General features: G+C 52.6%; 1 protein-coding gene and 1 non-coding gene across 2 annotated transcripts; both read right to left on the reverse strand.

Moving 5' to 3' along the window:
- Positions 1-25,281: 25,281 nt before the first annotated feature.
- Positions 25,282-25,397, reverse strand: LOC142429975 (U5 spliceosomal RNA). Its single transcript, XR_012780471.1, has one exon. It is a non-coding gene; the product is annotated as a U5 spliceosomal RNA (small nuclear RNA).
- A 22,768-nt stretch (positions 25,398-48,165) lies between these two features.
- Positions 48,166-212,423, reverse strand: CRTAC1 (cartilage acidic protein 1). The gene is made up of 14 exons (XM_075534506.1): positions 212,317-212,423; positions 193,726-193,925; positions 114,227-114,423; positions 95,711-95,847; positions 89,196-89,352; positions 78,776-78,910; positions 75,167-75,312; positions 71,222-71,358; positions 64,622-64,704; positions 63,720-63,820; positions 63,311-63,479; positions 51,036-51,181; positions 50,621-50,663; positions 48,166-48,704 (listed from the first exon to the last, which is right to left on the reverse strand). Exons 1-14 carry the CDS (start codon positions 212,338-212,340, stop codon positions 48,304-48,306), a joined length of 2,076 nt encoding a protein of 691 aa, XP_075390621.1. The 5' UTR covers positions 212,341-212,423; the 3' UTR covers positions 48,166-48,303.
- Positions 212,424-285,822: the final 73,399 nt, after the last annotated feature.

Raw genomic sequence — 285,822 nt, forward strand, 5'->3', positions numbered from 1 at the left:
AGCCAAGCACACCTCTATCCTCTCTGGGTTTTAGGGCCTGCATCGGTAACACGAGAGCAGGTGAGAGCGGAGGTCCCATCCAACAGTTATGTAGGCTTTTGTTCTCAGGGGCTGATGGGTCAGTACGTACAACAGAAGGAAACGCCATCTGGCCCTGAGTGATCCTAACAACTGTGTCTGAGCCCATTGTTGCAGCCACGGTGTCAGTCTGTCTCACCGAGGGCCTTCCTCTTTCTCAGGGACCCTCGACTTTCCCAAGCATGATGCCCTTTCCCAGGGACTTGGTCTCTCCTGGTAACATGTCCAAAGTATGTGGATTTTTTTTATGTGAAAAGTAATGTGTTGTAACCTATGTACAAGCGGTCCCCGGGCTATGAACAAGATCCATTTCTAAGTGTGTCTTTAAGTCAAACTTCTAGGTAAGTTGGAATAGGTGCACAGGGTTCTTATCTAGCCTGAGTTTAGCTCCCAGGGTCTCAAACTTGGCTGATCAGCAGAACCACCTGCGGATTTGCTGAAGCTCCGCCCCATAGAGCAGCAGTTCTCCACCTGTGGGTCGCGACCCCTTGGGGGGTTGAGTGGCCCTTTCACAGGGGTAGCCCAATTCATAACAGTAGCAAAATGACACTTCTGAAGTAGCAATGAAAATAATTTTATGGTTGGGGGGGTTACCACCACATGAGGAACTGTATTAAAGGGGCGTGGCATTAGGAAGATTGATTCTGATTTATTAGGTTGCAAACAGAGCCCAGGGATCTGCAGTTTAACCGGATTCCCAGGTGGTTCCAAAGAGCATCTAGGTTTAGTCCAAAGAGAGGTTTGAAGCTTTTCCAGTGACTTAAAAGTTGTTGTGCAGCAAGCAGAAGGCTTGTGGTCAGGAGTTTGTTTGGAGTACAGAGTTGGTTCACTTGGTCCAGCGTCAGGGCAGATTTAGATGATATTAAAAGGCGAGTATGAATTGTACCTTTGTAACCCAGAGACTTACTGTAGAACGTGCCATTTCCGCCTTTTTGAAGTGGAATTCTGTGGCGTTAATGATGTTCAGAATGTGGCGTGACCATCACCACTCATGATTTCCAAATTTTTTGACCACCCCAAACACATTACCTACCAGCTCATGACCCTTCATTATTCCGCGCTTCCCCACCCCTTTCTCTACGGAGCGGTCTCTTCTGGAAATCTCACGTACAGCACCCAACCACTGGTATCCAGTTGATTGGGACCCCTAGCAGCCCTATTTCAGGTTTCTGAGACTATAAATCTTTATAGGAGCAGACAGCTTCTTTTTCACCTGTGGAGCAGCTGGTGAGTTAGACCCACCTAGCTTGCAGTTAGCAGTTCAATGCCTGGCCCATGGTGCCCCATGGCTCCTTATACATAGGCTCATATGAGTATGTGGCTTTTTGTGTGTGGCCTATTTCCTTTAGCAATGTTCAAGCTATAGTATGTATCAGAACTTAATTTCTCTTTATGACTGAATAATAATAGCCTGTTGTCTGTATATATCATATTTTGAGTCCCTGTTTTCAATTTTGGGGGATAGACTTGCTGGGTCGTATGATAATTTCTCCAACATGCATCAGTTTGTCTTACTCTGGTGTCTTCGGCGCTACTGGGATGCTAGAAATGATCCTACCAGTATTTGAAATACCAGCAGGGCCACCCATTATGTAGCACTTTCAGTGGGGCTTCTGGACTAAGCACAGGCTGGGAAGAAGGCAGAGGCTGTCCACTTCCAAGGAACTAAATCTAATCATGGAAAGCCCGAGGACAGCAGAGGACATTGTCTGCAGCCCTTCAGGTTGGAAGACACTCAAAATACTATTGGAGAAGGGCTGCCTCCTCCACATAGACTCAATCTCAATGACATTAATCGAGCAAAGCTTTCTCGACCTTCATTTGTTGACGGGGCATCATTCAAAAGGAGAAGCAACTGCAAGCATCCATTAATAACCGGAATGAAGAAACTATGAAGTATGAATCTAGAAAAATTGGAAGCCATCAAAAATGAAACAGAGGGGACACCAAGGTTGATTGGCATGACGTAGTGCACAGGACAATGTTCTCCATCCTAATCTGGAGCATGTTCACTGGGGTCTTGACATTCATGTGCAGCCATCCCAGAGGAAGGAAGAGTGACAAAAATCAAAAGAGATGTGGAAACAATTAGTCCAATGGCCTACTGGTCCATGTCCACATCAGTCCCCACAATCCTGAGACCAGAAGAACTAGACGGTGCCCGGCCACCACGACCAACAGTTCAGAAAGGGTCATTTTAGTAGGTGCTGGAGTGGGAGAGGAATATGTAACAATTCAAAATCCTAAGGGCCTAGACTCACCTATTACATGGCGACTAGTAGGACCCCACCAGACTATGGCCCTTACCCTTCAGATCTGCAGCCGAACTCGTCTCTCAACCAGCCATTAAAGATCCAAAGGACTGCATCTACCCAAGGACAAAGATCAGAGGGTCAGGAAAGGAAGAGGGACTGAAACAGGAAATCCTGGAAAGAAGAGGTATCAGCCATGTTACCTTCAAGGGATTATGGTGGATGAGTTGAATCGGAATGAGTATGAATTACTGAATGTGAAACCATGATCTACTCTGTAAACTGTTGCTCAATTCACACACACACACAAAAGTAGAATAGCCTCCAGCTATTTGTTGAAAGAATGAAATGTAACCCGTGAAGATGTCCGAGGCATTCTGAGTGGAAATCAACTGGCCATTTTGAATTGGACGAACAGCAAATTCAGTCCTCTTCCAGAAGAACAGTTCAAAGTCTGTCTTGAGCAATATGACTGTCTGGGATCGGATAATATCTATCTGCCCACATGGGAGATCAAGAGGCAGCCATCTGAACAGAACAAGGGGACACTGCATGGTTTGAATCAGGAAAGGTGTGTGTCAGAGGCGTAGCCTTTCACCATATACTGATCCCATCTGTATGGAATTCCATACTGATCCCATCTGTATGGTGCATGTGTTCGGCCAGGTGGACTAGAGAAACACATCCAGAGACACTCCTCTATGTGTAAGAGAGAATTTTATATCAAGAAGTAATTATGCATCAATAAAACATCCCAGCCTACTCTAGATCAAGTCTATACGTTCGACATTAGCCCATTGTCCAACATTAGCCCATGAATTCCTCTTCAGACTCTTCAGACCCACTACATCGATGCCAGATGCAAGAAGATCACAGGCCGGTGGGTGGGGGAAGCATCTCCAAGGTTCTGGCTGCCGTCAGCTTGACTCCACGTGTTTTGTCAACAGGAAGGTGAAGCAGAGAGAGAGTGTGTCCTCCCCCAGGGAGGAAGACAGGAATTCCCAGAATCCTCAGGAGAAGGCCATGCCCACACAGAGGCCTCATTGGCTACGACCTGATTGATAGGCTAGACTCCACCCCTCCACTCAAGTTTGACAGGAGATTATGTAACTGCCACCCTGTGCAAATAATCCGAGAAGCTGGATTATTTGAAGAAGAGCACTGTCAGGATTGGATGAAGGCTCATCTGAGCTAAACAGATGGCCCAGTCTTGCTTGCTGAGAGTCAAGAGGACTTGAAGCACTTCCTAATAGAAATCTGATGACATGCAACCTTGCAATGTAAAGAAAACCCAAATCCTCACAACTGGATCAATAGATAATAGGATAAATTTGAAGTTGTCAACGGTCTCATTTCACTTGGATCCACAATGGATGCTCAGTCAAGAGATCAGACGATGTATTACATTAGGAAAATCTGCTGCCCAAGGTCCCTTTGCAGACTAAGTGCACCTGACCCAAGCCATGGTATTTTCCACTCACCTCACATGCACATGGAAGTTGGCCAATGAAGCAGGCAGGTCGGAGAAGAATTGAAAGTACCGTGGGCTGCCAGAAGAGCAAAACAAACCTGTCTTGAACAAAGTCCAGCCAGGTGAGATTCCACTCAAGTATTTTGGACATGTCATCAGGAAAAGGGGCATTGTGCTTGGTAGAGAGTCAGCGAGAAAGAGGAAGGCCCTTGGTGAGCAGGACTGACCCCAGTGGCTGTGGCAATGGGCTCAGACATAACAACTGGAGGGACGGTGCGGGATCACGTGCACGTGATGTTTGGACCTGTTGCGCACGGTGTTGTCACTATGGGTTGAAACCGACTTGACACCTAACCTCAACATGCTAATTCTATATTTAGCTTTCTTTGAGGAAGCGCAGAACTATTTTCCACAGTGGCCACGCTAGTTTACGTTTTCTCTCTAGCCATGCGCCAGGGTCCCGATTTCCCCGTATCTGCACTGGTACTTCTTATATTCTGTGTTACAGTGCTGGCCATCGCAGTGAATGTGAAGTTGACCCGCGTTGTGGCGCTCTTGCGTGTTTGATTACACTTGCTGGGCATAGGTTGGCATTCCTAAATTAGAGACCACTAGTATTTATTGAGAAAGAACCCTGGTCTCTCGGTGGGTTACGTTTTGGGCTGCAAACTGCAAGGTGGAAGGGTCAAACCCCTTGGCTGCTGCATGGGAGAAGGATGAGGCAGTCTGCTCCTGTAGATTCAGAGACTTGGAACTGTATGGAGCAATTCTATTCTGTCCCATAGGGTTGCTGTGAGTTAGTATGGATTCAGTGGCACATTTAAAAAATATATTTTGGTGGAGTGGGGATGTGTGTGCGCGTATATTTATTGAGCATCTGTACCCTGACACTGTGCTAGGCATCCTCATGCAACCATATTTAGTAAAGCAAGCATGTTGCTGGTGAGCTCACTGGTTAGAGACGGTGCTGGTCAGGCTGTGTGCCCACCTCTAGAAGGACCAGAGAGGGAGTATGGGAAGGGATCAGGATCAAGGCGGACAACGTTCCAGCACAGATGGGAAGGCACTGTCAGCTGTGACGTTTGCTCGATTCCTGATCCTGCCCCCTGTCTGAACAACTCCAACGCACCCTACAGGCCAGTCGCTTGCCCAAGGGAACACAGCTGGCCTGTGTGTGGAGCCCCAGTGGGAACTCAGGTATTCTGATTTCATGCTCAGCTACCGTGGGAGGAGTGATTTTTATTTCTGGCTTCTCTATTTGGAAAGCAGTGAGTTGGCAGGATGGGCCTCGGAGCCAGGTGGCAGTGGGCAATGAAGGCAGAGCCCTGCTTGCTCCCAGATTGGGGCCAGCTCCGATCTCAAGCGGCGGGGCACAGTGTTCCCCTGGCACTCAGCTCGCGCCTGGCACCTGGAGTGTGGACACACACTGAGATGTTCCACAGCCACAAGCTGAGCATTGAGGGGGACAGGAGGAGGAGCAGTGACCGCCCGCCGGGGAGCCTAATGGAGTTTCTTTAGGACCTGGTGGATTCTGGGAGTCTCCAGGACAAGGACGGCCGCTGGAGGGCTGGGGATGTAAATGGTGTACCGGGGTAGAGCTGGATTCTTGTCTCGGAGGAAGAGGTATTTATGTAGTCTGCAGAGCAATTTCAATTTCTAGCCCCTAGCCTGGGGCTAAAGGAGCCTTGCCTTGATGATGCAGGGGGTTAAGCATTGGTTGGGTTCAAATTCCCCGGTGGCTCCCGGGGAGACCAATGAGCAGTCAGCTTATGTAAAGAGTGACAGCTTTGGAAACTCGGGGCAGTCGTTCCACTCTGCCCCCTACGGTCATTGTGAGTCAGGAACAACTTAGTGACGACGGGTATTGGGGAACCTGGAACTAGGGATTGGAGCTCTGGTGACAGACGTGGTGGCTACGCACTGGGCTGCTAGCCATGAGGTCAGTAGTTCAAAGCCGCCAGCTGCTCCCTGGGAGAGAGACGGGGTTTTCTGCTCCCATCAAGGGTTACCGTCTCTGAGACTCAGAGTGGCGGCTCTCCCCTTTAGTGTTGCTGTGAGTCAGCATCGCCTCGGTGGCAGCGAGTTCGGACTTTTGAGTTTGGACCTAAGGCGCCCTGGTTAAAGGCTGCCACCCTCTATTCGGCCCTCCAGGGTCACTGTGAGTCGGAGTTGACTCACTGGTCACAGGCTTTGTGTTCTTGCTAAGTCACAGACAGAGCCCTGGTTGCACAGGGGTTAAACACTTGGCTGCTAACTGAGAGGTTGGCGATTTGGACCTGCCCAGGGGCTCTGCAGAAGAGAGTCACTGACTGTCTTCTTCCAGAAAGATGACCAGCCCAGAAAACGCAGAGCAGCAGTCCTGTCCCGTGGGTCACTGTGAGTCACCCTCATTGGTGCCCAAGAACAACAAGAAGCCCCAGAAGTTGGGTGAGGGCCTGGGAGGAAGTGAGCTCCCCATCCCTGAGGGAATGACCTGGTAAGGCGGTGGAGAGGGACACCCCCTGTTCACAGAGCGACCCTTTCCACACAGGCTGGTAGGTTTGCTGAGAGTACAGATGGCTGAGCCACGGGCCTCCTGGGGCTGGGGTTGGGCCTTTCTGAGCTCTGCAGCCTCCAGGGGCCCAATGCCCAGGTACTGACCGCAGAGGGCCAGGGTTGATGCCGTCACTGCTTCCCTGTTTAAGTTTCAAGCACATTGCCACTCCTGACGTAGCAACCATCAATAGCCTGGAAGCACCAGCTGCCTTGGGAGACTGGCTGTGAAAGGGGATCGATTGCCTTGGCAGCCGCCATTGAACCTGGGCAAATGGCTTCGTCGGAGGCCAGTGGGGAAACGGAGGGCAGCTGCCGTGCTGGTGGGGACCCCAATGCTGGACACATTGAGCATCTCTCCATGAAAATGGAACTAGGGTTTCCCCAGTCAGCTGCCCTGCTTCTGCTAGCTAGTCCAGTTCCAGGTTGGCCGGGTGGGGTGGGAGCCTGGAACAGTGATTACTGGTAAGTCTACAGCCCGCACCTGCCTGCCTCTCTTGCTGTGTGACCTTGAGCTAGTCCCTTCCCCTCTCTGGGCCTCTCATTAGTAATGGGGGGGAGGGATCGGGCCTTCGGGGCTCCCTGACCTGCACCCCAATGCTGGTGTTTGATCAGTGTTTTAGTTTCCCAGCACTCACAACGCACTGCCATTGAGCCATTCTGACTCGCAGCCACCCTACAGGACAGGGCAGAGCTGCCCCTGTGGGTTTCTGAGGCTGTACATATTCACAGGACCAGACGGCCTCATCTCTCTCCTATGGAGTGGCTGGTGGGTTTGAGCTGCTGACCTTATGGTTACTCAGCTGTTAAAAGAGAGACTAGTGGTGGGAACACTCTGGTACCTCTGCCAGAGAGAGACTGGGAATTCCCGCCTCTAAAGGCGGCAGCCTAGGAGACCCACAGGGGCAGCTCTGCTCCGTCTTCTGGGCTTGCTGTCAACCGATGGCACCCAACGGCTCTCTTTAGGGGAGCAGATCACCAGGTTGAGTGGCTGGTGGGTTTGAACTGGAGGCTTCCTGGTTTGCGGTCGAGTTCTTAGCCATTGCGCCTCCAGGGCCCTGTGAGAGGACGCAGCCCAGCACACTGCCTGGGCCCACGCACTCAGCTCTGTCCTGTTGGGTGCTCTGAGCCAGAATGGCCTGGAGGGAGCGCCACAGAGCCTCTCCCATGTGTCTCTGGGACACAGATAGCCCCAGCCCCTGTCCAGGCCACTGCCTCCCTGACCACCATCCCCAAGTCCATTTCCAACAACACAGACAGGGAGCCAGGTGCCAGCTGGGTCTGGACCACGAGCCTGGGGCCCTGCCTGGTTTTGCTAGACTCTCATTTTTGCCCCAACTCACTGGAGGTGATCTCACCCATCTCTGACATCTTGAACACAACAGACCCAGGGCTGTTTAACACATACCTCCACACCTGTACGAACTAGCATCTGTCAGTGCCGACTCACGGAGACTCCTGTAGGACAGGGTAGAATTGCCTAGTGGGTTTGCAAGAAGGTAACTCTTTATGGGAGTAGAAAGCCTCATCTTTCTCCCTCGCAATGGCTGGTGGTTTTGAACTGCTGACCTTGCGATTAGCAGTCCAACATGTAAACCACTACACCACCACCCAAAACCAGGAGCCAAAATCCAGTTCTCTGGTCTGTAGTGGAGGCTGGAAAAGAGAAAGGCAAGCAGTCTGGAGGCTTGCCGGCCTGGAGCTCAATATGCCAGCAAAGGGCCCTGTTGGTTGGTTCTCCCTGTTGAACCTGTCTGACCTGACTTTCCAGCTCTCGGGAATGTTGCATCCCAAGGATGGGAGCGCTGCCCTGCAGCCTGCCACCATCTTCTAGCCACACTGCCCCCATGGCTCCTGTGTGAAGCTGTACCCTGGAGCCCATCAGAGCCCTCCCCCAGCATGGACCAGAGATGCCCACTCTCCCCAGCAAGCTCCTAGGAACCTTATCACACAGGGATTCAAGCTGACAATTTTTCATTTATTCTGTAGGGCTACATCACCTTTATGCATGCCAGCAGCCTTATAATGCAGGGACGTTGAGACTGGAGTGTCGAGACACGTGGCCAAGCTTATAGTGGCAGGAAGGTGGCCTTGAAGCCAGCTCTATCTGAGCAGGGAGCCGGTGACCCTTACGGCACCCTGCTGCCTTGTTGCCTCTGCCCTCTAGCACCCTCCCCAGGTGCCACCGGAGAGGCTGCGGTGGAGTCTCCTGGTCTAGGCTGAAGCTGGGCTTAACTGCCATTAGGGCTGGTGCCTCACTCCTTCCGCTGGGAAACTGCGGCCCAACCTCAGAGCCTTCTCTGGGAGCCAATGGTTCCTGCCACTAAGCCTAAAAGTCCCAGGGACTCGTCTTCTTCCATTTCACGTAATTATCCCCTCTCATGTCAGCCCCAACACTTCCCTTCCCTCGTGGGCGTCGCACCCCCGAGAGCCTTGCACGCAATTATCCTATTCCGCTTAACTTGGCAAAGCCAGGCCGGCATGTGGGTCTTTTCATCTGTGTTAATTATTCCATTTCTCCTGCTCACGCATTGTCTCAGATATTGTGTCTCTGAACATCCTCCAATTCCAGGGTATCTTTCTGGAACAGTGGCTGCCAAGAAGCCAAGGCGACAGTCAGGAAAGAGCTCATTAGGAGCAGCTGGGGAGGAGGAGCATCCCTCTTCCCAACACACACACACACACACACACACACACACACACACACACACACACGGGGCCAGCTGAAAGAGCTTAGCCTCAGCCTTTCCTGGAGGACCAGGGCTGCCCAGATCACCGTTTGGGAGGCAGAGGGTGTGACAAAATGCCCTCCTGGGCACAGAGCAGGGGAGGGGTTTGACTCTGCGGATACCCTGCACAGATGCCACTGGCTCAGCACACTGTCAACTCAGGGAGCATCCATGGAGCACTGCTGCACGCAGGGTGAGGGCTGAGCCTCCATGGAGCACTGCTGCGTTCAGGGTTAGGGATGAGCATCAACAGAGCACTGATGTGTGCAGGATTTGGGCTGAGCCTCCATGGAGCACTGCTGCATGCATGGTGAGAGCTGAGCATTCACCGAGCGGTGCTGCATGCAGGGTTAGGGCTGAGCATGCTCAAAACACTGCTGTGTGCAGAGTAAGGTCTCAGCATGCACAGAGTACTGTTTCGTGCAGGGTTAGGGCTGAGCATCCACGAAGCACTGCTGTGTGCAGCATGATGGATGTGCATTCCCAGAGCACTGCTGAGCGCAGGGTTAGAGATAGGCCCCTAGATTCTGTGGCGAGCGACAAAGGCCCCTGCCCTCAGGGAGCATGTCCTCTAGTGTGTGAGAAAGGCAGCGACCCCACCGAAGTGCCAGGGCCATGGGCAGCTGACATGTGTAACGAGGACAAGGAAGAGAAGAGGAGGGCTTCCCTCTGGGGGGAGAAAGGAAGGCTTCTCTGAGCAGCTGGCACTGAAGCAGAGACCTGGAGGGAGAGGGGCCCGCGGGGGCAGATGAGAGGACATGGGCTCCCCGGAGAGGCTGCAGAGTCGATGGCATGCTGGCGGGAAAGACTGCTGTGTTAGTCTGGGTAGAGTAGGGAAAAGATCCACAGAACTCATTCGTGTATAAGAGAGAGTTTTATATAAAGGGTAAATGTACATTCAGAAAGCATCGCAACCCCGTCTAGTCCAAGCCCCTAAGTTAGACCTAGCCCACATGTCCTCCTCAAACTCACAAAACACACAAGGATGCCGAATGCAGGAGGGTAGAAGTCTTTGAATCCAGTGGCGGTATGAGCATCTCAGCACTGGCAGGGGTCTCCACATCACTTCTCCAGCACCCAGGGCTGCATCGGGGCAGGTCTATGTGGCTTCTCCTCAGGGATGTCTTTCAGGAAGTGAGCCTTGCAAGCTGAAGCAGGGAACTGACTAAGGCAGCCACTCCCTGGTCCAAACATCAGAAAGCAAGAGACCAGAGAACCAGAAAGGTGAGACTTGTGGAGCCATTTATCTCCCCACCATTCAATTAAATGCACATGTGTTTAGTGGCCAGGTCGGCACAATGAATCTTATCTAGCACAGCCACCGTTGGCCAGATGTGAGCTAGACCGCAAGGGGAGATGGGACCTTGAGGGCGTTATGAGTTCATGGCGCATTGTCAGCGCCTGGCTTTTCCATGGCCTCCCCTCTCTGTGCCACTTAATTTGCTGAAGGCTCTGCCACATTGCCTGTGAAATAAAACAACAAACAAAACTAAAACTCTTCAATTGAGGTGATCCCGGCCCATAGTGATCCACCGTTCCACCCACAGAACAGAGTAAAACTGCCCCTGTGAGTTTCTGAGACTGTCATTCTTGACAGGAGTAGAAAGCCCTGTCTTTCTCCCTTGGAGCAGCCGGTGGTTTCGAACTGCTGCCCTTATGGACCACGGCCCAACTCCTAACCACTAGGCTATCAGGGCTTCTCACCTATGAAATAGGGATAGTAATTTCTCCTTTACAAGCCTGCCAGGAGGCATACATGAGACCTCTATAAAACATCCTTGCCTGGCATGTGGCCCCCAATCCCCACCAGTGGACATGCCGACTCGCCAAGACTGCACAGGTGTCCTGATAGGACTGTGCTCCCTGGGTGGTCCATGGCTGTTTATTTGCGAGGTAGTTAGTCTATTGTGCCAACCTGGCCAATAAACACACGTGGGGCTAATTGAAGGGCGGAGAGATAAATGACTCGGTGAGCCTCACCTTTCTAGTTCTCAGGTCTTGCTTTCTGATGGCTGGACCAGGGTGCAGCTGCCTTAGCCAGTTCCCTGCTTCAGCTGGCAAGACTCACTTCCTGCAAGACATCCATGAGGAGAAGCCTGTTGGTTGCTTGCTGGGTTCTGGTGTCCCAGCGTGGCTTCTATCACAGGGCTGGAAAGTCCTGTTAGATGGGAGCCAGGCCTCTCTCCCTGCACAGGGAGCTGGACGGGGATGCTCTCATTCCCATAAGTCGGACTACTCACATGTACAAAGACTGACTGATTACCTACCACGTTGACACAGAGATTGAAATGCTTGGCTGCTAACCGAAAGGCAGGGGCTCCAACCTCCCAGCTGTCCTGCAGGAGAAAGGTGTGGCAGGCTGCTCCTGTGAGGATGATGGCCTTGAAACCTGACGGGGCAGCTCCGTTCTGCCCTGCTGGGACCTTCGGAGTCAGAATCGACTCGACGGCACTGCGTACGCGAAGACAAGGCGCCTGCCCTTAAGGGGCTCCTACTTTAATGGGAAGAGAACCAGTGCATGTGCTTAAGACATGTGGTGCTGATTATAGAGCACATGGAAGAAGGCCATGCCCAGGCTAAGGGCAAAAGACGCGCTTTCTACTCCCAGAAAGAGTTAGTCTCGCTAACTCATGGGCTATCCTACCCTGTCCCGCAGGGTCGCTGTGAGTTGGCATGGACTCAGTGACAGTGAGTTAACCAAGGCCGAAGCGTCAGGGAAGGCGTCCCTGCGGAAGTACCCTGTAAGGTGAGCCCTGAAGAGAGATAGCCGGTGAGGAGTCGGGAGAATGTTCCAGGCACAGCGTATGCGGAGACTCCAAAGCAGAAAGAGCACAGAACCTTCGAGGAGCTGGAAAACCAGTTCTGCCATCAGAATGGCCACAGCTGGCATGGCGCGTGTGCGAGAGGGAAGTGGGAGAGGCCAGTGTCGGGAGGGAAGCCCCGGAGCCAGGAAAACTCAGGGAAATAGGGGCTTTGGGTGCTGTCACCAGAGTGCGGAGGAGGAGGAGGCGAGACGTCTCTGGGAAGGTAGCTATAGGAGTGGGGACACGCTGGGGTGGGCCGGGGAAGGACTCATTGCCGCTGGGGGCTGCCTTCGAGTCGGCCCGCCTCACCGTGGTGCTCTGTACAGCACCATAGGACACTGCCCGATCCTGGGCCATCCTTACCAGTGTCCTGATGTTGGAGCCCACTGTCGCAGCCACTGTGTCCATCTTTCTTTTTCGCTGCCCCGCTGCTTTACCAAGCACGATGCCCATTTCCAGGGACTGGTCTCTCCTGACAACATGTCCAAAGTATGTGAGCCAAAGTCTCAGCATTCTTGCTTCTCAGAAGCATTCTGGCTGCTCTTCTTTGAAGACACATCTGTCTATTTCTTTGGCAGTCTATGGTACTTTTGAGATTCTTCACCAGTGCCGTCATTCAACTGTATTGGTTCTTCTTTGGCCTTCCTTATTCAGGGTCCGAGTCTCATGCACATAAGGCGATTGAAAATACCCTGGCTTGGTGGGTTGGGTCAGGTGTACCTTCGTCCTCAAAGTAATGCCTACGTTTTTCAACACTTTAAAGAGGTCTCATGCGGCAAATTTACCTGAATTCAATGTGTTTGCTCTCTTGACTGCTGCTTCAATGAGTATTGATTTTGGATCCAAGCAAGATGAAATCCTTGTCATGATGTTACCTCTTGGTCCAGTTGTGAGGAGTTTGTGTTTCTTACGTTGAGTTGTCATCCATACAGACAGTTGCGATTCTTGATCTTGAGAAGGAATAAATCAAAAGCCAAACTCACTGCCACCGAGTCGATGGTGGCTCATAATGACCCTGCAGGACAAAGTAGAGCCGTCTCTTCGAGTTTCTGAGACGGTAGCTCTTTGTGGGAGCAGAAATCCCTATCTCCAGCGGTGCGGCTGGTGGTTTCAAACTGCCGATCTCACAGATTGCAGCTCAATGTAAAACCACTAGCAGGAATAGGTGATTTAAAGGCAGGGAAATGTGGAGTGGCTAGTAGATTCCCAAATCCTGTAGAAACACGCTGATAACTTGCCCTGTGGCAGGCACTTGATAGTAGTTTATCCAAAAAACACTGTAAGAGAAAGGCCACAGAGAAGCTCTTACAAAGCCCTCTGGGGTGGGATGGTTCAAGAGAATCTTCCTTTGGGATGCATCTAGGAGGTGAACCTCAGTGCTGGGTGGGTGGGCTCCTTCCCACCATGTTCAGTCCTCGCTCTTGGCTGAGGGCCTCTGGCCCAGCTGCCCCAGAAAGAAGCGCCTTGTCCTCGTTTTCCATCGCCAAGAGTTGTTCTTGAGCAAGTAGGGCTGGCCAAGTTCTCTCCGTTGACACCCATTTCCCACCCAGCCTCTACAACCTGAGCACACAGCTTTCTTTCCAAGACAATCGAACCTCCCTGTCCAAACAAGCCAAGCCAACAAGTGCCGTATGGACTAAGCTCTTTGCCTATGATAGCATCTCCCTACTCATTCTCTACTAACCGTGAAGTTCACGGACACACCTTCCCATCTTGCAAGTCAGATGGAAGATGATTGGTTCTAATATGACCTCTGAGGTACTCCGTTTCTTTCTCTTCCTTTTCCTGAAACTTGGCCTTGGCTTAATGAACGGATGTTTATGAAGCCAGGCATTAGCCTAGGCATTCAGGACAAAAAGTAAAACTAACGAAAGCCTAAAGGAAAGCACAATGTTTTCTGCTGAAAGGAGGGTGCGAGAAGTGGCAAGATCACGCCCCCACCAGAGGCAGGAAACAGAACCAGACCCAGCAAAACAAGGTAGTCCCATCACGCTCTGCCTCTCACACTTCCACTGTATCCACGAGCAAAGGACAGCCCCAGCTTCCAGCGTGGCAGGCAAGACGGACTTCAAAGCAAGCCAGTTGCTGTGCGTCGACTCCAGGCGTGTGTGTCAGGGCAGCACTGTGCACCAGGATTTTCACTAGATGTGGGTCAGCAATCCTTTCTTCCAAAGTCACTCTGGGTGGATTCAAACCTGCCACCTCTCTGAGAGAGGAGCCCTCTCTTTTAAGGGCCCACCTGCCTGAGGCGAGAGGAATGGAGAAAAAGGAGCCTGGAAAAGGGATAGGCAGGGCTTCTTTTTCCCCTAATAAACAGTTTTCCCCTGGTTTGAACTGCCAGCTAATGGCATGCAACACCTCGATAAAAATAAAGATGAAGCCAAAATAGGGATGCAGCTATATTGGGAGGTGAGGGTAGCAGTGTGCACCCAGCTCTGTCCTGTCATTGCAGGGAACAGAGCAAGGTTTCTGGAGTTTAATGAATCGAGAAACAGTGCAGGCAGATCATTTCCTGATGCCAAGATAACAATGAGAAGAATTTAGAACGGAAACGGCTGAGTACAAAGAGATTTCTTCTTGGGGAGAAGACCTGACGGCTGGTGGGAAGGCAAAGGATAGAGTAGGCGCCGGGGATGCTTGCCTTTTGTATACGTCCCTTCTGTCTTTGGATCTTCGAGCTCATCAACCCGTGTTGCTTTGGGGATCAGAACAGGGGTGGGGGCTTCTGCAAGAAGTGAAGGGGGTGGTGAAGCAGGCGAGCTTTGCACACCTCACGCAAACCCTGTCCCTTTGTAGGTTTTGTTTACCTGACTTTTATGCAGGATGTTGTTTGAACAAAGGGTTTTGCCGCTGAAATTGGTTTGAACTTCACAATCCCTCTTGGCGCTCCTAATTAATTATGCTGTTGAAGCACCTGTTACCCTTTATGCTCTTGCCTATTTACCGCCTCAAAGAATTTCCATAATGAATTCACAAGCCAGGCTGACTGACTGCCCCCCGTCCCGGGTCCGCTGTGGGTTGAAGTGCCTGGTTTGTTAATTGCCAGCCAGGCTGCTGTGGCAAGGACCCCGCAGTCAGTCATCTTACGGGTCCCCTTGGGAGACCCTGTTGGAAGGCCCAGTGGCCATTGCCATGACAGAGGAACACTCTGGGCAAGAGCCCCTCAGCATCATCCTGGCCTCGTTTCTCTTGGGCAGCTGTGACTTCCACCTAACCTGGGTTCCTACTCTCCTTCCACTGGTGGAGGGGAGTGGAGAGAGAGAGAGAGAGAGAGAGAGAGAGAGAGAGAGAGAGAGAGAGAGAGAGAGAGAGAGAGAGAGAGAGAGAGACTATGAAGTTAAAGTGAGGCATCAAGTCACTTAGTCACCTCCCGGGGACGCCACTTCTAGACATGTGTCACGGTCAGCTGCTGCCGCAGTTCTGCTTTCAGGGCAGGGCCCCTCCATGTGTGTTTCGGGGCCTCGTGGGCTCTTGTTTCTGCCTGTCAGCTGCTTTCTTGACAATGAGGCTCCCGCAAAGCGTCTTAGGCTCACATGACTCCTCCATCCCAGGGCAGAATGACAGCCAACATTTTATAGATTGGACAACTGAGGCTCAGAGAGACGGATGGGAAGGTTTAACGCATGTCCAGGATGCTGAGGCCACTGCTTCCGCCCCCCACACCGCCTCGGAGTCTTCACCCAGTTCTGTGAGACATGGCGGTTCAGGCTCTGGGCCACCGTTTCCTCTCAAGCAGGCTTGCGATTCCTTCCTGCGTGTCTGCTGAGACGCTGAGACTCTCCTGGTCCCGTGGCTGCTGCTTCCTTTCCCTGCTGTGGGCTAACTCCACAACCCCCCGCCCCCCTTTTCCAGGATGTGAGCTTCCTCTCATCTCTTTCCAGACACCATGATTTCCAAATCTTCTAGCCGGCTTCATTTCCCGGCGGTGGTCTGTCTGGTTTTTTGGAGATGTTCTCATGCAGCTGCAGATTGGTGGAGGGTAGGTGACGTCATCAGGGATCTTCTTTGATGTGCTTCTGTGGGTGAACTCATGAACTGATGACAAAAACATCAAAGGGCTGGGTTCTTCCAGCAGGTGGGCAGCAGCGATTACTTGGATAAAATCTCCAGGTCCTCCCTGTCATAAGAGTTAAACGTCCAAAGGCGTGGAGGGTGAGAGCATCCTAGCCGGTAATATCCCCTGTGAGTCAGCATCCGTGGGAGACCCCTCCCACGGCCAGTGCGTATCTCTCTCAGTGGTCTAACTTCTCCTGGTGCCAAGACTGAGGCTGTCAAGGCGGCACCACCATGACAAGAGGCTCAGGCTATGTCAGCCTCTCTCCCTGCAGAGGAGCTGGTGATGAACGGAGACCATTCCTCCTCTCAAGGGTGACCTTAAAGTCCTCTAAATTGTCCTAGTCTTGGATGTCAATGGGGTGGAAGACTCTCTAGGCCACACAGGAAAGTGCCAGGACTTGGTAACACAGGAAGGCTTTGGACACATTGATAGCATATGAGACGTGCCACGATACGTGAACGGTACCTGGCCAATGGAAGTGCAAGGAGCAAGGCTTGGCTTCCACTACAAATTCTCCTGACGTGTGTGGCCCTTTACTCTGCTTCTTCTGTCACCATAGTGGGAAGCCTAGTCTGCCCCTCTCCAAGCCCCCCCCCCCTTCCTGGTTCCACTGGCTCTCCTCCCCTGCTCAGCCAACGAAAGACTCACCTCTGCAATGAGCCCCTCTCTTTCCTAGAGCCACAACCCCCTCTTCTTGGACCATTCCTATGTGTATACAAGCAAGCTCAACATCTCTCCCACCTTCAAAAGACCCTCTTTATCCCACATCCAAGTCCCCACCCTACTCTCTGCTTCCCTTTCTAGCCAACCAGCTCAGAAGAGTTATCTATGCTCCCAGCAACTTCTACTTCCTCTCTTCCCATTCAAACTCCCAGACTCACTTGAATTAGCATTGAAGTCCTACACTCTACCCAAGTAGCTCTTACTGAGGCCACCGCAGGCCTTTCTCAGCCCTCCCCTTACTTGTGAACAGCACCGAACTATCTGATGGTCTCTCTTCCTTGCTTTGCTTGTCTCCAGGACAAGCTTGTTTCCTCGGGCCCCTTCTCCCCTGCTGGCCACTCTCCTCAGCCTCTTTGTAGCACTAACCTCTGAGCAATGAAGTGCCCAGGCTCAGTCCCTGGGCCACTTTTCAAACTACCCCCCACCCTCGATGAGCTCACTCACTGCCATGGTTTAAAATACCATTCATACGTGATGACTCCTGATGGACAAGCTCCAACCCCTACGGACATCTCCCCTCGGAATCCCAACTGTCCGTTCCACGTAATACGCTCATCAAACTTCAACCGCAACGAACTGGACACACCAAAATGCCGAGCTTCCCATACCTTCAGGCCAGCTCCGCTCCCAGTCTCCCTCCCATGGGGTAAACGACACTGCCATTCTCAAAGTGGCTCAGAACTTGGACTATCTTGGACGCTTCTCTCATATCGCATGTTCAGTCCATCCGTTGGCTCTGTAGCATTCCCTCCAAATTATATCCAGAATCTGGACCCTTCTCCCCACCTCCGCTGCTAACTACCTTGGCCTTAGCCATCTCCTACCTGCTCCCCGGCCAGGCTCCTAATTGGTCTCCCTACCCCTACTTTGCCTCCTCCCCACCCTGAGCAGCCAGAACTGTCATTGGAAAAAAACCAACAATTTCTACTCATTTGCTGAAGTGAATCCAAAGTCCTGCTCCCTGCCTGAACTCAGCTGCCATCTCTCTCTGCCGGCTGACTCGAATCTAACCAGAATGGTCTCCCTGCGACTCTGTGAGCATACCGAGCCTGCTCCTGCCTTAGAGCCCACCTGGCCTCTTCCCTCCCTGCCCGGCCACTCTTGCCCTAGGTGACTACGTTTCTCCTTCCCTCACTACTCTTAGGCTTCTGCCTAAATAACCTCTCCTGAAAGCTCCTTCTAAACCAGCCCTCCTCGACATCAAACCCCAGCGCTGGACTGCCCTTTGCTTTTCTTCCTGCACTGACCATGGGTCTGCTTATTTTCCATGTCCTCGTTGGTTTGCTACTGTTAGCCGTTCCATCAGTTGGGGAGTCCCCCAGGGACAGGATCTTTGTATATTGGCTCCTTGCCATCGTCCATGCTCTAAGACTAATGCCCGGCACATAGTAGGTATTCAACCAACAGATGCCGACCGAATGACTTTATCAAATGAACCCCTCCAGGACTCTGTCTAGTTCAAGTCTGAGAGCCCGAGTGAGGTGTGCATGGAGAGCCTCAGATCATGCAATCACGTCTTACCAGTGGCCTCCACAGTTTCGGGTTGTTGAGATATTTTCAAGTTCTTCCTCAATGCCCAATCATTTGCCACCTCCTAAGGTGGTATGAAACATCTGCCTTCGGCTTCTTTGGCATGCCACGTCTCCTTGCTGGACCTTGCGATCATCTGTGAGAGAGGCAGTTGGAAAGACGGCCGCTGCTCTGCCAGCGTATGGCCTGGAGGATGTTGGAGGGACTTCCTATAGTTAGCAGGATCATGCACACAGACTCTGGGAACCTGACTGCCTGGGTTTGAATCCTGCCGCCGCTTCTCACAAGCCACGTGACCTGGGACGACTTTGTTTCCGCATTTATGAAATGGAATGAATAAAAGGCTGATAACAGCATTTAACTCAGCATTATCTGTAAGGATACTTGAGTTAACACATATAGAGTGAATAGTACAGCTCTGGCACATGGCAAGCACAGAATAAAATGTTTTCTGTTTAAAAACGAAAAGCTATGGGGGACGTTCTAAAGGGTCATTGCTAGTCAACTATAGAACATCAGATGATCAGATGACACTTTAGTTTGGAATGTTATGTTCTTATCTATTGATAAAGTAAGTACAGTGAACTGTTCATTGTAAATCACATAAGAGTGTTTATTGCACTTCAAACTTTTCCGTATGTTTGAAATTTAAAAAATAAAAAGATTTAAGGAACAAAAGACTGGAAAGTCGGGTGAAGGCCTGAGCTCACCTTTCATAGAAGAGGATGGTGAGGTCAGAGGTGAGATGCTGGCCAGAGACACAGGGGTAGAGAAACCTGCTGGAGAACGGGGCTCCTTGCTGTCTAGGTCTCCCCTGTGTAGGTTACTACTGGTGACCCTTGGGCAGCAGTGGGTGACAGAGGAACAAAGCTGGCTTCCCCACAGAGAGACGGAGGGGTTTTTGGGATGTGGAAGACCTGGGGAAAATTACCCAATAAGCCAGGTAGGCAAGAGTTTGCTCATGCTTAGTTACCAATTTTACATGGGCTTCACTACTGACTCAGGAGGAAGATAGGGCGTTATACTTCTGAAGAGAGTCAGCATCTTGGAAACTCACAGGGACAGTTCAACTCTGTCTTATAGGGTCCTTTTGAGTCAGCATTTCCACGATGGCAGTGGTTTCTCCCCCTCCCCTTCCACTGCAGATTAGTAAGCATAAGCCTGTGCTTGCTTATTGGGTACTCCATTCCCATTAGGGCCTGTAAATTTGAGAAGAGGCTTTGATTCTGTAGGAAGGTGTGGTAGGGTTAGGAGAAAGACAGATGCTAGCCAGGCCTCAAAGCAGAATCTTTGCGTGGGGGTGGGTGTGAATGACATTGTTTACTACAGATCAGTGAGTAAGCAAAGGGAGTTTGTGCTTACCTTGTTGACTGAGTACTCTGACACTGGCAAAAAGGAACCCTTATTGGAGGTTTCCTTTTGTTTACTAAGCAAATAAATTATCTGGATGGAAGGTGTCATGTCAAAAATATGAAGGAGACGGTGTCCTGGGGCCCGGGGAGTAACCATACCGGTCTGGCACCACCTGTTTGTGGTACTGAGCTGCGGGTGTGTGTGTGAGAACTCTTGGATTTCAGAGGGGAGGGGAAAGAACAGAAGGTGGGGCGGCACCAGAGGGAGAGAATGGCTTCAACTCAGGGGCTCCTTGAAAAGGGGGGGCTCAGAGGGTTGCTGGAGCTGAGAGGCCGGCGCCTGTTTGGAGAAAGCAGGCTTACCTGAGTTCTGCAGGCCCCCACCCTCTCTAGCTTATGGGGTTCAGGGCGGAGAAAAAAGGTGAGGGGAGAGAAAGGAGCTTCCCTGCAAGCTTTTGTGTGTGTTTGTTGTTGTGTGTGGCTGGGAGGGAGTGGAATTGCACAGAGCGGAATGAGGAAGAAGGAAGAATTACAGAAGAGGAAGCCCAGGGCAGAAAGAGGGGGAGGTGTAAGAAGTAAAGAGACAGCGTCTGGGGGCCTGCGATGGGAGGTCGTGGGGAGGGGGGGGCGGCCGCCGCTCAGATTTGAACGTTTGATCCCAGAACCGCCCAGCCTCTCTATCTCCCAGTCAAGGTAGAGCAGCGCTGGCTGCCAGTGCTCTTATTAGGGGGAAGGGCAGGTGGGAGAGGCAGGGCTTCCCAGTGGGGCGGGGCCTCTGGGTGGGGCGGGACCTCAGCCTGGGGCCGCGGGCGGGCGGGGCTCCTGTGGAGCGGGCTCGGAGTCTGGGGGCCCCCGGCTTCCCCCTCTCCGCCCGCGGAGGCGCCTGGCCCCTCCTCCGCCCCTCCGCCCCCGCTGCACCCCGATCGCGCTGCCGCAGCTGTCAAAGGGACTCTGGCCGTTGCCTGCAGGAGCAGCAGCCGTGGGCGAGAGGCCGTGCCGTGAGGAGCCTCGGGCGCGGCCTCGCCTCGCCGCCGGCTCCTGTGTCAGCACCGCGGACAGCACCGCGCCCCTCGGCAGGACCCCGCGGCTCTGCCCACACCCGGGCCCCCCACCCCCCGCGGCGGCGCCCGCATCAGCACCACGGACAGCGCCCGGCCCCGCCAGCGCGGCCGCCAGCCCACCCGCTCCCCCGAGTCAGCACCGCGGACAGTCCGCCTCGGCCGGCAGGCTGCAGGCTGAAGGCGCGGAACATGGCCACCGAGGTACGGGCAGCACCGGCCCCGTGGGCTCCGCCGACTGCTGCGGGAACACATCCCCGCTAGGGGCAGGCTGGGCGGGAAAGGAAAGCGGGGGTGGGGCGAGTGGGGTTCCCTGGGCTGGAAGCTGAAGGGTGGGGCGCCTGGTGGCAGGGGCGCCTGGTGAGGGCGGCCCAGATTTGAGGCATGCCGGTTTTCCCCATGCCCCATCTGAGCCCCAAGAGCTGCCTGCACCACTTGTTGGCACAAAAGCCAGGTGGCTTCAGGGCTCCGGGCTGGGCTTCCCCTTTCCCAGGGCCTGCAGGTCCCAACCGCTTCCTCAAAGGTTTGGGGAAGTGCGTGTCTGTGTGTGTAAGGAGTGGGGAGGCGGGCCAGCCGCTGTTGCTATGCGCAGTTTTTGGAACCAAAGGCATGGCTCGCTGATAAGAGAGAGACCCGCCTCTACGCCTGTCTTTCTGACTGGGCAAGAAGAGACAAAGACATCTTCAGGCCAGGAGCTGTGACAGGCTTGCCTTTTCTGCACACCCCTTTCTTGTTTTCCCACCTGGTTTGGATCTCCTGCCCTAGGATGCCCACATTTCCCCTCCCCCACCCTCCGTGAGGCTCTTCCTTTTATGAATCCAGGAACCCGCTTGCTGAGGGCAGAGTTACCTGTTTGCCCGCTAGGAGGGTCCTCCCTCACACCACCTCCTTGCGAGGTAAGGCTGCGGGGATTCTTTATACCTCACTGCGTGAGTAGTAAAACCAGCCTACGGTGAAGGGAAGGGCCTCTGGGTAGCAGAGCTGGAAAGAGCTTTACATTTCTGGACTGAAGCCCATGGTACTGGGGAGGTCTCCCCCGTGTGGATGTGGGTCTCCTTTGTGGCTGCCCCCCACGTCCTGCCCAATGGGAAGGGACACAGGAGGCAAGCAGGGACTGTTGAATGATTCTGTGTAGTGCCTCTGGGTGGCCTGGTGAGTAGTGTGACATCAGTGGCAGTGTTGTTGACATGCTGCTCTGGTAGCCACTGCAGAACAGGTGTAGTTGTTCGGCACTGCTTGACTCCTTGAAAAGGCCCAGGTTAGCAAGGAGGAAGGATCACCCTGCAGGCCCTGTGAGGGCAAGGACTCTCCGCACACCGGGGAAGCCTGGCATTCAGGGTAGAGGAATGCAAAGTGCCTAGAGAGTGCCAAATCGATCGAGATAGGTTGAAAGATCAAGGGGGAGAAATGGCCAAGGAGCTGGTCCCCTTCCAGAAAGGCTGCCAGACTGCAGCAGAAGCTGCTGGCATTGGGCAGCAAGGAGAAACTCCAGCAGTGTGGGCAGAGCAGGCAGCTCCCGCTGTGATGTGATCTGACCTGGCGGGCGGCCAGAGGCCCACCTGTCCCAGCATCTCTCCCTCCACTGGGCGACGCTGGCCTACAGATTCCAACCATCAGGCTCACTTGGCGGCCAGTGCGTTGTTTCCAGGAGGCTGTTGCATGGCAGCCTGGCTCTCCCCTGGGAGAGGCTGCTCACAGAGCCTCTGCGGATGCAGCTCTTTCCTGCCTGCCGCATGTTATCAGGCATGCGATCGCATCCCGGCAGCCCTGTGAAGTGGGCGAGGATGATGTTGTTATTATCCCCAATTAAAAGATGACGTGACGGAGCCTCGAAGCTTTGTGGATTCCTCATAAGGAGCCAAGGCAGGCATCATGATCCCATTTTACAGATGATGCAGCTAGAGCCCTGAGGTTTAGTGAAGACAAGCTGGCTAGTGGGAGTCAGGACTAAGACTGGAAGTTGAGTCTACTGCTTTCCTCACCAGTGATTTTTTTTGGGGGGGTAATGGTACCCAGGGGTAGTGAATTCAATTAGCCACATGTGTTGCCTAATAGAGAAGAAGGTGCTAGGCCCCTGGACATGGATATTCATGGTGGGGAAGGGGTGCAAAGGGCAGGCACACAGGGGAATCCGCTTCCCTGATGGTCCTGTTGGGTCAACTTTCGGGCAGAGGTTCAGAGGCGGCATACTCAGGGTACCGAGGCCAAGCATGATCTGTTTTGGAATTGGCCTTGGGTGGACCTTGATGGCCATACCAAGGGCGTCCTTGGCCCCCGCTGCCACGGCCCAGGACAGTGCTTTATCTGTGCTGTGAGTCATTCTCCCCAGGCTGTTTTTACAATTAGGACTTGGTTCAATTACCAGGAAAAACCTGTTGGGGGAAGTACAGGCTCCCTGTAAACTCATGTGGCTGTTCTTTGAGAATTCTGAATGGGAAGTCATGAGCTCCAGGAGAGGAAGATGTGCTGAGGGGAGGGAAGCGGAGGTGGGGTGGGGAGGGGAGAGAACAAAGGAGAACATCCTTGGATGGAAGGTCCAGACGGCAGGTCCTTTCTGCTCCCTAGTGTCTGCTTCAGAGTCGGCATGAGAAGTGAGTGTGCATGTGTGTGACAAGCTCAGAGGAGGGACACAGCTCTCTGAGTGATACACTGACCTCATTTGGCAGACTGTGATGAGCGGGCCCATTTCCTGAGCAGCAAATCTCTGCAAATGTGTGTCACGGGGAGCAGAGGCCTCCCCAGGAAACAACCCAGATGGCCAAGGACGCCTGGGAAGAGCCCAGCTGGGAGAGGTTCTCCTTCTGAATGGTGATTTCCAACTGCACCCAGGCAACATGGTCCCAACAGACATGTGGTGGCTTGACCTTGGGCAGTGGATTGGGCTTGACTCCTGGCTGAGGCTGGAAGGGAGCCCCGAGTCCAGCTTTCTTCCCTTTGTTGACTCTGGTTGGCTTTGATTCACTTCCCTCCCTGTTCTCTCAACCCTCAGCTGGTTGGGAGTGGGGGTAGGGATTGGGGGACACACGGGCTATTCAAGAAAATCTAGTTCTTGAGACTCAAAGGCCTCCTTTGGAAGTAACCCACTCCCAACCCCACCCCCAGCCCAATCCTTTGGAGGTGATGCTGATTCATAACCGCCCTGTAGGACAAAGTAGAGCCCCTCATGGAAGTAGATGGGTTTAATGAGGGTGAAGACGTGGGCCCAGATGGGACTTCCCGTTGGTCTTGAGCCTCCTGGACTTGGAATGCTTCTCTGCATGCTATTCAATGCTTGCTCCTCCCCATCTCCACCACGTTGATTCTTTAGGTGTTCGGGTCCACATGTCTGACAGGTAATTCGCAACGCAGACAGCCTAACACCCGCCTCCCCTGTCACACTACGCTTTGAAAATGAGTGCCATCAGTTCTCCCCACTGATTTCCTGTCTTCCTCATGGACTACCTCTTGGTCCTATGCTTAGCAGGCAAGAAGCCAGTGGAGGGTAATGGAAGAGGGAGAGGGTCACCTGGGTCCTGGGGTCAATTCAGAAACTCCCGGGGCCTCAGGGAGCTGGTGCCTCCAAGAAAGGTGTGTGCCTGTTATGGGAACTTATAGGTCATCTTGTGGCAGCATCACAAGTCTCTGGGGAACACGGCACCAGCTTCCTGGATGTTGACTCATGGGAAGGTGCCCGGCATCCTGGCTGGAACTCTGGCCCAAGGGCACCTGCTGTGGGATTTTTCACTTGGAGAGGACCGTGCTAGGGTAGAATCTTCCACAAATGTGCTTCTTCTTGGGGGTGAGGGAGGGTTTTTTCAGTGCTTATACATTTTTAAACATCGGTCTGAAACATTCAAGAATCAGGACATTTTGCATTGAGAAAATCCTGGATTTCTAGCTTGGCTTGAAAACCCATAATAAGTGCGGGTGACCTGGAGTCCCGTTAACACATGGCATGGTCAGAGGGCTTTTTCAAGGCAGGCCAGTTGTGTGTTCGTTCGCTGCAGCCTCTGCCCGGCCCACTTTCTGCTGAGCACCTGTAAACATTTGCTTTCCTCATCCCTGCTGAGGTTTCTGCAATGTCACCGCTAGGAGGGGCTTGCAAGATTACCTAGTTCCACCTTATTTTCCAGTGGAAATGGAGGCCGGAGAAGGGAAGAGTTAGATCAGGTGGCTCGGACTAACACCCACGTTTCTTACTCCCAAGTCTCGTACCAGGCCTTGTTGGCACTTCTTGTCTGTGTCAGGAACAGTCAGCCTTGCCTTAAATCCTGTTCTTCACCAACTACAGATGGATCTGGGTGACCAGGGTTCTGGCACACGAAAGATCTGATACCGTCCTCTAGCAGCTCCTCAAGACCCCCCTCCATGCCTGGGGAGAGGAGACGGTCCCCTGTCACGGAGCGTCAGGGCAGTGCTATAAGGCTCAGGACTTGGCCGAGGCTGCAAGGGTGTTGACCCCTCCCACGCTGGCTCCTCTCAAACCCACGGATCAAATGAAACCAAGAGGAACAGGTCCTGTATGATTTAAGGATAACCTGTCGCTATTAAGTTAATTCCAGCTGGAAGCAACCCTGTAAGACAGAAGAGACTAGCCCTACAGGGTTTCCAAGGCTCCTTTGAATGCAGTTCCTCATGTTGTGGTGACCGCCCCCCCAACCATAAAATTATTTTGGTTGCTACTTTATTTTTATTTATTTATTTATTTTTTTGATAAGCCTTGCAAGTGCAAGGCCTCAAAAAATTAGTTTATGACTCAGAATTGTTCCTCTCCACGGAAATCTTTAGTAAAAGGCGAAAGATTTATACGATCTGAAGAGAAACCAGAGTATTGGTTGCTACTTTATAACATTCACTTTGCTAATGAATCGGGCAACTCCTGTGAAAGGGTGGTTCAACCCCCAAAGGGGTCGTGACCCACAGGTTGAGAACCGCGTCCATACATCTTTATGGACACTGACTGCCATCTTTTTCTCTCACGGAGCAGGTTTGAACCCTCGACCCTTGGTTTCACATCCAAGCACTTGACCACTGCCCCACCAAGGCTCATACCTTAATGACAGTCATACTCTGCTCAGGAAAGTCACTGACAGTGGTTGAGGGTGCCCAGGCAAGGGGCGTCGTAGAGCAACACCATCCTCAACAAGTGGTCTCCCGATTCTGGAGAGGGAACAGACTTTTATGGGTTGAGGCTTCAAGACATTGATCCTCTCCCCTCACTCCCATGGTCACACCGAACAGCAAGGGCTGCTGGGACTTAATCTAGCTGTGTGCCCGGGGCAAGAAGAAATGAGTGTAAACAGCAAGGGAATCTTGAGGCACATGCCTATTGAGGCACACACACATGGTCACGTGTGAACATGTGTGTTCAGGCAGAGACAAAGGCTGTTGGAGGGAAAGGGGCTGAGTTTGTGTCAGAATGACAAGGGCACTGTTTCTCTCTCTCTCTCTCTCTCTCTCTCTCTGCCACCACTTTGCTTCTTTTAGACCCAGTCTGGGTTGGAAACAACTTGACGGCAATTAGGGACGAAGGTGATCACTCTTTCAGGGAGACCTCCAGCCTGGTCTAGCCCATTCCCCATCGACCTCACACAAAGCTGCCAGCGGGGTCACTCCCGGGCCAGGGCAGTTCTTCCCCAAGATCACGTGCTCCTTGAACATTGGTTTCCGAAAGGTGGAGGAAGGCTGCAGCCCTTTTGTTTTCTTTCGGTAACAAATGCACAATTTTATTGAATTATTTCTTCAGCTGAGTTCACGTCCTTGAGAAGTACTTAGGACACCCTAGCCAAACAGCATGTACAATTTTAAAAACATATATGTATATATACGCACCCAAAGGTGCCTCATTTTTCGCTCTATCATTGCCTTTTTGGCAATGTCAAGAGGACCAAAACCCTGCTTAGAGGAATCAAGGAACATCAAGACTAGAAGAGCCGTGTATAGATTGTTTAATCCAATCACGATACTCTGGGATCACGCGGCTTTCACAAAACACGGCTCACCTGGAGTGGGAGGTGCTCACCCTGCACTGCACTGCTCCCCATTTTCTGACCCTCCAGCACCCATTCTCAGATTCTTCTACCATGTAGGCAGCCTTTGCTCTCTTCCCTCCCCTCCCCAGCTTGTAAGCAAGTTCAGAGACTGCTTAAATCCTGCTCCCAGCACCACCTACCAGTCCCCCGGGACCTGATCTGCTCTCCCCCAGATACAGACCTTCCATGCCTCTCAGCTGATCTGCAAACCCGCTTCCATCTGGCTGAAACCTGCCTGTAGCCATTGGGCTGAGTCCTCGGCCTTCATTACTTGGGGCAAGATACTCCCTTTGTCTGGGCTGCCTCGCCTCCCCTCCCTGGACCCTGCCTGTCCCCGGTACTCGTGACTCCTGGCCTGCCTCAATGCCTTAGCACAGGAAGGAAGCATTTCTGGGCAAGGTGCTCCTGCCTAGTTCATTATACATGGACTGGCCATTCTCCCTGGAGCTCACCTGACTGTCATCTTTCTCAGTGTCCCCAGAGCCTGGCAATAGCAGGGGACTCAATAAATGACAGTGAGTGATGGGATAGATGCATCTTCATTGAGCAGGATGGACCGATGGCTGACTGCTCATGCTGCCTCTGAGGCTCCTGGTTTGCTGGACATCCTTCACCCCGTATGATGCTGGTCTCCAGCGTGGTCAACTGAGGCTGGAGAAGTGCAGGAGAGAGGCCCGTTCTCTTGTGAAAGTGTGCCCACTTCCAGCCCTGGCATTTGGCCATGTCGGCTCCACAAGGGGGACAGGAATGAGTACTCATTCTTCTGTTTTGGGCTATGTGCCACTCAATCCAGAATTTTTTCCCCTGGATTTTGGTCACTTGTGGTCCCTCCTTTCCTGTGGTCCATGGTTCTCTCTGGCCCGAGTCATCATCGGCCCGAATCTGGATCTCCCTCCTCCCTCGAGTGCTCCTGTTCCATCTGCTTCCCTCCTCTCCCCTCGGGCCTTCCCTAAACACTGTGGAGATTCCATCTTACTCTTCTGACAGGGGTGAGGAAGGAGGAGGGATGCAGGCCAGCCAACAAGAGAGCCCACTCCTTTTGTTCGAACTGGCTTTAAAGGTGACTGGTAGTTCCAGAACTTCTCTTTTGGGTTCATCTTTGGCCTTTCAGGATCGCTCAAGACTGCTTCTCAGAGAATCTCCACAGCCCTGATTCCTCTGGTCTTCCGGAGCACATGATGTGACCGACCCCAGCCCCAGTGTGGCTGGCACGATCCCAGTTTAAGCAATGAAAGTCCCTTGGCAGGAAACCTCTCAGCCCCAGGCACACAGAGGGGGAAGGTCATGTTCAGCACGCACCTCCTGTCTCCCCAGGTCCACAATCTGCAGGAGCTCCGGCGAAGCGCCTCCCTGGCCACCAAGGTCTTTATCCAGAGAGACTACAGTGAAGGCACCATCTGCCAGTTCCAGACCAAGTTCCCCCCGGAGCTGGACAGCCGGGTAAGAAGACTCCTTCTACCCTGGGACACAGGCCGGGCGAGAACGGAGGGGCTTCTCTGAAGGTACCCACCCCTGCCAGATAAACATAATGCAGGCTACCTAACTCACCCCTGCCTCTTCACGTGGAAGAATGAAAAAATATCCCCAGCGCTGTCTTGGTCTCTTTGTAGACAGCGCTGAAGAAACCTCAGCGGTCTTCTAGCCGCCCCAGGCCTGTGACTGTCGGGTTGATGTGGACTTTTAGTGACCCCGCAGGACAAGGTGGGACTGCCACAGGGGCTTCCAGGGCTGGATGCGCTGGATGGCAATCGGCAAGGTCAGCCGTCTGAAACATCAGCTGCTCTGCAGGAGAGAGGTTACGGTCTCGGGCACCCACACAGGCAGTTCTATCCTATCCCAGAGGGTCTCCGTGAGTCAGAATCAACTTGATGACTGTGAGTTTGTTTATCTGGGGGAGCTTGGCCTTTCCAGAAGTACACTGCCACATCTTTTCTCCGGGGAGCAGCTGTGAGTTCAAACCGCTGGCCTTTCTGTGTGCAGCCAGCGCTTTACCACTGCACCACCAGTTACTACGGAGTCTACTCTGACTCATTTTGACCCCTGGGGCACCATAGAACTGCCCCTTGGGGTCAGAGAATGTCCTTCGTCAGAGAAGCCGACGGCCTTTCTCCCGATGAGCCACTGGTGGGTTCAAACCACTGACCTGGCGGTGAGGAGCACAACTTGAAACCCACGGTGCCTGGCTGGGACTCCTTCCTTCTAGGTGGGCAGCTCCCTACACTTAGTTCATGAGCATCACCCGCAGAGCTGCTTCTTCACATCCAGGTCCAAGTCCTGGTCCAGGCTGCCTCCACTTGGTTGGGTAGGGATAGGTGGGGATCTGGAAACGGTCTTTTTCCAAAGCAGCAGTTCTCAGCCTTGGCTTCACGTTAGAGTTCTTGGGAAACTGGGTGGTGGGGGGGGGAGGGGAGAGGGAGAGAGGTAGATGTCCCGGCTGCACCCAGATCAGTGAAATCCATCTCTGAGACGGGGACCCAGGCATCAGGAGGGGCTTTAACCCCCCTTGAGTGATTCCAGTGCACAGCCAGCAATGAACGGAGACCTTAGTTTTCACTGTGGGGGTCTCCAGGTGATCTGGAGCCAAGGCACTCACAGATCACACTTGGAGGGTCACAAGCTCTCTCTCTCTGGGGGCGGAGGTGCTGCTTCCCAGGCTTGCCCTGCACTCTAGGACCACCCAGGGAGCTTTTGAAGGAGGGACTTTGCAGGGAGTCAGTCTGGACAGGTCAGGCAGCAATGGGCTTTGGCGCTCAGACCCACCCCACCCCGACTTGGATCAGAATCGCTTGGGGGCGAGCCTGGGGCATCTGTGGGTGTTAAAAGCTGTTCTGGGAGCTTAGCATGCAGCCAGAATTGGGGATCACTCGGCTTGTATTGCTAAAACGGTGGCTTGTGGGCCGGATGCTCAGCTTCCACATGGGTGCTTGTTAAAGGTGCACAATCCGGGGCCTCATCCCAGACCACCAGCTTGGAACCGCATTTTGACAAGCTCTTTAGGTAGTCAGGAGCCCTGGTGGTGTAGTGGTGATGCATTGGGTTGCTGACCACAAGGTCAGCAGTCTGAAACCACCAGCCTGTTCCTGGGGGTAAAGATGAGGCTTTCTCAGAAGCCCTTTCTCAGGGGAGTTCTACCCTGCCCTAGAGGGTCGCCATGAGTCGGCCTGGACTCGATGGCAGTGAGTTTGTTTGAGTGAGGTTATTCATGGGCTCGTTGGGCTGAGACGTACTGCACTAGACTATCCCTCTCATCTCACAGAGGAAATGGGGGCCGAGAGGGGATGTGACTTAGAGTCAGCTAGCCACAGTGCCAGGAAAGTCTCTGAGCCCTGACCCTCGGCTTTTGCATCTTAGAGCCTTGGGTCCCACTGAGTGGCTAACCCGCCAGGCTACCTGGGCTCACTACCTGAGCAGAGACTGTGGGCTCTGAGAAACACTACCTTGGGCAAGTCCCCTCAGCATCCAGCTAGCATGAACTGGGCACCTACTGTGTATTAACTCCTATGGCTAGAGGATGAACAACCCGCCTGGGGCATATTTTCTACTAGTGTGTGTGGAAAAGCGGCCAGCAAGTCTGGTTGGGGCTCTGGCGGTGACAGAACCACGGGGAAGACAAGGGGCAGCCAGGCGAGATGGAGAGTTGGGGATGTGGGTGATGGGCAACTCCTGTCAGACAAGTGGGGAACAGAGGGGATAGAGGGGTGGGGTGTCGGGGCGGAGCATTCCAACTGAGGACATAGGCATAAAGGACCAGGGCCCAGGCACACCTGGAGAGGACAGAGTGGCAGGAGTGATGCTGAGCAGGGAGGCCGCAGGTGATAGGCACAGAGGGAGGCCGCAGGTGATAGGCGCAGAGGGGCCGCAGGGCAGGCCATGCATGGCTGTGCAGGCTGTGTAGGGAAAGGCCTCTTGGAGAGAGATGGGAAGACTCGGGAAGCTCTTGGTCAGAAGTGTGACATTTTCTAGGTGCACTCGGGCAGGGACAGGCAGGGAAAAGGAAGGTCGTGGAGAGGCCGGAGGGCAGGGTGGCTTGGACAATAGCCTAGCCACAGGCTCACTTTCCTCCGCTGAGAAACGAAGCTGATAGCAGGGCTGGTCAGACTGCTATGAGGGTTAAACCCAATCCTCTTGTGTCTCCGATGAAGTTCTAAAGGCCAGGTTGTTACACAGAAACTGGCCTCATGGGAGAATGACTGCATCATCCCTGAGCTGCCAACTGGCTGAGAATCACAGCCTGACCAAGCTGACATATAGCCTTCACCTTCATAGCGAGGCTGACTCTCTCGCCTTACACCCCCATCACTACTTACTGCCAGATGAATGCTGTTAGTGGGCAAAAATAGGCAGCCGGGTTTTCACTATTGTCATACATGTGACATGTTCAGATAACGAGATAGATGTGAAGCAGGGAGCAGGTATAATGTATAAACAGTACTGGGTCCATGTGAAGTGCATACTATGTAGTCACTGTTGATGACCATGGGTGCTAGAGGACAGCTTCTGGCTGTCCAGACACATGGGGTAGTAGGTGACCTCTTAGTTGGGAGGCAAGTCCCCTTCTAGAGACACACCTGAGGTCTCAATCCCCAGCTTCAGGCCACTGAGTCCCCGTTGACTGGTACTGAGCTCCTGGCCACCGTCACGGGGCGCAGGTAAGAAGAGAATCCCCAGGATTCTTGTCTGGTCTTCTGCAGAAAGCGTCCACCTCTAGGGTATCATGTGGGCTTCCTGGCTTTGAGGGGAGGCCAAACAATTATTCTAATTCCCACCTTCTAGGCAGTGACTCAGAGGCCTGGCATGGCTAAGCCATAGTCCAAGCTAGTTGCCGGCCATGTCTGGACTGGAATCAGGGCTCTTCTCGGTCCAGGGCTCCTTAAGTTCCACCTGCATCTTTGGCCTTGAAAGCCCCACGCCCACGGCGTCCCTGTGGTCCCACCACTGCCTCCTGACTATCCCCACTGCAGAGAGGCTAAGCTCAGCTCCACCCCCCGCCCCGTCCCCGCCACCTCTTTCCAGATTGAGCGGCAGCTCTTTGAAGAGACGGTGAAGACACTTAACAGCTTCTACACGGAGGCCGAGAAGATTGGGGGCAGCTCCTACCTCGAGGGCTGCCTGGCCTGTGCTACAGCCTACTTCATCTTCCTCTGCATGGAGACCCACTACGAGAAGGTGCCTGCCCTCCCTCCCCCCCCCCCCCCGCCTGCCCCCAGCTTGCGGCCTGCACGCTCGCCTCCCAACGGACCCCTCTCCTTGTAGGTCCTCAAGAAGATCTCCAGCTACATCCAGGAGCAGAACGAGAAGGTTTTCGCCCCCCGAGGCCTCCTGCTCACGGACCCCGTTGAGCGGGGGATGAGGGTTGTATCCTTTCTGACTGTTGTGGGGGAGAAGGAGGTGACTCAGAGCAGCCAGCCAGGGTATCTCAGGGGCAGCCTGTCTGGCCGCCTGCCCATGAGGCCACCAGGAGACGGGCACCACTCAGAGGCTACCTCTGAGGGTTTCCCAGGGCCCCGCACAGCAGTGGTCACCCCCACCCTGTCTTCACTGACCCAGGCCACTGCCGAGCACCAGGATTTGCACCTGGGACAACAATCAGGCCAAGGGCTTTGACAGCGTGCGTCTATGGGCGTCTCCTAACTCAGGGACACAGGTGACTCTCAGGCCCCACAGACAGGATACTGAGGTTAAGCCACAGACCCAGAGTCACTTCAGGATGACCGTCTGAGGCAGGACGTGGGCCCAGGCTCAGTCTTAGCCCCGAGGCTGCACTGGCCCGAGCATGCAAACAAGCCCCGGTCCCAGGTCCACTACCTCCTGTGGCCCTCATTACCCCCCATGAGACAACCTCCCCCCTCTGCAGATGAGGACAATGGGGTAACCCCAGAGACTGAGGTGGGTCCTGTAGATATGTCCACTGTACCCAGAAGAGTGCAGGAAGGTGCCCCCCAACCCCACCCCTCACTGAGTTACAACTGAGGAGAATGGTTAAGAAAGAAGTGTCCTGGAAAACCTGGGAGGGAGGAGAAAAAGTGGAATCCCACACTCCCAGAATCCCCCACGACGACACCGCCCAGCGGGAGGGACTGCTTTTTACTGGGCCTTTACTATGTGCTGAAAGTCAGAATTGACTAGGGGAGGGGGTCGTGTTAAAGTGTTTTTTTCTTTTCGAGGCAGTGGGATTAGCAATTTACATCCTCACTGACGCCCCAAGGCCCGCCTCTTACCCCGTTCCCCAGTCGTGATCATCGGTGGGTGACAAGCCACTTGACTGAGGTTACATTGTGTGTGAGTGGGCCAGGCAGGATTTGAACCTGTGGTTGGGGCCTCGGTCCTGGGTTGCTGGAGGAGGGAGGGGCCGGGTGGATGGAATGTCCCGCCCCCCAGCCCCAGCCCCAGCCCCGCGTGGCTCCTTAACGCTGCCCCAGATAGAGATCTCCATCTACGAGGACCGGTGCAGCAGCGGCAGCTCCAGCAGCGGCAGCAGCAGTGGCAGCGGCGGCGGCAGCAGCAGCGGTGGGGGCGGCGGGGCGGGGGCCCGGTGACTGGCCGAGAACCCTTGCAGGGAGATGTACGGCCGGACCGAGGGCCTGGCGGACCTACGGCGACTGCGCTACCAGAGCACCCGCTTTTGAGCCCTTCCCCGAGCCTGCCTTGCGCCCCACTTGTCCTCACAGGGCAGGTCCAGTTCTTTTGGGCTTGCTCCTGCTAAGGCCGGCCCTGGCCACTAGGAGGGAGCCAGGCCTGCCCGGGACAGGCAGGGTGGGGCAGGCCCGGAGAGGCCCTCTCCACTGACAGCATCCCCTCTGTCACGCACAGTGGCCTGGGCCTGGCGCCTTGAGATTCCCGTCCTGCATGACTCTGAGTCCCAGATCCTCAAGCCAGGTGGCTGAGGGGACGGCCCCTCAAGACTCTGTCTCCAGGCCTGACTCCCCATGGCTGCTCTTTCCCATGCCATCCCAGGCCTCTGCCTGTCCGTGACCCAACCTCCCACACAGCGGAGACCTGGGAGATGGGAGGGACCAACCTATGGACCCCACGGGGCACCTGGGGCTGCCCTGTCCTCCACCCAGAGTCTGAAGTGCTTGGACTTTGCAGGCTCTGGTCGTGGGGCACAGACGGGGCTCTAGGAGATTAGATGGGGTTCCGGAGAGAGACTTCATGGAGAGATGAGGCCTCTGAGGCGCAGGTGGCCTGAACCCCAAGCTGGAGTCATCTTCTTGAGACTAGAACCCGTGTGTGTATGTTCACATAGATGTCAGTTTGAGTCTGTATCAGTGGAGCCCATCCGTGTGTGTCGCTGTGTCAGTGTGTGTGAATGTGGTTACCTGTGCGAGTGCATGGTCCACGTAGAGGTATGTGTGCCTAAATACATGTGTCCATGAATACATGTGTGTCTCTACTGGATACTGGCTGGTATTGCCCTGGGCATTCGGTCTAGGTTCAGCTGCACAATGATGTTGTGGTCTTTTCCTGTGAGGGTCCAGCCTTACCCCTGTAAATAAACATCCCCAGACCCCTCCTTTCCTGAGTCAGCCAGTCTGGTACGCCCCGACCCTGGCCTCCCTACCCCTTCGGTGCTCCCCATGCCTCACCTCGGGACTCCACTGTGTATATCCGAAGAGGAGTTGGGGTTTTCTGAGGGCAGAACTAACCTTCTTGGGCCTCTTGGCTCACCGCCTCCCAAAGTGTATATTCAGCCACCACCCCCAACCCCGCCCTGGTCCAGGGCCCTAAGGCTGTGTGAGGGAGCCAGCAGCCTGCAAGGGAAGCAGGGCCTGGATGAAGGTGGGTCGAAAGAGCTGCCCGCCTCAGCTGGTAAGAGGGGCTATGATTGGACCTGGAGACCTGTCACTGCTGACCCGGCACCAAAGAGGAGCCTGGCTTTCTTCTATCCTCATCAGTTGCATGTGGGAACCAGATGCTGACCCACAGAGAGCCCGGGGAGTCCTGAGCCGGAGTCCAGGTGCTCTGACTGAAGGACCTGGCCCTGCCTGCCCTGTCCCTACCCCCCTCCTATGTATCAGGGCACATGACTGACCAGTGTACCCCGGGGACGTGGCTGGGCATGGTATGGGATGGCTTTTTATTTTTTTCCAATAAAAGGACTGCCCAGCTGGAGGCTCTGTCCTTTCCCATCCTGTGGTGAGCAGGGGTGGGTTCTGTGGCCCAGATCACAACAAGATGCTCAGCTGCCCACTCTCCACCATGGTGCCCTTTGACAGGCAGAGGACCTGGCACAGGGGGACAAGATGACTGCCATCCTGGCACTGACAGTCTGGGGAGAGGCAGATGACCTCAGTCCTCTCATCTGGAGGACACAGGGGGCTTGGGGGTGAGTGGGCTCAGGAGTGGGTTAAGCATTGGGTTGCAAACCACAAGGTCAGCAGTTCAAATGCACCACCTGCTCTGTGTAAGAAAGAGGAGGCTCTGTCACCAAGAGAGTTCACACCCATCTCTCCTCAGACACACGATGGGCAGTTTGACTCTGCCTCAGGGTGGGAATCAACTCCGTGGCAGTGGGCAGTGGGGGTGCTCACAGCCTCGTGCTCGGGTCGCCCCTCTCCCACTGATGACTAGGTAGGTAGTCGAATCCAGCAGGGTGTAGCTTAGGAGTTTATAGAAATGATTGAGCACCTACTGTGTGCCAGAGACCATGGCAAGCCATACGCAAGAGCTGGAAAGGAACTTAATGGTCGGCAGAGACCTTTCACCTTATAGAGCTGGAACAGGCCCAGAGAGGGCAAGTGACTTGCCCCAGGTCACACAGTGGGCTCACCGTGGGGCAGGGGCACCTGGATGGGAGGGTGCCTGAAGCTGCAGGGTGGCCCGGGGCACACATTCCTGTCTCTGTTGTTGGAGATGCGCTCACCAAGTCAGCTCAGTCCGTGGGTGCTCACTGCCCTCTGGGATAGTTACAGGGCAGCCTGGACCCCACTGCCTCTGGTCAAAACTGAGATTTGTGTGGCAGCTACAGGGAGGCTGTTTGAGATAGGAACACCCCCAGCCCTAGCCCACCTGCCCTGAGAGGAGGTCCTCCTGAGGGTTCCCCTCTGTGCACCCGACTCAGAATGCAGATCCAGCCGAGAGGCATCTGAGCCCCTTCTCTCAACAGTACCAGTGGGCCCTCACGCAGCATTTGCTCCGTAGCAGGCACGGGGCCCTGACGCTCCACGGGACCTCTGGTCATCTTCACAACAACCCTCTACGGGATCGGCTGTCGAGATTCCCATTTTACAGATGAGCAGACTGAGGCTCATGGACACAACTCACCCCAGGCCACACGACTAACTAACGAAGTGGCTCAGCTTGGCTTTGAACATGGGCAGTTTTACTCCAACTTGCTGGGAAGAGATTCCGTCCCCCCCACTCCTCTGGCATCCCCCCCCCCCCCCGTCCCTCCGGCCCCTTCGGTAGCTTGAGGTCCTCAACCATCCTGGGGGTTCAGAAGGACGCAGAGCTGCGTCTGGGCTCCAAGGTGGAGCTCGAACCTCCGGGCACAGAGCATCACGGGAATGTGAGTGGGCTGTGCTGGGGGTGGGGGTGGGGGAGCCCACAGGGCAGCCTGGTGAAGAGCAGAGGGGAGAGACCCCATTTACTGCAGGTCGGGGTACTTGTGACTGCTGATAGCCATGTCCCCGCTACCGGCTGTCCAGCCCTGACAGGCCCCTTCAGGACCTGCCTTGGTCAGTTCCCTCACTCTCCCACCCCACCATTGGGAGCCTACCTCCCGTCACAGCCCCCAGGCGGTCCCCCTCCCTCCCAGCCGCCAGCACTCCGGCCAGAGCCAGGGTTTGTGAAACCACGGGGTTTAACCGAAGCTCGAGGCGCCGCTGAGTGGCGAGATCGTGAACTGCACCCGGAATCAGAAGCAATGCTATTCCTTTGGGCTGTTGATGAAGCTTCCTTCATCGCCTAAAGCCAGCAACTGCCCCCAACTGGAAGGGGCTTTCTGCGCTTCTCTGAAGCCCAGACGACGGTGGCCAACCCCCCATCCACCCACCGAGGGCTGCCACCTCCACAACATCCCCTTCCCTGGCCGGAGGCATCCCCAGTTCCTACTGCTTCCCCAAGGAGCTCTGGTGGGGTGGTGGTGAAAGGGCATGCTAACTGCTGACTGAAAGGAGAGGTTGTGTCTTCCTCTAGGGCAGTGGTTCTCAACCTTCCTAATGCCACGCCCCTTTGATGCCATTCCTCATGTGTGGTGACCCCCAATCATAAAATTATATTCATTGCTACTTCATAACTGTAATTTTGCTACAGTTATGAATCAGGCCACCCCTGTGAAAGGGTCTTTCGACGCCCCAAGGGGTCGCGACCCACAGGTTGAGAACCGTTGCTCTAACCAAAGGCATTTCTCTTCATATTGACTTCACCATATTGTTAGAAGCACACGTCCTGTAGTTATTGTTGTCAGGGGCCGTCGAGTGGGCTTTGGCTCATAGCAACTCTGCGCACAGTAAAATGAAACGCTGCTCCATCCCGTGCCGTCCTCACAGTGGTTCTTTGCTTGCGCTCGTTGCAGCCACGGCGCTATTCCATCTTGTAGGGGCTGCCTCTTGATGCCCTTCGAATGTACCAATATCCGTGTCTTCCTCTAGGACAGTGGTTCTCAACCTTCCTAATGCCACGACCCTTTCATACAATTCCTAATGTAGGGGTGCACCCCAACCATAAAATCATTTTCGTTGCTACTTCATAACTCTAATTTTGCTACTATTATGAACAGGCCACCGCTGTGAAAGGGTCATTCGGGCCCCCAGAGGGGTCACGACCCACAGGTTGAGAACCGCTGAAGTAGCGGGTCAGTGAGCATGAGGGTGCCCCCCGGCAAGACGGAGCTGCACTGTAGCTGCCACGGTACAACACATGGATGGCATGAAGATGGCACGGGGCTGGGCGATGTCTCCGCCTTCCTCTGGCAGGTCACTGGCAGTCAGAGGCAACAGGCAGCCACCGATGGCTACACGTGCCAGGGAGACTTTCACAGGCCTCTGTAAATGGCCGAGTCCCAAGGAAAGAGTTAATTGGTTTCATGCCCGCAAACAAGAGGGAAGAGCACAATTCCACTCAGAAACAAGTTCAAAGACAGGTGAAACGAGTTCATGTTGTTAGAGGTCGGAGCGCACACCCACCTGGAGTGGGGGTTGCGGGGAGGGGTCTGGGATTGCTCGTCCCCTTCTCCATCCCAAGGTGTTAATAGGTGGGGCTCACTGCCTGGGAATTCACTTCGGATTTATGTAATTTGTGGACTTTCTGATACTACGGTGCGGCTCCAGGGGTTCTGCTGGTGTGGTGGTCTCTGTGTTGGGCTGCTAACTACTCGGAGTCAGCAGTTTGAAACCACCAGCCTCCCCGAGGGAGAAAGAGGAGGTTTTCCACTCCTGTAAAGATTTACAGTCTCAGAAACCCACAGGGGCAGTTCTACCCTGTCCTATAGAGTCGCTGCAGGAATCTACTTGATGGCAGCGAGGGTTTTTAAGTTCATGATGTGGCTTCTAGGAAGAGATGTTTGTCGGTTCCAGAATTGGAGAAGAAAGCCCCAAGTTGGCATGGGCTTTTATTCCAGGTCTCCAAACGTAAGTTACGCCATTGCAATTCAGCCCTATTTGTGTGCAGAAATGTGCACATGTGTGTGAGCCATACTATAGGCTGTGGTGTCTGTGAGGGTGCTTGGCAGGATGAGGGGTGGAACCCCCCAAAGAAAGCATCTGTCCCAGCAACCCCAGGTGGCCCAGGTATGGTGGGTGTGGAGGGCTTACCCTTGACCCTCTGCACCTGTGTGCAGAATGCCTAGCCTCTGTCTGGGGATCTGGCCCACGCTGTCGGCAGATTCTCACAGGGGTATGTGCCTCCCCCACCCAAAAAGGAGAAGAACTGCTCTGAGGAGTCTGTGAGAAGTGGCCTGGGTAGTGTGTCTGTGTGTGCGCTTGGCACAAATAGGGACTGAGACATGTCCTTTTTGTCCCCTCCTTTCCAGAGACCAGACTTTGGGGGTTTCGGTGGGACTCTTCTTAGGTAACTTCTAGTGGGTCTGGGCTCCTCCAGGGAGGTATGGAGGGCAGACTCTCAGAGCTGTTCAAAGACTGGTCACTTCTGCATCTGCGGACGGACAGACAGAGGGGAGAGCAGAGTTCCAAGTGGCTCTGCCCTAAGCCCCGGGGCTTTGTGTCTGAGTTGGGGGAGATGGAGGAGGGGCTGCAGTGGCTGAGAGACACCCCGCTGTGCCCCCCTGGACTTCTCTAAACACTTCTCTGCACCACCCATTGTCCCACAGGAGCATTGTGGGGACCACACATCGGTGTCAAGGAACATGGCTTTGCCAGACACCCAGTGTGAGATGGTGCCACTTTGTGGCTGAGGTTGCATGAGACCAGCTGCCACTGAGTGCATTCTAACTCAGGGAGACCCCAACTATGCCCAAGTGGGACGGGGTGCCCCATCGAGTTCTTGGTGTCTGGTTTTCCGGAAGTCGAGTGCCAGGCCTGTCTTCCAGGGTGCTTGGGTAGACAAGGACAAGTTGAGTAGGTGAACCAGGTGCACCGCCCAGGGACTGTGAGGTCACATGAAGACCTCATGGCACCCCAGACTTGCAGCCAGGTTTTCAATTCTTCCCCAGGAGAGGCAGGTATTCGCCAAGCCCACCCCCACCCCCCTACCCGGCCGTGATTCCCCATGTGTGCTGGAAACTGCGGCACATTATTCCGATTCCACTCAGTCCTCGAGCCCCTGCTGGGGGGTTCTGTTTGAGCTCTGATTTTATAGAAGATACGGAGGTGCCAGGTGCCTGGGCAGCTTGATGTGGGCCCTCGACTAGTGGCTGAGCCTCTGGTGCCAAACCCTGCTCTCTTCCCACACCCCGATGACAGTCAGACGCAGACTCTGCCCTCCCTGTACCTGCTCTGGAGACAGAGGCCGGGCCCAGAGAGAGGCCCTTGGGCGAATGCAGACACGGACGAAGATGCGTTGCAGGGGCCATGCAGGGGCTCGGTAGTGTGGAACCCTTCAATGGCCCGGTCTCTGTAATGGAAGTGATTGGGGTCTAGCCACCACCTGCACCAGGGCCGAGGGAGTCGGCGGGAGGGGGTGCCACACGCCGTCATACAGGACCTGGAATGACGTGTCCGGCCCGCTCCCTTGCACTGAAGAATAGAGGCTCTTTGAGGCCGGGGATCTCGCCTCCTCATTCCCATCCCTCCCTTGCTCGGCCCTGAAGGTGAATGGGAAATGTAGTCAACCACAGCCTGGCGGGGTGGGGAGAGGGAGCACACAGCCTCGAAGCCCGTGGTCTCCGGGCGCCACGTGCCACCAGGAAGCAGCTAAGGCAGACACAGGTGGACAAGCAGTCACCGAGCAACTCAACAAAAGGGGAGAGGCAGTGACCCCGGGCTACTCCCTGTGCCGGGCAGTGGCTGTCATCAGTCCTCTGCCATCTGTCCTGGGAGGGGAGGTGGGTGGGGTGTTGCCACCCAGCTCTGCTCCCGCACTGTGACCCTGGTGGGGGGTGGGCAGTATGAGGTGCTTTGGCTTTGCCTGGGGAGTGTGGGGCCCAGGCCGTGGAGGGTGGAGGGAACCCTGGATGGGTAAGTGGAGCGGTACAGAAAAGAGGGTGTTGGGGTGACAGGTGGGTGGGAGACGAGCCAGCGAGCTGCCTGGCTCACGGCGGATGCTTGCAGATGCCCGGCCCAGAGAGGCAGGAGAATGGGTGGGTTCCCATGGGCCCTGTTCCCCCCAGGGCAGATTTAAATATAGGGCGTAAGCTCTTCCAAGGGCAGAGGCCCTGTTGACTCTGCCCCCAAAGGAACTCTGCCCCTGGAACTCCAAATGACAGACGTGTCTTGTCAGGAAGGATTCTTAGGGGTCTTCTATGCCCGAGTTAAGGACCCATGGGTGGCTGCGTGCACGGGCACTGTTGGAAGCAGAAGCAGGAGTCACAGGCCTGGGAAGGCATTTTAATCACAACACCCGCATTTTATTGGTTCGGGCATGGCACCGAGCGCACGACAGGCCTTCACCTCCATAAACTCTCCCAGCTCCCCCGCCCAGAGACCACCTGGTCTGTTTCCAGGGGCTGTGCTCCAGTGGGGTTTCCAGGGGCTGGCTCTGGGGGCAGACAGCTGGGCCTTTCTTCTTCCCACCAGCCCTAGGAGTTGGTGAGCCCTGCCTGCACTTTGTAGGCACAGACCTTGAGGCCCAGAGAGGTGGAATGACCCTTCAAGGCCACTTGTAGCGTGGGTGGAGGGGGCGTTCTGGGATCCACGCCTGCTGCTCCCTGGCCCCAGAGTCTCAGGTTGAAGACGGACTTTTCCGATGGATAGAAGGGTGGGAGAAGCCCGTAGGAATCTCTCAGAAGTTCGCTCAGAGAGACATGGCGCACCCTCTGTCTCGGGTGAGAGACAGAGACCCTCCCAGTGCACTGAGCACAGCCCCAGGTTCCCTTGTGTCATTTTTTTTTCCGCTGAGTCTGCCCTCAGGCAATAAACATTGTGCCCCCACCCCCAGGTCAGAGTGGGCCCTGGGTGTCCCTTCCTCCTGTTGGCCTTTACTTGCTGCTCTGCCACTGCCCCCACAAGAAGTTGGGGGACTTGGTTGCATTCTTCTCCTTGCCAAGGTGGTCTGCACCAGATCTGGGGCAGAGAGAGGACAGTTTGCCCTTAGTGCTTTTCTCCTGGGCAGGGGTGGCGGGGGTGGGGTGGGTGGGGGTTGGCCAGGCAGGAAATAATTTCAGGGGGTGAAATTCTTCATGGACCCCTTGGGGATGGCCATGAAGGAGAAGGAGCTGCCTTATAGGGCCTCTTCTGGGCCCTGGGCAGTTTCAGGAGACCCAATGGCACAGGGATTAAGTGCTCAGCTGCGAACCAAAAGGTCGGTGGTTCTCAAACCCACCCGCTGGTTCCTTGGGAAGCAACCAGCCTGGAGACCGCTCCAGCAAGCTCACTGCCACAGAGTGGATGCTGACTCACAGTGACCCTATAGGACTGGGTAGAACCCCGGGGGTTTCTGAGACAGTTAAGTCTTTGTGAGAGAAGACGGCCTGCCTAGCAGCCCCCTTGGGGCCGACCCGCTCTGTCACATGGCCACTGAGTCGGAATGGCTTTGATGAGAGTGAGATTCAACTGGGCTGTATTGTTTCCAGCAGGTTTGGTGGACACTTTCTGGGAAGGGGTGGCACAGACTCCTCTCTTTGCCCCACCCTCACCACTCCACGTGCTGGCCCTGCCCACGACGCCCCTCTCCCCTGACCACAGGGACACACACACAGTAGGTAGACTGAGGAGAGAGGCGTGACCCCCCCCTCCTATTTCTGAAAAGAAATATAGAATCGTGTTTTGGGGATACTGAGCCTCGTGGGGAAGGAGGCCATGGCTGGATCGGGTTCAGGACTTAGCATTCAGATCACCCAGGGAACCAGGTAAGCGCAAGCTTACTTGTGCTTACGTTGTCATCTGTTGTGGACAGTTTCACGTGGGCTTGTCCACGGTTGAAACTTACGTGAGATGACTCACTACAGAGGAGGAAGCACACCTAAGTCAGCCCGTGTTGCCTTGCTTACTAGAAAAATCAGACACCCCAAGACAAAGGCCAGAAAGTGTCTGTTCTTTTCTGAGCCTCAATTTCCACATCTAAAAAGTCGGGCCAGGCCTGATGGCCCCTCCCTGTGTGACTCCCCTGCCCTGTGTAGCCCAGGCAATCCCTCGCCCTGCCAGCTCCTTCATTGCTGTGAGACTGTTCACCCTGGCATTGGCACCCCGTGAGAACCAGGGGACAGGGACATCAGCTCAGCAGGTTGGGGAGCGCTGCTCTGCCCCCTTATGGCCGCTTTCGGTATCGCAGCATCTCAGCTAACCGGTGAGCTCTTTGTGGGGCTGGGCCCCCTGCATCTCTCCTACCGAGGATGCCCCAGTGACCTGGGTGCTCCAGGAGGATGGCAGAATGTGCAGGGGGACCCAGAAGCTTCCACACTGGATAGATCTGGGCTCCATCCTGAACTGCACTACATAGAAATGCTTCTGATTTATTGGGGGGAATTAAAGGAGCCGTGGTGGGTACGTCGCCCTGGACGGCTAACAGCAAGGTCAATGGAGCGAGACCACGGCTGCTCTCTGGGCGAGCCATGAGGCTGTGTGCTCCTGTCAGGGTTTACAGGCCTGGAAACGCAATGATCCAGGGTTGCTACGAGTCGGAACTGGGCCAATGGCAGGGGGTCTTCTTTACCAGGGTCCCTAGGTGGCACCAACGGTTTCTACCTAGCCACTCACCTGAAGGCTTGGATCGGAACCTCCCTAGCTGCACCGCAAAAGAGAGGCCTGGCCGTCTGCTGCCATAAGATCACAAGCCCCACACCTCCCGTGTAACAGTTCTGCTCTGTCTGCTCCCACGGTGAGCCCAGCACAGCAGGGAGTATAGGACAGTGTCTTGTTTCTGGCTCACAGTGACTCTGAGAGGTAGGAATCGGCCCTATTTCACAGCTGAGTTAACCGAGGCCCCGGGATGCCTCACCCACTTTAAGCTCAATCGTCTCTTGATTTAAAAAGGCATCCAGCTCCCATCCCCCCACGGATCACTGTTGAGCATAGTGTCTGCCTTACTTATGGCGCCTGCTGGTGCCTGCCTGTTGTCCGCTCATTCGTGAAGGTGAGTCAAGAAGCACAGCCCTGGGGGGTCTGGCTGACACGTGCTGGAGATGAGTCCTAACAACACGTGACTATGTCACCATTGGAGTTCCCTCAGTAACACACTTGTCTTAGTCTCATTAAGCTGCCTTTAAAAAAAAAAAAAGTTCCAATCCAAACAGTGGCTTTCAAGGGGGTCTGCTGGGCCAGGGAAGCTCAAGGCGGAGGTCAGCTCAGAATGCTGTTCAGGGCTCCCCAAGGGTAATCCTGATAGATTTTCTCATAGGACACAGGGGGGTTCATGGGGGTGTGCCATGGAGAAGTTTAAGAGGGCAGAAAACCACATTGGTGAGGAAGAGGCCAGAAAAATAACAAGACAGTGGTTTGCCTCTCAGTGAGATGCCTGCGTGCTCCATGAGGGGCGTAAGGGCTGTTCTGTGACCATCCTTACCCCCCACCCCAGCCCCAATCTTGCCCCTTCAGATGGCTTTTTCTTCCCCAAACTCAAAGAACACTGAAAAGGGACATGATTGGAGGCCCAAGCTGCTGCTGGGACGCGGTGTCAATTGAAGGTGGCAGGACGGGTAGAGAGACGGACACACGCCTTCAGAAGTGCCCGGGTCTAGATGCAGGACGTGGAAGAGCGAGCGTCACCTCCACAGCTTTCGGGTAAGCAGGGCGGCTCCGATGCCCTAGCTGCACGCTTCGGCTTTCCCTCGAGGAGGGGCTTCAAAAGGCTCGCAGAGAAGTGGAACGGGGAAGAATGGAAATTCAGCCCACCGACTCTGGAAGCCCCTCCTGTTTCTCAAGCCATTAAGCATGGAAGTGTCCAGTCGGTTGGTGAGACTATTTGTCCAGGTGTCTACAGCCTGGAGGTGGCAGAGCACCGTGTGCAAGGGCCCAGGCTTCGGCGGCAGAGTCCCGGGTTTGGGTGACAGCGTTGCCACCGAACTGGCCTTGGGAAACTTAGGACCTCCGTTTCTTTGGGAATGCAACCGTCAAACACAGTTCCCTCAGAATGCCTGCTAGGATGGAGGCCTGCGGAACGTTCTCAGCATCTGGGAATGTTAGCTCCTGCCCCCAGGGATGGTTTTGTCTCTCTTTGCTCTGGCTTCTCATCTTCCCCGCCGATGGCCTCCCCTTTGACCCCCTCTCTGTTCAGCAGCAGCTCCCGCGAGGGCGAGCATCTGTGGAGTGAGCCAGCTGTGCTCTGCTCTCTGCCCACCAGTTGCTAAGGAGACCAGCAACACCAGTCCCTGACAGGCTGTGGCTGTAGTCTGGCCCACACAGAAGAGAGACCCCGGGGAAAGAAGGAGAGAACAGGAGGGCCCTGGCTTCTCTCCCGGGCTCTGGGGAAGGGTATCGGTCCAGGGCTGCCTGAACAAACTCAGCTTGCGCCCTGCGGAAATGGACTGACTGTTCAGCCTCCAGCCTTGCTGCGTCTGGAGAGTCGAGTAACTCTTGTGCCATGGAATTAGGGCTGCAGTTTGCACTGTTGTCCCGTGGTACTGGTCTGGGGGTGATGCCCAGACCCTGGGAGGGGGCCATACAGCCAGAGTGACACATAGTCTAACTGCTGGCCTTGGGAATGGCACCTTCCCCGATCAGGGCTGGCAGTGGCCTGCGGTGTGAGTCGTGGCTCTCTCTCTCCTCGCTCCCGCCTCTTCTGGCTGCTTGGACAGGACCCCTGGCCCTCTAGTGACCCCTGCACCACTCTTCCCACCCTCAACACTGGGAGTTTCACCCCGCAGAAGGAAGGAGTGGGGTTCAGAGGAGGAGCTGGGGAGCCCAAGTGTGAGGGACTGAATTCTGCCTTGGGTTTTCCAGCTGTGCCACCTTGGACCAGGCACTTAGCTTATCTGCGGAACTGGAGTGATTACAGCACTTTTCCCTGGGGCCTGATGTGAGGATTAAGTGAGTTAATTCTTGTAAAGGGCTTAGCACCCACTCAGGCACACCGTGTTTATCTAATGGAAGCTATTATTGTCATTTAAGGAGCTACATTCCTGGGAAGAGTGTGTATCTCTCCTTGTTGTAGAATAAAAATGATAATATTATTATTGTTATTAAGATTTGGCTTCTCTTGAAGACAGGTAAAAGTAGGATGGGCTGATCACATAGGCCACCTTGTTACCAGGCTGGAGCAAGTGCTGGCTGCCCTCTGGGCTGGGGCTCGGGTCCCTCAAGGACGTAATCCCTTCCTGGCCCATTTCACTGATGTGTGTGCTTTGCCCCTGCAGGCACTTGCTTTTTCTGTTTAAGATCCGAGATGAGTCTAAGTGAACGCAGACGCTCTAGTGAAAAGGCCAGCTGGCTTGTGCTCAGAGGCAGAGGGGCGGGACGGGAGATACAGAGGAAAGCTGAGGAGCCTTGAATCTTGAGACTGGCTAGCTCCAGTGGCTCTGTCCCTCCCATCCCTAGGTTGGCACAGATCCTCTGGGTTTCAGAGGCTGTAAATCCTTACAGGAGCAGAAAGCCGCATTTTTCTTCTGCGGAGCTGTCGGGGGACTTGAACTGCTGACCTTGTGGTTAGTAGCCTGACACGTATCCACCATGTCATCAGGGCTCACTTCCTGGGAACATAGTGGACTCTTCATGCTTGCTTGCTGAACAAGTGTATGAAGGAAGGAATGCAGACACCTCGTGGCAAGCCAAAGGTTTAGCTAGACTTTTCCCAACCTTCCCCCACCCCTCCACCTCATTTACCACTGTTTGCCCAGAGCCTGACTCGGTTCCTGGCACATGCTCACCCAGTATTTGAGCATGCTCAATACATGCTCACCCAGGATTTGCTGAGTGAGTGAATGTATGAAATGAACGGAGTTGTTTCATTGCCCTGGGGTCGGAAGCTGTAGCTGGGCTTTTACAGGGGGCTACCTGCATTCCTCTTTGTAGCTCACGTGGCTCACTCACCAGGGGGACCGCCACCCCTACCGCCTGTTACAAGACACTCCGTGCGCAGGGGCTATGGCTACGATTCCCCAGGCAGCCTCTGCAGTTTGCTGTCACGCTGAGTTTCCCAACGTCCTTGGCAAGGAGTCTCCCTAGCTGTCCCGACCACTTTTTCCTTGGGCAGTTGTGCGTGTCCCATCAATGGGCACTGCGTCTTATCATTTCCTGCTGTGCTTAGAACCCCGACCTCTGGGGTGTTGGGCTTTTTTTGATGTCTCAGAAAGCGGCAGCTTCCAGAACGACTAGGGAATAGAGCCTGAACAGTGACAGAGCTGCCTGTCATCTGGCTGAAAGGAGCCGAGACCGTTTGGTGGCAAAGGGCTCCAGCTCGGGCTTGGGGGACCAGCTGGCTCCGTGACCCTGGGCTGACCACTTCATCTTTCTGAGCCACGTCCCCAGGGCCCTGAGGCCTCTGATGCTAAGTCAACACTTGGCGGCGGGCTTCCGGAGTGGAGTGACCGTTCAGTTGGTCTACGCTTCTTGTTGAAATTGTAGCTGTTTTTATTTTAGAACTTTTCATTTCAGCGCCTGTTCCAAGTGTGAAAAAAAAAAAAACCCAACCAAAACCCAAAACCAACAACTGCACTAGCTATGAGGAATTCATATTTTGTGATTTATTTGAAGTATTATTATTACATCAGAAAGTGGTAGGGTGTTTTTTGTTGTTGTTAAATAGGTTTTTAACAGGCTGGCTCCTTCTTAAGTGTGATTTTATTATATCTTGGAGTGACTTTTTTCCCCCCGTGAAGAATAGATCTGTAATTTATAAGGGAGGTCTGGGGGAATGTTCAATAACAAGGCTGGCTGCGTCATTTCCAGAGCAGTAGCCTCCTTGCTTCCAAGCCTGCTACAGGGGAGCCTGGGGGTCAGGGTTCTTTTGAGAGAGCTGGGGGATGGAGATGAGCCGTGCCTATATCCAGCCTCAAGACTCTCTTATTCTTCACATTAGGGAAACTAGGGACCGGAGTGGAAAGGGCCTCCCTGTCTGCCCCTTGCTCTGCGTGGTAACTCACTGACCCCAACCCTGTCTCCCCAAATGTGAGCAACCGCCCGCCCACATGCCCCCCAGCCACTGTGCGCGTCCTTGTGGTGGTGGGTGTTTTCCCCGGTATCGTGATTGGCTTTCCAAGTGTCACTCATTGGAAGGGCTGTGCCATGCAGCATCTCCTTGACCCAGACGCTCCCCGCCCCCACCCCCACCAGCTAGGCACTAACATCCAGCAGAGAGTTTATTGGCATAATTTCTCCAGGAGAGAGACCGGAAGACTTAGCAAATTCAGACTTTAACATTTTTATCTTGAGTAGTCCCAAAGGGCCCCCTCCCTTCCCCCCCAGCATCACCCACCAACCCCCATATGGCTTTCTCTCACACAAGGAGGCAGGGTGCACAAAGCAGGGACAGCACAGGTGAAGCCAGCAGGCACAGGCTACATTGTGAAATCAACCCAGCAAGCGGCGCCTGGGAGCCATCTTTGTTAAGGGCAGACTAAGCCACTCACGACACTGGAGGACACAGAGAAAGCTCGGGCTGCCTTGACTCTTCTGGATGGCTGCTGGAGGCTGAATGGGGCTTGGGGGAAGGCTTTCCCTTTCTGTTTTCTCAAAACAACAAAAACATAAAACCATGCAAAGAAAGCCTTCGCAAACCGCTACGTGTCAGGATCTCTCTCACTTCCCTTTTCAAAGATGGCCCCCCCTGCTGGCCAGTCAAGAGGGAGCACGCAGCAGCAGAAGAGACCGGGTGTGGAGAGAGATGGGCAGCGGGAGAGAGATTTAGTGTTCCACAAAAGTTGTTCGTTTAGTTTAGGCTTTTTGTTTTTTCTCCTTTTTTATTGATGGGATTTAAAGTGCATATAACTGAAGGCAAAGTCCAAGGCCTAAAGAAAGATGGGAGGCCCGAGATAGAGGTTCAGAAAGTCTAAATGCGGCGGAGGGATACCCACCTAAAAAGGCCACTTGAGCTGCAGAAAGGATGGAGAAGGAGATAAAAACAACAAACAAAACAAAACAAGGGGCGGGGGAGAAAGAGGGAGGGCGGGGCGGGGAGGGGGCAGAGGAAAAAAGACAAACACGGTTCAGAAATCAGACCACCAGGGGTACATTGGTATTCCAGAGAGGAAAAGGCAGGCTGCCCTGAAGCAGTATTTATTTCAGGAGCTGTGCATCGGACAGGAAGGAGGCAGAGGGGAGCCTGGGCCGGGACACAGTAGCTCAGGGGACCACGCGGGGGGAGGGGGGGTTGTCTCGGCCAGGGTCTTCCCTGGAGACCCAGAGGGTAGATCTAAGGAGACTCCAGCCAGCCAGGAGATGGCCAGGCCTGGACACCTTGGCCGGGGGCCTCCCTGGGGCTGCCCGGGGAAAGGGACCGTCCCTTGGCTGCAGGAAGGCGGCGGGGGGCCCCACTCACCCACACAGGCCGTGCCGTCCTCGTTGGGCTCGTAGCCCTGGCTGCAGCGCCTGTTGGTCCGGCACCTGTAGCTCCCATAGGTGTTGACGCACACGGGCTTGTCTCTAGGGCACACGAACGGGAACTGGATGCACTCGTTGGTGTCTGCAAGGGGAGCCAGGGGAGTCGCTCAGTCTCGGTCAGGAGCGGGGTGGTCAAGGGCGGTGGGTTCTAGTTCAGATGACTTTGGGCCTCAGGGTTCCTCGGCTCCGTTTCCGAGGCTGCCTCCTCCTGCAGGTGCCCTCTCCTTCCCCTGCACCGCGCTTTCTCTAGGCCAGACCCTGGGCCTACAGGATTCGAAACCTCCTGTCTCGTTGGCCCCAGTGACCTACCCGAAAGCTCTGCTTGGATGGCTTCCGTGCATCTCAGACGGAGCTCCCCACAGCCCTCCTCCCCCACTCCCTAACTCAACAAAGATCAGTTGCACCGGAAATACAAGAATCCCCTTTTCCTTGCTCCCAGCCCACACCCAAACCCACTGCCATCTGGTTAACCCTGACCCAGAGCAACCTCACCGAAGGGCACTCCAGACGGTCCATATCTTCACCTGCCCCTCCCCCCTTTAAAACAGCTGGTGGGTTTGAACTGTAGACCTTGTGGTTGGTAGCCCAATGCTTCATCCATAGCACCACCAGGGCTCCTTACTAGACAGCAGGCCGTGTCCATTCTCCCACAGAGCCCCTCTGTCTGTCCACCTCCCACTCCTTGGCCACCCTTCCGTCCCTCGTCTCGATGTCTACAGCGGCCTCCTGCCTGGTCTCCTGGTCTCCACTCTTCTCGCCAACCCACCCGGAAAGGCTGCAGCCAGAGATCTTTTAAGATCACGGATCACGCCCTGTGATTCCCCTGATCCTAATGGTCCTATGAACAGAATCCAGATTCCCTACTAGAGCCCTGGTGTCCCACCTGGGCTTGGCTCTGTCTCCTGCTACCTCCTCTCCCAGCCCTGGTCCCCTTCCTTCTACCAGCCTTTGCTTCTACTCCCCCTTTGCCAGCAAAGCTCTCTCACCCTTCACACCGTTTGGGGTCTTTCTCCTCTGTCAGCTCTCAGCCCCGTGCTGCACCTCAGAGGCCCTCCTCTGTCTAGAACCTGTGGGTCGAAGCCGGAGTGGGGAACGTCAGGCCCTCGGCCGCATAAGGCCTGCCAAGTCATGGAGACCGGCTCACCTCCCATACCTCACAAAAGAGAAGCCGTCACTTTAGGGGTCCAGTGTGGGACCAGTAGTCTCTGCTTAATGTTAATAATCTCATTAACATCCAAATGCTCCCAAGCAGGTAAGAGGCTCCCCGCTCATTCCCAAATTTACTGGGCCTTTTGCCCCCTTTTCAGAAAAAAAAATTACTCAGCACCTCCCCCGTCCATTAAAAATTAGATATCTGCTTTTGCAGAACCCCCCGCCCCCTGCTGCCCCCAGGCGGTATCACTCACTTTGGGAACCGCTCATCTAAAGGAAGGTGAGTTGTCCTTGCCCTGCCTGCTCCCTGGAATGTGAGCTATTGGGTCGAAGGGCCCCTGGTGGCTAAACTGTCTCCAGACTGCTCTTTGCCTTCCCTGGACCCTGTGGCTTTCAGAGCTGCTATCCTGGTAGCAGAGCACGCCCCTCCACACTGGAGACCCCCTCCGTCCACTGCACACTCGGCACCTTCCCCACCTCCCTGGTGACCGCCAGCCTGGGAGGCCAGCCCTGCACCAGTGGCTTCCCTGCAGGCCCAGCTCAAAGGGTCAGCTCTGCTGGCTGGGTGTGCATCCTGCAGACCAAGACCCCTTGCACCACTCATTCTCTGCCTTCCCGACAAGGAAGTGCTGCCAAGCCCATGAAGGTAGTGACTCAGCCGCCACCAGCTGCTGCCATCCCACCCACCTTGGTGAGTCACGGTGGGAGTCTTGGCATCTGGAACTCCAGGGACAGCATGCTCCCCACCCGCCTCTCCAGCCCCTGGTCTGCAACTCAGCCTTGCCAGGGCTCCGGGGAGTGCCTGGCCTCGCCTCCCCGCCTCCTTGGTGTCCGAGGGCAACTCACCCATGCAATGGCCAGTTTCCTGCTGGGAGAATCCTTGGCCACACTGCAAGATGGGTGAAAACAGACACTGATGAGTGGAGAAAGTTCCATCTCAGGTCCCCTCCTCATCAGCTGCAGATTGGCTGTCACCTGTCCTCAGAAGGTGGAGAACTCTTAGCTCTGGGCCTGCGTTAGCCCCCTTCCTCCCAGGACCCCCTCCCCCTCCTGTACTAAGAACAGGAGGCAGTGGGGACGAGGCCTAGCTCCGATAGAGTTCTATTTGTTTGCACCTGGGTTCCCCTTGCCACAGTTGGGAGCCCCCCCCCGCCCCCCAAGCAGAACCTCTCTTTCCTGCAGTGCAGCCCCGTAGGGCTTGGACAGGAGGGTGACATGGCTTCCTCCGCAGTGCTGGCTAGAGGCCTGCGCCTTTGCCCACCTCCAGAGGGACTGGCTCCTGAGGGTTGGTCTCGTCCAGGGGGTAGGCGATCTCCAGCACCGAGTTCATTTCCCCGCCGACCACGTTTCTGCTCACCCTCCTGCCGTCGGGCCACGTTACCTCCACGCTGCTGGCTTCATCCTTCCCTGGGGGCAGGGAGCGGGAGGGGATGAAACAGAGCAGAGCAGGGCCTCTCAGCCAAGGGCTCCCCATCCACTTTGTGCGAGGCAGTCACCGCCAGTCCTGAGTGCCAGGGCAGTGGTGAGTCGGGTAGTCGGGCTCCCTGCCCTCCAGAGAGCGGACATGGCAGCAGAGAGACGTTCTGTATCCGAACTGCCCAACGCCGTCACCCCCAGATCCCTGGGCCTGCTGGGTACTTGGGGAGGGGAGATGTGAGTGAGGAACCGGATTGGAATTTTCAGGTCACTGTGATCCCTTGACATTGGCATAGGATCCCGGTGGCATAGGGGTTACATGTTGGGCCACTAACCACAGGCAGCAGTTGGCGACTGCCTGCTCCTCTGAGGGAGGCAGACAGGCTTTCCGCTCCTACAGAGCAGACAGTCTGTAAAGAGGGACGTCTTGGAAACCCACTGGGGGCAAGGCTATCCCACCCTGGAGGGTCCCTAGGCGTCTGGAATGGTTGGCTTTGGGGATGGTAGCCCCTGGGCCACCACGCTTCCCCGGCAGGGTGGCACAGGGGCTGGATTCCAGCCTGGTGGCTGCCCTGCTGTGCTACCCCGGGACATGTCACTTATATCAAGGGAGACCCTGCGAGAAAGGGGCAGGGCTCCCTACTGTGTCTGGAGGTGACCCTGTTCCCTTGGGGGGAGGAGGCCAGTGGTGGACAAATTAGTCATGCCAGCTGTGGACAAGCTCTTGGAAGAAACCCCAAAACAGAGCAATGGGGAGGGGGAGCAAGTGGGGTGCAAGGTGGGGCTTTTCTTATCTCCGAAGAGGCCCTGTTGGAGCCGAGTTCTCAATAAAACCATGAGTGACAAGGAGGGGTTTTGGGGGGGGGCAGGTGGGGACACGGGAAAGATCATGGCACAACGCGCAGGTGTTTGTCACAGAGAACATTCTTGGCGAAGCCATTCGCACACCCCCGAAAGCAGCGCGCTGTCATCGGCAGCGGTGGCGGCAGCTCTGGGCTGGGGCAGAGCTGCTAGGTGTTGAGGCATGTCAACGTCAACGCCTGCCCCAGCTCCTGCATCAGGAAGCAGGGCCGCCACCGCCAAGGTCAGCCTGATGGGGATGGGTTGCGAGGGGGGTGGGGCTCGCCAGTCTCCCAGGCAGTCACCTGGAAAGGGTGCAGCAGCCTCGTCTTCATCATCCCCCTCCCCGCCAGGAGGCAGAGGCGCTGCCGAGGGCCCCACAGCTCCACATGCTCCCAAGCATCCTTTATGGGCGGAATATGATTTATCATCACTCACTCACCTGTCACCACTACCTTCCCCTAATGTATGTAGATACCGTTAGAAAACAAACGTAAGCTTGTCAGTGCAGTTGACTTGATAGCAACTTTCGGTCCTTGGGGGCCCAGTGGGCCTCAAGGTCAGCAGTTTGAATCCACGAGCTGCTCCACAGGAGGAGGATGCCAAGCATTACACTCTCAGAAACCCACAGGGGCAGGTCTACTCTGTCCCATAGCGTTGCTGGCAGTCAGCATTGACTCGATGGCAGTGAGTGTCCTTTGGTTTGGGGGTTGGTCAACTGGTGGCTGACAAAGGCAGCTAGCTACTATGAGCCAGAACAGTCTATGATGTGTTCGGAAGCATAAATCCCATCTTTCATTAGAATTGGCGGTACGGTCTCATCTTCCTCCCACAGCAGCTGGTGGCTTTGCATTGCCCACCTGGTGCTTAGCGGCACAGCTCATACCCCACTAGGCCACCGGGGCTCTCAGGGTTGAACTAAGTCTTGGCCGCCTAACTCCTGTGGATGTCATCCTAGGAGGAAATACGGTCTCTGTTACATCAGCGAGCCCACGTCCTAGCCACCTCACCGCATAGACGAAGAGTCAAGCCAGTGCAGATGGGGAGAGACAGGGGATGCTCGAAGACCCCCAAGGAGTGGGGGGACCCAGGGCCACCCACAAGGAAAACATCCATGTGCCCGAGGCCCAGATTTGGACTTCTTCGCACTAGGACCGTGAGAGAATCGACGTCTGCTCGTTGTAGAACCTGGTTGTGGTGCGTGTGTTGCGGGGTCCATTGTACGCCCCGTCCAGGTGGAAGGGGTATCTGTGTGGCCTGTCGCTGCTCTACGTGTGGACAGCTCCGCCAAGGGTAGGACCAGCTGTTCTCTTTTCTCTCCCGAGTCCAGAGTCAGTTGGGTGGGTGGACAGACGGACATCCTGAGGAAGTCGGATCTCAAGAGCTCCACCTGCTCCCCGCGTCCTTCTGTATTTGGCGCTTCTCTCCCTTGGCAGTCAGAGAGGTCTGGTCTGAATGACCCGGCCTCAGTCTGGAAGCTGACCTGGGCAGGGACCAGCAGGCCTGGGGAAGGGCCCTGAGGGGGGAGATGAGCACGCTTTCCCCATCTCCCCCTAAGCCCAGCCTCACTGCTTCTGGGTCCTTCTGCTTTAACGAGTCATAAGATATTCTCCTAAATGCCTAGTCCCACTCCCTCAATCTATCACACACCTCCTCCGCACTTGTCAACTGTCTTGTTAGCCAACACGCCACGTTTGCGGCAATAGTGTGTGGGGGTGGGAAAAGACTCTGACTCTTCGGTTCATTAAAAGATGCATGTCTGGCAGGAAGAAACGCTGGGGTGGGAGGCCAGAGGAAGGTGGCTGGGGCTGTGAGGGCTCCCTGTCAACTTGGCTGGCTCAGGAAGCTCGGTGGTTTGGCAGTTAGATGGCGATCTGATTCGGCAGTGATGTCACGAGCAGTTGTGATGTAGTTCTCCATCCCTGCATAATGCTGCATTATTTTTGCATCACAACCTGGGCTTTGAAACCTAACCAAGCGTGTATGTGAAGCTTGGATGCAATTCCTTCTTGGCCAGAGGGTATGGAGATGCAAAAAAAGAGAAGTGTTTTCCTTTCGAATTAGTATCATGAGGGCAAGTGGTGTGGCATTGTAAGGTATTCGATGGCACACCATTAATGAGCACGTGGATGCCCTCAAAGCAAAGACGACGAGGGAAAGGAGGCAAAGAAAAGCAGACGTTTCTCACCTGAGCTATCAGGACAGGCACAGGCAGACACTTTCCCCTATGACTAAAGTGCCACAAATAACTCCAAAGAACCTCCGCAGGTTCACGCACACGCTCCATTTACATCCTGCACGTGAGGCCCTGCCCTCCGAGCCCAGAGCGCGGCCAGGGGGATTAGCTGCGAAAGCCCGTGAAGCACATCTCCGAGGAAGGGGCCTCTCCCCTGCTGCCGAGTAGCTGACTGACCTCTCTGGGCCTCAGTCTCCTCACCTGTAGAATGGAGGCGTTGGCTTGCTTACAGGAAGGACAGTCTTCCTCGTCACTAGAACGTGAGCCCTGCACCAGGTGGCCCACGTTCAACGCTGTCTGATCCCAGGGCTCACACCTGCTAGCCCCAGACCCCCCATGTGATTCAACCTACCCTGGCCCCTGGGAGCGGTGACCTGAGTGAGCATATGAGCCTACGTTGGGGACAGGTGGCAGTGAGCCAGGTGGGGGAGGGGGTGGGGGAAGAATATTCCAGGCAGAGAGGACACCGCGTTACCAAACCAAGACCGTTTCCACTGAGTCCACTCCAACCCATGGCGTCCCCTACGCGCTCAGAGTAGAACTGCGCCCTGCAGGCTTCTCCAGGCCTTTCTTCTCATGTGGCTCCGGATGCGCCCCACTCCCACCTTTCAGTTACTAGTGGAAGGCTTAAGGGTCTGCTACCCCCAGGGTCAGAGGCCTGTGGTGCACAGGCGGCCTTTGAAGATGGAGAAGCTGCGTTCAGACAAGCTGTGTTGAGTGGGGGACTGGGAGGGGAAACTGGGCGGGGTTTCACAGCCTCGGTGGTTCACAGATACTAATCCGCGCGCTGTGGGTGCTGTGTCCCCATTCCCCGATGTCAACACGGAGGCTTGGCGAGGTGACCTGAACAGGTTCTGCTGTCCTCCCTCTAGGGTCCCTGCGAGATCTGCTCCCAGCCACCGCACAGTGGTGGCCTTTAAACTGGCTCACCTGCCTGGTGGTTGTGGGTAGGGTAGGGCCCCCCATATTACCCAGCAGAGACATGAGGTTGAGAACGGTAATGGGTCTGCTCTGGCAGCCGTTAAAGGACAAAGGACAGGGAGGTGCAGAGAATTGCAGCTTTTCAGAAGAATTACAAAGAAAGCAGATGGTGGGAATACAGTTGGCGGAATATTTTTGCACTTTAATAAAGCCGTTTTTATGTGGGCCACTGAATTTTCCTTCCCTAAATGAGCACCAGCCGGCTTGGAGGCGGCCCTGAGTCACTGGCAAACAATGAGCTGAAGGAGGGGCGCAGGAGACGCTGTCAAGGTTGGGGTCCGCTGGGGCACAAATAGATTAGGGTTGATTATTGGTGCTCGATTGTATTGGCTGTGGTTGGTAATGAGCCGCCTCAGCCTGTGGTCCGTTAGGACAGTGTGTGTGTGCGTGACTGCGAGGAGGGTCAGGGTATTGGGCTGGGGGGCACCCAGCAACGCCATAAGCAGAAATGCTTACTTACAAGCCCGGTGGCTGGGCAGCACCCAGAGGGGCAGAGAAAGGCCAGGTCACTTGGCAGGAGCTGCACAGCCTGGGCCAGGGGCTTCCACGGAGCGTGGAGGGAGTGATGGGGCCGCTCTGCATAAGAGGGCGGGGCCTTCTGGGCAACCTCCAGGGGACAAAACACCCTTTGTCTGAGGGCCCTGAGGTGTATGAGCAGATTCCCTCCTCCACTAGCGGCTCAGCAAGGCCTGGCATACTGAGAGGCATCGCCAGGAGGCGCGCTTGAGCGAGCGCAAGTCTGAGCATGGGTGTAGGGTGCTGGGTGCAGGTTCCGGGTGCGGAAAGGCTGGACTGTGGGCATGTCCTCAGAGAGGTTTGCGTGCTCAGTCTCACCGGTAGGGCCTGACAGGGCTACCAGTAGCTAAGGGCACACTGGAGCACTTGGGGGTGGGGGGTGGGGCTGGGCGGGGCACTTTCTGCAGCCCCCTCCCTCTCAGGGGCTTCTGAGTACCCAGGGCATCTGTGACCCCCACCGACTGCTGGGCCAGGCCGTCTAGGATGCCAGTTCCTACACGCTAACTCCCTGCCCCGCCAGCACCCCCCTTGCAAAAACAAACTTCTCAGATTTGGGAGCAATCTAAGTGCCCATCCATGGAGGGCTTGCTAAATAAATAAAGGACATGCCGCCACCCACTGCCCCCTGTGCAGCGCCGGGAAAGGAGGAGCGGTGAGCGGGTATGTTTTGAAGAGAACGGAGCAGCCTCAGAACAAAAGGAAGTGTATGTTCATTTGTGTTAATATACATATCTCCCACAGAGTATATGTCTATTAATATATACTGTGAATACACTTGCCTGCAATCAAAGCGTATTGAAAAGCAAGGGGCTGTACGCAGACCAACCGAGGCCACTGTGCAGGTAGTCCTGGCTTAGGAAGTGTCCCGCTTACTGTGAAATGCACTAGACCCTCAGGACCACCCCACCCCCCTCCCCTCCGCCGCCCCCGTGATTATCTCCACATCATGTTCTTAAAGCATCGCAGCACACACTGTGCTGATGTTATCCTTCCCTCATGCTCCCTCCCAGACCCCCGGCATGCCGATTTAGAGACGCCCATACTACCAGCCGTCCTCGTGAAAAGTTAAAAAAAAAAAAAGGTATTCGACTTAGGTCAGAGCCGATTGATAACACGGTCGTCAGAACAGAATCCAACTGCCAGCGGGGACTACCTGCTCCTTCCCCTCCACACCCTGTGTTTCCAAAGCACTGAACACTTTCTAGGTGTGCTGGTGGCGCAGTGGTTATGTGTTGGGCTGCTAATGGCAAGGTCAGCAGTTTGAAACCACCAGCAGCCCCATGGGACAAAGATGAGGTCTTCTACTCCCATGAAGACTTACCGTCCTGAAACCCAAAGGGACAGTTCTAGGCTGGGTTGCTATGAGCTAGAATTGACTCAATGGCAGTGAGTCTGTTTGAGTAACACTTTCTAGTATTTGATCCAAGGAGGCCCCAAAATCAGCCACTGAAAACTTTATGGGGCCGTGGGACACCGAGTTCCACTCTGGCTGACCATGTGACCCAAAGGGCTCGATGGCAATTGGCTAGGTTTACAGTGTGTGTCTGTGCGCACGTGTGTGTACGTGCATGTGCACTGATGTCCAACCAGATGCCTGGACCCCATCCTGCCCACACACTATGGCGATCACCTTGGTGCCTCTAAGTCTCCTTGGGTTGCCTGGTAACTAACCGTGGGGATAAGGGTGTCCAGAGAGCAGACAGACCCTGGTTGGCTAGGGGAGCTGAGGCATCACCAGGGGCTGCTCCTCCGGCCGTGGTGTCCAATCCACCGGGTGCCAGCCCAGCTCTCGCTACTGACAAGAGTTGAGGTTTGGACAAGCCGCTTACCCTCAGTCTCCATGTCCTGGCCTGTAAGATGGGTATTGTGATACTGATGGCATATGACGTGGGGGTGAGACTCAAGTGAGATCTCTGAGCCCAGTCCCTGACACACACTAACCCACTGCCACCCGGTCTATGCCGACTCACAGCGACCCTGCCAGGGTTTCCCTGGCGTGCATCTTTATGGAAGCAGACAGCCTCATCTTTCTCACCAGCAGAGTGGCTGGTGGTCTTGAACTGCTGTCCTTACAGGCACCTGTAGGGTCCGCACAAGGAACAGCTGCCTCGGGAGTGACAGGCGCTCCAACTGCAAACCAACCCACTGAGGTTGAGAGTGCCCGAAGACATGCTATGCTGCACACACGACTTATATGTATGTATGTAACCTGGCCCAGTCCTCTGAGTACTTATTGCGTCTTTTCCAGATGTTAGAAATATTAAGTGTTCCCTATAACAATTGGAAGGCACACTGCACATACACAAAACCTATGGAAGCTCATCTGACTTCGCTCCATGTACAACTTCTTTTTGTTTCCTCAAATGAAGAGAGACATGAAAGAGATTTGATGACATAGACGAGATGAAGAAAAAAGTGAGGGAGGTGCTGTCAGCCATCCAAATAGATGAGTTTGAAAAATGTTTTCAAGAATGGAATCGCAGATTTGACACGTGTATTAAGCATAATGGAGATTATTTTGAAGGTGATAAGGTTATTTTGTAAAAAAAATTAAATACATAGCTTTGAAAAAAAAACATGGAAGCAGACAAAAAGCATATATTCTAGCCGGGGGTTTAAATCCTACCTCTGCCATTTATCTAGCAGATGGCCCAGGGCGGGTTTGAAGAACTTTCTGACCCTCAGTTTCCCACATGTAAAAGGGGGATAATAATACTGCCCATCTTGCCAATAATCCTATTTGTGGTCCAGCTTTCCCACGTAAAATGTCATGTTCAGATTCAGGCTCACCCTAGTCCTCAAAGTGATGTCTTTGTCCTTTGCTACGTTAAAGAGGTCACGTGCGCCGGATATGCCCAATGCAATACTCATATGTTTTTGATTTCCTGACTGCTGAATTACAGTCTCGTTGAAGAATATTGAAAATACCATAGACTGCCAAAGAATAAACCCATCTTGGAAGAAGTTAGCACCAGAGTACTCCTTGGCGGTAAGGATGGCGAGACTTCGGCTCATCTCCTTTGGCCATGTTCTTGGGAGAGACTGGACAAGGACGTCATGGTTGCTAAAGGCGAGGGGCAGCGGAGAAGGGATGGAAGGACACAGTGGGTGCGACAATGGGCTCAGCCGCAGCAACAGTTGTGAGATGGTGCAGCACTGCGCATCTTCATTCTGGTCCAGAGGAACCCACCTAGCAGCACCTGGCAGCAACCACAGTGTCCGCCTCACAGGGCTCAGGCAGGTTGTCCCAGGGCTCCTCTGTCAGGTACCGGGAGGAGAGGCTTGGCACAACACCTGCGAGGTGGTGAATGACGAGATCCATCACGGCTCACACTTGGCTGCGTCGCCTTAGTCTTTTTCTCTATGCACATATGATATGTGCAGAACATTAACATATATATTTTTATTAGTTTGAGACCATATTGCCTATTCTTTTAATATTACCATCACCTCACTTGGTGCTAACATACGGGGGAAGGTGTCGGGTTTTGAATCTTTAAGAAAGGCCGATTTCCTAACCAGCCCCTCCTCCCTCACCTTTTCTCCATGATCCATCCGGCTCAAAGCATTTCTAGAACACCCCCCACCCTGCCCCAGTCTTCCCACCCCATGAATTAAAAACAACCCCCTGCTACCTGAAATCATTAGCAATCCGAGGACAGCTGCAGAGAGAGAGTCTGTACAGCCTTTGCTGTCTTTCCCTTGGCGGTCTGTCTTGCTCAACTCCAGCACACTGGAAACCCGGAGACGTGGCCTTGGTCCAAGGAGTGTGCCTTGCTCGCTGCCATGTTGTCACTCAGGCAGACTCAGGCATGCACCCTACCATTAGCCGAGATACAGAACGGTGCCACCACCACCAACAAAGATGGTCTCCTGGCCCCATCCATCCCTCCTCCCACCAGCTCTAACCCCCGGCGACCATGCACTGGGTGCCCATCTCTAGACGCGAGTCACTTTGAGCACGTCCGATAAACGGAACCAGACATTTGTGACTTTCTGGATGGCCTTCCCTCCCCACCCCAGAATTCCCTTCCGATCCATCCAATGGGTTGAATATCTCGATGGCTCCTGCCTTTTGCTTGCTGAGGGCTCTTCCGTGGTACAGGGAACCCTAGTAGTGCTGTTGGGGAAGCACTGCACCTTGAACCTCTTGAGGTCAGTGGTTCAAACCCACCAGCTGCTCCTGGAGGGAAAGATGAGGCTCGCTGCTCCTGTCAAGAGTTACAAAGCCTCAGAAATCCTAGAGAAGGCCATTCTGAGCTGGAATCTACTTGATGGCAGTGGGCTTGCTTCTGTGGTTCATTGTTGTCGTGTCAGCGTCCAGTGGGATGGACGCTCCCCCGCTCGTGGAATGGTGCATCTGTTGAGGGGTGCGTGGGTTGATGCCAGTCCGGCTGTTAGGAAGGCGGCTACCAGGAATGTATGTGTCATTGGTCCGAGTGATGCCTATGATGTGCTTGGACTTCCTCAGTGCGGCCGGGTAAAGCCCTGGTGAGCTGCTCCCGTGGAGATGGAAGCCTGGGAAAATGCATGGAGCGGGTCTTCCCAGTCACCCTGGTCACCAGGAGCTGGAGGCCCTTGATGGCACCGATCAACCGTAAGAACAAATGTCTGGGGGTGGGGTGAGGAGGAACGAGCTGATACCAAGGGCTCAAGTAGAAAGAAAAATTTTGTGAAAACGATGATGGCAACATATGTACTTGACACAATGGATGGATGTATCTAATGTGGTAAGAGGTGTACAAGCCCCCAATAAAATGAATTTTCAAAAAGGACATGGCAAGGAGGGTGTAGGATACCAGGTAGGGCTTGATCAAGGGCAATATAACTGAGCGGAATTACTGAAACCCGAATGAAGGCCGAACATGATAGTGGGACAAGAGGAAAGTAAAAGTAAATAGAGGAAAGAATTAGGCAAAAGGCACTTATAGGGGTCTAAATATATGTATGTACATATGTAAATATATTTATATGTAAGGATAGGGAAATAGATCTATTTATATGTAAAGTATTAAAGTAGCAGATGGCCTCCACTCAAGTACTCCCTCAATGCAAAAACACTTTGTCTAATAACCTGGCATTCCATGATGCTCATCAGTTCGACATGATCGCTGAAGACAAAACGGGTGCATAAGCAAATGTGGGGAAGAAAGCTGATGGTGCCTGGCTTTCAAAAGATATAGCACCTGGGGTCTTAAAGGCTTGAAGATAAACAAGCGGCCATCTAGCTGAGAAGCAACAAAACCCACATGGAAGAAGCACACCAGCCTGTGTGATCACAAGGTGTCGATGAGATCAGGTATCCGGCATCAAAGACCCAGAGCAAAAAATCATAATGTGAATGAGGGGGGCAGTGTGGAGTGGAGACCCAGAGCCCATCTGTCGACAATTGGACATCAGTCAGGGTCAGTGTAGCATGATGAAACATGCAACTTTCCTCTAGTTCCTTAATGCTTCCTCCCCACCCCACTATCATGACCCTAATTCTACCTTATAAATCCGGCTAGATCAGAACATGTACACTGCTACAAATAAGAGCTGGAAACACAGGGAATACAGGACAAATAAACCCCTCAGAACCAATAATGAGAATAGAGATGCCAGGAGGGGAAGGGAAAGGTGGGACAAATCACAAGGATCTACAAATAACCCCCTCCCAGGAGGATGGACAACAGAAAAGTGGGTGAAGGGAGACATCGGTCAGTGTAAGACATGAAAATAATAATTTATAAATTATCAAGTGTTCATGAAGGAGGGTGGGAGAGAAGAAAAATGAGGAGCTGATACCGAGGGCTCAATAGAAAGAAGATGTTTTTAAAATGATGGCAACAAATGTACAAATGTGCTTGACACAATGAATGCATGTATGGATTGTGATAAGAGCTGTATGAGCCCCCAATAAAATAATTTTAAATAAATAAATAAAAGGGATAACTTTAAAAATAAACAAAAACCCCAAAATCCAAATACCTGCTCATGCTAGGCCATAGGGCAGTGGGATTTTAGTTTTGTGAAGAAACTGTTCAACTGCTTTTCCAGAGTGACTGAGGGATTTTACATCTCCCCCTTCACCCCCCAGGGAGGTGTTAGGGAATCCAAGTTCTCCTCGTCCCTGCTGGTAGTGGGTATGGTCATTGTGGTTTATTTTAGCTGTTCTGGGCCTGGTGGTGTAGAGGTTACGTGTTGGGCTGCTACCTGCAAGGCCAGCAGTTCGAAACCACCAGCCAGCGCCATGGGAGAAAGACAGGGCTTTCTACTACTGTTGGGAGTTACAGTCTAGGAAACTCAGAGGCAGGTCTATCCTGTCTTATAGGGTCACTATGAGTTGGCATCAACTCAATGGCAGTGACTTTGTTTGGTTTTTAGTCTGAGTGTGTAGTGATATCTGATTAATACCACAGATATACTATATTTGCTTATGTATGTATGTATACGATTATGCATGTAGTCATTGCATTAGGTAAATCTGTTGTACAACCTTTGAGGAGTAAGGTGCGCCTGACCCAAGTCAGGTCTTTTCAATGGCCTCATAGGCATGTGAAAGTTGAGCGTTGGATAGGAAGACTGAAGAAGAATCGATGCATTTGAATTGCTGAGTTGGTGGAGAGTCTTGAAAGTACCATGGACTGCCAAAAGGGCAAACAAGTCTGCCTCGGATGAAGGACAGGCAGAGTGCTCTTGAGAGGTAAGGATGTCCGGAGTCCATCTCGTGTACTTTAGACATGCTGTCAGGAGAGACCAGTCCCTGGAGAAGGGCATCGTCTTGGTAAAGCAGAGGGGGCAGCGAAACAGAGGAAGGCCCTTGGCAAGATGGACAACGGGCTCAGGCAGAAGCACAATTGTGAGGAAGATGCCGGACCAGGTGGTGTTTCATACACGAGTAGCTGTGAGCCGGAACAGACGCGATAGCACCCAACAACCACATACATGTAAGCCCATGTCTATGTCGCATGTCTGTCTGTCTTTTACACATACACACATGAATTTTTAAAAGGCGGGGGGTAAGATTTTTTTTGGTCCTCAATCTAAAAGCCACTTTTTGCCTCCTTGGGAGGGACACCATTCTGTTGGGAATGTTATGGCTTCTCTACGCCTCTGTCCATGGGAAAACAGCAGGGTCTGATGAGACATTTTAAGCACTAGGCCAGCTCCCAAGAGGCCGGGAAACAGCTCATTTGGATAAGCGGGCAGCAGGCAGGGTCTGCAGAGCAAGGCCTTGGCCCAGAGGGACAGTCCACACTCTGACCTGCTGGTGGACCAGTGACTGAGGCAAGGATTGGGATGCGACCAAGATGGCCAGCATTTCCTGTCCCATCCACCCTGCGCTCGGGTTCCTGGGGATCTATTTTGGAAACATCAGCCACTGAGGACCCAACGGGGCCCAGCTCCACGCTGACAAGCTCGGCGTGACCTGAGCCAAGCGTCGTTGCCTCCAGGAGCCGGTGTCCGAGTAGCGTGCACACACCGGTCCCTGCAAGGTGCTCGGCTGTGGCTCCCTGAGCTGCTCAGCACCTTTGGGACTCACCACCCCCCAGGCCCCAACTCACCCAAGCCGAAGTGGGCCACAGGCTCCATCTCGCACAGGTAGCCCGAGCCCCCGTCGATGATCCTCAGGTGGGCCCCACTCTTCTTGGTGTACAGCACCACCTTTGCCCCCCTGGCGAAGGCACCGAACCGCGTCCTGGGCACGACTCGCAGCCAGTTGTTACTGAAGCCCTGGAGGGAGGGGCAAGGCCGATGCCCATGTAGTAGGTGGGGCAGGCAGGCAGAGGAGCTGGCTGGCGGGGAAAGGCGGGAGGAGATGCTGGTGGCCCCTCGTGGATGCCAGTGTTTGGGAAGAGGCTGAGAGACTCTACCCGGAGCCAGGCCTTCTCTGCCCTGGATGCCCGGAGCCAACTTGGCCACGGGAGGCCCTGGCTTTCTATGCTTTGCCCCACTCCCCGCAGCCCTGCCCACCTGATTCCCCCGGAAGACAGACAGCGGCTGTGCCATGGACTCTCCATGGGACAAGATGAGGTCCAGCATCCCGTCTCCATCGAAGTCCGTCACCACGCCCCCTGCGAGGACATGGATTTCATCACAGCCCAGGGCCAGGTGGGCTGCCCACAGCCCGGAGCGCAGGGGGCAGGAGGAGAGGAAGGGCCTGGGGTTGGGGGGAGGTGAGGATGGGGTGGGAGACTGGGACCCAGGCTTCGCACCACACCATGCGTGCCTCTGCTGCTGTGCCCGCAGCATCCCCTACCTCTCTGAAGGCTCGCGGGTGTGAACGGAGATGGTTTTTGAGGGCGATTCGGGCCAGGAGAGGGTCTCCCCCCCCTCCCCAGGGGCGCAGAGGGTGGGCGACTAGACTGGGCATCGGCTGGCCTATCGTGGACTGAATAACCCTCCCTATTGACATCTGCACAGCCTTGGTCCCCCTATCAAATGCTGGAGACTCCTGGTCTCCTTTTGGACAAGGGGAGACAATGGATGTAGAGAACAAGGTGCAGACAACGAAGTCGCTTTTCCAGGACTGTGTATCGGGCGGCCATGGCAAAAGCGGGTCTGGTGACTCTTGGCCCAGGGCTCTTTCTCTGAGTGCCTGGACAGCAGAGCCAGGCTGCAGGGCCTCCTGCCTGGGCATGGAAAAGATGCCTTCCTCTCCCCATCTTCTCACTGCAATGCCAACGTGCCCCAGAGAGCTCTCTCCATGCCCCCAGCAGCCCTGGGCCAGGAAGTGACCTTTCCCTCGGGGGAGGCCCACCTTTTCTCTTAACCTCAGCCCTCAGGGTGGAGGGCGAGCCCCAAGGAGCCCAGGTAAGGGGCCACTGCCCCACTGACCCCCCACCCCAGGACACTGGTAGGCCGAGGCTCCTCACCTGTGCCCCGGCCCTCAGGCTCCAAGGCATCTCCGGGGTTGAGCTCCTCTATGAGGGGGTCTCCATGCTCCCTGCGGATGACGCTGCAGAGAGGAGACAGGCCGTCCATGGACTGTCCTCGCGAGCCAGGCCCTGGACCTGCAGGCTGGCTTGCTCCAGCCTCTGTCCCCTGAGCATTCCCAGAGCCACCCTCCCCGCAACTCCGCACTAAGCCCCTCTGCACACAGACCCTGCCGACACCCTGGACGTCCCCTTCCCAGGCTTTAATTTATGTTGGTGAATATTGATTTTTCCCTTCTCTAATGGATGAATTATAGACAGGCGGGGGCAGGGCAGTTGATGGATGGGGAAGGGGTGGGGACACAACTCCCTTCAGCTGACCTTCACCCTCCTCCAAGGGGTCCCTGCCTCTCGGAGTTCTTCGTCCCACCCAGGTTCAAACCCCTCTCGAATGCCAGCCCCCCCGGACCTGCTCTGCGAGAAGCAGTCCTGCCCTCTGGCCTTTATCACGTCCTTGGCCTTTATCACGTTCCAGCTTGTGTTCAAGCTTGTATGAATGCATCTTATCTGCCCGGGTGGACTGCGAGCTGGCTGCAGGCCGGGCCCATGCATTATTCATCTCTCCATCCCCACAGCAGCCGGCTCTCTGGAGCTGCAAGCACGTGTCCGTGGGATGCCTGGGCAGGCTCAGAGGCAAAAGGGAAGAGAGGGTCTCTCTGGGCTGCAGGGGTCCCGTCTGGTTTGCACTCTGAGTCTGGGGCATTTAAGCTTCAGAGAAGTCTTCTGCTCTCTCTGTTCCTCCTACACGCAGCTTAGCTCAGCTCAGCTCAGCTCAGCTCGCTGCTGAGGGTACAGGTGGGCTACCGCTACCGGCTCCCCCCTCCTCATCCTCCTCATTAGCTATTCACACCCAGCTCGACACCTCTGGATGTGTGCTGCAGCGGTGGGGAACGGGGGGAAAGACATGGGTGTTCCACAGGATTCTGCCACTCCGTGTACCGTCAAATCATAGCGTGCACACTGCCCAGGGACCTGCGGTGCACCTGGTGCTCTGCAGGAGGAGGTGGGGGTCCCCTGCATCGGGTCACAGTGGCTGCAGGCCAGAGAGGGCTGCGGAATTCAGGGTCTCTGCTGGATGGAGTTGACACCGAGGAGTGTTGTTTGTGTGCCGGGGTGCACACCTGCTGCAGGGGCGCAAGCCCAGGCTTGCTGACTCCCGCCCCCATGCGTGTCCTGCAGGCTCTGCTGCAGCAGGGCAGGGGTGCTTCTTGGCTGAGGTGACGGAATCATGGGTTCTCAAGGATAAGCTCAGGAGCTCTGGGTGGTGCAAGCGGCTACTATGCTCAGCTGCCAACCATAAGGTTGGTGGTTCGAGTCTCAGAAGAAAGACCCGGAGATCTCCTTTAGAAAAAAGCAGCTACTATCAGAATTCCAAAAATAAACCACCTCACCGAGGTGATGGAGAGGGTCAAGCTAAAGACCCAGGGCCCATCCGTGAATAATGGGACGTCCCCGTGCAGAGGGGCTGCACGGAGGAGAAAATGCATCCAGGGGGCAGTTTAGCGCCAACGAAATACACAACCCTCTCGTTCTTTAATCCTTCCTCCCTCCGCTATTAGGGTCTCAGTCCAACCTCGCAATTCCCGCTAGCCTGGTGTACAGACAGTGGCACAGATGAGAGTTTCTAGTATATGGAATTCCGGGAAGACAAATCCCCTCAGGAACAATAATAGAAGCAACGATTCCAGGAGGATGGGGGAAGGGAAGGCGGAGGAAGGGGGGGGGGAGTGGATAGCAATGATGGGAGAACACCAGGATAGTAGGCGAAGGGAAAGAATGGACGGCGTTGGAGATGTATAAATAAGAACAACAATACAGAATGTATTAAGGGTTCGCAGGGGTGCCAGGGTGGGGGGGGGGAGGGGGCAAAGAGGAGCTGATCTCAAAGGGCTCAAGAAGAAAGATGATGTTTAGAAATTGTTGATGCCAATGATTGCACATGTCCGCTTGAGATAGCGGATGGATGGTTCATTATAATCTATGGAAGAGCCTCCCATAAAATGATTTATTAAAAAAAAAAAAAGCAAAGAAAAAGCAGCCACCGAGACCCCCTGGAGCCCAGTTCTACTCAGATCACACATGGGATCTTGAGAGTCAGAGTGGATCCCCAGGAACCAGAACTGCGTGTCACCATTGTGTGCAAGAGACTGGGCCAGGCCTGGGGGGCTGGCATGCCCCGGGAAGGATGGGCTCAGAGCCCCGGAGGGCAGCTGCCAAGTCATAGGGGACCCCAATGCAGAGTGCGGGACAGGGAAGGTGGACCCGAGGGGAGCACAGGGCTGGGGGGCTTGCTCAGGTTTAGGCAATCAGGAAAGACTTTTCAGAAGAGCCCGTGAAGCTGAGTCCGGAACTCGTGGAAACCCTGAGGGGCATGAGCGGACGCTTAACACACTGGCAGCTCACTGAAAAGGCTCTGAGAAGTGCCGTGGAAGAAAGGCCTGCAAAAGCAGCCCTGGTCACCTGGGGAGCACAGCTCCACCTGACACACCTGCCAGCCGGTTAGGACAGCTCGATGGCATGAGGAGTCACGCACAGGAGTTGGGGCTGCAGGGGAAGGCCCTGGGAGCTTGAGTGGGTGGGGATGTGGCCCGCCCTGCACACCCAGCAGCTGGCTCTGCAGGACAGGAACTAGGAGGATTCGAGGGTGGAGGGATGAGGACAGCTCAGAGGAGGTTTCCATGTGTAAGTAGGGTAACGGTGGGCCTGGGGCAGTTTCCCTTCCTGCCTGCTGTCCTGTTGCTATCATTCATTGCCTCCCTGTCCCGGTCCCGAGTGTCCTGGCTTGGGTGATGAATTCTCTGCCCACCCTAACTCATTGCCATCGAGGCAATCCCAACTCAGAGCTACCCCCCATGTGCTATTGAGTTTCTCAGGGCTGATGTTTTAGAAGACCACCAGGTCTTCTGAGTTGCCTCTGGGTGGACTGGAACTGCCAACCTTTGGGTAGCATCTCAATGTTTCATGTTTTGCCCTGCACTGGGGGGGGGGTGTCTCTCATTACCCTTAACAAAAACCTACTGCCATCTAGTTGATTCCAACTCATAGTGACTGTGGTAGTTACATAATCTGGTGTCAACTTGAGACTATTAAAAGTGAAGGGGTGGAGTGTAGCCTGTCAATCAGGTCACAGCTTGGTGACCTCATTTGAGGCGTGAAGGAGATGAATAGCGCACTGGAGACTAGATACACTCCCCCTCTGCTTGTCTCTCTGCGAGACATTCTTGTTGACAAGCCACATGGAGCTACACTGATGGAACCAGAGCCCTGGAGCTGGAGGAGCCACGTGGAGACTCACACTGCTTCCATTGCTACTGGATTTCCACCCACTGGCCTGTGATCTTCCTGCATTCAGCATCACTGCATGTGCTGCGTGAGTCTGAAGAGGAATTTATGGACTAGTATCAACAGAGTGGTTAATATCAGACTTATGGACTTGATCTGGACTGGGCTGGGGTGTCTTCTTAATAGACGATTGTTTGATAAAAAGTTCTCTCTTACACACACGAGTGTCTCTGGTCCACTCAGACGAACACAGTGAGCCTCTAGGGCAGAATAGAACAGTCCCCTGGGGTGTCCACGACTAACTCTGTCTTCCCTGGAGCAGATGGTTCCATCTTTCTCTCTGCAGCTCGTGGCCTGACGCCTGACCCCTAGCACCACCAGAGTTCCTTGCTGGTGGCTCTAACCTACTGACACGGAGGCTGTTCCGACTCACAGTGGCCCTGTGCGGGGTTTCTGAGATGATCAATATTTATGGGACAAACAGCCCCAACCTTCTGCCCTGGAGTGGCTGATGGGTTTGAAACCATTGATCTTAAGATCAGCAGCCCAAAGCCTACTCCCCCGTGCCACCAGAGACCTGCAAACCCACTGCCACTGAGTCGGTTCTGACTTATAGCAATCCTACAGAACAGAGTAGAACGGTTCATTTCAGTTCGTGAGGCTATATATCTTTTTGGGGGCAGAAGACCTCATATTTCTTCTTGGAAGTGGGTTTGAACCTCCGACCTTGTGAGTTAGTGGCCCAACAGAGCCACCAGGGCTCTTTAGGTACCATTAAAAGACTTGCAAACATAGGCGCACGTAGGCGCTGCATCTCTGGACCCAGGGGTCCATGAGGCTCTCTGTTCAGCGACAGGTGTGAAGCCCTTGCCCTGTGGGACAAGTGAGGTCATGGTTTCCAAAGCAGCAGCTGTGTGGCAGCCCCAGCTGTGGCCCTGCTCTCACTTTCCACTGCGTGCTCAGAACAGCCATCTGCCGCAGGGACCCGGGGCACTGCCACATACCTGGGAAGTGGCGTTTGCACCGCTGTGTGTCAGCCAACACACGCACCATGCGGTGGGCCCGTCTCCCTCCCAGCCTGCTCTGCATGACCAGAGGTTAGGAGCAGGCCTGTTCGGGGAAGGTGGGCAGTACCTGGTGCTCAGCACTGGGGCCCAGAGCACTGTGCTCCTTGGTGCTTGGGGTCCTGGCGAGCGACACTCTATTAGCCAGCGAAGGAAAGCGGTGTCTCTGTTAACGAGCAATTGATCTTCCGCAATTAATCTGGAAGTTGTGAATAAGCTTTTTGCAAGGCACCTAATTAGTAAATCTGGTGCCTTCAGGGGGTGATTACATCCGGTCAGGATTGATGCTTTGTTAATAATTATATTTTAAAACACGCGTAGGCACAGTGCTTGCTGTGTATTAATAGTTGAAGCCCTCCTGGGGCAAGTGGTGGGAGCCTTGGGGACTGAACAGTGGGGCAGGCCCGCTTCCTGGGTGCAAAGCACCCGCCCGGCCTTCCTCTCCCAACCCCATCCTCCACCACCCGCCTGTCTTTAGCCAGGAATGGGGAAGCCTCCAGGCACACAGGTCCTGCTTGGCTCCCCAGCAGTGCGCCCCAAACCAGTGAGATGAAAAATCCAGGAGGCCTAGTGATCCCTGCGCCCGAACCCTGAGAGGGGATGCTCAGCACAGAGAACAGGACAGTACACAGGATAGGACAGTTCTGGAGACGAGAGGGTGGGGCAGCGGTCTCTGAATCCCCCTCGGAAAAGAGCTCCTCAGAAAACCCGGTCCCCACACACAAAAAAGAAAACCCAGCCCCTTGCTCCCTGGGTTCCAGGTAAGATGATGGCAGCCCCTCCCATCTCTGTAACTGCCTTTCGCCCAGCGTCTCCTGAAGGCTGTCTTGCAGAACAGTGCTTCCCAGAGACCCTCTCGGAGAGAGATGCCCTGCGGCCCACCTGCTTGGCAGCACTCTGCCCGCCTTTGGGAAACCAACCCTGCCCCCTTACTCCAGCTATGTGTCTCCCAGAGCCCACGCGCGGTGATGCGTTCTGAGCGCGCCCATCGTGAGATCGGGCGCTCTGTGGTCTGGATGTTGGGCGGACGTGGCTCCGGCGAGAGCAGGGTTTCCTGCCTCCCTGATATCCTTCCCCAACCCTTTGTTTCGCTTCCAAATCCATGCTCCCCTTGGCCGCTGGCAGCTGCCATCACAGGCGCTGGCTCTGCTGCTTGCAGGAGCCACGCTGCCCTGCATGGTGATGTTATCCAAGGACCATTCCACAGACAGAGAATGCTACACCCTCCAGACGCGTGATCCGAGAGCCCGGGCACTGTGTGGGCTGAGAGGCAGCGAACTTTGTATTTGTCAGGAGGGAACGCCCACATGACAGCAACGATGGGACTCGCAGCTCAGGGCAGACTGTCACACACACCTGCAGTCTGACTACCGGGCGCCTGGGTCCTCACTCACTGCCATCGAGTGGGTCCTGACCCATCGTGACCCTATAGGACAGGGTAGAACTGTCCTTGTGGGTTTCCCAGACTGTAACTCTTTAAGAGCCTCATCTTTTTTCTGCAGAGCGGCTAGTGGTTTTGAACCGCTGACCTTGAGGTTAGTTAGCAGCCCAACTTGTAACCACTACGGCCCCCGGGCTCCCCAGCATAGGTGATACAGGTGATATGTAGACGGTATAGTTAGACTCCTGGCTGCACCATCACTTTGTACACTGGAGGCATGGGATTCCCGAGCTGTGTGCGGGAGGCTGCCCGTGGGATTTCTGAGCTCCGTTCCATGCAGCGCCTTCTGGGATCACTGACGTTGCGCGAGCAGATGTTATTTGGTGCAGGGCTGTTCTGAGCAGTTGAAAAGCTCCGAGAAGTTGCTTCAGTGAACAAGCCTGCCGGCCGCTGCTTCGCTTGGGTTTGCCCCAGCAGATCGGGCCCTGCGACCCCGTGTTCGGTGGTGTGGATTCCTATCCCAAAGAGCTCGCCTTTTGGCATGCTTAGGGCCACGTTTCCCTGCCACCGAGGCAGGCCAGCTCCTTGTCCAGGACCCGCCCTCTGTCCTCCTACAGCCTCTGGCTCAGTCTCTGCTCCACCCTGGAGGGACCTCTCCCCCTTTGCTCCCCTACTCCCTCTCCTCCTTTCCCTCCTTCCACCTGGACACGGCTCTCCTGGCCCCAAGACCCTGCCCTTCGGATTCCTAAGCCTTCCTCCCTGACCTCCCCCAGCTGCCAACATTAGCCGGCCGCGCCCGGGCTGCGCGGCTACCGGAAGAGGCGGTTGGCGGACGAACTGCGGTAGGCGATGTTGTTGAAGAAGACCTCTAGCTCCTGGTCGTTGTCGAAGTCGGCGGCGATGACTGTGCGCACCGGAGAGGGCATGGAGAACTTGGGTGAGGCGATGTCCTGGCGGAAGACAGGGTAGCCGGTCAGCGGGTGGACCCAGAGGAGTGGAGTGGGCGAGAGTCCCTTCTACTGGGAACAGGGGAGGAGGGTGCTCATCGAGAAGACATAGCGCCCACCCAACACCTCCTCTCTCCTCTCCCTGGCATGGGGCCTGCGTGGCGGGGTGCAGGAGCACACGTACCCCGGGCTGTTTGTCGGAGGGCAGAGGCACACCTCACGACTGCAGGTCACACCAGCAAGCTCTTGGTCCTTGCCGACCCTGATCACGTAACCCTCCCGTCAGCCCCGTGAGTTAGGGCGGACATGAAATCAACCCGGCCTCGCTACCAGTGAGTCGATTCTAATTCACAGCAACCCTGCAGGACGGGGCAGAACAACCGTTTCTGAGACTGTCACTCTTTACGGGAGCAGACAGCCCCATCGTTCTCTCCCGGGGCAGCTGGTGGGTAGGAACCCCAGACCGTGCTGTTGGCTAGCAATCCAGCATGAACCCACTGATCATGGGGCTTTCGGGCAGACATTAGCTTTCCCATTTTACAGGTGAGGGAACTGAGTCCCGGGAAGGAGGGAGGGCCTGCCCTCATCTTGGCTAATGAGTGAGGTGGTGAGAGCTGGGTGTCAGCTGGGGGCCAGGTGCATGCAAACCTTGGCTCCTTCTGGTTGGCTGACTGGCCAGGCGGCTGGCTGTGTGATCTCAGCCCTTTGAATACCACTTTCCCTGGCAGTCCCAGGAGGATAATAATAGGCCTTGAGGACTGCATGGGGGGGAGGAAGGTAAACTCCTGGCACCGAGGAGACCTAAACTGAGCTCCGCTCCAACCTGAGCAGACTGACTGTCTAGGAAGTGGCCCTGGCAGCCCTTAGCTGTGGCTTTTGCTGCCTCTGTTAGCTGATGGTGTGATTTTCAAGGGCTCCTTCACGTTTTCTTTTTCTTTTAAGAGGGTGCAGTATTAAATAGACCTGCCTATGGGATACTGAATACCCCAGCGGGGACCCCACAGTGCTGGCAGGGCTTTGGGTAGACTTGTCAATGGTCCGGAGGAGCTGTGTTGGGCCTGAGAATACCCCTTACAGCTGGGTTGTCCCTTCAAGACGCTGGGAGCCCATCTGAATGCCCAGCCCTCGTGGAGGAGGGGCTGAGGAGGGGTGGGTCAGTGTCTCTGGGCCTGCCTCCCTGCTCCTCCGCTTGGCCCGGCCACCAGGGCCTCCTGCTGCAGGAACTGGCACTGTCTTATGGGCACAGTAACGAGGTTGATTAAGAAACTGCTCCATTGACCTGGCTGAGCAGGGCCTGAAGAGCTTGGGGAACCAGGAGACCTCCGGATCTCTAAGTCATTATGATCCTATCGATCTTATAAAAATGACAATCTCCAGAGCCCCCTGGGGTCACCCCACTGGACGCCGGGGCTTCCAAGGTAGTGTATGGATGGCATTAGCATAGTCCTTGCACACGGGGGGGGGGCCCTGATAGATGGGGTGTTCATGATTATGATAGGTGCCCTATGGGCTCTGGGAAGGAGTTCCAGAAAGTTAACAGGGTCCCTCAGCCTTGGCCCTCCTGGCGTTGTGGGTGGGCTCGGCCAGTGTGGAAGGACCCCCATTGGCATAGCTGGTTACACTCGGGGTTGTTACCTGCAAGGCCTGCGGTTTGAGACCATCAGCCACTCTTCAGGAGAGAGACAAGACTTTCTACTCCCGTAAAGAGCTACCATTGCCTTGGAAGCCCACAGAGGCAGCTCAACCCTGACCTAGAAGGTGACTAGAAGTTGGAATCGACTCGATGGCCATGAGTTTGGTTTGGTTTTTGATGTCCCCGTGGCAGGGGGACTACCCTGTGCTTTGTAGGATGTTTAGCGGCATCTCTGGTCTTGAATTACTAGATGACAATGGAACCCCGGTCCCAGTGTGACGACCAGTCATGTCTCTGGACATGGTCAAATGTCCCCTGGTGAGGGTGGGGTGTGTGTGTGTGTGGTCAAAAATGCCCCTGGTGGAAAAGCACAGGGATAAGATAAGAGGGAGATGACGTCCAAGGGTCCAGGGTGGAAAACTTTGGAGACTGATTATGGTAGCAATTGTACAATTCTGTTTGATGCGATTGAACTGTAGAATGGTATGACATATGTATTAACTCCTAAGTTACAGCAAATTAAAACGAAACAAAAGGATCGATCCAGGAATGGGTTTGGGGCTCACACTGAATCCTAGCGGCAACATCATGGCCCGACACTCACCCCCAGGAAGGGACCACAGAAGATACAGGTGCTATATAGCAAGGTGTGGTGCAGAATTTAGATGGTGCTCGGCTCTTGCATAGAATAGCGTCTGGGCTCTTAAAGGCTCGTCTCCACACAAGCAGCCATCTAAGAGAGATGTCGATTGCATGGAGGAAGCACACCACCACCAGTCACTGAAGGACTGTAAATCATACAACCCGGTATCAAAGGAGGGGTCACGATCAGAGGCTGACTTGTGAGGCTGATGTGCAGAAGCAATGGATGACAGTGAATGCCCAAGATCCATTAGTGGAACTATGAAGGAAATAAGCCTCTGAACTCCCCCTATCTAAAATTGAGAGAGGGGAGGAAAGTGGTCATTAAACAGAGTGCTTGGGAGAGGGGCGTATTGAAGGTCAAAGGCATAAATCTGACTTGAACAGCTAAAACTTTGTCAGTAGATTCCCCAACTGATCCCCCAGGCTGGACCTGGTCTGGTTTCTAAAACGTGTGTATTTTTGGTTTGTTGTTCATGTTAGAGTGTATCTCAGAGGTGCTCTATCCTTGGAGGTCGCCCTCCTGAAGCTGTGCTGTATGCTTTCCGTGTTTCCCTCTATGACACTCAGGATTGATGAACCTATAGGGGCAGGAAGTAGCATAAGGGTTGTGGGGGTGGGACGGGGGTAAGAGTGGTGGTGGTGGGTAAGTGGGAGACGATGAGGAAGAAATCGAATGTTTGGAAACTGGCTGTGGTAGCAATTGTACATTTCTGCTTGACGCGACTGAAATAGGATACGATATAGGCATTACATCCCAACTAAAAAGGTGGTGGGGGGGGGTGAATGAAGATGAAATCATTCAAACCCAGGATCCACTGTCCCGCCACTCCAGAGCTGAGCATGTGCAGAGGGAGCTCTCAGCAGTGGCCTCTCTGTGGACACAAGAGCACAGACTGGACTTGCTCACACCTTTGGGGCTTTGGGAAAAATCTAGGTTCTTCCGGGAACAACTTGACTCCCAGGAGTCAGCCTCAATGTGAGAGCCAAAACTTCAGCTCATGCTGGTGGCACCTCATTACTGCCACCAAGCAGCCCTGCTGGGGGATTCCCTGGCATCACATGGGGGTGGCAGAGACGGAGTGGTGGGTGGTGGGGGCACAGAGGTCAAAAGCCCTTGTGGACCATGTGACCTCAGGTGGCTCTGTGGCTTCATCCTCCCCTGCACTCCTACCACCGCACCCTGGGCCTGACCCTCACTTTGGTAAGTTCAGGTCAGGGCTACAGAGCCCCCAGGAAGGACGGCTTGACTCCCCTGCCCCCCCTTGACCAGAGGAAGGACAGACCTTGCAGACCCTGCCTTGCTCAGCATGCCCCTGCCCACCTTGGGAGAGGTTCCCCTCTGCTGCTCTCTCAGCTTGCTCTAGGCACTCTAGCGTCTACAGCAGACCCTCTTGGAAGCCTGCTACCTCCTTGTCTCGGATCCCCCACCTGCCCCCGGGGCTCTGGAGAGGCTTAGCGCCTTCTCATTCTGGAGGGAGGTGCGGGGAGAGCAGAGGGCTGGCATGGAGAGCAGGAGGGCCCGTGCCGTCTTACCCGGAAGCGGACCTTCCCGTGGGCGCTCATCTGCAGGTAGAGGCGGTGGGGGCCGTTCCAGTTGCCGTAGACGATGTCCACCTTGCCGTCTCGGTTGAAGTCGGCCAGGGCGACACCTCGCCCATGCTGGTGGGGGTCGTCCACTCCTGCAGAGGGAATGGCAGGCAGGATCCCTCAGGGCACCACCCCCTGCTCGCCTCTTGGCCCTCGCCTTGCTGGAGCTCCAGGAAGAGCAGGGATGGCGGGCACTCCCCTAAGGTCCCTGCTCCTAGTGCCTGGGGTTGTGCTCTCAGAAGTTCTCCCCAGGGTGGAAGTGGGAATGGGCCACCCAGTTGTAAAGGGGACCAGAGACTTGGTCTCCAGATGTGTGTGCCCTGTAGGCCCTCAGATTTTGATCCATTTGGGGTTCGCATGGGCATTGTTAGTGTGGTTGGTTACTGGTTGGGCTGTGGACCACTAGGTCAGCAGTTTGATTCCACCGGTTGCTCTGAGGGAGAAAGATGAGGCTGTTTGCTCCCATAAAGACTCACAGCCGGTAAAACCCAAGGGGCAGTTCAATGTTATCCTGCAGGGCGGCTGTATGTTGGAATCCCCATGCTGGCGATGGAGAGGAGGCCGGTAAGACTGGTGAAAATGTAGGATTGAAGTTCCTTTCAGCCACTGAGCCGTCCCTCTGAGAAACACAAACCAAATGAACCCAAAGCCACTGCCATCGAGTCGATTTCGATTGAGGGTGTCTCTCCATCGGTTTCTGAGGCTGCAAAGCCTGCGCAGGAGCAGACTGCTTTGCCTTTCTCCTACAGCGGGGCAGGTGGTGTTGAACTGCTAACCATGCAATTAGCAGTCCCATACCTTACCCACAAGGCCATCAGGACTCCTTCACCCGTCCTCCAAAACCCCCCCACCTCATTGCCACAGAGTCAATGCTGACTCCCATCAACCCTGTCTGTAGGTCAGGTACAATGGTCCCAGTGGGTTTCAGAGACTGTAACTCTTCAGGGGAGTAGAAAGTCTCATCTTTCTCCCTCAGAGCGACTGGTGGTTTTGAACTGCTGACCTTGCAGTTAGGAGCAAGGTGCTCCAAAGGGGGGCGGGTGGTGTCAGTCTTTTGGTTATTCAGTGGCATCCCAGTGATCTTGGGACAAGTTTGGATTCCTACCCGGGGGTCAGGAGCCCTGTCTGAGGGCACCCTTGCCCACTCATCTTACCTGGCATCCTTTTCACTCCTCCAGTGCACCAAGCTCTTTTCGGTGCTCCAGCGGGTCCCTCCCACCTGGAGTGCTCCACCAGCCCCTGGGTACCTGCCTCCCAGTTATCCTCCTGCTCTGTGAGCAAGCGCCATCTCCCCAGGGAGCCTCTCCCACCTCACACAGCCCCCTCCCACCCTAGAGCCATCTGTTCTTTCCCTCAGAGCCTCTCTCCCTCCTGCAACTCGGCTGGCCCTGTCTGGGACCTGGCTCTCCCCCCAGCCCTGTGCCCCAGGGGCCGGGGCTGGCCTTTCTGTCCACTCGAGCTGCCTGGGTTTCTGGGTCACAGCCTGCTGCCACCTTGCAGGCCGTACTAAATACTAGCTGAATAAGGACTAGGCACAAATCGTGGGACAGAAAGGAGCTAACTGGGGATGCTGGTGACTGTGGTGGAGGAACGGTGTGGTCATGGAGGAGTGACCGGCAGCGAGGGGTCCAGGGAGGCCCTGAAGGAGGCGAGTGTGACTGATGCAGGGCACTGATGCCACGCCCAGCCTCTGCCAGTGTCCCTAGGACTGAGCTGATCCTACTGGCAGGGTGTGGGGTGGCTCTGCCTGGAATGACAGCCTGGCACCATCTGTACCCCTCACTGCCCCTGCAGGCACTGAGCAGAGGGATGCGAACTCAGCCCTGACCTTGCTCCCTCCTCGCTGACTGTAAGAGGTCGTCAGACCCTCGGACCTGGCGAGGGACAGGACAATACATTGGGGTGGGGAACCACAGCTCTCACCAGCTGCAAATGTGGGTCCCTTGAAGGTAGAGGCCAGGTGAAGGCGGGGCTGGGGCGCATAAGACGGACCAGACCGAGCGGGCCTGGTGGAGGAGAGGCAGGGCAGCCTAGCTTGACCGAGAGGGTCTGCCAGGCAGCGGAGCAGTCTCCGAGCCCCGGGATTGCGCCTCCATCCACTGTGGACGAGCCTCCCCAGCCAGAGTGCCGGTGGCCCTGTGCATGGGGGCCCATTCCTCTCCTATCTATGAAGCACCTTGACAAGGAGCCGGTTCCTTTTCGCGGGAACAATCGGTGCCAGGCTGCCTTTCACAGCAGCATCTGTTGGGGTGATGAATGCCCTCTTGACATGTCTTGTTAAACCCCTGCAATCATTCTGACTTGCAATTACGGGCCTCGCACCTCTCCTCTCTCCTCCCGCCTAGTACCTTCTCCCGCTCCAACGTGCTCGCTCACCTCTGTTCCCATCTCTCTAACACCTTATCAAATCCTCTAGGTTTCCACCCCCCACCCCTGCTCTGATTTCTTGGCAACAAGAAAAACCGGCTGCTAGAGTATTGTGCTGGGGAGGGGAACAGGCCAGGGGAGCTGCCTGCAACTTTAATTTTGCCAGATGTGGGGAAGAGAATTGGGGTGGGAACGGGCTGGCACGGAGCTTGGGGTCCTGGGCCCAGGGTTTCCGATTGGGGCAGCGAGCGTTCCCATGTCAGAGAGAACGGGCTGGCATGTGCTTAGGGATTCGAGGCTACCTGCCACCAGGAGCTTTTGGGGAGCTCATCTATGTGTCCAGCTCCCCACGCACCTCTTCTGTCGGAGCCCAGAGCCCCCCTCATTGACCCCAAGGAGAAGGTGAAATCAAACCTCTCGCTCGACTGGAAAGGAAGTGGGTAGGGAGAAGTGGTTGGAGAGTGGCTGGGTGAATAGTTGGATACTGTCACCCAGTTCCCGGAGCCCACTGAGCCAATTACTGCACACCACGCCAGAGGCCGAGGAAGCACAGCCCAGTGGCACAATTAAGCAACATAATGGTGACAGTCAGGCTGAGTGCTGAAGGGTAAACATGTTCTGCAGATAGGGCAGGTAGTGGGAATGGCAGGTGCAAAGGCCCTGGGACAGACAAAGGATGAGCATGCAGAGAGGATGGGAGGGAGGCCGGCCGGGTTGGGAGATGGGTACCTTTCTATATGGGTTTTATCCTACTTTCCACTGTGGCTGTTTGTTTAGCTGGCTGGTTCCCCTTCTAGAATGTCAGTGTTGTGTGTGTGTGTGTGTGTGTGTGTGTGTGTGTGTTGGTGTTTTGGCTTCATTCCAGCTTCACACACACTTAGCAAGGACTCAATAGATGGTGATTGGATTGAGCAGAATGTTTCCAATAAATACGGGAGGGGCTGAGTTGCGGGCAAGCAGTGCGGGGGAAACTGACGGGAAGACACAGTGGACAGGACTCGGCAGGGTGGGGCACCAGCTGGTTCTTGGTGTTGGGAAGCGATAATGGTCAGGACCTGCAGACCTTCCCTCCCCCACAGTAAACACCCTCACCCTCACCTGGCTAGAGGCTTGGGGGGATGTGGAACGGGACAGTGATTGGTCCTACTGGGTTGGGCCGGGGCCAGGGCGGCAGGTGTGGTCACTCACCAGCACTGGCCGCAGCATCCACAAAGGTGCCGTCACCCCGATTGTGGAAGAGGAAGTTGGGCCCGTTCTCGTTGTCACAGAAGATGTCAGAGGCGCTGCTGCTGAGGATGGGGCCCACGCTGACTCCCCGGCCACCTGGGAGAGGACAGGGACCCACCGTGAGGGAGAAGCAGAGCCAGGATGGAACGCGGGATGGGCCCGGCCCCTGAGGCCGGGGGAAATGACTTCAGGCCCCTTTCCAAAGAGCCTGGGGAGATCTGACCGTTCCACCGCTGCCCCTGCCTGGAGCCAGTGTGAACACTGGATGAGGCAGGTGAAGGGCAGCGGCACAGGGGTGTGTGCCCAATGCACTCCCAATTCTGTGCCCAAGGGAAGGCTCCGGGGCACCACACAGACGCCTTCCATCCCTTTCTAAAGAAACAACAAATCCAAACTCACTGCTATCGAGTCGACTGGACTCATAGCCCTGTGGGTCTCCGAGAGAGTAGACAGCCTCATTTTTCCCCAGTGGAGCGGCTCGTGGCTTCAAACTGTAAACCTTGGGGGTAGCAGCTCAGTGCACTGCTCACTACCCCACCAAGGGCTTCTTCTGAGCCACGTGGCTGGATTACAGTGACCCGCCACCACGTTGTTCACATCACAGATTCCCTGACATCCCTCCTGTGCCCTCCCCCAGCCAGACAGCCAACCCAAAACTCACTACTAGCGAGTCAATTCTGACTCACAGTGACCCTTCTAGAAAGAGTAGAATGACCCTGAGATTATAACTCTTTCTAGGAGCAGCAAGCCTCATCTCTCTCCCACAAAGTGGCTGGTGGGTTCGAACAGCTCACTTTGCAGTTAGCAGCCCAACACTGAACCCACTATGCCACCAGGGATCCCTCAGTCGCACCCATGCTGGTCGAGACCAAGGGTGGGGTGTAGTCCTGTTTCAAAGATCAGTGGGCAGGTAAGCCTGATGTGGTACAGGGATGTTCGCTTCCTTGGCTTGGTCTGATGGGTCAGTAATTGGGCACACCCCACATGCCCATAGTCAGCAAGTTAGGGTACACCCGCTTAGGATTCTGCAGCTACTAAAAAGACTGCACCGATCCATATGTATTGACTGGGAGGAGTGCCCAAGATACACCATTGAGTGAAAAACAAAAAACCCAACAATACACCAAGTCATAGTATTACAGAATCCTATGCTTCTTAGGGGAAAAACCAATAGAAAAATGCCTACTCTTTCCGACTATACCTGTTTATGTGAACTTGTGTAAGTATAGAGAAAAACGAGCATCCACCCCTGGGCTGTGAACACCGGCCACCTCCGGCTGGCCTTTGCACGTCTGTCCTGTGTGGTGGGTTGAAACGAGAATTGCTTCTGCAGTGTTCAGAACAGAAACTGCAAAACAGCGGCATAGTTAAAACGGGAAGAACCAAATGCCGCCAGTTCTCCAAGGGGCTGAGTCTCTGGATCAAACCGTGTCCCTAAGTCCAACCAGGAGGCTACTTGAACAGACCGCCTCCAGCCCATGCGTTTCAAATACCCACCCCCGGAGCACTCATCTGCGCCAAAGCCAGCTATCTTCCCTCACCCCAGCCCCCCAATGCCGGAAACTGCCTGGCCAGGCCCAGGACATGGGGACCGGGCCCAGCGTGGCTCCTTACAGACTGTGCATTGTTGGTCAACTTATGGTACCCCAGCAGCAGTTCAAAACCATCAGGCACTCTTTTGGAGAAAGACGAGGCTTTCTGCTCCAGTAAAAAGTGACAGCCCCAGGGCAGGTCTACTCTGCCCTACAGGGTGGCCATAAGTCAGCATTGACTCCCTGGCAGTGACGAGGGAGGCGCTTGAAGGAGCTTGTTGGCGTTGTGGACAACACACTGGGCTCCTAACGATAAGGGCAGTGGTTGGAACCTACCGGGCACTGCTCCGTGGGAGAGAGACGACTCTCTGCTCCTGCAGGGATGCACAGTCCTAGAAATCCCATGCAGAGCTGCCCTGAGTCAGAACTGCCTGGATGGCAGTGAGGTTAAGGAGCCCCGGGGCTTTGGGCATGGGGCTGCTCAGCATAACCTTCGAGGGGCTTCTCTGTGGGAGAAAGGGAAGGCAGTCTGCCGCCGTGAAGGTGTACAGCCCCCAAACTCTCTTTGGACTTGCAATGGTTGGAATTGACTCCATGGCGGCGGCTTGCTTTGGGTTGGTTATCAACCTGTGTTCTCATTTGTAGGGGGGTCATCTGACCTGCCAGTCTCTACCTTAGGGGCTTGGAGGGAAACAAAGAGGGGACAGGGTTTGGGGAAGGCGCCCCTGTGGAATGCTGCCGGGGGTGCTAAGCAGACTATGCACAGGTTTGTCTGTGGTAGTGGGAGCGGCTCATCAGAACAGTCTGGAAGAACCTGATTGGCTTAAACAGTAGCCGGGCAGGCGGTCAGCCTGCAGACCTGCAGTGGTGAAGACTGCACTCACATCCCTCCCCCCCTCCTGGGGACAGCGCTTTCCCCAGCGTGACTCTAAAGTGCGACTCTGCTGATGCACACAGGTCCTTTGGCCCCCAGGGCCCTCCCGGAGGGGATCAGAGTCCTTTCTGGTGGCCAAGGCCAGGGCTGGGCCAGGGGAGGGTGCTGTCACTGCCCCTTAAAGGAGCCTCTATGTGTCGGCTGGCAGCTGTCCTCGCCTGGGTAGTCCCTCCAGACACCAGCTCAGGAGCGGGCCTTGGCCAAGGGCCCTCCATCTTCCCGAACCCCCGGAAATTCCAAGTGGGGCTCAGGGACCCACTGCCACACAACTCCATCCTTCTTTGCCACTCCAGCATCCTCCAATTTCCTCTCTGCCTCTGGCCCCCAAGCTGTGACACATTCCCTTCATTTTTTACAAAGCAGGTTACTTCCCTTTTGGACAAATTTCTAAATCTTTCTAATTAACTAATTGGGTTGGGTTGAAGCCTTGCACCATTTGTAACCTGTAATTACTAGAAAATTGCCATGGTAACCACACTACTAATTAGTGACAATTTATTGCCATGGCAACCGGACCATAACAGAGATGTTACCCACAACTCCTTCTTGGCAAACTCGCTACCTGGTTGGGGAGCAGGTGAGGCGACGGATGGTTGGGGAGCTGGCCTCTGGAGCATGGATGAGGCAGGCTCAGGATGTGGGGCTAAACAGGGGGCTGAGCAGGGGGTGGGGTGGGGGTGGGCAGCAGCCGGGTGTCCGAGGCCTAGGGGATACCCTGCTCCCAGGTGGAATGCCCAAGGCCTCGGGAAACCAATACAACCCATCCATCGTGAATGTAGCCTGGCACTCCCCCTGCCTGCCCGTCCCTGACACACAGGCCGGATTCAGTAAGAGCCTCTACCAGGGCCTCCTTCCTCTCCATCTGTTCCTATCCTCCTCCTTCATACCCACCCTCTCCTCCTCCTCCCAAGGGTGTAGCACACATCTAAGGAACTCTGCGGGTGCAGTGGGGAAACGCTTGGCTGCTAGTCAAAAGGTTGGCAATTTGAACCCACCCAGAGGCTCTGCAAGGAGCTCTGGGGGCGTAGTGCTTATACGTTGGGTTGTTAACCACAAGGTCAGCAGTTCGAAACCACCATTCGCTCTAAGGGGAGAAAAATGATTGTTATGGTCTATGAAACCCACCAGGGCTGTTCTACCCTGTCCTAAAGGGTCGCTGTGTCGACATCAGCTAGATGGATGGCAGGGAGTTTGAGTTTAGGAGGGGCTGCAGGAGGCAGCTGGTGGCCTGCCTTTGCCACAGTTACCACTAAGAAAACACCATGGGGCAGTTCCCCTCTGTTGCATGGGCTCAGGGAAAGGCTGCCCAACTAGGTAGGTAATCATGGGCTTACTTTACATACGGGGCACTCCATCCCTGCCAGGGACCTCACATTTGAAAAGAGGCTTCATTCTGGCAGAAGGTGCTGTGGGGTTGGGAGAGAGGCAGAGGCTAGCTGATTGAGAAGCAGAATCTTTGATGTGCTGGAAAAAAAATGTGAAATGGTTCGCTACAGATTCGCAGGTAAGCACAATAAGTGTGTGCTTACTTGGTGTATTGGGTAATCCAACATCACATGGACCCACTCTGAGTCAGAGTCCACTCGGTAACCTCCAACCACAACAATACGGTGCTAGGTGGGTGTGGTAGTTACATAATCTCTTGTCAACTTGCGGAGGGGTGTGGTCTAGCCTGTCATTGCGCCTTGATATAAAGCTCTCTCTTACACATGTATGAGTGTCTCTGGATTTGTTTCTCTAGTCCACCCGGACGAACAGTGGGCGGCTAGGACTGGCTTCTGCCTTGGAGAGGGATGCCCCGGGGTGTGGGGGGTAACGCCACCTCTGTGCGGGAATGAGGCCCTTCCTATTTGAGGCCAGCACCGCTTCTGGGTGTTGAGGCTGGAGGAGCAGCTCTGGGTGTGGGGAAGGCCAGGGTGGGGGATGGGGAGTCCAAGTTTGAGCTGTGTGACCTTGGGTACGGCATCAGACCTTTCTGGGGTTCTGTTTTCTCACCTGAACCACGAGGCGGATAATACTGTCTCCTTCCCAGGGCTGTCATAAATATTAAGTGAGCTGGTTTTTTGGAAGGTACCTTGGAAAATGTCAGGTGCCACATACTCATTAGCTGGGACTATTTACCACCTGCTGGGTGAATAATATCCCTTTATTTCCCAGCACTTCAAGCTTCAAAGGCCTCCTTGCTCTGCTGTCGGGGTGTGTATGCCCCCTCCCCGCCTGTACCTCCCCAATGGCTCACTCTGCCCACCAGGCTGGTGGGCAGGTGGCCCCATGTCCTCCTCTCACCTCCTGGCACTCCCTCTTCTGGACTGCCTGGGCCTGGGTCACCCTGCTCTCTGGTGTCCCAGCCCTTGGGTCAGTCTTTCCTGCTCTCCAGAACTGCACCCCTGGAAGCCCGGCACCTCAGCAGTGTAGACTCCAACACAGCTCAGGCACAGGGTGCCCATCTGCAGGCTGAGTCCTGGAAAGGGTGAGGTGGGTGGGAGCAGAAGGGACAGAGAGGTAGGGGGTAAAGGTGTCCTGCTGATCTGCCCCCCACTGGAGACCCAGGACAAAGGAGCACAGGGCTTCATAGTGTCCAGACCAAGCCTGTCGCCCCCCAGTGGCAGCTAAGGTCTCCTTCCCTGTCTAACGGGTGTGAGTCTGAGAACATCTCTGAGTGGACTCTGACTCAGAGTGGGTCCATGTGATGTTGGATTACCCAATACGCCAGGTAAGCACCCAGCTCTCCACCTCCCAGCCCCTCCTGCTCGGCGACTACAGTAAGGACGTGCCTGAGGGCAGGATCCTGGGCCCACTAGGACTCTACCCCCAGGGAAGGTTCTACCGTGAAGCCCACTAGCCCATGGACTTGAGGAAAGTAGGGTTCTGGTGGACATGAGGCCTGCAGGTGGCTAAGCACATCCAAGGTCTTGTAAGAGTCGGGCAAAATGCTAGAGAGCACAGGGGTGTGTGTGTGTCATACATGTAAGCTGGGGAAGGGCTTGCTGAGGTTAAAGGTCAGGCTACTCACTGGGTTTCTCCTCCTACAGTTCCAGAAAATTCTAAAACAGAATCAGACTGTATTGGTGCAGGTGTGGTCACTGCCAGGCCCCCCCTACCCCCCCCCCCATACCTTCCTAGAGCAGAGGGTGGAGGTGTGTTGGGGAAGAAGGCATTTACCAAGGACATTCCATGCTGCCTATGAGTTGTGGAGGGGAGGGAGCTGCGCAGGAGGACACCCCCCCCCATCGTAGTTCTCAGATGGCGGCCCTGGAAGGTGTGTAGGAATGAACACTCTTGACTAAGCCCAGCGCCAGCAGTGAAGGGCCGGAAGAAGTGACATTGGGAGAGAGGGTGGGTGAAGGGGTGGGAAAGATGATTCTCTGCCTGACAGCTGCTCAGTCCTGGGTATCAGATAGCACAGGGGTGTCTTCTCAGAAGACGTGCTACACACCAACACTCTCTAGGTGAGGAACCTGAGCTCGGGAGGTGTGAGCAAGCACTGCCGACAGGTGGTGGAGTCGGCTGTGAGCCACAGGGAGGGTTGTCTGCACAGCCGCTGCTCATGCTAGCCGGCCAGGGCCATTTGAACTCCTGGGGGGCTGGGGATGCTGCCAGAGTGGCTAGCCACAGGCTTGCAATGTCTTGAGGGTCTCTCGTTTTAGCTAAAACAAGAGAAAGCCCCAACTCTATGACAGAAGGATTGCAAGGTTGTTCTCTACGCTACTACATTGGTTTGAACAGAAACACGCTATACCCCTCCATCATTGCATCTGACATCCAGGAAATGCCACTGTGGGTTCGGGGGAACCCCTGACAGGCCAAGACCCCGGCTGAAGGGCCTGTCACTAGCCTCCAGCTGCCAGATCTGGAGAGGCCAACACCCTGCCTGGAGCCCGGGGAGGCTGGACAGCCCCCTCTCTGTGCCCCTGGTCACCTCTCTGGAGCCTGCTGGTGGGGATCCGCCAGCAGGCCTCAGCTGGGCTTTTGGCATCTCCGTCTCCTCCGATAATGACTTCCTATAAATCAGCTCTGCCCTCCGTTTGGTTTCACACGGCTCCTGGCCAACAGCAAAACTCCCCACCCGACCTCATAAATCCACCTTCATTTTCTTTCTAAATTTCCTTTAAGGTTTCTTTAATCACCCCCTCGCAGCCTGGACAGATGCTCCCCACAAGGGTGGGACCCAGCTGCCGAGTCCTGGGGAGGGGTGAGGCAGTGTCACGGCTCGAGCTGGGTGCCCGTTGGGGTTGGGGGAGGAAGATGCTTGTGTCTGTCTGTGCCCAGAAGGCTGGGTCAGGCGGGGACCCTCAGAATCCTCAGGGCATCGCCTGGCTCTGTGACGAAGGATATTCCCATCGAGGGTCTCCCGTTCCTCTCCGTCAGAACTCCGGAGGAGGGGCATGCTGATATTTGCTCCCGCCAAAAGCCACTTCGGGTGTGCCAGGCCCTGTGCCAGGCACGCCACAGGTCCATCCCCGTCCAGTCTCACAATGCCCCCACTTTAAAGGTGAGAAGGTGGAGGCTGAGCCTGGTGAAGTGATTTCTCACTGCTGCAGACAGAGTGCAGAACCTGGGGTGGGGCCAGTGGCTTGTGCTTGGCCGCCGCAGTCCAGAGATCAAACCCTGCTGAGCACACTTCTACCCTGGCCCATGTGGGCCCTACCATGAGTGAGTCAGCGTCGACCCGGGCTCCGCTCGGTGCCACTGGGCTGCAGACCCTGAGCCCCGTTTTCCAGGGTGGCATTGCGAATTGAGCAAAAGTTGACAGAGCGGGCAGTCAGTTTTCCACTCAACAATTCACACACACACACACACACACACACACACACACACACACATATCTGCTCCAGCCATCCTCAAGGACGCCATCACGTAGCTACGTCCCCTTGGCTGCCCGTTCCCGGTTCCCATTCCTCCTCCATTCCTAAGCCTTCTGAACTGTGGCCCTGGGTAAATGCTGCCCCTTTGCTCTCCGTGGGGTGCGTGGCTCCTTCATGTCATTGTTTTTTGTTTGGCGATGGAACCATGGGTGAGTGCCTGTTGGTGGACACTCGCCCTGCTCTGTTAGATGGCTAGTTCGGGGCCCAGAGGGGTGGAGGGAGGGATGGGCTGAGGCCACCTGGCTCACAAAGGCAGCGTAGACTCGGCTCCTGGCGATCCATGCCAGACCTCTGCTGGAGGAGAGAGAACCCAGCTCTTGGGAATCCCCGAACCCTGCCTCCAAGATGCTGCTGGACAGCTGGGGAAGTTGGGGGCTTGGGAGGTGTGTGAACTATAGGACCCGGTGTTTTCACCCGTAGTTCAGTGCCAGCTCGGATGCCTCCGGGGTCCCTTGCATCCCCCGAGAGCTGGCGAGGTGGTCGCTAGATGGCACTGTGACCTAGCAGAGTGGCGCTGCCACCCGAATCGATTGTGTCTGGAGAGGCAGCCTCCCCACCCCCTCCCGCAGAGCCGGTCAGCCAGTGCTGCCGGCCAGCGCCATTGCCCAGCCGCTGCCGCTGGGGCTGCCCTGCTGCCCAGATCACCCTGGGCCAGGCAGCTGCTTCAGCCACAAGAGCCCAGGGCTGGGACGAAAGTCCTGAGTATCAAATGGATGGAGCTGTGTTCCAGCAAGTTCCTTTCTCCCTCCCTGGGCCCCTCCAACCCTGCAAGCCTGAGCAGGCTCCGCAGGCCGGAGGTCATCCGAAAGGTCAGCTGGTTGTGGTCATGTATCTGTCAGGAGATGGGGCTGTGTTCCCATACCCACCGACCTCCTGTGTGACCTTGGGCAAGTCCCTTCACCTCTCCAGGTCAGGGTAACGCTGGGTGATGCTGGAGGCTTATCCAAAGCTTCTTCATGGTCTCTCGGGGACCAGTGGGTGGCTGGCTGGGCCCTGGGAACTCCTGGCTCCCCGAATGCGCATCCAGCCAGGGCTTGTCTCCTCCCAGCCTGCTCTGGGTTGGCTCTCCCTGCCGGTTTCCTTTCCTCTCCCCAGGCTCGGAGGCTCTGGCCTGGTGCTGAGTACTGGCCACATGCCTAGAGCCTCAGCAATCAGGCTGGGCTCAGTGTGGCGGCTCTTACGCTTGGGATCCATCCCTGGGCCTCAGCGGGGGCACTCTGGCTCGGTTTCTAGCCAGATGTCCATGTTGTTAGCCGAGAGACAAGTCGGGGTGTGCAGGATAGCACGGGGGGCAGGAGGGGTGGGCTTCAGAAGGTGGGCAGACAGAACAGTAAACTTGGTGGGCCAAATAGGTTCTTGTCCGCCAAACGGCTCTGGAAGCCTCCCAAAGCTGCTCTAACGTGTCCGCTGGGCACGCCAGCTGCCCTGGCCTCCCTCTACGCCACACTGAAGCTGCTGTCCCTTCCCTGAGCTGCCCTGTCCTTCCGGTGGCACAGCCCGGCACAGTAGGCTGGGGCTCCCACCCCTGTCTGCACTTGTCTGCTGTCTTTCCGAGGTCCCCTCCTTGTTCTGTGCCAGCCCAGCCCACGTGCACAATGCCTTCTTCATGTGCAAAGCCTGCCACAACCTCCCGAATGCCTTCATTCCGTGGCTAACCCTCTCTCCAGCCCTGGCCTCCCTTCCGTGGTTTTCTCATGTTCAAGTGCTCCACCCGCCCCTCCCCCCAGTTCACCCTGCTCCTGGTCCATCCCCTTTTCCCCTGCAGATCAAGGCACTTAATTGCCAAGCCAGCTCCATGCACAGGACTGGGAACTATTCAGAAAAATTGACTGTACAAATCTAGGCTGAAGCTTCTGCGCATTTATTCCTTTTCCCAGAGAAACATGGTTTATGGCCGACACTCAGCCCCGCCGCCATATACCCACGCACCGGGCTCTCCAGCACTTGGATGGGGCTTGAGCTGTGCAAACAGTTTTATTGTCTAGTCATTTGTCCCCACAAACTTTGTCGGGCAGGCGGCATTCATCCATCAGTCTGTCCCCATTGTCACTGAGGCGGGCAGTTGGCTTGGGAATTGAGAAAGGCATCACATCCTTGGGGGCGGCCGAGACACCCTTTCTGGGACAGACTTAGACATGATGCCTGTCTGGGGGCAGGAGGATGGCCCCAGTGACCTGAGGCTCAGGAAGCAGACTGGCCACTGATTCTAGAAGACTGGAGTAATGATCGAGAAGGGCCTGTTAGGAAGGGCAGCCTTCCAGGGTTGACCTGCTCCGAGGGAAGACTGGCCCTGAGTGAGGCTGGGGTTCCCTTGAGAAGTGGCTGTGTACAGCCCAGCTCCCCCGGGTTTTGGCACCCCAAACAGGAAGCGGATAGCACTGCCACCAGCGGCCCGTTGGCGGATGATCAGAGGTTCGTTTGCCGTGGTCATGTTGGCATTAGAAAAACCCTGCTTTCCCTAGAAAGCTCTCCCTGCCAGACAGCCTGCCAATAGGTCCTCCTTCCAGAAAGCTATGGTGGGAGGCAGGGAGAGCCCTAGGGGGAGCATGCCTCAAAAAAACAAAACAAACAAACAAACAAACAAAAAATCCATGCTGGAGAGGTTTTGGCACAAGAACGCAATTCTTTGAGCTCAGTTATCCGAGACGGGACCCAGCCGAAGCTTAGGGATTTAGCCCTTGATTCCCAGCCATTTATGTGTAAGTAAATAATTTCATCTGCTGTTTGGCAATAAAGCATGCTTTAAAGCTCAGCTTTTGCGACTTGTCAGTTTGTTCTGACAGAACCATTTGAGTTTCCAGCAGGGGATGGGGCACTGCATTCTGGGCAGAAGATGGAGGACTCTGGGCAGAAGATGGCGGAGGAGCAGACTCCCGTGTCCTATGTCTCCTAGCGAGGCACCCAAAGCCACACCTGGCAATGCTTGGAGAGACGGCAGGGGAACATGGGATGGAATGAATCCTTCCTCCCCCTCCCCTGGGGACTCCAGTCCATCCCTTTCTATGGCCTCCAATGGGAGAGTCCTGGACTTGCAGGGTCCTGGGGCTCACCTGTGTATTTGCTGACCCCAGCTTCTGCGGCTACATCTCGGAGTGCCAGGATGCCCCGGGAAAGATCACTGGCTTCAGGGTCCATCTCAATGAGGGCATCAGGGCCCACGTTCCCATAGGCATAATTGGCGATGTAGATGGAGTAGCGTCCGGAGCCCTAAGAAGGCAGGGAAGGAGGTAGGTGAGCCTGTCCTGATCTCCTCCCATCTCAGGTTCACAGCTCTGTCCAGAGGTCGGGCTCTCTGCTCAGGCTGGTGTAAACAGCCTCATACAACTACAGTGTGAGCTAGCCCCCCCCTCTCGCCCCCTGGAGTTGCGCTTCTCCTTCCATCCTGTTCCAGAAGGAACTCCCCCTCCCACCCCCACCTCTTTATAGACAATTTTCTAATGTGCCTCCCGCCAGCTGAGCTCTCTCCAGCTGCCAGCCAGGGTAGCTGCTCAATAAATATTTGCTGATTGATTGATCTATCAATTCCCATTATTCGCAGTCTCTCTGCCTCCCATTCAAGCTCCCTCCAGCCAAGATGACAAGCAAATTCCTGTGCCCCCCACCTCCTCCCCACCCAGCACTTCATTCCTTTGCATAAGAGGTACAGGTTTCTGAGCTCTCCTCCCCCCCCCCCCACCCAGTCCCTTCCTCCCTTCTGATCACCAGAGAGAAATATTATAGCGCCTTGGACCTTACACTGCTGTTTTAAGGTTTTATTCCCCCAGCCCCATCTTCTCCTTTGTGTCCAGGAGAAGCTCTGCTGTCGCCATGCTCTTCTGGAGTCCAACCCCCTGCTGATGAGACCCTTTCCCTCCTGTTAGTATAATGCTGTCTCTTCAACGGTTGCCTCTTCTGTCCCAGGAGATCCACTCCATTTCCAAATCCGTATCCTAGCTCTCCTCTCATCCTTTAACTCACTTCCTTCCAAGGAAGCTGGCAGGAAATATGTCTGGAGCTCTGACTAGGTGTGCGGCACTCTGTTGCAAATACACCAAAGACAGGGCCCTGCCCGTAGCTCGAGCATCACTGAGGTGCAGGGATGGTACCACGGAAACCAAGGAGCTCAAGACGCATGCACCCGCCACTTCCCCTTCCGCTCCGCCTATGCTTGCTTCTGTTTCCGATCCAATGGCCCTGTGAGCGAAATCCTCAGCCCAACCACCTGGTGCCTGACTTTCAGGTCCCTTCTTGGGGGGTGCTAATTAAGAGCCTGTCACAGGGGCCTGGTGGTGCAGTGGTGAGAGTCTGGCTGCTAATTGAAAGGTCACCAGCAGGCTGAACCCATCAGACATGGCAGGCTGCTTCTGTAAAAGGTTACAGCCTTGGAAACTTGGTGGCTCTGCAGTTGGAATTGACCTGATGGTAATGGGGATTTTTTTCTTTTTTAAATCTGTCTGGTGGGTGAGGTCCAGGAAGAGAGAGTGGAGGGGCAAGGCTAACACCTCAGTCATCCTGTTGTGACATGGCAGTGATGGGGTACACGGTGTCCGGGGCACAGGGCGGCTCTGAACCACGGCAGCGGAAGTAGAGGGGCGGGAGCATTCCAGGCAGAAAGGAGATACCGAGTGGTGTATTCGGGCAGTGGGGTTCGGTGGTGGAATGGTTGCCTTCCCGGCAGGCGAGCTGAGTCCTGTTTCCTGCTCAGGGGCCTCATGCGAGGCCACCACTCGCCTGTCGTTGGAAACTTGCTTGTCGCTGTGACACGGAACGGGTTTCAGCAGAGCTTCCAGACCAAGACAGACTAGGAAGAAAGACCTGGCGAGCGTATTCCAAATAGCAGCTCGTAAAAACCCTCTGGCTCACAAATAGTCCAATCCCGCGGTGTATGTATGGATTTGCCCTGAGTCAGTGGCCCGTGATCGCAGCCAGCACCAACTACCAGCACCGCAGGGGGAGCAGTTGGTTCACTTTGGGCTAGAATGCTAAGTGTAAAGGATGAAGCCTCTCTCAGGTCATTCGAGGCTCCGGGGACTTGTGCTTCCCCTCCCCTGGGCACGGGACCAGCAGCGTTGGTGCCACCTGGGAGCATGTCAGACACACAGACTCACAGACCCCATTCCAGCTGTCCTGAACCAGAGCCTGCCGTTTAACCAGAGGCCCCCCTGCTCGAGATCCCTCTGCAAAACTGAAGTAGGGGTGCACCGCTTGATGAAGCATGTGGTTTCCGGATGAGGGGTTACTTCAGAAGGCTCCGCCCATCACCGGAACACAGCCTGTGCGCAGAATGATGGGCTGGAGGGAGATCAGCCCGGGGCCAAAGGGCAAGGTGAGCCGGCGCTGTCACCGCGCCAGGCCCTGCCAGCTGTTCCAATCTCGTCAACAAATGGGCAATTAAGTCCAAGCGGACTGAAATGCACTCTGCTAGGAATTAGGATATTCATAAAATTCCTCCATCCCCAACTCCCAGCTTCACTCTGTTGGGGTGACACCACAATGTGTGTCACTTGGAGAAGACAACAGGGATTCACGTGGGAACTTTACCACAGCCATTCCGGGAAGGCGAGAGAGTCTGGGAGAAGGGAGCTGTTCTGTAGCTTTGGGTACAGTGGCGTGGCTCTCACACTTTAGTGCCCCTCTGAGTCACCTGGACCCAAACACACCCACTGTCATCAAGCCAGGGCCAACTGGTGCTGCGGCCCACAGGAACCAGCTGCACCGCGGAATGGAACTCGGGGCCATCTTCTCATTGATGCTCTGCTTGAGGCCCTGGTTGCAGCCACTGCGCCAGTCCACCTGCACGAGGGCCTTCCTCTTCTTCTCTGTCCCTCCACTTTCCCACGCACACGGCCTTCTCCTGAATAACACGTGCAATGTGCGTGAATGAAGTTGCTTCTCCAAGGAGCAGTCTGGCTACCCTTGCTCCGAGAGAGATCTGTCTGTTCTCCCGGCAGCCCGGGGTACTGTCGATGTTCGTTGCCAGCACCGTCATTCAAGTGCGCCAAGCCTTCTGGGGTCTTCCTTATTCACTGTCCAACTTCCACGTGCATGTGAGGTGATTGAAAATACTGTGGCTTGGGTCAGCGGCGCCTCTGTCCTCAAAGTGACAACCTCGCTCCCTTAAAGAGGTTCTAGGCAGCAGATAGGCCCAATGCAAGGTGTCTCTTGATCTCTTGATTAATGCTTCCATGAGCGTTGTTTTAAGTCAGGCGTCCTCAGACTACGGCCCGCAGGCCACATGTGGGCCAGGGAGGACATGTATCCGGCCTTCTGGGTGTTTTTGCCCCGTTTGTTTTTTACTTCAAAATAAGATATGTGCAGTGTGCATAGGACTTTGTTCATATTTAAAAAACAAAACTATAGTCCGGTCCTCCAACGGGTCCAAAGGACAGTGAACTGGCTCCTGTTTAAAAGTTTGAGGACCCCTGTTTTAAGTTGTCGAGGGTGGTCAAGGATTTAATTTTGCTCATATCTACAATCTTTTCTCCATGCATCACGATGTTGCCTGCCTCACAGTGATCCTATATAGGAATTCTGAGACTATAAACCTAGCAGAAGCAGCTAGCCTCATCTTTCTACTAAGGAGTGGTTGGTGGGTTTGAACCACTGACCTTGAGGTCAGCAGGCCAAAGCCACCAGGATTTGACCTGGGAAGCTTGTTAAAAATGCACATGCTGGGCCCCACCGCTGAGTTTCTGCATCAGTAGGTCCAGGGTGGGCCCAGGTGGTGCTGGTGCTGGTGCTGCTGGCCTGGGGACCACACTTAGAGAACCTCTGACCCAGGGAGAGGAGCCCCGGTGGCATCATGGGTCTCGTACTGGGCTGCTAACCGCAAGGTCAGTGGTTGACCCCACCAGAAGCTCCAAGGCAGGAAGATGAGGCTCTCGGCTCCTGGAAAGACTTACAGTCTCAGAAAGCCACAAGGGCCGTTCTGCTCTGCCTTACAGTGGCTGTGAGTCGGGCCGACTGGAAGGCGGTGTGTTTGGTCTTGGGGTGTTAGGCTCTGTTCTTGGGCAGCCCCCCAGCCTTTCCAGGCTGCTGCTCCACACACGTTACATGGGGCTCATGCTCTGCCTGTCTCCTGGCAAGGCTGTGCGAAGATGAGATAAAACAATGTATGTGAAAGGTCTCTGAAGAGGTAACAAGGCGATAGGTATCAACATAAGGTATAGTCATGGACTAGGGAGCGGTTCCTAGAAGAAGCTTTGAGCTCGATCCAGAGGGAAAGGCGACTGACTGTTGTGGTAACTAAAATGTAGAGAGGGGGCCGGCGGGGGCTCGGGTTCCAGGTTTGGGGCAGAGGAAGAGCAGGGGTGGAAGAGTAGAGACGGGGTGGGGGGTGGGGTGGCAGCCAATGGCCCAAGGAGGACTGCCATGCTGTTTGGCCCTCAAAGTTGAGAGGCCCCAGAAGCCCCAGCGGGCCTGGTTGAAAGGCAGATGGCTGGGTCCAGTGGGTCTGGAATGGAGCCTGGGAGTTTGCCTTTCTGACCATGCAACCGATTCGACCCAGGGTCTGCCGAGGCTGTGGGGCTGAGGGGTCAGTGGAGCCAACCGCACTGGCATCACATTTGTTCACATTCGTGTCTGAGACGGTTTCATCTAGAGGCAGGGTGGCCTGGAGGTGAAAGGCACCTGCTTCATCTCAGTCAAGGCCTGGCTTGGCCTGCCACTTAGCGGGTGGCCAAGTTCCTAACTGCCCAGAGCCTTGATCTCCACCCCTGTGAAATGGGGTGCCAATGGCACTGACCCCCTAGAGACCGATAGGGAGGGAGGAGTCAGCAAAAGAAGGTGCCTGAAGCACACGGCACAGCGCTTGCTTGCCAGGATGTTAAAGAGTGTCCGGCTTTCAACCCCTGTCAAGTGTTACAATCTCAGAAGCCCCCGGGGGCAGTTCTGCCCTGTCCTATCGGGTGGCCATGAGTCAGCCTGGGCTGGATGACCAGGGGAGGTTTTCGAGTGAGCTGCTCTGAGCTGGCATGGAATTGGATGTTCTGTTTGGTTATCATTACATTTCCCTTTTCCTCCACCGAAGTGCATCCTCTCTCTCCACTTCTGGGCTAGCCTTGACCTTCCCGAAGCAGATCCTCAGGCCCCAGGGGCGACCCAGGGCGGGCAGGGCCCAGAAAGTAATCCCCACCTGGAGGCAGTTGACCGTGGGAGTTCTCGCTGCTTCCCAGAGGCCTGGGAGGTTGAGGGCTGGGACTGGGCGGCTGAGAGCAGGCTGCTAAGTGCCCGCCTACTGTGCTGTGGGGCCAAAGTGCCCTCTTTTTTTTTTTTTTTTTAATTCACATGGTGCCTTTGTCCTGTGGTTAGGGCGTGGGTGTGCAGAGGCCCTGGCTGGAACAAAGAGCGGTCTCCTTTGGATTAACCTTCCTGTCTCTTACACTAGCTCTCAGAGACCTCCACCTGAGTGGAGGGGAGGGAAGGCTGTTCGGGACCAAGTGCAAACCAGAGCCAGAGAGAGCCCCTCCCCCCCGCTGCGCCAACCTAGGCCTGGCTGGCCCCCCAGACACGCCCCACTCTCAAAGGCTGTCCACAGCTGCCTCCCCATCTCCTCCCCTTGGGCAGGAGTCCAGGTGGCACGGATTCAGGTCAGGGCTAAATGTGGCTTCACAGCCCAGCTTGGCTGCTCTTCCCAGCACCAGCTTGCTAAGAAATAAATATTTATACCTGGCACCTGCCTTCTCCCGAGGCCTGGAGGCCCCTGCTGTGAAGATTCACGCTGAATCCCCAATCCCCTCCCTGGGCTGGCGGTGCAGCTCCACTCCAGGAGAGCCAGCAGCCTCGGCCCATTCCCAGAGACCCCACTCCCAGACCGGCCCAGAGACGCCCCGCCCAAGTGGAGTGGCAGCTGTTCTACAGCCCCGGAGGTGGGTGGCAGGGGAGCAGGTGACAGCAGGGCTAAATCATCTCTGGAGTGGGGAGGCTGACAAGGTGCCCGGGGGCCACCCTCAGGGCAGATAGCTGCAGCTGCTCCCCCAACCCCACCCCACCCCACCCACCTTCGATATCCTCCCATCTCTCTCGAGCTCCAATTTGGCCCGGCACCTTTGTGTAGGGTCCTCTAAAAGCCGTGGGAAGATTGATGAAGCTATTGATCAGCTGAAGGCCTTACGCCCCCTGACCATCCGCTGCCCTCCCCCTCCGTGTGTTCCATGAGCATCGGTGGAAGGCTCCTGGGCTGGTTGCTGGAACATAGGCCCTCACTGAATGGAAGCTGTAAAAGGGAATGAGTGAGCCTCCAGGTTTTGGCGCTAGAAGATTCTGGTGCATGTCCCAGGCACATCATGAATCTGTTTGGGGTCTTCTCAGAGCTGAGCCTCACATGCTCATCTCTCTGATGGGCCCCATGGGGATAACGCCCAGTCGTCTTCCTCCCGGGACGCTGAGGAGCACCGTGTAAGGGCACCGAGTATGATGGGATGTCCTACCAAGTCTGAGCCGTGAGAATCTGGGAGCTGCTGGGGCAGCCAGCCTTCAAGCCTGGCCCTGAGCTCCTCCACTCGGCCTGTGAGCTCCTCACCTGGCTCTGCCCCTGCAGCTGTGTGTGCCCCACTTCGCCCTGGGCACCTGGAGCCCCTGCACTCACCGTCCTGTCCACACAGGCCACGGAGCGTCCGGCAAAGAGGCTGGCCACGCCACGGGCCACGTTGACCTCGTCGCTCAGGATGTCCTCCCAGCGGTTGTTTCGGAACTTGAACAGCTTGTCGGTGTATGTGGCCACGCCTGGGGAGGCAGGGGGTGCTCGTGGGCCAGGCGCCTGGGCACCTGGCTGACCTCTGGCTTTGCCCCACAGCACCTGTCATGAGGTGATGGGTCATCCCCCGAGACCAGGCGAGACCCCCCTCTGAGGGCATGGCAGTGCTTTCTGTGGGGAGAAGAGACTGGGGGCGCCGGGGAAGGGGCGTAGGAAAGTGACCTCAGAAACCAGGGAAGCAAATCTGTCATGTCACTCCTGGGGTGGCCCTCAACATCTGGAATCAAACCTGGATCAGCCCCAGAGGCCTGGGCTGACCAATCGTATCCCAGGATGCCTCTTTCCCTGGCAGAAAGCAGCTCCCCACTCAATTTTTCCCTGCTGGATCACAGGGTCCAATTTGGGTCTCAGAAGAAATTGTCCTGGTTGGCTGGTAGGCCTCTAAGTCCAGGCCAAGGAAGGATTTAGAAGTAGTAGCCGTGTCACCCCCACCTGCCTAACCCCTAGGGAACAGGAGGACAGCAGGGTCAGCCCTCAGCACATTGAGAGGTACAGCAGCCATGGGGGGGGGCTGCTCCAGGAGGAAGTAGCGCATCCATCTCTTCTGAGAGGCAGATGGAGGGTAAGGGCCCCTGGGCCCAGGAAGCTGTCGATGTGTACTAGCAGCTGAGTGACGAGGGCTGTGGCCTTCCGATGCTCACCGACAGCTAAGAAGCCTTGTTTTGGGGGCTGGAGCTCAAGCCCTTTCGAACGGCCGCCGGAGGCAGAGCGTCCCCTCTGCCCTGACCCTTGGCTTCCCTCTGGCTGACTCCAGACACAGACCGTTCTGTCTGAGGAGGCACTGTGAGCTAGGGCCAGGGCCCAGCCGAGGAAGCAGGGAGAGGAGGGAGACCTGGGAGGGGAGTGGACCTGGGGACATGGCCCTGACCCTGACTCCCCGCTGCCGCAGGGGAGACCCAGGGGCCTCAGGCTGGAGGGAGGCAACACCACAAAGTGGTCCAGGGCTCTGGGCTTAGCATAACACTAGCCCTGGTACCGATGCCGCTTCTACCGCGATCCCAGGGCTCGGGGTCGAGTGGTTTCATTTTGGGCAACTTGCTTAGCCCCTCGGAGCTTCCGATTCTCTGACCTGTCAAATGGGCACGACGAGAGTAACCACACTCCAATTTACCGCGAGAGCTAAATGAGAGGACGCACTTGACGGGTTAGCACAGCACCTCCTATGAGACAGAAACGAGGCTCCGGGGCTGTAGGGGAGACACCCGGGTAGGTCCTTTCAGGGACCTCGGCTCGGCTCTGCGCCAGAGGGGTTGGGAGAGGGTCAGTGAGGGTGGTGGTGGTGGTAGGGGTGTGTGTGCGCGCGCGCGCTCGAGAGAATGAGTGTATCTGAATGTGTGTCCGAAGACTCTGAGGAATGTGTGTGTGACAGTGCATGTGAATGCCTGAGAGTGTGTGCGTGAGAATGTGAGCATGTTTGAATGGGTACGAAGAGTGTGTGTGTGAATGAGTGTGTGTTAAAGTGTGAGTACAAATGTGCAAGCAAGTGAATGTGCGACAGAGTATATGTGGATGAGAGCATGCGTGTTGGTGAGTGTGAGCAGGAGTGTGTGTGTGTGTGTGTGTGTGTGCGTGTGCGTGAGCGAGGGCAGTGTATAAATAATCCCCCAAGTGACTCCACTCAAGTGACAACACCGGGGTCTCTGAGGGGCGTGCTCTTGTGGAGACCTAACACGAAGGGGCCAGGCCCGGCCAGGCAGGAGCATTATTGGGGTGCTGGAGTCACCCACAGGTAGGTCTGCCAGATGCCCACGGCAGCCTGTCCCTGCCTGAGGCTCTCAGAGGCCAGGGCTGCGTGAGTAGAGGCTGGCGCTCAGGCCCACGAGGCTAGCGCGTTGCCATGGACCTGCTGTGGCTTTGGGAGGGATCCGGCTCCCTGGAGAAACCAAGACCACTGCTTCCTGCATCTGAGCTCCGATCTGACTCAGGAGCCATGCGGCCTCCCACCTAGAACCTACTCTCCTCCAGCCGTGCTCTCCTCACCTGACAGCTGTGCTCCCTCCCAGTGTCGGGGGTGGGGGGATGGAGAAGGGGAACGTGCGAGCAGATGGGTCAGGCCCTCTGGAAGGTTCGCGGGGAGGTGGGGGGGCGGCGTCTCAGTGCCACCCCCACCCGTGTCCCTCCTCTGAACTCCTTGGAGCCAGTTCCCTTTGGGAATACAGATGTTCCCTTCAGAGTTTCGAAAGGTAACACAGCGCGCACACCATTTATTACATAACACCCCCAGCAGGGACTGGGGGCAGCACCCCATAATTAAACACATTAATATTTCTGCAGCGAAACATGAATATTCACACGAAGTGGTATAAATAAGGCCTATAAATAGCTCACGTCAGCTCAGGGCAGACTTTTCTATCAATTGAGTTTCCCACAAACTTAAAAAAAGCACTTCAGGCTTTGAGTGCCTTTTGCATTTCAGGGCTGTGGAGAATTGCTCCTCACCAGGGTGGCTGCTGTGGTCACAGGGCAGTCACAGCCCTGTCATCTCGTGCCGGTGCCTGGAGGGGATCTGAGGGCACCCCGACCCCCACAGGCTTCCAGCCCTCATCAACAGAGACCCTTGATCTTTGTGGTCAAACCAGTGCCCCTTTAGATTCTGTGTGGTTAGTAACCCAGTCCCTTCCTAACCCTGTCCTGACCTGTGGGACATATATCATCCACCTACATTTCAGCCTCTCAGGTTCCTTGGGAACCCGCAATCCCAGTGCTAATACTTGTAGATTCTGATTCAGTTTGTCTTCTGGGCACCTGTACCTGTAACTGCATGAATCTGAAGAAACGAGCCTCCCTACCTTGCCAACCCTACCTCCAGAGTCCACTTGGGGCATATCTGTCTCACAGAATTGTCTCAAGATTCATATTACCGGGAAAAAAATCCCCCTTGGTTTCAGCATGCCTTCTATTACTGAAAACAACAGTGTTCCCAAAATCTCAAACTCGCTGCCATCGAGTTCATTCCGACTCACAGCGACCTTCTAGGACAGAATAGAACTGCCCCTGTGGGTTTCCAAGACCGTCATCCTTCACGGGAGTAGAAAGCCTCTTCTTCCTCCTGAAGAGTGGTGGGTCGTTTCAAACCGCTGACCTTGCGGTCTGCAGCCCAAGGCATAGCCACCATGCCACCAAGACTAGCAAAGTCAAAGCTGCAAACCATCCATCCAGGGAAGGGTCAAGCACCTCAGCTACTCACCACCAATGCTTGGGCCTCTGGTGCCCCCTTCAGATTATGCAGACGTGATCTCTCAAGTTCAGAGCTCAGGGAGACAAGGGGAACAAAGGGGCCTGTTGACTCTAGCCTTCTCTGTGTGCCTTTACTTCCGATCCCCACTGTTTATCCAGGGGAACCCCACTGTCTGATAGCTGCCAGAGGGAACGAGGGTTCGGGACATCCGAGTTTGGGACAGACACAATTCTTTTCTCTTGCGGATTTCCAAGTGATGACAGCAATCTCTCAAAAGCTTTGGGACGTCTCGCGGTAAATCGCCTGCTTCATTTTACGTACCTGGTTGAGGCACGAACAAGGAAGCACTAGACCACTGGCCAAAAGGCTGGCTGTTCAAATCCACCCTGAAGCACCTTAGCAGACGTTGGGACCATCTGCTTCTGCAAGGTCCCAGCTTACAGCAGCCCTGGGGTGCAGTTCTACCCTGCATGCTCGGTGGGGGTGTGGGGGTAGGGTTCAGAATCAAGTTGCTGGCAAACCAGTGACCGTTTCATCCAGCCCAGCCTTCCCAAAACTGACTCGGCCCGGGACCCACCTTCTTGCGGGCGGCCCTCAGCACCCTGGAGATGGCACTGGGTGGACGGTCCTATTGGACTGGGCTGGGCAGCCTGCGGGGTCAGGGTGCGAGGTGCAGTGGGCCGCTCCTGCCTCTAGCCTCTGGCTCACGAGCCCATCAGGGCTGCCCAGAAGAATAAACTCATTAAGGTAAAATGTGCACAGCGGTGCAGAGCCTTGTAGATCATAACCAGGAACGGCAAAATCAATGGCGGCCCTTCTGCAGGCAGAGGCCCCGAGGCCTGGGCGACAGGAGGAATGGGGGCCCGTGATTTAGGAAGAGCAAATGCTCTGGCAGCTGCAACCTGGGTAATTAGGTGTGTCAGGAAGACAGATAAACAACGAGCGGTATGGGTCGATGGCACAGGCAGTAAACACCCGGCCCCCGGCCCCTGGCCTGTGTCAGTGCCGAATCCTGCCTCCCGGCTCCTTGTATTGGCACTCTGGCCTGGGGCCTCTCTCGGAGTGGGGGCAGCTGCTGGGGAGAGGAGAGGCGGTGAGGAGCAGGAGGGAAGAGGCTCTGTGAGGGCAGAGGCCTGGGAGGAACAGAAGGGTGGGGAGGGCAGGGCAGAGGGTCTTTGGAGGTCACTGCGCCACAACAGGTATGTCTGGGGGTCCCTATTCCTGGTTTTGATCTGTCTCCATCACTTGTTAGCTTAGTAACCTTGAGCCATGACCTCTCCTCTCTAAGCCTCAATGTCTCCATCTGTGAAACGGGGTGGCTGGGCGACCATGGGATGAATTCACCCAGAGCTGATGGGTTCATCTTGGCATGTGTGGAGCCTCGAAGGTATCAGAGTCCAGAGGAACTGCTAGGTTGCTCTCAGGTGGCTAGGAGGGGAGGCTCAGGTGTCACCCCCACCCCCAACCCCGCCCCATCTCTGTGTGCCGGGTGCTTCAGGCGGCCTCAGGGAAGCAGGCGCTGAGACCCCCGGTGCAGGGAGCTCACTTGGCAACACAGGGACAAGCAGAGGAGAGATCATGGAAAACGCTTCCATCGAGTTTACTGGGCGACACTCAGCTCACATGTGCTTTATCCGTGAGTCCAGTTACTGCCTCGGAAACCCACAGGGGCAGTGCTGCCCTGTTCTCTGGGCTCGCTGTGAGTTGACATCGACTCGATGGCACTGAGCTTGGCGTGGAGTCCTCAGCACCCCCACGGGTGTGCACTCATCTCATGCCTGCTTGACAGACGAGGCCCCTAAGGCACCAAGGGAACTTGCCTGAGATCCCGCAGCCAGCAGCACCCAGCTCAGGACAGACGTCCTGGAGGGAAGAGCGCTCAGAGGCCGCAGTGGTCAGGGAGGGCTTCCTGATGGAGGCGGCCCCTGAGCCCGGCGCTCTCCCAGTGAATCACTCTGCATAGCCTGGCCCTGCCTGAAGCCCTGTGTGTTGTGCAGTCTTCATCTTAGGGTGCACCCTGTGGCTGCCCTGAGTGGCAATGCAGCCCCATTTTCCAGACAGAGAAACTGAGGGTTAGAGAAGGTGAGTCACTGAGCTAGTAAGTAGTAGAGACAGATTCCAACTCCGGCTGATCTTTCTGACCCTCATACATTGTGGTTCTGCCTGGCTGCTGCCCCAGACAGGAAGGGGAGCAGAGGGGTGCAGAAGTAGTTCTTAGTCTGCAACACGGGAGGGCAGGGAAGCAGGGTCCGAGGGGAGACCTGGGAATTCCAGAGCCGGAGGCAAAGCTTCTGCTGGGGAATGACAAGGGAGAGGAGACTGTGGCCCAGCAGCGGGGAAGATGAAGTTGGCTGCCCTGGGGTAGGGGTTCAGGCTCAGTGGAGGGTGGCTGGAGTAGGAAGGGTCCAGGGAAATATACGCTGGGGGAGGGGCCCGAGAAGGGAGTGGTCCCCGATGTGAGACAGTGACCGGAGCAGGGCACTGTCGGCTGGGCTGGGAGTGGGCAGCAGCTCCGTGTCAGTGGTTTGCTTGGGAGGCAGTGACAAGAAGGCCCAGAGCATGTCCGTGAGGTCACTGGCCTCTTAGGATGGCAGTTTGCAGAGGGGACCAGAGACAGCCTGGAGAGCAGCCCCATTTGGAGTGGAGGAGGAAGGGATTGTCAGAGGATTCGAAAGCATGACACTTCCGAGTCCCAGGAGACTAGGGGCTGTCAGTCCAGCACCCCCAGTTGGGACTGACAGATGTGGGTCAGAGCAGAGCTGTGCTCCAGGAGATTTCAGTGAATGGACTTTTGGGAGAAGATTTCCAGGCCTCTCCTGCAACACCTCCAGGTGGACCCATGCCTCCTGCCTTTCGTTTAGCAAAGCTGACCGTTTGCACCCAGAGGCCCTGCATTCACTGTTCTGTCTACCCAGGCCACGGAGCACCTGGCAAACAGGCTGGCCACGCCACGGGCCATGCTGGTTTTCAACTTACCGATCCATTCTTCCCCCCGTGCCAGCTCTGCTCCCAGAGTGCCTCTTGGAGCCAGTGGGAGGGCCAGTTTGGGCCACTGGCCTGACTGCCTCCTTCCTGAGGGCCTACCCCACCCCAGGGGCTCACCTGACTTGTGGTCTGGGATGGGTGACCCCAGACAAGGATGACCAGATGGGTGGGGTGAGAAGCTCCATCTCCAGCTCAGTCATAAGGTCAGGAGGCTACTGCCCAGGAGTAGGGTGGGGACGTGGCCAGTAACCTCCCTTCCTCTTGGAATGACTTGATCAAGTCACGAACCTCCCTTTTCCTTATCTTACAGTGGGATCGTGAGACGAGGCACCTACCCGCTGGATTGCTGAGAGGATGAAGTGAATGTGTCTACACGTATGCCCCGGCACGTGGTGAGTGTTGCACGCGGCGGCAACAAGGGAATTCCAAACATGGACCACAAGTCCTCCAAGAGCTGTAGCCCAGAAGGCAGCTGTGACATTACATCCAAAATGCTTTACGAGACGTAGTGCATGGGAACCTAGCAAGCCGGGGTGGCCCGGGAAGGGAGATGGGCGTTCAGGAAAAGGACACGGTCAGAAAGAATGCACTGGGAGGCGCGGGGCCCTGCGGTCGCGCAGGATGCCTGGGAAAGCCGAGCGTTGCTGATGCAGCGCAGCTACTGTTTAGCACCCTATCCATTCACCTTCCTTAAGACCCATTGACATTTGTTCTTGGTTTGTTTTGTTTTTTTCAAATTTTATCTTTTCTGCTTTCTTCTCAACTGAGGTTTTTTGTTTAACCTCTTCTACTTTGTATTTCTTCTGCGCATTTGTTTTTAAAGTATTATTTTGTCTATGGAATCCAGGATAGGAAAATTTATGGATGAATGGTTCCTTGGGGGTACGGCCAGGGAGGTGGGGGGGGGAGGGGAGCTAAGGACAATGGTTATGAGAATGAAGAAAACATCCTAAAACTGGTGATGGTTGCACAGCTCTTCTTGATGTGATTGAACTATTGAGTTGTATGATATGTGAATTATATGCCAATAAAACTGTTGGGGGGGAGAGAATGACCCCACATGCCCAACATACCTCCTGACGCCCAGTCTCCCTTCCTCCCTCCCGTCCATGCCGCTGGCTGCCCTCTCAGTCCTCTCCAAGGTCTTGGTGGGACAGAGAAACCAGGGCTTGCAGGGTCAATGGGTACCCATGCTTGCACAGCTGTGGGTAAGTAAAAATGCTGAGCTTCGGACTGAGGTCCACCTGACTGCAGAGCCACCTACAGGGCATCTTCAAGAGCAGAGAGCAGCAGTGGGGGCGGGGGTAGTTCTGGGGTCCCAAGGGCCTTCATCCCATGTTGCTTTTGTCGGCTGTCATGGAGGGGGCTTCTGACTCTCAGTGACCCCACATGCAACAGAACGGAACGCTGCCTGGCCCTGAACCATCCCCGTGAGCTGTCGTGGGACACGCCATCCAGATGGCTTCCGTGGGCTGACTTTTGGAAGTCGGTTGCTAGACTTTTCCTCCTAGTCTGGAAGCTCTGCTGAAACCTGCTCAGCAGCACATCCCTAGGCCCTCCACAGTGGGGTGCTGGCTGTGCCTGAGGTGCACTGGGCAGGAATCAAACCTGGGTCTTCCACACGAATGTGCGGATTCTGCCCCCTGACCACTACTGCTCCCCATTCTGGGTTCTCAAATCCACTGCCATTGAGTCGATTCCCAGTCATAGTGACCCTAACTGTCTCCGTGGGTTTCTGAGACGGTAACTCTTTATGGGAGCAGCAAGCCTCTTCTTTCTCCCATGGAGCAGCTGGTGGTCTCCATCAACTGACCTTGCGGTTCACAGCCCAATGCAGAAAGCACTATTCCACCAATGGCCTCCAGGGCCTGCCTACCCTTCATTCAGCCGTTTGGCCAGCCTCCCACCATCCTTGCTGCTCAGTTGTTCTCAGGCTCATCTCCCCAAATGAAGCTGCATGGGGTGAGCTAAAAACCAGGACCCTGTACCCCAGAGAAATGTGGTTTGGGGCGGGGGGATCAGGAGACCCTAGCACCCATTTCAGGGTCTGGGGACCTGGGGGAGGGGGTGGAGGCTCAGGGAAGTCTTGATGGCCATCCCAGGTGTTCTGTTAAAATGAAGATTCTGGATCCACAGGCCTGGTGGGGTAAGAGACTCTGTGTTTTAACAAGCTCCCTTTTAATGCCAAAGCGGTGGTCTGCAGATCACACTGTGAGTGAGTATCTGGGTGCAGGTGGACTGGGAAGGGGTGCTCTTCTCAAGAGCAGATGGCTTACCTGTGGTGTGGGCAGAGGCTGGTGGGTGCCCTGCCCTGAACCCCTGTCCTCTCCATCACGGGGACTGGGGGGTCTCCTCTCTGAGAGGTTACACAACTCCCTGAAGTGTGACACGAGAGCCCAGAAGCCTTACAGGGAAAGACTGATGGATTACTCTTCGGAAAAATAAAAATTCTCTGCATTGCAATCGCCACTCTGAGCACAGACAAGAGAAAAATGACAAACAAACTCCGTGCAACTTGTGTTACGGACAAAGGGCTCATTTCCCAAATTTATTCGGAGGTGTTGCAAATCAATATAAAAAGACCAATAATCAATTGAAAAAGCGGGTAAAGGCTATGAGCAGACAAGAGACTCAAATATATAAAAATACGCTCAGCCTTGCTCATTACAAAGAAATGAAAATGAAAACTATACTTAGATGCCTTTTTTTTTAAGTGACCTATCAGAAAATCAATTGATGCTACCTCATGTTGGTCAGCGCTTTGGAAAAGGCTCACTCAGACACCTGGCTGATGGCGTGTAGCTGCCGTTTCCCCCATGAAGGGTGGTTTGCACTGCTTATCAAAGCTGCACTGCTTATATTCCTTTCTTTGTCCCCTACTTTCCCCGGGTTTTTTCAAAATGGGTCTATGGTGGTGAAGTATGTAACACAGCATTTCAACCATTTGTGCGTGGACAATTGTGTGACTTTAATTGCATTGATCATGTTCCACAACCACCGCTATTTCCCACTTCCAAATTTTCACATCACCCGGAATGAAATTTCTGCACCCTTTAAGCAATACCCTCCCTACCTCCTCCTCCCCCAGGCCCCTGGTAACTGCTCATGAACTTTGGCTCTTTGTGTGCTTGCCTGTGCTGAATATGTCTTCTAAATATCATATGAGAGCATGGAATATTTGTCATTTTATAACTGACCGATTTCATCCAGCACAATCTTTTCCAAGTTCATCCTTGTGTTAGCATGTCCCAGAATTCCATTCCTCTTTGTGGTTGAATGATGCTCCATTGTGTGTATACCCTGAGTTTTGTTTATCCACTCATTGGCTGATGGACACTTGGGCTGTTTCCACCTCAACCATGTAGCAAGTACTACTGGCTACGTATTTGAGGCCCTGCTTTCAGTCCTTCGGGGTATAATCCCAGGACATCTACTCAGTGTTGGGACCAAAGGTAGTTCTATGGTGAACATTTTGAGGAACTGCCAAATGGCTTTCAACAATGGCCGGACTATTTGACACTCCGACCACTGACATACTCTAGCTCTTCCACCTCCGTGAATGTATCTTAGAGACACACCAGTGACTGTGAAAAATGGCGCCTGGTACAAGGAAAGGTTACGAGCCATCTACGTGTCCACCAATAGGGAACAGATACACCATGGAATAGTATACAGCTATAAAAAAGGATGAGAACGCTCTCTGTACACTGCCATGAAATAGTATCAAGTTTCTTGTTCGATGAGAAAAGCAAGGAGCAAAATTGTGAGCGGAGTTTGTGTCAAAGTGGGTGTGTGTGTGTTTTCAACAACGCCTTGCCTATAACTGGCCCCTATGCACCATTTTGTTGAGTTGACTGAGGTAAAAATGAGGTGACGGTGGCACTCACAGTTACTCAGGCCACCCAGTCTCCATAATCCTGGAACCCCAGGCCAAGCCCCCTGGGCAGGCGCAGGGGCATCGGACAACCCGCAGGGGAATGGGCTCCAACTGGGAGCTGCAGAAGGTCCTGGGTTCCTGGACGTGGAGGGAGAGGCTGGTTCCTGCCTTTCACACCCCTCGGTCCTGCACACTCTCCTCCTACCTGTTTCCCCTGAGTGGCCTGAAATGCACAATCTTCTATTTTTCCAGCCCACTTAAGTTCTAAGCTGGTTTATGGGCCCAAGCCTTCTCAGGACGGTGGTAAACCTCCTTTCCCTTCCCTTGTGCCTACTTTTCAACGCCTGGCCCGCCTGTCAGACTGCTGCACTTGGCGGTGGCTTGCGTGTGGCTATGACGCCGGAAGCCACTGCACGGGTGTTCCAGAGAGCTGCGGCGTCGCGTGCTGCAGCGGGGCTTCCCCACGGACACAGATTTGGGTGTCAGGCTTGGGGATCCACTTGCCGTCAAAAACCACATGGATCACGGGGGAATCAGAGCAAGGAAGAGTATAGGCAATCAAAGACCCCAGGAAACAATTAGTGTACCGCGGACCGTTCTGAAAAGGACCGCCATAGGAGGCCCCGGGTAGCGCGTGAGAAAACTGTAGAACAGAATTCAGAATCATAAAAATACACCAGGCTGACTGATCTGGCGGAGATTGGTGGGACCCCTGAAACAAGGGCTCTTTGACATCCTGCAAGCCGGGAACGGAACTCATTCTCACGCCTCACTTCTAGACACACGGACAGGTCTAGGTGTGCAAGAACGTGAGGCAGGCTCCGTTCCATAGAGCCATCAGCCACTGGAGACCGAAAGGGCAGCCTGAGCTCCAGGCCAACGCTGCGGAGGCAGGCAGGGAGAGGAAGAAGGACCGAGAGCAGCGAGACACAGGGAGGATGTGGGAAGGCTGTGGGGATGGCAGCCAAGGCCGCAAGACAACGTGTGCACCAACTGTTGGCTGGGAAACCAATTGGCCCTGTAAATATTCATCCGGATTAGAATAACGGAACCAAACCTGATAGGTTGAGGTTTTGTCAACTTGCGTTGGTGTGAAGGTGCAGGAGCGGAGTCCAACCTGTCAGTCAGGTCATGGCCTGATGATGCCTCCTGGGGGTGTGGCCTTTTTAAACGTCTCTCTTGTCCCTTTGCCTTCCTCCTGGCTGGGACTCGGTGTCTGTCTCCAGGGCAGTCCCGCGTGGGCTGCTGACCTGGAGAGCTGCTGGCACCCTGCCACGTTTCCACTGACCTTGGATCGATGAGACGCTGAGCTCACTGGCCTGTGATCTCCCTGCTTCCTGCTTCCCTTTTCTGTGTCATTGGCCTGCCTGCCTGCCCCTACGAGAATCTGCAGAGGGCTCCGGCTACCATCAGATCCAAGAACCTGAGTTGGACTGGCCTGGATGCCTTCTGGATATAAAGTTCTTTCTTGTGTATCTCTATGAGTGACACTGCTTTGTTTCTCTCCACAACCAAACCGGGCACAATCCCAATACGACAGTGTCCAACGTGGTGCTGGCGATGAGCCCCCTAGTTTGGGGGGCACTACCCAACGGCCGCAGCAACGGGTGATGGTGAAGATGGATCAGGGCAGGGCAGCTGTTTAGTTCTGTTGTACACAGGGGTCCCCACAGCTTGGAAGCAATCAGTGGTAGCAACAGCCATAACCCCTAACCCTGGACCATGTCTGATTGGTAGCCTCGTGTGGTCCTGCCTTCTTCACAGCGCTGTCCTTTCTCCTTCAGCCTCAATCCCACGGGTTGGGAGGAAGGCCAGTGTCCCTCGCCCAGGATGCGCAGGGCTCTGGCTTTCTTCCGACCCACAGAATGATGGCAACTATCATTTGAAGAAGGCTTATTGCATCCCAGAGAGCCCTGGTGGAGCAGTGGTTAAAGCAATTGGCTGCTAACCAAATGGTCAGGGGTTTGAATCCACCAGACACCCCATGTCAGGAAGGTGTGGCAGTCTGCTTCCAGCAAGACGACAAGCCTGGAAAACCCCACCGCGTTTCTACTGGCTCTTCCGGGGTTGTTAGGAGTCGGAGTTGACTTGGTGGCAGTGGGCATGGTCTGGCGTGATTGTGTCCCAGACAGTACAGTAAGTGACTTTCAACCGTGGCTTAATGCATTTTAAGACGTATTTATGAAATGCTCTGGATTCTGGAGACACTGCTGCAGGCAGGATGAAATTTTACCTCCATGAAGCATAGATTCTAGTAAGAGACAAAGACGAAATGAATATGTACAACACTCCCCAACAAGGGCCATATGTGTGTACTCTGGAGAGACCTGAGGCAAGCGAAGGGCCTTGGAAGTGATTTTGAATAAGGTGTTTGGTCAGGAGAGAGCTCATCTCAAGTGGGGCCTGAATAAAGGGAAGGGATGAGCCTGGAAGATGGGCGGGAAAGGCACTTCCAGCAGAGGGAAGAGCACACAGGAAATCTCCCACTGAGAATGTAACAGGCAAGAGGAAGATGGCAGGAACAAGCCCGGGTCCCCTCTGGAAGGGAGCTCGAGCCATGGAAAAGTCTGGACTCCATCGAAGGAGCCCCTGGGAGAGACAGAGCTTGTGAAGTTGATCCAGTGTTTGCTGTCCCAGATTGAGAAAGGTCAAGGACCTTGCCCAGTAGGCCAGCAGTTAACCCCAGGCCTGGACAGACTGACTCTCAGAGGGCACTGTCAGGGTACAGGGACTTGGCCCTCTTCCAGGGGAGTCAAAGCTTCTTTCTCAAAGGCTGGCAGGGGCCGGAGAGGGGTGCTCTTCCAGAGGTTCTTTCCACACTCCAGAGCAGGCGAATGGAGCCCTAGTCCAATGCCATGGGCAGGCCTGGGCCGGCCTGGGGCTCCTAGAGAGCCTCTCAGGTTCCACAAGGCGGCCAGAGTGGCAAAGGCAGTGCCATCTGGGCCCTGGAGAAGTGCTGACACCGCACAGCTGTCCTGACTCCACACCCGCCAACTGTCGATGAATCGATGGGATCATTCAACTGAAAAATTAACTCAAACCCATAGACATTCCTCAAACCCACAGAAGGTCACAGGGAGGTGCAGGCCTGGGACCGAGGCTGCCAGGCATGTCATTCGCACCCCAGGCTCCCCCCAGATAAACCCAGTGTCCTCCACCCCAGGTAGGAAGCTCCTGCCCCAGCCTGGGGCTCTCAGTTGTCCGCTTCCCCTTGTCTTCTTTCTGTTGGCAAGCTTTCCAACAGACCCGATGGCTCATGCCCAGAATGTTCTTCCGGGGATTGATTCAGCAAGTTCTAAGGGAGGGGCTGGGACGTTCAAGGTCTGCTGAGGACAGAGGTTGGTCAAAAGTGGCCAACCCAGGTACCTGGCCCACAACATGGTGAGAAGCCAGGGAGTGGGGAGGGGGGAGTCATATGCCTAGAGAAATACAAGGCTGTGTTGAGGCTAGAATGTAAGCCTGATGAGGACAGGGACGCTATCTTTAATTCACGGAGACAGCCTCCGGGTCTAGGATAGAGCCTGGCACACAGCAGGTGCTCTATAAATTTCTGCTCAGTGAATGACCACATTCGTGAATGAATGGGGCTAAAGAGTTGGGCGGCGCATCGATGCCAAGACATTTAGAAGGCAGCTCCCTGGCCAATTGGCTGAGAGAGATTCAAACCTGTATCCATGCCAAAGTAAGGTGGTCCGACAGAATGGGAGAATCATCAAACCATATCAGTAATGTCACACACAGGTAAAAGTTCACTGAAGGTAATTTTTAAAATGCTGCTGTAGCAAACAGAAAAGGAATTGCCAGCCCCCTACCCAGCCACCCCTCTCCCATCGCAGAGGGGGACAAACAACAGAAATGTAGAAGGAGGGAGACAGTAGATGGTGTAAGGCATGAAAATAACAATAATTTACAATTATCAATGGTTCACAAGGATGAGAGGTGGGGGAGGGAGGGAAAAAAAGAGGAGCTGATACCAAGGGCTCAAGTAGAAAGAAAATGCTTTGAAAATGATGAAGGCAACATTGGATTGTTATAAGAGCTGTAAGAGTCCCCGATAAAATGGTTGAGAGAAAGAAAGAAAGAAAAGAAGGTAAAACCAGAAAACAACAACAGCAACAAAAGGAATTGCCAGAAACTCAAGCCAGATTTAGAAAAGGATGTGAGGGAGGGGTGCCTTTGACACATAGGAATATCGGATGACCCGGAAATGAAAGCAGAGAGTACCAGAAAGAGGTTTCCTTGTGTGTTTTTGAAAGATGAAAGTTGTCATAATTTTCCTCCATAACTTTTTAATTGAAAGATCCTTTTATTGGGGGCTCTTACAGCTCTTACCACAATCCATACCATACATCCATTGGATCAAGCACATTTGTACATATGTTGCCATCATCGTTTCTAGACAGTTACTTTGTTTCCTTGTGTTTCATTGGCTGTGTGGATGATAACACACTATGGATCACCTTGCAAAGAGAGGTGCATCTGAAACATTTGATTGTGCTCACGAGGAGCACATACAGAGACCAGAGGGTCCCCAATGTAGGTATTTAGCCAACGCCCCCCTTTACAGGAAAAAAATAAATTAGAGCTCCCTGCATCTCCCCCCACCCCCCCGGCAGTTAAAAGCTTTTATACGCACTCACTGCTGTCTCTCTGTGACCCTGACGCATAGAGACCCTGGACAGGTTAGAAAGATAGCCCTAATCCAAGATAAAGTAGAGATATCCAGCCCCCTGGATAGTCTCAGTGCCCCCAGGGGGAAGTATCGCCCACTTTGGGAAACACTGACATAGACAAAGAGGCATTCGTTTGAATGCAACGGGGTAATATTCAGTAGCTGCTGACTGCAAGGTCAGCAGTTTGAAACCACCGGCCACTCCTTGGGAGAAAGAGGAGGCTTTTGAGTCCCACACAGAGTTACAGTCTTGGAAACTCACAAACTCACAGGAAAGGTCATGGCTCTGTAGGCTCACTCTGAGTTGGCATCGAGGACTAGAGTGGTGAGTTTTTTGTTTTGTTTAAAATCGGGAAAAAACGTGTGTCAGTTTTGTGTGTCCTTTCACTATACATATTCAGTGTGTACGCTAAACAAATAATTCAAGAAGCTGGATTATATGAAGGCGAGGGAATCGTTAGGATTGGAGGAAGGCTCATTAACAACCTCGCTTACCGAAACGAAGAAGAGCTGAAGCACTTACTGATGAAGATCAAAGACTACGGCCTTCAGTGTGGATTGCACCTCCACGCACAGACAACAGAAACCCCCGCAACTGGACCAATCAGCACCATCGTAATAAGTGGAGGAAAGATTAAAGTTGTCAACGATTTCATTTCACTTGGATCCATAGTCAACCTCACGGGAATAGCACTTGAGAAATCAAACAACGGACTGCGTTGGGCACATCTGTCGCCCACGGCCTCCCTAACGTGTAGAAAAGCAAAGATGTCACTTTGAGGACTTAGGTGCGCCTGGCTCAAGCCATAATGTTTTCAACCGCCTTATATACTTGTCCACGTGAACAGAGCTAACAATGAATAAAGAAGACCAAAGAAGAGCTGAAGTCTTTGAATTACGGTGTCGGGGAAGAACACCGAATATAACAGGGAGTGCCGGAGAACAAACACATCTGTCTTGGAAGAATACAGCTAGAATAAGTGTAGGAGACTTAGCTACTTTGGACGGGTTATCAGGAGGGAGAAGGGCGTGGTGCTTGGTAAAGCAGAGGGATCGTCAAAGGGAGGAGGGCCCTCAGCAAGATGGATTGGCACAGTGGCGGCGGCCATGGCCTCCAGGAAGAGCGAGATGATGCAGAAGGCGCTGGACCGGGCAGCGTTTCCGTCTGCGGCCCACACGGTTGCTGAGTCGGACTGACTTGATGGCACCTAAGCACAATAGTTGAGTGTGCAGCTAACGGACGCGGAGTCTGGGGCCGTGACTCAACCTTGACTGTACCTAGGAATCCTCTTGGCGGTGAGGCACTTTCAAATCTGATCCTGGGCCCTGTCCCCAGAGGTTCTGCTCAGACTGGACTGGGAGTTGGGATTGTTCAAAGCTTCCCAGGTGATTCTAATGGGCAGCCTGGGCTGAGAACCACTGCTCTGTGATGTCCTTGGCAATAGACCACTCTGAAGCGTGTGGGAAGGGCCGCTGCTTTAGGGACACTGATGGCCCCAGCCCGCGTGCTCTGTTCTTAATGAGCTGGGGGGCTGGGTGGTGGTGTCTGTTCCTCTGGCATCTTGCCTGCCCCTCCCCCATCCCAACTTCCTCAGTTCTCCCCATCTCTCCTCGCCTGCTCTCCAGTATCTTCCTTGGGGCTCACCCCTTCCACAGCGGCCCCTCAATGCTGCTCCCTCCCCGACCTTGTCTCACATTAAAGAGTTGATCAGCCCATCAATTAATCGTGTCCTAGTCCAATCTTGGCTTGGCTGGAGAGAGGGCAGTAAATCCAGCTGGGTAATCATGCCCTGATATTTGTATAGGGATAATTACGATCACTCAGGCCTCACTCGGTGGCAAGATGAGATGAAACCCATAAAACATCACTCGGGCTGTGGTTCATTGTTTCTTGGCTGCACAAGCTGGCAGCCCGCCAGCCGGCACTGCCCACTCCTGCCCCTGGCACAGGCTCCGACCGCTTCCCCTCCCATCCACGCGACTGGCAGGGGCAGCCCAGAGGCTGGGTCCTGGCTTGGGCTTGACAACCATCAAGGACAACAAGGGAGAGCCAGGGGGAAGATGCGTGGGTGGGGCGGGGAGGCTGGTCCCCATAGCTGGGTCCAGGAAGATGAGAGCGCCCAGGTGATGGATACACAGGTCTGACCCACAGGGTCTCATCCAGAGCCAAGCCAAGAGGCTGCTGCCACGCATGGTGTGTGTGTGTGTGTGTGTCCCGAGCACTTGTAATCTGACCCCCAGGGACAAGAGAGCCCATTCTCCAGGTGCCTGCCTCAGCCCTGCAGTCCCCCAGGAGCCTATTTCTTATAGCAGACCTGAGGGATGGGCAGAGTCAGGACAGGGGCACACCTCCACCTACAGCCTAAGAACACAGCCGCCAATCTGTGCCACACGGAGTCCTGGGGTCACCAAGTGGAAAAAGTTGTAGAGTGTCTTAATTAAAAGGAGGGATCTGGAGTCAGACCCCTGGGTTTGGATCCTGGGACATATAAGTTGCCTGGCCTTGGGCAAGCTATTTACCCTCTCTGCTCTTCAGAGGGCAGGGGGGGATTCCAGTACACAAGGACCCCTGGTGGCAAAGTGGTTATGCATTGGGCTGTGAACCAAAAGGTCAGCAGTTCAAAACCACCAGCTCTATCAAGAGTTCTAGCCTTGGAAACTCAGAAGGGCAGTTCTACCTGGCCCTATCGGGCCACTATGAGTTATCATCGACTTGATGGCAGTGAGGTTTGCTTGTTTAAATTAATACTAGTACACAGGAGACCTGGTGGAGGAATGGTTATGCTTTGGGCTGCTAACCACATGGTTGACAGCTCAAAGCCACAAGCTGCTCCCTTGGAGAAGGACGGACTTTTCTGCTGCCCTGTAGAGTTAAGACTCAGAGACTCATAGGGGCAGTTCTGTGTTCTCTGGGTCGCTGTGAACCCACTCGATGGCAGTGAGAGTCTGACCAGTACACACTTAACAGTGAGATCATCCATCGATCCCAGTCCCCAGTCAGCACTACCTAAGGACCCGATGCTGCTGTGACTGTGACCTGGCCCTTTGCTCCCGGACCAGCACCATCAACCTCCTCATAGCTGGAGCTGGTTAGGAATGCAGTGTCCTGGGGCCCACCCAGACCTGCAGACTCAGAATCTGCATTTGCGCTAGACTCCCCAGCCAGGAGACCCCTCGCATTCAAGGTCTGTCCCCTTCTAGACTGGTTCTGTAGCACCCCATCCCTGGAACCGTGCCACAGGGGTGCTCTCGACACTTTGTGGAATGAACCAATGAACTCAGCTCAGGAGCCCGGATGAAACCTTCAAAGTGTGTGTGTGGCAGGGGTGGGGGCGCACAGGAGGATCTCAGCGCATTTCAGAAAGCTGCACTGCTCAACCCCTACCCCACTCCACCCCAAGCAGCACAGAAAGTCTGGTCTGCAGGCTCCGGTGGTGAACCAGGTGGGAGGGGGTGGGCAGGAGGGGGCGTGGCCAGGACATGGTCCACCTCGCTGCAGTGAGAAAGAAGCCCAGGGCCTAGGAGGTGAGGGGGGGGCTCTGCCTGCGGAGGGGTGGGCTCCCCATGGTCCTGTGCTCGGTTGTGGGGAGAGTAAGGGGCATGCATGGAGAGGAGGGCCCAAGGCCCGGTCCTTACCGGAGAAGGCATTATTGGTGTTTAGGAAGTAGATCTCCTCGCGGCCATCCCCGTCGATGTCGCAGGCTGTGACGCCGATGGCGTTGCCCTGCCGGTCCCGCAGCGCGTAGTAGGGTGAGCTGCGCTCGTCCACTGCGATGTTCACCAGCCGCTTCCGGGCCCGCTCGTACTTCAGAACCAGGTTGGGGCCGTTGTACCTGGAGAGGAGGGGGGGAGGGGCGTTGAGGAGGGGCAGCCAGGATCGCCCCCAGTCCCACGGGGTCAGAGCCAGGGACTCTTGCATTTCATGGGCATTGCGGCCCAGAGCTATCGCTGGAGACCCTCGGGGCCCCTGGGTGGGGGTCCCTGACAGTGCCAGGCCCAGGAAAAGTGAAAGTCAGCGGGGGTGGGGGGGTGGAGTGGGATGGGACACAATGTAACAGGCAGGGGGAGGAATGGCCAGGGACAACCCCTTGCAGCGATTTCACTGAAAAACCCAAACCAACCAATCAAATAACCCGCCCCCCCATGTTTATTTCACCCATTTTGATGTAAAAGGCACTTTCACACACACAATGTCAGTCATTTTAACCCAATGACAACCAAGTGAGGTATTATTAGTAGCCCAGTTCACAGATACGAGCAAACTGAGGTTTATCCAGGATTCAGGCTCATACAAGATAAGCCCCCTGCCCAGTTCACAAGGTAAGTGTCAGGTGCTGGGACTTGAACTCGCCCCCTTCATTATCCCAAGAAACCCCACGTGGAGGAGCCCTGGAGGAGCAGAAGCCTGAGGGCAGGAGCTGTGGAAGGACCGCCCCTGACAGAGCCTCAGTGTTTAATGGGAGGCAGGGACTTAGGACCCCAGGTGGCAGAATAAGAACAGATGTAATGTTATTCTTGGCTTCAATAGCCCTCCCCTCTAAGTAGCTCAGAAGAAAAGAGAAAAGCTTTTGACCCTCAAGGCCCAGCCTCTCTCCTCTCACTAGAGGTGCACAAAGCCCACCTCAATTTACTGAAGTCCTGGGACAAGCCATTCTTGTCTCAGCGACTCTGTGGATGCTGTTCCTTTGGCTCAGGATGTTTTTCCTCCAGGTGGCTCAGTCCTCTCCTTTGTTGTAGGCCCTGCTCAATTGTTCCTTCTGACTGAGGCCTCCCCTGCCCACGCTGGCACCCCTCACCGCCCTGTCCACCACCCACCTGTCAACCAACTATGCTCGCTTGCTGCTCTTGTGATCTGGGAATTTATGCCAGGGATTGAAACCCCACCCATGCTGGACAGGTTTCGTTGGAATTTTCTGACTAAGGTAGACTAGGAAAAAAGGCTTGGCAATCTACTTCCAAAAATTAGCCAGGGGAAACCCTATGGATCACGGGAATTTTATCTGCTATAGCGATCACAGTAATGTCATGGGCTGTAGTGATCACAGTAATGTCATGGACTGTAGTGACCACAGTAATGTCACGGGCTGTAGTGATCACAGTAATGTCATGGGCTGTAGTGATCATAGTAATGTCACGGGCTGTAGTGATCACAGTAATGTCACGGGCTGTAGTGATCACAGTAATGTCATGGGCTGTAGTGATCATAGTAATGTCATGGGCTGTAGTGATCATAGTAATGTCACGGGCTGTAGTGATCACAGTAATGTCACGGGCTGTAGTGATCACAGTAATGTCACGGGCTGTAGTGATCACAGTAATGTCACGGACTGTAGTGATCATAGTAATGTCACGGGCTGTAGTGATCACAGTAATGTCATGGGCTGTAGTGATCACAGTAATGTCATGGGCTGTAGTGATCACAGTAATGTCATGGGCTGTAGTGATCACAGTAATGTCACGGGCTGTAGTGATCACAGTAATGTCATGGGCTGTAGTGATCACAGTAATGTCACGGGCTTTGGTGACCACAGTAATGTCATGGACTGTAGTGATCACAGTAATGTCACGGGCTGTAGTGATCACAGTAATGTCACGGGCTGTAGTGATCACAGTAATGTCATGGACTATAGTGATCACAGCAATGTCACAGGCTGTAGTGATCACAGTAATGTTATGGGCTATAGAGCTCACAGCAATGTCACGGGCTGTAGTGATCACAGTAATGTCATGGACTGTAGTGATCACAGTAATGTCACGGGCTGTAGTGATCACAGTAATGTCATGGGCTGTAGTGATCACAGTAATGTCACGGGCTGTAGTGATCACATAATGTCATGGACTGTAGTGATCATAGTAATGTCACGGGCTGTAGTGATCACAGTAATGTCACGGGCTGTAGTGATCACAGTAATGTCACGGGCTGTAGTGATCACAGTAATGTCACGGGCTGTAGTGATCACAGTAATGTCACGGGCTGTAGTGATCACAGTAATGTCATGGGCTGTAGTGATCATAGTAATGTCATGGGCTATAGTGATCACAGTAATGTCATGGGCTGTAGTGATCACAGTAATGTCATGGACTGTAGTGATCATAGTAATGTCACGGGCTGTAGTGATCACAGTAATGTCATGGACTGTAGTGATCACAGTAATGTCATGGACTGTAGTGATCACAGTAATGTCATGGGCTGTAGTGATATCAGCAATGTCACGGGCTGTAGAGCTCACAGCAATTTCACAGGCTGTAGTGATCACAGTAATGTTATGGGCTATAGAGCTCACAGCAATGTCACAGGCTGTAGTGATCACAGTCATATCTGCTGTAGTGCTCACCATAGTATTATTTATGCTCATGGTGACAGATGAGCCCCTAGCTTGAAAGACCCTCAAGATACACAGTCGCTGCAGGAGTGGACTTGAGCGGACCAGTGAGCATGAAGAAGGTGCAGCGCTGGGCATGCTTTGCCCCTGTGTAGTGCAGGTCGCCTTGGGTTGGAGCCGACTCACTGGCAGCTATGACCACCCCGCTGTACCCCTGGCTCTCTACGATCACCACCATGCTCACTCCTGTCTTACGATCTGTCTGCTTCCAGTAGAGTGCCAGTTCCACGAGGGCGGAATCGCTGGTCTCTTCTATTCCCCCGGACCTGGAGCAGGGCCCAAACCCACCAAACCCCAAGCCCTCTGCCATGGGGTCGATTCCAGTTTATAGCGGCCCTATTAGGGGTCCTGAGACTATAAATCTTCACAGGAGCAAATAGCCTCAGTTATCTCCCTAGTGGGTTTGAACCTCTGACCTACTGTTGGCAGTCCAATGCTTAACTTACAATGCCACCAGGGCTCCTTAAAGTAAATCCAGAAAAGCCTTACTGCCATCGAGTTGATTGTACCCCATAGGAACCCTATAGGATAGAGTATAATTGCCCCTGTCTTTTCTGAGAGTGAAACTCGTTATGGGAATAGAAAGCCTCCTCTTTCTCCCTTGGAGTGGTTGGTGGTCACAAACTGCTGACCTTGTAGTTAGCAGTCCAATGTGTAACGCCCATAAAGATTCACAGCCTTAGAAACCCACAGGGGCAGTTCTACTTTTTCCTGTTGGGTCACTATGGCGCAGGATTGACTTGATGGCAGTGAGGGCTTAGAAAGTCTTGTTTTTGTCCCAAGAGGAATCCGAAAACCAGTCTCACTGCCATGAAGTCCATTCTGACTCATGGCCACCCTGTAGGACAGAGCAGAGCTGCCCTGTGGGTTTCTAAGATGCCAACTCTTTAGGAGGGTAGAGAGCCTCATATTTCTAGAGGAGTGGCTGGTGGTGTCAAACTGCGTGGGCAGCCTAATGCATGACCCACTGCCATGAATTAAAAGACGTAAGAGGCACAAGTGTGCATCTTTCTCCCCCTGAGCGGCTAGGGCTTATAAGCTGCAGTTAGCAGCCCAATGACTAACCATCAGTGCCACCGGGGCCCCTTCTACACAGGCTAGGCCCTCAGCTCGTATTTGTTGGATGACTAAGTGTTGACAGCAGGGCTCATGTCTGAGTCATTGAAGCTTAGGTGGCCCACCCTCGTTTCCCCCATCTCCTCTGCCACCCTACAGACCCAACAGGAAAGCCACGTCCCCATGTCACCCCCCAGCAGTGCAGTCTAGATGTCTGAAGGCCTCTTCCCCCTCCTGGGTCCACTACCTGGCCAGACTCCCAGGGACCTACCCAGCCTCTGACCCTTGTCTTGACCTGGATGGGAAAAACCAGAGTGAAACTCTGCTGCCGGCCTCTGGCAGGGTGGTGGTGGTGGTGGTGTGTGGCTGAGAACACTTGGGGCTGGGGTGAGGAAGTTGAAAAGAACTCTCCAAGGGCCTGAGAGAAAGAAATCACTTCTCGCATTCCTGAAACCGATCCAGCTGGGCCCTCTCCTCTGTCACCAAGATGCCGAGCTGGTGAGGTTTTGGGATGTTGAGCAACTGGCTGGAAGCTTTCTGGCACCCACAGTGTGTGAAAAGGGAGAGCGGAGGGTGATGGCTGGGGCTGAGTCAGCCGCCCGGTCGGTGATGGAAGGTCAGTCCGCAGACACCTTGACAAAGAGCATGTGCGGGCTGCGTGCTCAGGGCCTGGCATGACCTATGGAGACGTGTCCGGGTGGCAGACAGAAGACCCGCAGTCCAGCACCGTCAGCAGCTGGCTCCAGCCCTCAGGGACAGGAAATGGCTCTGAGTCCAGGCCTTTCTTAGACATTGTCTGGCTAACCCCCACCTGATTGCAGAGAGGTCGGTCTGGCGCTTTCTGTTTTACTTAGTTAGTTGTTTTTTCTAGGAGAGGAAAGTGAGGGTCAGAGAGGCAGAGTGAACTGTCTGGGGTCACACAGGTGGGGCACGGTGCTCTGGGTTCAAACCAGGTGGCCAGGGTCCAAAGCCCCATGTTCTTTCCCCACTGCCTAGGACGCCGCCCACACCCTCTTCCTCAGCCTCCTCCCAGGTAGCAACGGTGCAAAGTGCCTGACAACTCCTTGTAAATGGCAGAGTCCGGATGAGTCCGCAAACTTGACAGTTTACAGACACTCTCATCATTTGTTTCTCACAGGCTCCCAGCCGAGGCCCCGGCCGAAATGTGTGTGGTGTCGGTGGGCCGGTCAAGTCCCTTCTCCTGACAGTTTCTCCTCTGAAATGAAAAGGCTGGGCCCGATCAGAAGCTTGCCAGTGTGTGGCCCAGGCTGTGGTGGGGGGCAGGCCCTTGGGCACTCGCCGATGTTTCAGCCGCGTGTCTCCATGGATACAGTGTGTATTTGGTGCACCACCATCTAGAAAATGCTTAAGGGCTTCGAGAGCCAAGGTTTAGATGCCCCTGAAATAGTGGCTCTGAAGGACCCCTTTGGTCTCTCTTTTGGGGTTCATGCATCTGACCTAAGAGAAGGCCACGGTGGAGGAGCCATCATGTAAAATCCCGTCTGCCCCCCTTGGAGCTCTGGCATGCCTGCTCCCTGACCTGGGACTGGCTCCCGGTGGGGGTCGGGGGGAGTGAGGCTCCCTACATTAACGACAAGTCCTTCCACCTTGAACCTGTAGGCATGCACAAAAGGTTCCTATGGTTGATGCCCCTAGGGACCAGAAGACCATGGACTGCCTCTTCCCTGGAGGATGGGGATGATGGGATGAGGTTCCTAGGCTGGGTCAAATGTTCCCATCTGTCATAGGGACTGCCCCCAACCCACAGGGCAAGCCGGGATGAGTCCTGAGCCCGCCCTCCTCCCGCCAGGCACTGCCAGACATGAAGTTTCACCAACTGCTCCCATGTCAGACTTCCCGATGCCTGTGGAGCAAGCACATGGAATGCCAGGCTAGGGGACAGTGCCCAGGTGGCTGCCCTTCCCTCCACCACCCTGCCCTCAGCAGGGTCAGCAGGGCTGATGCTCAGAGCCTCTTCCTGCAGGATAACTGCTCCTCCCTCCCTTGTACCCCATGAAGATGGTGCTCCCCTTTTGTGCCTCACCACCCCCTGACTGTGCCTCTCCATTTTCGGAGTCTGTGGCTTTGCCCGGCTGCAGTGCCTCCCCACCCACCCCCCACCACGGTCCTGCAATTTCAGCCTGCTACCACCCTTCCGTCCTGCCTCGGTGACCACAGCAGATATGACCTTCTCCTCTTGGGACACCCACGGATTTTGCCTTCCCTTCCTCCTGCTGAGGGCAGAGTGGTTTGTGTGGCTGAGTCGCTCCTCTTGTTGAGGCAATGCTACTAGAGCCAGGGAAGCCTTTCATGGCACCTCCACACCCGCGGTATCTCTTGGAGAACTGAGCACCGAGCGGGCGCCCGACCAAGCTCGTCCTTGCACTCCAGTGGGGCCAGTGAGTGGATGGCCACAGTCACATGGCTGTCACTGGCCACCCTGCCTCAGCTCCAGTTCACGGATCCTCTGCGTGCCACTCAACGAAGGGGCTCTGTGCCACCTCCACAATTCCTGGGGTTTGGGCTCACGGTGGTGGCCATTGTGCGGTGCCTTCCAGCCCAGGGGCTTCATCTTCGGGATAGACCCTCGACAAGTGGCTGTGACCATGGCTCAAGCTCAGCCACTGTGAGGGTGCGCAGGTCTGGGCGGCGCGTCGTTCTGCAGTGCATGGGGCTGCCGGGAGATGGGGCATAATGCCCACCTATCAGACAGTACCCTGCCTGGGCGCCAGGGGTTTTCACTGGCCAATACCTGGACGTGGTTCTCCAGGCGTTTCTTCCTAGTCGGCCTTCACCTGGACACCGCTCCCCCTCCCCTGAAGCCTGTCCCGCGGGAGTGACTGTTGGTACCTGAAAGACCAGGTGCCATGGATTCCAGCATCACAGCCGTACCTGCGTCACCACAGGATGCCAAACTAGCAGACAAGTAGTGGGAAATAACTACAAGTGAGTCTCATTCATAGAGCACTCGCCATGAGTACTGTACACCCACTTTCTCTTCCCCATCCTAGGGTATCGGGCCCTGTTAACAGCCCTATTTTACAGAGGTGGAGGTGGAGGTATGGAGAGGCCGGGAGAATTGCCCACCACCACTCCACAGCATCTGTGTTCCATCCAGGCCTCCTGACGGCTCAGGGAGCCGGATGTGGGGGCCATGGGCTGACGCTTCCCCCTCTCCCGGACTTCTGCCAGAGACAACCGGGCACTTCCAGAAATCCAAGAGGACACTGTGATGCTCAGTCAGAGGCAGGATGGGATTCCTATCTCTGGGAAGCAGCTGGGCTTCACAACAGAAAAGGATGGCCCAGCGGGATGAAGTGCCTGGCTTGGGGACCATTGTGAGACCTGCCTGAGAGACACCATCAGGGACGAGTCATGGCTGTGCTGTCTGTCCACCTCCCACTGTAGCAGCCTGCATCTCAAGGCTGCCCCGTTGGGCTAGTCAGCCTCCCAGGACAGGACAGCTGTGGACAGGAAGGGGGTCTACCCTGGGGCCCTTCACGTCCTGCCTCTGACCTTGAGCTTGTTGCTTAATTCCTTCAACCTTCAATTTCCTCACTGGTGTGATACCATGGCTGTGAGAGTTAAGTGAGAGAGTGTGAGAGATGGCGCCTGGTAAACTGTGAGGGGTGACACCGTGCTAAGTTCACGTCGGCGTTTCAGAAGGAACCCCCCCACCCCCACCCAGGCACTGCCTCTTACTCTCCAGGATCATGCCTCCTTGTTTGCAGAAATGGTCCAGTATTTCTTAGGCCTGAACCCTGACCCCCTCTCACCCTGGACCTTTCATCCTCTGTGGCTAGATCCCTTCGTTTCCTTTTATCCTTGAACGTCTCGGTAAAGTTATCTTTACTAGCTGTCCCCATTCCTCACTGCTCGCTTACTGCATCCAATCCTTCCGCCCCCAGGTCCACCCAAGCCACTCGTTCCATAGTCCCTGTCCCTGGCATGTTCTACGGGCCACATCTCGGTGTGCTCTTTCTGTTTTCATCTCCCTTGGCCCTCTTAGATGTGTCTGGCACGGCTCTCTGGTCCCCAACTTTCCTCTTACAACACTCTCCCCTCTTAGAACCCCGCCCCCCCAACACACACCCATTTTCCCCTTCTCTCTCTGGCTCCTTCTCCTTGTCCCCTTTACAAGTTCCACCTCCTTTCCTCGCCTTCTTAAGCCTACAGGGCTCTGACCTGGTCCTCAGGCCTCTCTGCTTGTCTTTCTGGTTCACTAGGGTATAACGTCCCTGACTGACCACTCTGTCTTTATGCCTCCATCCCAAGTCCCCAGCCGAGCTCAGACTACCCACCTGCCGGCTCCCCTTGTATGCCTCATAGTCATCTCAGGTGGAGCATGTCTAAAATAGAACTGCTGATTGCTTGGTCCCTGTCCAGCGGGTACCCCACGTCTGTATCAAAGCCCACACCCTGGCACCTATCTGCCTTGGTTCTTCCTCCCACCCTCCTCGTATGTCATCCACTGGCGAATCCTGTCATTGCTTCCTCTTGGAAGGTCTCAAACTCTTTCCCTTCTTTCTTCCTTTACTGCCACCGTTTCTGGTTTCCCAACTTGCCTCCTCTGGTCTCACCCCACCCACTGCACCTGGAACCATCTACCACATCAATCAGAGCATCGCTCTCATAATCCTCCGGGGGCTTCTGATTGTGCAGAATGAAACCCAGAACCCGTCTTGCCCCCGCCCCCCCCATCCCCACCAGCACCACTTTTTGGACTTTCCATCCTAACCAACAGCCGAATATAGCTAAGTGGGGGGACAGCAGCGGATGTCATGTGGACATCCTGAACCCTATTCAAATTTCTGACCCACAGAATTGTGGGGGAAGTCCTTTTCACCCAAGCTCGTCATATTGTAGAAGAGGAAGCAGATCAGGATGATGTATCCTCTCAGACCTCAGCGGAAGAATTCATCCTTAGAAACGAGAGTATCCCGAAATCAGTGGACTTCTCCGGGACTGCCAGTTGGTTACTCAGTCACTGGTCGCCTCAGGGAGGCCTGCCTGTGTCTGGTTGGGTTGGTTCTAGGAGCTCAGAATATCCGAGGGTCTGGTGTGAAGCCTGCGGGTGGAAGAGCAATAAGGAATACAGGGATCTCAGACATCTCTGTTTTCCAGAACTCCCTTCATCTAGCCTTTCCTCTCTAGCCATAGCTAAATTCCTCCCATAAAATTTTCCTTTGTATTGAGGCTTCGGTGGAAGTTCAAATGCTTCCCATTTTGAATACATGACACTGAGCGTAGATTCTTTCTTTGGATATGGGTGTAAACTCCCCCGACCCACTCACTCCCGTTCTTATAGATTTAATTCTTTGAAAGTCACTGCAGTTACATAGGACCAGGAAACATGGAAAGGAATTCAAACAGGAGATTCACAGACTACATACTGGAACATGGCATCTATCAAGAGGCCAGGAATGAGGTTAAAGGGACGGAGCCTGGCGATGGCAGAGCTGTGGGCCCGAAGAGAAATCAGAGGTGGAAGACCTCAAGCAAGAGGAAGTAGACTGGATCAGGCTAGAAAGGGCATCCTGGGGGAGGAGGGGTACCAGATCTGATGCCAGGTGAGGAGCTGACTAGGGTGAAAAAACCCTCCATGCTAAGAGAAAGCAACTTAAGGATGAAGGAAAAGAGCCTCTTGTCCTAAGGGGCAAAAGGGTTTCAAGAAAGGGATGTTTGGTACCAAAAGGTCAGACTCATCTGCAATGATGAGCGTGTGTGTGCTGTGGACACTCCGTGCAGACTGATGATCTATGCCTTGTGCTACAAAAGATCTGTGCTCGGCCTGCGCTCTGTGCCCTTGGAATTTCTTATATTTTGATGGGCAGAGAAGCACCCAGAAGTCAGAGACGATCGTAGGCAGCTCTATTTCCCACCATACCTAAGCTGATGCCAGGAAGGAACAGGTGCTCAGCCATGATGGTTGGTGATGTCGCTGTTGATGCTAATGATGTTGTAGGTGGTGGTGGGGATGATGATGAAGATGACCGTGATGACATTTCTCAATTCATGTTTATTCCAGGAAAAGAGGAAGGCAGGGAGCGAGCAAGTCTATAAACTGTCAGAGAAGGGATTCAGATGACAGATGGAGGCTGTGCGAATTGGGATTCTTTGGTTGAAAGTGACAAATACTCAACCTGAGCTTGGTGGAAGGAGCTTATTGACTCATATGTTCACATTTGGCAGGAACAGCAAGGGCACAGCGCGGCCACAGGGGTGACTGGTCTCAGGGCTATGAACCAGGGCATGGCCAGGGCAGCTTTGCTGCTTCTCCGCCCCTCTTCCTCTTTTCTCTGTCTACCGGCCCCTAGTACTCAGGGCCTCACACCTCAGCTTCTGTACCTGCATGGAAGACGCATTCTTTCCTCAATCAAATGTGAACCAACCAGCCAACCGAACCCAGGAAAGGGCTCTGATTGGTTGAGGGGGGTCATGGGTCCATCTTTGGAACTCAGAGCTGGCAGCCTGTGATTGACAGCCTTCCATTAGTTCCATGTTGAGCAAGAGCAGAGTCTTGGGAGCCACTGTTTTCAGGAAGAGCAGTGCCAGGAGGTAATGAAGGATGAGTCCTGGAGAGATCGTCTCTCGTCTGGGTCTGGGCCCTCGGAAGACAGATTGCCAGGGCCTACGGATGGAAAGTAGCGCTTCGCTGGCACCACGGAGTCTCTGTGTCCTCCAGACACCACTCAAGGTTCCCCCAACGGAGAGGTAAACACAGAAAGTAGAGCAACTCTTTGGCTCACTCTGTCCTAGAAGTGGCCCTGGCTCATGGCCTCCAGTCTGCTCCCAAGGCCTGTCTGTTCCAGACAGCAGGGCTGGGCTACGGGGTGGCAGGAGCCCTGAAAGGGGGCAGCAACAAGGCTCATGTGGGGCGTGGGGGATAAGAGGTGAGAGTTAACCCCACTCTGTGACCAAGCTGTCGTGGAGTCAGGCAAACCCCTGCACTGCGTGGCTACAAAAATCTTCCATCTCTGCACAAACATGCTTTCCTTCATGCTGTTAATGACCCAGAAGCTTTTAGTTAGTAAGCTGTGGGTCTCTGCTTTTACTGTCTCGCTTTCAGTTGAGGAGGTGGGCCAACTGAGGGGTGATATGGTGGATCAAGAAGCCAAACATGAGGGGGTACCCCCACCCAAACGGAGAAAAGATTCACTGGGTGGGGCTTTCATAGTACTCATTGTTACCACCAGGAGAGCACTGAGCAACTCGCTCTGAGTTAGTGCACTCAGTGGTGTCACCTGGGAAAGGTCTCTCTGGTCACAGTGAATTTTTGTTTTGTTTTGTAAAAGCAGTTTCGCTAGAACCTCTTTTTTGGTGATGGGCTCATTTAAGAGCACAGCATGCAGTTGTGAAATTTTGTTTCCTGCTCGGGAAAAATGCCACAGAAACTGTTGTGATGTGGAACACAGCTTACAAGGACAGCTCTATGGGAAAAACTCAAGTGTACAAGTGATTTTCTCATTTCAAAAGAAGTGGGATGTCGATTGATGATAAACCTCGCTCTGGATGTCTGTCAACTTCCCAAACGGATGGAAATGTTGACAACATCCATTTACTTGGGCTTAAAGACTGACCATGGACCATTGGTGCGATGGGGAAGTAGTCTGGACCATCTGGGAGCTTGGTTCCGTGAATTACGGATGGGGAAGTAGTCTGGACCATCTGGGAGCTTGGTTCCGTGAATTACAATGGAAGATTTGGGAATGAAGAGGGTCGCTCTGAAATGTGTGCCTCTGGTTCTGACTGACCAGGAAAAAGAGCGTCAGTGGGAACATGCCGTGCTTTGAAAGAACAGCTCTGAAGAGACCCCGGCTTTTTTCCAAGGTCATTACTGGTGACAAGACATGGTGCTATTCTTATGACCCCAAAGCAAACATCAATCAAGCCATCGTCACCTTGCCCCCCCCAAAAAACTTGTCAAATGAAATAAAATATCAAGATGATGCTCATTTTTTTATGGGAGGGGGATCGTGCATTTGGAGTTCATTCCACCAGGTCAGACTGTTAATCAAGCTTTCAATTTAGACATTCTGAAAATATTGCATAACAGTGTCTGACCAAAAAGACCTGATTTGTGGCAGACAGGGATCTGGTTTTGCCACCACGACAATGCACCTGCTTACATAGCCATCTCAGTGTACCAGTTTTTGGTAAAAAACAGCATACCTCTCTTGCCCATTGCATCTGACTCACCTGACCTTGATCAATGCGGCTTCGTCCATGCGAATGAAGAGGGACATGAAAGGATAGTGATTTGACGACATAGAAGAGGTGAAGAAAAAACAAAGGAGGTGCTGCCAGCAATCCAAATAGATGAGTTTGGAAAACGTTTCCAAGAACAGAATCGCAGATTTGACAAAAGTATTCAGTGTAATGAGAGTACTTTGAAGATGATAAGGTTGTTTTGTTACCAAAAAATTTAAATACACAGCTTTGGAAACAAAACAAAAATTTCCTTTTTTTTGGTTCCCTCTCATAGGTGCTTAAACGTAACAAGCTTGATCCAAGTAGTTCATTCCACCCTTCTGATCCTATTCCTAGTTCAGGAACTTGCTAGATTCTGTGATGGACACACAGCATAAGAGGTCATTCATGCTGCTGCCCGAAGAACTTCCAGTTTAGTGTGGCAGGTAAGGCATGGCTCTGAGTCCCAAGCGTCCCAAGGAGGGAGAGGTCCCGACTGCCCGGGTCAAGTGTACATACAGAAGATGCAGTTGATCCTCAACTTGAAGGATGGACAGGGTTTGACTAGGAGATGAGTTGGTTGGGTGCTCAGAGAAGAGCCATGCGAGTGAGGACACGAATCAGGAAGTGGGAGAGTGTGTTTAGGAAAGACAGGCCAGAGGAGCTGGATGAGGAGAATGTGTGTGCTGGGAACTACGAGCAAAGCTGGAACGGCACGGGCCGGGCGAGACGGTGGAAAATGTGGTCTGTGAACTGAGTGTTCCGATTGTGCTGGGAAGGCAGTGCAGAGCCATTGAAGGATCCTGAGTGGAGTGGATCATTCTATCCAAGTATTGCTATAAGGATCGGTGCGCACAAAGAATCGGCATGGAGCGAGAGGGAGCAAGGGTGCAGGCTAATGGGAACTGGGTTCCATGAGAGCCCCTTGCACGACTCCCAAAACGCTTTCTTCTGTGAGCTATCTGGAACCGGGTTCTACTGCTTGAAAGCAAATAGCTTTCTCTGCAGAAGTTAAAAAAAATCAGGAAATCAGGGGTTAATGAGGAGGGGCCCATAAATGCAATGTTTTCAAGAACTCAAGAAAGCCACCAGAGGGTGGACCAGTGGTTCGGTGAAATCATTGGACTCCCACCCCCAGATATGCCAATGGATTTAAAGGAACATGGTCCACGAAAAGCAAACTCACTGCCATGGAACTGATGCTGACTCATGGCGGCCCTGTCAGACCGGAGCACGGTCCTTGTGTTTCTGACACTGTAACTCCAGGGGAGGAGAAAGCCTCGTCTTTGCCCTCACAGCTGCCACCAGGGCCCGTGCACACTGTTCACACAGACAAAACTCAGAGAAACCTCAATGTCCACCAATGGGTGAATGTGCACCATGAGACACACCAGGAGGCTGCGAGGGTTCATGGAAAACCCCATGATCTTTTTTTTTTTAATTTCCTAATCAACGAATATCAGTCTTCTCACATGACAGTTCCAAAATGAAGATTCAAGTAATTTATTCGTGGTCCAATAACATTTTTTCAGGCTAGTGCCACCAAACACTGAATTATGACCAAATGAAGAACTTTCCAATGTCACCTTTGTGCTCCGCCCCCTGGTCTGCGTACCCACTCACCCCAGTCCCTGAGGAATGTTTCGCCTCTTTAAATACACCGACCCCCCCTGGGCCCCACACAAGGTTCTCAGACTAGGTAGGACCCCAGCCAAGGCTCCTGTCCCTTTAAGGGGGCACTTCTTCCAGAAGAATCTTACCCACCCGCACCCACCACTCAGGGCAATAGAAAAGAGGGTAATCTGATCTCCTCAGAGACCTGGGGGTGAGCGCGCCACTACCGACAGCCTGAAGCGCTCCATGATCTTTTTATTCCATCTCCCCACAAACTTTCTGACCCCCCACCCCCCGGTATACATGCAGTGGAATATTATCCAGCCACAGGAGACGTGACGGTCCAGTGTATGTTACCCGTTGAAAGAAGCCAGTCACGAAAGAACAAGTGTCGCGCCCTCTCCTTCACAGGGGATGCCCGGAGCCCGCAGAGGCGGAGATACAAAAGCAGATGTGCGGTTGCTAGGGGCCCGGGGGGCAGGGGAGGGCGGCGGAATCACTGCGTAAGGGCTGTGGGTTGTACTGTGGGGACAAGAAAATGCTTCAGAACTAGAGGTGGTGGGTGTGGAACACGATGAGTTGTTCATTTTAAGATGGTTCATTTGAAGTGTTGAATTTCACACCACACACACACACACACACACACACACACACACGGGCCAAGGACTGGATGAAGCAATTGGCACATGGGAAGCCACAGCTGACCTCCCGGGAGAGGTTGGGTCCTTGGAGAGGTTCGTTGCGTCGGATGGAGAGATGCTGTGGACGAGGGATGGGGGTGGGGTGGGGGCACGGGAGTGGATGGGGGCAGCAGTGTACCTCTTGGCTTCTTAAACTCCCCCCCTCCCCAACTCGCAACCCCCTTCTCACCTGAGAAATCTGCAACACGGGCAAGAGCTGCCAGAAACACCTTGGATGCATTAAGTGTTTGATTTAGAATTTACTTATCATGGTTGGGTGTTCAGAAACCTTTTAATGTCGCTACATTTTTCATGAGGCTCACTTCAGTTACTCGAGCGCACCGAAGGCACAAGGGACTCAGAGACGCCCAGGATACGGGGCTTGGGACACAGGTGAAGTGAAGGTTTCCTCAGCGGTTAAAATCTATGCATTTGGGGGCGGGAGGCAAAGACCAAAGAGAGGTGGTGGATTCATAGCGCACCTGGGCAAGGCCAGGCAGGAGGTGGGGGAGAGGGTCTACAGGGAAGTCTGCAGAAAGAGAAGAGGCTTAAAGAAAGAGTAGACAGGTGATGCCTAGAGACCTGGGTCTTCTCCCAGGTCAGAGGGAGGAGGGGCTCTTGGCTGAGTGAGAAAGCCACGGCCCATGGGAGGAGGAAGAAGGGGGGAGCTTATACCCCGGTTACCCTGGTAAATGGGGTGTGCAAGGGTCAGCAGCCTCAGAGGGTGAAGTCAGGACAAGGGTGAGGGGTAGGCCCGGGGGCTGGTGAGCCACGGAGGGCAGCTCTGGGACTGGAGCAGGCTCCGGAGTCACCCTGGGCAGGAGGTCCAGGCAGCGGTAGAGCCCCCCGGGGCAGGCAGGCTGCCTCACGGAACCACGCTCAGGGTCAGGGTGTGGGCAGGTCCCGGAGCCCTGCAGAAGGCCGGACCTGCGGCAGGCCGTCTGGTTCTCAGGAGCTGCCTGCCCTTGGCCCCGTGTGTGTCTGCTCTGTGGGGGCACATGGCACTGGACTGAGAAGCAGCACATCACGGTTGGTGGGCAGTCTAGCTCAGGGGCGAGGCGGGTGGCCCTGGAGTCTGACCAGCTGCAGAGGGGCCCTTGAACAAGTCCCCAGCCCGTCTCCTCGTGAGAGTGAGGACGCTGACAGCTACTCCGGGGCCAGGGAGTCAGCCAGAGGATCTAGACAAGACCTGTAAGAGAGTGAACGCCGTGTTTGGCCCAGAGCAAATGCTCAATAAACACTCGTTAGTCTGTCTGTCTTCCTCCCCTTGTACTCTCGGTGTCTGGCACATAATGGGGACTCAATAAATATTTCTGAAAGAATGAATGATTATTATGATTACCTGCGTAGCCTTGAGCACAGGAGACAGGGAGCGTGCACGGCTGTATTTATTCTTCCTCCCTCACACAATGTCTGCTAAAGGCAGCTGCTCCCCGCCACGAGAATTCAGTTTCCTCATCTATAAAGTGGGGCTGATAATATTTGCTCTACCTCAAGGTCAAGTGAGATAATACACAGAGATCAATGCACAGCTGTAGGAGTCACCCACACACGTGTGTGCCCAGGCATGTGCGTACACAGAGAATGGCTGTTGACCGCAGGAGAGGCAGCCGACTCAGGCACTGAATGAAAAGCCAGCGGGCAGGAATGGCCGTCAAAGGGAGCGGATAGGAATTTGCTGAGGGCCTGGTCAGCGGGCAGCTCTGGCTTTCACGAGCATGGTGGGGGAGGGGGGCCCAGCAGGGAGCCGGGGACACTGAAGAGTGCGGAGGTTGCTGTCAACCAGCTGGTCCTGAGGTCTGGGTGGACAGCAAAGAGACACAGGTCACGGCCCCAGAGAGGGGCGAGAGCCAAGGCCTATAGATCTTAGCTGCCCAAGGCTGAGCTGTCATGTGTAAACAGGGACTAGGTGGTCTCTTGGTCACAGAGAGAAGAGATGGCCATTTTCACAGCCAAAAGAGTCTGTCCTTCTAGCCCTGGACTCTGTCCAATTGGAGTGGGAGGCCTGACCCCTAGTTGGGTAGACGGCCATTCTTCATGACGACTGGTTTTCCCCACGATGGCTATTAGCTTAGAATTTCTGGTATAAGCTGCTGTCGGAGTCCCCGTGCCTGGCAGGGTACACATGCCGTCGTGTTGGACCCCGACTCCCTCTGCTCGCCTGGATCTCCTCTCCATATTCCCCGCCCCCCACCCCTACCCCTCCCGTGGTCATGCTAGTCGCCGAGTTGGGCTTGACCCTCTACTCACCCGCCTATCCCATCCCCGAGGGGAAGTCAAATTCTTTCCTGTTTTCCCTCTCATGCTGCAGCTAATGGGGATGCCTGGCTGTGTCTTGAGAAATGGTGATTGGAGGAAGCCGCAAAAGCCTTCCAGTTGCTATGGAGTGTTAACTGATAAATTAAATTCTTCATTTTGATTTGAAGGAAAGAGTCCTAGAAGAGACTCTTGTGTGTATATATACAGCTGCCAACTCCCGAAGGGGTTCAGGGCAGGCGTGGTTTCCTGGAGTCCCTCAGCCACTCCAACACCCATCAGATCTGGTGACCAGAGCTAACGGGCAGCAGTTTCGGGGGGAGAAATGTATGTGAAGTATGAGTGAGAAAGCACTACATTGTACCGAGGTGTACATCTCTTTAAAGCACTTGCTGTGTAAAAAAAAAAAAAATCCACCAGCTGACTAAGGGTTAAAATAGCGTTGAGCCCGACACATGGTGACCCGATGGGACACAGGGTAGAGCTGACCCTGTGGATTTCCGAGGCTGTAACTCTTTATGGGATTCTTTCTCTGGTGGAGCGGCTGGTGGTTTCGAACTGCCCGCCTTGCCACCGGTGAGCAGCCCAGGCGGCAGCAGTGGTGGTTAAGAGTTTGCGTCGAGTGAGCAATGACCCATGGAGAAGTTCCACACGAGGGGTTTCACAAGGTTCGTGGAATCATGGTATTAAAAGATAACGGGGTTTTCTCAGGTAGCCCCCCACGTGTAACAGAACGAATGCTGCCTGGCTCTGTGCCCTCTTCTTCACCACGGGTGTTTCCGCCCATTGTTGCCGCTATCAATAAGTAAAGAGGTAGCTAGCGAGGACCTAGGACATCGTGTAAAGCAGACGTTTCCTAGTCTCAACCATCAATCGAGCTCAGTGGGTCCCCAAAGTGAGCCATACCGCCCCCCCCTGGGGAGCCCTAGCATGATGTCCAGTAGTAGCAGCCTGGGGTGTTGAGTAGGAAGAAGGGGTAACGGAAGCATCAACCATCTGGACAGGGTTCGTGTTTTCTGAAAAGGGCGTGGTGGGGCATAAAAGTCTGGGAACCTCTGATCTCCAGAACCTCCAAACCAAAGCCCCACAGAGTGTCTGAGGGAAGGACCGGAGTATGCAGCAGAGCTTGGGGCCGCAACGTGTGGGGTGGGCTACGTCGCTTCAGAAGGAAATACGAACTCTCTCAGGCTCACTCCAGATTCCTGGATCAGCACGGGCACACCCCCAAGTTCCATCCACACCTCCGGAATCAGAACCTTAGATGCTGGGTAGGACCCAGGATTCAGCACTTTAAACAAACTTCCAGGTGGTTTTTGCATTCGCCCAAATGGGAGGCCCTGGTCTATGCCTTCCAAGCACATGATGGTCCACCAGGGACCAGCTGTGTCCTGGGTCCGGTTGGAAAGGGCCTGCGTGAAACTACTTTCTGCCATTTAGGGGTCTTTACAATCTCACTGTCATTGACCGGGTAGGAGACCCGCTGCGGTAGAAATCCCTAAAGGGGTTGAGGTAGTTAGTGTATTGTGCCAACCTGGCTGATAAATGCGTGTGAGGTTGATTGAAGGACAGAGAGATAAATGGCTCACCTTTGAACCTCACCTTTCGAGTTCTCGGGTCTCTTGCTTTCTGATGGTCAGACTAGTGTGCAGCTGCCTTAGCCAGTTCCCTGCTTTAGCTTGCAAGGCTCACTTCCTGCAAGACATCCCTGAGGAGAAGCCACATAGACCTACCCCGATGCAGCCGTGGGTGCTGGAGCAGCCGTGTGGAGACCCCTGCCAGCGCTGAGATGCTGACACATTCACTGACTCGGCTTTCCTCCTGCAGTCGGCATCCTTGCGTGTATTTTGTGAGATGGAGGACGACTTTGTGGATTGGTGTTGGACATATGGGTTAATGGGTTAATGTTGGACTTGTGGGCTCAGGCAGCACTGGGTTGGGATGTTTTCTTGATGCACACTTAACCTTTATATACAACTCTCTCTTATACATGAATTTCTGTGGATTTGTTTCTCTAAAGTAACCAGACTAACACAAGGGCCCTATTGACGTAATTCATGGCACATTCCAGTCTCTCTCCCGCATTTATGAGTCTACATGCTCCCGGAGGGCGGAGAAGAACAGACACTCCGTCCTTCTGGGCTCCCTCCCTCCTGAGTGGAGTCCATTCCCACTCTCAGGAACCACTTGTTCCAGCTCCTGGGCAGAGCCCAGTCCGTGGCTCCCCACTCAGAACAGACAGATCTCACGGTCTTCTCTTATGCATCTTCCCCCTGCCTCCTGGCGCCTCCCGCCTCTGCCCTGGCTCGGGGACCCACCCTCGGCAGCTGTGCCCAAGGCCAGCTTCAAGCACACAGGTCAGAAATGGGGTCAGATCACGCGTGGGCGTCTGTGAGCACGCAGTCCTTGGGGGTGGTGCTCCAGCTTTCTTCCCTCCCTCTTGATGTCTGCATTTGGTGCCTCCAGAAGGGAGGGCTGCGGGCCAGACCGCTCTTTCTGAGATAAGAAGGTGGGGTGGGAGGAAGCCGGCATCTTTTGAAATTCAGCGTGGGGCTGCAGAGATGGGGCAGCGTGGGATGGCAGTCCAGCTGGAGGTCTCTACTGATCTCAAGGCTCACGCGTCAATGGGGAGGCCAGGCGGACTGGACCTCGGCCACCATCCTTTTAATAGACTAATCCAGCCCAGGTCCTGGGACTCAGAATGTAGAACCAAAGCATGTTCGTTCCTAGCGCCCTGGCCTCGCTGTGAGCATGCACAGCCCTGGATGGCTCGCTCACACTGGGCGCATGGTCCCCTCGGCGGTCCAGGAGGAGTCATTGCTTATCGCCCCTCCCCCCTCTCGTGCTAATTTAAAGCAGAAACTTGGGCTGAGGTGGCTGATGTGCCCAAGTCACACAGCTGGGTCTCGAGGAGGCTGGCTCCTCTGGCTCTAGCTTCTACTTTCTTTTGACCCAAACATGAACTAAAGATCCCCAATGATAACAGAAGGCCAAATATCCCCCAAAATGACTTCCAAACCACTCAGGGGCCACCCAGCAGGGACTACTGACTCATGACTACCCTCTGTGTCAGAGCACCACTGTCCTCCATCCAGCCGCCCATGGCCCATCTCCCATTCATAACCACCAGGCCTTTCTTCGGAGGCACCCCCGGAGGGTGGACTTGAACTTCCAACCTTTCCGTTAGCAGCCGAGCATGTGAACCGTTTGCTTCACCCAGGGGCCTCCCGCCCCAACCGGGACACCTTATTTCTCGCCTATTTCTGAACTAACGTATTATTTTAACTAGACCAAGGGATCCTTTTTGGCAAGGTTTACTCGGAATTATACCAGTGAGTGTACAACTGGCACGTGACAGCCTCGGCAGGTATGGAGGCCAAAAAACCCCCAGAGTTACTGCTTCTTTTACTTTGTGGCTCGGCAGACTCTCAGGAGTGGAGTTGGAAAATCGATGCCAGATAGCTCTCGAGGAGGCATCTCTAAGGCCTGGCAGGGAGGAACGTCTCCTCGGCTGAGGTCCACGGCAGTGCCACGCTGGTCGGCCCCTCCACCTCGGCCACACAAGCCTCGGGGCGGCCCAGACCTCACCTGGCTCAGCTCCACTTCCCTGGGAGACGCTGTTATTGACAGGAAATGAAGGAAGGGGAGCTCTGGCGAGAGCGGCGTCTCGGAGGCTTTGTGGCACGTCTTGAGCTTTCCCCCCGGCCCCCGCCTGGATGTGGATGGTGACAGAGTGAGACGGTGACAGCACAAATAAGGCTCCTGTCCACATGATCATTAGACTCAGCAGATAAATGCAGGCCTGTTGTCAGAGGTGACAATCTGGGTATTACGAGTAACCGATGCAGCGTGGGCCTGGCTGGAGGCGCCGTGTAGGGGGAACGTGGCAGCCGGAGCAGGGCTGGATCGGGATGATTCCACCCAGGGGATGAGCAGACAGGTCCCTGGCCAAGCCTGCTTGCCATGCTCGGGAACGTGATGGGCACCTCTGCGGCGCTATTCCAAGGATGCCAACATGGGCCTCTTGCCTTGTACAGCTGACGAGCTGGTGCCACCCATTGTGATGGCCTGTCTCCTCAGTGCCCTAGGGGCGCCTTGCACAATACCACCAACCGTGGGGCTCAAACCAACAGCAATTCGGTCTCCTCTTATGCTTGCGGAGGGGCACAAGGTGGAAATGGAGGTGTCAGCGGGGCAATCTGTTCCTTGCCTCTTCCAATGCAGGGAGTTGCAGGTATTCCTTGGTTTGTGGCCCCATGTCTTCAATCTGTCTTTGTGACCACACTGCCTCCTTTCCACCCCACCCCACCCCACTTAAAACTCTAATCGCTTCTTTTTTTTAATTTAATGATATAAAGCCCACTGCCACCTAGTTGATGCCAACACAGAGCCAGTCTGTAGGACAGAGTAGGCTGTTCCACAGGGTGGCCGGGACGGCAGTCTTTATGCATCGTCCCCTAGTGGAGCGGCAGGTGGTAAAGCACAGATCCTTGCTTTACCCACGGGGCCACCGGGACTTCGGGAATTGCATTTGGGGACCACCTGTGCAAAGCTGCCCATACTCTTCCTCTCAGGAGCCTTCACTTGCTTTCATCTTTTGCTCTCTAAGGTCATGCTCACAGGTTGTGGGGATTAAGACACCACCATAGAACCTAGTGCACACCCCTCAGTTCTAGCGCCATTTTCCCTCAAAAGGGGTGGTGGTTAGGGCTCCTTTCATAGTGACCCCACGTGTCAGAGCAGAACTGCCCCAGAGCCTGTCACCTTTACAGACACAGGTCACCGGGTCACAGAGCCACGAGTGTGTGTGTGTGTGTGTGTGGTGTGTTTGGACCGCCAACATTTAGGTTCAGAGCTGAGTGCTTAGCAGTTGTGCCACGAAGGCTTCTTTAGATGTCCATTAAACTAAAAAAATAAAATCAAAATAAAACTCACTGCCATCAAGTCCATGCTGAATCATAGAGACCCTACAGGACAGGGCCGATCTGCCCCTGTGGGTTTCTGAGACTGTAACTCTTCGTGGGAGGAGAAAACCTCATCTTTCTCCGGCAGAGTGGCTGGTAGTTTTGAACTGCTGGCCTTGAGGTTAGCAGCCCGACTCGTTACCACGACACCACCAGGGCTCCTGAATCCACTGCCCTTGGGTTGATTCTGGCTTATAGATACCCTGTATAGACTTTTCGAGTCTAAATCTGAATGGGAGCAGCCAGCCTCCTCTTTCTCCTGCGGAGCAGCTCTTGGGCCTATTGGGTTAAAATAGCCCACCTTCTGTTAGCAGACCCACCCCGAGCCCAGTGCTGGCCGAACTCCATCCAGGGATCCTTCCACCCAAACCCAAAGCCACTGTGATGGAGTCTATACAGGGACTCCGAGGATGAAGAGCCTCATCTTTCTCCTGAGAAGCGGCCAGTGAGCCTGAACCAACAACCTTGCTGTAACCAATTCAATGCTTACTTGACAGTGCCACCAGACTAAACAAATAGACAGATAGACAAACAGACAAACCCAACCCCGCTGCTGTCAGGTAGTTTCGGGCTCATAGCCACCCTATAGGACAGAGTAGAGCTGATCCCCGGGTTTCCAAGACTGCAAATCTTTACAGAGACAGACGGCTTCTTCTCTGTCCTGCAGAACAGCTGGTGACTTGAACTGCTGCCTTTGCAGTTAGCAGCCCGTTGCTTAAGCCCTGTAAGGCTCCTTCAGATGCCTGTTCAGATATAACCATAGTAGTTGGGGCTTGTCCTAGGTGCTCTAGAAGAACCCGTTTATTTCATCGGCTCAACAAAGCTAAGTTCTTAAAGAAGGAAACAAATTCTCAAGTCCCCACTCCAGAGAGTGTCTGTGTCCTGTGAAGCCCAAGGTTCCTGGAGGGCCTCAGGGATCCCAAGGGGATCAGACTCAGTGCCCTTCCCCCATCCGTCACAGAGCTGGTCTGTGTGCCAGGCTGCTGCACACCGATTGGCTGCTGCTCCAGAGGGTGGTCGTGCCAAGATGAGGCTGCAAAGCCACAGCTCTGCCCTCCACTACCTTGCACTGTTGAGTCAGGAGCCCAGGTTCCCAAGTCCCGTCGCCGCAGCCAGGGAAACGGAATCTCCTCCCCACCTTTTGCTTTCTCTGTGTCCTCTGGCAAGTTACCTAACCACTCTGGGAGTCACAGATCTCACCTGTGCAAGGGAGATTAGAGTATCTGTCTCAATAGGGTTATCTCGATCGATAAGAGCAACTATTATGTTCATTGTGATTTTCACTGGTTAGTGAATCTCTCTACTGATCAATCACCTTGGAATTCAATCAGGCCTCTGGAAGTGAAGGTGTTTATCCAGCCCAGGTGGGTTGGGCTCTTTCTCCCTGAGGACAGGGATGATGCCATCTGGGGTCTGTGAAGAACAGTGGCTCAGGGCCAGGGCAGTCCATGACGTCAGTGCTCCTGTCACCCATACCATGCATAGTGACAAATCCCAGGAGCCAGCCATCGCTTTCAGAGAGTCTGTGATGACCCTGCCTGCCAGGGCTGGGCGATGGGGGAGGTTGGGGCTTTTGTGACATCTTTGGTAGCCACAGCATTAATCCACTGCCACTGGCGGGGCTCCGAATGAGGGGCTCACCAGCAGGTGCCACCTAAGTGGCAGACGGAAGCTCAAACGTATTGCCAGAGCCAGGGCCTGCCTCCGTGAGCAGACCACAGTCACGCCGGCTTCCAGGCTGAAAGAAGCACCATGAGATATTTCCTACACCAACCTCTGCAAGATGGAGTGAGCCCCTGGTCCTGAACCCCACCCTGAGGACTTAGGGAAGAGAGCGCTTTGCCTTGCAATGTTATGTAAATTAATCCTCACTTTGAATGACTATGGGAAACCAATTCTTCATCACAATCACTTTCACTCCTTGCACAAGCAGCTTTTAAGTCACTGAAAAGGCTTGGAGCCCTTTCTTCTGGGAGAGGAAGGCTAAATAAGAAGCGTCCATCCGCACCTGTTCCAACTTACCTAATTCGCTTCAAAGACACACCGAGGAACAGCTCTAGTTTGTAAGTTACCTGGGGACGGACGGACGGGCTGTTTTCCAAAACAGCTGCTTTAACCTCAGGTTGGCGGTGGATTCTGGGATGCATCTGGGAGGCAGTCTAACATTTACCGAAGGTGTCCTGGGTGTCAGAGAGCTTTGTCTGCATATAAGAAGCCCACCCACCATCCCTTTTTACAGGTGAGGAGACTGCGGCTTAGGTTGGCAGGCATGTGGCCGAGGGTCGTTGAGTCATGAAGTGGCCATGTGTGGTTGGGCCGGGGCTCAGGGAGTCTCCGGAGGCCAGGCTTGGACCCCCAGCACACTGTTCCGATCTAGGCTTGGTGCTCTTGAGAAAGGATGTCCACAGCTTGCTCTCAGGCATCTTGAGTTTTGACAGGCTCTCGTCCTTACCAAGGGGGCCCGGTAGTGTAGTGGTAACGCATTGGGCTGCTAACGGCCAGGTCGGCAGTTGGAAACCACCAGTTATTCTGAAGGAACACAGATGAGCTTTCTACTCCGTCAACAGTTACGGTCTCGGAAACTCACGGGGACAGTCCTACCCTGCCCTATAGGGTGGCTCTGAGTCGGCGCTGATTCGAAGGCAGTGAGCTTGGAGATTTTGCCCTTTATCAGGAAACATGAAATGTTCGATTCGATAAGTGGGTGATTGTGAAACAAAACGAAACAGAAACCCGCCAAACAAAAAGCCTACCACCACCACCACCACCAAAGCCTAAACAAACGAACAAAACCAAAGCATTGCTTTGGGCAGGCTTGATCTGCCTTTAAGTCACAGAACTCTACACTAAAAGACTCGCCAAAGGAACAAACAGCATGGAGGACACAGGCACGGTCCCCCTGGAGGCGCGGTGGCGTGCCAGGCCAACAGCAGAGCTGTCAGACGGAGGAAGCAGGCCGGCGGAACAACGTGCGCACGGGGAAGGAAGGAGGACACTGATCTTAAGAGAAGAGGCGGCACTCTTTGGGGAGAAGACAGAGCTCCGAAAAGAGAGAGGTGCCTCTGGTCATGGCGGGGAGGGCGGGGGTTTGAGGAGGAGGAGAGGGTGCTGACAGCATATGAGGGCCCTAGGGAAGGAGGGGGTGCAGCTGGGGGTGGGGGATGGGGAGGAGGAGATGCAGCCGGCAAGGGAAGGGCAATAAAAAGCAAACCCACCCAGTTGCTGTCAAACCCCAAACAGACCCTGTGCATGTCAGCATAAAACTGGGTTCCATGCGGTTTCCAGTAGCTGATTTGGGGGAAGTAAATTGCCAGGCCCTTATTACTGGGAAGAGTCAGCCCCACCCCCTTTCAGTTAGCAGCCAAGGGCCCTAGCCCTGGCCGTTTGCCCTTGATCAGGAGGGTGCTTTCACCGTGACCTTGGGTGAGTGGGCTTTTGTTCCCAGCAGCACCAGCATGGACTGCAGTGGCGGCAGTGGCGTTCACCACACCCACTGTGGCGTTCACCACACCCACTGACCGCCAGCGAGCGGCCCTTTACCTGGGTTTGCCTGTTTGGTTTTCACAGGAACTCTAAAAGGTGCTGCTGGTGGTTGAGTCAGCTCTGACTCAGTGACCCCATGTGCAACAGGGCAGAAACACTGCCCAGCCTGTGCCACCCTCACTACTGTCCCGATGTTTGAGACCACTGTTGCAGCCACTGTGCCGATCCATCTTGTCCAGGGCCTTCGTTAAAAGGCAGGGGCTTTTGGGCCTCTGCTCAGGCCCTCCCCTCAATGCAAGAACCCTTTGTTCTAACCAACTGGCATTCTGTGATGCTCACCCTTGGCACGATCGCTGAAGACAAAACAGGTGCATAAGCAAATGTGGTGACAAAAGCTGATGGTGCCCGGCTATCAAAAGACATAGCATCTGGGGTATTAAAGGCTTGAAGTTAAACAAACGGCCACCTAGCTCAGAAGCAACAAAAGCACACCAGCCTGTGTAATCATGAGGTGTTGAAAGGATCAGGTAGCAGGCATCAGAAGATCCACAACATACAAACAAACAAAACCATAATGTTGAAAGGAGGGGGGCCAGAGCAGAGACCTGAAACCCATCTGTAGACAATGGGAATCCCCTCATGAAAGGGTTACAAGGATGGATGGGTCAACTAGGGCACAGTAAAGCACTGATGAAACACAATGTTCTTCTGGTTCCTTGAGGCTTTCTCACCCCTACTACCATGACCCCAGTTCTGCCTTTCACTGGGGGCTAGACTAGAGCATGTGCACAAGTACAGATAAGAGATAAGAGCTCACGACACATGAAATCCAGGAATAGGCATGGGAGAAGCAATACCAGAAGGGTAGGGGGAAGGTGGGGAAAGGAGGGGAGGAAGGGGGAACTGATCACGATGATCCATACATAGCCACACCCCCTCCCTCCAGGGGGAAACAACAGAAACCATGGGGGAAGGGAGACAGCGGTTAGTGTAAGATATGAAAATAATAATCATTTATCATTTATCAAGGGGTCATGAGGGTGGGGGGTGTAAGGGAAATAAATCAGAGCTGATACCATGGGCTCAATATAAAGTAAATGTCTAGAAAATAATTATGGCAACATATGTACAAATATGCTTGATACAATTGATGTATGGATTGTTATAAGAGCTGTAAGAGTCCCCAATAAACGATCTTTTAATTAATGAAAAAGGCAGGGACTGTTATTATCCCCTTTGGAAGGGTGAGGAGACTCGAGTTCAGCCGGTTAAGCAATTTGCTTGTGGTTGTATAGCTCGACAGTGATCCACCCTGGCCTCATGTGGCTTGCTTTTTGCCTTCCACCTGCCCTGCACTCAGTCTTCTGCAGGTAGGTGGGTTTTGTTTTATTTGTTGTTGTTTTAGCACATGGGACACTGTCCCTTGGCATTACCTGGGTTTATTATGCCAGGATGCCCTGGACTCTCCACACACAGGAGGTTTGACTTGAGAGAGAGAGAGAGGTGTGTGTGTGTGTGTGTGTGTGTGTGTGTGTGTGTAGGGTGGGAGCTAGACAGCAGGGGAGGGGCTTAGAAACAGGAAGTGAGGATGACATCTGTTAAGATAGCTTGCAGCCTTCAGGGGGCGATGGCGGTGTGGTGTTACTTCCTGTGTCAATCATAAGAAATAGGCTTGAATATGGAGCACATGGGGGCAGGAACAGGGAAATGGAGGCTAATCCTATCATATTCTTGCCCTCCTGTCCCTGTATCACCCTCCAGGGCTGCACAGGGGTGTGCGCATCTTCCTTCTCGGTCTCCCCAAGCCCCTGTAGGGTCTTATTGCAGCCAGAGAAGAAGATCCCCTGAGAGAAAGGGTCCCTCCGTGAGCAGGCCCGGGCTCCCTCTGCTCCAGGCAGCCTGGGTGAAGGACGCTGCTTAAACTGCGGAACCGGGGCCTTGCGTGCCTTCCGCCGAGGAAGAGGATGGGCCCGTCATAGGCTGGTTGGAAAGAGAAAGGAAACAATTTCTTCTCTCTCAAGGACATTCCAGCACAGTTAATGGAGATCGCAGTGGGGAATGTTAGAAATTAGTCACCCTTTTAAGAAAGCAGCTCACTGGATGCCTCAATCTATACCCTGGGCCACACTCCGAGTGCCAGAGCATGTCCTCTTCTATCAGGCCGGACAGTGAATGGTGACTGGCATGTGGCCACCCAGGGGGCAAGGCCACCTCCAAGAGCAGCCCCCCTGACTCCTGGTGAGCCTTCCCACCCACCCCTCCCACCCACCAGCAAATACAACCACCTGGTCCCCCAGGGAGCAGATGACAAGAAGGAGAAGCAGAGAAGACCGACAGGGGTGAAGCTAATGCCCTAACACACGGGGCCTCCCTGCCCCTGCTGCATCATGGTGGTCTGTTCAGAGGCTTATTCACACCCCCCAGAAGACACTGAGAGGAGACGAGGCAAGGCGGTGGGGCTCTGCCTGGAGAGCTGAGGTTGAGGTTGGTCAGCAGCAAGTGTGAAACAGCACGGAGCATCATGTGACTCTGAGCAAGTCTTCGGGTTAGGCTTGGGTTCAAGTCCTGGTTCTGGGAGTCACCAGAGGAGGCTGTGTGGAACTGGTGTGGGGAGTTGTATGTTACAGTGAGGGCCCAATGGCCGCAGTCAGGGGCTCCTACGCCACCTCCACAGGACGCAGCGTCTGGTTGGCCCCCGGCTAAGACTGATGGAAGAAGAAGGTACAGAAGCAAAGGGAAAAGGCAAATGCAACAAAGTCCACAGGAAACGGGACGCAAGCTTCCAAGAGTCCTCTCCCTGGGACATCGCACCACGAACTTACTGCTCCGGAAGGAGCAGCAACAACATGCATGAAATGCTGTCTACCAGGGAAGCTCATTGGAGACCCAGGGGCCACTGTTTCAATTGAGACTGATCACGGGGGCTCAAAACACACTAAGATCGCAGGCTCCCGGGAGGAGAACAGGTGTGTAAGGCATGTACACTGAACGATTTATATGTGAATAGTCTGGGCTCAGTGAGTCACACTGATCAACATGGTGTCTACTAGCCTGTCTATTCTGTGCATGTTTAAAATGCATCCATATTTCCTTCTCTCCTCAAAATAACACCAAAGACGGAAGGCATAAATGATCAACCTGGATCTTGGGTCCTGAGGGGAAGGAGGCTTTGGGACTCAGGGGTCTTGGAGGAATTATGAGCTGCTCTTGTTAGCTGCCAGCCTGTTGCTCTCTGGCTCCCACGCATGGTGGAAGGACGTGTAGTCCCACCTTGGTCCAACCACACAGTGGGCTGGACCCTTGTGAGTCAGGTTAACCATGGCTGGTTTTTGAAAGCAGATCACCAGGCTTGGTCTAGAAGCTCTGCTGAAGCCTGTTTAACATCACAGCAACACCACTGACAGATTGGGGGGCATGTGTATATGTGTGTGGGGTGCACATGAAATACATTAATTATCTAGGAATCAAACACTGGTCTCCTGCACTCAACCCAACCAAAGTTACTGCCATCGAGTCAATGCCGACTCAGTGACCCTATAGGACGGTAGAACTGCCCTTTTGGGTTTCTGAGACTGTAACTCTTTATGGGAGTAGAAAGTCCCATCTTTCTCCCACGGAGCAGCTGGTGGTTTTGAACTGCTGACCTTACAGGTAGCAGCCCAACGTATAACCAGTACAACACCGAAGCTCCTGATCTCCCACACCAGAACCAAGCCAAACTCACTGCCATCGAGTCAATGCTGACTCATAGTGACCCACCTCCTGTGGGTTTCTGAGACTGTAACTGTTAACAGGAGTAAAAAGCCTAGTCTTTCTCACACAGAGGTGCTGGTGGTTTCGAACTGCTGACCATGCGGATTGCAGCCCAACTCATAACCACTACACCACCAGGGCTCTTCCTGGTCTCTTGCACAGAAGGTGAGAATTTACCACTGGACCACCCATGTCTTCTTTTAACATTGCTAGGGTCTGTGCAGACCTAAACCCAAAGCCAAAATGCATTGCCCCTAGTCCTTCCTGCTCTTTGGGCGGTGCTTTTAGGGAGAGACTTCCCACATGGAAACAAATGCCCAAGGCTCGGAAGCACTGATCCCAGGTGGCCCCTGGTCATCAGCACCGACCTGAGGCCTGGACCTCACTTGAATGGTAACTGGTTCATTTCCTGATGTATGTAGCGTGTGCGTCTTCTTTAAGTCTCTCCTCTTTGATGACACCTTTTTTAGAACACAAGATCCCAGAAGACAGTTTCAATGCCTTTAACATGTTTCAGAAAGGCTTGGAACATCACTGTGCTTAGGAACCCAGCAGATCCCTAGTCCCGGATGCGCCACATCCACGCCCATTGTCTCTCCTCTTGACACGTTCCCATCAGTAGTTTGGCCACAGGTCACAGGACTGGGTTGGGTTCCTCTGTCCTCGTTCTAAGTCAACAGTGTCTAAGCCAGGCAAGAGGGAGTGGGGAGGTAAAGAGGGAAATCAGAGGCAGCCTTCTTGCACAAGACCAAGAGGCGCAGGATCCCAGCCAACTACCTAGGGGAACTTTCTGATCCACGGCAAACAGGACACTCTGCATCAGTAAGAAATACCCAGATCCATTTTTCAAAGCTAGCCGCTGTGAAGGGATGGATGCAGATCGCCGTTTAGTGCCCACTAGTCTCTCTCTCTCTCTCTCTCTCTCTCTCTCTCTCTCTCTCTCTCTCTCACACACACACACACACACACACTCCATCCTCAAAGAGCTTCACCATCATTAAAGTACACATTTCACAGCCTAATATTATTAGGCTATTGATTGTTGTTGGTCTCGATGTTTAATTCAGTAATAACTCGAGTGGTGGAGCGCTTTCAATGAAACCCATGTTCTGAAGGCCTGCACGAACATTTCGGTTTTCCGCCGGGGGTCACAAGGTGCTTGGGCAATGCTGAGAGGACTGGAGGCTCAGCCCAGCCCCGCCCCTGAGGTTCTGACAGGCGGAGGTTGCTGGACAAAGCTCTGTGGGCTTTCAGCACAGAAAATAGAAACGGAGCATTCTCCATGAATCCAAACAGCATCCACTCCCCCTATCACCGCGCATTAAATGATCCGGGACCGAAATTCAATACACACCTCGGGCACTCTTGCGGAACGGTGTCCCGCGCATCTCAGCAGCATCAGCATCCCGGCAGGAATAGGAAAGCAAGAAAGCCTCTGCTCTGGACATAGAGATCAAAGCAAAGACCACACCGGAAAATGCCAGCTGGGACCCGGGACGGGGTGGGATGGGGCCTGGCGCAAAGGCACAAGCCAAGCCCACAGCAAAGGCAGCACCTCTGCCTCTAAGCCAGTGGACCTCACACCAGGACGTGAAGCCCAGGACAAGCGGCCCTCAGGCCAGACTGGGAGGTGACCCCAATGTCAGTCTCTCCTTTGTTGTCACCTTCGCTCACCAATTCCACCTAAAGCCTTGCTTACGGCTAGTTGCCGTCACCATCCCTCTAAACCGACCCCTGCTGCCTTTAAGTCAATTCCCACCCATAGTGATGCCTCAGGACAGAGTAGAACGACCCTGTAGGCTCCAAGGCTGGTCGCTATGGGTCAGAATGGTCTCGATGGCAGTGGATTTGCAGGAGCCCTGGTGGCATTGTGGTTATGCAGCTGGGCTACTAAACTCGAGGTCGGCAGTTCAAAACCAGCAGCCACTCTGCAGGAGAAAGATGAGGCTTTCCATTTCCGCCAAGAGTGACAGTCTTAGAAACCCACAGTTCCACTCTGCCATTTCAGGTCAGCATGAGTGTAGCCTCCTTGACCAGCAGCATCGCCTGGGAGCTTGTCAAGAGCTCCACTTTCGGAGGCCTCACCCTACACTTAGAGACTGAGACTCCCTGAGGCTGGCGCCTGGCGACCTGGGTTGGAGAACCACCTGCTTGGACCATGGCAACATTCCTAAGGGTTTCCTGCCTCCAATGTGTCCCCGATCAGTGCCAGCCTCTGAAACACAAACATAACCAGCCTCAGTGCCTGGTAAAGCCCAGCACGTAGTAGGTGCACAACAGACCGCCGGACTAGATGAAATAGCCCTCCCACTTGTAAAGTGTTGATGGCTACTCATGGCCTATAAAACCATCGGTGGAATAATACTCACCTAATTGTTATTTCTTGTTAGTACTATTTTTATTAATAGCTATCATTAATATCACCGCTCCGGGCTCTTTGGTGAATGCTGTGTAGCACCACATCTATTTTTCCTTGTCCCTCTCTGCCCCGAGAGGTAGAGATTGGTAGCGTCCCTTTGCAGACGGGGACATGGAAACTCGGGCCGTGTACCTTGCCTAAGGACATACAGGAAGCAAGGCCCACACCTGAAGTATATTTCCTTCCCCAACTGAACCTCCATGACGGTTCAACGCATTCCCATGCTCCCCCCAGCCCCAGCCCTTTGCTCCTGCGGTTCCGTTACTGGCCCCCCTTTTCTTCTTCTCCTACCTGGAGAACTCCGTCAGCTGACGCCTCAGGCAGAATGAACATCCAGTGAAGGCTGCTGCTGATCTGGGCATTGTGGTGGGCGCCGTACAAGCCAAACCCACTGTGGAGTAGATCCAGTCCACAGTGGCCTGGAGGTCAGAACAGAAGTGGCCCCAGGGGCATCCGGCGGCAATCTTTACCGAAGCAGAGGATCACGGTTTCCCCTGCAAAGGAGCAGCTGGCGCTGTCCAGACACCAACCTTTCAGCTTGTAGCTGAGTTCTAACCACTGTACCACCAGGGCTATGTAGGTATCTCCTAGGAGCCAGCCCCCTTTCCCCTCTGGCCCCCATAGATCAGTTTTCCCTAAAGCGTGGCCCTCAGGTCCCCTGCATCATCACCACCCCGACGACCAAGAGAAACGCAGATTCCCAGGCCACCCCGCTTCTCTAACTCTTTCATAACCCCTCGTGATAACTGCGTTCTGAAGTTTGAGGACCACGGTCCCTGCCTCTCAAAAGTACCCCTCCACCTCCCACCCCAGGAAAGGCACAGGGGCTGCCCCACTGGCCAGGCGAACAGAAAATGAATGACTGAGCCCGCATCCCCGGAAAGGGCTGAGGTGGGGCGGGGTATCCCATAAAACACTCCACAGAGCAAAGAAGCCACTGCAGAAACGGCCTTCCCAGATGTGGCGCCAGCTGCCGACACGCAGGAAACAAGCTTGAGTGGGAGAGAAGACACATGTTCCCAGCCACAAAAACTTGACGTATCGACTTTGGCAAGCCTTGCCGACCAGGCAGCGCTGATAATGTTATTAACGCTAAATGTATTTGCCTGACCTTATCAGGCTGTATAAAGAGCACAGCAGTCTAATTAAGTTCAGATGCCAGCACCTCTAACTTCCTTTTCGATAGCTACTGAGCCCATCATTTCCCTGATGTTCACGAAATGACTGGTCTTTAAAACCAAAGGCAAGTTGGTCATTAGCATGTGCAAGGGGCTCATCCTGATTTGTGGTCTGGAGTCTCCCCTACCCCACGGGTGGAGGGTATCCCTTCTGTGGGCCTCAACCAGCCTGGGATAGTAGCAGACCCTGCTTCGGCCCATCACACTTGCCACCTGGCTGGGTCCTCTATTCAACGTTCACGCAGATGAATTAGGGGACACTGCCCGAGGCCTGCCCTTTAGATAGCAGATGACATAGCTGGGGAGGAAGCCAGGTGCTGGTGCTGGTGCTGGTGTCAGAGCCAAGATCCCAAAGGGCCCTGTGAGCCAGGAGGGAGTCATGGGGGATGTTGGGAAGTCTTACACTGCGCTGATCTCTATCCTCAAAACAAATATTAAATAACCAAACCAAACCATAAACAACCCCCACCTCACTGCCATCCAGTCGATGCTCATCGTGAGCCTACAGGACAGGGTAGAACTGCCCCCTTTGAGTTTCCAAGATGTAACTGTTCACAGGAGTAGAAAGCCCTGTTTTTCTCTTGAGTAGCTGCTGATGGTGTTGAACTACTGACTTCACAGATTGCAGCCCACCGAGTAAACACTATGCCACCAGAGTAAAGTTAAATAAAAGCTGACAGGTCCCCAGTGCTTGTTGTGTGTCAGAAAGGGACAAACTGTTGGTTAAAGTACTGGGATGCTAGGTACAAGGTCAGCAGTTCAAACCCAGGAGCTGCTCTTTGTCCCTGTAAGAGGTCACAGCATCCCAAACCCAAGGGAGCAGTTCTGCTCTGTTCTCCAGGACGGCTGCGGTAGGGCTGACTTCATGGCAGTGGGTTTGGGTACTAACCAAAACATTGGGGCATGGGTGGCTTCCCAACCCACTCAGCTGTGCCCTGGGAGAAAAACCTGGCAGCCCTCGGCCATAAAGAGCAGAGCCAAGTACACCCCATGGCTCTCAGTTCCACTGTGTCATGCAAGACCGCCATGAAGCAGAATTGACTGGAGGGAAACAGATCTGTTTCTGTGTGTGCGTTGGATACGGTTCTAAAACTACCTTTCCATGTGCTACCTCCTTCAGTCTTCAGGGCTCAACGAGGCTGAGTCTATTATGATTCTCCTTTTAAAGACCAGGCAGCTGGAGCAAGCGCAGTTAGCCAACTTGCTCAGGGGACTCTACGTTGAACATCCTTTTTTGATTCCACTCACTGGATCTCCCTTTTCTTTTAGCTCCCAAATGTACTTGAATACTCCCAAACATGAAGCACTCACTACTTCCAAAGTCAGTTTTCTTTTGTTGGGAAGCTTTGTCTTTGCGTACAAGTATTCTTTACATGGATTGTAACGAACCTGGTTACGGGGTGGGGAATCCATTGGGCAGTTGAGTTGGAGATAATACGAGTGTGAGGTAGATTCCCCCAAAAGCAAGTCCCTGAAGTTACTGAGGGCTATATGAATAGAGGTATGGGGTGTGAATTGAAGGAGGTGACAAGGCTGCTTTTCCCTGGCTATGCAGCTCCACTCAAAGTGTTGTGTTCACTTCTGGGTCTCTCCATGAACCTGACCAGGCTGTCCTGTCCCCAGGCTGTGTCCCAGGAAGGGCAGCTGTATCAGCATCTGTGAGAACAGAGTGAAACCAGACCCAGAGGCTCTGATGAAGGGATTGGAGCCACTGGCCTTGGAAAGGAGAAATCATATAGAGCAGGGCAGTGAGTGTGCAGAGTGGCCTGGAAGGGCCCGGGCTGACCTGTTCTAGGTCATTATGAATTAATTCAGGTCAAGAGCACTGCTAAGGTCAACAAGCAGTCAAGGAAGCCAGATTTTCTTTTTTAAAAATAAACTTTATAGTTTATATTCTGCACTGGGCTGCTAACCACAAGGTCAGCAGTTTGAACCTACCAGCTGGCTCCTGGGAAGAAGATGAGGCTTTCTGCTCCTGTAAAGATTTACAGCCTTAGAAACCTAAAAAGGGTAGTTCCACTCTGACCTAGAATAGAGTCACTATGGGTCAGAATCGACTTGGTGGCAGTGTCTTTTTTTTTTTAAAGTTTACAATGATGTATGAACCTTACATTTATAGAAAAACTGCAGGGCCTCTGTAGACTAAACCCATCACTATGATCTTACATAAGTAACCCATGACACATGTTCCAAAGAGCGAACCAGTATCAGTGCATTCTCATTATGAACCAAAATTCATTCTTTATGCAGATTTCCTTTACCTAATGCCCCGTTGCTCTTTCCGCACGTCTCTTTAGGCTCCTCCTTGGCCCTGGCAGTTCCTGAGACCTCTTGGCGTTTGACGACCTTGACAATGTCTATCAGTGTTGATGTTAGCCTGGTCACTGCATGAGGCTGTATTTGTCAGGATCCGCCCGTGCGTCACTCTTGCTTTCCCCCCTTCCCAGGCTGCTCTCTTCAGGAGAAACACACCATGCTCCGTCCGTAAATGTGGTGTATTTCTGTATGTGGGAATTCTTCTACATGAGAGATTTCTCTATTCTACCTCATTTACTTATTCAACTATCTACTGGTATCAAATATGAGCCCATTTATATTTATTTTGCACTTTGGCTTATAATGCAATACTACTTCCATGCGGTGGTTGCTAAGGTTCCCCAGTTTTGGCTACTGGGATCTCTCTGAGGTCTCTTTGTCGCCCCTGTGCCCCTCTGGCAACCCCATCTTGGTGGTTCTATTTGAGCACTGCCTTCCCTTCTGGGACTGTAACACATGCCAGGCTTGCATATTTCCTGCCAAAGCCCGAGTCAACCACGTCTCCAAGGAGCTCTGGTTCCCTTTATTAGAGAATGGTATTTCAAAGATCTGGGTCCTGGGTGTGCTTATGGGTACCAGGGGTGTCAATTGCGCCTAGGCTCTCTCAGCTGCTAGAGCAAGGGCGTACTTGTATATGTATGTATGCATACATATGTACACACGTATGTGTGTGCTAATCCAAAGGAGCCCTGGCAGTGCAGAGGTTAAGCAATCAGCTGCTAACTGAAAGGTGGCTGGTTTGAAGCCACCTGAGGCTTCACAAAAGAATGGTGTGGCAGGCGTCGGAACCCCAGGGGGCAGTTCCACCTTGTCCTCTAGGGTCACTATGAATCAGAGTCCACTGGACAGCAATCGGTTTGCTTCTCTGGGGTTGTATCAACTTGTGAATAGATATGAGGGGGCTTCTAAAGGTTCATGAAAAAAGAGAACTAAAGGTAATGGATTCATTCTGTGGACTTTTTGAAGCCATCTCATACACATCTATAATTGTTTTTTTAAAATCTGTTGTGATAAGAGTTGTATGAGTCCCTAATAAAAGGTTTAAAAAAATCTGTAACCATGTATAGCTACATAAAGCTAAACATGAGTTCATACCCGTGACTCCAACTCCACTCCATGGCCATAGAACTCCCTGTGTAAAACTGCGTCTTCACAGAACCTAAAATTCAGTCCGTGAACTTGGAGCCGCTGGTCTCTCGGGGTAGTGGGTCTGCATCACTACGTGCAGGACAAGGGGTGATCTGGTGGGCCGAGTCGGCAGAGGATGTTCCCACTGATGATGTTCAAGGGCCCTTCCGGCTCCATGATTGTTGGGAGCAGACATGCCACCCAAGGAGAGTCTGCATGGATTCCCAGGAGGATTTTGTCTTCTAGCTTTTGGAAATGTAAGATCTGAGCCCTGGGAGAAAGAGCTAGTGTTTCAGTCTTGCATTTTAGGACCGAGAAAGGAAGCACCACTTGAACAGGTGGGGAATTTATGGCATTTATCATCCAAAGAAGGCAAAACAAGCTTAAAATATAAATGAGGCTCAAAGAAGGTTTTAAATCCGTGGATGACAAAGCCGGAGTGGATTAGGTAAGGGGCACAGTGCTGGCTGGTTGGGAGGGGCATGGTCTGGGGTCGAGGTATTTAAGGAGGTGATCCTGCTGTCCCTGCGCATTTCTGTCTTGTATGCCAGGTCCTGGTGGGTAGAGGGGGGCAGCCCAGAGTTCCAGAGAAGATGACAAGGGATGTATGGCTGACGTCCTGGGAAGGCAGCCGTGCCCCAGTTTGCGGATGAGCGCCCTGCTGAAGGGCAGCGGAAGCCTCTCCCAAGGAGCCCTTCTTTCTTGGGGGTATGCCTAACTCCCACCTCTATCTTCTTTGGGCTTTTTGTGGTGAATAAGGTGAAGGGTGGGAGAACAGACCCATTGTCCACCCCACCCCCAAGTCTATACACAGGTCTGCTCGCTGGCCCCACCCTGGACCATCCCACATCCCCCTTCGTCTTTCTGAACTGTGTCCTTGGGTAAATGCCGCCCTTTGGATCTTGAATGGTTGGTTATTCTAAGGAGTGCGTTCCTCCTCCATATTATTGTTCCCCTTATAGACCTATTGTTTGGTTGAAAATGGAACTACAGGGGTGTGGGGTGTGTGTGTGTGTGTGTGTGTGTGTGTGTGTTGAATGACTTTCCAGACCTGAAGGATGCCTACAGGCCACAGTCTTGGGGGTTCTACCAATGTTTAGCTAAGCAATAAACCTGCTCTGTTTTAAATATAATTTTGCCCAACTAGCAGTGCTTGCTTCCTGCTAAAACCTGGTCCAGTAAGGGCCTCTCAAGGGGTGTTGAGATGAAGGACATGCGAGTCTTCCTCGCCCTGCGTGCTCACTGAAAGGGCAGCCCAGGAGCTGCAGCTGATGGAGGCCAGTGGGAGATGGGCAGAGGGATTCACTTTCAAAATAATCTTCCCTGAGGCATGGTTGGAGTAACCACTGGACCACTAACTGCAAGGTCAGTGGTTCAACCCCCCAGTCTCTCCCCAGGGGTAGAAGATGAAGCTGTCTGTCCCATAAAGATTCACGAAACTTCTGAAACCTTAAATGGGGTCACTATGAGTCAGAACCAAATGTGTGGCAATGAGTTTAGGGGATACTATCACTGCACTTTTCCAACAACTTTTGGAGCCAGGTGGAAGGACTCAACACCAGCGATTGCCTAGGTCAAGTCCAGCTTATGCCTCTTGTTCTGGGTAATCAGCAGGAGTGCCCCTCCCCAGCCCTACTCCCCAAGGTCAATAGCTCTGGCATTGGGCAACAAAGGATAGGGTCACCCCTTTCAACAGCATCCTGTCCCCCAGAATGGCAGGGAAGAGTCATGTATCTGCAGGGCACTCTTCTTGGCCAGACATGACCATTCCATCCCTGCTCCAGCCTGCGAGTGTATCCACCGCTGAAAATGATGTCTACTGGGGCTGGGGTGAGGCCTCATGGGTCCCAGAATATCCTGGGGTCAAGGGGTTCGGGAATCTTGGGTAAAATGGATGGCTAGAGTTCTCAAGGTCTTTTCTTGCCCCAGCTGCTAGTCCCTGAAAGCAGAAGCTGGCAGGAAGGGACAGAGCCTTTGCCTCCCTTTGAGCCCCTGGCCTTTCCCTCCTCTTCTTCCCAAGGCTGCGTTTTCCCCTGTCGATATCAAAGGGCTGCCCGTGTGCTTTGCCCTGCTGCTGATGACTCTCGAGATTAAAGAGTTTGCTGATCTTTGGTCAAAAGTAACCATGGAAATCTGAGACATTAGTCATGGCCCGCTGGGGAGGTCTGATGGGAAGCTCTCAGATTCGCTCCACGTTCAAGAGAGATGGAATAAACCACAGGACACCCTACCGAGTCATCGATCCAAAACACAGATCTGATCTCATCCTGGTGTCCCATCCCTGCCCACGTCCAGGCTGGAGGCCCGAGGGGTGCCGGACCTTGCCAAAAGGTCAACGTCTCTGTTGACACCGGAGGTATCGGGCCCAGTCCCCAGGCCTCTCCGCCTGCCTTCTATCCATTCTCACTCTCTTGGAGATCTCAGGACTTTAAATACCGTCTGTGCTGACAATTCCTCAATTTATATCTCCACCCCAAACCTCTTCCCTGAACTCCACACTCGTATATCCACCTGCCTACTTGACATTGCTCTTGAATGTTTAATAGACATTTCAAAGTTACCTTGTCAAAAACGGAACTCTCGGCCGCCCCTCTCCGTCTATGCCTGCTGTCTTGCCCTTTCTCAACCCAGACTTCCAGGAGCTGAGGCCCAAGCCCTGAAGTCTTGCTCGACCGACTCCTCGCACCCACATCCAATTCATTAGCAGCTCCTACCGGCTCTGCCTTAAAATACCTACAGGATCTGGTTGTGTCTCACACTTCTGGGGCGGTAACCCTACCAGCGTTCCTCCGGATGACTGCAAGAGCTTCCCCACCGTTCTCTCAGCCCCCCCCCTTCCTTCCTCCAGTCTGTGTGCAACAGAGATGAGAGCGATTCTTCTAAAGTGCCAGACAGATCCCCTCACCCTCTGCTCCCAAGCCCTCTTGGAATGGCCTCCTTCTTGTGGAAAGAACAGAGCCAGAGGCTGGGCTCCCGACACTCAGGGCTGGCATGGTGTGTGTGGCAGCCCACGAGGACAGGGTAGAACTGCCCCCATGAGCTTCCGAGACGGCGACTATTTATGGGAGGAGAAAGCCCTGTCTCTCTTTCATGGAGCGGCTGGTGGTTTTGAACTGCTAACATTTCAGATTGCAGCCCAACGAGTAGCCACTACGCCACCAGGGCCCCTTTATGAAGTCCCTGGGTGGTACAACAACGCGCTCGGCTGTTAATTGAAAGGTTGGCGCCTGTGCACAGCAAGGCCTGGTCATCGACTTCTGAAATACCAGCCACTGAAACCTGATGGAGCACAGCTTGGTGCCGGCACACGGGGCATGTTCCAAGCATCCCGATCGGACTGGACAGCAGCTAGTGGGCCGCAGGGTTGAACGCATTGTATGTCTTCATCTTGCTGAACGTCCTCTTCCCCTCCCCAAGGACAGGGGGCTTTGACAGAGCCACACCAGTGCCTCCAACATCGGGACCAGTGCCCAGGGCACCTGTGTTGGAACGAATTGTTACCTACAAGGAGAGCACATGAGGGGCTTCAAAAAGTTCATAGAAAAATTCCATTTTAAAAAATTGCTATTTTTTGGTTGTTCATGAACTTTTTGAAGCTCCCCCACCCACCCCTTATGAATTAATTAGTAAAATAGCACATCTTTAATAAGAAAATGATCAGAGGACACAAAAAGACGATTTACAGAAGGACGCACTCGTGGCTCATGAAGAATTTTTAAAAGTTCACCTTCATTAAGAATGCTCACAGCAATGCAAATCAAAAGGATGAGCCGCTATTTTTCTATTATGAAAGTAACGAAAAAGAAACCAAACAATGATATTCACCGGCTGACACCCTCCCTTGCTCCCTCACCTGGGGAGGCGGGTGCAAAAGTGTATCCAGGTTTTGGAGATCAACTTAGCAAGGTGTATCCTGGCCCGAGACTTCCTCACCTTTGAGTCCGAGATCAAGATTGGAGTGTGGAGTGGGAGGGGAACGCAAACACGTAGGCACAGTCCTTTTCATAGATACTCCACGCCCATCGCCCTGGACTTGATCCCAATCCCCAGCATCCCGAATGGACCGAGGGGAGCAGCCCCACAGGGTTTCCCGGCGACCGCCACATCTTTGTGGCTGTTAGGTTCCAATCTCTGATCATTGGTCTAACAGCTGAGCACTTAACCATGGCACCACCAGGGTTCCTTAGCACTCCTTTTAGTGGAAAACATCCCACTTCTCCTTCTTGGATGGTTTTCCACCTCACACAGGCCCTGGCGCTCCTGGAGTTTACTGTACTGTCCAAACCAGCATTTCCCAAAGTGGGCGATACCACCCCTAGGGGGTGCTGGAACGATCCAAGGGGCTGTGGGGGCAAATTAAAAACAACCAAAAAACTAAGTGCCATCAAGTGGGTGCCAGCTCATAGCGACCCCCTGTGGGTTTCTGAGACTGTAACTGTTCACGGGAGTAAAAAACACCAACACTGGATCCTGGATTATGGGCTATGGTACAAATGGTTTTCTTTCTTTCTTTCTTCCTTTCTCTCTCTCTCTCTCTCTCTCTCTCTCTCTCTCTCTCTCTCTCTCTCTCTCTCTCTCTCTCTCTCTCTCTCTTTCTCTCTCTCTCTTTCCCTTCCTTCTTTCCCTGCAAAGGGTGCAGTAGGCCACAAAAGGGACAGCAACCAGCTGCCATCGAGTCTAGGCTGACTCCTGGTGACCTCATGCTTGTCAGAGCTGAGCTGTGTCCCACAGGGCGACCGATGGCTGCTTTGGGGGCAAATGACCAGGTCTTTCTTCTAAGGCACCTCTGGGTGGGTTGGGACCCTCTCACTGAGCATGTAACCGCACTCCCAAGGGACTCCTAGACAGAGAAATGGTGGAACCACGTGATGGAATAGTATGCAGCCCTTAAAACGGATCTTTACAAATCCTTTCCTAAACCTGGGTATTCCCTTTGGGTAATCTTGATGGGAGAAGCAAGAGATGAAACTGGAAGCAGAATGAGAAGTCGAGTTGAAAACGCGTGGCTAATCCTATTTCACGGACTCCGGGAGAGCGCCCACTCCCTCGGATCGGATGCCCCCGTGAAGCATAACCGCCCATTCTTCCTGTTGTTGATAGCTGCTATCACGTCAGTCCCAACTCACAGCGAGCGACCCTGTGTGCAAGAAACCAAAACACTGCCTGGTCCTGCGCCAGCCTCACATCTGTTCTTAGGTTTGAGGCCATCGCTGCAGCCCCTGTCAATCCATCTTGCTGTTCCTCGTTTTCCCTGCCCCTCCACTTGACCAAGCATGATGTCCTTCAGGGACTGGTCTCTCCCGACAACGTGTCCACAGTAGGTGAGAGGAAGCTTTGCCATGCTTCCTTCTGAGAGCATGCTGGCTGTCCTTCTTCTAAGAGAACTCTGTTTGTTCTTTTGGCAGACCATGGTACTTGGACTATTCTTCACCAGCATCATCATTCAAATATGTCATTTCCTCTTTTGTCTTCCTGATTCAATACCCAACTCTCACATGCATCTGAGGCAGTTGAAAATACCATGGGGTTGGGTCAGGCGTACCGCAGTCTTCAAAATGACATCCTCACTGGGTGGTGGGAGGTGGGGGTGTTGGCAGTGGCTCTCAAACGATGGGCCTTAGATTGAGTAAAACTGTGTGCAGAAAGAAGACTAGAAAGTGAGATGCCACATGCTAACAGTAATTATGTCTGTTTTCTTTATATGTTCCCATATTTGAAAAAACAATTCCATAATGAGCCTGTACAGTTGCTTTTAGAATCAGAAAATATGTGGAAAATCTCTCTTCGATGGCTGTTCTTCGCATGACAGGATAGCGTGAACTCTCGGCCCTCTGCCTCACGTCTGGTCTCTCTCTCCCACGCTGCCCTCACTGTTGGTGGTTGGGGCCATAAGTTGATTGCAACTCAGAGTGGCCCCGGGTGACAGAGTGGAAATGCCCCCAAAGGCTTTTCTAGGCTAACGAGTACAGGCTTGGAGACTAGAGACACTTCTCCTGCGTCCTCTCCGGTCCCTGTAAGTCATCAGCAAGTATGTCTGCCTGTTGGTCTCATCTCCACAGGAACAGACCCCTGGGTCTGCCTCCCACACAGCCATGGGGTGGGTCTGAACCACCAGCCTTTTGGTTACAGCAAGCGCCTCCCTGTGATACCATCAGAGCTCACTGGATACACCAGCAAATGCTCCCCTCACAGGACATAGTCTTCCCTGCCTCCACCTCTGGGAAAAGGCTCTTTTGGTCTGCAAGGTCCTCTCCCCATCTCCACCCCCACCTGTGCCTGTCCTGCCTGGCAACTTTCCATTTCATTTTTAACAGAGCGACTCAAAAGTCAGTGGGCTCCTCATTGGGCTGCTAACCTTAAGGTCAGCAGTTCAAACCCACCAGTTGTTGGAACCCAAGGGCAATTCTACTTTCCCCCATGATGTTGCTAAGGGGTCACCACCACCTGGCCACCCGGCAACTTCTTCTAATGTGCACCTCTCATTGCTTATCCCGAGGACCTCCTGGCCTGTGGCCACAGGGACCCTCAATTTTCTAGAAAGTTCTCTTCCACCTAACTTGTCCTGGCCCGTCACTAGATCTTCTTGGCAGACAGTCCCCAGGTAGTCAGTGTCCCTGGTCTTCCTTGGCCCCATAGTTTTTTCTTTTGCCTTTTTATTGGTGAAATATTTTAATGGTTTTATTAGGGGCTCATACAACTCTTATCACAATCCACACATACATCAATTGTGTAAAGCACATTTGTACATTCATTGCCCTCATCCTTTTCAAAACATTTGCTCTCCACCTAAGCCCCTGCCATCAGCTCCTCCCATAGTTTTTTCTTAAGGGTCAGAATCTGTGGATAGGCCTAGGTTTTCTTCATTCCTCCAACTGTACGCAGACGTCTGTGATTCTGGGAGGGCGCAGATATAACCTGGTTGGGAGGTGGGGGTGTGGGTGGGAGGCACAGCAGTCCTGTCTCATAAAGGGGGGGGGAGGTTAAAAATGGCTGCCCCACTCATTCTCCAGATGACCTCGCCTACTTTTGATTTGAAGATCAAATACTACTTTTATTTTTATCTCTCCGACTCCTTCCCAACTTCTAAGGGATGTGCCCTGCATGCTGTGCTGGAGATATTTCTGCTTGGGGGGAGGTGTATCTTGGATCACAGTACATACACACACACACACACACACACACACACGCCCACGGGCCTCTCAGGAAGCGGGTGTGCTGGGGATGTGGGGTGGGCAACAAGGAGCTGCCATGAAGCAGTGACCAAGAGTCCAGCCACCTTCAGCCTAACTTGGTTGTACCTTTTCCCTAATGCCCACATCCAGTTGGGCGGGCACCGCCGGTTCCTGCTTCAAGGCCAAGCTGCTTACAACTTGGGAAAGGGATTCCAGACAACAGTGCTCAGAGTCTCTGAACACAAACCCCTCTTACAAAAAAAAAAAAATCTAGAAGCGGGATGGGGGTGGGGTGCACGCTTTGGTGGGACGTGTTTGCGCCTGCCTCGGACTCTGCAGATATAAAATGGATTTCAGCGCTCATTCTGCGGCCACCCCCTAGCCCCGCCGGCCTCCCCTACCCTCGGGCAGCTGCGTGGGAGGGGTGGCTTGTGGTCCCCAAGCTGGCTCTGGAAGCCCCCCAGCCACACTCAGGATCACGGAGGACAGGCTCGGATCCTAAGGCCAGCATTTAAGCGCCCTGCTCAGAAAGAGGCAAAAAGACCCTTTTCTTCTGCTTGATATATTTAGTAACGACCTTAAAGAGTCTGCGAGGCTGAATGAATTGGTGCATCTCGCTGCATTGGAAGCAGCTGCCACCGCGCAGACAGGAGGAGGGAGGCGGGGAGGCGGGAGGCGGCGGCGTGCGGGACAAAGGGAGCGGGAGGCGGGGAGCGGAGAGAAGGAGGAGGAGGCGGGCAGGGGCGCGGAGGGCGGCGCGGACCTGGGATCGATTCCAGGGTGACCGTGCCGGGTCAGCCCGCGAGAGCGGGCGGCAGGGCCGAGAGCCTCCCGTTACATCTGGTTAAATGGCAGCACTCACGGACCGCGAGGAGGCGTCCAATTTGCTCCCCTGGACCGTCTACAAATTTATGTGTCGGCATTTAACACAAAATTGCTCCTGGACCAATCCCAGGCGGAGAGGGACCAGGGCAGCTGACGGAATCCGCTGGCCTCGCCCCTTCCCCGCCCCCCCCCCATTTCCCCTCCACCGCCAGGAGAGGGAGGCCTGGGGGATGGGGGGGAGGAGGTGAAGTGGGGGGGGGGGTGTGGAGTGGAAGGCTCCTCTCCCAACCCGCCCACAGGCTGGAAGGTTCAAAGACTGCAGATCTCCTAGCGCCCGTGGACCCTCCTCCCTTCCTTGGCTTGGGGGGGAGGGTGGTGGTGGTAACAGAAGGATTCCACTTCATTTGGCATCCAGAAGAGAGACATTAACCCTGTCGGTACTTTGGCCCAGGTCGGATGAAGCCCAACTCTTCTTCTTTAGGGGGGGGGGGGGTGGTCGCCAGGTGGCAAAACTGTTCCTTACACGTTAGTCCCCTGGCTTCCTGGCTCCCGCAGAATTCTACATAGATGCTCTCTGGCAAGAGGGACGCCTTCCTCCAGGCCCACACAACCTCCAGCCAGGGCCAGATAGCTGACTGTATGGGTTTCGGGAACCCACCCACCCTGGGCCCTTGCCACCATGCCCCACTCTAGGGCACGGCTCTGAACACACAGACCCTGCTTAAATACAGCCTCCCCCACTGTCAAGGGCTTCTCCTCTACTGTCCCCGGCTGCAGCGCCGGCAGACCTTGCTCTGAGCTGGATGGGTGAGGAACAGCAGCCTCCTGGGACCACCAGCAACCACAAGTCATAAAGCCAGGGAGGAAAGAGGAATTCTCGCCCCCAGTGTGTGCTTCCACCTCGCATCACAGAATCCCCGACAGTGCCAAGTCCCAGGGGACCCTGGAGGAGTGGGGGGGGGGTGTTGGGAAAAGGCCTGGGGTAGGGGGATGGGCTGCCACTTGGGGAGCTTTCTATGCAGGCGGCTGCAGCTTGCGCTCATCTAGGGCCTCGCTGATTAGGTGGCTCAAAAACCTGTACTGAGGGAATAAACAAACATCTTCAGTGGGCCCTCGGCTCCTGACAAAGAGCCACCGAGCTGATTAGTGACTGAACATAATGGGGACGACAATGCTGCCAACCAAATGTCTTAGACACAGATGCCTTCGGGGAGCATGGTGGCCACCTGAGTGGTGGCTACATAGCTCCAGGCTGCGGGGGTTCAAATCCCAGCTCCCCAGTCTCACCTATAACAGAAAAATTGAAATGCCAACCCTCCCCCACCCCTGCCACCCAATCACTTCCCACTCATAGTGAGCCCACCGGAAGGCTTCCAGCCTGTCAATTATTAAGAGGACAGAGGGCCTCCATTTTGACCCTTAGAGCAGCTGATGGGTTTGAACCACCGACTTTGAGTTTAGCAGCCCAGTGCTTAACGCACAGTGCCACCAGGGCGCTTTGCCTGTAACAGAGGGATCGTGATAAAATGCCCACTGCGATATGACAAAATAACGATGTATAAATTACCAAGGGCACATGAGGGAGGGGGGAGCGGGGAGGGAGGGGAAAAAAAAAGAGGACCTGATGCAAAGGGCTTAAGTGGAGAGCAAATGCTTAGAGAATGATTGGGGCAGGGAATATATGGATGTGCTTTATATAATTGATGTATGTATATGTATGGATTGTGATAAGAGTTGTATGAGTCCCTAATAAAATGTAAAAAAAGAAAAGAGGAGAGAAAAAAGAAAATGATTAGGGCAAAGAATGTACAGATGTGCTTTATACAATTGATGTATGTATATGTATGGACTGTGATAAAAGTTGTATGAGCCCCTAATAAATTGTTAAAAAAAAAAGTGCCCACTGCATGGGGTTCATGAGAAGGTCCTGCGAGCTAACGCATGCTAAGGCACTTAGATTGAACCATGTTTGATGCTGGGCAAGAGCTTAACCCACAGGAGTAGTTGTCTAAAATGCTTCATTTTGCTAAGAAGGCTTACTCCCTGCCTGTAATCCTGTTTATTCCAGGGACCAGCCAGAGCCATTGCCCACTGGTCCGCAGACGCCTGCCAGATTTCTCCAGTGAGAAGGACTCTCTTCTGCCCACCCACCCCCTCCCTCCCGCCTCCGCTAGATGCGCCATCACATCCCACTTTGCAGATCAGATATTTGCAGATCTGTCTCTGGGTTCAACTCTAATGGATTACAATTTTCTTGATAGCCGGAACTGTACCTTATACATCTTTATTTCTCCTCAAGTGATTAGCAAAGTTCCTTCGCACAGCTCAATAAGTGTTTGTGAAGTTGAGGAAAATGTAGACAAATGTGGCTCGGCCGGTCATTTTTACTCATTCAGGCCCCAGGAGCGCCTGCCTGCCTCGGGGAGGTGGGGAGCAGACCCTCCTGGAGTGGCTGCAGCCCCTGTGGGACTACCTTGGAGATGGCTAAGGGAAGGCGGGGTCTTAGCTAGTTTCTAAGCAGTTGGCATTCTCTAGCTGCCGGCTCCCATTCACATGGGGGTTTGCTTGGGGGGGCCGGTGGCAGCCAAGGGGGCCTGAGGGTAATTGACAAAGGGGCCTCACTCAGGCGTCTTTGTGACAGGTTCTCTGAACGCACTGGTGAGCGCTCACTGTGACGGGCGCTGTGTGCGGAGCTAGCTGAGCTCCAGGAGGGAGAAGGGAGCCAGAGGCCCAGCAGCTCTAATTGCAGCTCCTGGTCTTTTTTTAGGCCCACTCTGCTCACCCAGTGCGGCAGGTCCCTGCTCAAGGTCCTGAATCAAGTCCTGTCAGTATTCCCCCTCTCTGGGTAACAGCTCAGTGACATTCCTGTGGTTGAAAAGAAAGCCAGCAGTTGACACCCTATGCTATTCTACCAGCCCCCCCGCCCTCCCCCAGGATAACCTTAATGATGCCTCTCCAGGGTACCAACCCAAAGTTGAGCCAGGAGAGATCTAAAGGTGGGGGCAGATGGGATGCCCATCCCTTCTGAGGCCCTGGTACAAAGAGATCTGGTGAGGTGGGCCATGGCGAGGTCGAAGGTAGTGGCTCTGTCCTCCGAAAGCTAACCAAGAGGAGAAAAAATTGGCTTTATGGAGTTGGTTTTTTGCTATCAAGACGGAAAAACCTAAAATAACTCAACAAGTTCTCTCTTGGAATGGATGAGCCCCTCATGAGTGTAAATCAAAGTGGCAGGGAACCAATATGCTGGGATCATCAGTATGTGCGGCCTGACCCAGAGGCTGCGCCAGAGACGAAGGAGGGGTTTTACACTCGCCAGAATGCCAGCCTTTCTTGTGGGTCCTAGCGGGAGGGGCGGCCTGCAGGGCCTCTTCCCAGGGCTTTGTGCCAGCCTCTGTGAGGATGAGATGATTGGGGAGTGCAGGGATGGTTATTTCCAAGGGAGTCGTCCACCTGCTTCAATAACTAGAACAGGAGTACTCCTCATGCGAACCCTCCATTCTGACGACATGCTGACATGAGGAATGATCTAGAGGCCCGCCCGCCCACCCAAAATGTGGCTCACGAACCAGAAGCAGCAGCGTCAGCGGAAGCTGATCAGCAATGCAGACGCAGCCTTGACTGGAGACCCGCCGAAGGGGAGCCGGTGACTGGTGTGACTTGAGAAGTACAGACGTCAAGGGCCATTGGTGACTGGCCCTATCACCGCGGGAGGATCTCTATTTCTCATTCTAAAAAGGGGGGGAGGGGGTCGATACTCCCTTTCCTTTTATATCTTAGGGGTGCTATGAGGCGCCGCCAAGCAAACCAAGATGTAAAGAACTCTTTTCCCAGACCATTGCCATCAAGTGGCTTCCGGCTCGCCGCCACCTCATGTGCCACAGAGCAGGACTGCTGCATGGAGCTTTCTTGGCCGAGGTCTTTACAGAACCATTGCCAAGCCTTTCTGCCACGGTGGGTTTGAATCCTGACGTTCGAGGGCGGCGTCCCCCAGAGACCTATGGAATCTTACAGTGCAGGTGATGGTTGCATACGGCCCACACTTAGCTAGCTTTCTAGTCTTCAGATGCCCCAAGCCACTTCCTGCACCCCGCAGGAGTGCAGCCTTCACAGTGGATTGCAACTCAAACGTGAACAAGACCACAACCCTCGCAAAGGGACCATCATGATGCCCGGAGGAAAGGTTGACGTTGTCAGGGATTTCGTCTTGCGTGGATCCACAATCAGTGCTCATGGAAGCAGCAGTCAAGACATCAAACGACACATTGCGTTAGGTAAACCTGCTGCACAGCGACCCTTTAATATATCGAAAAGCAAGGCTGTTACTTGGAGGACGCAGATGCACTTGACCCAAGCCATGGTGTCTTCAGTTGCCCCTGATGCATGTGAAAGTTGGACATTGACTGGGGAAGGCCAAAGAAGACAGGTGCATTTGAGTCGTGGTGTCGGTGAAGAATCTTGAAAGTATCCGAAGCTGCTAAAAGGACAGACCAATCTGGCCAGGACGGCGAGACTTCCTCTTACATACTTTGAGCATGTTGTCAGGAGACACCAGTCCCTGGAGAAGGACATCATGTTTGGTCAAGTGGAGGGGCAGCGAAAAAGAGGCAGGGCCTCAAGGAGATGGACTGACAGGGTGGTTCCGGCGCAGGAACAATGGTGAGGACGGTGCAGGACTGGCCAGGGTTTCTTTCTGCTGTGCACGGGGTGGCTGTGAGCTGGAGCCCACGCGGTGGCATCTAAAAGCAACACCAACACCTGTCTTGGAGTCAATCATTTCATCTGTTCCTCATTCCTGTGGCAAGATCTCAGTTGTGACATTCTTAATGAAGAGGGTTTTCTCCCAGGTCCTTGTAGATTTGGCTTCTCCTGTCAAGTCTCAGCTCCAATGTCTTCCCTTCAAAAAGGCCGTCATGCTCCTGCCAATGGAAAGTCTAGAATTTCCTACCGAACCATCTGATTGCCTCTTCCCATAGCATGTACCGCTCACTAAAATGGTCTTGTCCAATTTTGGATTCATTGGTGGTTCCCTAGAAGCATGTAGGCTCCTGAAGGTAAAAGCCTGATCTGACTTGCCTACCATTCTTCTACTTATGAGAACATGGCTTGGCATTCAATAGACGTGGAATAACTTTGGTTGAACGATTTGCTTGGGTTCACGTTTACGTGTGGAAGTAGATGGGAGAAATCTACGGTGGGCTGGGAGTGGTCCTTGGACCTGTTTGTGTGGATGCTCCAGGAGAATCCCCTACGAAGACGTTCTTGCTCGGAAACACAGATTTGCACTGGCCAGGAAGCCGGGCTGGGTCCACACGTATGCTCCTGTGTCCTGTGAATGCAGTGACAGCCAAGATGCGGAAGCCGTGGTCCTCCTCAAAATGTGACCCGCAGCATCAGCACCACCTGAGCCCATGTTAGAAATGCAAATGATCAGAACCCACCCCAGACCTACTGGCTCAGAAGCCATGGGGGTAGGGCCCAGCCACGTGTGTTTTAACAAGCCCTCCAGAAGATTCTGATAGAGGCTGACCCTTCAGAACCACCGTGGAAAAGAAAGCAGAGAAGCCCTCTCTCGGCTGACCTCTGGCCTCTGTGCATCAGGCGTGGGTATTCAATCTGGAAATGGGAAATGAATGAGTTCGGGATCGGATGTCACACCCTGCTCATTAGTTTGCTTTTCTCTCTTTAGCACTGAAATGACTTTCTCGTTGCCGGCCTTGAAGTTGGAGACACTTGGTTGGCACCAAGTGATTCTTCTTTTACTAGGAGTGAATGAAGTTGAGTTGATTTTAATCAACTGAGGCAGCAGAGCACCGTTATTAACTCTGGTGACACCTTAGACTCCCCTCCCCCACTCCCCCCTCCTCTTTCTCCTCGCCCCTCCCCCCCACTGCAGTGTTTCAAGATACTGCTGTGTTCAGGCCCTTCCCCAGGCCATTGAAGTCAGAGGTCTAGGAGTCCGGCACATGGAGGATTCTATCTTGCAGCTAGGGCTGAGGACCAACCAGTGTCTTGTGCACCCACCAAGCTTGCCTGATGAGAGTAATAATAGAGGGTCTCATTTGTTACAACTCCCGAACCCCAAATCTCTTCCCAGGCTACCATCAGAGACATTCCAGCAACCTGATCAATAGGGGTTGCCTTCTAGCTTTGCAACTGAAACCGATTGGAAGAAAATGTCCTACGCCTCCATCTTTTAATCTGTAAAATGGTGGAATGACAGTATCCATCTCAGAACCACTGAGGAGTAAGTGAGAACTTTCACGGACACTGTTTAACACCATGCCAGGCAAACAGTAGGTGCTCAATGAATGTTACTTGCTACCTTATTAGGTGGGCTCTGGGAAGATGTTTATAGCTAGACACTAGCCTTTATTTTGGTTGGAGGGAAATGAGTTGAATCCCACCTTCCCTTTAAATAGGAGACCTTTTCTACCTTCTGTTTTCAGACCTCCCCCAAACCCCCAAGACTGCATCCTTCACTCTAAGAACTTGATATTGTACACAGGAAGGGCATGCTTGAAGTCCCCAGGAGTGCTGCCCGTAAGGAAGTCCTGAGATTCATTTCCACCCACGGTTGCAACTGGATTCTTAAGAAGTATGAGAGGGCAGAGGATGTGACATCCTCCAAGGGCCATGGAAGCAAACCAGGTTGGAGCTGGAAGACACCTCAGATCGTGTTGTCTAAACTCCTCATGTCACAGTTAGGAGATAGCTCTCGTCCACTGCCACCAACTTGGAGGGGGACAAACAGAGGCATCTATCAACCAGGACAGGAGCTCAAAGAAGGTTGGCACAAGGAAGAGGTGGGAAAAGGGCCCCATGAAGACTGCCTAGTACTCCTCCAATGTTTGATGACACATACAGGTCTATACGCCCCCCCAAACCAAGTAAGCAGTGGCTCCCTTGTTCTTGCTGGATGGAGAGTCGCTGAATAAGAACGAAGCTGTTGCTGAGCTCTGGAAAGAGCCTTTCAGAAACGTTCGCAGTTGAGACAATTATTGAGGAACACGTTTTCAACTCTATCCTGCATTATCAGACAAAAGGATCTTTAGAATCCCTCTGATTTTTGACAAGGTGCAGAAATCATCAAGCAGCTGAAAACACACAGACACACACACACACACACACACACACACACACACACACACACACACACACACACAGAAAAACAAATGAGGCTCCCAGACCAGAGTCGATGTAGTTTTTGCAAAAATTTTCCAAATTAGGTACAGAGCAACATGTCACTGCTCCTCTCGTTCTCAGCCTAAGAAACTCAGATACTGGGGAAAAAAATTTTGGTGACCTCATGAATGCTGTGGCTATGATTATTAAAAGTTGTTTCTAATTATAAGTAAGGTGTGGTGTGCAAATTTGACAAAGTTGGGAAAATACAGAGGCACATAAAGAAGGAAATAAAATCTCTGATCTAAAATAACTGAATTCTCCAGTGTATCTCCTGCTGCCCACCCCCCCTTTCTGTGCATAATTTAATGTGCTATGAAATTAGGACCGTACTATATCACTTTCCATATGACGCTTCTTTCCCTTAGTTATGATACCATGAACACTTTTCTCATGACCTTAAATATTATTTGAAGGGAATATTAAATGGCCACACAGTATTTCATTGTGTAGGCATCCCATAATTTACTTAACCATTTTCCTATTCATAGACTTCAAAGTTGTGTCTAGTGTCTTGCTGCTATGAGAGAAAACTGCAAACGAAGAGCCTGGCTGAGATGTTTTGGATCCAATTTCCGATGATGTTCCTCAGGCAGAGCGGCAGACGTAGAATCACAGGCTTCGGGCATGAGCCGACCCAAGACCCTCAGTTCTTCAGGATGAATTTCTTTCCAGATGTTCCCACTCCAACCGTCATCTATAAGACTCTCCAGCTCACCGCACCTTTGCCAGCACTGAATAGTACAGCGTGTCTAATTTTTTATTCTCGTCTGTTGTCTACATGAAAGCTAGAGTCTGATTTGGTGCCACATTTTGACATACATGTCTAGTATGTTCCTCCACACACACCCTCCATCCTTCTATATGGGCCATTTGCATCTCTTCAGTTATGATTCACTTTAAGACATCAGATCCAGAGTTAGCTTACACACATGCCGGTATGGGAAGCCCCTTCCACAGGACCATCCTCCTGTGAGCTGTCTACTCCCAGCATCTCCCAGTGGTCCTCCACCATCCTAATGCTGAGACCCTTTCATACAGTTCCTTGTGTGGTGGTGACCCCCCCAACCATAAAAATATTTTCATTGCTACTTCATAACTGTAATTTTGCTACTGTGAAAGGGTTGTTCCACCCCCAAAGGGGTTAAACTCACAGGTTGAGAACCGCTACTCTAAGTCATGTAGACTCGGACTTAGCTATTGATACCTCTTGCCAGTGGCAAGAAAAAAATCCAGAGATCATAATCCTATCCATTTTTTCCACCTTATCTGATTTCATAAAAGCCTCTGACTCCCTCATATGACAGCTGCCATTGGAAGGTGTCTGTCGATACAAATGTCCACCGAGATACGTCAACTTGTATTTTGTCTACGGGGCCCTCCGGGTAGAAATCTTGGACCATGTGCACGCTTTTCAGCCCCTCCAAGGTCAACCCCAAAAGTCAAACAAGGTTGGGATTTGGTTCTAATGTTCCTTGACATTGCTTTTTCTGACGGTAAGTTATGTCACTAACCATCTTCCAGCATGAAGTTAAATCAGACGGTGGACAGTAAATCTCCGCCGACTCTGAGGTAGAAGTAAAACCCACTCTGATCTAATCAAATCTAATCATCAAGCCCCAAAGTGCTGCTGCTGCTTTAATTTCAGTAACAGATCTTCACACAACTGTCAACATCATTACCAAAACACATCAGAAAATTGGATGAAAGCGCAACACGTAGACAGTCATAATCCCCCGTCATCAATCTCTCTCAGTCCTCGGTAGACAATTCAGATTAGGGGTGAGCCTCCAGGGGACACACTTTGCAAATCAACCGCACAAAAGGGCCATCTTAACCCAAGAACCACTTCAAAGGTGCACCTTCCGGGCCGGCCAATGGAGACACAGGAACTCAAAGAGTAGTCAACACTTCAAGGAGGCTTGTGGCGTAGCACCTCTGTGAAGGGGTGACAAGGGATGTACCAGGATGAGTTAAAGGAAGTGGGGAAGTTTCTAACCTGTGGGTTAAGCCACGTGGATCTTCCATTCTAGACCCCCACGATGAATCCTCTATGCCTATGGCGGTGAGCGGGCATGCTCAGGAGCAAGGCAAGCAGTGCTTTCGAGAGGCAGGACAAAATGAACAGGAAACATGCCCAGGGGCCACGGTGACGGTACCATGCCGAAGGAGCCCCTGTTAGGCCAGGAGCCCAAGGAGCAGGAGTGCTGGAAGGGCCTGGAGAAAACCCCGCCCACCTCCAAGCATTTATTGAACACCGACATTGTGGTAGGCACCGGGCTTGCACCGGAGAACACAGCCAAGGTCAGGGAGGTTAAGCAATCTGCCCAAGGTCAGAACAGATATTTCAAATCAAGATATCCACTTGGAAAACTAGCATTTCAATTTTTTATGACAAGAGACAGAAAAAGGAATGTTGGACAGAAATGAGTTACAGAACAAATAAATAATCCAGGACTGTCTTTGAGCCTGCCAACATCTGAGCGGCTTCTCTCCCTCCCCTCACTGGGCTGTGATCTTCTGATCACAGAGAGATGGAAATTGCGAGACACACAGAGACACAGGCGGTTCTAAAAGTTGGGCCCGTCCTTCTTGTCCCCCCTCTTAACAGAAACACCGAGAACTCCCACATTTCTGACCCTCTCCATGAATGTGGGGTTCTTCAATCGTCCATTGTCCCAGGGACCAGGATCTGGCAATGGCTTGACAACGGATGACAAGGGATTGGTTCACCCTTCTTGCCCAGCCCGGTACCCTTCTGAAGATGGCCTGGGGTAGGGTAGGGCAGAATTTGCACCCACTCTACCATTTTGATTTGGGGTTGATAGAATGTCACCCAAACATTTGTGCGCGCATGCACACACACACACACACACACTCCCACACCCCCTCATTTAGAGAAACCTGAGGGTAAACCGTTTCATACTCTAGAGAAAGCAGGATTTCTTAGCGAGGCTCTTTAAAGCAGGGCTTTGTTGGTGGATATTTCTGAGTTCTCTTGCTGGGGATTTGCAGCCCATCCGCAGGCAGAAGACATAGATCCTGCTTACAAACACCAGGGAGGAGCTACTGCCTGTCAAGCCACACCCGAGTCCCGCGGGGATGGGAACACCTCGGCCTGGCCATGTCTGCGGGTCTAGGGCCACTATAGAGCATTTTCCAAAGGGTCTATTTTTAGGCTTAGAAATGTCTTTTCTATGGAGGGCGACTTTCAGACAATGAAGTGGGCTATTTAGTAAACATATCAGAATGTATCCATCTGAACAGGTATCCCTTGACTTATAGAACACTCATCAAGAGAGGCCGCAATCCCAAGGCCACTGCTATTGTTCTACACACTCGGGGATTCCCTGGAGAAATTTCTTCAAATCCCTGCCACGTGGTTTGGAATAAGTACAATGATGGCAGGTCCCCATCCTGTGAGACTGGATTTTATTTTTGGAAACAGGCTTTGTGTGTGTGTGTGTGTGGGGGCATTTGTCACCACGTCTAGTGGTGAGCGTGTAATATTGTTTTGGGTCCACATGGAGGCAGGATTATCAAGTCACGTGTTCTCGTGTGGCATGGAAACAGATGCTCAAGGTCATTTCCAAGGTGGAGGTCCAGGACTGCTTGAGCAATGGCAGTCCCACTGGCCCAGGCATATGTCTGGTAGCGAGCCCCTCCCTGATGGAAATGTCTTCATCACCTAGAGCTGCCACAGAGAAAAACCGCAGGCTGGCAGCAGCTTGAACACAGGAAGTTATTCTCACAGGTCAAGAGGTCAGAAGCCTGACTCCAGGGTGCCGGTTCTGGAGAAAGGCTGCCTCTCCCTGTCAGTTCTGGGAGAAGGTCCCTGTATAGTCTACGCAATCTTCAGGTGGCTTGGCAGCTCTCTTTCTCCATTCTGCTTCTCTCACTCGCTTGTTGAATCTCTTTTCTATCTCAACAGGGAACCACTCCAAGCACATCCCATACTACTCCTGCCTCACTTACATCATATCAAACGGGATTATAACCAACCCAGCCACACCCCCTGCCATCCAGTGGATCCTGACACATTGTGCCCCTACAGAGCAGAGAGAATGGATCCATGGGTTTTCCACGGCTGTCAATCTTCACAGGAGCAGACAGTAACATTTCCTCCCATGGAGCAGCTAGCGGGTTCAAACCACCCACCTTTCTGCTGGCAGCCCACCCCTTCGCCCATTGCAGGGACCCTTAAACACAGGCAGAGAGATCAGGGATTACAGCACAGGGTAGGAAGGGACACAGGTCAATTTATAGCTGAGGACAACACTCATTCGGGCAGGGAGATGCTTGCTGGGATTCTTTGGTTGTAAGCACCAGAAACCGGCTCTGCCTAATTTAAGTGAAAAAGCTGGATTGATGTGCTGTGGGGAAGCTTGCCCATTCAAAGGGGAAGCTTGGAAAGGATCGCTCCGGAAGGAGCCAGAAGCCGCCGACAGTCTAGCTCAGGTGCTGCAGCGAAAATGACGATCTTCCAAATGTGTCTTCCACTCTTGCACGGCTCTTCCCCGGAATGAACGCCCCAGGGGTGGGCAGCAATGGGATGGACTTGGCTCTGCCCCTTGGCATCTGATGGAAACCCCTTGGGGGATTGCTGGCATTCTAGAGCATGAGGACAGCATTCTTCGGTGAACGCTGCTCCCAAACTGCCGACAACAGGGGAAAAGCAAGAATCCACCAAAAAGGACTTTCAGGAAGGGAGTGGATGATAGGCACTGCAGAGGGACAGCTAAATGTACCATGACTGCGCTCTACTATTTATTATTCTTATTACTATTGCGTTTCGCTATGCATAATAATAGGTTTGACTCTGTCAACATTTTCCCCCTCACTTGGTGAATCACCTTGACCTCAGTGGCCATCTCCAGTTCCATAAGCTGATAGCGGCCTTCCCCTTTATCTTTTATCTCCCCGGGACACATCGGCCTGCATCCTGATAGCTCTTCCCCAAGCACAGCCAGCCCATTTCTCTCCCCCAGCCCCTCACAAGGCTGGGCCACAGGCTCTGTTCTCCTTCACTTCCTAATGAACAGAGCAGGTGCTCTGCCCGTCTGCGTGCCTGGCTGCCACCAGTCACATCTGGCAGCCAACTGAGACCACGCTGCGCAGCTGTCACCGCGGATGAGCTGGGGCCGAAGTGAGAACTGTGTTTGGTCAGGCCTGGGGGGCCGGGGGTGGGGCTTGCCTCTTTAAAGTGCCGAGGCCCCTGAGAGGAAGAAACGTGCCCAGTCTAAGAAGAGCCTGTCTTCAGGGGAAAACCACCCATCCCTGCACACAGGCCAAGGCCACCTGTTGGCACCAGGTCCACTGCTGGCAGGCAAGGACTGTCCTGTCAGTACACACCCATGCCAGCCTACCCTCCAAGAGATAATAGTCCTTCCTGTGAGCCACCAAGACCTCCAGGGAGCCTGTGTGACAACCCCAGTGCCTTTGGCCAGCAAGGGACAGATCACACAGCTTACTACCTCCCTGCGAAGCTGCTCCTCCAGGAAGGGCCCCCGAGCCAGGATGGGAGAAGACCACAAAAGCCTGCATCCGCCTTCTTTCTCTCTTTCTTTTTCCTTTACATTTTCATTTATTTAAAAAACATTCTATTGGGGGCTCGTACAACTCTTATCACAATTCATACAACCATCCATTGTGTCAAACACATTTGTGCATTTGTTGCCATCATCATTCTCAAAACATTTTCTTTTACTTGAGCCCTTGGTATCAGCTCCTCATTTTTCCCCTCCCCCCCACACATTCGTTCCCCCACAAACCCTTGATAATTTATAAATTATTATTATTTTGTCATGTCTTACACTGACCAATGTCTCCCTTCACCCACTTTTCTGTTGTCCATCTCCCAGGGAGGGGGTTATATGTAGATCATTGTGATCAGTTCCCCACTTTCCCCTTCTCCTCCTGGTATCGCTACTCTCATTATTGGTCCTCAGAGGTTTATCTGTCCTGGATTCCCTGCGTTTCCAGCTCTTATCTGTACCAGTGTCCATCCTCTGTAAGGTAGAACTGGAATCATGATGGGGGCGGGGCGGGGGGAGGAAGCATTAAAGAACTAGAGGAAAGTTGTATGTTTCATTGGTGCTATACTGCACTCTGACTACAGATGGGCTTTGGGTCTCCATTCTGCATTTCCCCTCATTCACACTGATGTGAATTTTTTTGTGCTTTGATGCCTGATCCTATTGACACTTCGTGATCACCCAGGCTGGTGTGCTTCCATGGGGGCTTTGTTGCTTTTCAGCCAAATGGCCACTTCTGTTAACAAACCCAGGGACAAGGGAACAACAAGTGATCTAAAATTGATGGCAAGGAGGGTATAGGAGGCCTGGTAGGGCTTGATCAAGGGCAATGTAACCGAGAGGAATTACTGAAACCTAAATGAAGGCTGAACATGATAGTGGGACAACAGGAAAGTAAAAGGAAATAGAGGAAAGAATTAGGAGGCAAAGGGTATTGATAGAGGTCTAAAGACAGGCCTCCACCTTCTATGATGATCCTGATGAGACTCTGGGGACTGTCAAGGCTCCTGTGGTGGGTGGTCCCAGCAAGGGGATCCTTGGGGAAGAGGAGGTAGGGAGAGAAACAGAGGGTGTGACCTCAGCTGGGGGCACTCCTGCCTCAGACGATCCAGGGATGGGCAGCAGGGCTGCTTGATTGTGCAATGGACAGCAGGGAGGACTGTTAGGCGCCGGGCTTGGAGAGTGGAGGCGTGTGTGGCAGTGTGGGGAGGGGAAGGAGTGGACCTTTGCCTCTTTAAGCCCCGGTTTCCTAGTCTGTAAAGCCAGGCTAAGGCCTCTCTTTAGGGACTTGATCGCTCAGAGATCAAGTATGAAGCGCAACCCCCGACCAACCGGCCAGCGCCCACTCATCGCAGGAAGGGCAGCGTTCCCTTTCCGAGCTGCTGGCATCCCGACCGACCAAGAGGGCAGCATGTCCCCGACGTGGCACAACACGATTTCAGAAAACTCGGCGCACTCACATGGGACAGCCAATGCTTTAGTTTGCCAACAAAAGCTGTTTGAAAACACACCATCTAAGATCACCATGAAAAATAAAAGTTTGATACACAAGAGAGGGGGGAGGAGGAAGAGGGAAAATATGTTTTATAATTACAAAAGCAGTCTTTGGAGAGAAATATTTTAAACCCTGAAAAAGATAAATAAATAACATTCTCCTAATTGAATGAATTCTGCTACAAAATGAAAACCATTTTCTCTCCAGTGGGTGGCCCAGAGGCCAGCATTTGGGAAGCTGAGGCCGGGGGTGAGGGTGGGGGTGGGGGTGAGGAGGAGAGGGAAGGCTGGGGGGGGTCGTCGGAGTCAGATGGGTCACCAGCTGCTCCCAACCCTGCCGGACTTGCTGCCCTCCTGCTGGGTGGAGCCAGCTTGCTCAGCCCTCTGGCTTCCTTCCTTTGAAAGTGGCCACCAGAGCTCTTCCGTCGTGAACGAGCATGCACGGAAGTAGGAGCCACAGAGCGTGGGGCACCGTGGGTGCTCGTTCAAGGCCAATGCCAGGGCCTCTCCGAGTTTGAGAGAAGTCGGGGACACTTTTGGTTCTTGAGACTCTCGGGGCATTAAACAGGGAAAACACAACGCCAACATTAGTCATATAACTTAAAAAACACTCACGGGCGGGGCGGCGGGGGTGGTTGAAACACACTACATGAAAGCATTTGAGCAAAACCCCTCCATTCTCATTTCAGTCTATTCCCCCACCACCTTTTTGAAGCACCAGCCCCTGAACCCAGCACTTTGAGAGTGGGGTGGGGGGTGGGGGTGGGGGTGGGCTGTAGCTCCTGGGCACCCTGGGCAGGGGCCACTCCTTCCTCAGCCGTGGTGCGCCTGGTCCGCCGCCCTGGCAGCAGGGTCTTCCTCGTCTCTCTCCTCCTCTGTCCTCAGCCCGGACTGGAGTTCATCTGGAACCTCTCTCCAGATCCCCTACTTCGGAGCGTGCACATTTTCTTGGAAGTCTCGCTGGTGTCTTCTTTGCATCGCTGAATCTCAATGGGTTTGGAAAGGACGGAGATGGAGGTTAAGAGGGACGGTGAATAGAGACGGACGTGGACCATTTAGCCAGGAGATTCCAGAGCAGCCAGGCAGGGGGTCTGTGCGGCCAGCCTCTGGGGGTGGTGATGAAGGCTCGAGAGGCTCCCAAGAGCCCCCTGCGTGTGTGCACGTGTCTGGGTGTGCACGCCATGCTGCCCTACAGAGATGCAAACTTCTCATTTGCTTATGGCTTCTCTTGCCCAATAGACTGGCAGCCCCACGAAGGCAGGGGCCTTAGGCGTCTTGTTCCCCTCCGTGTCTCTAGTGGCTTGCACAGTGCTGGGCACATAGTAGGTGCTCCGTGAATGTCTGCCCAGTAAGTCCTGTGTCATAATTGTGTGTCTGAGCAGCATCCTTCCTTCTTGGATCTGGGAACCCAAGCCAGCACCCCTGTGGTTGGAGTTCACCGACATGTGTTGTGGAGTGGGGCCGCCCTCCAACGCGCTGGCTTTTCCGAATCACACTGCCAGGGCTCTTTCCCAAGGAGCCTCTGGGTCTCTTCTAGCAGCCAACCTTTCAGCGGGCCAGTGTTTCGTGGCTGCACTATCCAGGGATTTACACCGGATATAGCAACAGAAGATGAATCCACCCCGCCCCGCCGCCAACCCCGCATGGTTCCTCTGGACCACAGAGCTGGCTGCGTGGCTTTTCTGAGAATTGCAACTTTCTCTCTGGGGGTCAGGCTGAGATGCTCTATGCCCAGGAGCTACTGGCAGTTTTAGTTGCAGACCCACAGAGAAAGAGGCCTTGAAATCATTACGCGGGCAGACCAAGGCCCAGATGTACAGGCGACAGGGAGGCAGACAGAAAGAGCTGTGGCTGGGTTTGGTCTCAGCTTCCTGTCATCCTGATGTCCCCCTGCTGCCGGGGGCGGGGGTGGGGGAAAGGTTTGGAGATCCGTTGGTTGGCTTTTCTCTGAGTTCTCTGAGTTACCCCCAGGATGCCTTCTATAGCTCCTCTTTTTTATGGGGCAGGGGACAGGGTTGCAGGGTTGGTGTGTGTTGGCAAGGGCTAGTCTCTTCTGCAGCTGAGAGCACGTGGACTAATCCAGTTTATCTGGGAAGAGATCATGGAGTGATCTGATACCTGCAAGGTCTCACTGGGTAGATGCAAGGTGGGGGTGGGGGTGATATAGCTCCTATCTGTGTTTTATCAAGAAGTCCTGGTGGGTTAAGCACTGGGCTGCTACTGGAGAGGTCAGTGGTTCAAACCCACCAGCTGCTTTGAAGGAGAAAGACGAGGCTGGCTGCTCCTGTAAAGGTATATAGTCGCAGGACGCTGAGAGAAGTGAAATGCCGGAAGTCTGAATCGACTCCATGGCAATGGGGTCTTGCCAGGTGCACCTTTGTGTGCATTCTCAGCTGCTCCACAGGAGGAAGATGCGGCAGTTGACTCCCCTACACACTCACCCCCCAAACCATGCGGACGCTAGAGGTGGGGAAGAGCCACCAAGACTCGGAATCTTTTCAGAAGCAGACCTCCATCTCTTTCTCCCACAGAGGGGCTCCCACCAACATTTTGGGTAGCAGCGGAGCGCTTTAACCCCTGTGCCACCAGGGCCCCTTGCCCAGAGATTACAGAGACGGAGCTCCTATGTACGGGGCAGGCCTGCCCGGGCCTAGGGCTGCTACGAGTCGGCACTGACCCAACAGCAGGAGGCATGATGAGGTTTGCTCATCTACTCGGAGCGGTTAGGGAACTTGTTGGAAGGTGGCACAGTGAGGAAGGGTCTGTCTCTCTCCGTCATTTTCCTTCTACAACTCATGGGTATTTCTCCTCACCCCACCCCACCCCCACTCCCTTTCAACTCCTCTGCTCCCTCTCCCTCCCTCAGCCTCTTCTCTGTGGCCCTCTCACTCTATTCTCCTTCTAAGGACCATTCTGTGGGGGCAGGGGCAGGGTGGCATGGCTCCTTTTAGCTCCCTTTCCATGTTTGGACACAAGCACATATTTTAAAGCCATGTTTTTCAACTCTTTCCAAGTAACAAGATACCTTTTTACAGTTTAAAAAAATCTCCATATAATAGTAGCGGTACCTGAGCCTTTATTGATAAAATGCCCATGCACAGATGGATTCTCAGCTGCCTTTAATAACTCTGTGACCCCTAGGTAGGCATCTACTACTGCGGAATATATGGGAGAATCCATACAGCCATCCCTCTTCCTGCTGCCAGGAAGGCTGTCACAGTGGAGAAAAGGCTTCGAAATGCAGCTCCAGAGCTCTCTCCTGCTCACCCTCTGCCTGGAGGCTACTCATCTCTTCTGAAATGTGGTATTTTTGTCCCTCCTTTAATCTGCTTAATTATTGAAGAAGGCATGAACTATGATACTTACATTTTATATATCACCTCTTGATTATTCAGGGGCTGATTAATTCATGGAGTGCCCCAGTCATGTCCTGCTCTTTTCTCTCCCCATTTTTGTTTTATCATTCCATTTCTTATTAGCGTCTTTTAGCAAGAATGGACAGTGGGCATGAGATATGATTCTGGGTACGAATTATGACTGCTGATAAAAGATGGGGCTGGAGAAAGTTGAAATGATTTCCAAAGTGAGACTGCGTTGAATTCCTCAGGCACAATGATTGACTCTGGGCTCTGAGCAGGCAGGAGCTGGCCTGGTCCACCAGGTACCGCCAGCACTCAGCCAGGGGCCCGGCACAAGGTAGCTTAAGAAAACTCTTCTGTGGCATGAACAGATGAGATGAACACAATAGAGCTGGACACTTTATCCCAGGTGGGACATTGATTTTACAGGCCAACTGATTTCGGGATTGCAGTCTGGAGAGGATACGATATTAAAGAATGGTTCCATGACGGGTCTAAAGGTTCACAACAGGGGACAGCCCGACTTCAACGACAACAAAGATGCTTCACGGTGTCAACTCATCCCACTGATGGGAAGGAGGGACAGCGAGAGCTACAGGGATTTATGAGAGAAGATTTGGTTTGGATAAGTTGCTCCGGTTACATAGGCATTAAATGAACATAAGACTCCCTGGCACACTAACTAAAAATTGGGCACTTAGCATCCGCCAGACGTTGTGCTAAGGAATATGCCTGCCATATTTCATTTGTCTCCAACACGTACCAGGAGGTCCTGTTATCTGACGGGCACCCTAAAGTTACCAGCGTCCTCGAATATTTCTCTAGCTTTCCGGTGTTTTGGTTTTTCTTTGAACCAAGAATGAACCTGTCTTCTTTTGACTTCCTATATTTGAAAATGAAAGCTTTATCCTCCCCCCCACCCCAATAAAATGTTAGATTTGTTCAGAAGAGTGACTTAGAATTGAGATCTTTGCTTAGGAACTCTGAGGTATGTGTTATTTTATCAGCTCTGGCTTCTTCTTTTTTTTACATTAATGATTAATGAATTGTCTGGAAAGGCGATGTTTATAATGAGACTTGCCATACTTTCCAGAGTCTTCCTAATGCGGGAGAACAGATGTGGGTTTTGCATGTGGGGAAGTTAAGACAAGTGAGGTGCCTTCTGGTTCTTTGGCCCTGATCCAGCACCACACCCCCGCCCACCCACCCCGGTGCTGTCCAGGAATCTGGTGCTGAAAGGTCTTGGTGATTTAATCAAGGCCCTATCAGATGAGCTCCCTGGAGAGATGGCTGATGGGGGGGAGGAGAGGGGGGTAAGGGGTACAGAGCAGCTAGAGCTGGTGCATTGCAGCCTCCCTGGATAAAGACAGGAGTGTGAATGATGTTGGAGAAGGCAGGACCTGAGCCTCTCCTATTCGAAGGGGCCTGGGGCTGAGACAGCAGTCTCCCTCCTGCTTCCATGATCTGTTTCATCACGGAAGGGAGAAGATGTGCAGCGCGTCTGACACAGCAACATATGTGTTCAAAAGGTACCGCTGGTACTTGGACAACTGGCTAGTTCCGGGGCATTTCACTGCCTCTCTGAGGCGTTAGTCCCCAGAAGTAACCAGCTTTTGGAGGCTCGATGATGTTATCAGCCTCAGTCAATGATAATTCTGCGTTAATGAAAGCGTAATGCGCACAAGGACCTTAGTGGTAGCAACTACGATACCATCAAACACCGTGACATCACGGGGAAAAGAGTCGTATTATCACCCTCATTGCTGTCAAGTCAATTCCACAGACCCAGAGCGACCCTGTAGAACAGAGCAGAACAGCTCCACGGGGTTTCCAAGATTGTAATCCTAACAAAGCAGACTGCCACTCTTTCTCCTGTGGAGTGGCCGGTGCGTTCAAACTGCCGACCTCTTGCTTGGCAGTCAGGTACTGCAATCACGGTGCCACCAGGGTGCCTGCAGTGCCTCAGGCTCGGAGGTAAGTGAGTGTTTCTAAGAGCTTGGAGGAGTCACTGGGAACATGAGTCTAATCAGTGTGTTGGACATGGGTGTGTGTCTGTGGCACGTATGCCGTTCTGTCTGTCTGTTTCCCCAGGTGCTGGCTCTTTCTTCCGACTAAGATCATGCGAATAAAGGAACCTTATTCTTGCATCCACCCAAGTATCAAACACACAGCTAGGCAGCAATAGGGACGTAGCTAGAAACTGTTTATTGATGTGACTGGTGTTACCGTCAGGGTTAAGCCCCTTAGATCAATCACGTCTGAAGAGATCGAGTGTTTGTTATTTTTATGAGGCCCTTACCTAAGATCTTCTATCCATTCATCAGATCCTTGCCCATTTCAGCCCCTCGTTGGAGATCGACTGCGATCTGGGCCCTGGAAGTGCCCAGACGAGAATGGCATGAAAGCTCCTGTCCTAGAAGTGTGCAATCCGATGTGGGAGGGGAATCTTAAAGGAATAATTATTGATCACCGTGTGTCTGGAGAATGTTTACTATTTAATTAGATAATATGGTGATATTTCTTTCCTTCCAGTTTCTTTTTAAACCTCATCCAGCTGGCAGAAACTCCTTCTGAAACGTAGGTTGATATCGATTACAGAGCATCAGCTGCTCTTGCCTGTTCTGAAGCATCTCGAGTCTGATGGAACTCAATAGCCCCAGTGTCTCCTTTGGGCCCAGGGACAGTTGTGGCCTGTCTGCAGCCCAGCACCAGACAGGCTGCTTGCTCCGGCTTGAAGAGGGACTTCCCTGTCCTGATCTACCAGCCATCGGCTTGGCCATCTGATGAGAAGGTAGCTCTAGGTGAAAGGAAGATTGGAGGTACACAGGAAGCTTCTGAAATGAAAGAGAGCTTCAGGATTTCCACAGGTCTGGGGGTCTCAAGGATAGGAACGGGGGCCTTGGTGCCCCCAAGGTGGTCTCCTCTTCTCTCTAGGTGCCATCTTCATTCTCCCAGGCTCCTCCATGGGCTGGGGGACAGGGCTGGGGGTAGTTGTGTGAAATACCCACATCACTCATGATCCTCAAGCAAAGAGAGAATAGTCCTCTTTTCCTCCAGTCAAGACATAGGTCAGACAGAATTAGGTCACCAGGAACCCTAGACGCATCCCTAGCGGCCCATGGGGTCCTCTGACTGGCAGTCCCACAGGATCCTGTGGTTGCAAGGGGGGCAGTTCTCCAAAGAAGGAGGAGTTTTCTTCTCAGAAGGAGTGAAGGTAGTACAGAGGCCAGAGGACCACATGCTCTTACTCGATCCCACGCTGATGATCCCACCAAGGCACGGTTGCTCTCCCGAGTAAGATGGAGGGAGTGATACGTTTGGAGCAAGTTCATTGCGGCTCTGAAGTGTAAAGGAGCCCTGGTGGCGCAGTGGTTACACGTGGGTCTGCTAACCCCGAGGTCAGCAGTTCAAAAATCACCAGCAGCTCCTCAGAGAGTCAGAGCTTTGGACACCCACAGGGGCAGTTCTCCCCTGGCCTACCGGGTGGCCATGAGATGAAATGGACTCAGCGGCAGTGGGTTTGGCTTTTGTTTTCTCTTCAGTGTTAGCAATCAGAAGTGGCCCGGACTGCAGGCTGCATGATGTCAATCTCATCTGTGCGGGGGGGACTTCGCCATGAGCCTGCTCATCCGTGCGCTGCCCACTCACAGCCAGCGTCAAGCGTGACTCCAATACGAGGGATGCCAAAGGGTACCGCGTGGCTAACCGCGAGCACATACGCTGCGACCATCCTATCGACAACAGAGACAGCTGCCGAGGGCTAGGGGGTCAGTCTTTCCGAATGAGCAGTCATTGCCAAATGCCAGTGACGTTGGGTGGTGTATCTATACTGGCAACGAACTCTGACCTTGATTCTCTGGTGCTCCTCCAGAGAGTCACACAGTCCACGAGGCTGGTCTGGCTTGTTGCACCACGCACGTGTATACACACACGCACACACCCTTCCCTTCTCTACACTATGCCAAAGTCTTCCATGCTGAAGGGCTCTTTCTATTTGGCAAGAAGAGAATGTGACCGTCTTTGAACAGTTAAGGAACAGAGAGAGTCTCTTCAGCCCGACTTCCTCTTCAGCTGCACATGCCTTCCGGGTAGTGCAAAGAGCATGCTGGAGTCCTTCAGGATGATGTGCTGAGAGCCCAGCCTTCAGTTTCCATTTGTAGGATAGACTAGGGGTTCCGAAGGGCTCTCTCACGACAAAACAAATATATGCAGGATAGGACAGGTTTTTAACATGGAACACCATTCCAATATTTTAAGACTGTTCTCTGTTAGTGAGATCGTGAAGGTTGATTGTGCCAACTTGGCCAATAAACACATGTGGGATTAACTGAAAGGCAGAGAGATAAATGGCTCAGTGAATCTCGCCTTGAGTTCTCGGGTCTCTTGCTTTCTGATGGTTGGACCAGGGTGCAGCTGCCTGAGCAGTTCCCTGCTTCAGCTGGCAAGGCTCACTTCCTGCAAGACATCCCCAAGGAGAAGCCACATGGACCTACCCCGATGTAGCCCTGGGTGCTGGAGCAGCCGTGTGGAGACCCCTGCCAGTGCTGAGATGCTTACACGCTCACGGATTAGGCTTTCCTCCTTTAGTTGGCATCATTGCGGGTGGTTTGTGAGATGGAGGAGGACTTTGTGGATTGGTGTCAGACATCTGAGCTAATGTTGGACTTGTGGGCTTGGGCAGCACTGGGTTGGGATGCTTTCTTAATGTACACTTACCCTTTATATAAAACTCCCTCTTATATATATATATACAAATTTCTGTGGATTTGTTTCCCTAGTTTACCCAGACTAACACAGTTTATTGGTTATATATTTTTATCGCTACTTGTTAGTACACAAAGCCTATGTTTATTTGTGTAGATCTATTTTCATACATAATAATCCACTCTTTTACTTGCTCATTTTTCTTTCTTTCAATTCAGAAAACACCTTCTGGGCTCATTTTTCTTCCTACCTGCTTTAGATGGTCCTTTATAGACTACCGATGCCGGTAAACTCTCTCCATTTTTGTTTATCTGAAAGTATCTTTGTTGTGTCTCTCCCTGAAAGATCATTTTTCTGTATTCTAGAATGACAGTTATTATTCCCCTGTCTTCTGGTTGTCATTGCTGCTGGTGAGATGCCAATCATTGGTCTAAACGTCGTTCCTTGGAAGGCAATCGGTCTTCTTGCCCCTGTCTTCTTTGCGAGGCTTTGCGGGTGCACTATGTTCTCGGGGGGCGCCGTTGCATCCGTTCTGACGCACAGCAACCGTACGTCCTCCGGAGCAACACTGCCCAGCCCCGTGCCACCCTCAGAATCCAGCCCCCGTGGCAATCCGTCTCATTGACGAGCTTCTTGCTGCCAACCTCCTACTTTACCAAGCGCGATGGCCTTCTCCAGAAACTGGTCCCTTGTGCGCACAGGTCCAAAGTATGTGAGACAAAGTCTCCCCAGGCTCACTTCTGAGGAGCATTCTCACTGGACTTATTCCCTGACAGATCTGTTCACTGAGATATGTTGTTTGTCAGAAGGTCCCGTCATGTCAGCGCCAACTCGCATGGACTCTATGAGTGTCACAGACAAAACCCAGTCCTGCCCTGTGCCGTGACGCTCACAATTTCTGTGATGCTCAAGCCCGCTATGGCAACCCTCTCAGGTCATTTTTATATCATTTTATGAGGGGCTCATACCACTCTTACCACAACCCATACATCCATCAATTGTGTCAAGCACATCTGTACATTCATTGCCCTCACCATTCTCAAAACAGTTGCTCTCTGCCTAAGCCCCTGGCATCAGGTCCTCATTTCCCCCCTCCCTCCCCGTTCCCCCTTCCCTCATGAGCCCTTGACTCTCAGGACACCGTGTCAAGGGCCTTCCTCTTTCGCTGACGCTCTACGCTGTCCTCCTCCAGGGACTGGTCTCTCTTGACAACGTGTGCAAAGTGCAACTGTCTGTATCGATCGCTCCATGTCTCTCACCAGCTCTGAAGAGTTTCCAGTCACCGTCTTTCTAAACAGTATCATCTTTCTCGGCTTCCTCGCCGCGTCTTCTGAGGCTCCACTCTGGCACGTCAAATTCTCTCCTTCTAAGTCTCCAGCCTCTTAACCTTTCCCATTCTGTTCCACATCCTGTCTCTCTGTGCTGCTGCATTCTGGGTAATTTTACAGATCGATGTTCCAATTGGCTAATTCTTTCTTCATTGTGTCTAAGTTGTTGAGTTCTCGTTCCAATAACTGTTTTTCACTTCTACGAGTTTTCATTTGCCTTTTCCCAGTGAGTGATTTGCTGCCTCCTCATTATTGTGAGTTCATCTTTGTTCCTTTATATGTTCCATTTATAGATGGGATGGGCCTCCAGAGATTTTATAGAAAAACCCTAGTGTCTTTCCTTTGCCCCCCATTTTTAAAATTGTAAATTAGGTGGGCGGGAGGTTACATCTCAGATCATTAACTTTATATTCAAGCATTTAAAAGAATAGTTTATTCACTCACTTCTTGGTTTCTCTTCTCCCTCTGGGGACTCCTGTATTCCATTAGACCCAAGTTAACATCTGTCCACAGGCTAACGCAGTGGTCTCCCCCTTCCTCATGCCGTGACCCTTTCATACAGTTCCTCGTGTTGTGGTGACCCTCCCCAACCATAAAATTATTTACGTTGCTACTTCTTTACTGTCATTTTGCTACTGCTATGAATCGGGCAACCCCTGTGAAAGGGTCATTTGACCCCCCAAAGGGGTCACGACCCACAAGCTGAGAACCACTGGTCTCACCTATTGCTTTCTCTTTCCTCTCTTGCCCTCCCACCCTTGGCAATCTCCAGAGTCTGTTCTCCGTGGTATGAATGTCTTCATCTTGGTTTTAAAATATTTCCCACATAACAGTGGTCTCATATATTTGCCCTTTCCCCATCTCATGAAGTGCTTCAGTTTTTCATCACTGTTTTTGCCCATTCTCCTACTGATAGGCATTTAAGTAAAATTCCATTTCCCCACCAACTTTTTGAAGTTCCCTTGTAAATACTGTATTTGACAGTTCTAATAACTGAAGAGTTGGGGGTTGGAAAGTGTCCTTAGCTGTATTTTCTGCCTCTTATCCAGGGTGGCTTGCTTCCTTTTCATATTTCTTTTACCTTAAGATACGGGCCTCCCATGGGCCTAGACTGGAGATAGTTTTGTACCAGAAAGGATGTGCACCCACCTTTGCTAAGGGTTGCGAGCCCTGGTGGCTACGAGTTGGGCTGCTAACTGCAAGGACAGCAGTTCAAAACCATCAGATGCTCTGAGGGAGAAAGACTGGGCTTTCAATTCCTGTAAACAGTTACAGTCTCAGAAACCCACAGGGGCAGTTCTACTCTGTGCTATACGGTCACTATGAGTCAGCATCGACTCAATGGCAGTGAGTTTGGCTGAGGACCAGGGTATCTGATGGACCAGAGAACAGTACAAGGATCCTGGATTAATGCACAATTCTAGGGTTAAATATCCTGATCTGGCTGTTCAAGTGTTAGTCACACTGCTCGGAGCCCATTTATTTGCTGCTCACTACTTCCAGGTCAAGTTTTTGTTCACTTGTATGAGAGCAAAGCAGGTGGCTCTTGGAGATGTCCCTGCGGTCTATGAGCCCAGTAATGCATATTGTTTCATCTGGGATCTCCTTGTTTTGTAGTGGAAGGGTCTTATCACACAAGAGCCTTGGTGGTATAGTGAGCTAAGCACGGGGCTGCTAACCACAACATCATCAGTTCAAGTCCATCAGCCTCTCTGTGGGTTAAGGACGAAGCGATTTACATTCGTAAAGGCATACAGCCTCAGAAACCTAAGGGGGGCAATTCTACTCTGTCCTATACGGTTGCTGTGAGTCAGAATCAACTTAATGGCGATGGGCTTGTTGGTGTTTTAAGGCCTTATCACAGAGCTGGAAACAGAAGTCAATAAATTTGGGGAGGATTAAGATAAGTTTTTTAAGTTAAAAATTAATCATTAGGTTTCAAAGGAAACCATTAAAATAATGAAAATAGAGGACATAAATCCCAAATCAATAGAAGTCAAAAGAGGGATTTTTAAAAAACAAGAAAAATTCATGTTCCCCCAATTCTAAAGCAATCAATTTCTTTTAAAAAGAGAGGCATTAAAAATATAGAACCTGATAAAGTAAGATAATAAAAACAAATGTCAGCATATCAATGTTTCCATGAAATATAAATGGACTAAACTCATCAGCAAATGGGCAGACATGCTTAATCAGTAGGAAAACTTAAGCTATGTCTGTACCACATACAACCCATTTCAAAAATTTCCAAGTACAAGTATATACCTGGCAAACACTGTCCCAAAGAAATCTGGAAAAACTAGAATAATATCACCAACAACATAAATGGAGACGAGAAAGCCTATTTTGTAATGATAATGGTTCCACTCACCAGAAAAACAGAATTCTAAAGCAATACCTAATAAATGTGCCCAGTAGATATAAAACAACAATTGATAGACTCACAGGAAGAAATACATAAGTCTATCCCTATAGAATGAGATTTCCAAACAAAGATCTCTGTTAATGGGCCAGGCATGAAAATAAAAATGATTATGATTTGAACCATCAGTTAAAAAGCCTAACTTAGGGAAAAAAAAAAGAGGACCTGATGCAAAGGGCTTAAGAGGAGAGCAAATGCTTTGAAAATGATTAGGGCAAAGAAGGTACAGATGTGCTTTACACAATTGATGTATGTATATGAATGGATTGTGATAAGAGTTGTATGAGCCCCTAATAAAATGTTTTTTAAAAAGCCTAACTTAGAGGGTATATGAGAAATATGTGCGTGTGTGTGTATATATATTTGCATATTCACTATGTCTGTGACCCTAAGGTCATCAGGCAGGTCTCGGTTTCTTTATCTGCAGAATGAGGACAAGGCTGCCTACAGAGTTTTCATCTAATCTAAAGGGTCATCCGTGAGAAGACGCAGCATTATTTTACATATCACCAGAGAAGTTAAGGAGCCCCTGGTGGCATAGCGCCTACTTGTTGGGCTGTGATCCTCAGGGTCTGCAGTTCGAAACTATCAGCCGTTCTGCACATGAGTCAGCAGCAACACTGCGTCAGTGAGAGAGAAGAGAGCGCTTTGCTGCTGCAATGGAAAGTGCCGGTTGTACGCTGCATGGCTTACAATTGGAGCTGTGCAAACCCAAAAGTGCGACTCAGAATCAAATCCAAGCACGTATATCTGTGCTCGTGACGGTGGCTGCAATGAGACGCTAAGTCAAGAACCAGACACCTTTTCTTCCACTCTCCACCCCTTGCGAAGGTTTGGTCTGTACGCAGGCGAGAATGAATGAATGAAGACGACAGAAGAATTCTAACGTGGGAATGATTTGGTTTTAGCTTCTTCATTTGTGTGTGCACCTGAAGAGTAACCTCTTCCTCAGAGAAAACAGTAACTCGGAACCACCTCGTCCTGCAAGACCCTGATACAGCCACCCAGCTCACCAGCCAGTCGGACTCAGGAGGAGGAGTGTCGGAGGAGCACGAGGAGAGGGAGGCTCGGGTCAGGTCTGCCTTCAGAGCAGAAGTGATTCTGGGAGCTGAAGGACACACGTTTCCCAAGAGCCTAAGAGTCAGTCTCTTGGTTCAGGTACGCTTCTAGGGGAGGAAGGTCAATGTGCTAGAAGGGTGAAGAGAGCCGGCTTCACCTTAGCCACCCAGGTACCTGGGCCTTCAGGAAACTTGCTACACATACCTGGGCCTTCAGGAAACCAGTCACATACCTGGGCCATCTCATGGAGCCCATGAGACTAAGAGGGTCTGGCCAGCAGCCCACCACTTAACACGTGAGGAGAAGAGAGACTTATGGGGAAGTAGCTGGAGACAGGACAGGCATCTCCTTTCTGAATGGATGGAAAATTCAGGCGGCTAAAAGTAGCAGTGCCTTTTTCAGCAGAGGCAATTTTAGAGCCTTAATTATATTACTATTTTTGAAAGGCTTATTTAGAAACACTTTTCACTACTTCGTGAAAATCCGTTTTGTGTTGTTGTCGTTAAAATGCTCTCAAAAATTCGGAAACAAATAACAACAAACATCCAATAAGCTGAAAGCTACCATAGGCTCGGAGAGCCTCTGCCCCCTGGTTAAGCAGTTACACTTCCTCTCTCCCCGAGCACAGCAAATGCCAACCCCAAAGGCCTTGTGGTTCCCAGCCGGAAGGACTCCTCCTTACACCGCCAACCTCCCTCGATGCTCCCATCTCCCTGGGGATGCTGACAATTTGACTATGTTTCTCCCACCAAGCACTGTGAGATCTTTAAAATCCTTGAATCCTAGCCCCCTGAAGCTATCCCACAAGGGTCCTTAGCGGTGATGCCGGGTAAGCGCTGGGCTGCCAACCACCCCCGCTCTGCGGAGAACCATGAGATGACCAGCCCCCATACAGTCACTGTCTCAGGAACCTCACACGGGGTTGCTGTGAGTCTGAATGGACTTGGTGGCCATTGGTGGGCCAGTCACTTCAGAGCAGAGTTCCCGACCGTGCAGCGCAGGGTGAATAACTCGTCCAAGAACAGAGTATGGTTTTGGGGACTGTTTCCAAACCTGTATGTGCTCCTCTGACAGAGGGAGGCGTTGATTAGAAAAAATACCCTTTTTTTTGGCTAGTTGTGCATGTATTTGAAGTCGATTCTTTTAAAGACAATTTTGTTAGCAGGTATTTCTTTTCATTATCGTGAAATTGTAAACATAATGCTATTAAAATTCTCTGAGGTAATGGCTATCGCTCTATGAAAAATGACACCATGCATCGCGTGTCTTGGTGCTGCAGCGACAATCACCATGGACGTAAGACAATACAAATGTATTACCTACAGTTTAATGTGGAGTCCCATGCTGATCTCACTAAGCCAAAATTGAGGTGTTGGCAGGGCTGTGCTCCCTTCCAGAGATTCTAGGAGTAAATCAGTTTCCTTACATTTCACCTTCCACAGGCTGCCCATGTCCCTCGGCCAGTAGCCATTCTCAAAGTCAGTAAAGGCGGGTTGAGTCCTTCTCAGATTGCATCTCTCTGACCTCCTCTTCTGCCTCTCTCTCCACCAGCAAGGACCCTAGTGGTTACATCAGGGTGCCCGGGTGGCATTGTGGTTTAGGTGTTTGACTCTAATGCAAAGATTGGCAGTTCAAATCCACCAGCCACTCCTTGGGAGAAAGCTGAGGCTGTCTTCATCTGTAAAAGATTTATAGCCTTGGAAACGACTCAATGGCAGTGGGCTTGTGATTCTCTGGGGCTGCCTAGATAATCCATCCTAATCGGCTCAATTTCAAAGTCCCTTCTGTAGGTAACATATTCATGAGTTCCAGAGATTGAGATCTGGGCATAAAGTGGAAAGGTGGGGGCATTAGTCTGTCTACCACCCCTACTGACAGCCTCTGTGTGTGTGTGTGTGTGTGTATCACTTCTATTCTGACCAAGAGGGTCTTGCTTTGCTGGGAGGCAGGGTTTTCCCATTGCTACGGCTGCGCAGGGTGGGGGAGAAGAAGGAGCAGGTACAGGTGAGGCTGATAGGACATCGCTGGCAAACCTGGATGCCGGAGTGACTAAGCGCTAAGAACGGGTTAGAAGTCCTGGCCCCTGCTTCTGCCTGGGTCTTATTAGTGTTCAAATTCAAGGCTGGCCCGTGCTTCACTGTAGCAGGAGAGCTGGCACCCCGCAGTCATTCTTCCATGATAGCAATGACAATGACTCTCAGGGATAAAGGGGACCTTTTTACGAAATATATATATATATATAATTTTGCAAAAGAGGCAGTTTAGAAGGCGTTTCGCAGTTTGAATCAAAGCATTGAAGTGTTTCCATTACATTTCTCACAGAAGCAGCTTCCTTTGCAGATGTAGAAAAGGCTCCCCCCGAACGTCACCCCAACCCCGAACTGGAATTGTTAACTCGACCTAAATTGATTATGGTCAGCCCCTCGAGCACACACGACTGCACGCGCAGGAGGCTCTGGAGCAGCTGTTGAAAGGGCTCATCACAAAGCCTAGCTTTCATTCCCAGGCAACAAACACGTGGAGGCAGAGTGCGGTTGGAGATGACTTGGCAACATCCACTGAGATTTAACACGCACATATCCCTGACCCAGCATCTCCACTTCTTGGTATCCAGCCTAGAGAGCCGTTTGCACACGTGCACACGGCTGTGTGAGACAGACTCATTGGCGATGGTCAGGGATTAGAAATGGAGTAAATGGCACTCAAGGAAGCTCAGTATCGAGATGCTTCATCCATACTAAGGAGCCCTGATGGTGTGGTGGTTGCGTGCTGGGTTGCTAGGTCGGCAGTTTGAAACCATTCTTCAGGTGGCAGCTGAAGTCTTTCTAGTCCCGTAAAGAGATACAGTCTTGGAAGCCCACAGGGTCTGTCCTATAGGGTTGCTATGCATTGGAATCGACACGATGGTGCTAAGTCTCACTGTGGTTACACCTTTGAATAATGGGCATGTTATGAAGCAATCAGCAACACCCAAGCTTTAGCACAATTACCGGCATCGGCTTGATTCCTGATAAAGTGATAGAGATAAATGTTTGCATGTGTTGTATGTGTCCGGGGGTGGGACTAGGGTGGGTTTGAAGCAGGTGTGGAGAGTTGGATGCAGATTTTTAAAAACTTCATCATGTTAACTACGTCTTTGTTTTCTCTTTTTGCGATAAATCTCTAAGTGTACTGAAAAGTAAAACACATCTGGTGTAAAGTCAAGAGAGCAGGAAACGGAAATAATCTAGCATTGCAAACGAATGTCAAAATTGATGATCGCATATATGAAATGCATGTTACAAAGCAACAGTTCAGACTGGAAGTTCAAAAGGCCTCGTCCTGGTGTGTTAGACACAGGTGTGTGACAGTTCCCTACTCCTCTTTCTCACATAGCTACCCCTTTGCTGCAACCGCGGGGCTGGTCCAACTCATGGCAGCCCCATGGGGGCGAGCAGAAACACACTCGGGCTTCCTGGCTGTCGCTTCAACAGAAGCAACTTGCCAGGACTTTTCTTTCGCAGGGCTGCTTGGAGGGTTCTAACCACCAACTGTTGAGTGCAAACCATTTGTGCCACCTGGGGACCCCGTGAGGAGCTCTGGTGGCATAGTGGGTTCCTGGCTGCGCTGCTAACCCCACACCCAGCAGTTTGAAACCACTAGTCACTCCTTGGGAGAAGGAGGAGGCCTTCTGCTCCCATGAAGAGTTTCAGTCTTGGAAACCCACAGAGACAGTTCTGCCCTATCCTATAAGGTCCCTGTGAGTCGGCATGGGCGCCATGATCATGAGTGAGGGACTTATATCTACCTATACCCGCTGTACATATAGATTCCTACCCTACCCGTGTCTCTATATGCTTGTACTGAAATGCATGCATGCTGCTTCGATTAACCAGAGAGAAATATCTCATTCTTTATCATTGTTCTTATTATTTACAATGGCCAAAAAAATCTCCGGTGTGATCATGATTAATCTGGTAATTGAATGTGGTTTGCCTTTTAAATAATCCAATTAACTTTGGTAAATTAAAAATAAAGTTGCCTGACGCAGTTGCAAAATGAAGAGGGGTCGGGGGGAGAAAATAAACCATCTCTTTACCACACGGATCATCCCTTTACATGAAACCCAAGTGTGAAGATTGTGTGAAGGTTTTCTCCAATGAATGCTCTTTGTGTCAGAAAACGGATCTAAACCGGGATTTACACTTTATAACCACTACAAGCCTCTCCCACCCCCCCACCCCCCGAACACATTGCCTGCTGGAGCCTGAGAGGGCAGTGAGGTCAGTGCAGACCTCTGGGGATGTCCCAGGCATGAGAGCTGCTCCGAAGGAATTGCTGCCAAGATTGACACCCACAGGAATCCCTTCCCAGACCAGGGGAGACTGTAGATTGGGTGTTTCATTCCACGGAGAAAAAAGGGGAAGCCACTGGGCTTCTATTTACCGAGGGAACCAGTCCCCAAGACCTCTATGGTCTGTGCGTGCGCGGACATGTCCAGGGGTGATCAAATCCTCCGCGGCCCTGCAGGGAGGAGGCTGCGAGCAGACTGCAATCATGCACCTGCCGGTTAACAGATAAGCCCTCCATATGCAGAGGCACTCGCCCAGCTGTGGAGGAGGTGTGAGCCTGAGCCTGCAAGTCCCTCCTCCACCCCTACAGAACAAAGGGCGGTCACTGGCCGCTCCTCCCCGCGTCGGATGCACGCACACGCCTTCCATCACAATTAACCCAAGGCTCTGAAACACAACACAAACTCGCCAGCGACATGCTCAAAATCAATGCCGTCAATACCCACAACGAGGACATGGGGGGGGGGGGGGAAGCAAAACAAAACAAACCTCTTCAAAGAGTAAATACTCAAAGCAACAGGGCTGGAGTCACACTACAAGGTCAGCAAATCTAAAGGCAAGTTCAACAAATCTAAAGACAGGTTCAAGTACAGGGCACCTTAGAAACAGAAGGGCTGCCATTAGGCCACGGTTGCAAATGTAAATACCTGCAGGAGGCCAGATAATGGGAAGGGCTCTAAGATAGTGGGGGTGGGGTGGGGGTGGCAGGCAACAGGATCAAAGTCAATGAAAACAACTCTCAATGAATTCAACTCTTGCTACATGATTCTTAAACAGAGAGTCAGCAATCATTAGGAAACTGAGCTAAATATGACGGATACAGTTATTGTTGGTTGTCTTCCAGTTGATCCCAACTGCTGGGGACTGCAGGGGTGCAGAGTGGAACTACTCCACAAGATTTTCAAGCCCTAGGGTCTCCGAAGCAGATGGCCAGGCCTTTCTTCTGAGGCGCTTCTGGGTGGGTTTGAACCGCCAATCAGCGACCCTAGATGTGATTATTAGCTTATAACTTCAGAGGCAATAGAGCAAATTAAGAAGGAAACCAAGTGGCTGCATGGCCCTCTCACATAGAACTTTCCAGTTGCTCATATAGGCCCTTCGTGCAAGAAATCAGTGAGCTGGGTTTGAAAAGGAGTGCGCACATTCTTCTCCAACCCCAACCAACCCCCTGCACCCAGTCAATGATGACTCATTGTGGACCCCCCCCCCCGCCCCCGGGTTTCCCAAGCTGTGTTTTTGGGAGAAGAAAGTCCAGCCAGTCCTCCTTCTGCAGAGCTGCTAGTGGTTTCGAACTGCCGACCAGGTGGGTCGCAGCCCAAGGAGCAAGCACTACACCACCAGGACTCCTCCCAAACCAACGGAGCTGCCCCACGTGTAGGTGTGGTCTGACCGGAAGGCAAGGGTAGACCAAATGACCTCCCAAGGTCCTGATTTGAATCCGACTCCAAGTCAACTCTCGGCTCTCCAGTCCAAAAGGAGAAGACAGTGACAAATCATCCTGAGCGGAAGATAATGAAAAGTTATATTTGCCTTTGGAATGTATTTTGGGTCTTAAATTAGAACGTGTCTTTCTGATGCGTGGAGAAGTCGCAATGCTGTGCAAGAGCTACCCGGGCTGCCCCGGGGCTGGGAGGCTGCCCAATTCCGCCGGCCTGGCCTCCACATAGCTCTTGCTGAGGGTTAACAGCAGCATCTTTCAGGACAGCAGTCAGCAGCCCAAGCTTTCTCAGACAGAAGCTCACTGGCTCAGCTCTTCCTCTGAGACGAGCCAGGGGGTCTTTCCAAAAGGGCTAAGACCCAGGAGGTCTCGACTCCAGAGGCCTGCCGGATCCCCAGTAAGCAACCAGCTAGCTTACCAAGTCTGCCCACCTGCTCTACGGTGACTATCACATCTGGAGCCTCTACCGTAGAGGCCTCCACAGCAAATGTCTTGCGTTCCTTGGAAGAGAGTGAAACACAAAACCTTCATCCTAGAGGCAGATCAAATGAATGTCGGCCCTTGGAGAGAAGAGAGTTGCAGACTCAGAGGGGCAGGACCCATCCTCTGACCTCCAAGGCTGCGGGGAGAAGGTCCCAGCCCAACCAAGCTCAGGCACCATGCCCAGACAGCAGACCTCGGCCAACAGATGTACCTGGGCTGGGCTGACAATTCCTCCGTCTGACTTGGAAAGGACACTGAGACCTAGAACATTCTGCCACCAAACGGTTCTGCCTCTTTCCCAAACAGTCCTACGTCAGGACCAGCCTTGGGGGCAAGACGTCCTCATCCTCTCTGTTCTGATCCTTGAAGCTGAAAGATAAGTCACGAGGGCAACGCAACTTGTGACTGCAAGCTCAGCTCGCCTTTGTGAAGGATGCCCAGGGAAAGGGGCAAAATGGGAGCAAGGATAAGAAAAGTGAGCCATGAGAGGTGGTCTTGGCATAGTCCAATAACTTGCACAGGGTTCACAGCTTGTGGGAGAGAGATCTTAAAACCAGGTCTTTCAAAGGCAAAGTCTGAAGTGTTTACTTTCCTGTTACAGTCAACAGCTCCGCACATCACCTGCTGTTCCTTTGACTGGTGCCCCTGCAGAGACTGGGCCTCTCAGCCCCAGGCGACTGCTGGCCCCTGGGTGTTTGGATTGCCGGATGGATTTTGAAGTGATCGCTAAACTTCTTACAGTGCAGCTTGGCAGAAACTCTAGAGCTAGGGAGCCTGGGATTCGATCTGAACCCGCTCATTCACTTGCCGTGTACTTGACAGTGAGCAAGTGTCTGAGTGAGTGCTTCGGAATTCCAATTTCCCTGTCTCTGCGTCAATGGGGAAGAGTCTGTTCTTCCTCCGTAGTGTTGTCAAGAGGATTAGGCGAGACGATGGGTAGAAAAGACTTAGCACAATGCCTGGCACAGAGCGTGACTGTTGCTGGGTGTCATCGAGTCGGTTCTGACGCATGGTGACCTCATGATGCACAACAGAAGCAAACCCTGCCCGGTCCTGCGCCAGCTATTCTCACACCTGGTCTTAACGTCGGAGTCCTTCGCTGCAGCCACTGGGTCCATCCACCTTGTCGATGGAGACCCCTGTTGACTGCCCCTCCACTTTACCAAGCATGATGTCCTTCTCCAGGCTCTGGTTTCTCCTGAGGACATGGCCAGAGGACATGAGACAAAATCTCGCCATGGGCATGCACAATACATGAGAAGGGCCAGTAGCTGTTGGCTGGATTGACAATGCAGTCAGGTGCAGTCGCCTACACAGACTCCAGGACAATAAGGCACTGCAGTCACACACCTTTGCACAGATGATGGACCTGAATCTCAACAAGGAGGCGACCTATTCGAAGGTATAGAGTCAGGGCACATACTCAAGCCATTCAGACTCCTCAGGCTCTGCTGTCCTATGTTGCTTCTGAGAGAGAGAGGGACCGTGGGAACCACAGGAATAGTTTAAGGTAGACCCGTTCCTCTTCATGTCTATCTTCCCCCTTCTTTGAAATGGCAAGGGGTCTTCTGGTCTTACACAAACAAAACCAACTCAGAGTGACCCTAAAGAGGATTTCACAGATTTTGTACATCTTCACAGGAGCAGTCAGCCGCATCCTCCTCCCTCAGACCAGCTGGTGGGTTTGAACTGCTGACCTTATAGGTAGCAGCCCTCCAACACTTAGCTGGTAACGCCACTAAGGTACCTTTCAAAGCCAAACCAAACTCATTGCCATCAAGTGAATCCTGAGTCATAGCGACCCTGTAGGGCAGAGTGGAACTGTCCCCATGAGTTTCTGAGACTTTAACTCTTTCCAGGAATGGAAAGGCCCCTCTTTCTCCCGTGGGGTGGTGGTTTCAAACTGCTGACCTTGTGCACCGCAGCCCAATGAGTGCCCACCGTGCCACCAGGACTCCTAGTCTTACGTTAAGTGCTATGCACTTACAGTGCTGAGCATCCTCTTTTACCATGACTGCCACCCTTGAGCCCCTCCTCTGTAAAATATCTGGAGGTCCCTGGTGAGAAGGGACACATAACTAAGGGGCTTCAATAGGAAGAGAGAGTGTGTAAGGCAGGGCATTCTAATTTGCTCCCTGGAAAGCCTGTTGATCAATCATCCTTCTCCAAACTGCCTTCCATCCCAACTCTCAGCTTTAGCAAAAGGCAAGGACCGGCCAGGTCAGAAGCCCTGAGGAACCCAGGCAAGTGACAGCTGAGTCACAGCTGACCTCAGAGCGCCCGAGCGCTGTCCTAAGTCCGTGGGTTTTGAAGTTCCTTATGACACGGCCATTCTGCAGCAAACACTGACTAATGCATCTTCCCAGTTCCGAGTGGGAGACACTTACCCTGCCACAACGATCTCAAAGTCCCCGTCGTGATCCACATCGGTCACTGCCACGCCATAGTTGAGCTGGGTGGGGTTGCTGTCATAGTCGGGGGGCAGAACCGAGTTGGTGACGGTGGTGAACATGGGTTCTACCCGCTGGGACCCTTCAGCGGCGGGCAGGAGCCACAACAGCACCGGGAACAGTAGCATCCTCAGCACCTGAAACCCAAAGTCACACACATTACTAGAAGGAGGGCCCCCGGGTCCAACATCAGCCCAGAAATCCCTCACCTGGGCCAGGCCAGTCATATCTTTCTCCCCAATTCCCAGAGGGCTCGGCAAGTTCTAAAGCAGACCCGCGCTTGCTGCCGTAGAGTTGGTTCTGACGCAATGGAGCCCAGTGGGCTTCAGGGTAGAGCCACGCTCTTAGGGTTCTCAGTGGCTGTCATCTGACAGAAGGAGACCGCCGGGCCTGTTACCCAGGGTGTTTGCTGAGTAGGTGCACACGGCCAGCCTTTGCGTTAGTTGACAAGAGCAGACCCGTGAGTACAACCCTCCCTCACCCCCAGGCCTGACCCTGTCACTTTCCCCCACACCTGCCTTGACTACTCCTTTAAATTTGCAACCGGCACCTTAGCCCCCTTACCCTGCTCTGTATTTCCTTTTTCTTTCCACCTATACCCTGGTGTCATAGGGGATTACGAGTTGGGCTGCTAACCACAAGGTCAGTGGTTCGAAACCACTAGCTACTCTACATGAGAAAGATGAGGCGTTCTGCTTCCTATTAAGATTTATAGCCTTAGGGGCAGGTCTACTCTGCCCTATGGGGTCACTATGGATCAGAATTGACTCAAGGGCAGTGAGCTTGTTTGTTTGGGTGACCACCTCATAGCATCTGGTGTCCTTTCCTTTCTCATTATGTCTATCACTTCTTGTTTGTAGTTTGGCAGGCAGGAAGGTACAGGGCCTGCTGCAGGAACTAGGTTGTAAGCTCCCTGAGGGCAGCGGTCCTTTCTTGTGCTGTCGGTCGTACACCAAGCCAAGGCGGCGATCTGGCACATGACAGACATTCAATCCATGTCAGGTGAATTAATGAAGGAATAAACCAAAGCCAACCTCACTGCCATCGAGTCGATGCCAACTCAGAGTGACCCTATAGGACAGGGTAGAACTGCCCCGTGAGTTTCCAGAACTGTCATTCTTTACGGGAGTGGTTTTGAACAGTCAGGCTGGCGGGTCACAGGCCAACTCGTAAGCGGTACACCACCAGGGCTCCTCATGAAGGCAGGACGGAGTCTAAACACACAGGCATGAAAGCCAGGCAGACCTGGGGAGGAACTCTAGCCACTCCAATGAGGCAGATCATGTATCTGAACCTCAACTTCTCCAGCCGCCAATGTGGGAAACACGTAGCTTGCAGGGTCATTACCCAAGTGAAGATAATGAGTATAGAACTCAGCTTAGTGCCTGGCACACAGTAGGTGCTCAGTAAATGGAAACCCCTACTGGGATGATTACAAGAGTCACTTATTGCAGCCTTAGGAGAACCCCAAGTCTCGACAGGAATGTAGGCCACGATTACTAAGTTCCAGGGGAGAAAGAAGGCCATGGCCAAGGGTTTCTTGAAAAATGTACATGCTGAGACATGTCACCATTCTTGAAAGTCCTGGTAAATAAATGTCTTGTTAGTCCCCACCCAGAGCGGGTGACAGTAAATAGCCGTGAGGCACTAGCAGACAGTCACACAGACCAGGGCTGCAGTCTGGATCCCAGGAGTAGCCAGGTCTAGAACCACGTGTTGGCTGCTGAAGGATGGGAACACACCCCAGAGGGAGCCTGGAGGAAGCTGTGACTCGTAGCAGGTTCCCGGAGCCAACATCCCTTCCCAAGGCAGCCAGCTGCCACCTCCCGACCAGGAAGCAGGCAGTTAGGGGCTGCATTCTAGCAGGATCTGGGGAGCAGTGCATCATTCACTTGGAGAAATTAAACCATTGCGTGCGTGTTTTATTATAAATTAATTATGTATAATCCATTGTATAATTCATTATTATATCTCTAACATAACTCAGAGTGTTGCCAAGCAGCCCGGGGCCACCGAAGCTGGTGGCACACACAGAGCAGACAGAGGAGAATGGCCAAAAGATGGCCCAGGAGGTGAGCAAGTACAGAGCAAGGGAGACCATCAGGACACCCTCAATCGGAGGCCGGACCTGCACACCTGGAATCGGAACCCGGAACCCAGAGCGGCCTGAGTCTAGTCCCTGCAGGGGCGCTGTGCCTTCCCACCTGCCAAACTCCAAAACCAACCTCACTCCCACTGAGTCAGTGTTGACACATGACCACCCTTACAGGACGAGGTAGAGCTGTTCCTGTTGAGTTTCCGAGGTTGTAACTGTGTATGGGATCAGAAAAACCCCGTCTTCCGCCAGGGGGAGCAGCTGGTGGTTTTGAACTGCTGGCCTTGAGGATCGCAGCCGAATTCTTATCCCCTAGGCCAGGGCTCAGAAGGCAGCCAGTCTCTTCTGGATGGAACCTTTCCTGCTGCCTTGCCAGTGTGTCTGGCATACCAGAGCAAGGCTGAGTGAGGCTGATATCTTAATGAGGGGATGAGCAGGGAGGACACGAAGACTGTCTTCCAAACGGAGACAGACCTCCTGCCAGCAAAGGAGCCTGCTCCACTCACAGGCCTGGAGACCAGAGCAGAGAGGCCCAACAATGCCTGGGGAGCCACATGCAAGTCCAGAGTCTCCCCAATGCCTTGTTTGGAGAGTCAGATGGTCTCCCAGGGAGAGACATGGAGGCAGAGCGCTGAGTCAGCAGACCCCTTTTGTGTTTTGATTGGACCTTGCGCCCTAAATCATGTTATCCTCAAATAATTTCACTAGCCAGACTGGGGGGCAGGGGGGGTGCTCTTGAAGCAGGATCAGGGGCAGGTGTGGCACTATCAGAGCAAGGTCACGCGGGAGAGACAGACATCCCAACAAGACAGCATCTTCTACCACAAGGTCTTGATTGCCGAAGGCAGATGCCTCACCCCCTCGCCCTGCAGTGATCTGCAGCCAGCAGGAAGTTAGATGGGATCAAGGGGTAGGTCATGGACCTCTAGGTCAAAGGGATGATTCCTGCAGGAGTAACCTCGACAGCAAGCGAGTGCCAAGTGGAAAAGCCGAATCCGTTTAATTGATAGTGGCTGGAAAGCGTGATCACCTTGAACTGCCGGAGGTGGGCGTGGACAAGACAGTGGCATGGGCCATGCCTCCTCGAGGTGAGTCGCTCCTCCCGGCTACCACACGTGGGTCCCTGCCACCAGGGAGGCATGCTCTCTTAGGGTAGTAATCCCCATCTCACTATTCCAGAATCCCTAACGACGGTCAGGAGGGGGCAAGGACCACGATCCAGCCCATTGAGCGGTGCTTTTTTTCTGAATAGCAGAACTTTTAATTAAAGGATCCTGACGAGAGAACTAGCTAGCCTGTGTTATTCGTTTCCAGATAAACAACCTACGGCAAGATGAAAAAGGGAATTGGGAACCTCTGGTCTGACCTCCCTCTTGCTGGGTGACCTTGAACAAGTCCCCGTTTCACTGGGCCCCAGCTTTCGTCTCTAAAATGAGGGACAGGAAAGAGATCTCCAAAGGCCTTTCCTCGCTTTAAAATTCTATGATGGATTAAAGGATTTTATTTTAGAAGCAATCCTTCAGCAGTTTTCCCCCTCCCCCTTCCCCAGCTTCCTCTATAAACTCCAGCCCAAACCTACGTGGGGGTTCCTTTCTGAGCGTAATCAACGGGTCGCGTTTGGAAGAAACAGCAACAGTTCCTTCACAGGTCCAAGGCCAGAGAGGAAACAGCCAGCCTTGCGGGTGGTTCTGGAATTCAACCCGTCCTGGGCGGACCAGTGGGTACCTCCTGGGGGTAGGGGTAGGCGGAGGCTCACCCTCCGCTGGGAGTTTAAAAGCACTGCAGAATCCAAGGTTCTACCTGAGAAAGCCGAATGGACATTTTAGCAAGATTTCAGGTGCTTGGAAGGCACACTGAAGTTTTGAGAAACGCTGCTTAGACCTGACCTCTACTGTCTACACCCGGATACCTGGGTCCATCCTGACTCCTGGTGACCCGCTAGGTCACAGAGTAGACCCCTCCACGGGGTTTCTGGGATGCAATCTTTACGCCGGCAGGCCGCCAGACCTGTCTTTTGTGGCACTGTTAGATGGGTCTCAACAGCCAACCCTGAGGTCCGCAGTTGAATGCAAACTGCCAGGAGCTTTGGATGACCTGCGTCTTAAAAAGAAATACTGGCCTGGGTCTCACCCAGATGACCCCGTAGAATCGGTATGGCATTCTAATACGGGGCCAAGTTTGGGGGGGCCTTGTTCTCTATCAGGGTTTCTGTGTGTCTGACTCGCGTGTCAGTGGGCATGAGTCATCCGGGGGGCTTTTTCACACTCAGATGCTGAGTCACTAGCTCTTCGAGGGGGTCTAAGGGTGTATGTTTTTAAAAGCTCCCCCGTGTGCCACTGCTATGGCTCACCAACTCTGCATCGAGTCGCACAGGGCTAGCCACCACCCCTGCCCCCGAGTCGAGGACGCAGCCTGTATGCCACCAGGGCTGTAGGAGGCTGGTTCAAGGCTCTCCTCCATCAGCTCTAAGTGGCCGAACTCAACTCCGTGGTGGCTGTGTGCTGGCGAGTCCGTTCCAACTCTCCGTGGCCCCCAGTGACAGAGCTGGCTGCCCCACTGGGTTCTCCTGGCTGATACTGCCAGGAGCCGGTGGCCGTGTCTCTCTCCCCCAGAGCCACTGGGTGGGTTACCAACTTTTCAGTCAGCAACCAAGTGCTTAACCATGGCTTCCCCAGGTCACTGGCATCTCGGCTATAGCTACGGGATTCCGCAGGGCATCACGGGGGCCCAGACGAGCATGGAGCATGCCAAGCACACGCCATCTGATCATCCTTGATTGAGTGTCACACAGACATGTTTGATTCTCACCCAGGCAAGGAAGTGCGAAAAAGGGAAGGGTTGGAGCTGGAGGGGGTCCAAGTCCAGGAGACTAGTGATGGGTTCCGGGTCCTAGGGAGGCTGTGGAATGGGCAGGAAGTGCAAGGCTGAGATAGAGATGCAAGCCAGGGTATATCCGGAAACCATCTTGGCATAGCTGGCTCCCAGGAAGAGTTCAACAAATAGTTGTTGAATGAAGACATGAAGGAATGGCAGAGGGGGGAGGGGGGTGTCCACAAGAAGATGCCTCTCTAGTGATTCCGTGAATCAGCAGAAACCGTGTGTAACCATTATTTAAAACTGTGTTATACCATTAGTTACAAAACAAAAATGCAGCCCTTTCCCGAAAGCAAAAAAGCTTCTCAAGCTGCAATAGGCACGAGTTACCGGGACATCGTAAGAATGATTCAGCAGGTCTGGGACCAGAGCTGGGTGGGATTCTGCATTCCCAACAAGCTTTCTGGGGGATGCCACAGCCATTGGTCTCTAGACCACACTTTCAGCACCCAGGCTCAAGCCAGTGGTTCTAAACCGTAGCTGCCCAATAAAATCACCTCACTGTTTTTAGGAGCATGCTGCTGCTCAGATCCCTTCTCCAATTTCTAATTTGACTGGTCCACGGCGAAGCCTGGGGGCTGGTTTTAATGGGAAGTCCAGGCTGTGGACCACCGACTGCCCCAGATGCCTGCTCCCCAGATGGGAGAGCAAGCTACCATGCGAGGGGAAGTGGAAGATGTGTCTGCTACTGAAATCCCTCACCAGCTTGTTGGAGCAGACTAAGCAACTCTATTTGGCCAGAGAAGGTCAAGAGAAGAGGAGACTCTTCAAAGTTCAGGGAGGGAAGTGGCCCAGACTGATCCCTCTTGAATCAGAAGGGGCAGCAGACATCCAGAGTGACCCCATGCTATACATGGGCGGCTCAGGAAACCTCCTGTCACACCACACTGCACATCTGAGTCTTTGGGGAGAGCAGATAGAAAAATCAGAAGTAGAATGGAAAATGAACGCAACTTCCACTTTCCCGAATGCACCTACTATGTCCTAGACCGCTGTGGACAGTATTCCTCGTCAGGTGCGATACCAGAGTGCTACCCAGAGAAACAGGAACTAGCACATCCAAGAGATGTAGGGGTCTGAGAATGCGACCATGAACTGAGCCCCGGGCCTTGCCCGCCAGGAGGCCTCCCAGCAGGAAGGTGCAACATCCATGGAAGTACAGGTGATCCCAGGCAGAGCAGCTGGAGGAGGTGAGGCCGACTGTCAAAAGCGGACCAGGGCAGAGGAGCGCCAGGTGTCTCCACCAGGGTCCGGAGCTACTCCTGCAGGAGGAGGGGGTCGAAGAAGGGCCTTAATGAGGGAAAGAGGTGGTAGCTCCTTGTTTCAGGCAGTGAGAAGAACTGCTTCGTAATAAAAATTTTTTTAAAAATATGCTCCAGGCTCAAAAAAAATTTTTTTTTGCAACCCTCAGCAAGACAAAGAGGGAGAAAAAGGAAAACAAAGCAAAATCCCGATACTTGGAGTCAGGGAGCTGGATTTGGATCTCAACTCCCCCCCCAAGACTAGCTGGTGACCTGGGACATGCTCCTGAACCCTGTTGGTCCTTGGGCCCCTAGGTGGAGCCGGAGGCTAATACGCCCCACTCAGGCCGTCCTGGGCAGCTTTCACTGCCTGGGCAGGAGGCTAACTTCCCGACGATGTTTCGGCCCCCTTTCACATAGGGATCGCACAGAGGTGCGTGTTCAGACATTGGCTGAGGGTCACACACAGCCCAGCTCTGTTTTCCGTGGCCTCGGGACTTTGCTGAATTGGGTTTCACAGCTGGTAACCAAGCAACCTGGATCTTCCAACCTGGGGTCGGTCGGGCAGCTGTGGGGAGAGTCTGCCATAGCAATTTTCAGGGTACAAAGTTCCTCGTTAATTACTGAGAGAGCTGGGACCTGGCCCCAAGCTCCCACCAAGGCAGGAGCCTTGGATGCTGCAGATGTGGGGAGCGTGCCAGGAGGGACGAGGGACCCTTCCCAGACCTGGCAGCAGAGACACGGGAGGGAGGAGAGGCAGCTGTGGGCATGCTGGGCCCTACTCGGGCTGCGCCTCCGGATCAACACAGAAACCCACAAGCACGCTCCCGGCACTGAAGCAAGGTTGGAAAGGAGCGGTTTGCCCAGGTCACTGCTTCCCACAGACCCACCACGGGCCTGAAATTATGCTGGGTGCTGCCTTATGGACGCCATGTGCACTGGGGAGGGTGGACGGGAAGCTTTTCAACTTTGGGGGTGCCGTGGATGGGGAGACACTGCACGGGGAGGTTGGGCACTGAGGGAGGAAGCTTCCTAGAGGTGAAGAAAGGGCTTGAACTGAACTCTGGAGGGGCTGAAGGAGGCAGCCAGGCAGGGAGAAGCAGGAGGAAGGGGCCCAGAGAAATGGGGAGCACAGACCAGAGAACTTCAGGGACTCTCCCTCACCCATCCTTCTAGAACCTTCCATCTAAAGGAGGGAACACACTCCAGCTCATGTTTACTTTTTTTTTTAAGTTCTTTTTTCCCCAGTTGTTTTATTAGGGGCTCATACAACTCTTATCACAATCCATACACACATCAATTGTGTAAAGCACATCTGTACATTCATTGCCCTCATCTTTCTCAAAACATTTGCTCTCTACCTAAGCCCCTGCCATCAGGTCCTCACTTTTTCCCCTCCCTTCCCACTCCCCCTTTCCTTATGAACCCTTGATAATTTATAAATTATTGTTTTGTCATATCTTGCCCTGTCTGACATCTCCCTTCACCCACTTTTCTGTTGAGGTCACATGTAGATCCTTGTAATCGATTCCCCCTTTCCAACCCTCCCTCTACCCTCCCAGCATCACCACTCACACCACTGGTCCTGAAGGGATCATCCGCCCTGGATTCCCTGTGCCTCCAGTTCCTATCTGTACCAGTGTACATCCTCTGGTCTAGCCAGACTTGCAAGGTAGAATTAGGATCATGATGGGGGGCGGGGAGGGGGAAAGAAATTAGGAACTAGAGGAAAGCTGTATTTTTCATTGTTACTACATCACACCCTGACTGCATCATCTCCTCCCTGAGACCCTTCTGTAAGGGGATGTCCAGTGGCCTACAAATGGGCTTTGGGTCTCCACTCTGCACTGCCCCCTCCCATTCACTATGGTAAGATTCTTTGTTCTGATGATGCCTGATAACTGATCCCTTCGGCACTTCGTGATCACACAGGCTGGTGTGCTTCTTCCATGTGGACTTTGTTGCTTCTGAGCTAGATGGCCTCTTGTTTACCTTCAAGCCTTTAAGACCCCAGACTACATCTCTTGATAGCCGGGCACCATCAGCTTTCTTTGTCACCTTTGCCTATGCACCCATTTGTCTTCAGCGATCGTATCATGGAGGTGAGCACACAATGATATGATTTTTTGTTCTTTGATGCCTGATAACTGATCCCTTTGGCACCTCGTGATCGGGAAAGGCTTCCCACCAGACTAGAGCACTGGATCTCAATGGGGGGCGCTTTGCCCTCAGGGGACATTTGGCAAGGCTGGGAGACTGGCTGTCAGAGCTCAGGGAGAAGGGGGTGGCTCAGGCCAGGGTTGCTGTGACCCAACCACACACACACACACACACACACACACACACACAACCACACACACACACAAAACCACAAACACACATACATACACACACATTCTCTCTCTCTCTCTCTCTCTCTTTCTTCAAAGGCTTGCCGGGGGCAAAATGTCCTCAGGGCAAAGACCGAGAAATCCTGGCCTAGAGCAACCATGCCTTGTGGAACCCGACTTCCCTCACAGGTCCCATCCTGAAGAACTGGGCACGGAGAGCCCTGGGCACAGAGAGCCCTGGGCACAGAGAGCCAGGGGATTTGTCCTCTGCAGAGGCTGTGAACATGGCCAGGCCCTGCTCCCACCCACAGGGGCGGATGGGCTGGGAGGAATTGGCTTGCTTCTCTTGCTGCTTTGTCTTGGGACCCTGCTGGTGTTCTGGGACTCCTGCTTCCTCCAGGCAGGCTCTCCCGGGATTCTCAGCATGCACACTCACCCTAGCACAGGCCAGGTTAGAAACAATGACTGAGGCATGGTCTGGTCCCTGCTTGCGAGGGATAAATAAGAGCAGCCACCGGCACAAAGTCTGGGTGGGTTCCTTAGAAGGGAGGGATTACCTAAGGAGGCCAATGGGAGGGTGGTGGAAGGCCTTTCTGGGGAAGGTGCCCTGGGCTTCTGGTGGGAGTGCACTGTAGGCCCTGGATATGTAAGTGTTCTGTGCCCAAGGGGGTGCAGTGGTTGGCACTGGGGGGCAGGGTCTGGAGTGCGGGGGAATGATGGAGATGCAGTCAGAGCCTGTCAAAGGTTGGCGGTTCGAACCCCCTCTGAGGGGCCTCAGAAGGCAGCATGGCCACTGGCTTCTGAAAGGTCGCAGCCATGAAAACCTGATGGGGCAGTTCCGTTCCGCACAGGACACTCTCCTGGGGCTGGGATTGACTCCCAGGGCAGCTAGCAACAACAAACAGAATCAAAAGGCCGGAAAAAGGAGTGCATCTCCAGGCTAGCTTCTCCTTCTGATGACAGTTGGCACGTGGCAGCCCCAGGGTTGTGTGAACCTCCAATCAAGCAGGGTTTGTGGGCCCGAGGCAGGGTCCCCTTTCTCCCCCTCCCCCTTCCCCCTACATGAGATGGACGGTGGCCAGCTCTGAGCCTTGAGCAAAGCCAGACTTCGCCTCCTCACCTTTCTGACTGCTCTTCAGTCCCCTCCCCTTCGCTCCTTCCCCTCTCCCCACCTTCCCAGCCAGTTGGCTGCTGCAGGAATCTCTGTGCAGGTTTACCTTGCTTTTAGCTGATCAAATAAATGAAATTTTGGATTTCTACCCAAGACAAACTAGGGGGTGAATCATGGCTTCACAAAAAAAGGTTCCTGGAAAGATGCTTTTTTTAAATAGCAAGGTCACTAATGCATTTAAAATAGTTTGAGGCGGGCGGAGAATCTGATCTAGGGACAGAAATTTGAAGGTCATCCAGTCCCCCCTCCACCCCGAGGCTGGAATCCCCTCTGTGATTCTCCCTCGCCCGCACAGTGCTGCCCAAACAAGCTTCTCAAATGCACATCCCATCCTGTCTCCACTGACTTCAAAATCTCCCCCACAGGAGGAGGCGTTTCAGTCCCGAGGGCTGCCTATTCCCCAGTAAGGCCACTGGTACCCTCAATCATCCGATCACTCACCGAACACCTCCTGAGTGAACACTGGGCTTAACCAGGGAGCCCAAGTTGCAGAAGGGATTACTCACTGGGCCAGGTGGTTCAAGCCCACCAGCTGCTCTCGGGAGAAAGACAGGCTTTCTGCTTGTGTAGATTTACAGCCTTGTAAACCCACGGGGGCATTTCTAACCTGTCCTGTAGGGTCACTGTGAGTCAGAATCGACTTGATGGAAGTGAGTTTGATTCCTTTAGGTGCCGAGCTCAAACCCCAGCCCACTGTCATCAAGTGGATTCTGACTCGTTGAGACCCTGCAGGGCACAGTGGAACTTCCCCATGGAGTTTTTAGGGCTTGAAAATCTTTACCGGGGGCAGGCAGCCTGATCTTTTTCCTGAGAAGCAGCTGGTGGACTTGAACTGCCGGCCCTGTGGTTCAGGCCAACACAATGCATTGCACTCCTAAGCGACACACATATTCATTCTTTAAACATTGAGGAGATGCATAGAGGCCAGGTTAGAGATGACAGATAAGGCATGGTCCCTGCCTGCAAGGAGCTTCCCATCTTCTGGGATGAGATAGCGTAGGGAGGGGCAGGTTCAGAATAGCAATAGGTACAAAGTCCCCTAGGAGGGAATGATGAGGACAGTGGCAACAGAGAGGGCCGTGGGAAAGCCTTTCTGGGGGAGGTGACCCAGACTAAGCCCTGAATGTAGAGTCAGAAACAAAGGCACGGGCCCCCTCCCACAGAACATGCCAGGCAGGTCTCTCTCATATGAGCACTATACACTTTCTGCAAAAGGCTTAACTTCTCAGACGAGAGGGTGCAGGTAGGATTTCCAAGGAAGAGCTTGCTCTAAGGGACCAGGGTGGAGAGGAGTATGGCATCACTTGAACAGAAGAGAGGCTGGCTGCACTGGAAGCTTCCAGAACAGAGGGCACCTGCTGGGGACACACAGGAAGTTTCTGACAGGACCAAGGATGGGTCTATAAAGTGATGCCCTTCATGCCAGGGCAGTGGGGGGCAGATATAATCTCAGGTCTCCTACAGGGACCTAAAATGACCTCTAAATTCCCAATTGGCACACCAGGGGGAGCCAGATCAGGAATGAGACTCAGGAAAGACAAGCCAAGCAACCAGCCAGCTGCCATTGATGCAGCTCATGGACACTCCGTGAGTGTGTGCAGAGTAGACTTGTGCCCCATGGGTGTTCAATGCCTGTGGTCGTTCAGAGGCCTTTCTTCCCAGGTGCTTCTTATCCAGGTGGATTCGAACTGCTAACCTTTCAGTTAATAGCTGAGCACTTAATCATCGGCATCACTCAGAGGCTCCCCAGTAGCACCAACAGGAAGGCCACTCCTACCAATCCTGGGAGAGACCCTCTGCCCATCTATGGAGGGGAAGTTGGGGCTCCCAGGCCCGCCCACTCTCCTTAAAGCCAGGCCAGGGTTTACATGACTCAGTGTTTCCCTTGAGAAGCTGGTATCCCGTTTTGAAGTTGTTTTCATTTTTAATGTTTTCTGCTGTTTTCCAATTGAGCTTGCTCTGTTTTATTTTGTCATCATCGTTGCGTTTTGTTTTGTCTCCCTTGTTTGTGCTTTCTGTGATGTTCTGCATGTGAAATTCGTGATAAGTCCATCGACCACAACAGTAACTAGATGAATAATTACCCAGGGACACGGCAGGGCAGGACTCGGGGCCCTGTGGAGCTAACAATGAGTACAAGCGAGAAGGAAATGTTCCGAAGTTGATTGTGGGGATGACTGCACCACTCCCCTTTAAATGACTGATCTATTAAATTGTATGATATGTGAATTCTATGCCAATAAAACTTTTTTTTTTTTAAGAGTCAAGAAGCCAACACAAAGAGAAAGCCTTGCCCTAGATCTAGAGAAGTGGTTCCGACTTCCAGCCTCTTCCTGAACGGTGAGAAAATACATTTCTGGTTGTTAAACCAAACAAAAAAAGCATAGATTTTTTCTTCCCTTGTTCTTTTGCAGAATGATTCTAAAGTTCACCCTGAAGAATAAATAAGCTAAGAAAGAGAGAGAAAAGGAAGGCAGACTGGTACAAGGCCAGAGCTGGAATGGGAAGTCTGGGGTGAGCCCTGGGCTCCAGGTAGGCTGAGGCTCACATGAGGGATGGTGAAGTCCTGCATCCAACCCCTGGGCCCACGGGCTGCTCCCTGAGCTCAGCAGTGATTCCTGTGACCTTGTCACTGTACTTGTCGGGTGCAAACAAAGATAAGAGTAACTGGAAACATGAGGAAGGAAGGGTCATTTGACATCCCTTGCATTCGAGATGCTTCCGTGGCTAATTAAAGTAATATGTCAAAACGTCCCTTGGAAGAGATCTTTTAAGAATATGTCTGTTAAGTAAACAAGGTTTTACTAATTAATGGCACGGCTGCCCATTCCTCATTGAAGTTCCTTACAGAACTTCCTGTGCCAAGAGGACTGGGTAAGAAAGGAGGGGGGGGAGGGGGGAGGGGGCGGGGGCGGGGAGAAGTCACCACTTCTCCTTCCCAGAGGGAGTAGGGACAATCTAGTCGTTTGTCATTTGTAGAGCTATCAGTCTCTCCTCCGGATGTTGATCAGATTTCCTGGGCTGGAACCAACTTGCAGGGCCAGAGTACTGGAACTTTTCCAAGAAGCGAATGCTTTGCTTCCTACGAAGTCAACATGATTTCTTTCAAGGAAAAATTTTATCTTTCTTTTCTTCTTTTAAATGTAGCTAGGGTTTTTGAAGGGCAAATCTTTGGACTGTTCTCTAAAGATAATGATTATGATATACTGATTACTTGTGAAGACCGCCACCCCGCCACACACACTCACAGAGAGGCATGGGGTGGGGACATGATCCGTCCAGTATTATACAATGACTCAGTGGCAAAGCCCAGAATAGAACTTTCCAAACTCCCTCACTCTTAATAATCACAATGTTAATAATAGTCTCTTTATCATTTTATACGGTGGGGGGGGCACAGCTCACATTTAATCTTCACAACAACTCTGGGGGTGGAGGTGAGTCTGGGTCACTTGGTCTCAGGAGACAGCAGATCTGAGTGTGAGACTCAGCCCGGCCGTTCATTTGCTGTGTGGCCCCGACTGGTTCCTTCACCTCTTTGGACCTCAGTGTGGAATGGGAGAGTTGAGATCTCTCAGGGGCCTCCGGCCTCTAACATGCTGTGATTCTGGGCTGCAGGCCCCACTCCAGGGTTTCTCAACCCCAGCGCTATGGACATTTTGAACCAAATAAGTCATCCTTAATGGGAGCTCTGACTGTGCTGTGGCTTAGGTGCTGAACTACTAACTTCCAGGTCAGCAGTTCAGATTCATTAGCAGCTCTGAGGGAGAAAGAGGAGGCTGCCCGCTCCTATAAAGACTTAGTCTCAAACGCCTAAGAAGGCTCACTAGACGCTGGCACTAACTCAATAGCAGAGACTTTGGCTCCTGTGCCTTGCCCACTAGATGCCTGTTGCAGCTATAGCCCAGTTGCTCAACCAAAAAACACCCCCACCCTCCCCCCCAAATCCAAAACTCTCTGCCATCGAGTCTATCCCAACTCATAGCAACCCGATAGGACAGGGTAAAGATGCCCCTGTGGGTTTCTGATACTCTTTCCGGGATCAGAAAGCCTCACTTTCATCCTCGGAGCTGGCCGGTGGTTTCAAACTGCTGACCTTGTGGTTAGCAGCCCAACATGGAATTGTTCCACCACCAAAGCTACACCAGCTCCAGTGCTCAAAACCTGCCTCCAGACATTGCCAAGTGTCCCCTGGGGGCCAAAGGAGACCCATTGCCCAAGAACTTCCATGAGATCGAGATCCCGAAGGGTTCCGTGGAGAAATGGGTCTTTCCCATCCCCTCCTTTCCCCCATCCCCTTCACACTGGTCCGTACACTTACCAAACACAACCTCTCTGTCCTTTGCTTCTGCTTCTCATTTCGAAAATGCCCTAAGTGGTTCAGGGTGTGTTTGGTGTGATAATGAACCAATTGATTTCATACTACCTCCGAAGGAAAGTTCACAGGTTTTGGTCCCCTAAGCAACCAGCCAGGTTCCCCGAGAAATCCCTCGCAGAGCCCAGGCTGGGCTGGCCGCCTGTATCTGCAGCCTGCAGGAGGCTGGGTGAGCACGGATTTGTCAGCCCTCTTAAATCACTGGGCTCCGAGGAAGCCTTCTCCCAGCAGAAAGATCCTTTCTTTGGAATCAATAGCTCAGGGCCTTCCATCACATTCAGAATTATCCTGGGACCTGTAAAATGTCTTTTCCCCAAGCATGGCAGACCCCCAAAATGAAAACCCCGAGGTGGGGGAGGGAAGAATGCAAAGAAAGTGGTGGAGGGGGTGGAGGCTGAAGAGACAGCCTTGTCTGTCAGCCCAGATATGTCTGGGAGCAGAGGCTGGGGTGCCAGCCTGGGCAATCGGCCCTGCTTGCTGGGACCTGGAAGACCTTGCTTGGTGCCCACGGAGTCAGCAATCACACCCCCTTCACGTGGATACTTCTGCATTGCCCAATACACACACTCCAGGTATCTCCCTGGATTTTACACACACACACACACACACATATACACACACATCCCATCACCATTTAGCACAGGAGGAAACTGAGGCCTGCAGAGGTGACGCCCAAAGCCCCTTAGCCAGCTTGTGGAGGAGCCTGAGTCTATCCTGTGCCCTTTCCATGATACTGAGCTATCTTCCCAGTAAGGGTGGAGTGAGGCTCAGTCGTCTGGCAGGGCCTCCCGAGTGGGAAGACTTCTTGCTTTCCTGTTGCCTAAGGCCGCGCACACTCCTTTCCCATGCGAAAACAACCAACCCAGCAGGCCTGTAATGATTTTCCCCTGGCCTGGTCCAGCGCTAGACCATCCCTGAGAATCAGGCCTCATTCTTCACCCAAGGCTGGAAACTGGTCAGGACTCCCAACCAGGTACGGCCTCTACAGAAAAGGCCCTTTGCCCTTGATGGTCTATATTATGGTGTCCCTTCCACAGGAGCTGATGAAGATCCAGATCCAACTTGCCTGTCAGCCTGAGGGAGATAAGGAAACCCGAGCATCTTCCCTGGCAACAGGCATCCCCTGGGTGAGCTCTGAGGACATAGAGAATTCTGCCTCTCTGATTTCTGGCTTAACAGCTCCTGGGTTTCTCATGAAGGCCGGCCAGTCTAGTTTTGCCGAGGCACCAAAGAGAACCCCAAAGAGCTCTACACACAGTATAAAGGAGGCAGGCGGGGTCAGGATTGCAGAGCAGGGGAGCAAACCAGCTACAAGGCAGCCTCCTTCCCCCGCACTGGCTTCCATGTCCGCAGCTAGACTTGCAGCACCAACGAAAGGGTCGTGGAGATGGTAGTGTCTTCCAGGTCACTCCAAAAGCCCTGAGACAAGGATTTTGCAAAAACAGAACAGCCTAGCAGAACACCCCACTGTCCTTGAGCGGGGGCAGGGGCGCAGCAAGGATGGGGGAGGTGGGTAAATACTGAGGGGAGAGCCTCTGCTTCCCCCAGAATCTGAGGCTAGGAGGTCCCATGGCAAAGATGTGGTGGCAGGAGAGGACCCCCCCCCCCCCAGCATGTCGAAGAAAGGCAGAGCAAGGATATTTCTGATTTATTACTAAAGGCAGGTCCAGAGAGGTGAAGTCACCCTGCTTTTGCCTCTACTCCTTCTTGGAATAATGGGACAGGTTCGTGGGAGAAGGGGAAAGAATAATTAGTCACTCTCGTGACCCGTATGCGCAGATTACAAGAACTTCAACTGCTCCTTGCTCAGAGGAATCGATTCAAAGGAAATGTCTTCTGATTTACTAAATGTATTAATTTACTGAAATCTCGTCTGTCAGCAATTACCAGTATCTACTGAGTAGGGAAACACAGGCCCGTCTTCACAGCCACGTGGAGGCAGCTCCCTGGTTTGGAAAGAGCTCCGTGTCTCCGTGTGGAGACCTAAGGACCCTGAGACCTTGCCCCACACCGAGAGCTATGTGGCTTGGGTAAGATCCTTGCCTTCATAGGGCCTGAGTTTCCTGACCGTGAACTGTGTGCGCATACAGGTGTTAGGGGGGTGGAGTTGAATTAGGCACCGTGCAAGGCTCTTCCCTCCATGAACTTCAGTATTTTGGGGAGTCTGAGACCTTGATGGTGAGTTCCGAGAACACAGCACCAAGCTCAGAGAGAGGATTGGGCCATGTGTACCAGCTGTTCCCTAGGAATACTTGCACCTGTCCCCTTGCACTGGGGGTGGGTGTGGAGGGGTGTCACAGGACTGCCCCAAATCCAGGAAGCATTAGGTAGAAGGACATTCATCAGGAAAACGACAACTGGGGGCTGGGGCTTATAAGCTTGCTGTGGCCAGTGAGGGCAGGAAGTGAGAAAGGCAGTTGCCCTGAGCTAGGTGCCTTTGACGCCCTTTGTCGCCCCCTACTGGACACCAAGGACCCTGCTCCGCCTTTAAGGTTTCACCACCTCCATGTGGGCAGCAAAGGAAGCTGGAAGAATGAGGCTTGTCATAAGCAGTGGACGGTGGGCTCCTCTCTCTGGGTCTATATTTCGCCTGAGAATGGCACCGGCCATTGGTCCACACGTGCACAGGAGGCCCGCTCCTGCAGCACCAGGACTTCTTAACCAAATATCAAGGAATAAACCCAGGGTTCTGAACACCTGGTGCAGCCCAGTTGGGGAGAAGGGAAGAAAGAGCAACAAGCAAGTATTTCAGGGCACAGGTTCCCAGTGGATAGAAGGTCGTGGGGAAAGCACTAGAAAAATGTTTGATTGCAGACGGACAGAAGATGGCAGAGGATGGACGGAGCTGGTGTGGGGGGGCATGTGGAGCGGGCCCACAGGAGATCTCCAGCCCAAAGCATCCACCCTTGGAGTTCCAAACAGCTGCCCCCCACCCCATGTCCAGGGTTGGGATACAGGTGAAGGACACAGGCCCAACGGAGCTAGCGGCAACAGAGCAGACAACCATCACCGAACCATCAACCCCAAATCATCCACCTGGGGTCTACTGTGCTAGAGAGAAGACCCTGGACTCCTTAGATTAGCTTTAGGTTCTGAGGCCTGAAGGATGCTCTTCATTAAGTCAGAGGGGAGCAAACACTTCCTCTAGAGTGTCATATTGGAACAACCATCGTGTCCCCCACACTTCCAGCCTCTACCTCCCCCCAGACCACCTGCCCACTGCGGAGAGCAAGGAGGTTCGACTTTGAATTGGTCCTGATTCCTTCGTGGGTCTGTCCAGCCCCAAGTCACCCGAGGCCAACATCTGCCATCACTGCCTCTCTGCCGACATGTGTTCTCCCTTAAGTCAAGGCAGAAGCTCGAAGTGGTTCCTCCGCCTGGAGCTCTCCGGCTTCCCTTCCTGCCTGCCTGGCTTCACCTGGGAAGTCCTGACAAGTCAAGTGTGACCCAGGAACACCGTTCTGCCTGGAGAGTTGGAACACATCCCGGGGCGCACAGAACTCGTGGAGGTGTCCCCACCCGAGCGAACCTCCCATCATCCTCAGCGATGTCCCCACAAAACCCAAGAGCTACTCGGGGCAGCACCCATATGGGTTGGTTGGGATGACTCTGGATTCTTGAGCTGGTTTCTGCAGAAGCGATACTAAGAAAGGCTTCCAACTACTGTACTGCGAAGACCCGCGCTGCATTGCTGGGCAAGCCCCCAAGCCCGGCCTACCGCCCCACCAGAGCCTGCTCCATGTGCCCCGCGAGGGTGCCATGGGGGATCCCCGGGTCCTCTGCACCGCCTGCAGCTGGATTGCCCCAGGCAGGCTGAAAGCGAGGAGACCACACCTCGGTCCTGCAAAACCGGCAGGCAGCTACGCGGCGCGGGTCCGGCTCCGGAGCTCCCAGCCACCCTGCGCTGTGCCGGGAAGCTCGGCTTCCCCCGGGAAGAAGCGCCAGCCCCCCTGGGGCTCTTCCCCAGCCTGGGCGTGCAGGTGCGCGGCCCGGCCGAAGTCAGGAGCTTCTCCGGCAAGAAGCAGAACCGCCTGGCTGGGTGACACTCCAATAACCCCTATGCAGCCCACCTCACCTGCTCAGCCCGCGTCCAGCGCCTGCGCCCCCTCCCCAAACAGCTGACCTCCAGCGCGCCCCCAACACCTTCCCTGACAGGTGCGGGCGGTCACCCCGACATCTCCGCTCCCCACCCCTCCCAGCCTCCTCCAGCCAGGCGCCCGCCTCGCCACCCCGCGTCCGCCAGGGAAGCGCTTAGCTCCAGTCCAGTCCAGCGCCTCTTGGCAAGTTGGGAGCAACGCCGCCGCCGCCGTCACGGTCCCTGTGTCCCCGGACCCCGGGCGTCATCCCCGCCGCCGCGGCGAGAAGCCCGGGCGGGGCGCCGGGGGCGGGAGAAACTTTCTCGGCCGCCGGAGGGTGGTGGGAGCACGGGGACGGGTACTCACGCCGGGGTCCGCTCGCGGAGCCATCCTGGGCCTCACTCAGCCCCGCAGCCGGGGAGGGGGGCGCGCCGGAGCGCGGGCGCGGGCCGCCGCCTCTGCCGCCGCCGCTGTGCCCCCAGCCCAGGTCCCGGGCTGGCCTCGAGCCTCCCGCCCCGTCGCCGCTCGCTGGCTTTATACAACTCCACTCGAGCGCGCGCGGGCTTATGTAAAGGCTGGCGGAGGCCCGCAGCCAATGGCGCGGAGGCTGGCGCCCGGGCCTGGGGGCGGGGGGCGCGCGTGCGGGCCAATCGCGGCCGGGGCGCCCGGGGAGCCGGGTGGGGGAGGGGCGGCGCCCGCGCTGATTTAGGAGCCGGGATTGCGGTGGCAGCAGCCGGCAGCCCGGCTGGCCCGGCGGCCCGGCGGGCGCGGGCGCGGGGTGGGCGGCGGCGGCAAGGGCGGGCGCCCCCCGCACTCCGCCGCGGCGGCGCGTAACCTTCAGGAGGCAGCGGGGCCTGGCGGGCGGCGGGGCCCCGAACCGGCGGGAGCAGGGGTCCCTGGGGAAGGAAGGCGAGGGGCGGGCGGCGAGCTCCCGGAGCGCCGCGCCCGCCCCTGCGCGCAGAGCCCAGGGAGCGGGCAGCGGCCCTGCGGGCGCGGTCCCCTCCCAGATAGCGATCCGGCCTCGCCGGGCCAGACTGGGGCGGCCGCGCCAATGGCGAGCTTTCGCGCTGCGGAGCCGATGAGTAGCCGGCCTGGGGACGTGTCCGAGCGCCTCCCGGGGCCGCTCGGTATGGCGAGCAGAGCGCCGCGGCCGCCCCGGAGAACGCGGAGCGAGTGAGCCGAGCGCCGCGGCCCTGGCGGCTGCGGGCAGCGTCTCCGGGGCAGTGCCCTCACCCTACCCCTCCCTCGCCCCCCGCCCAGCGGTGCCCGGGCTGGTCCCGACTCACCTGCCCTGGCCCTGGGGTCGGCCCGCCTCCCTCACCACTCTGCTCACAGGTATTGCGTACCCCCCTTCTCATCCCCTCTCCCCACCACCCGCCGCGGAGGGTGGGCTGGCTTCTGCCTCGCTGGAGTCTAGGGCCTGGGGGCTAAGCTCGGAAGATACGCGCTTGGTCCGCTGGGCCCCAACACCCGCGCCCCCCCCCCCCGCTGGAAAATGACTTGGTTCCATCAAGCTGTGAAGTGGAGCCCCCTTATCTTGCACCTAGAAAGGTGTCTGGCACGTAGTAGGCGCTTAGTTAGTGTGTGTGACTGGACTTTGTGCTTCCCTGAATCAGGTCTTGGGGTTTCTGAAAGCTGAAGTTGGGGCCTTTGGAAGAGAAAGACCTGGGCCACACGCCATCAGCGAGAGAGGACACGGGTTGTTTCCCAATCGGCCACCTTTCTCACCGTTATCCCACCCCCCAGCTAGCTTCTGGGCCCTAGACTCCGTGTGAGTATCCTTGCGCTGAAACCTGTGCGGCAGCCAGCCCGGGCATCCATAAGGTTCAGGCCACGTTTTCCGTACAGCCTCCAGCACTTTCTTTGGTCCCCGTTTTCAGATCTCTGTCTTCTTCCTTTGGAAAGAAGTAGCCAAGCATGGGGATTGGTTCTAGCTTTTCTGACTCGGAGCTCAGTGACTCAGCGCCTGGCTGATAACCCAAAGAGGGCTCAGTTCAAACCCACAAGTTGTTCCAAGGGCCGAGGATCAATGGCTATAGAGTGGAAACCCTATGGAGGTAGTTCAATCCTATAGCCTCCCCCCGCACCCCCGTCGGAATTCACATGGTGGCAATGGGGTCTCTAACTCGGATAGGGGCCCTGGTGTTGGTAAAGTTAAGCGCGGGGCTGCTAACCCAAAGATTGGCGACCGGAGCCCTGCCAGGGTTCTCCTCTTGAGAAAGACCATAAAGATTATAGCCAAGAAAACCCGACAGGGACCATGCTACTCCATCGCATGAGGTCACTGTGCGTGGGATTGGACGCCAGGGCACACAGCATCTAGCTCAGGGCTCTTAGCCATCTGAAGGTTGTAGACGCCTTTGAGAATCTGGCAAAACAACCGGATTCTTTCTCTCGGGAAAGAAGATGTGAACACCCTCATCGACCCACCCCTGAATTATAATATCAGGATCACGAGAGGCCCTGCGAGTCTCAGGGTTCTGCCATCTGTCAGCCTGTTTTTCTAGGGGCCTGGAGCAGTAGTTTATTTGGGGAGATCACACAACACCTCTGAATCCTTTGAGAAACTGGTGGATGGTTTGCTCCTCAGAAAACCAGCCCGTTTGCCTGCTCACACACATTGGCATGGGATGAGAGGGAAATCATGGGGCCCTCAAAGCTCAATGTAGGCCACCAAGTCAAGAGCCATCAGCTCGCAGCAAGCAGACTGATCTTCAGGTGGGTTGTACCACCATCCCGGTCTAAGGACATCTGAGCCTTGAGCCCACGGTCCTGGTACCCAAATAACCATCCCCACAGTGTGTCTCTGCAACTTGGCCCACCACCCTCTCATTGTGGAGATAAAAGTCACAGGTTGTCATCTTCTGTCTGTTGCTGAGAGATAGAGAGTGGGAATTAACTAGTCTCCCTCAATCCCAAGCATCTGAGTACACTTTTCTTGAGTGTTTTTTTCCCACCTCTCTCTGCTGGCAAAGCTGTGAGCAGCAGCTCCGGCTTCAGAGCCTCACCCCACCTAAACCTAACAGATTTAGTAACCAACGTGGTAATTATCAGCATTAGCCATTGAGATGTGAATAGGCTTTCGGCACCCAGACAGCTCTATAAGGAACTTACACGGTCCTTCTGCTAGCCAGGTAGGGGCCCAATAGACAGGAGGTGCCACGGAAGGACAGAAAAACAAGAAGGGACAGAGATGTTTTATCTAAGAGGGTCTCCAAGGAATATATAAAGTCTGGTCCTGGAACTTGAATTTGTGATGGTTGAACGCAATAGACCCAGTAGTCTTGGTCCCAGCGGATGTCTTCTACATCCATCTACTCCGTTCATGTCAGAGTTCATTGAGACCATCCTTGTCTGTCCCATGGTAGACATCTTGCCCCTACAAATCACTCAGACCACACTCTCGTTTCTTCAGGGGAAGTTTACACCACACCTCAGACCTCTGCTCATCTTATTCAGTCTTGCCTCCTTCTAATCCTTTGACTCCAGCTTTTTCTGCTCTAGGGAATTCTGTCTTCTGATTATTCCTCCCACAGGCCGTGTCCAGTCTTACCTGGAACATCTGCCGACCATGTCTCCTCACCTCTTGATACCTAAGCCAAGCCAGAACTGTCCTGGCCCACAAGTCTTGTCTGCTCAGCGCTTGATTCTACCTGGGAGGGGCCTTGAAAAGTTTGTGGGGGAAATGGAATAAAAAGAGTATGGACTTTTGCATGTGTGAATTGCTTGAATGTGAAACTCATCATCTGCTCTATAAACCTTCACCTAGTTCACAATAAAAAGTAAAAAAAAAAAAAAGATAACGGAATTTTCCCATAAATCCTTTGGAACCCCCTGCAGGTTGCCCTGCTTTCTTATTAGTTATTGATTATTTCTAAAATATGTATATCTGGTTGTCGTCGAGTGGATTCCAACTCATGGTGCCTCGTGCGTGTCTGAGTACAATTACAGTAGGATTTGCCATGGCCAGAAAGTAGATTGCCAACCTTCACCTCCTTGGAGCCGCAGAGTGGATTTGAACCACCAGTTTTTCTGTTAGTAGCTAAGCACAAGCCATTTGTGCCACCCAAGGATTTCTAACAAACAAACAAACAAACAAACAAACAAAAAGACACCTCAAACCCACTGCTGTCAAGTTGATTTCCACTCATAGTGACTATATAGGACAGAGTAGAACTGCCTCCCAGGGGGTTCCAAGGCTGCAAATCTATATGGAAACAAAGAGCCAGATCTTTCTCCCGTGGAGCATCCAGTGACTGGAAGTGCTGACCTTCCACGGAGCACTTCAACGTGGGAGCACATGCCTTTTCAATCCTGAGTTTGGATCTTCTGGAACCCAGCATGAAACCGGGCACCAAATGGGCCCACAGCGCTCACTCTGTTTGCTGATTAATTGAGTCCGATGGGCATTTATCTTTCAAAAATAAAAGAACTTCCAAAAGATTACACAGCACCTCATTTTCTGACATTGCGTCTCATGTACCTTCAAAGCCCTTTTAGCAGATGTGCTCTCACAGCTCATCTGTCTTTAGTCCTGGCTCAGAGAGGTTATGAAAATTGTTTGGTCACACAGCAAGTCAACACTAGCACAAATGCTGTAGAGAAAACAGGCCTGCTCAGAGTGAAACACTAAAGACTTTCCCTGCCACCTCCCTCAATGTCCCCCAGTTTCCAAGTGCCCTTGCCCCCCCCCCCACTTTCACCCTCCAAATGAGATGATTTGCTCTCCTTGGCTTCCTTGTGACCTGCACTGATCTATTTGGCTGACTTCTTCCTCCCCAGATGGGAAAGAAGAGGCAGGAACATCAGAGCTCTCAGAGATGCTTCTGTGCCAACAAATCTGCCGCCCCAGATCAGAGAGGTTGGTACAGTTCCTCAGGCCCTCGTCTGGGCCTTCCTGGCAGCCAGAAGCATTTCAGAATCCAGAAGGATAATATATTTCGTACATTTTGAAACACCCCAGTGGGGTCTGGGCCAGCATCTTATAATCAGACTCACATTCATCTGCCCAGAGTGGAAGATGTGAATGTTCTCACTACATGGGATAACGAAGGATCAGAAGTAGCCATGCCAGTTTAGGTCAGGTTTGTCACCAGATGAGTTTTGGCACCAAACTTAACAAAAAAAGAGAGGGAAGGAAAAAAGCTTTTTTGATTCTCAGAGATTTGGGGATTTATGGAATTGCAGATAAGGGATTGTGCAATGATGCTTTAGGTTCGGTTGTTCCAGAAGAAATGAATGTTTTGCGCGTACGTGGGAAAGCAGCAATAGAAGAAAAGGAGAAACCATAACTGTGGGCGAAGTGAGGGGTTTAAGAGCGTGTGAGGCAATAAGAGCCCTTCGCAAACCCGGCTGGGTTGGAGAGTCACCGCTGTTTCTCAAGGAGTCCCAGCGTATCGAAAGGTGGTACCTTTCAGGTGCACTTGTGCTAACAGGGCGGACTTCTGAGGGCAGGTGAGTAGGGGTGAAGATAAGCAGAAGCTCTTCAAGAGACACCACCAGGCTCAAGGGGAGGGCTGTAGCAGACCCAGAAAGGAATGCTCCACATGGCCACGTTGGTTCAGAACGGCTGGCATTGGGAACGTTTGCACAGGCAAACTCCCCCAGAAAGAGAGAGGGCAGACCTCAGAAAAGGAGCCATCAGGTACAAGGGCACATTGCAGAAAGGTCAGGGCCACTTGGTGGCGGGGGTGGGGGGCAGGGGCGGGGCCTTGGGCTGGTGATGCAGGTAGATGTGTGACCATCCTGCCCATCTGTGCTCTAAGGGTTTGGGTTGTAGGAACTCATGTGCTTGGGTGTGGGGCCTTACCCTGTCCTGGTGTGGCTTCTCCATCGGAGGGCCTGGCTGGGAGTCTGGTACAGGGAGGAGGACAGTCAAAGGGAAATGGGGGGGTAGCCCCCCACTCTCTGTCCCTGCTTGAGCTGCTCAGCCTGCACTCCAGGTAAGGGACCTCCACCAGCGGTCAACAGACTGCCTTCACGCAGCTGAAATCCAAATGCTTTCTTGTCGCTGACCTTGGTCCTGATCTCTCTTTGTTGCCACATACTAGGATCTGCTCTTCATTTGGGGCAACGCTTCTGTTAGGTGCCTTCAGTTCTGCCCCGTGCTCCGGACGCTCAGGATTCTGGGGGCTCTTTATGCTATACCCCTCCCTGTGACTGAATCTTTACCACCTTGGGCCTTGTGCCAGATGCCTCATGCCATCTTCCTCTGACATACCTCCAATCGGACCTGATTTCCTCCTCCCAGAGCTCCCAGGTCCTGCCCAAACCCCGGCCTTGCCTTGTGCCCAGACTCTGTCCTTGCCTTGGTGGGCAGTTCTTGCTTGTTAAAATAATTGAAGCACAAGAGAAATGAAAGTTTATCAGGTGTATGCAAGCCATTCATCAGTGTGCATTCAGGGACGTTGCGTGAGGCTGGGCTGTCCCGGGAAACAAAACCAGTGACATTCCTGTATGTAAAGGAAGGAACTTTATATCAAGAAGTACTTTTATATCAAAAAAGCACCCCAGCCCAGTCCAACTCAACTGCATGGGTCTGATGCTAGCCATGACCCTCTTCAGACTCACATCGCTAAGGTCAATGACACAGAAGGGGAAGCAGGGTGATCACAGGCTGGTGAGTGCAGAGTCTCATTGAGCCAAGGTCAGTGGAAATGTGGCAGGGCACTGACAGCTCCCAGGTAGCAGCCCGCGTGGAACTGCCTCTGGAGACAGACACAGAGTCCCAGCGAGGAGGTAGCTAACGATCAAGAGGAAAGAGAAGTTTGCAATGTCTCTCTTACAAAAAGGCCATACCCACAAGGAGGCATCCCCTGGTTGATAGGTTAGGCTCCACCCCTACCTCCACACAAGGGTTGTCACAGATGATGTCTAGTTGACATAGACTTTAACCATCACCGAGGCCTTGTCACTCAGGAAAATAACTGGGAAGATTCATCTTAGGCTAATTACAGCTTTGTTTTTTTAAAGAAAAGGAAGCGAGTTTAGGGTGGCACAAATGGTTAAGCACTGGGCAACTAACCAACAGATCAACAGTTCAAACCCACCTAGAAGAGGCATGGAACTACACCCTCGCAGGACACTAAAAAATCGCTGCCATCATCGATGCCGATTCAGAGCAACCCTGTAGGACAGGGTAGAATGGAGGCTGTGAGTCCCCCAGAAGAACTGTTAATATCAGCAGAAGGTCCCTTCTTTCTCACGCAGAGCAGCTGGCTGGTGGTTTTGAACTTCTCACCTTGTGGGTCAACGCCCAATGCCTACCTGCTACACCACCGGGGCTCCTTGACAATTATCTGGCGGCGCAGTGCTAGCCCAGACACAGGGGTTGCCATGACACGGAATGGACAACCAGCTGCCACAACAGCACCGACTGGAAAACAACCCCTGACTGATTTTAGGCACGATGTTGACCTTAGATTCTTTGCACAAGGTCAAGTGTGGGCCCTGTCTGGGTTACAGGCATTTTATCACAAAGGTGGAGTTGTGCAGTTTTATGGCGGCTGTAGCTCCTGTACTGCTGAGACCTTAGATGCTGTGCTCGTCGCTGTTGTCGGGTGTAACCCACAGCAGCCTGGACCCCGTGTGCTGACTTGTGCACTCTGAGGCACCTGTCAGCGTGGTCCTCACTTTCTCTCTTGAGCATGCTCTAGTGTCCAACCCCTCCTGATCTGTCACATCCAGGGACCAACGCAGCCAGGTTTCTGCAGACATAAACTCACAGTTGTGATTTAAAGAAGACGAAAACCAGCCTTTAGCACAGCGGTTCTGAACCTGTGGGTCACGACCCCTTTTCAGGGGGTTGAACGACCCCTTCACAGGGGTCGCATAAGACCATCAGAAAATACATATTTCTGATGGTCCTAGGAACTGAGACACCGCTCCTCTATCCATCTCCAGGCAAGTCCGCCCACATGCAGATACGTCTACATACGGTGAAGACCGTTACCCATGCTACACCATGTTTCAAGATAAAATTTCATTTATTCGTAATTAGAAATAAATATTTCACAATATATAATTACATATTTTGTGATTGATAATTGTGCTTTAATGGTGTTCAATTCGTAACAATGAAAATACATCCTGTATATCAGATATTTACATGACAATTCATAACAGTAGCAAAATGACAATTACGAAGTAGCAACGAAAATAAAATTAATGGTTGGGGTGCCACCACAACATGAGGAACTGTATTAAAGGGTCGTGGCATTAAGAACTGCATTAGAAGGTCATGGCATTGAGAACTACTGCTTTAGCAGTTGGGTAGCAGAAATTTAGTAGCAACTGCCCGAGAGTTCACAGTCTAGGGGTGCTCTGACAGCCCATTTCCTTGCAAGGGCTGAGAGAGAGACATGTGGAAATGAGTTGGAAAGGGAGGAATCCAGGGAAGAGAGAGGGGGCAGGGAGGATGTTAGAAGAGGAAGTAAAGGAATGTTTCCTCTTGTACTGAATGTCTGAACTGAGCAGAAAGGTCTTGTCATCAATGGAGATCAAAACATTGACACAAAAGAAGATGGAAAGGATAATTGAACCAGGTGTGTGTGTGTGTGTGTGTGTGTGTGTGATCCCCACCGCCATTTGCCATCAAATCAATGATGACTCATGGCGTGTATGTGAAGGACAAAGAGGAAAGCGAGGCCAGAGACTGTCCCGGATGGAGGCAGCAGAGAAGTAGAAGGCTCATAGGAACAGTGAACCAAAACTGATGGCACCTGGGAAAGGGAATTCGTGTTTGGTATTTACAAGGGACTGATTTTCTTTTGAACATGATTGTGCCTGAGCTGAAAGTCTGCGCAGCAAATTCGCTTTCCTTCAATAATTCATATGCTAATTGTTCCAGTCTCCACAATGTGTTAGGGTTCCCCCCCCACCAGTTCCACCCTGGGTTCCCCATTTACTTTCAGCCAGTGTCCCTGTCCCTTCCCTCTCACCTTTTTTTGGGGCCAGAGTTGCCCTTTGGGTCTCATGTACTTGAATGTGATAAAGAGCATCCTCCTCCTGGGTGTTTGTTCTTTCAGGGGCCAGACTATGATTCCCCCTGGGAATGCATCAATTCCATGTTCAAAGGGTGAATTCAGCCAATAGTCTCAGGGGTTCCTTCAATCGCTATCAGACCAGTAAGTCTGGTCCTTTGTGTGAGAATTTGAGTTTTATTCTCCATTTTTCTCCCATTCTAACCAGGGCCTTCTATTTCATCCCTGGTCAAAATAGTCGGTAGCGGTAGCCACGCACCAGCTAGCTCTCCTGCTCTCAAGCCGGAGGACACTATGGTGCAGGTGGGTCCTGGGACCTTTGGATTCATTGCTTCCTTGAACCATTGGTTTTCTTCACTCTCCTTTGCTTTCATGGGGGAATGACCAATAGTTGTATCTTAGATGGCCCCTCGTAAGCTCTTAAGACCCTAGACACCATCCACTAAACTGAAATGCACGGCGTTGTCTTTATGTATTGTGTTAACGCCTGCTGATCTAGAATGTTCCCTAAGAACATGGTTCTTAGACTTCAAGCCCAGTAGTACAGTCCTGTGGGGCGGTTTGATTATGTCTAAGAAGTTTCCCAAGCTTTTCCCCTTACATGCTCTATGTATGTAACCCACGTAGGCAGATCCACAACCATGTCTATAGATGCACCTGTGTGTAATCCTGAAAATCTCCCACCCCTGTTTTGCATAAATATCTACTTATGTATCTACCTGCATGTTATTATTGTTATTGCTGTTGTTGCGGGATTATATATGTTACTATATTTACTGTGATGGCCTTTTCTTTTTATTAAAATTGTAAATCAGGGGAAGGTTTACAGAGCAGATCAATTTTACAATCAAGAATTCATACACATTTTGTTTTACGTCATTGATTGCAATTCCCTCAATGTAACATTGCTTATCCCAGTTCCTCCATTTCCCATTTCCATTCCTCCTTCTTTCCCAACGCTTCTGAACTTTGTTCTGGAATAAATGCTGCCCCTTTGATCACAAAGAGTTAAACCTAAAAATGTAAAGTTCACGGAAGGAAAAACAGGGCAAATGTAGAGGCCCTAATATATGGTAGAAGTAGAATATCAACAAATAAAAATGCACAAATATCAAAAGATAGTTAACAGAAACCGATTGAACACCAAATACTCATGTTCATTGAATGACTTCACCAAACGAATGAGAAGAGAACCTACAGGCGAGTAAAAAATAAAAATAAAATAAGCCGCCATCTCCCCGTGGCAATAAGATCTCCTACTACTTTTTCATACTATTAGAGTTTGCTTTATATATTTTGGAACTCTTCCATTGGACATGTAAGTGTTTATTAGGTTTAACTCGGTCTGCTTTTCCTCAACTCAAAAAGCTCCCGGCATCAAGTCGATGCTGACTCATCGCGATCCTATAGGACGCGTAGAACTGCCCCTGCGGGCTTCCGTTACTGGAGCTCTGCACAGGAGTAGAAAGCTTCATCTTTTAGGAAGTTAACGTTTCCACTACTCATCTTTTTTGAATCATATTTGCTTGATGTAGTTTTTCCATCCTTTAATTTTTTTAAATCTCTTTTCCCCTTTATGTCTAAGGGATGCCTCTTCTAGGTGATATATTGATGAGTTCGTTTTTAAATCCATTCTACCACTCTCAGCTTCTTGACTGGTGCATTCAGACCATCTACATGCGACACAGTTATCAATAAGGTGTGGATTTGTTGCTGTCGTTTGTGTTGCTTTCGGTGTGTGGTTTCTTCTGCTTAATTTTCTGTGCTGAGTTCTTTGTGTTTATAGATTTTCTTTTAATTTTTTCATTGATTTGGTGTTTGCTGAGTCTTTATGGTTTTCTTCTTTTATTTTGGTGAGTGGATTTTTAAATGTTCTTGGTGGTTACTCTGAGATTTACCTTTACCTCTCTAACTTTAAAACAGTCCGTTATTTCTTCATAGAAACTTGATTTCCTTTCTACAAGAAAGTTCTATGACAGCGCCACTTCTCATTTTGAAGTTGTTGTTTATAGACTGACATCTCTAGTTCCCTGTTTTCAGAATTGGGGCTTTCTTTTAGTATGGAGATTTCGTTGTCTGGGTTGGTAGCTGAGTGATGTCATATACCTAAGCCTCAGGTGGGTTTCTGTGTGTGTGTGTGTGTGTGTCGGGGAGGGAGGGTGTCATTGAGTCTGTATACGAAAGACTCCTTTTTAAAAATATAAGCTTGTTCTTGTTTTTACAAATTTCCATTTTTCTCTTGGAATGTACTGGTTTTACCATCATACTTGAGAGACAGAGGATATGATTCTTGATAGGAAATTATTTTTCTATCGGGATTTTAAATATGTTATCCTATTGCCTTCTTGCCTGCATGGCTTCTGACAAGAAATCAGAGCTTAGTCCTGTCTGTGCTCTTTTGATTGCACTTTTTGGTGTTTCAAGCTGCTCTCAGAGTTCTTGCTTTTGTCACTGGTTTGGAAAGTTTGATTATGACATATCTTGGGGTCTATTTAGATGGAGTCCTTTGGCCTTCCTGGATGGGAACCTTCTAGTCTTTCATGACAGTAGGGAGGTTTTCTGGCCGTAAATCTTCAAAACTCTTTCTGTGCTTTTTCTGGTGTCTTTGTGTTTACTGCTATTGCGCCTCCTCTTTTGTCTCCTTCTGTTCCAGTAACAGAAGACGGGTCCTGATTGTGAAGGGGCATTATTTCTGATTACTCTGTTCTGACTTCATAATCAGGGTTTGTTGATCCTACTGCCCCCCATCTCTGTGCCCCTGCATCTTTTCCCCTTTATCCCGAAGGTCTAGGTTCATCAGACACCATCTTCCATTGCAAGTAAATGAAAATTCTCCCAGGCTCGGCTTCAAGGTCCAGAGGTATTGTTATGATCTGCCAGCTGCAAAGGACTCCCAGATCTGTGTAAGAGGAGGAGACGAAACCTCATTACCGGGCTTTAATAAAGAAAACATGAGATGATGTATTCAAGGCACTTAGCAGAGTGCTAGGCACACACGGAGTGTTCCATAAATGATCACAATTATCTTTCTTCTCTCCTCTTCCCTCCAATCTCTGAGCCCAACCTGTCACCTCCTCCTGCCTTTGAAATGCCACTCACTTCCATCCCTCCCTCTTCACTCATCCCACACGTGATTCCCACAACTGCAGATCCGTAGGTCCCCCTACCTCATAGTCTCCCAACCGCAACAGCCAGTAATTCTCTGGTTTGTTTAGCATGTCACAGAGGTCTGTACAAGCTCACTGACGCTCACCTGTACCACAAACCAGCCAAACCCCTTGGTGTGGAGTCAGCTGCAACCCAAGGCAGCCCCATGTGTTACAGGACATCAGACCGAGGGCCTTCTGGGCTGTCATCTTTCTGGAAGCAGATCCCACCAGTCCTTCTTTCCAGGTGCCACCGGGTGGGTTTCAGTAGCTAACCTTTCAGCGAGTCAGCGAGTGCAAACGGTTTGCTCTTGGTAGACAGATAAATGAGGACTCTGGGAGGAAAAGCGGCTGGCCCCCACCTGGTGTGACTAATGAATGGCAGACCTGGGATGCCAATAGATGTCTCTTGAGCCAAAATAAGTACTTTTCCCACCGTCCATGGGGTTGAGTAAGTAATCGTTTGTTTCATGATGTTATTCTTGAGGAGTGAAGCCTGGTTTTATATTTCCCATAAACATCTTTAAGGCTGGGTCTGCCAGAGGCCAGCCAGTTCACTTTCAGACACCCCAAGAAGCACAGGGCCACCCTGGGTTGGCTGTGCCTCATGACCAAAGGCTCTGCTGAGGTGCTAGGCTCCCTGCTCAAAGGCAGAAGCCTAGGCCTCACCCAGATCTGTACCCAGTAGAGAAGGGCTGACCAGTAGCAAAATCAATACAGGCAGCCCCACCCTCAGGTTTGAAAGCCCAAATTATGTACAACTAGTAGTTGTGAGCCAACCCATATGAAGCCTACTCTATTAGAAATCTGAGGTTCAGAATTAAAAATGAGTGCTACTTTATGATGTGGGTCAAAACATGATTATCATGATCATCGTACTATTGATATTTTAATGTACCTGAATGTGTTTCTCTGACATCTTTTATGCATGGAAAATACACCACATGTTGTCTACGAAGGCAAATATTTGGCTAACTGGCATTAGCTATGAATCCTTCTTAATGGTCCTGACTTTCGTACAACTGGGCTTAGAAACAGATTTAGCAAAGGAAGTCCTTTGTGATCTGGGATCTGCCTGTATTCCCCCCCCCCCCCCCCCACCCGCGAGGCAGTGAGCAAATCATCAGGCATTATGTTGTTTAAGTGTAGCTCAAGCTGGCAGAGAATAAAAGCCACTCCGTGCTCATTGCAACAGAAAGGAATTGAGATTTCATGGAAAGAAGGCTTTCTTCTCGCTGAGAGTTGTGAGATGTTAGAACTAGATTCCTGCAGAGGTTGTAGAAACGGCTCCCCTGGAGGTCTCTAAGAGCCCAGGCAGATTTGCCTCTTCTGGGCCCTGTGGCTGTGACAGCTGGGAGTTGAGGGCTGGGGTGCAGGCAGCAGGGTGGAGGCAGGTAAGAACTCTGCCACAGAACTGGGGCTGGCCTGGGAGGGGAGGGCAGGCCCCATGAAGGCAGGGGTTCAGAGGGCCAGTCAGCAAGAACAGCTGTAACCAGCAGTTGAGAGCTTACTGGAAGCGCAAGACATGCTGTTATTGCCTCATCTGTCTAATTCCTACCGGCTGGCTGGGGCTTGGGGAGGTGGGAGAGGGGAGGGCACGTGCCTGCAGAGGGGAGGAGCTGGTTCTGGATCCTCGGGGGTTGACTGAGGCCAAATAGACAGAGGCCCACTATTGTCTCTGAGTGAAGAAGGGTGCAGATGAGTAATACAAATAGCCAGCCTGCAGCTCCCCCCAAGCCTGAGTGCGTGGATCTAAGTCTGGGTGGGGAGCGGGTGGAGGTGGAGGGCACGAAACACCCGGATTGAAGAAGTCCCATTGTGACTAGAATATGTTCTCAGGGCTGGGACAAGAGGAGGCAATTTAACTGGATTTGGAGTGGGGAAGAAAATAGATTTGCATTTTAATACATTTCAGTTTGTTGTGGCATGCAGAACCCGTGTGGGTGTGTGGCCTGAGCCTGCAAGGATCTTTCCAGCTGCAGTGGGGGAAACCCACTGCCCCTCTGCCCTCCCTCTGGGTTGGGCGTGGGATTACCCTTTCTTCTGCCTGGGGAGCACTGAGGTGGAACACTTTCTCCAGATCTGGAGCAGCATCTCACTCGGAAATTCAACAAGCATGGTCTCAGGGCCAGGCCCTGCTCCTTTGTGACAAAGAAGCGTCCCTCTTAGGGGAGGCCAGGAAACAGGTGCAGAAAGATGGAGTGAGCTTCCCATCCCTTCCCCCAAGTTCTCCTGTGGCAAAGCTGGGCTGGGGACTGGGCTGCTCCTTTCTGCTCTGCCCATAGTGCCTTGCCTGCCACCCTACTCTGCATCTCTGCTGCTCCTCCTCACGCCCATTCCCCGCCATTAAGCAATTAGGCCTCACTTACTGCCTCCGAAGAGCTTTCCAAGCAGGAGGGACCAATAGGGAACACAGGAAAGCCAGTTGATGCCTGTGCCTTTGTTCCTCCTGCTCGGGGATGACATGATCCACACACATTGACCGACAGGAACATTAGCATCGAGGGGCCAGCGCCTCCAAGTCACAGGCAGCACATATTATTCCGAGGCTGGCCTGCCACTGCGGAGTTCCGGCTCAGTGGGAATCGCAGCGTCAGCTGGGATATGATGCGTTCACTGTCTGGTCCAGGATGGGTCGTCCACTAGCTTGTTGGGCCAGTGGGGGAACAAAACCGAATGGGATTGCCTCTACCCACAAGGAGCTTATACCATGGTGGAAAACTGATGCCCAGCCTATGCTGCGAGAGACAGAGGACAGGACAGGGTTGGGGAGACACCACCACTAGCTGACTTCCTCTCCCCCCCTCACTCCTGTAATCTCTGCCTGGGACTGTGGGGCAGAGGTGTTTCTAAGACTTGGTGACTGGGCACCTTCACTCCCCATCTCCATGTGGTATTCTCCTTGCTGTCTTTTTATTCATGGTCACCCATCCTGGCTCAGTGAGTCTCCTTTCTGGTGCCCCAGCAGGTAGCCCACCCAAACCACCTGGGGGTCAAGGCACCAGTACCAAGGATAGACTCCTCAGGGCCCCATGGGTGTCAGAGTAGAACTGTGCTCTGTCAGTTTTCAGTGTCCAGTGTCTCAGAAGGGCATTGCCCAGCCCTTTTTTCTGATGGGCTTCAGGGTTGACTCGAACCTCTAACTTTTCAGTTACCAGCCGAGTGCATTCATTGTTTGCACCACCCATGGCCTCCACAATATTGTTAACATGCCATTCGTTTATGAGGTTGCCCTGGTGGCTTCATGAGTTTGGGTGCTAGTCACAAGGTCAGCAGTTCAAAGCCCCCAGCTGCTCCACAGGTAAAAGATGAGGCTTTCTACTTGTGTTAGCCTAGGTCCTTTAGAGAAACAAATCCACAGAATCTCATGTATAAGAGAGAATTTTATATAAAGGTTAAGTGCACATCAAGGAAACATCCCAACGCAGTGCTGCCCAAGCCCACAAGTCCAACATTAACCCATATGTTCAACACCAATCCACAAAGTCCCCCTCCATCTCACAAAACAGACGCAATGATGCCGACTGCAGGAGGAAAGCCGAGTCAGTGAATGTGTAAGCATCGCAGCACTGGCAGGGGTCTCCACATGGCTGCTTCAGCACCCAGGGCTGCATTGGGGTAGGTTCATGAGGCTTCTCCTCGGGGATGTCTTGCAGGAAGTCAGCCTTGCAAGCTGAAGCAGGGAACCACTAAGAGTAGCTTCACCCTGGTCCAACCATCAGAAATCAAGAGACCCGAGAACGAGAAAGGCGAGGCTCACCGAGCCATTTATCTCTCCATCCTTCAATTAACCCCACATGTGTTTATCGGCCAGGTTGGCACAATAAACTTTAACTATATCACTACTCTTCTAAATAGTTGCCACCTTGCAAGCCCAAGGGGGCAGTTCTACCCCATCCTATAGGGTTGCTGTGAGTAGGAATCAACTCAATGGCAGTGGGCTTTTAAAAATGTATTTTATAGATTGAAAACAACCCGAGATGACATGAACAGCAAGGAAGTGCAAAGCCGGGATAGGAGTGCAGGTATGGGCCAAGACTGTCACTGAAGCATTCTGCAGCCCGCCTCCTGGCCGTTCCACCTACCATAGCTTATTGACGCCTGGGATATTCTAATGAAACACTAAACTTGAATGGTCACGGCCAAGTAGAGGACCTAAGCCTGGTGTTTTTGCAGTTGCATTTTGTTGCTGAAATCAGGTACGCCCCAAATCCGGTAACCTTGGACCAGTCACCCTGTACCCCAAACCATCTTCCCAGTGCAAATTGCACCTTCCCTCTGCCTGGAAATGAGGACCAGTCCTCACTGGTGAAACCAGAAAGGCTTGAAAGACCGCCACCTAGTGGCTATCTCGTGTTAGCGGCTGGGGCCCCCACTCGTAATAGAACAAGTTGCAACTGAAGGGACCATTGAGTGTGAACCAAAGGCCCTGCACCTTTGCCCACGTCAGGACGTCCCTATTACCATCACTCCCATTTCAAAGACGAGGAAGCTGAGGCTCAGAGGGTAAGTAGCCGCTTCAAGTCTCGTAACTGGTACGTCTGAAACTGGGATTGAAATTTGTGATGGTCGGACCCTAGGCCTGCTTTTATTTAGGAAACCCTTTGCCGCTGGCTGAGTTGACTCCAGTTGGTGCCAAGCCCATGAGTGTCAGGGTCGGACAGTGCCCCTGAGGGCTGCCAGGGGCTGGTGTCCAGAACTCGACAGCCAGGCTTTTCTGGGTGGGCCTCTTGGTTAGCAGTGCATTGCGTTCACTGTTTGGACCTGAGGGGCTCTTCGCTTTCAACCAACTGCTCTCTTCTTGCTCTAGGAGCCTGGGGGTGCTGTGGAGTAAGCATTTGGCTGCTACCTGCAAGAGCCGTGGTGTAAACCCAGCAGCCACTTCATGGGAGGGGAGGAGACTGCCTGTTTCCGTAAAGTCTTACAGTCTTGGAAACTCGAAGGAGCAGTTCTGTCGTGTCCTATCTAGGGCCGCTGTGAATCAGAAACAGCCCAAGGGCAGTGGGGTCGGCTTGGTGCTTAGCTTGCTTTCGGAAGAGCCTAAAAAGGTGGTGACTCAAACCTACCCAGTGGCTCTATAGGAGGAAACGTGATGACCTGCTTCCTTCACGATTAAAACCGGAACCTAACCTGCTTCCACTGAGCTGATGGCCACTCACAGTGACCCTGTGGGACAGGGTAGAGCTGCCCATGTGAGTGTCCGAGACTAACTCTTTACAGGAGTAGAAAGTCTCATCTTTCTCCTGAGGAGTGGCTGGTGGTTTTGAACTGCTGGCCTTGAAGTTAGCAGGCCAACAAGTAACCACTATGCCACAAGGACTCCTCATAAAGATTTCAGCTAAGAGAACCCTAGGGGAGAGTTCTACTCTGCACACAGCGGGCCATCATTCACTGATAGCCACTCAACTTCCCCCCAGGGACAGCCTCCTGTCTCCCGAGGCCTCTCACTCTCAGGGGACTGCCTGCTTCTCTCTGAGCCCGGCACAGCCCTCTGCTCACTGGGCTGCAGCCGCTCTGCGTTTCTCTCTGTTCTTTGATCTTGTCCATAGCCAAGGCCATGGCTTTGTTCTTCTCTCGGGTCCACTTACCCCTGGCTGCTCACCAGTTAGGTATCAGCTTGCCCACCCTATTCCAACTACCTCTTCTGACCTTCACCCAAGTTGCCCCTACTCTGGGCCAACCCCTCATCAACCCACAAACATACTGCATCTCCTTCGTAGATCTTAGCCCTCATGGAAACGATCCTATGTCTTAGTTAGTTAGCTGGTCTGTGGTCTGAGATGGGGGGGGGCTGGGAGGGGCCTCATCCCTGCCACCTACTGAGGCATTTGCATAGCCACCGCTCTGTGCAGAGGAGGAAAGGCCGGAAGACTGCCGTTGTATGTGTTTAACTCAGAGATCTTTACAGTCCTTCTCCGGCCTCCTGTTGTCCTTGCCGACCTCCTTCCTGACCTCAGATGCCCCGGAGCCAGAGGTGGACTTAGGCCAGAGCTAGGGCTTGGTTTATTTTAACATATGAAACAAATGAACAAACCCATCTCTGTGAAGTTGGTTCCAACTCCTGGCAACCCCAGTGTGAAGGAATAGAATGGCTCCAGAGTCCTCTTGGCTGCCGTCTTTATAGAGGGAGTTTGCCAGGCCTTTCTTCCATGGAACCAGTAGGTGGTGAGAAACTGCCAGCCCTCAGGTTAGTGGCCAACCAAACACCGCGGGTGCTGCCAGGGCTCCTTTAATTGGCAGCAAAGAATCGGGCACAGCAGAAGCGAAGCTGCCTGGAGTTTGTGGTCCTCGGCATTTGATGTAGCTGGAGAGCCTGGGTTCTTTTGGCTGGGGTTGTTGTTAATTCTTGTAATTAGCTTGTACCTTATAGATATTGCTCTTGGTCATTTAAAAGGAGGCTTAATTGGTCATTCAGGCCTGCAACTCATTCTGCTCTCTAACTTTATTACTTCCCCCACCGCATCCAGGAGCCAGGAAAGTAGATTAGCATCTCAGGATTATTAACTGCCTGCTCTCACTCACCCATGTGTGGAGGTGTTCCGGAAGGTAGACTCTGGGGTGTGAATTTGAATTTCGAATCCCGCCTTTCTCTGGAGAAGCAGGGTGCAGGGACAATCCTTTCCGATCTGCTGGAACTCAGAGCAGAGTTACGAATGCGTACCCAGATGCCGTCACAGTTTGAGACTCACAAAGAAAAAGCTACAGTGGCTAATGGTCATACAGGCTTAGGTGATGCCATTTCAGGACAAGAGGAGAGCTACAACGATCTGAATTAAGTGAGATCAGGAGGATTTTGCTCTGAATAGACAGCCCATGACGGGGTGGGGGGTGGGGTGTATAGGGACAGAGTGACGTGAGCATTGAACTAGGAGTCAGGCAACTTGGTGTCTCTTCAGGGCCCGCCACTGTCTTGCACGTTCCCGCAGAGTGGACAGAGCTGGGTGCTCTGAGGGTCCAGGCCTTGACATGGGGCATGGGCTGGCAGGAAAGGAGGGTAATGTTGACTGTGTCCCTCCTCTCCACCGGCCACTGAACCGGGCAGGGTCCCAAGGCCTCACAGCAGCCCCAGTTTGCAGGTGAGAAGAACAGAGGTTACGTAGCAGGAAGCTGATGGGACTGGAATGCAAACCTAGACTTTTCCACTTTGATTCGGAAGCCACCTCCGCCCATACTCCAGATCTCACTCCTTGAAGTAGCCCTTGCCTCCCAGGGAGCACTGCCCTTGTCCTCACAGTGACAGGGAGGAAGAGCTCAGCGGGGGTCATCAGATTTCCTGGTTCATGCCAACACCTTGTTCCCACTCCTTATCAGTCGGCTCATGGGGGACAAGCCGACCTGCATGGAAGTAAGGGGCAGTAGACCAGTGGCGCGGGCCAACCTTGGATCCAGTACTATTCTGTAATTGCAGTTCCAGTGTTTACAGGGTGCCTCTTATGCACCGAAATCCTGGTGATGCGGTGGGTTGCATACTGGGCTGTTAATCACAGGTTAGCAGCTCAAAACCACCAGCTACTCCGCAGGGCAAAAATGACACTTTCTACTCTTGTCAAGCGTTACAGTCTCAACAAGGAAGCAGATGGACTTTGGGCCTCTACTTAACCCTGACCTCAGTACAAGAATGAACGGTTTGTTCTCAAAATGTGGCACTGTATGATGCTCACCTTCCTGACACAATCGCTGAAGACAAAATGGGTGTATAAGCAAATGTGGGGAAGAGAGCTGATGGTGCCTGGCTATTAAAAAATAAAGCATCTGGGGTCTTAAAAGGCTTGGAGTTAAACGAGTGACCATCTGCTTTCTGTTCCCCTAAAGATTTATAGCCTGGGAACCCCACAGGAGCAGTGTTAATTTGCTCTGTACTTATGCGCATACTACCTAAGTGGGGCGTAAGATGACTTGCCCTCTTTTCTGGTGGAGGAAGCCGAGTCTCAGACTCTAAGTAGCGATACAAGTGCCTCAGAGCTGATGAGCAAGACTTGATTGGCCGGTGTTTCTGTATAGCAGAGATAGGCCAGCGGACCGTATGTTCTGAATGCAAATCTGGGCCCATGATCTGATGCACTGCCTGATGGGGGAAGCAGGATTCTGTGTTCACAGTCTGGGAGTAATTCCTCTTTTCAGTTCTCAGCACGGGGATGTAACTCTTAGTGCCTGTGAGATCTCATGCCCCCAATCTAGTTGCCCAAAGTCCTTGCCCCAGGGCTCATCACTCTGATCCTAAGGCGACCCCATGCTTTATATGACCCATATGATGGTCTCTTCTCACCTGTAAGTAAAACTAGCCCTTCTGTCCCACCCATTTGAAAGGAAATCCACACTAAGCTTTGAGTGACTGATACATTGCCCATAACTGACAGGTGTCCATGTGTTTAAAGATAAGCTGGTTGATCCCCATACCTCTCCTCTTAATGAACTCTAGCTACCTATGTCTCTAGGCTCTTTGGGCCAGGATCCCGGGACACATATGGGGGGGGGGGCGGGGAGAGAGAGAGAGAGAGAGAGAGAGAGAGAGAGAGAGAGAGAGAGAGAGAGAGAGAAGCTCAGGGGCCCATTCTCTGAAGGTAGTACCTTGTCTCCTCTTTCTGGACGGAGTGCAGTGGTATAGAGAGAGCTTCTGGAAAACTCGGAAGGCACGGTGCTTCTCCTAATGGCATCCTCTCACCTTTTGAGACCCTCTCTCAGTGACAAACCATTTTAATAAGGCTGTGATTTCATTACAGAATTTCGTAATTAAATATCCTGGAAAGAAATGAGGTTGCCGTTCCCTGCCTCCCCAATTTACCTTAGATTTAATGCCCCCAAGATACACAGTGTTTAATCAAGAAGGTAACCCTAGCCCAACGCCATGCAGTTTCCTGAGCTCACCCATAGGCGGCGCTCAGAATTTAACACCCAGGCAATGCTCCCGGTTCTTGGTATGTTACTCGCGTGACTGAAATGCAAAATAAGTAGAGGCTTCCTAGTCCTAAATAACCGGTCCTTCTTCATCCCTGGACCCAGCCCAGTCCCTAAGGCAGTGGTTCTCAACCTTCCTAATGCCGCGACACTTTAATACAGTTCCTCATGTTGTGGCGACACCCCAACCATACAACTATTTTCGTTGCTACAGCATAACTGTAAATTTTGCTACTGTTATGAATCATCATGTAAATATCTGATAGGCAGGGTGTATTTTCATGGTTACAAATTGAACATAATTAGACATAATTAAAGCATAGTAATTAATCACAAAACAATATGTAATTATATATTGTGAAATATGTACGTCTTAGTCAACCCCTTTGAAAGGGTCCTTCCACCCTCAAAGGGGTCGGGACCCACAGGTTGAGAACCACTGACCTAGGGTCCCACTCGCTCTCCAGAGCCTTGTAATTCAGAACCGCCTTCATCTTTTAAGGAGCAAATGCAGTCCCCCTGCTGGCGGAGGGCAGCAAATACATCTATGTCCTGCAGAGGGGTCACACCTTTGGCCTCTCTTCAAAAGGTGAGTCCCTACTGTGTGCTGGATGCAGTGCAAAAGAATAGAAATACAAGCGGGCCAGGCCTCCGTCATCAGGAGGCTGATGGTTTGGTTGGAGAGACAAAATATACATATTTATGAGTGTGCATAATGCAGTAACAATGTGTCTACTTCAATGACCCCAGAGAGCCCTACAAAAACTCACTGCCATAGGGTCAATGCTGACTCTTAGCAACATTGTAGGACAGGCTAGAACTGCCCCAGGTGGGTTTCTGAGTCTGTAACTCTTTATGGGAGTAGAGAGCCTCATCTTTCTCCCGAGGAGTGGCTGGTGGTTTCAAACTGCAGATCTTGTGGTTAGCAGCCCAATGTGTAATGCGCTGTGCCACCAGGGAAGACCATGTCCACCCATTGGGACAGGGCGGTGATGGTGGCCAGGCTCCAGGGTAGTGGTAGCATCTGGCCTGAATCCTGATAAAACAAAGACCCAAAACATTGAATTTCCAACCAAACAGGGAAAAGCAAACAAACAAAAACACCCCCAGCAGAGAGGGAGGGCATGGTGGCCCGTGGAGTTCAAGAACAGTAGCAATGAAGAAACAGGAAAATCGTGTGCTTCAATCTCCCCCTTCAGTCGGCGGGAGGAAAGGAGTATAGCGAGGCCGGGCAGCCAAGGTGGAAGTGATGGAAGAGACACTGGACCCCATCTCTTCTGACCCCCATTTCCGGGCCCCCCAAGACTTCCCCGTGAAGGGAGGAAGCGGAAGGCAGTGGGTGCGGCCGTGCCAGGCACGTCAGGGAAATGGAGACAACCGTCTAGTCGCCTTTTGAAATCCAATCCCATTTACAGAGGAAGGGAAATGGGCTGGTTAATTTAATTTCCTAATTAGATGGAAGTTCAGCAGAAAGGCCGCTTTGTGAGGAATGTTGATTTTAGAAAAAAACCAAAACTTTCTAAAACGCATGCTTCTATTTCTCTGCCTTAACAAGCAAAGTGAGGATAACGGTCCTGTGGCTGAGAACCCTGGATTTAGCAGGGCCTGACGGTATTTGAGATGAAGTGGGGAGACCAGCTGCGAGATAGGGGCCCCCGGAAGGGATTCATCAGGTCTTTAATAGCAATGAATTTGCTGGCTACTTGGTCGATTATCAACCCCAGTGTTTAGATGTATCAGTGTAGTCGCTGACTACAGGAAGCCCTTTGATTAAGTGAGGGCCCCAGCTCTCTTTGTTCTGGTTAATTGAGATTTTGCTGGATTCTTCCGGTGGCCCCTGCCGAGTGGACTACCAGTTCTTCCCCCAGCCTCGGCAGGGCTGTGCCAGGCAGTTGGGCTCCAGGGAGGAGCCCTGCAGAGGGCCTGCGCTTGCTTGGAATAGGAGCTGAGTGGCTTATGCACAAACTCCTACCACCACACTCCGCCCAGAAAGTGAGGAACAGTGGCCCTGTGTAAAGGGGAGCTCTTGAGATTTGACTCTAGCCACCATACCCATTGGTCTGCTAACTGTAAGGTCAGCAGTTTGAAACCACCAGCTGCTCTGAGGGAGCAAGATGAGCATTTCTACTCCCATAAAGAGTTACCGTGATGGAGAGCCACAGGGGCAGTTCGACTGCATCCTACAGGGTCACTGTGGGGCAGTATGCACTCGTTGGGGGTGGCCCCGTTGGTATGGCATTGAGCTGATCTGCCCCACTGCACACGTCACTTCTCTAAAGTATTAACGAGCGAAGATGTCCCTTTGTGGACTGAAGTAACCCTGATCAGAGTCGTGGGATTTTCCTTTTTTAAATTGCAGGTGAATGGATGGTTAGAATCTAACACAATTTTCTAGAAAGGGGGCATAGCCAAGGGCCTTCCTTTCCCGTCCCCCCCTCCTCTTCTCTTGATTCCGGCTCCTCACTGACTACATGCAGAATGCCTCGCTCAAGAGATGGATTAGCAATGGTCAATCCCCAGAGACAGTCCTTCTTATATTCAAAAGGACATCAAGAGATTATTTTATTTCCTGAGGTTACATGTTGGACAGAGATCTGCACGGTCAGCAGTTCGAAACCACCAGCAGCTCCAAGGGAGGTAGGCTTTCTACTCCTGTAAACAGTTACAATCTAGAAAACACACAGGGGGTCACGATGAGTCAGCAACGACTCGATGGCAGTGAGTGAGACTTTTAACATTCTTTGGGCACCAGGACTTGTTGGTCCTTTAACGCACAGCAATGTTAACCAGTATGCACCTATAAAACAGTGTTTAGACCACTTGAACTTGTCTGAATCCTGGGCATAGAACCAACCCTTCCCTCTGTATCTCCACTACAGTCAAGGGATTTTCAATCACCTTTTATGCATCAAGGAGCCTGGTGACATAGTGGTTGTGAGTTGGGCTGTCAGTCGAGGGAGAAAGATGGGTCTTTCTACTCCTGTGAACAGTTTCCGTCTCAGACACTTACTGGGGGGTTGGGGGGGCAGCTCTGCCCTGTCCTACAGGGACACCATGAGTTGGCATTGGCTCAATGGCAGTGAGTCACATGCAAATGGAAGCTGGCCAATGGATAAGGAAGACCAGAGAAGAATCGATGCACTTGATTTATGGCATTGACAAAGAATACTGAAAGTGCCGTGGTCTGCTAAGAGAACAAACAGATCTGTCTGGAGGAAATACAACCAGAATGTTCCTTAGAAGGAAAGATGGTGAGGCTTGATCTCACTTACTTTGAACCTAGGGCCCCTGGAGGATACCATGCTTGGTAAATGGAGCAGCAGTTCAAAAGAGGCAGATCCTCAATCAGATGGATTGGCATAGTGGCCGCAACAATGGGCTCAGCAATGGTGGGGGTGGCCAGGGCCCAGGCAGCACTTTCTTCTGTCGTACAGAGGGTCTCTGTGAGTCTGAGCCGGCTGGATGTCACCTGACATCAGCAACCTGATCCCCTCCTATGCTACACTAGGATTGGTCTGTATCACCAAGATGTACAACAGAAGGAAAGTATGTCGCTTGCTAGAAGTTTAAGGTATAAGCCTTGCTAGCTTTGGTCTTTTTCTCGTGGATCCCTTGCTCGAGGGGAAGCCAGCTGACATGTCATAAGCAGCCCCAGGGAGCGGCCCAGGAGACAAGGAGCTGAGGCCTCTAGCCACACAGATGAACTTGGAAGGGGAACCTACAGCCCCAGTTGAGCTTTCTGGCGGTGCCAACCCTGTCTTAATTACATCTCGAAGGTGAACTTAGGAGAGACCTTGGCTGAAATGACTCAGCTAAGTCACTCCCTCAGAAATGAGGTGACCTGATAACAGTGGCTATGCGAAGCTGCCAAATTTTAGGGTGACATTTGTAGGTAGCAGTAGGCAGTTAATGCACTCAGCTAGAGGCCCCTCCCTAGAGGGAGCTGTGCTAGAGCTTGGGCAATGCTTTCTCCAAACTCCTCATCTGAGAGACCAGAGGCAGAGACTGGACATCGGAAACTTAAATCCTCAAGGAATTTTATATTTTAGATAGTCCAGCCTCCCCATAGGACAGATGGAAGAAAGAGAGGGGTGGGGGGTGGGGGGGTTGGCTAGACAGAAAAGAGCCTTGTGTGTGTCAAAGCTAAGGTTAACATTTGGATTTCTGTTTGGCCTTATCCCTACAGTCCCACCCCTGACACCTAGTCAGCTTCTTTGTTCAGTATTTCATGCCTTCATTGTTTACTTAGTGCCTATGAAGCACCAGATACGGTGTTAAGCCCAGGATAGTTGTAGAGGCTCTGGACAGATGTGGGACCATTGGTCAAAAGGTATCACTGAGCAGCACGAATGTGTTACCATGGATATGTACTTGAACCACGTCTCTGAGACCTGACCCTGTGTGCGTTCTCCATGGAACCTGACTTATAGGCAATGCACGGATCCTGAGAAGCCCAGTCCAGGAGCTAGAAATACAGCGCTTCAGGAACCTACGCCCGGATAGATATTTTCTGTTAATATTTCACAGGGGCAGACAGAGTGGCTCAGACAACCAACTCAGTCTCCAGCCCTTGGCTGAAAGGCACCACCAGAGCGATGCTGAATCGAGTAACCGGAAAGTGCCAGAGGTGGCCTGGCAGATCCCGTGCGTGCAGGGTGGAAGGAGCTCTGTGCAGAAACCCCAAGGACAGTGAGCTTTGCTCTGCCCACTGAGGGGCCCCAGGAGCTCCGGAAGATCTCTGCTACTGGGCGATGGTCCTGAGTAAGTTCTTATTAACGCCTCAAGCAGCAGCCTAGCGCAGCTCTTGATGACAGCCTGCCTTCCTACTCGCTGGCTGTATGGTCTTGGTCAACGATGCCAGCTGCTGTCAAGTCGATTCCGACTCAGCCTGGTGAACCTGTGTGTGTCCGAGGGGACGTGTGCTCCACCGGGGTTCACTAGTTGATTTGTCCCAGGTAGTTCCCCAGGCCCTTCTTCGGTGGCCCTTCTAGATGGACTCACACTCCAGCCTTTTGGTTAACAGGCGAGCATCTTAGCTATTTGTGCCACGGACTTCTTGGCAAACTCTCACTGCCTTTGAGCCCATTCCGGCTCATAGTGCCCTGGGGGTTCCAAGACTGTCACTTTTGGGGCTAGAAAGCCTCCTCTTTGTCCCCTGGTGGCCGACTAGCTCGGTTCTATTCCTGGTCTGTAAAAGCACTGACTACATCCTGGGCTAGTTGACATGATGACAGAAGTTAGTTTTTGCCAAGTGCGGAGGAGGACAGAGCCTGGCATATAGCAAGCATTATGCGAGTGTAAGGTAATTCTACCAGAAAACCAAACTCACTGTCCTCGAGCCGATTCCGACCCAGAGCGGCTCTGTAGGGCAGGGCGTAACTGCCCCTGTGGCTTCCCGTGACGGTCACTCTTTAGGGGACTTGAGAGCCTCATCTGTCTCCTGCTCTTGGCCACTGGCCACTGTCAGGCTGGTCGTTTTGGACTGCTAACCTTCTGGTTGGCAGCCCACCGTGTGTACAATGATTAAGGCCATAACATCCCACAGTCTCGAAGCATCAGTTTTTCTCCGCTGCGTCCTTCAAAGTGGCGATCGCGACACTTCCTCACCCGGCCACCATTACGATTATGTCGTTTGAAAGCCCTGCGATTAAAACAAAAAATGTATATAAATAAATAAAAGCCCTGTGATTACAACCCAATAGTCCATCGTGGATGAATGGTTAAACAAAATGCGGTAGGTGAACACCATGGAACTCATTCGGCCATCAAGAGAGCTGCCATTTGAATACATGCTGCCACCTGGATGACCCTTGAAACCGATCTGTCAATCAGGGAAATGAACCAGGCGCAGAAAGGACAAATGTTGAGGAGCCCCAATTACGTGAACTCATAGACAAGGCCACTGCCGAGACAAAGTCGTTTAGTGGGTACCAATGGGAGGCAGACAAGGGGACTCCATTGCTTAGTGAGTAGGGAGTTTCCCTGTGCAGTGAGGAAAATCATTTTAGAAATAAATCAGTTAAAAAAGATCGACTTTATGGAAGTATGGCTTGTACACAATAAGATGTATTTGTGTTAAGGGTACATTTACATAAATGAGTTTCAACGCATTTCTATATTGTAAAACCACCCCCACAGTCAGGGTAGAACATTTCCGTCACCCCCAAATTTCCTTGTACCCCCTCCCAGTCAACCACCTGAGGTCCCCAGTCCTAGGAGACCCCTGCTCTTGGCCATCAAAGTTTATGACAACCCAGTTCCCTTAGGAATCAGCGACTGAGCTGTCAGAATATGTATGTATATATGTTCTCCTGTTAGTTTGAGCTGTCTCGGTGGCACAGTGGGTTAAGTATTGTACTGCTAACCTCAAGGTCAGCAGTTCAAACCCACCAGCATTTCCTGTGGAGAGAGATGAAGCTGTGCTCCCATAAAGAATGACAGGCTTGGAATGCCCATGAACTGTCTGCTCTTCCCTGTCCGGTCTCTGTGAGTCACAATAGACTCAACGGCAGTAGGTTTCTTTCTCTTCCTCCCTCCCTCCCATCTTTTCTTTCTTTCCTTCCTGCCACCCTGTGTAACACACACAAATCCAGCTCAATTTCTGATTCTCATTCTAAACAACAAGACAACTCACCTGCCCCAAGCCCTTTGCTGTCGAGTGGAATCAGACTCATCGTGAACCTGGAGGAAGGAGCCGGACGGCCCCGAGGGTCTCCACGTGGCATCTTTACAGACCCGACTGCCTCGTCCTTTCCCTGCAGAGCGGCTGCTGGGTTCAAGCACCAGCCTCCGCACGCAGCCGAGCGTTTCACTGTGCCATGGGGGCTCCTGGGAGAAAAAGGAATGAGTGGAAACGATGAACCAACTGGGAAAAATGTGAGCAACTGGTAAATGAGCCCCGGGAATATGAAAGAGGGTTTTTCTGTTTTTTGTCTTTGTAGTTCTTAAACCTTTTCTGTAAGTTTAACACGATATCAAAATAAATATTTACAAGAAATAAACAATCACTGAAAGGAGATAGCTGCTGAGCACAGAGCTTTCTCTGAATCCCTCGGGGGAGTTTTAAAAACGTGCCAGAGCCCAGGCTCCATCGAGGCTGGGAGGCATTGGAAACTCCAGGGGCAGGGCCAGGCAGCCAGGGCTCTCCAGAGTCCCAGGGCCCATGGTGGGAGAAGGCTCCCTTGAGCTGGCTGAATCCACATGGGCCGTTGGAGGAAAATGGGCCAGGCTAGGGTTTGGCGGGTAAAGTTACTGAGTCAGATTGGCTGATGTGTTTGTGGAAATGGTGTGTATCCATAAACTCGGTATGTGCACAAAGTACAGCTTATACTTGTATCCTCCTTTGGGAATGAGGCAGCTTAAGAGGGAAAAAGCATGTCCGTATAATGCAGATATACTATAAAGCATTAACCAATTATTAGATTGCAGTCACTACTACTATTACTGCAGCTGCTTCTGTGAGTTGTTGCTAAGTGCTGTCTAGTCTGTGCCAACTGTTAGCAACCTAATACACATCCGTGTGTTAGTCTGGCTTGACTACAGAAACAAATCCAGGGACACTCATGAGCGTGTAAGAGAGTGGTTTACATAAAAGAGTAATTGTATATTAAGAAAACATCCCAGCCCAGTCCAGATCCAGTCTACAAGTCCTATATTAGCCCATAAGTCCAATACTAATCCATAAATTCCTCTTCAGACTCATATAGCTACTCACAATGATGCCGAATGCAGGAAGATCACAGGTCGGTGGGAGAAAAGTCATGTGGATCCACTGGCAATGGACACATCTCCAGGGCCCTGGCTGCCAGCCGCATGGCTCTGTGCGGCTTGTCAACAAGAAGGTAAAGCAGAGAGAGTGTGTCCCCCACTCCAGGGAGAACGAGAGGAAGTTCCCAGAATTTTCATAAGAAGGCCCCGCCTACAAAGGGTCATCATCAGGCTGTGACCTGATTGACAAGCTAGCCTCCACCCCTTCACCTGTTTATCAAGGCAGCGTGAGATTATGTAACCTCCACAAGCAGACCGAAACATTGCTCCTCACAGATTGTTGTTTTCTTTGAGCACATTGTTGCAACCACTGTGTCAGTTCATCTTGCTGAGGGCCCTCCTCTTGTGCCCTGACCCTCTGCTTTATTAAACACGATGTTCTTCTCAGGATCGGTCTCTCCTGATAAGATGTCCTCAGCATGCGAGGCAAAGTCTCAACATCCTCACTTCCAGGGAGCCTTCCGACTCTATTTTCTCCAAGACAGACCCGTTTGGCCTCTGGTCCTCCATGGTGGTATCCATTATTCTTCACTAGCTCAGGGAGCCCTGGAGGCACCGTGATTAAGCACTTGACTGTAATGGACAGATTAGTGGTGCCGACCCACCCTCAACCCTGTCGGAGCAGGATGTGGTCGGTGGTCTACGTCTGTAAAACCCACGACACAAAGAGACCCCACAGTGCTTAGTTACTTTCAGCTCAGAGACCCTATAAGAGAGGGTAGAACTGCTCCGCACATTTCCAAGGTTGCAAATCTTTACGGAAGCAACGGCCACATCTTCCTCCCACAGGGTGGCTGGTGGATTGGAACCTCCCGTCAGTTCTCAGCCTTCCTCACGCCACCACCCTTTCCTGCAGTTCCTCATGTGGTGACCCCCCCCCAACTATAAAATGATTTTCGCTGCTACTTCATCACTGTCATTTTGCTGCTGTTATGAATGGGGCGACCCCTGTGAAAGGGTCATTTGACCCCCAAAGGGGTCGCGACCCGCAGGTTGAGAACCACTGCATCGGTTGGCAACTAAGTTCTTTTTGGTTGGCAGCTGAGCTCTTTAGCTCCTGAGCCACCAGAGTTCAAAATACCTACAACTTTGTCAACCTCCTTAGACAGTTCTACTTTGTCTTATAGGGTTGTGATGAATAAGAAAGAATTTCACTTGTGTTTTATTGACTATGCAAAAGCACTTAACTGCATGGATCTTAACAAACCACGGATAGCCTTCTGAGGCATAGGAATTCCACTGCACTCCCGCGGAACCTGTACATGGATCCAGAGGTAGTTGTGGAACAGAGCAAGGGGGAACTGTGTAGTTTAAGATCATAGAAGGTGTGTGCCAGGTTCGTATCCGCTCACCGTACTTATTCAATCTGCATGTGGAGCCAATAATTAGAGAAGTTGGATCACATGAAGGAGAAGGCAGCATCAGGACTGGAAGAAGGTTTATCACCACCTGCGATAGGCAGATGACACAACCATGCTTGCTGAAAGCGAGGAGGCCTTAAAGCACTTGCCGATGAAAATGAAGGAGTGTCGCCTTCAATACGGATTACAACCCAATGTCGAGAAGACCCACATCATCACAACTGATACAAACACCCTGACAAATGGAAAGAAGACTAAGGTTGTCGAGGATTTCCTCTTGCTCGCATCCATGATCAATGCTCTCAGCAGCAGCAGCAGCAGCAGCAGTCCAGAGATCCAATGCTGCATGGCACCGGGTAAGTGTGTTCCACAGGACCTCTTTAAAGTGTCGAAAAACAGAGAGCTTGCTTTGTTTTCATGCGTTCTTCAATCACCTCCTAGGCATGTGAAAGTTGGACATTGAATAAGGAAGACAAAGAAGAATGGATACGTTTGGGCGCTGGTGCTGAGAGTATGGCAAGTGCCATGGACCAGACCGCCAAAGGAACAAAGAAATCTGTCTGGGAAGAAGCCTAGTCTAGTCTAGCTACAGAGAGGCAAGGATGGCAAGACTTCATCTCACATAATTTGGACTTCCCGTCAAGGAGAACGGTCCCTGGAAAAGGACCTCATGCTTGGTAAAGTGGAGGAGCGGTGACGAGGAGGACGCCCGTGACAAGGGGGGCGGACACAGTGGCCGCCACCATGGGCTCACACAACAATTGCGAGGATGGTGCATGAGGTAGATATATAATCGTTTTTCACTTTGAGGATTAAGAGTGTAGGGGTGGAGTGTAGCTTGTCAATCAGATCATAGCCAATGAGGTCTCTGTGTGGACATGGCCTTCTCCTGAGAATTTTGGGAAATCTGGCACTTCCTCCTTGGAGGTGGGAGACACTTCTCTCTGCTCACTCCCTGGGAGACACAGCAGCAGACAAGACACATGGACCCTCTCTGATGCAGAGACCCCTGCCAGCGCTGAGATGTTGCCCATGCCACGGGATCCAAAGACTTTCCACCCACTGGCATGTGATCTCCCTGCATTTGGTGTCATTGCATGTGATTCGTGAGTCTGAAGAGGGTTTTATAGACTGGTATTGGACATATGGGCTAATATCAGACTTACGGACCTGATCTGGACTGGTTGGGATGTTTTCTCAATATTCACTTGCTCTTGTATGTAAATCTCTTTCTTATACACACATATGTGCCAATGGATTTGTTTCTCTAGTCTACCCAAACTAACCCGGTGCAGGATCAGGCAGTGTTTTATTCTGTAGTGCGTGGGGTCACCGCGTGTCACAACAGATTTGATGGCACCTAACAACAACAACAACAATAGGAATCAGAATTGATGAGGAAGTTGTTGTTTTCCAGTCCAGGCTGTCTTGATTTTAGCATCAAAAGTCTTGCATCCCAGAAAACCCTTCAGTTTGGGACTGACTGGGCTAGTTGGCCACCATAGAGCATACGATCATACTAGGGTCCCTCTGAGCACCACCATGTCACTGCTCGCTGGTCTGCCTAATCTGCTGGAGCAGCTCACTCTGTAGGTAGGCACCCCTACCTAAGCTCCCTAACATCATGCCCCCCTGCCCCCACCCCATACCTTTGGTCCCTAGTACCTTCCCAATCCCTAGGACTGCTCTCTAGCATTGAATATCTCTTCCCTCACCTGCTTGCCTGGGCCAAGGGAAAGCCAAGCACGCACCTGCATTTCAGGGAGCTGGATCTGTGAACCCAGTAAAGACATTCCCAAGAGTCCCCTCGCACCCCTAGGCGAATTCTCCGCCACAACCCCCAGCCTCTCCCTTCTCCTGGATTCGCCCCAACAATTGGCCACCTCTTTAATGAAGCCTGTCGTGGGGACACGTGACAGTTAATGAGGCTCAGGCTGTTGGTTGTCCTGGAGGTCGCTGTCACCCCAGTCATGCCCTAGAGCCCTGGACTGGCCTCTTCCTGTCGCCAGGACATCATTAGAAATGTTAATTATTAATTATCTCTAAAAGCCCTTTTTGCTGCATTACTGATGTTCTTGATCGTTCTCACTACCTCCCCCTCCCCTTTCTTTCTGTAACTGGATCCTGGGTCCTGGGTCTCCTGCTTTTCTTTTAGGCTTTCCCCCCACTTCTTTGTTCCCCTCTTACCTGCAGGCTGGGAGCTGGCATGTCCAGGGCAAGGGGGAGTTCTTGGGCACATCTTTTTGCTTCACCCTTCTGGCTATAAGTCTCACTTCCTTTTTTCAAAGAGTTGAGGATTGAGGGGTGTAGAAACTAGGTAGGTCCAGGTAGGAAGTTGGTTCGAGTGGTTCGGGTGAATTTCAGCAACTCCCATCTCCCCACTCTCTCTGAGTGGGCTTTCAGCTAAGACCCTATTTTATTGGCAAACCTGGGGAGCCACCTAGAAATACATGATGTGAAGGAGATGGTCCTCTGATTCACTCTGACCTTCAGGGAGACAGCCTGATTCACTCTGACCTTCAGGGAGACAGGGGTCCACTCAGGCTGTCCCAACCTGTTCAGACCTCAGGTCACCTCGTTCTGTCTCCGGCCACATAGTTCAGTGAAGAGAAGAGTTGGAGTCAGGGGATACAGATTTCCATCTTTGAGCTGCCGTTTGCATGCTGTGTGGTCTTTCACAAGTCAGAGGACCTCTCTGAGCCTTGTCGGTAAAGCCTGCTCACAATCTTTCCTTCTGGGGGATTTAATGAGGTCAAGATGTCTCTACGTCTTGGGCCTGAGATAGTATCGGCACTTAATCAATGCTCACGTCTTTGCTATAAAAAGCAATCCTCTGGCCCTTCCTACTTGACAGCTGAAAGGGCAGAATTTCTGAGCTCTTGCTGCATGTCAGCCACTCTTTCTTCAAAGTGGCTCAGACATATTAACTGCTCTCACCTGGAGGACAGCTACCAAGCGACCCTGTTGTTCCTATTATGAAGGAGGAGGGGGATAAAGGGAAGTCCAATAACTTGCCTGGGGCCATGTGCTGGTAAATAGAAACGCCAGGAGGTTTTTAAGGTCGTTTAAGATCTAGAGTGTCGTTGCCCATTAATGTGGTTACTTGCCACATGTGGTTGTTGAGCTCTTAAAATGTGACTAGTCGTAATGGAGATGCCTGCATCTCAAAGGCTGTGTGCTAACAACAGAGAGAGGGAGGGAGCTAGAACTTTAAATCGCTCATTAGGACTGTTATATTGATTGAATATTAAAATGATAACATTTTGTACGTATCCGTGGTTGTGATTGGGTGACACTGAGTGGCTTCTGAATCTGCGCACAAAAATACGACGTGGTCCCGTGCCAGCCTCACAATCGTGGCCATGTTTGAGCCGTGGTTGTAGCCCCTGTGTGGATTCAGCTCGCTGAGGATCTTCCTCTTTTCTGGTTAGTCCTCCTGCTAACTGATCTTAAGTATCGGAGATGAAATCTTGCTTCTAAGGAGCATTCTGGCCATATTCACTTCAAGATAGATTGGTTCACTCTTTTTCTTTAAATCCATGGTATATTCGGTATTCTTCACCAACATCAGATTTCAAATGCATCCGTTCGTCTTCCTTATTCAGTATGTCCGTTCGTCTGTCACATGCCTATGAGCCATTGGAAAGAAGCCTGGCTTGGGTCAGGCACACCTCAATGTGGCGTCTTTGACTTGTTACACTCTCAAGAGGTCTTTGCAGAGTTACTCAATGAACTCTGTTTGATTTTTTAAAAACAGTATTGGCACATAATTTACATATCATCCAAAGCAATAGTTTAATTGTTCAATCATATCAAGGAGCATTGTACAATCTTTGCCATATCCATTGTAGAACATTCCCCTCGCCCCGTGGTCAAATTGCCTTTAAAGTGTTGTGCAATCCCAATCAGTTCTAGTGCTCCCTCCCTTCGCCCGCTTTGATTTTTCATTCCTGAAATGTCCTTTCCCTCCATAGCACCCACCCCCACCCCTGTGAGGTAGTTAGTTTATTGTGCCCACCTGGCCGATAAACACGTGGGGTTAATCGAAGGACGGAGGGATAAATGGCTCAGTGAGCTTCACCTTTCGAGTTCTCAGGTCTCTTGCTTTCTGATGGTCGGACCAGGGTGCAGCTGCCTTAGCCAGTTCCCTGCTTTAGCTGGCAAGGCTGACTTCCTGAAAGACATCCCCAAGGAGAAGCCACATGGACCTACCCCGATGCAGCCCTCGGTGCTGGAGCAGCTGTGCGGAGACCCCTGCCAGCACTGAGATGCTTACACATTCACTGACTCGGCTTTCCTCCTGCAGTTGGTTTCATTGCGTCTGTTTTGTGAGATGGAGAAGGACTTTGTGGATTGATGTCGGACATATGGGTTAATGTTGGACTTGTGGACTTGGGCAGCACTGGGTTGGGATGTTTTCTTGATGTGCACTTACCCTTTATATAAAACTCTTTCTATACATGACTTTCTGTGGATTTGTTTCTCTAAAGGACCCAGACTAACACACCCTGCATCCCCTTGTATCAGTTATCACCACCATGCGTCCGTCCACTCCTCCTGTGCTTCACAAACTGGGAAACCCAACAGAAGCAATAAAAACCAAAATCGAAATAAGGTGGTAAGCATAAAATAATTGTAACACAGAGACAAAAACACAAATAACAAGTAAGAAAGAAAAGGTCCCAATCATCATTCAAAAAGCCAGGGAAGAAATTTCTGTCATGGAACAAGTAAGAGATACTTGCACCCAGAACCAATTCAGGTCGGGTCTATAGGGAGGTCAACTGGCCACGTATGGAGTTCAATCCAGCATAATCAAGATTTCAATGATCTCTGTCTGATAGGAAGGTGTTTTATTTTATTTTATTTTTTACTACAGCTTCCATGCACAGTGATTGTGGAGCCATCTGAAATGAAGTCTTTGACAACTTCAATATTTTCTCTCTTTTTTATGCTGCTGCATCTTGGTCCTATTGTGAGAATTTTTGCTTCCTTTATTGAGATTTAATCCCTACTGAAGGCTTTGGTTTTTCATCTTCATCAGTAAGCGCGTTGAGCCCACTTTGTGTTTAGCAAGCAAGGTGCGTCATCTGCTTATGGAGGGTGGCTCAAGTGTCCTACTCTCATCGCGATGCCACTGTCTTCCCCAGTTGCCCAGCTTTTTGAATTATTTGTTCAGCACACAGATGGAACAAGTATGGTGGAAGGATACAAGCCCGATGCACACCTTCCCTGGTTTTAACCCGTGCAGTGTCTTGTTCCATGCGAACAAGTGCCGCCTGCTTTAGGTATGGATTCCCATTCTTCTCAATGCTTGCCATAATTTCTGATGGTTCTACACAGTAGAATGCTTTTCCACAGTCAACAAAGCGCAGATAAACACCTTTCTGGAATTCTTTGCTTTCACCCAAGATCTACCTGACACCAGCAATCGTAACCCTTGTTCCATGCCCTCTTTTGAATCTGGCTTGGCTTCCTGTCAGTTCCCTGTCAAAGGACTACAGCAACTGTTTTTGAATTATTTTCAGCAAAATTTTACTTGCGTGTGATATTAGTAATATTGTTCGATACTTTCAATATGCTGCTGGATCTTCTTTCTTTGGAATGGGCACAAGTATGGATCTCTTCCAGTCAGTTGGCCAGGTAGCTGTCTTCCAAATTTGTTGGCATTGACAAATGAGTGCTTCCAGCATTGCATTGTTGAAACATCTGAATTCCATCAATTCTGGAAGCCTCCATTTTCATCAATGCAGCCTTGACTTCTTCCATTGTCCTTGATCATCTGCTAGCTCCTGAAATGGTTGACTGTCTAACAGTTCTCTTTGGCTCAATGACTTGGTGTACTCCTTTCGTCTTCAATTAAAGATTCTGTTTTCTTTCATCTTCTTTTGATGTTTCCTGCATCATTCACTATTTTGTCCATAAAATCCTTGAACATTTCACCTTGAGCCTTGATTGCCAGCCCCACCCCCACCAGTTCTTTCAGCTTGAGAAGTTCCGAGCATGTCCTTCCCATTGGGTCTTTGCACATTTTGTTGTAATACTCTTTCTTCTTGAGGCACCCTCTGGAATATTTTGTAGCTTTTACTTCATCGTTTCTTCCATTTGCTTTAGCTACTCTTCACTCAAGAGAAAATTTCAGGGACTTTTTCCACACCCACTTTGATCTTTCTTTCTTGCTTGCTTGCTTGAATTTTTAATGACTTACTGTCTTCATATACGATGTCCTGCATGTATGATGGCACCTACAATTCCCCCGGTTTTCCATCATTATTGTTCAATGTGTCAAACAAATGTGTTCTTGAGATGGTCTCCTAATTCAAGTGGGATGTACTTGAGGGTTCTATGTTGGCTCTCAGGAATGTGTTTTCATATTCTTCAGTTTCAACTTGAGCTTGCATTTAGGCAATTACTTGATAGTTGTTCTACAGTTGGCCTCTGGCCTTGTCCTGACTGACAATATTGAACGTTTCCATCCTCTCTTTCTATAGATGTAGTTGATTTGCTTCCCATGTATCCCATCAGGTGAGGTCCATGCGCATGGTCATTGTTTAGGTCGTTGAAAAAGGTACTTGCAATGATGAAATCCTTGATCTCTGGCATGGGCTCTATTACCATGACCATACTCTCTAGCTACTGATCCCTTGTCTTTGCTTCACTTTCATATTCCAATCACACGTAATTATCACTCCACCTTGATTATATCTTTGAGCAATTTCAAGCTGTAGAAGAAGTTGACAATGATCTTCATTTTCTTCATCTTTGGGATTCGTGGTTGGTGCACAAATTTGAATACTGCTCACATTGACTGGTCTTCTTTGTAGGCATATGGATACACTGTCCTCTCTCTGAATGCTCTGCATAAAGTGTTCCTACTACTCCATCGGTTTGCACTGGGAAATTCATTCCAGAAGTAGATAGTCAGGTGCTCCTTCCTAGTCTCTTAATCTGGAAACTTTGCTGAAATCAATCTCCCATGGGTGACCCTACTGGTATCTGAAATATTGGTGGCATAACTTTTAGCATCATGGCAACAGAAAGCCACCACAGTGTGACAAACTTGAGAGATGAGTGGTAGAGATACAGTATTATATTAAATAAAATAATTACTAAAATTAATATAAATTATTTTTTCTTAAAAGTAACACATATAGCACATATGTTGTCATAGTTATATAATCTACTATCAACTTGAGGGACAGGTGAATCCAGTTTGTCAATCTGGCCATAGCCATTGAGGCCTCGGTGTGGGCATGGCCTTTCCCTGAGGATTCTGGGAACTCCTTTCTTCCTCCCTGGAGGCAGGGCACACACTCTTCTTGTGAGACATGCCTGTTGATAAGCCACATGGAGCTACGCTGATGGAGCCAGAGCCCTTGAGCTAGAGGAGCCATGTGGAGATCCACACTAGCACTGAGATGCTTCTACCGCCACTGGATCCACAAGACTTTCCACCCACTGGCCTGTGATCTTCCTGAATTTGGCGTCATTGCATGTGTTGCATGAGTCTGAAGAGGAACTTATAGACTGGTATCGGACATATGGGCTAATATCGAACTTGTGGACTTGATCTGGACTGGACTGGAATGTTTTCTTAATATATACTTACTCTTTGATAGTAAGCTCTTTCTTAAACACACATGAGAGTCTATGAATTTGTTTCTCTAGTCAACTCAGACTAGCACATATGTTTTTCTATTGTTCCATATGAACTAGAACTCTTCCTCACAACCATTCCCTCCTGCCACCAGCAGTGGAGTTTGGGATAAGATAGTTGCTGTGGATGGATTTGTGCTCCCTCACCGCAAAAAAAAAATTAAAAATCTGTGTTGTAATTCCTAAGTTCTATGCCTGTGGTTATAATCTCATTCAGGAAAGGATTGCCTTTCTTCTGTTTTCAGACAAGGTTAAGTAAGGGTATTGGATATAAACCCCACACTCAACCCAAACCCATAGTGACCTTACAGAACACAGGTTTCCAAGACGACAGGTCTCTATGGGAACAGACTGTCTCAACGAGCTGGTCCCCTGGAGCTGCTTGGGGGTTCGAATCATCTGCCTTTCGGTTAGTGGTGGAATGCTCAATACAACGCACCTCTGGGGCTCCTTTTTGAGGACTAGAATAAGCAAAAAACCAAAAAGAGCAGAGATGGGGGAAGAGAGGTGCCAAGCCATACGAAGGTCACCCGAGGCAGACGCTCTAAGAGATAAGAAGTGTTCTCCAGACGTAACAGATAGAGAAATCCTTTCCCGAAAGCCACCCTTGAATTTGAACTTCTAGCCTTCTAAGTTGTGAGGAAATAAATTTCTGTTTGTTAGGACCACCCCTTGGGGAATTTCTGTTACAGCTGCACCGATGAGCAAATAGGAGTAAAGTGACCACTAGCTGCTCAGTGTTGGCTCTGGGAGATTGTCAATAATAATAACAATAATATGCCAAGCCAAGCCTGTTGCCATGGAGAGGATTTTGACATCAGGAGACAGCAGAGGGGTTTCCTAGCTGCAGTTTTAACAGAAGCAGAGCCCCCAGTGCTGTCTTCCAGGCTGCCACTGGATGGCTTCGAACCAGTAACCTTTTGACTAGTAGCTGAGTGCAACCTATTTACATCACTTAGGAACCTTTTGTCAATGTCACCTAGACCAAATCCACTTACAGTGAGTCACTTCGAACTCATAGTGACTCTATGTGCTATATTCTGAGATCATAAATATGTATATTCTGAGAGCAGACAGTCTCAGCTTTCTCCTTCAGAGTGGGGGTTAGTTTTGAACCACTGGACTTGGGGTTCAAAGTCTACCACCCTGGTACTATCAAGAGCTGCCTTGTTAAGGTGTAGACACCTCTAAGAGAGTTGGTCTTCCAAGCTTCTCCTGGGCAGTCTGAAAGCAGGCCACAGAGTTCAAGTATGTGATCTTCCGGCTTTCCCCACCTCTTGCCGCCCAAACTGGAAGAATATTGAAAAGACAGGAAGCTCCCCAGGACAGATATCTGATTCTCAACTGTGCTCCAGGGCCGGGTAAGGGCGCCCATCTCATTCAACTGACATCCAACCAACTTCCACCAGGACTGGGAGAAGGAGACAGGTGTGACCTGGTCCCCTCTCTCCTCGGGGCCACAGCCAACCTGCTCTACCTTAGGTTCTTTGTGGAGTCTTGCGGGAGCACCCTCCATGTCCAGGGACGCACTGCCCCCCAAAGACAGCTTGCTCACTGTGGGGGTTCTACTTCCCGGAAAAGTCTTCTTTGGATTGAACCTATTTTTACAAGGAGCTCACATTTCTCTTGACTCCATTTTCTGGAGCTGTGCTTTTCCAAGTTCCAGAACACACGGCAAGGAGCTCAGTGCCCCCCCCCCCCCAACCTTCTGCATCAAAAGTTCTAGGGGTGCAGATGGGAATTTGCTTCTCTCTCTCACTCTCTCTCTCTGACACTGCACGCGTGCGCACACATGCTCACAGTGTGAGAACCAAGTCCCCAAGCAGGACTTGTCAGTCATGGTGTCACAGCATTTAACATGCTGCCGCGATCAGTCGTGACACACAGGAAGTGGCTACATTCGCAAACGATCTACTTCTTAAAGGGCATCTGACAGGTTCAAGGTGTCGGTGAACCAATAAACAACGTCACTGCTATGGAGTCGACTCATAGCGACCCTGTAGGACAGGACAGAAGTGCCCAGTGAGTTTCTGAGACTATAACTCTTTATAGGTGTAGTATTACTCTACCTCAAGGGGCACTGCTCTCCTCTCTCTCTCTCTTCCTCCTTTGGGACAGAGCCACATAGCTAGTGGGAGCAGATCCTGGTCTACAATTCAGATCTTCTAACTCTTGACTCAATAGCTAGTCCTACTCTGCATGTGTGACAGTAAGAAGCTACGTCAAGTGGAAAGACCAGTCCCTGGAGAAGGATATCATGTTTGGTAAAGTAGAGGGGCAGCGAAAAGGAGGAATCCATCCACAAGACAGATTGGCACCGTGGCTGCATCGACGGGCTCAAATATAGGTACAATTGTGAGGATGGCACAGGACCAGGCAGTGTTTCATTCTGTTGTTACAGAGCTGTTATCAGTCAGAAGCCACCTGAAGGCACCTAACAACCTAACAACAATGTTAGAGAGAGAGGGGAGAGATTGAGAGAGAGAGACTGGTATCTGCCTAGGGATGCCAGCCATCAAGGAGCAACAGGATGGTTCAATGATCATCCAAGTGTCACGTGCTCACTGTGTGATGGTCAGCATTCTTCTTGTCTTATCTCACTGACCTCTCACACCAATTCTTGCAGGGAGGAACCATGGTTAGCGGCATTTTCCAATGAGGTCAGGTCACCTGCTCAAGGTAACCCAGCTGGCAAAAATTTAGAATAAGGTTGTCAACACGTAGGTCTCTCTACCTTGGAAGATCGATGGTTCGTTCCATGGTTACTGGAGATGGTTTGCAAGAATGGTATGATCCTTGGCCAGTCACCTTCCCTGAGAGGTCCCCGGCGGTATCAAGCACAGAGAATACAGGTGAGACGATGCTTGCCTATGCCCAGGACTCGGACACTCGCTCCCAGTGCAGAGTGCCAGGGAACTAGGCTGGTTGCCTTGGAGAACTCGTTTGTCTGAGTTAGCCTAGCCTAGAACAAAAGCAAGACCAAGAAAGGGTACCCTACCATCTTGCATGCCAAAGTGTAGCCTCAACTCTTGGCTCCTGACAGTTTACTTCTAGGAAAGGACATACTTACTTGCCAGTAAGAAATAGATGTGTGTGCAAGAGGCTAAGAGTCGATTGGCTAGGGGCAGACTAATTTATTCCCCTTCCCGGGGAGACTTTGTCTCCAGAAAACTTCTCCATCGTAGAACACCCCTCCTTCTCTGGGTGGGGAGACACGCAGAGAAATTGTAACATTTCCTCAACCGCTAGACTCTTGCTGGAGACCAATGAGTCCTCATGACCTAATGACACTTTGATCGCTGTATCAATGACAAGTCATTGTAAACCTTTGACTTTCTTACACACGATGAAGTGTTGGGTGGGGAGTGTCTGAAGCTAGGAATTGGTCAAGAGGATGTGTTAAGTGTGTGATCATTGTTTGTCACTTGTGTCCTAGCTCCGGGGTCCTCAGACTTTTTAAACAGGGACCCAGTTCACTGTCTGTCAGACCGTTGGAGGGGCGGACTATAGTTTAAAAAAAAAAAACTATGAACAAATTCCTATACACCTGGATGAGTCGGCTGCTAAGCAGGATAGGCAGCGGCAGCAAAAACACCCAGCGGGCCGGATAAATGTCCTTGGCGGGCTGCATGTGGCCCGCGGGCCGTAGTTTGAGGCCCCCTGTCCTAGCAGATAAAGATGGTTGGGAGCTGCTGGTCCAGTGGTACCCACTGAAGAAGTCTACTCCAGTTTGCACGTGACAGCTCATCCCAGGTTTGAAAGCCTCACTCACAGTCTCCTTGAGTTGCCCCTTCTCCTCGACCAAAGCATCCCGACTCCCTGAAGCCTCCTTTATGGGCATGGCTTTCAGCCCCTGCACCATCTGGCTGCCATTCTCAGGACGTGTTTCCACTTCTCAATGTTCTCCTCACCCTGGAGTGCCCAGGGTTGGGCATGGCGCTCCAGCTCGAGCGGATCCATTCTGGGCACCCCAAGGCCATGTGATGTGGTCGACCAGAGAGGGTCTGCTTCCATTAATGTGCTCATTTTACAGGTCATGTATCAACCGCATGGCACCAGTGGGCCACGCTGAGGTGGTGGCCCACGCACAGAATAACAAGCAAAGAGGTTGTTTTTGTGGGGCCTGCCACCAAACCAGACCTGCCCCATCCGCTAGTCACGCGACTCCTCCCTAACCCAGATGCAGGACTCTGCACTTCGCTCTGTTGGGTTTCATCAGCGTTGGTTTCAGCCCCATGTTCCTTCCTGTTGAGGTCACTCCTCATGTCCACTCTGCCATCTGTAGTCGTCACCATTCTTCCGCGAACCTGATTAGAACACCTTGTACGTCGTCTTCTGAGTCACAGGTAACAATGCCAGTGAGGACAGTGCCAAGGACAGAGCCCTGTGGCACGCCACTGGAGACCGCCTCTGGGTTGACACAGAAAAACGAATTAGCATTCTTGAGCTGCTGTTGCTCGCCCAGCTATGACTCCACTTCCTCTCCTCTGACCCAGTTCTCATTCCTCCATCGCTTCCTCAAGGGCGCCAGGTGAAGCATTTGTCAAGTGCTGCACTGAAAACCAAGATGCACTGGGGTCCACACCCCCTTCTGGATCTGCTGCCGAGTTTGACTGGAGTTGCTGCTGACATGCAATGGGAAGATGTTTACCTGGTTGGTGGGTCGAAAAGGAAAGCAAGGGAATAAGTGGCTGAGAAGACAGGGCTTCACTGTGGTAAATAGAGAAAATCCCATTTTGCATTGCAGGGTTAATACATCCCCCCTGGTCCCCTGCAGCAAGCCTTTCCTCTCCTCTCCCAGATCTTCAAGGACTCCTAGTGGCACGGTGGTTAAGTACTTGGTTGCTAAGCAAAAGGTCTGAGCTTTGCAGCACCAGCTGCTTTGTAGAGAAAGATGGGGCAATCGCCTTCCAGAGAGGAGTTCCAACCTCAGAAGCCCCCTGGGTTAGTCAGCTCTTCTCTGTCCAACAGAGTCAAGGTGAGTCTGAATGAACTTGATGGCAGTGGATCTGTTGACGTTGGGCTGTGATCTGTATTGTTTGCTTCGGCTGGTTTATCTGTATGGAATTGTTGCTTATGTTTTCTTTCCCTGAGGAGCCTCAGGACTCTCTTCTTTTTATATCTCTAGCTACTAAATGTCCCGGAATATGCACACCTTCACTCAAGACAGTGTTTTAATCATTGGCCAACATGGCCTATGAAAAGCATCCAGCACAGAGCTTGGTCAACATAGGAATTAAAAAAAATACCAATGCCCTTTTATGTGCCTTCAGCCCATGGCCGGCTCAGGGCTTTGCTCTCCATAGACAAAGACCCAACCAAACGCACTGCCATCGAGTCAACCCCCACCCGTCGCAACCCTGTCTAGGACAGAGTAGCACTGCCTCTTTGGGGGTCCGAGGCTGTAAATCGTTATGGGACAGAGGGCCCCGTCTTTCACCCTAGGAATGGCTGATGGGTTTGAACTGCTGACCTTGTGGTTAGCAGCCCAATGCGTCACCACTACACCATTGGGATGTCGTCAGTGTTCAATAAGATGTGAGTAGATGGCCAGTTTCCTGAATGGCTGCACAGGTGTGGCTGTCTTCCATTTCCCAGGCATTCGATGGGACATAATAGGAAGAAGGAATTACACCAGCACGCGGGGCACTCAGACTTACAGCTGAGCTGAGCGTAATCCGTCAAACAAACCAACTTCACAAGAGACCAATGGTTAAACCAGATGGCAGCACGGGGTCTGATCTCGAGGTTGGAGGAGGTGTGTCCAGGGGCTGGGAGGCAGGGGCTCCCTGGGCCTGAGGAGAGCCAAGCAGCCTCTGAGAGCAAGGTCAAGTCTCTAAAAGGAATGAAGTTCAGTTGGTAAGCCAGGAGAGCAGAAGCCATGTAAGCGCTAGAAAAATGAAGGAGCGGAAGTGGGTATGTTCTGAGAAGATACAGGGCTCTCCCCTCGGATATACCTGCTTTGCCCCAAGCTTGTTGTCTCCCTGATCAAGAGACCAGGTTCTGAGCAGGCTGTCATAATAAATAAGTGCATTCAAATACACATCCTCCCTGCTATTTCATATTACAGATATGCCCATCTATTCATACAATTCAAATGTTCTCTCTCTTTAAATTTTCCTTGTTAATCAGAATAGCCTATTATTTTTTACAGAAATGGTGATGTCATATTGCAAGAACCTGTGATGGGTTCTGTGCTCGGACAGTCCTAGGTTCGAATCCCAGCACTGCTGCTTGTAGCTGTGTGATCTGGGTACGTGGCTTCCTTGTCCCAAACCACAGTTGTCCCACCTGCAAGCTGGACATTGTAATACTGTCTCTGGTGTTGGGGAAATTAGATTTAGCCTAGCGAAAGTGTTTGGCAGGTCATTGCAGCAGACTGTCGCTATTATCATTCATCGTGTGACCTTGGACAAAAGTCACTTAACTCCTCCGAACCTCATTTTCATTCTTAATATAATGGATATAAGAATTTGGGGGATGAGAAATGACAAACGTTTTATGAGGTGCAAAGGACTGAAAACATGCACAAAAAATATTGTTATCTAGGTTGCTTAGGAAGCTTGCGAAATCCTCACTATTCTAGAAACCCACCAAACCAAAGGTACAATCGCGCCCTGGGACAGGGGTCCAAGGACAGTCTTTAGGACGCCAGGAGACCTGGCACTCAGGCTGATATGATAGTTGAGCTGGGTTTAATCAGGGTCAGTTTGATTTGGGTCAACCAAACCAAGTTCAAAACCAGAATGCAACATATTAGTGTATTCTGAGAACGAAGGCACTGGGACTCCTTCAAAATTGTTTGCCAAAGTTTTCAGCAGCACACACCCCATGTCCTATTGGGGAGACCTTCTAGAACTTTAATTGCATTTCCAATTTCTAATGAAATTTCCAATCATTTCCCTCCGCCCAAAGCTCAAGCACTGCTGCCCTAGGAGAAACCTATTGTCTCCTGACATTGCTGTGAAATCTGGGTGCTTGGAGTCCCTTAGAACAGCAGCTCTCAGCCTGTGGGTCGCAACCCCTTTGGGGGTCAAAGACCATTTCACAGGGGTCGCCTGATTCATAACAGTAGCAAAATGACAGTTATGAAGTAGCAATGACAACAATTTTATGGTTGGGGGGGGTCACCACAACATGAACTGTATGAAAGGGTCGCGGCATGAGGAAGGTTGAGAACCCTTGCCTTTGAGAGCCAAGAGAATATAATCAGCACCATGGTCACCTGGGGCAATTTCAGTCCACTTCCCTTGGCTGTTTCTCCATCACCAAGAATCCAAGACCCTCCCCTCCAAGAGGCTCTTTCTTCCTAGAGCATTACAAACGTGCTTGAGCTAGCTATCCATCACTCTCCATAGCCCTGCCCATTTGCAAGGCTTTCATGCCATTCCCAGCACAACTCCACGGAAGCCACGTGAGTGCTTGTAGAGTTTGACTCCCATGTTGTCAATGGCGAAGAAAGGGCAGTGGCCAGCTGGAATTATCTGCTGTGTTGGGCTAAGTTCTTTGGAGGAGCCAAACCAGTGAGATTAAGTGTATAGAAAGAAAGAATTTTTATCAAGAAAGTAACTCCCACCGTTGTAGATGGAGTCAAGTCCAGGCTGGTTTAAGTCCACGGGTCAGAGGTGAAGCTGGAAGTCTTTCATGGCTTGCATAGCTTCCAGGGCCAAGGAACTGGGGAAGCGGGGAGACCACAGGCTGGTGGAGGCCGAGGCAGATGAATCAAAGGTCAGTAGCAGGTTGCTGATAGCTCCCATAGTCAGCAGGTGGATGAGCCAGGTACAGGATCTGGACCCGCAAGCAGAAGTGACGCTAGCCTCCCCCACAATGTCAACTTATATAGAGTAGACCATGTCCCCATTGAAATGTCCTTTTAAGTCTATCAAGGTTGTGACCAGATTAAGGAGGTGACAGTCTACTCTATTCATCCTACTACTGCTTGGCTGCTCACAGAACCCATCGTGGAGTTGATTACATCATGTTAGATCACATCATGGGAGAATCCGAGGCCAGCCAAGTTGACATTGTTGTTAGCTTGTTAGGTGCCTTCAAATTGCTTCCAACTCAAAATGACTCTATGTAACAACAGAATGAAACACTGTCTGGTCCTGTGCCATCCTCACAATTGTACCTATATTTGAGCCCGTCGATGCAGCCATGGTGCCGATCTATCCTGTGGATGGATTCCTCCTTTTTGCTGCCCCCCCACTTTACCAAACATGATATCCTTCTCCAGGGACTGGTTTTTCCACTTGACGTAGCTTCTTACTGTCACACATGCAGAGTAGGACTAGCTATTGAGTCAAGAGTTAGAAGGTCTGAATTGTAGACCAGGATCTGCTCCCACTAGCTATGTGGCTCTGTCCCAAAGGAGGAAGGGAGAGAGAGAGAGAGAGAGAGAGAGAGAGAGAGAGAGAGAGAGAGAGAGAGAGAAGAACTAATTCACAAACCCAGGTCACCATGGGGGAGAAAAGTGGGGCTTTCTACTCCGATAAAACGTTAGTTTCAGAAGTTCTCAGGAGCAGTTCTAGCATGCTGTATGGGATCGATGTGAGTCAGCATTGACTCGATGGCAGTGAGTTTGGTTTGGAATTTGGACTCATCGTGGAGACTTGGTAAGGAGGCAGGGAACAGTTGGGATGAGTCCCCTTTCAGAGAAGGCCAGAGTGAGATGCCATCCTGGCCACCTCACCTCCTTGCTCACCCCTGAGGGTGGTGAAGCTGCGTTGTGCTAAAGTTGGATTATGATCCAGTCTCGCAACCTGTGTGAGAAGTTGCAGTACTGTTTCCTTCATTCCTTCTGAACACCATCGCCTGGGGGTTGCCCTCAGACCTAAGGAGTCTGGAGGAGGCTTAGCAGCATCTCTCCAAGTCTTTGGACAGAGCCCTTTCTTGCTCTCAGTCTTCCTTCAGTTCGGCACAGCCTTGCATCCCCTTGTGCATTATGTCCCGAGATCCCAGTTTGGCTACTGAGGGAAACAGGTGGTCTCTTTGGTACAAGCCCTTTGAAGCCCAACAAGTTCAGGAAGGAGAATGCCTGCATGGTCCTGCAGGAATGTGAGTTCAAGGACTCGGCTTGAGGTGGTAATCATAGCTGGCACTCTGGTGGACACTGGAATCCTGGATGGTGCAAAGAGTTAACGTACTCAACTGCTAACCAAAAGGTTGGAAGTTCGAGTCTGCCCAGAGGTCCTGCAGAAGAAAGAGTTGGAGGTCAGCTTCTTAAAAAGTACCCATGGCAAACTATCCCCGATGGCCTCTCTTTCCGAAGAAAGGCCTGGGCTTTGCCTCTCGTCCTGCTGCTGGCCCAGGAGGACCAGCCTGCCCCAAGTGTCTTCCCGGGGAGACTGATGCCTGGTGCCTCCTGCTCCCCTTCCCAGGCCCCACATTCCCTCTAGAGGGAAATGTGAACTCAGCCTGGAGACCGGGAGAAGCGCAGAGTAGAGTTTTCCCGCCACAGACCCTGTCTCCTCACATCTGAACCAACTCGGTGGCAACGGAAAGGTAGCCTGTGCTCGTGTGATTTAGGGATCCCCCCCCCCCCAAAAAAAAACCTCACTGCCCTGGAGTCCATATTCTGGCTCATGGCAACCCTGCAAGACAGGGTAGAACAGCCCCCGTGGGTTTCCGAGACCCGAGTAGAAAGCCAACCTATCCAGCAAATAAATGCGACCATCATGGTTTACTGAGCAAGAAGGAAATTGAGGCATGAGGAGGGACACAGCTGACCCACCAAAGGTCACACAGCTACTTGCTTGTGGTGCCAGGAGGCAAACCCTGTAAGCCTGGCGCCAGAGTCCATGAGTCAAAATCCGGCACCAGCTTTCCGAACAGAAACCACCATTTCCCAGTCTTGCCTCCTATGAGACCATCTCTGCTGCCGGACCCAGACTGGGAGGAGAGGCATTCCTGGGTTGCACGGTGCTCTCTGGCCTCGGCTCCCCGCTTGTGAAATGGAGAGCGTTCTTTCTCTGCTTGCGTGCCGGAGGATCGTGCAGCAACAAAGGCCAGGTGGGAAGGCTTTGTGAAGATCCATCCTTCTGGCCTACGGCATCGCCATCCTCATGTTTGGCTGAGCCTCTTCCCGGGTCCCAGCTACCAGAGGCGAAGTGCAGTCTACGATTCTGCAGGCGCGCGAACAAGAGACTTCGCCACCCACTCCTTCCAGGCCAAGCACCTCCCCACCCCAATGCCCACCCCTGCCATTGTCCCTCAGAGGGGTTCAGAAGGGACCTTTTGTCCTCCAGTCCAGAACTCGCCCCAAGTCCCAGGAGGTGGAGATGTGCCAAGACACTGGCCTGGTTTGCCTGCACATGCTCCCAGGTGCCCTGGCAGGCTCCCAGGGCTGGCAGTCAATCATTGCCCCACGCTACCAGCCACTTGCTGCGCTCATCTCTGGACGGATCGGCCCCTTCCCCCTCCCTGCTTATGGTAAAAGGGCACGTGGCACTTCTGAGAAGGCCAAACTCCAAGTCCCGGGCTATGCGGTACAAGATGAGGGGCGAAGAGGAAAGAGAAGGTGGCCGATGCTGCCCTCCTGAGCGTGTCCTTCCTGCCTCCGCCTTGCTGTTTGCGACAGTAGACTGAGCCCCTGCCTGTTTGGTCACCCACTCAGGTGGCAGTCGGCAGGGAGGTGCATTTGCGCACTGCGTTCCTTCACTCTCTCTCAGCTGGTTTGCTGCTGGAGAGAGGAGCAGGCCCTACGCCATGGAGGTAAAAGGCTAGAGAACCACACCGTCGTCCAGTGGATTCCAGCCCATGACCACGCAGCTGTGTCGGAGTGCAGCCGTGTTCTGTTTCCTTTCTGTGGCTGATTTGGGGAAAGGGAGTCTCCAGGTCTTTTTTCTGTGGTACCTCTTGGGGGACTGGAACCTCCAACCCTTTGGTTAGCGGCCAAGCACATTGACCACTTGCATCGTACAGGCAAGGAACCGGTGTGGAGGAGAGGAAGCTGATAGCAGGGGCAGCTGTTCTCGGAGTCGGGCTGCCTTGACGGGTGGTGGGGATGCTGGATTTGCCATTTGCTGCGTCGGGGGGAGGGTCCCCTCTACAGAGAGATCAGGGGTGTCTCGGCAGCAAGGAGGGGGACTGGGTGTATGTGTGCGTGTCTCAGATCTGAAAGGAACAGTCCTTGGGAGGCACTCCCTTTCCCGAGTTCACAGAAGGGCACGCTGAGCCCCAGTGAGTGGAATGGCTCAGACAGGGGGCCGTGGGAAGTAGCAGAGTTCAAACTAGAACTGGGTTTAGAGCGCTGTCTCTAATGCTTACGGTCTGACTTTGGACGCCTGTTTTCCCCATCAGTGAAGAGGGGCTCCTGACGTTGACCTTGTTCAGCGCTCTTCCCGCTGCATACACTGGTCTCCCAGGCTGGGCAGCCTTCCCACTGGGAAACTCTCAAGGCTAGAAATAGCAAAGGCCTAGAGCCTTTGAGAAGGTGGGTTTGGGCAAGTGTTCACTGCAGTGAACCAGGAGCAAGCTGGAAAGAGACGTGAGAGAGAAGCGTGGACCTCTCTCTCCCCCATCCCCACTTACACTTGCCTCCTCCCCTTTCCAAGGGGTCCCTACCTGTGTCTCCTCCTGTGACCACTTTTATTGGCCACAAATAGAAATACCAAACATGCAAACCAGAAACCCCACAAACAAACCACGCATTTCCATCTGTGGATCCCACCTCTCCGCTACCCTCTAGACCAGAGTAGAACTGCTCCATAGGGTTTCCACAGCTGTGCATCTTGACAGAAGCCAATGGATGGATCTTTCCCCACTGGCCTTTGGTTTAGTGGCTGAGTGCTTTAACCACTGTGCCACCAGGGCTCCTGCAATAGAAGACCACCTGTTAAGATTTTGTTTCTAATGAATAGAACAGTACATTCACCATAGTCTCCATTTTAGAATCACATCCCTCTCTGAGTCAATTTTTAAAATGTTCACTTAATACATGTGTATGGAGCATCTACTATGTGCCAAGACCTGGGGAGACAGTAGTGAGGAAAGCACACGAGACCCCCTGCCCACAGTGAGCTTGCAGTCTAAGGGGGTGATTGCCCACTTTCCATCCACACTTTCATTTAAATACAATAGTTCCCATTCTTACTGCTTTCTTCCTGGGCTGATAGTATGTGTGCATGTCTCTGTGTGTGTGTGTGTGTGTGTGTGTGTGTGTGTGTGAAAGAGAGTGAGAGAGAAAGAAAGAGAGAGAGAGAGAGAATCTTCCATAGAAATCAACTCCCATCACTGACTGAAATCCAGTGCTTGGCATAGCCTGGCGTGGCTATAAACCAGCGCTAAAGGAAAGCATATTAAGTGACAATGCAGGGTACGCCCCCCCTTCTCCCCCCACCCCCCAACTCACACAGCACATCGCGCCCAACTCACACAGCCCTTGGCAGTTGAATAAAGAAGCCCTGCAGTGGCCCTGGCAGTCTCCACTGTCCTGCAGAGTCTCTGGGGATGGGCGTTCCTGCCTCCATTGCAGAGCCTGGCAACCTCTTGTGGCTGCTGCAGGCTGCCTTTGAGGCAGGGCCTGGCCCACCCCTGGCCCACCAGGTGCCACACAACAATGCTGCCGGGTTCTGTGTCATCCTGTGACCGGCTGTGGACGGGGCGGCTGGGATCCACGGGGTTCTCAGAAGTAGAACATCAGACCTGCCTTCACAGTCCGCCTTAGTCTAGAAACTCCACGGACTCTGGCCGGGCATTGTAGCAACACCAACTCTACTGATAGATTGGGTGGGGGAGGGGTGCCCATGAGGGGCATTGGCCAGGAATCAAACCCAGGTCTCTGCATGGAAGAGGGGGATATTTCACCACTAACCCATCATTTCCCCCAGTGCTGTGCACAGAAACTAAAAAACCAAGCTCACTGCCATCAGGTCGATTCCTACTCCTAACGACCTTAGAGGACAGAGGAGAATCGCTATGAATCTTCTGTCATCTTTACAGGAGACAGCTTTGTCTTTCTTCCGTGGGGCAGCTGGTGAGTTTGAAGCACTGACCTTGTAGCTAGCAGTTCAAAGCACAACTCACTATACCACCAAAGCATCTACGGCATTTAAAATCAAAAATCAAACTCACTGCCATCTTGAGTCAATGACTACCATAGAGGACAGAGTAGAACCGCCCCTGTGAGTTTTTGAGACTGTAAATCTCTATGGGAGTAGAACGTCTTATTCACAGGGGCTGGTGGTTTCGAACTGCTGATCTTGCAGGTAGTGGCCCAAGAAGGGCTTTAAAAGGTGTGCTGATTAGTTGTGGATAGATGGAGAAATATATCATTGGAGCTTCATGGTACTGCCCAAGTAAGGACCACACCAGGCATTCTCTCAATCTGCTTTGGTCCAGAGAGTCTGGCCAGGCCAAAGCACTAGCCTAGAACACGTGGAGTCCTGAGCCTTCATACGGGGAATGGGCCAGGCCTGGCCCTTTGCATCTGGTGGGGGTCTCTTCTTTCTAGAAACCTGGTGGTTAGCCTTCCCTGCAGCTCCAAGGTCTCCCAGAGGAGTCTTTGAGTGAGAGATGGTCCTGCTTAGCCCAGAGACGCTGATCTCCAGAGCAAGGATCTCTGCTCTCCAGAGCAAGGAGGGAGTGGAAGGCTGCTTGCCACCTGCCCAGGAAATGCCTATAATCTGTTCAGGGAGGCGGGCCTGGGCCTGAGCCCTCAGAGCAAGAGATTAAAGGCCTGAACTTGTGATTGTGTCTCGGCTGGAGATCTCCACTGAGCGCCAACTGGGAGCCGCTGGAGAAAGTCAGCGTGGGGGACTGCCAGGGGCAGGCTGTTGGAAACAAATGGGGCAAAGCGACGATGCCGATGCCATCGATTGGCGCTGATGTTTGCAGAACAGCCGGAAATGACTCACTTGCCTTCAAAACCAATAGGGAAGCTGAAGTCAATGAGCCTAGGCTGGACCTTGCTGAATAAACCCTGCAAAGGGGGGCTGTGTACCCGCCCCTCCACCTTCTCCAGAAACGCCCCACCACTGACAACCCAGCCTGGGGTTCGTGGGATAGGGCCCCCCCACCCGCTCCCAGCCTGTTCTCCCCACTCCTCACCTCAGATAGCCTCTCCGCTAATGTCTTCTTCATTGTCCCACTGGGCTGACGGCTGCTGCCACCACATCTGGCCTCTGGTCCCCTCTTGCTTCTATCATCAAGACTTCTACTGTGGAGACACGGCTGAGCGCCTTCCCCCCTCGGGACAGAGGGGGCAGCGCGGGCACTGTTCCTGTGGTTGCCGCGTCCTTACCAGGAGCTCCACTGGGGAGGCTGCAAACAAATCAGGAAACAACAACAGAAAAGCCCAGAAATGGAGTGTCAGCAGGGCAGGCACACTTCCATCCCAAACAGCCCAAGCAGGGCTTGGGGCACATAGCCTGTGGGAAGCCCAGACCCCGACTCTCTTTTTCTTTCCTTTGTTCCTTCTTTTTTCCATGCCTTCCCTCCCTCCTTTTTACCCTCCCTTGCCCCTCCCCCTTCCTTCCTTCCTCCGTCCTTCCTTCCTTCCTTTTTATTGCTTCCACCCTGGGTCTGCCAAGAAGCTGACACCAAGTCAGGCTTAAGGGACCCCTGGCTTGTGAGGGAAAACTCCTGTGTGAGAGGGAATGGGCAAGGGCTTGCACCGAGCCAAAACCCTCTTGCCAGAGTGGCCATGTGGATTCCGACTCCTAGGAGCCTCGGTGGTAGAATTGTCCCAGAGGCATTTGAAGACTGCAGTGTTTAAGAAAGTTTCCGGCCGCATCTTTTCCCCATGGAGCGGCTGCTGGGTTCAAACCACTGACCTTTTGGTTTGTAGCTGAGGGCTCTAACCACTGTACACCAGGGCTCCTGGGTGCTGGTAGAACTATGCAGATGTAGTGCCAGGGAGGGAGGGAGGAGAGAGTGCTCAGCAGGGCTGCTGGTGTGTCCTAGATTCGACATGGCCCATCAGAGCCACTGACTCTCAGGAGTAGGCTGCCTTTGTACTCAGGCATGCTGGGTCACTGCCCTGGAGCAGCCCGCGGAGGGTGGCCTCAGTGCAAACCAAGCAAGGGACTGCAGAGCCCAGTGCAGGGACGCTTGGCCAGCTCGGCTCCCTGCAGGATGAGGTCTGTGAAGTGCTTGAGTTGGGTTGAGTCATCTCACAGATGGATTCTGTCCTTCCATGCTCGCTTCCTGTCTCATTGTCATCCTGCAGGTCTTATGTCATCCCCTTCTCCAGCAGACCCTCCCGGATCACCCCATCAAAAGTTGCATTTCCTGCCCAACACATCCTCACGTCTTCCCTTGCTGTCTGTCTCCTTCGCTCTTAGCAATAGCTAGGGTTTCTCTAGATCGCTGTGTTAATTAAGAAGGCCTCGTGGCACAGCAGGTAAGTGCTGGGTTGCTAGCCACGAGGTCAACGGTTTGAATTCACCAAGCTGCTCTGTGTGAGCAAGAGCTAACAGTCAGCGTCTGTAAAGATTCCAGTAAAAGATTACTGTTGTTGGGAAGGGCCATCGAGTCGGTTCTGACCCTGTGCACACAACGGAGCAAAGCACTGCCTGGACCCGCGCCAGCCTCACCGTGGTGCTTTGTTTGAGCACATTGTTGCAGCCTCTGAGTCAATCCATCTCCTTAAGCCTTCCTCTTGCCCTGGCCCTGGCCTTCTACCAAAAGCATACTGCTCTTTTCCAGGGACTGGTCTCGCCTGGCAACATGTCCAAAGTATGTGAGATGAAGTCTCGCCATCCTTGCCTCTGGGAAACATGCTGGCCGCACTTCTCCCGAGACAGATTTATTTGTTCTTTTGGCAGTCTGTGGCACTCTCCATATTCTTTGCCAGGACCATACTTCAAATGAATCGGTCTTTCTTCCGTCTTCCTTATTCAATGCCCAACGTTCACATGCATAAAAGTTGATTGAAAATACCATGGCTTTGGGTCAAGTGCACCTTAGTCCTAGAAGTAACATCCTTACTTTTCAACCCTTTAAAGAAGTCTTGGGCTGCAGATCTGCCCAATGCAGTGCGTCATTTGATCTCTTGACTTCCAAGAGCATTGATTGTGGACCCAAGTAAGACCGCATCCTTGACCACAAAAGATTACAACGTTGGAGATCCATAGGGGCAGCTCTCCTCTGCCCTGGATAGTTGTTATGGGTCAAAATCGACTCAATGGCAATGGGTTTTATTGTGTTTATTGTCTCTCTACCCCACTAAGATATACGTTTTCTGAGAGCAAAGGTTTTTATGATCATGTTTAGTGTTTCCCCAAAGCCGACACGGTGTCTGGCACTTGAGAACTATTTGTCAAATGAATGAAAGACTGACTGGTGTTCAGGGTAACTTGGGTTCAGTGTTGGCAGCAGATGGGTAGACCCCTGGACCTCAGGGAAAGGGCTGCCTCCTTAGAAGTTGAGGGCTTTCTCCCTTTCCCCAGGAGCTGGAGAGGCAGGTGCTATCGTGCAGGGATTCACAGTGAAGGCTCTGGCATTGAGCAAGCCTAGGTACTGGCCCAAGCTCCATCATTTCCAGCTGTGTGACCTTGACCGAGGCACTTACCTGTAGCTTCCCGGTTGGTGAAATGAGGACAACCATCTACCACTGTCAGGATGGCTTGCAGCTTGAGAGGGTTGAGATGACCCCAAGTCAACTCAGCCTTGAAGACTTTTCTCTTCCCATAGACGTCATGAGCCCTAATGGCCTATCAGCAAGCCGATTGTTCTCTGGAAGGAGAACTTCAGTTTGGCCCACTTCCCCAAGTCTTTTGGGATCTTTTTTCACACTCCCTGCCCCCAGCCACTGCCACTTGCCCCCCTCCCCACCTCAATAATAATAAAGTCTTGGAAATCCTGAATCCCAGCTCTATACCATAAATAATAACTACATTTCTTATAGAACAACAACTTTGCCTACATTATTATATGGATTAAATAATTGAGTCTTAGTCCCCTGAAGTACCCTCAGAGTCTGACTCTGAGCACATACACAGTAAATAGTTGTTAAATTTACAAATTTGAAGTCCAAGGGCTTGCCCATAGTTACAGAGAAAATAAGTGGTTGAACCCAGACAAAAACCATATTTGCCTGAATCCAACACCTTCTAAGGCACTGCCTGGGGAAGGGGTTCTTTTGCATATCTCCTAGAGGGAGTGCCCAGGATGCTGACCTGGACCCCCCAGGTCTCAGGACTCATTCACATCCCGGATGATAGAAAATCTCTGGGTTCTCAGTTTCAGTCTTGAGCGAGAAGATGGCCTCACAAACTCAGCATCGTGCCTTTAGCCCATCAACTTTTCTTGCCAGCACATTTGTCTTCCAGGTTGAATGAATCATCCTTGGCTGGCAGGTAGATCTCACTTAATTTTTTTTTTTAGCTGCTCCTGATTTCTTGACAATGTTGAGTCACTCTTTAGTAGGATGTCGCCAACGTTGTGGCGGCTGTGACAATTGATGTCAGCCAAATGACTCTGTTAGCTAATGTGTAGGTTTTATTTTAACGTGGCATAGAGTTTTCCGCAATTCCAGGCGGTCTTTGAGAGTGTGACTGCCCTTTCATCCCCATAGAATGCTTTCAAAGTCTCAAGGGTGGGTGGCAAGTAGGTGGAAGACAGAGGGGGTGGTCATTTGTAAAGGGCGAATGGTGAAGTCTTTTAACGATTCAAGCTGGGCTGTTTGTGCTTGAAATAAGACTCGGGCATGCACGCAAACACACAAACACCCCGTGATGAAAACCTCCAGTCTTCATTGTACAAACAGCTGTGCTTGCCTTGAAACGATGCAATTAAAATAGCGTGACATATAAGCGGAGCGTGGCATTAGCTCGGGTCAGCTCTTTGAGAGGCGGAGGAGGAGGAGCTGCTGCTAAAGTGCAGTTTTTGAGAGGCAACCGAAGGTTCTTCTTTCCGGAAATCCTCTGCTCCTGATCCGCTGTAGGGGGATGATTTTTGTCACTACCAGTCACTCGAAAGGGTATGACACTGGGCCTTCCATTCAAGGACATGTTGACCTATTGATGCTCCAGTGCACAATACCACGTCAGTCATTTCCAGCCGGCAGATGGAAAACCTGGGAGGGGTCAGGTGATAAGAAAGTACACTTTGCTTGTCGGGTAGAGATGTATGATTTTTGTCGACCAGGCACTTTTCTCCTCCTCCTCCTCCTCCTTGATGCACTGTTCAGATTTTCCTTAGAGAACCATCCCTCCTTCCTCTACTCTACTCCCAAGTCATTTGGGTAGGCATGTGACCTAGACCTAGCCAATCAGAGTGCTGCATTCTCCTGGCCATCCAAAGGGGTTCGTGAATTAGCGTGGGATTTCATTCCAGACAATGAAAAGTCTACACTGGACTTGAATAGGAGCAGTTGGGACAGAGTTCTCTTCTTCCTTGGGAGTTGCTAAGACAGGAGGCTGGAGCATCTGAGCGGGGGTGAGGGGCATAATGGCAGTGTAGAGAGAGCTCGCTGAGATGGAGGTCAAAGCAGAGGACAGCAGAGCAGAGAGAAGACACAGTCATATCCCTGACATCATCATTTGAGGCCCTGGATCCCATTGTGCCTGAAGCCCCTCAGCTGATTGTTTGTGAGAAATAGATATTATAATAAAACATTGTCCACTTTAACCATGCACGAATGTTCAGTGGCATTCCTTAGAGTCACAGTGTTGCACTGTGTTGCACCATATTTGTTTCTGAAACTTTTTCATCCCACCAAACAGAAATTCTGGGCCCATTAAGAATAAACTCCCCGTTCTCCTTTCCCCATCCACGAGTCCATGTTCTGTCTCAGGACACTTGCTTATCCAACGTATTTGATCTAAAGAGGGCTGCACGATCTTGGTCCTTTCGTGTCTAGCTTATCTCTCAGCCTCCTGTTTCCAAGGTTCGTCTGTTGTGTAGCATGAGTCAGCACTTCGTCTTTCTTTCTGGTGGAATAATATTTCATGGTTGTCTATCCCACAGAGTGTTGATCCATTTGTCTGGTGATGGTCATTCAAGTCCTTCCATCTTTTGGCCATGCTGAATAATGCGGCCACGAACCTTGGTGTACAAGATTCTGAGTCCCTGCTTTTCATTCTTTTGAGTCTAGATCCCAAGTGGAATCGCTGAGTCATGTGGTTAAGTCTCTTTAACTTTTTGAGGAACTGCCAAACTGTTTTTTCCACACTGGCTGCACGACTTTCCATTCTCACCAGCAGTGGGTGCGGGTTCCAATTTCTCCACATCCTTGCCAACACTTATTATTTTCTCTTGGTTTGTGCTTGTTTGGATAATAGCTATTCTAGGGAGTGTAAAATGGTATCTCCTGGTGGCTTGGCTTTGCATTTCTCTAATGACTAATGATATTGAGCATTTTTTGTGCTTCTTGGACTTTTGTATATCTTCTCTGGAGAAATATCTCTTCAAGTCCTTTGCCCATATCTCTGATAGAGTTGTTTGATCCCCTTGACCTTAAAGTTATGTAACACAGTAAATTAAAACATTGTTTCTACTGATCCTCCTTTTATTTGCTCGCTAACACACACACACTCACACACACACACACACAGACTGTATGCTTCCTGGAAGCATGGGTTTTGTCTTACTTGTCGTGGAATCCTCAGTGTCTAGCGTAGTAGGATTGTCTGGATAGAGCTCACTGTAAGCAAGGTTATCAGGATGGACATTTGGTTCATTCTGCCACCTTAGTGCAGAGGAAGGCCAAGTTGATGCGCTTCTTTTCCTGGGTCACTGAGTCCAGGACTTGGTGAGAGACATCAGATGGGAATGAGGAGGAGGGTAGAGGTTGGTTCTGGGACAGGTGCTCCTAATGCTCATCCACAAGTGGTGAGAGATGCTGATGTTGGTTAGCATCCACACATGAGATGTGGAATCAGACAGGAGGTGGGAAAATCAGAGAGGTGAGAATGAATGCCTACACAGGCAAACGGGAGGTGGCTGGGTAGCCTCTGGGACAGAAGCCAGTGCCTGTAGCTTGGCATTTAATAGCAAGGTCAAGTCCAGCCGGAAGGGGTGCCTTAGCTATCCAGTGCTGCTATAACAGAAATGGCAGAAGCGGATGGATTTAACAAACAGACACTTATTTACTCCAAGTTTGGAGATGGACGGGGAGTCTGAATTCAGGTACCAACTCAAGGGAAAGGCTTTCCTCTCTCTCTCTCTCTCTTGTGTCTTCTGAACTTCCGATCCTGCACAACCGTCGTGTGGCTTGGCATCTCTGATCCCCCATCTCTGCTTCTTGGCTTGCTTGTATGATCTCTTTCATTTAATTTGTGTGCTTCATAAACTGGGGCATCAGGAGTCGCTGGGAGGAATGGAACAAGGACCAACACCCAATGGCTGTTCTGTTTGGAATTGTGAATGATAGCCCATAGGAACACCTGTCCACCCTCCCTCCTTTTCCTGTTGCAGCTGTCTGTTCCAACCCATAGCGACCCTGTGCACAACAGAACGAAGCACTGCCTGGCCCTGCACCATTGTTCCTGTGCCTCCGCCACCTGCTGCAGCCACGGGCCCAGTCCATCGTGTTGAGGGCCTTCCTCTTTTTTGCTGCCCCTTCACGTGACAAGTAAAGTACCTCCTCCTTCTGAGTCCCCCCACACGTTTGCTCTGGCACCGATCAGGGGCTACCTGGGGGAGGGAGTCAGCATAGCTCTTCTTGTATGACCTTCCTCTCTCCAGGTTTCTGGAGACTTGCTCCCTTTCTCCATGAGACACCGTAGGAAAGGGCTGTGTGGTGGGCTCAGAGGGTGTAATTAGTAAGCAGGAGGGGTGGATTCGAATCCCTGTTCTTCTAGACAGTCATTCCTCCGTCTTCAGAAAGAGCACTCTATCCAAACTCCAGCGGCTTCTTGATTCTGTAGTTCTGGGAACTGATGAAAAAGCAAAATCCCCAATGTCCTCTCTCTCTCTCTCTCTCTCTCTCTCTCTCTCGCTTGCACGCAGTCTCTCGCTCTCTCGCTCTCTTTCTGTGGGTATGAATGGAATGAAGTGTGGCCTCGCTGAGTGAGTACTTGGCCTCTGGGTCTCCAGTCTGGCCTTGTGAAATGTGTGTAGTCTCTTGGGCTGACCCCTGCTTGCTTCTGCCTGCTCCCCAGCCACATCTTCCAGCAGAAGCCTGGACTTTGTCGCTGGGAAATCTAAAGCCGGCAATAACGTGACCAAAACATTGGGTCACCAGAGACCGTCAAGGGTTTCAGTAAATGAAACTTCAGCATTTAAATGATTCAAACCCAATTCCCTCAAAAAAGTTTCTGAAAATAAAGATTATCTATTTAAACACCCAAAGATAGCATTTACGAAAAAGGCACTTTGCAGGGAAATCAATTTTAATATTGCCTTTCATAATTCCAAATTTCTCCTGCTCTATTAAGGCATGGCCTCCCTACTTTTCCTGGGGCCTCGGTTCCCCGGCACCTCCCCCAGCTCACGGCAGTGATGGGAAGACTGAAGGTTAGCAGTGGTACCTGAGCTGTCAGCAGCGCCCTGGTCACTGGGTTCCTAACTGTGAGCCATCAATCACAAAGGGGAAGAAAGGTGGTTACAGGAGCACATACACTCCAGGGAGAGCCTCTGCCTCAGACAGGGGCTCTCCAAACTCGTGCACTCAAACAATTGTCCTTTGACATCATTTGTCCACTGCTCCCGCACAAGTTTCTGAGTTTCCCAGGGAGGAAGGGAGCAGCCCTTTCGCGCTCTTTGGGCTCATTTCTTTTCTGTTGGGTGGTTTGGAAGTTGGGACCACGCACGTGGCGTGAAACAACAGTGAGCAATGCCGTTTCTTTCTTGACGTACACGTGTTCCTTTTCTTATTTACACGTAGCCTCCATTTGAAAACCAGTAGCAATGCTGGTACAGAGGGCTTGTGTTGGATCACTAACTCCAAGGTCCATGGTCCAAACCCACCAGCAGTGCCCTGGGAGGCAAAGGCCTGGCCGCCTACCTTGTGACGATCGCTGGCAAGGAAACCACGTAGAGCACTTCTGTCCTGCAGCACAAGGGGTGGTCACGCACCTGGAGTCACCCCGACAGCAACAGGCTTGGTTGGGTTTCTGTGTGACCGGCATATTATTTACGCATTCTATAGCTTCTCTTGGGAGCTATGCAGATTTGGGGCTCCCCCGTGGATCTATTGCCCATGGATTGGAAGCTGCTCTTCTTTAAGAAGTGTACCAATAACTCCTTGAATGTTGCTCGTGTGTCTGTCACTATGCTAAGTGATTTGTACTGGATTCTCACGACAATCTTATAAGACAGCTACTTTTATTGTCTGCATTTGATCGCTAAAGAAACAGGTTTAGAGAGGTAAATAATTCACTCAAGGCCACAATGATAATAGACACAACAGTCAAGGTTTAGATCCATATTATTTCTGACCTGAAACCTATGTTCTTAGTTGCAGAATTAATATTTGGTATATATTGTTTTACACATATCCTTTAGAATTGGCTATGTTGATTTTGGTTTAGCATTGTCGGCAAACTCTGGCACATAGACCATGCTCAACAAATGTTCCTTAGTTAATTGATGAATGGTGGAGTGGTTTTTGCCCACTTTTTCTTGATCTGATTCCTATGATTTTACTGCTGATTTTCAAATAGTTGTGTTTTCACTTTGAGTATAGACTTTTCAAGATTTTGGATGATGACCTAGATTGGCAAGTAACATGTGAAGTCCTGGATTCCAAACCCAGAATAAATAAATAGATGTCAGAGAAGGAACTGAATATGGAGGCCTAAATTTCAATGTAATTAGGGAGCTCCGTGAGGATTTGTCTATTTGCAAGCAATGAGTCACCCGTCCTATTTCCTAGGACATTCAGCTAAACTTGTTCACCTTCACCATCTTCATCACCATCATCACCCCCATCATCATCATCACCATCATCATGATCATTAGTATATAGGAACAGAGCTCTTCCTACTTGCAAAGTACCTTGCTACCTTTGGGAGATGGACACAAAGAGATAAGATACAGGAACTGTCCTTGAGGAACTTCCAACCCCATCAGTAACCCAGAGATGGCTTCCATGTGCCCTTGCACTTCGTTGGAGCCTTCTGGGGACAACTGTTTGGGGAGAAGAGAAGCAGAGTCTGGGTGTGTAGGATTATAGACAGGGAGCGAAGCAAAGGCGGAGAGATGCTGAAGTGAATTCTTTTAGAGAGAAGGGAGCGCTGCCGTGAGGTGCCTTAACAGTCTCCATCTGGAAGACATTTCACAGGGTGCGAGGTAAGGAATGGACTGCATCTTTCTCCATGCAGATGGCTGCTTGTCCCAAGACCACTTAATGAATCCTTGATTTTTTCCTTACCCATTAAAATAACCCCTATCTCATCTGCACATTTTCTCAAATACTTGGGTCTGTCTCCGGTCTCTCTTTATTTCATTGTCTGATCTGTTTATACCTGAGCCAGGACCCTGTTATTTGAATTCATAGAGCTTTGTGAGATATCTTAACATGTAACAGGAAAAGCCCTGTCTCTCTGTTCTTTTCCAAAATAGTTCTGGCTATTCTTGAATATTAACCAGCTCATAAGCATTTGAGAAGTTGCTGATCAAATTCCCTGCAAATTCTTAGGGGGCATAATGACACAAGAGACAGAGCGAGGATCATGGGTCATGAGCTTGGTAGTCAATTGGTATCTTGGTATCTTGAAGGTCAATTGGTGAACGTTTAGATGGCCAAGTCAAGGCATGCAAAGTCCATAGTACTGCTGGGCATTTCTAGAGGAGCTAAGACAATGCTTGGCATCCAGGACCCTCCCAGAAGAGCCTTCAGGGCTCTCACATACCTTGGCTGCAACAGACCTGCCAGAACACCCAGGTGCCCGGGTGCCTGCATGGAGAACTGAGAGGAAAGCTGGGCCTGTGTCAGGAGACCGAGCAAAGGCTTGTCCATCTTGCCTGTTTGGAACTCAGAAGTGACCTGAATCTGGAGCCTGGAGGCAACTTCTTTCTCCGAATGGGTCTTTTCCCTGCCTCTGCCCCTTCTCACTTGCTGCCATCTGTCACAGTTACAGATGGCTGGACAAGGATAGGGAGAGAGTCAGCCACCCATTGGCTTCCTCTGAGGACTACTGTCAGCCTTGGAGCAGAAATCATGGGAAGCAACCCTGGCCTCGGGGGAGGAGAGAGAGTACTCGGGCCAATGGACAAGCCTCTGCAGACAAACTGCCCTCTCATCCATCCCATCCCATTAACTGTCAGACAGAGCAGGGGGAAGGGCCTCACCTCTGCTTGCCTCTCTCTTCTTTGGTTTCGATTGATTTCTTCATCCAATAAGTGCTCACTCACTGCCATCGAGGCGATTCTGTTTCATAATGACCCTCGAGGGCTGGGTAGAACTGACTGCCCCAGGGGGTTCTGAGACTGTAACTTTTTACAAGAGTAGGAAGCTGCCAGATCCTTCTCCCTGCTATGTGCTAGCTACGAGGCCTTCATGGTGAACAAGACAGAGCATGGTTGGCTCTCCTGAAGCTCACAGTACGATGGGAGAGTCAGTGAGCAACACGTTAACATATACATGCTTCTCCTCTCCTGTGCCGGCCTCCCCCTCGATGCCAGTCATTTCTTTGATGGTTAGCGTCAAATTTAAAATGCCCAGCAAAGAACGAACTTGAGATTAGCCTTGGCTACATCTGTTTTTCATCCCCAAACAAATGAAGTGTGTGAGCAGGGGCTTAGCGTGCTGAGAGTGGCTGCGTAAGGGTCTACGTGCTGGACTGCGACTGCAAGGGCAGCGGTCCACAACTACCAGCCCCTGCTCAGGAGAAAGACCGGATGTTCCACTGCCGGAAAGAATTGCAGTCTTGGAAACTCACAGGGGGCAGTTCTAACCTGTTCTGTGGGGTGGCTAGGAGTCGGTGTTGACTCGTGATGGCAGTGAGTTGGGTTCGAAGGACTTTTCCAGCTTTAATATTATGCGATGATGATGACTACTTGAGCCTCATACAATAGACATGGAAGGCCTACAAATGTAGTAGGGTCTGTGCAGGACAGTCGTTTGCTTTCTTTTTGAGTTTTATTTGGGGGGAGCCTCTAGGCTCTGGGAGTATAATAGATCCCTTTTTAGTATAGCAACTTGCATGAAGTTTTGTTGGGTGAATGACTGAAGAATAAAGAAACACATACAAAGGTCTCTATTTTCTACTTCTGGGCTTCAGAGACCAGACAATGGTTAAAAAATACAATAAAAGGTCTAGACAATCCATATTTAGTCCCAAATTCGGGCTCCATTTCCTGGTTCCAGAGAGTACTACTAGCAGCTCCACAGTGGAAGGTGGCCGTATAGTCCGGCAAATGCAAGCTCCAATTCCGTGCTTGCCGGGTCACCTGCCACCCAGACCTCCACAGAGGGCCGATTACATGCGGGCAGCATCCAAATACGGCAGGGGAGAAGTCTGGGTGCTTTAAAGTGGATAACCTCAGAGGAAATGACTGGAAACTGTGAGCACGCAGGTTTCCAAGAAAAATGAGCAAGAAACCACAAAATACAGTCTCCGTTTAGAAAGTTGAATTCAGAAAGATTAGGCAATTTTTCAGAATAAGCAGCCAAATCCAACCCTCTGACATCGAGCTGATCCCAACGTATAGTTCACCGAATAGGCCCGAGTAGAATTGCTCCTTAGCATTCCCAAGACGTTAACTCCCGTCTGGGAGCAGGTAGCCTCATTTTTCCCCTGTGGAATGGCAGGGGGCTTTGAGTCACTGACTGTGCTGATGGCAGCTTGAGGCTGAGCCCACTGTGGTAAATTTGGCGGTAGAGGTTATCACACAATGTCATTATGACCCTGTCCCTTCCATCACCAGGTAGCCTCATCTTTCTACAGCGGAATGACTCTACCTCGTTCTCTTGGCTTTATTCTGATGACAGAATCTCATCATGGGATGTCAGGATAACTACCCAAAATCTCAGGATAACACCTTTCCTCTTCAGCAACACCACCAGCAGAAAAAGCACCTTCTGTGCCCCAACTTTCATCTCTTAAGTTCAGAGAAGATTCTGATTGGCCATATTTAGGTCACATGTCCATATTCTGATTGGCCAACCTGAGCTGCCTGGCCTCCCATCCCCCTGCCCCTGCAGGGAGGAGAGAGGGGACATAGACCTTGAGAAAGGCGGCTCAAATGATGCCACCTAGAGGGAGGGAAGACTGTCCTACAGAAGTAGAGGAAAGAGGATGGGGAATTGGGTTGGCCAAACAAATCTTAACTACTCTGAACTACAGAAGTCGAGCAAATTAGACCAGTGACTGCCTCTCTCTCTCTCTCTCTCTCTCTCTCTCTCTCTCTCTCTCTCTCTCTCTCTCTCTCTCTCTCCCTCTGTCCCTTTGGAGAGAGAAGTTGGGAGCTGTGGGGAGAGTGAGCAGGATTGGTCCAGGGCCCTCAGGGACAAAAAGCAGTGTTGTTTTCTGGCTTTTCCCACAGAATTCACCTTTTAAGGCAGACAATGACACCCCCAAAGGCGAGAATGCTTACAGTGCTCTGACATGGACCAGAGGCAGTCTTGCCATCATTGCCCCAGAGCTTCAGAAAGATGCTGGTGGGTAGTGAGGGCAGGCATTACCTTCCTACTTTATAGGTGAGAAAACTGAGGCGCTGAGATGCTCAGAGGTCTGCCCAAGGTCATAGCGTTCGTGAAGTTCCAGAGCTTTGACTCGCCACCAACTCTCTTGAGTGCAGTTAAAGGCCCAAGGGAGGTGGGGGGACAGGCACAAACACCAAGAAGATGTGTTAGGGATGGCGGAGAAATCTCATTGGTCCAACCAAAAGCTGCAGAGGGAACAGATCTGCCAGTTGGAAAGGCAAAACCAGGAAGCTTGGCCTGATTGCCCAAGAAGAGAACAAAGAGGTAGCCAGAATTTATAGGTCTGAAAAGAGAGAAATCAAAGAAAGAAATGAGATGCACCCTCAAAACACATAAAAGGAAATAGAACAACATTCTTTAAAATACACTGGGAACAAGGGAAAGATAAGGGGGAATGTGTCTTCCTAATAGATGATGAGGGGAAGCTGATAATAGATGGCACCAGAAATGCTTCGGTTTTTAATTCTCTGTGCCTCCGGTAGCTGGAGTGAGCGGCATCCGGATGAGCAGGCAAGGGAACTGGAGAGTGGAGGGTGAAGAGAAAGGTCGTGCAAGGATCTAAAGTCAGGGCTCACCAACGACAAGGAAGATGTCAGAGCACTCTCAATGCCATTGGTCCCACCTCGCACTTCCAGACCATGAACCTGAGCGCTGGGGTCAGGACAGGTAGGAGCTGTTCAAGGTCACAAAGTTCATGTTAGCAGAGCCAAGAGCCAACCCTAAACTCTGTGCTCTTCTGGTCCCCACCAGAGATGGAGTGAAGGGGAGAGACAGTGATGGGCAAGCCAAGACATATAAAATATAACACAGGAAGTTGGCAGGTGCACACATCATCTTGGTTCACGGAGATTGACGGGCAAGACCTAGGGAGGAACGGGAACACGAGGGATGTGAGGAGGAAGCTGCAGTGAGAGCAGTGTTCTAAGCTCCCTGTTGCTCCAGCCTCCTGGCTGCTATCAAGCTGGTTTCCTCTCCCTCTGACCCCAGAGCCTCGATGTCCCGGACTCTTGTCTGGTGCTGGGCTACTGACTGACAGTCACGCCTTGCCTTTCTTTGTCCCCTTTTTCTCTGGCCACAATCACACTGCCCAACAAACCGCAACGATATTCAGCATCTCAAAGCAGTCTTATTTGACTTGCCATCTCTAAATTCAATGGGCTAATGATTAAGGCTAGGCTCCACCGGAAGTTTTGTTTGTTTCTATTCAGGCTGGATTCTTTCACGGTTAGGGCAAGGCTGGCTTGCTGTGGGCTCAGCCATGACAGGGAATCCTCAGCTCTCACAGCTGGAGGAACCCTCCGTGTCACCTGGCACCCCCTCTCACCGACAATGGAACCGATCTAGGTTGACCTCAATGGGGATTACCGGGCTGATTGGGATGGATGCCATGCCTCACCTCTCCATCCCATGCCTTCCACGCTCCCATCCCACGTGGATTCTCATGGCACAGCAGAGGCGCCTGGCCAGCAAGCCCAACTATGCAGAGAGGGGAAACACACATGCGCCCTCCAGCCTCTTGTTGGCCAAAGTGAGTTTACACGGCTGAGCTCGCAGTGGAGCAGATGGGACAACAACGTTGTAGAGCAATGGGCATAGCTCAGCGAGGCCACTTCCTAGAACCTCTTTGTCCCCAGCTCTCTGGCTCTGCTGCCCTCTTTACTTCCCATCTTCTTGGTTCTCCCGAGCGAGCTTCTCATGTGGCTCCCAACCCTCATGCTTCGAGGGCCTTCTGCTGTCCATTTTCCCACGATACGGGAAGCTGAGTTCCTCCTCCTGGTTCTGTGTGACTACACAGCCCATCTGGGATGTTTGTGCTTCTTAGGACAGAGCTTGCACTGCCCCCTGAAAGCGATTCCATTGGAAACCCAGAGCCCGTGGACACTCGTCACTGCTATTTACTTCCAGGCCTTCCCTGCGGATGGACAGATGTCAAGGAGAAGCCAGACGAGGGCCTCGGCAGCCTTTGCCCTGCGTCCACACCACCCTGTTTCTGGCCTCTGGGAGGGGAAAGCGCAGACTTGGATGTTCCACTGCACACATCCAGATACTTGGAGCTCCCTCCATTTAACCCCCGAGTTCCAGACCTGGACGCAGGGAAGCACGCAGTGAAGATATGTGAAGCCGCCTCCTGGCTTCTGGTCCAAAGACCAAACATGGCCTAATCTCCCTGTGTGGGGTTGGGTTAACTAGAGAAACACAGCTAGTGAGACTCATGCATGTGTAAGGAAAGGCTTTATATCATGAAGTAATCTTATATCAAGATGACATTGAGGGCCCTGCACAATAAATCAGAATGGGCTCTATGTCAGTGAGCTTAGTTTTATATATATATATATGTATGTATATGTGCATATATATGTATATGTATAGTCTTTTTCTGAGCAAGAACCTGCTACCTACATAATCCGGGAAGAGAGGAGACGCATGCTTCATTACAAGGTGATGGGTATGGCTCCATTTGAAGGGGCCCTTTGAGACAGGAGAGTAACCTATCTGAGAAACCTTGTTTAGTGTTGACACACAGGTTAGCTCTCAGAGGGGCGGCCAGGTGTGGGGGGTGAGCTGCGCGGCCATTACAAGGGCAGGCCATTCTGCTCTGGGAGAAGGGCTGGGCTGGGAGTTAGAAGGTCCCGCTCCAAACCTGTCTCTAGTTGGCCAGCCTTGTCCGTGCCATGCAGGATGCCATGCGTCCCTTTCCTCTGTTTCCCCATCTCTAAAATGAGAAGGCCGCATCGTGGTTGCTAAAGTTCCCTCCTCCCCTGCTCTAGCCGCCCGAAGGCCTGTCCCTCAGATAGGAGGGGCTGTGGGCCTAGATGACATCAGTGGCAGGCCTCGACTTGGAAAGGAAGGGTCTAGAAACCTGTCACCAGAATGCGCTGATGGGTCGGCGAGAGGGAGAGAGTGAAGGGGAGGGGCAAATAAGTGAACTCTATTGTAACCTGCTGGTGACACTGACCAGGAAAAGAGAAGGAGGTGACTGCTGGTCCCACTTAGATGATCTATTAGTAATAATGTGGAGAAACGGATGAGTAATAATAAAAAGCCCTTTCCCCCTACAAGGAAATGAAATAAACAATATAAATAAAAAGGGCAGGTGGGAGGTGGTGCATCCCCAGAGGTGGTGGGGGGGGAGGGGGACAGTGACAAAGATCTAGAGGTCGTGGTGGAAAATAAGCTGACTCCCAAAGATACCACAGCCTTGCAGGATGGGACTGGCTGTCCTCGGTGTGCACTGGAAGCCAAGAGGCTGGAGCAGAAAATGTCCAAGTCACTGTCCCACCCCTGGAGACTGTGACCCTCCAGTGAGGTCCTTGCTAGCAACACCCTTTTCCCATCTTGTAAGGAGGCTGAGTGGCTGGCAACCCAGCCGTGCCAGCATGCCCACCATTTAGCCAACTCGATAAACACTATTTTCATACCTTACGTCTTTCAGGCAGCATGGTAGGTGCCGAGAACAGAGAGATTAAACACAAGAGGGTCCTTGCTTATAGAGGAGGTTTGAAGCCAGGTAGAGCAGCCGGCCTATCCCCGACTCGACTGCAGGCAGCCTATGCCTGAAACAGTTCTGTGAGCCAGGTGCTAATCCTGATGGCTACAATCTGGGAAGGCTTCATGGAGGAGGTGGTGTTAGAGCTGGCCTGCTGTGCCAACGACCTGGAAGAGGTAAGCTAAGGGCAGTGATGATCGAAGTATCACCCTATGCTCTGGCAAGGCCAGTGGGCTGAAGGATGGCAATGGGGAGTGGAGAATGGTCTAGGCCCGGGGCTACGATTGGAGGTGGTGGTGTGGGTAGGAGGGTTTGATGAGGCTGCTATTTCCTTCAACCCGAAACGGTGCCACCATCCAGAGAGGGCAAGTGTGGGAGAGGCTCCTTGTGCGAGGTGGAGCTGGTTGGGGGGAGCCAGCTAGAGAGGGAGGCAGAGGCAGAGCCCATTACAGGCAAGATAGCAGATGCGGGAGGTTTCAGACAAGGCTGCCGTTCCAGAAGGTGGGACAGGCCAACACCACTGCCAAGGTGTGGAAAGCCCTTGGGCCCCAGGGACAGCGAGCAATGAGCTGCATGGGCAGTGAAGCAAGGCAAGGAGCTGGGACGGCAGCTGGAGACACTCGGAGGGGTCAGAGGAGGGGAGAGGCAGCGAGTGGCCTGGAAGTTCCTCACTCCTACTTATGCTGGGCTGCCTGTGGGGGGGGGGCGGGCAGAAGGGGAGCTGGAGGTGAGGGACCTTGGGCTTGCCAGGCTCCGCCCTGCTGGGCTGTGAGCAGCTGTAGGCTTCTCAATGAGGGGAGTGAGGAAACTGTAACACACACCACCAAGCTTCTGAGGCGGTTCGGCTGAGCAGATGCAGGTTGCTTACCTGGCAGGTAGCTCAGACAGGAAACAGGTGCAGAGGCTAGATGGGGGGGGGGCGGGGGCGCCCCACTCATGGCTCCCACTGGCTTTCTCCCTTGGAGTCTGCCTTTCTCTCCCTCCCCACCTCCCCCCTCCTCTCCTACCTCCCTTCCTTCCTTTCAACAGACATTTATTAAGTGTGTATTACATCTGGACTAGGCTTCTCTGCATAAATGCTTAGAGCTCCATTTTAAAGAGGAAAAAAACTAAAACCTCGGGCCCCATGACAGTTCCACACAGCCTGGCACCCAGCCCAGAATCTTTGCCAGCTCCACCTGCACCCCACTCAGGCCAAGCTGGCTGAATCGTGTTGCCTGATCCCTTCTATACCCATCACCCCCCGCCCAAAATGTGCCAAAGGTCCTCCTGAGCTCTTGAGCAGAGACGACTTCTGACAAACCAGCCTTCCAGGCCCTAAGGCGCTTCCTTTTTGCTCTCCACCTCACTGTGCTCGCCTCGACTCCGACCTCACAGGACAGAGCAGAGCTGCTCCACGGGCCTTCTAAGGCGGTCACTCTCTGCAGGAGCAGACAGCCTCGTTTTGTGTCTCACAAGAGGTCGGTGGGTTTGAACCGGCAAGCTTGTGGTCAGCAGCCCAGTGTTTAACCTGTTACTCCACCAGGGCTCCTTTTCTCCCCCAGTTCACTGTCATTCCATCCCTTTTCACTTGGGTCTGAGCTCCAGCTGGAGGGCCCGTTGTGAAAGAGGAAGGCCCTCAACAGGAAGGATGGACACAGTGGCTGCAGCCATGGACTCCAGAGGGAGGCGGGCACGGGACAGGGCAGTGTCTCGTGTTGTCCATGGGCTTGCGATGAGCTGGAGCTGACTGGACGGCACCCAACAACAGCAGCAGCAGCAGCATCACTTACTGAGCAGTAATCATACGCCAAGCACCGTATCACCCCAATCATCTTCATGACTCCATATAATCCACACAACACCTCTGTAAGGGAGATATGTTTCCTGCCATCTCCCAGATGAGCTCAGAGAGATGAATTAACTGGCCCAAGGTCACACAGTTACTAAGTGGAGAAAAACCAACACCAAGGCCATGGCCGCAGGCTAGATTTGGAAGCCTGTATTCCAAGGTGGGCTACCCGACTCCTTATCTGTACTGGTACACCACCATGCCATACCGACTCCCTTGGATCTCTTAATAAAAAACTCAGCGACGTGGTTGCTATTCTTGGGGGGTGGGGAGACCCGATGAGCCTCTTCTGTCCAAGCCCTTCTCTCTCCTGTAAGTCCACACACCTTGGGTCCCAGCCCCATCCATACTGTTAGGCACACCCCCATGTGTTACCTGCACTGGGGTGGTTTTGCTGCCAGCGTCCAGAGTCAGGGGAGGCAAAAGTAATTTGGCAGTGAGAAGGATGGTGCTCAGACACATAGAACACCGGAGGACAAGGGCAAGGGTGGGAGTCGGCTCCATTTTTCAATCCTAGTGACTTTATTGGCAGGACAAGGTAACCAAGCGTTGCCAAAGCTAGTTCATCAGCCTCCGGCACGCTCCTCTCTAGCAGGCACTGAAGCTCCCCGCCTGACCCAAGCCTGGTGGATTGTCCCAGGGGCTGCTGCTGCCGCCTGTTACGTTCCTGGGTCTGCTACTTCCTCTCCTCCCAAAGCGGCCCCTTGCCCCCCCTGGATAAGCCAGAGTGACGATGAGCAGGGCACGCAGAGCTAGCCATCTCTCCCTGTGGATGCCTTTTCCCAGCGCCAGTCACCTTATCGGGCACATCGAGTCCTGTCTCCGTCAGAAAGGAGGCCCTGTACTGTGGCCTAGGCGTTGGGCTGTTCACTTCAAGGCTGGTCGTTCAAACCCACCAGCCGCTCCGAGGAGAAAGATGCAGGTATCCGCCTCCACACAGCCGGATAACCTCCGAAATCCTCTCGAAGGAGGGCCACCACGAGTCAGAATAACTCCACGGCCGTGTGTGGGGCTTGGGGTTCTTTTATTCCAAGGCGGCCTCGAGGCTCCTCAAGGACCCAGACTACATTTTTAAAAATGCTACTTCCTGTCCCCTTGCCTGGGTTTGACTCTCCATCTGTCTCCTTAGGCTGGTTGGAACCCCTAGCCTTAACTCTTGTGCAAATTCTTAGACTCTACACTTAGCTACCTGGGAAGAAGTAGCACTACGCAGCCCCTGCCGCTCCCCCAACCGCCTCACCCACAATTAGGAAGAGGCTGAAGCCCAAAGAGGTAAAGTCGGCAGGGAGAGAGGCTACCCAGTAAGGGCGTGGAGAGGCTGGGATTGAGCCACAGGGAACTACCTTTGCTACTTGGTGCTGCCTCCTTCTCTCAGGGGGGGGGGAGTGGGGGGTGGCATGTCTAGACAGGGCTGCTGGGCAGAAGAGATTCTGATGGGGAGGTAGAACATGCCACAGGAGGAAGGGCACAAAGAGGGGGCAGTGAATGGTAAATGCAGCTGCTGGAGGGCAGACAGGGTGAAAAACGTGGTGGGGGCCCAGGGACCCCACTCCCAGGGCCTTCTCTGCTACGCTCATGAATTTGAATCTTATTATAAGCCGGGCAGGTGGTGAGGCCGCTGGGATTCAGAGGCAGAGAATGGGATTATCTAATGTGCGGTTCAAGTGAGGTGGAATTTCTGAGGGCAACAGCTGACCCCGTCCTAGGAGAGTCCGACAGGGAACTGGGGCGGGAAGCGTTACTTTATCCAGTGGGCAGGGGAAAATCTGAGACTTCTGGTCAATGGTGCAGGAAGCATCCGAAGACCAGCATCCCAAGAGGCCCTGCAAGCTGACTCTGGCTGACCGGCTTCTTGCCTGGGTCCCGTGAGGGGACTTAGGGGCTGTTTCGTGGTGGACAAGGAGAAGGGAGACCCCAGTGGCTGATAAGACAGTTGTCAGGACATCAGCAAATTTCAGTGAGGGTTGAGGACCATTACCTGGAGGCTTGAGAGTCCAGGAGGATGGGTTCCCATGGATTCGGGGCAAGTGTGCGGGACTCTGGGCCAGCGCTAAGTCAGCTCCAGTGCCTGGTCGCTGGTGACCCTTGGGGGGCTTTGTCTTTCAACATGGGATTCATTGACGGAGGAGGCTCTGCAGGTACCAGGGTTCAAGCCCCCCCAGAAAGGGATGAGGCTGGGGGCCCCAGGTGAGGATGATTCCCCTGGGACCAGTAAGATAAGCACTGAAAAGCCACCGGGGAGCAGCAAACAGGCTTTACCCCTGTTCTCCCCAAACCAGTAACCCTCTGCTCACGACAACCCCAGAATCGAATGAAACTGTACCCCACAAGGTTTTCGGTGGTTGATGTTTCAGAAGGAGGTCACCAGGCCTTTCTTCCAAGGCTCCTCCGGGTGGACTTGAACCTTCAGCCTCTTGCTTTGCTGCAGAGCCTGTGAACCATTTGCCCCATCCAGGGACACCCACCGCCCAGAGTCTATTCTGGCACTGAGTGACCCTGTTGGCCGGGTCAGAAGTGTCTGGCAGTGTTTCCAAGGCTGGACATCTGGACAGGTGCAGGCAGTCTCATGGTTCTCCCTCTGAGCAACTTCCAAAAGAAGCTCCCTGTGATCCAGTCGGATACGACTCAGAGCGGCCCTGCAGGACAGGCTAGAAGGGCCCCTGCGGGCCATTTTTCCTAGACGGTAACTCTTTATGGGAATAGAAAGCCTCGTCTTTCTCCTGAGGAGCGGCTAGTGGAGCGCTTCTCAACCTGTGGGTTTCGACCCCTTCGGGAGTCGAACGACCCTTTTACCGGGATCATCTCAGACTATCAGAAAACATACACATATGTCACAATATATAATTACATGCTGTTTTGTGATTAATCGCCATGCTTTAATTATGTTTAAGGATGTTCAATTTGTAACCATGAAAATACATCCTGCCTATCAGATATTTACATGACAATTCATAACAGTAGCAAAATGACAGTGATGAAGTAGCAACGAAAATCACTGTATGGTCGGTGGGCGGGGGGGGGGGTCACCACCACATGAGGAGCTGCATGAAAGAGTCGCGGTATGAGGAAGGTGGAGAACCGCTGGCCTAGGGGTTTCAAACTGCTCAGCTGAGATGAGCGAGCCAATGTGTGACCCCTGTGCTCCCAGGGTTCCTTCCAAGAGCAACGAGTGGGGTTAACATGCTGCTCTTGAACCCACTGAGCCGTCAGCCTTTCTTCCTGACTCCCCAGATCACCTGGGATCCCTGGCCGCTGGCTCACTGCATGCTACATCAAGGCCAGCTTTCTTCCTTTAACTCCTGTGTCCTTCCCTGTGGAGACTTCACCCTCCACCTCCCATGACACCCCCACCCGCCTGTGCTGACTTTTCTTGGATCCTTCAGATCGTGCGTAAGACCCACTCTCTCAGGGCTGACTTGCCTGTCTCCCCAGACCAGAGCCAGCTCTGACAGGTGCAGATTGGGTGTGTGGATGAGCTTGCTTGCTTCATGCCAGTCTTCTCCAGAGAGTAGGCTCCAGGAAGGCAGCTGCCGGGTCTGTTTCACACACTCAAATGCCCTGTGCCTGGCGCCCAGTGGGCACGCCAGAAGGGCCAGTGCTCCCACCACGGCACCAGGCCGAACACCAGGGCAGCCCTGCGGGGTCAGCCTGGCCATGGATGGTGGAGTCTGGTGGAGCCAGGCCTCCGGTGGCGTCAGCGAACTGGCAGGGCTGCTCCTGCCTCAGTCAAGCTGTGGCTCTTCCAGGGGACCCTGGGGCCGCCTGAGGGCATTCTAGGCGCATTTACTCAGTCGTTGAAGAGGCTGATTCTTAAGTGCACTTCTGCTGTGGTTGCCCTCCCACTGACCCAAATCTCTTTTTTGGCCCATTTCCCCTAACACCTCATCCAAGAAGGTCCACTGGAAAGATGCATCTCAGTTATTATCTGTTTATAGAGCGAGGCTGAGTTCCCTAGCAACTTTAGAGTTGGCCTTTCATTCCATGCAACATCTTGCGAGGCAGGCAGGGCAAGTGTTGTCACCCCCGTCTGACGGGGAGAAAAGGAGGCGCAGGGAGTGCAGTGACGTGGCTGCCCTGGTCACGGGCTCATAAAGAGACCAAAGGACCCAAACACACTTGCTGTCTGAGAGCTCGTTGACTCAGAGCGACCCCGTAGGGCAGAATAGAACTGCTCCTGGGGGTTCTGAGACTGTAAATCTTCAGGGGCGTAGA

This window comes from Tenrec ecaudatus, chromosome 16 (genome assembly GCF_050624435.1).
Source record: "Tenrec ecaudatus isolate mTenEca1 chromosome 16, mTenEca1.hap1, whole genome shotgun sequence".
NCBI lineage: Eukaryota > Metazoa > Chordata > Mammalia > Afrosoricida > Tenrecidae > Tenrec > Tenrec ecaudatus.

What these genes read in the sequence shown, in the direction of transcription:
- CRTAC1 (XM_075534506.1), bottom strand. Translation starts at nt 212,340, where the DNA reads ATGGCTCCGCGAGCGGACCCCGGC. An exon ending in TCCGCCAACCGCCTCTTCCG is followed by an intron (nt 64,705 to 71,221) that starts GTAGCCGCGCAG and finishes TCCTCTCTGCAG; the next exon opens with CGTCATCCGCAGGGAGCATG. An exon ending in TGTGGCCCACTTCGGCTTGG is followed by an intron (nt 51,182 to 63,310) that starts GTGAGTTGGGGC and finishes CCCTGCCCCCAG; the next exon opens with GGAAGGATGAAGCCAGCAGC.